This window comes from Ostrinia nubilalis, chromosome 29 (genome assembly GCF_963855985.1).
Source record: "Ostrinia nubilalis chromosome 29, ilOstNubi1.1, whole genome shotgun sequence".
Lineage (NCBI taxonomy): Eukaryota > Metazoa > Arthropoda > Insecta > Lepidoptera > Crambidae > Ostrinia > Ostrinia nubilalis.
Genome location: NC_087116.1, coordinates 1,701,861 through 1,911,030, shown reverse-complemented (window position 1 = coordinate 1,911,030; position 209,170 = coordinate 1,701,861). Strand labels below are relative to the sequence as shown.

The 209,170-nt window shown below is 40.3% G+C and overlaps 4 protein-coding genes across 5 annotated transcripts; 1 reads left to right on the top strand and 3 right to left on the bottom strand.

The window, feature by feature from the left end:
• Positions 1–3,766: 3,766 nt before the first annotated feature.
• Positions 3,767–14,962, top strand: LOC135085685 (uncharacterized). Its single transcript, XM_063980493.1, has 9 exons — positions 3,767–3,912; positions 4,518–4,628; positions 5,159–5,295; positions 5,739–6,078; positions 6,848–7,034; positions 7,899–7,998; positions 13,640–13,735; positions 14,401–14,559; positions 14,874–14,962. The coding sequence occupies exons 1-9, from the start codon at positions 3,855–3,857 to the stop codon at positions 14,916–14,918; spliced, it is 1,233 nt and encodes a 410-aa protein (XP_063836563.1). The 5' UTR covers positions 3,767–3,854; the 3' UTR covers positions 14,919–14,962.
• Positions 14,963–16,102: 1,140 nt separating this feature from the next.
• Positions 16,103–145,256, bottom strand: LOC135085698 (acetyl-CoA carboxylase). Of its 2 annotated transcripts, XM_063980510.1 has the most exons (53): positions 145,095–145,256; positions 124,293–124,390; positions 122,532–122,698; positions 99,352–99,469; positions 97,312–97,419; positions 95,907–96,047; positions 95,360–95,540; positions 94,253–94,360; positions 93,846–93,940; positions 92,838–92,931; positions 92,031–92,146; positions 90,154–90,327; positions 87,237–87,399; positions 86,410–86,572; positions 83,732–83,876; positions 78,892–79,001; positions 77,873–78,039; positions 76,763–76,974; positions 75,733–75,838; positions 74,132–74,269; positions 73,252–73,358; positions 71,456–71,592; positions 70,862–70,948; positions 69,042–69,124; positions 67,846–67,955; positions 65,419–65,547; positions 63,686–63,868; positions 61,665–61,804; positions 59,372–59,582; positions 56,866–56,958; positions 55,998–56,155; positions 54,347–54,527; positions 53,714–53,829; positions 52,838–52,958; positions 52,395–52,491; positions 51,675–51,781; positions 51,104–51,205; positions 50,434–50,536; positions 49,353–49,453; positions 48,512–48,682; positions 47,176–47,395; positions 37,086–37,224; positions 35,467–35,680; positions 33,511–33,697; positions 31,967–32,094; positions 31,029–31,143; positions 29,616–29,793; positions 27,146–27,261; positions 26,016–26,108; positions 23,826–23,986; positions 22,832–23,005; positions 19,626–19,766; positions 16,103–18,742 (listed from the first exon to the last, which is right to left on the bottom strand). In XM_063980510.1, the coding sequence occupies exons 1-53, from the start codon at positions 145,174–145,176 to the stop codon at positions 18,677–18,679; spliced, it is 7,155 nt and encodes a 2,384-aa protein (XP_063836580.1). In that variant the 5' UTR covers positions 145,177–145,256; the 3' UTR covers positions 16,103–18,676. The 2 variants fall into 2 exon arrangements, with proteins under 2 accessions (XP_063836580.1, XP_063836582.1); XM_063980512.1 differs by lacking the exons at positions 122,532–122,698; positions 124,293–124,390; positions 145,095–145,256 and adding an exon at positions 109,183–109,419.
• Positions 145,257–146,887: 1,631 nt separating this feature from the next.
• Positions 146,888–165,283, bottom strand: LOC135085601 (uncharacterized). The gene is made up of 10 exons (XM_063980375.1): positions 165,264–165,283; positions 163,769–163,938; positions 163,154–163,290; positions 162,189–162,415; positions 149,289–149,579; positions 148,751–148,850; positions 148,160–148,255; positions 147,968–148,035; positions 147,676–147,766; positions 146,888–147,171 (listed from the first exon to the last, which is right to left on the bottom strand). Exons 1-10 carry the CDS (start codon positions 165,281–165,283, stop codon positions 147,124–147,126), a joined length of 1,248 nt encoding a protein of 415 aa, XP_063836445.1. The 3' UTR covers positions 146,888–147,123.
• LOC135085656 (lysosomal alpha-mannosidase-like) lies at positions 165,056–192,447 on the bottom strand. Its single transcript, XM_063980424.1, has 28 exons — positions 192,349–192,447; positions 191,929–192,010; positions 190,225–190,410; positions 189,345–189,469; positions 187,527–187,607; positions 186,869–187,005; positions 186,247–186,380; positions 184,893–185,013; positions 183,623–183,730; positions 180,529–180,631; positions 179,457–179,547; positions 179,249–179,339; positions 178,574–178,691; positions 177,829–177,986; positions 177,236–177,316; positions 176,409–176,576; positions 174,431–174,582; positions 173,806–173,927; positions 172,710–172,861; positions 171,876–172,002; positions 171,095–171,222; positions 170,642–170,759; positions 169,905–170,076; positions 169,223–169,326; positions 168,591–169,070; positions 167,855–168,199; positions 167,221–167,371; positions 165,056–166,194 (listed from the first exon to the last, which is right to left on the bottom strand). The coding sequence occupies exons 1-28, from the start codon at positions 192,392–192,394 to the stop codon at positions 166,053–166,055; spliced, it is 4,023 nt and encodes a 1,340-aa protein (XP_063836494.1). The 5' UTR covers positions 192,395–192,447; the 3' UTR covers positions 165,056–166,052.
• Between the last annotated feature and the right edge of the window lie 16,723 nt (positions 192,448–209,170).

Sequence of the window (209,170 nt, the reverse complement as noted above, 5' to 3'; positions counted from 1 at the left end):
CTAATATAACGGGAATGTGAGACTGAATCAACTATTGTAAATAAAAAACTGAAGAAAGAAGAAATAAAATTGGAAGCCAAGAAGAACGAAGTCTTTAACTGAAGAATACAGAAGATCAGTCAAGAAAAAGATAGAAGAAAAATAAAGAATTTTGTGTATGTTATTTCAAGCCTTCCTAAACAAAAAGACATATAAAAAAAATCTTTAATTTATTACAAAAGCTTTTATAAAGACTTAAAAACTACGAACTAAAACTCGTTGCTAAAAAAACTAAAAAGTAAAGAACAATTTTTATTTAATTCAAAAGCAAATACATTTCGGTGCCTTTTTTAAATTAAATTAAATTGCATTTAACTGGTCTATTCCACTTTGATCACCTGGCTTTGATGACCCAGGTGATCAAAGTCCACTTCCAGCGACAATTTAGTGTCCTTTGATCACCCACGGATATGATGCCCTGGGTGATCAAAGTGGACTCCAGTTAAATTATTATCTGGGGGCACGGCAGTGCCCCCACCAAGTCGAGCAAAAAAGCGGCACGGCCGTACCATCCTTTTCTCGAAGCAATTCAGGCCATTTTCGACCGCCTGTAACTTCGTTGTGGATAAAACTAGAAGGCTGAATTTTCATTAGCTATGCAGGCATTGTAAAAACACGGTATATTTAAAATTTCATTCAATTTGAACCAGTAGTTTAAGAATTATAACGGGTCAAAGTTACTTAATTTTGTCACTCACTGACTGACTCACCGATCATCAAAACTCTAAGGCACTTCTAGCAGACCTAGAAGCTTCAAATTTGGAATATAAGTAGTGTTTGGTGTATGAATCAAGGAAAAACTAAAATATTTGGGGGCACGGTAGCGCAACCGCCAAGTCGAGTAAAATTTTTCAATTTCGGTCCAGTTTTCTAGATACATAACTGCTGTCTACAAAATACAAAAAGAAATGAGATCCCATCAAAAACAATACTTGTCAAAAAAACCAAGTCTCGCAACTCAGTTGTTCTACGGTAAAAAGTTGTGAGATCCATGTAATACCAAGTCCAGGCCAGGAAATCTTTAACGTTTTACATAAATATATTGACTTGGCCATCGCATGAAAACACGTGTAAATTAAATTATTTAGTGCGATGGCCAAGTCAATAATTTATGTAAAACGTTAAAGATTTCCTGGCCTGGACTTGGTATTACATGGATCTCACAACTTTTTACCGTAGAACAACTGAGTTGCGAGACTTGGTTTTTTTGACAAGTATTGTTTTTGATGGGATTTTAGTGTCCTTTGATCACCTACATACAAATCACACCTCCTCTTATACTTAATGTACGGACAAACATTGTTTAGGTAAGTAACGCTTTAAAATATAAAAAAAAATGTAAACTGTAAAAACTGTTAAAAAAATTGTCTATATTAAGAAAATGTTAGTACTTACCGTGTCTATTCAGATGAGGTGTGATTTGTATGTAGGTGATCAAAGGACACTAAAATAATAATTTAACTGGAGTCCACTTTGATCACCCAGGGCACATATCCGTGGGTGATCAAAGGACACTAATTTGTCGCTGGAAGTGGACTTTGATCACCTGGGTCATCAAAGCCAGGTGATCAAAGTGGAATAGACCATTTAACTGACTACATCCATAAGGCCGTTTCAAAAAAAACCTATTCGCACCTTTTCCCTCAACTGTTCACGTAAATGTAAAAATTATGTCATAAAGAAATGATCCATCATTAGGTTTCATTACGTGTTATATCAAGCGGAATATTCAACACCTGATTTGCAGGTAATCACGTAATAACAAAGATTTTTAAGTCTACTTGGTACTAGACAAGCTGTTCTGAATAAAAAAATATGTCGTGCGTGTGCATCAGTCACCTGCCTAAAGTAACTTCAAATCGCGTAAATAAAATGAGCACATGAAAAGAATATTCGAAAAACTTTACTATTATGTATTTTAGATTAGAACTGTCCATAATATGAATGCTTTAAATAAAATCAAGCCACAAAACAACAAAAATCTCAAAAGAAAAACAAAATTAAAAACTCATCATGGGTCTCATCTCATCATATATCTGGCTGAGAATGCTTATATAGCATTAAGTCCACCTTTTGTACGATTTTATTGTGCAATAAAGTTTTATAATTAATCATACGATGTGTTAGTTTTTAGACTACAATCTTCGCGGGAAATTCTCCAATTCGATCGAATCCGACTTAATATTGTTGAAGCTTATCAACAATGTCGTGGGCAATATCTCAGTTACCTTAATTTTTAAACATTTTAAATAAACAACTTGAAAAAATCGAACTGCCTAAGGCGGGAATTGAACCCATGACCTTTAGCTTGCCGGGAGACTGCTCTTCCAACTGAGCTACTTAGACACTGGATGAACCCAGTTACCTTAACCCGGTCGAGCTAACTGCGCACCAGGCAGCCGTGACGTCACAAGTCACAAAGGACGCTCTGGTACAGACGGGGAGGTGTGCAGTGTGCGTTAAGTGCGCAGTTAGCACTTAGTTCGGTTGTAGTAGTAGCCCATCTAGGCATCTAGTAGAACATAGAAGTGTTCGCACCATCATTATGGCCCATTACGCCACTTACACCCTGATATCAAATTAATATTCAATGTCTAATTTGCGAGAATTACGTAATCACCACCTTTGATGCAACGCGCCACTCGCTGCTATAATTTGAAAATTTAGCAATAATTGGAAGATTACAAAGAAATCTAAATGGGAAACACTGGTATTTATACATAGGGTGCTCTCAAAAAGTTCTAATATGTAGCTTTACTAACTTAAGCGAGGTTTAAACTTACAATAGGTAAAACTTGCAGAAGTTGACTTCCGCAAGCTGTTTACCACTGTGTAAATTGCTGTGGCAAGCCAACTTCTGCAAGATTTACTTGTGCCAGCTTGCGGAAGTCAACTTCTGCAAGTTTTGTTGCTATTGTAATCGGTGCATGGTTTGACTTGCGGAATGGATATTAATTAAGCGAGGTTTAAACTTACAATAGGTAAAACTTGCAGAAGTTGACTTCCGCAAGCTGTTTACCACTGTGTAAATTGCTGTGGCAAGCCAACTTCTGCAAGATTTACTTGTGCCAGCTTGCGGAAGTCAACTTCTGCAAGTTTTGTTGCTATTGTAATCGGTGCATGGTTTGACTTGCGGAATGGATATTAATTAATGGTTCTGAAATATTTTCTGCAAATATCTTTCGAAAAGATTTTGCAAAAGGATAAACATCTATTCATTTATCACCTTGTTTTTAATTTACATAAGTACTTTACAATTGATTGGCCTTAGATTTTGCAAAGAAACTTGTCATTTTTCTGGGCTTTCATCCTATTTTTTTTATCCACAACGAGCAAGCTCTTGATCTTCATCTCACGTGATGGAAAGTAATGATGAGGCTGAAGGTGGAAGCGAGTTTCACCCGGAATCCTCAACCACAGAGGCACAACTGGCTAGCTATTTTATTTCTTAGACTAAGTAGGCGCAGACCATCGATTTTTAGTTGGCCGATAGTTGTGCCCAATTTCAAATTGTATGAAGAATCGGCCAAATTGAATCGGCGTAATGTGCGCACTTCCATATTACATGCCCATACTGATCAACTGCCCGACTAAACTATCGGCCGACGAAAAATCAATGGTCTGCGCATAGGCTTATACTGCCAGAATACTTAAAACAATACTGTTAACTTGTTGTTACTGCGTATATTTTAAAAACATCCTGTATTCTTGAAAGAATTACAAATCAAAGCGTAAGCTTTTCTTGATAATGACGTCAATTTGAAATCATTATTTCCCCACAATTCACACTACCAGCGACTCGTCTACGAAACAAAATGAATTTGTTGAATTTCTTTAAAAAATATACTGAGGATGATCTAATTAATATAAAAGGTTAGTTATTTAGCAACATAAAACGCATATTATTGTTAATTAATCTAAATTAATTTAGCTAGAATAGAATATTATTATAATTACGACATGCTTCCTAAAATTACGCTTGAATTATGTTTTTGATACAATTTAATCAAAAACAAATTGCCTACAAACTGAGCTAATTTGTTGACCGACCATACAAACGGATAGCGGAGTGATCTTATAGGGTTCCTTCTCTCTTTTGCGCTACGGAACCCTAAGGCCCAGTTTCCATCCTCGAAAGCGGATAGGAGAGATGTGTTTGAAAAACCAATCATATTTCAAACTTGGAGTGCAAGTGTGGTTTTGTTTCCCAGTCGACGGAGCACATGATGTCGTGCCCTGCGTGCCCAAACAACTGCACGCAGGAAGATTTAATGATTGATGCCTACTGACAACGCCATTCTTGTGGCGGAGTTTTGAGCAGACCCTGCAGTGTAGGTTTGTTGTCGACACTACAAGAAGAAGAAGATCAGATTTTAGCTGAGCAGAGAGACAAATCTGATTGGTTATTCAAACACATCTCTTCTCTTTGGTGGAAACCGGGCCTAAGACCTTTTTTGACAACTTCCTACCCTTTTCAGAGCACCACTTCGAGTCCTTCAACAAGACGTACCAATGGATCGCCTTCACACTCACTCTGGGAATCATGTTTCCTAACCCAGCTACGGACAGATTTCGTATAATTTCTATTAGTACGTATTAATATTTATTTTAGCCATATGGTTGCGGCAGAGTTAGAGAACATCCACTCTTCCCGTGACTGTTGTAAGCGAGGGACAAATGCGAACATCAGGCCTCCCCAACCCGTCTGGCCAGCGTGGGGAGTGTAGGACAAATCCTCCATTTGCCTCTGGTAAATTAGAGGGTCGTGCTCCTGCAGTGGAGACTAAATGATCTGATGATGATAATTACTAAGATAACTGACTTGTATCTGTAAAATTATCATTGGACGTTTTACTATGTGTAATGTCCTTAGAAAGTCGTCTCTCCAGAGAAAGACCCTCTCTAATTTACCAGAGGCAAGAGATTTGGCTTACACTCCCCACGCTGGCCAGACGGGTTGGGGAGGCCTGATGCTCGCATATGTGTCTCTTAGATGCCTCTTACGACATTCACGGGAAGAGTGGAGGTTGGTCCTCTCTATTATATTACTCTACCACACTGAGTTGGGGTTGGTTTACTGACTACTTTATTGCCTCAATACTAACTTATTGTTTCCTAGATGTGCTACTCGTGTGCGTTTTCCCTCTGGCTATGATGATTTTGATCGACATGTACAAGTGCTGGATGGTGAAAGACATCTTTAACATCATCAGACATAGCACCATCGTTGGGCCCTTTCTTGGCGCGTTCTTTAAGGTAAGGCACTTCATTCTTATTCTTGATATTTCTATGACACAACCCTAATAACCCTGGTTAAGGATTCGGACGTAGCAAACTTATCAACCCGGAAAGGGATCGTAACCGTATCAACTCGAGGCGGTCAATATTCTTTGTATGAAACTCCATACTGCAACGCACACTTATCCGCACTGTCGTTGCGTCGTAAAAACCTCGCCTCGCGGCGATGACAGCTCGCGAAAGGCGATACGGTGTTGATCCCTTTCCGAGTTGATAAGTTTTCCATGACCTTTACACCCCGCAGACTGCAGAATTTTTGTCGGCCGATAGTTTGATCATGCTTTTAATCAGTATGAACATGTATGGAAGTGAGGACATTACACCGATATAGTATCGGCCGATTCCTCATACAAATTAGAAGCTAGAAAATTCCACATCCTAAAAAAACAATTTCCCCACAGATGTTCCTAATGTACTACAAAAGGGCCCAAGCCAAAGAGATTCTGGACGAAATCAACCGTGACCACGCTAGCTTCAACTTCCTACCTCGCAAGCAGCAAGACATAGCATTCCTGAACGTGAAGAAGGGAGTCTTCAACGTGGAAAGGCTCTGGGCACCCATAGTGTCCATTGCCATCATGACCTTCCCAGGAATGGCGGTCGTCATGACCCTATACAGTTATGCCTTTAGCGATAACCCAAAGAGGTACATGATTCACGAAGTGAAACCACCAAATTCGCGTGACCCTGAGGACATGTTGAAGTCGCCGTACTTTGAAATACTTTTTGTGTATGAAACAGGTAAGTTCTAGAAGCTGGAAGAAACGATGTCGGTTTACCTTTTCATTATTATTATTCCAGTTTTTGAAGAGGGATACGCCCGCGCTTTCTTGACAAACCAAAATTCATGCGGATGGAGTCGCGGGAAAAAGCTAGTTAGAAATATTTCAATTGCTCATCAGGTTGCAGGATTTTCCAAAGGCGAACGTAGGATTTGGCCTACACTCCCCACACTGCACGTAGCCATATAGGAAAATGGCCTAAATTGAATTGATCACGATTCGTTTCAACCAAAGGACGTCCACTGCTGGACAAAGGCCTCCCCAAGGATTTCCTCAACGTCTATTACTCTATTCCTTCCCCCATCCAAGCGCTTTCCGCGACCTTCAGTAGTTTTAAGCTTTCCCGTCCGTGGTCGCTACTCGAGAACTTTAGCCTAACGACGACAAAAGCACATGAAGTTTTGGATTCGATGACAAGATCCGATCCGAGGAACGCTGGACTATTTGTGCTGAATCCACTCGTAAAACAAGCTTATTTAGCTTAGTAAGGTACTAACGGGACTTCTGGAAAAAAGGTCTAAAGCCCGGTCTCTAAACACGTAGAATTTTGTCCAATGACCCCAAGCTACGCATCCTTATCGCTCGTGCGTAATTATGTTGCTGTTGCGCTCGTACACTCACTGCGGGCGCTATAAAATTTATACTTATTTTTTAGCTTTGTACGAGGGGTTAACGGGATTTCTAGGAAAAAAAACGGTTCTTTTTATCGGTTTTTACGGTTTTCATAGGTTCAGCTATAATTTGCGTTTTAAACTACACGGCCTACGATGGTCTATTCGGCATAGCGACCAACCATGCCTGCCTGAAGATGAGCCTGTGCTGTATGAAGCTGAAGGAAGCCTTCCGGTGTGACAGCACTGAGGACATGTATAAGGGGATACTGACGTTTATTGAGGAGCAGAAGAAGATGTTCAGGTATTATTATTACATATGAAAGCTCTAGGTAGCTCTAGTTACTGTAAAACCTAAGATTGACTAACTCTTAATCGTAAAATCCCTAGAACAGATATGTACCTACTGCCAATTCATAATGGTAAAAGTACTAGAACAGTTAGCTGCGATCATTTCGAATTATTATTTACCACAATCATCTTGGTAATTCTTAGGTTTTGCCTTATAAGTCCGACCGAATTGAGAATCTCCTCCTTTTGTTGAAGTCGGTTAAAAACGATAGGTACTTATAAAAAAACACACCTTTCGACTGCTCTTCATCATCATCATCATCATTTCAGCCATAGGACGTCCACTGCTGAACATAGGCCTCCCCCAATGCTTTCCATGTTGATCGATTGGTAGCGGCCTGCGTCCAGCGCTTCCCTGCTACCTTTTGACTGCTCTATTAACCACTAAACTACATTGTACCTACTAAGTATAGTTACATTTATGCCGAGATGCACCACCTAACTTTGACCGTAACTATACGATAACAGATTTTCCAAGTTTGTCAAAAATCTGCCTCTGTGTTACAGTTGAAAATTTTCAAGTGAGTACACCACATGTCGTCGTCATTATACTGGCTCTGTTTTTTTTTATGAAATAGCATAAGTTTCTCTAGCGACGTCGTCTGCTACTGCTAAAGCCCGGTCTCACACACACTCAGCACACTCACTGCGGCCGCCCGTCGCACAGTCGCGACAGCAATATTATTACGCGCGAGCGATAAGGATGGGTAGCTTGGGGTCATTGGAAAAAATTCTACGTGCTCACAGACCGGGCTTTAGCTGTGTGGGTTGTCGATTTCGAACATCAATTTGTCTAGCGTCTGGTGTTATGTTTCAGATTCGTCGATCTGATTCAAGATACCTTCAACATCTGGTTGGGGACCATCCTGACCAGCACAATGATACAAATCGGCTCCTTGCTGTTCCATATATCAGCGGTAATATAAGTTATATGATCATTATCATCATCATCTCAGCCACAGGACTGTCCATTGCTGAACATAGGCCTCCCCCAATGCTTTCCATGTTGCCCGGTTGCTAGCGGCCTGCGTCCAGCGCCATCCTGCTACCTTTATGATGTCGTCGGTCCACCTTGTGGGTGGACGTCCCACGCTGATATTTATGATAGAGGACATTGCACTGGAGGGAAGTCGAACCTTAATTTCGAACTCCTCCCATATTATGTTCTTCTGATTAATTTCGTTGCGGGTCCAAATCCAATGACAGTTTAACTTTCCCCCGGGACAAACTTGACCTTCACTGGTTGGGTTATTGGCGGTCAAGCTGTAGATCCTGGCTACACAGGAGTTGCAGCGGTGGGAACGAGAGGTGGGAATATTCCCGTTCAGAATAAAAAAGAGCGTCTCTTATCTATACTATAAAAGCGAAAGGTCACTGATTGACTGACTCTCTCAAACGAAATCTCAGATACTACAAGTGCTAGGAGTCTCAAATATTGCATGGGAACCCCCTTTTAGAACGTAGGTTCTTACTAATTTTCCAAAATTCTACCCCTAAGGGGTAAAACGGGGTCCTCGCGTACGAAGTCGCGAGCGGCCGCTAGAACTGATTGGCATGTTTTAATAATAATAATGTCTTCATCCTTTGTCGTAGAGACACCCTGTTATATTTTCTACATTCGTATCTTAGTATTTCGTATATCTTATCTACGTTATTGTTTCTTTTTTATTCCAAGAGATCCTTTTACAAGCATCCTAGCAAGGATCTCTTTACAAAAATTAGTATACCTACTCGTAGAACAGTACTACACTAACTAGACTTCAGTATAATAAAAAAGGGGCCCCAGGGGGTTAAGGCACAGTTTGAAATATGAAACCATAAGGGTATTCTTAATTTGGAAAAAATCAAATGATACCGTCAAATAAGACAGCACACCGCCATCTAGCGGAGGCCTTTCATAATAGATATCACGTTGTTGCGAGAAGTCACACGAGATGTGTTTAATCGAATATTAGCACAGAATCTATCTATACTCTATACTATAAATAAAAATGAATTGCTGTTCGTTAGTCTGATTAAAACTCGAGAACGGCTGGGCCGATTGCGCTGATTTTGGTTTTAAAATGTTTGTCGTAGTCCAGGGTAGGTTTAAACGGTGAGCAAATAAGGAAAAATTGCGATGGCTTATTTATTGCCTTTAATGCGGAACAGAGTTCGCCGGGTCAGCTAGTAAGTAATAGATATTAGCAAAGTATTCTGTTGGCGCAAGTACACTATGCGAGAAATTGGCCAAGGCGTAATAGTGTGAACACCATCTCGGTCACTTTCTCCTTCCTCCACCCGTCGCCCATACTTCGGTGTGCGAGCTAGCGCTTCGACTTGGACAATTTTCCGCATAGTGTACTTGCGCCATGTAATAATAGCCTATATATACTAATTATTATTTTATTTTATTTATTTGCAAAACACAATATTATTAAAGAGGAAAGATTTGATTGTTTGTGGTTTGAAGTGACGGCTTTTACTATGTTTCGAAACTAGGACCGATTTGAAAAACAATCTGCTAGTTCCTTTGATTAAATAGCGCGTTCAAGTTCAACCAAACAAAGACTGACTCACTCACTCATCACGAAATCTCAGAAATCACAAGTGCTAGGAGTCTCAAATTTTGCATGGGGGTTCCTTTTAGAACGTAGGTGCTCACTAAGACGGGATTTTCCAAAATTCTACCCCTAAGGGGTAAAACGGGGTCCACGCGTACGAAGTCGCGGGCGGCCGCTAGAACTGATTGCCATGGTTGAATAATGAAAATGAAAATGAAAATGAAAATGAAAAATGTTTATTTCGTTAACAACAACAATTAATGGAATTTGAGGTGGACTCTTTCTTGTAAGTGCAATGGCACCTGTGCCAGAAGGAGTCGCTCTCCCTTAACAAATTAACAGTAACTTTTTTTTTTTTTTTATCATAACCAAAAAGTAACAAAATCACCACATATTTAGGTTGCGTTTGGTATGTGTGTGTGTGTGTGTGTGTGTGGTAAGCTAAGGTTTTTAGCCAGTTAATAAGTTTAATTTTGCATTCCCGATAGGTCAATGGGTATATTTCTATTATTTTATTTATATCATTATATAAGTGAGAGGATAGGCTCTGGAATTGATTTTGGGCAAAGGTTGTGTGAGTGACTTGCGTTTCAATTATCTTATGTTTTCTTCTTTTTTGTGTTATAATAGGATTGTAGGCCAATGACTTATGTCTTTTTAATATAGCATGTAAGATGTAAAGTTTCCTAATTGTGAGTAAGTCCACTAAGTCATAAAGTAGCGTAGTTGAAAATTTTTTCTGCTTGAAAAACATAACTTTTAATAAAGCTCTCTGTGCTCTTTCGACATCTATGAATTTAGTTTTTGGCGCTCCACCCCATACTGTTATGCAGTAAATTATGATAGACTGGACTAAGGAAATGTAAACCTGATTTAGAAGTCGCTTGGTTGCTACGTGTCTAAGTGATTTAAAAATCCATATCATTTTTCTTATTCTACACGCTACCAAATCAATATGTGACTGCCATGAGAGACGCTGGTCTATCATAACTCCCAAATATTTTGTGCTACTAACTCTACCTATAGCTGGACAGCCGCAAATAGTTTGAGTTTGCCTACATGAATGTATTTTAATTTCAAAAGCATCATCAGGTTGCGTCCTGCTATAGACAGAGAAACACATATAATTGGTTTTTAAAGTATTTAGTGTCAGGAGGTTACACTTGAGCCAATCGTTTATTCTAGACAGACCAAGCTCCGCAGCAGTTTTGATGTTATACCACGAGTCACCAGTAAAAATTACGGCAGTGTCGTCTGCATAAGACAAGATTTTGCAATTCTCGATCTGCATGTTACACAAGTCGTTAATATAGACTAAAAATAGGGTTGGGCCCAGGACACTTCCCTGGGGTACACCGTATTCCACTACTGTTTTGTCGCTTATGGTTTGATCTATTTTTACTCTTTGTTTTCGGTCCTGCAGGTAGCTTTTAAACAAATTAAGAGGGATTCCTCTGATACCGACCAGTTCAAGTTTCTTAAGGAGGATCGAGATGGAGACGGTGTCAAATGCTTTTTTTAGGTCTAGAAATACTGATAGACATTTTTTCTTATTATCCAGCTTATTTATTATTTCTGACGTCAATGCACTAATAGCATCTTCAGTACATTTTCCTGCACGAAATCCATATTGAGAAGATGATAGAATGTTATTTTTATTAAGATAGTTAAGAAGTCTTTTGTTAATAATTTTTTCAACCAATTTTGATAGTGAAGTTAGCACCGAGATTGGCCTGTAGTTATTGACATCGTCTCCATCTCCACCCTTGTATACTGGTGTTATAATAGACTCTTTTAGGAGTGTTGGGAATATACCACTACCAAAGCAGAGGTTAATTAAATAGGTAATAACCGGAATCACCTCGTTTCTAGCAAGCTTGAGAAAGCTAGTCGGGATATTGTCCCAACCAGGAGCACTGTCCGATTTTAAGTTCATCAGTATAGTGTGAACTTCGTCCTCATCAGTATCAATAAGAGCAAAGGAATTTAGCTGAGATGGACTGTGCAGATTAAGAGAATAATAATTGCTAGAAGGAGGCTGATCTATGGCATCCGCTAAGTTTTTTCCAATGTTACCGAAAAAATTGTTTACGTGAGCAACCGAATCATTTGGAGATGACCTAATACTTAATAGCTTTGTATTATCTGATTTAGTCTGATTTAGATATGTGATTTTGCGTATGGTTTTCCATAAGCTTTTAGGGTTACCGGTTGAGTCCTGCAAAAGCTGTCTCTCGTAATTTCGCTTCAGTTTTTTGACTAAGTTATTGCAGAAGTTCCGATATCGTCTATATGTGACTTTGAGAATTTCGTCATGTGGATGACTCTGCAGCCTATATTGCAATTTGTTCCTATGTCTAATGCATCGTAAAATTCCAGGTGTTATCCACGGTTTGATTACTCGGTCTTTTTTGCGAATGCATACCTCCTTTGTATTTTCTTTCAGAGAGTCAGTTATACGATTTATCAATTCCCGCGTTACTACCTCGGGATCACTACAATTAAAAAGCGCAGCCAAATTTTTCTCTCTCAAGCTGTGCACTGCACCATCATAATCAGTAAGTACCCTTGTTTTCCTACAGTTACTATTTCCTTTGTTTTTCATGGGATTGTGCAAAAGAACTAAAGCATGATCCGTTACTGTCGTGTTAAGAACAGCTATCTGAAATTCACTATTTCTATCTCCTTTAAGCATGATATGGTCCAATGAGCTAGATTCCCTGGTAGGGAAACAATGTCCCATTGAAATACTATGAGCTGCGAGCATATTTAAGTAATTAAATCTATTATTGCGTTCATAAGATTGCTCATTGTCCCTTGGAATGGTATTTATATTAATGTCTCCTGCTATTGTGATGAGTCTATGTGTTTTTATTGATTCTAGATGGGCGTTTAATGAATTGATAAAGTTACCCGCATTTGTATTTGAAGGTGATCTATATATCGCTAAAATCAAATTATGATTTAGCTTAATTTGTACACATGAAGCATCATGTAGGTAAATTTCATTGACACTCGCCGAGATTCTATTTTTAATGTAAACTGTTACACCGTCATTTTGGTTCAAATATCGGGTAGATGAGTACATTCTATAGTCAGCTAGAGTTGGGATAGATTTATCCTTAGAGAGCCAGCACTCGGTAAGTATGATTATATCCGGACTAAATTTGAGGTTTGTGATAGTTATTAAGAAGTCATTGAAATTACAGTAAACGCTTCTTATGTTTTGCGTTATTAGTGTAAAATCACTATCTCTCACACAAAACAAATCAGATAATTCCTCAATATCACATTTGACAGATTTTGCAACTTCAGTCTGATCTATATCTATTATTGTGTTAACAACGTCACTCATTACTAAAAGATTGAGGCAATGATGGTGTAACTTTAAAAGCATTATGTGAAAGTAATAATGTATGTAGTAATTTCGGGAAAGCATGTTTGTATAGGTGAAAGTGTAGATGCGTGTAAAGTTTAAGTTGTGTTGGTAGTTGAAAGTGTATGTGTGGGTGAGTTTGAAAATGTTGGTGGTAGTGAGTGTACGTGTGAGTTTGTTTTTGTTCATGATTGTGTTTGGATATGAATAATGTGTGTGTTAGTATGTACGTGTTAGTGTCTTGCCGGGTGAGGAGTGGTGTGTTCACTGAGAAATATAAATGACAAAATATAAATAGATTTTCACAGCATATGATAAACAGTCCGCAAAAATTATACAAAATACCTAGTCTGTCACAGAAAAACATCGCATTGGATACATTATTAACGGTGACAAAATTATGCTCAGTATTAATTTTTTCAAAACAGTCCCCGACTAGTCAGTCCGTGTTCATAAGTTGCTGAATCTGAGCCTCCGATTTAATCAATATGATTGGCGAGCTATCTGCCTTTCGCACGTAGACTTTGCCATAGGCAGTCCAGCAGAATTTGTATTGCTTTGATTTTGCCAGATAATAATAATGTCTTTATTGTTTTAAATCATTTTATTAGATCCTTATGATTCATCTCCTTTTTTCAGGGATACGGTTTCGACCTGCGCTATACATTGTTTAGTTTTACATCTGTCGTCCACATTTTCCTACCTTGCAAAAATGCTGCTACGTTAAAAGACATGGTAAGTAAAAAAGTAGATAGAACGTTCATCTTATGCACGTATTCCTTTGAGTGCAGACTAGACAGGAAAATGTATATGCTAATATCTATACACATACAGGCTAGGGAAAGTAGGACTCTAAATACTGTAGATGAACATTTTACTCAAAGAAAATATTCCTTTATTTTTGAAAAGAAAAGAAACTTTTACTTCCCTTCAGGTGGCATTACAAAATTCCACCCTGTAACAATAATATAATAGACCAAAGTTTTACATACTCAGGTACGTACCTAAACCAAACGATAAAAACACATTATACCTATTTTGATTAAAATTTCTTAACAATTAGAGTCGTTTCTCAAACTATTTTTCTTAAATAAACAACTTGAAAAAATCGAACTGCCTAAGGCGAGAATCGCCGAACCAATGATTTGTCTCATTTGTGAATCAGAACCACAACCATAAAATCAACATTAAAATTAAAAATATTTTATTCAAATTTGACCACTATTGGCACTTATGACTATAAATCGAAAGGTTTATGCCAGTTTTCACCATAAGTTCATTATTTTTAAGTGACCCCTATGGTAACACATAACAGGCATTTTGTTTTCATAGGGGTCACTTAAAAGTTTGGGATTGATGGTGAATACACTGGACCAAATTAATTTAATTCTCCGATAAAGTCCACAGAAATGTCGACAATGATCTACAGCTCGGGCTGGGAGCGTTCGCGCGAGCGGCGAATCCTGCGCATGATCCCATTCATGGTTGCGCGCGCGCAAGTCCCGAATTACATCACCGCTTTCAACCTGTTCATTTTTGATATGGAGCTGTTTGTTTTTGTAAGTTATTTTTTATGAAATAGCCGTTTTTATATAAATTAATTGCTAAGTCATAGATGTTTCAGAAGTAAAAAATTTGGCAAGTTATATGCAAATATTTGGGCAAAATTAGTCAAAAATTCTGTTACAATAGGTACCTATCTAGTGCATATTGTATTAACAAAACTGTCGTTCAACGTTTTCGATCTTTGCTTCTAGTGTTTTTAAGCGCGTGATTTTAACTGAACACTAATCTTTTTGATGGTTTATCTTATAGCTCGCTTAATATAAATAAACTAAGTATTTTAATATTAATATAATCCTTTTTGTTTCAGATTCTACGAACTTCGTACTCTATGTACACACTTATTAGATCTTAGAATGTCTAATATTTTTACTAAGGAAACGCATTTTATTTATTATAGCACAATAATGTAATGTAAACTAAGATGAAACAAATAAATTTTCAACTTTCTATTATTTTTTCTGACATTCCTAACAGAGTTTAGAAAACTTATAGTTGTGGTTTAAATTCTGATAGACTATCGGTACGGTACTGTGTACAGATCGTTTCATCCACGAAGACGCGCCCCACCATTCTTCCGCTAAATGTTTGAGTGTTATCGGTACACGCTAAATGATCCATGAGTGCACACGCACGCTACAATAATGACGCTCGGATTGCTCGGATCAAACTCCCCGCACCCCGCGCTTCCCTGGATCAAAAATTGGTGGGGCGCGTCTTCGTGGATGAAACGATCTATACTACCCGCTACAAGTAGGGAAGTTTTGCGACTTACTTGGCCAACGTTGCTCGACGCTTGCTTGCAAAGTCCTGGGTTTCGAGATTGCCCGGGGCTTACTTCTAATCGTTAAGTAGGTCTTGCTGCACTCACAACACATAACTCACAGCATATTTCTTGTACACAGCGGGTATTTGCACTGTTATTGCGGTTTTTAACTCGCACGCGCGCGCCATTTTGAGATTGACTGGACGTCTACCCGCGTGTTGTAGAGTCGAGTAGGAAGTACCCGCGTTTTTAGTACTTTCGAAACAGCGCCCTCTCGTGGCGTGTTTACACGTACTCATTTTTGTTGGCAAGAGTTTGGAATAGGGGAATAAGGATTTTGAAACTTCAAGTGGCAAAAATCAAAAACTAACGACCCGTATTGACAGTAACGCCCCCCTGTAAAATTTCATAACTATGTTATGGTTGTCCAACGTGGCAAAAATCGGAACTATTAATCCATTATTGAAGTAGCGGTCTCCTGACAATGTCATAGCTAGGACGGTTCAGTGTTGGACAACTGCTATAAAGTCCGGTCGCCGAGCAGATCAGATAGAATTTCATCTAATGACCCTGAGATACCAATCCTTATCGCTCGCGCGTAAAATTGCTGTTGCGACTGTGCGATGAGCGGCCGCAGCGTGTGCGAGCGCGACAGCAATATAATTACGCGCGAGCGATAAAGATGCTATGGGTAGCTTGGGATCATTGGACGAAATTCTATCTGCTCGGCGACCGGACTTTACAACACAGTGGATTTAAATAAAAGAATTAAATATTTTTCAATCATTTATTACATAACACTACATCTATAGCAACGTGTCACTATCCGCCCCCTACGACCGTACCATCCCTAATTATCATAAATAATTTAAACCATCGTATTGTTGCCTATTTTACAAAAATAAATAGGCTACCCCGCTTTCTGAATGTTCCATTGAATTATTTAAGTTTCTCTAATTATAATAACGGATAAACGTATTTAAATGCATAATAATAATATAATGTAGGTTGTCCTACTAAATAAAATAAATAAAAAATGTTTACATAAATATAACATCCCCAGCCCGTCTGGCCAGCGTGGGGAGTGTAGGACAAATCCTCTTGCCTCTGGTCAATTAGAGGGTCGTGCTCCTGCAGTGGAGAATAAATTATCTGATGATGATGATAAAATATATTGCTGTATTGCAATTCGATTGAATTTTCAGAAAACGGGGTATTACTCACTAAACATAACATGCATTGAACTAAAATTGGCAAAACTGTATAACTAATTACATCGAAAACGAAACTGAAAAAGCACCATTTTCATTCAAAATGTACCAAATTATTTTTGTTTGTGTAAACTTTTGTTATATTTCGACACAGCAAGTTATACAACTAAGTTTGCCGATAAATCGATTGCACTAATCGAATTTCATTCGATTTTGTGTTCATATATGCCGATTTTTTATCGATAGCATTTTGGTTTTCATTATTATACAGTGTGTGTGTTTAAATAAAGAGTGTTTTGATATTGATTAAAGAAAGAAAGAGAGAAACTTTTTTATTCGGTTAGAACTTCTTTTTAAAATATAACTGAAAAAAATTATATGATTAAAAAACAACCTGTACATCATGAAAACGCAATGCTATCGACACAATTAAAATAAAAACGTAATCACAAACAGATAACAAATCAACAAACAAACATAATAAAGGAATATAACTAAGTATAGGAATGTAAATAATTGTGCTAACATAGGAATAGTTTGAAGACAGCTATAGGTTTCGTGAAAAATACAAACGTACACCATAGTGAAATATATTATAAGTCTAGCCCTTAACTCAATCAGTGCTTGAGGTATGGGAGTGAGGGGTGACATTGACATATAGATGACCCACGCTGAACTGTCCCACCAAACTCAATGACAGGGGGGCGCTACCATCGTTCAACTATATGGCTTCCAACATGGCAAAAATCGGAACCAGCGATCCGGTATTGACGGTGGCGCCCCGCTGTCAATGTCATGCGTAGGACAGTTCAGTATTTTAGAACTATATTATTATTATGACGTTAGCATACAAATTTGAAAGAAATCTGAAGTATAGTTCCAAAATACTGAACTGTCCTACGCATGACATTGACAGCGGGGCGCCACCGTCAATACCGGATCGCTGGTTCCGATTTTTGCCATGTTGGAAGCCATATAGTTGAACGATGGTAGCGCCCCCCTGTCATTGAGTTTGGTGGGACAGTTCAGCGTGGGTCATCTATATCGCTGACATTTGACGTCTCAAAAACACCCTCCCGTGCCGCTCCCATGCCTCAGGCACTGACTAAGTTAAGCGCTGCACCTAGAATATGTATTTTGAAATTATTTGTTTTTTTCATACAAAAGCACCTAAAAGATTTCAAAAACTGACATAATTACGCGTACAAATATAAAAAAACATTACCCTCTTCTACGCTGTCGGGTATATTATAAACAATCGTTTACTATGGCTAATAGAAGATTGTGATAAAACTATGGCAAAAAGACCCGAATGTTTGTTTAAAAATAATTATAAATAAGTTTTAATATGAAGATTTAATTTTGTTTCATTTCAGAGAAACCCTTGGAATGTTTGAAGGCCATTCATTAAAAAATGACATGTTTTGCAAAATTATCATTAATGATTGAATTTATTTCATACCTGCAAGTATTTATTTAAAGCAGTTAATAATTATAACTCATGTTTGACTTCTACCAAATAACCATTCATACATTCATTTATCTATAAAATGAATTATAATTTGTTCGCAAATATAAAATAAATAAATCTGTAAGAACTAATCTAATTAAACTATACAACGACTTATTTTAGTAGAGAATATATCACACTGTTTATTTTTATCATTAAGATGATTAAATAATAATTACAATCTTTAATGATACCAATAATTGGCGTTGCAAATAACGTATTCTCTAGAAAAATAAAGTATAGCTTACATGATGTGTTTTATTAATGTGTAAATTATGTTATACAAACATAAAATCAACTAATTATTAAAACCCACAAAATCAGCAACGGAAATAAATGTAAGACGTTTTTTAATTTGAAAAAAATATTGCATATAAGCGTTTCTATAAGCAATTCATTATTTCTAATACATTATTATATGTATATTACGTATATTATTGAAACATGCCTCTCCTATCTATAGCGATATGAAATATATCAGCCATTTAACGTTTACAACACTATTTATGAAAATAAAATCACTATCATTACAAATTGTAGTAATGATAAATCTGTATCATTATTTTCAAATAATGTGTTTTTATATTATAATGCAAATATTGTGGGTATTATTTGGGAAATAAGCTTTACTGGTCCAAGTCTAATGATGACAAATTTCTTATGAATTCGGCGCGTTGGGAAGGTGTTAGTTCCTGAAAAAAATATTTATTCAATTAATATCTTGGGAAATATTTAACCAAACAGTGGCAAAGTTACGTTTATCTTTCAATGAAAGTTTTTTCTTGTGGGACTTTAAGTGACGCGTCAATTTTGGCGCCCCATTTAGGAATCCTTTAACCAGTAGACCGTCAGTAATGTCATCATCATTTCAGGTCCAGGGCCGTATTTAATCTACGGGGGTTTATTAACCGCTTGAGTCCCAGACGGCATTCATTAATGTCATAACAATTGATTTATCTATTGTGTCTAGATTCGCGGGCCTTGAAGGATTAAGGATTTCATTTAAGGATAGAGGGGCCTTTTCATTTAAAAAAGAAAGGGCACTGCTTTTTAGTGAGACCCTAGTGCCCAAAGTGCAGCAATTTCCAGGTATCTTTATGAAATCGTCGGTCCATTGAGCAGACCAGAGTCCCGCATTTATTTTACTTATTTAAACACGACAAATTACGATTTTCTCCTTTTGATCTGTACTTCTAACATAAACAACTTCGTCTTCGAATCGTTTGCATATTCGATAAAATTATATACCTACTCAGCCTTCGAATTCAACTAAGTATAACGTGTAAATTTTTATTGACAAAATTAGTTTCGTGCTACCATTTCTCATACTGAGTTCACTTTACGTCACTTTCAGAGGGGCTCTGTGTACTAAATCTTTTGTTGGCGATCCGAATACGCAAATGATTGGAAGTCGAAAGTTTTTCGTGCTAGAGGCACTGAGATCTTAGATATTGTAAGTTTCGAAATATGTGTTATCAAAAGAGCAAAGTGAGAAGAAGAAGGCTAAAGAAATTCAAATTGTAATATCGATAACACAGGAAGCACAATACAAAATTGATTTATTTATTTACTTACCAATACAAGCGAGTTGACAGTTTGCAGTACAGAGTCTTGCTTAATGGCTCGCAGGTTTCTCTCCAGCACTGAATTCTCATCGGCAGCTTGCGCCTCTAACCACTTGCACACCGCCTCGTTGTCGTGCTCCCACTGGTGGGACTGTGGGCAAAAGGCGTGATTAAACAACCACCGTGAAATTACGTCATTGGTCATCATCATTTTAGCCACAGGACGAACATAGGCATCCCCAAATGATTTTCTTATTGGCCGGTTGGTAGCGGCCTGCATCCAGCGCTTTCCTGCTACCTTTATGATGGAAAGGGCATAGCTGGGCATTAACTCGTTAATCCGTTAATCGTTAATTAACGAAGTTAACATTTCTATTAACGGATTAACTTTTAAGTTAACTTTAAAAAATGTTAACGGACTCGTTAACTTCCGTTAAGTTATCCTAAGTCCGTTAATCGTTAATCCAGTACCTACTATTTACCAAAAAGATACAGCAGGCACGCTGAAAAACGCTAGAAAAACGCGTTCTGACAAGTACGTTCGGGCTTCCAGAACTTCCAGAACCCAAAACAACAGTTTTTGTAACCAGATCACTAACGACACTTGTTAGTATGTGTGGGACAACTCTTGCAACTGAATTTAAGACCAGTTTTCCTCAACCGATTGAGCTGAAATTTGGTATACTTATGTAAGTACGATGACAATGCAATGTTATGGTACCACTGAGTTGGTCTGATGATGGAGTCATGAGGTGGCCATAGGAACTCCTAAATGAAACGGCGGCATCGCATCGAATTTGGGTTCGTTGGATTTGTCTTTTCGAGCACTTTAGTACTAGATGATGTCCAGGGTCTTGATGATGGAGTCAGGAGGTGGCCATAGGAATTCCTAAAGAAACGGTGGAAACTTATCGAGTTTGGGTTAGCTGGATTTGTCTTTTCGAGCACTTTGGTGCTAAATTGTATTGTAATTTAGAGATGGGCCGACAAGTCGCCGACTAGTCAGGAAATCCGACTATTCGGCATCATTTGCAGTCGGCCGACTAGTGACGATTATTCGGCAAAATATGCCGATTATAATCGGCGCATTACAAAATTAAATATGTGAATGAAATAAAACTCATAATCACCAAGATGATTATCAGATACACCAAGGGCGTTTATCTAAACCACTTTTGACTGCAAAAATCATTAAAAAGTGGTTTCACCTGATTAAAAATTTTGGCAATCAGTCTAAATTCAAACAAAGTTAAAATTAATTAAAAATACCAGGAAATCATCACAAATGTGTAAAGTTTATGCAATTAGTCCATATAAAAATTATGTCACTTTTTTTTGAGGGAAAAAAATGCATGGAATTGCATAGGTACCTACCCTGAGGGGAAGTGGTAGATTATGTGGGGCTCCTCTCATCGGAAGGATGAGAAATACCCACATAAATAATCCCTGAGCTCCGTCGATCGCCTTAGTGTGAAGAACTATGGGAATCCGGACAAAGCATTCAACTATCACAGTCCGTCCCGGCAATTGCCCACCTGTATGGTGGGCCCTGCCTATCCGACGGTGGTGGTAGTCTGTGCAATGCAGGCGGGGGTACCCCCACGCCCTCAGCTCGCTGACCATAACCGTGGAGGGTGGAGAAGAATCAGTGGGCCTAGGATGCGCACCGCGATAAGCGGTTATCACGCCATTGTATCAATTTTTCCCATACATTTTGACGGCGATAAAAATATCACGGCGCGCATCCTAGCCCAGCAGTAGGCGATCATATTGTCACCTCCCCTGACCCCTCTGCCGTCGAAAATTATGACATCTACCTTAGGTACAGTTAGGTGATTATAATGTTTTCTCGTAATAAAGAATTTGTGAAATTGCCGATTAGTCGGTTAGTCGGCAAAGACCATAGTCGGCCCATCACTAAGTAATTGAACCAAGGCTCTGAGTTTGAGATACTTACTACTAAAAAGTGTAAAATAAAATTATAATAATTAAAAAACTTTTTTAAAAACAAGCTTTTATTCTGAAATGCAGTTGTACTAAAACGAAAAAAATAATTGTACTTATGCAAGGTTCAAATAATTTCGAAAGCTTGTAGCGCAAACATAAAAGAGGAATAAATTCCATGCGCGATACAAGCTTTCAAAATTATTTGAACCTTGCATACAATTATTTTTTTCGTTTTTATATCATGTGTTAACGGATTAACGATTAACGTTAACTTGCGTTAAATCTTGCGAAATGTAACGTTTTAACGTTTAACGAAGTTAATTTTTTTATTAACGGTTTAACGATTAACGAAGTTAACTATTTGATTAACGGTGCCCAGCTATGGGAAAGGGCTATGCTAGGTGTTTCTTTACGTCATCGAATCAGAAATGAGGAGGTCCGTAAACGAAATAAAGTGGCTATCATCGAGTTACATGATATTTATTGATCCGTTTGAAGACTTGCATCGATCACAAAGTGCGCTGCTCTATAATGGGGCCCATAGCCGCTTGACTCTTTACTTCTAGTTCTAAGACACTAATTAGACTAGTTAATTAGATTAGTTAATTTAATTTATTGTCCGTGGTGCATAATCTTTTTCTTAAAGGTTTTAAACCTTTGTTTGTCACCTGTCATCCGCTTTGCAATGGAGGGAAGTCGAACCTTAATTTCGAACTCCTCCTATGTTCTTCTGATTAATTTCGTTGCGGGTCCAATGACAGTTTAACTTTCCCCCGGGACAAACTTGACCTTCATTGGTTGGGTTTTTGTGGCGGTCAAGCTGTAGATCCTGGCTACACAGGAGTTGCAGCGGTGGAAACGAGAGGTGGGAATAGTCCCGTAATTAGACTAGTTATAAAAACTATAAGCGTAGCGGCGTCGGCCCCCTACTATGGACCGGGGGGTCCATAGTAGAGGGCCAGTTGGACCCTTTTCTCCTGCTCGTTCTAAGAAGAAGCTTGTTTTAAAATTCTAAAGGGGTCACAGTAGGGGGCCGTTTGGACCCCTGCCTCCTGCTTGTTTTAAGATGCTTTTCTAGACAAAAATATTCTATACCTGAGTTACTCCTTTGTCATCAGCGCACCATCGTCTAAGCGTAGCAGCGGCGGCCCCCTGGTCTATAGAAGGGGGCCAGGGTCCATAGTAGGGGTCCAGGGTCCATAGTAGGGGTCCAGGGCCCATAGTATTGGCCAGGGGTCCATAGTAGGGGGCCAGGGGTCCAAAACATACCTGAGTTTCTCCTTTATCCTCCGCGCACCACCTTCTAAGCGTAGCGGCGGCGGCCCCCTGGTCCATAGTGGGGCCCATGGCTGCTTGGACCCTTCGTTCCTGCTCGTTCTGTCGGAGGAGGCGCTTGAGACGCCAGTATAGCAGCCGGCGGGAGTCGCGCCATGGGATTATGTCCTGTGGGGTAAATGATGAGGTGAGTTTTATGTGTTGGATTAAAATAAAGTTCAAACTTACACAGTAAGTACGTTTATGACCATAATTTATTGGAAAAAACGTCTGCCCAAAGAATTGAACTCTGGGGTCAATGAAACCCTACTGACGGAGTGCAACAATGAAAACCGACATGGGATCATTTTGCTGGGGTACAAAACACAAATAACGAAACTTAATAAACATTTGTTCTTTCCTACTTTCTTTCAAACTGGGGTCAATTAGATCCCACGCGATATTACAGTTAAAAATATGAAAGCTGGTATCAAATTAAATTAGACACCATTCTAAAACTCATAGTATCTAAATGCATATAATATTATTTCAATACAAGGGTCGATTGTAACACCACTGGCGGTATGTAACACTCGCAGATATCTACACTGCGATCTTATTAGACCCCACTGTTTGGTTGTCTAGCAAGATGTAACACAAATATGGACATTGGGGTCAATTAGTCACTGGCGGGGTGCATCCACCAAACATACACAAAAATAGACACATATCATACAATTTATCGACATTGGGGTAAATTATACCCCACTGTTGGGGTGCAACCATTCAAAATAACCCCTGCAAATATCGACACCATTAACTTATTAAGCGGGTGAAGCTCGCTTCCACCTTCGGCCTGATCGTCACTTACCATCAGGTGAGATACAGGCAAAGAGCTTCCTGTTTGTGGATAAAAAAAAAATGCATTGCTCAATTAAAACCCACCACAAGACGCACAAATATCAATATTGGGGTCAATTAGACCCCACAGTTGGGATGCAACACTCACGAATATGCATCCTTTCTCCAGCATCCTTTCAGCCGTGTCGTGTAGTTCCGCGAATTGCACCGCGACCTCGTGGTAGATCGGGCTGAGCTCCTTTTCGCGAGCCTTCACTGCCTTCTCGGCGGCGAGGAGCTCGGTTTCCAGCTCACGTACTTTGGATTCCGCTGTAGGAAATATAGAAATATTATTATAGATGACCCACGCTGAACTGTCCCACCAAACTCAATGACAAGGGGGCGCTACCATCGTTCAACTTATATGGTTTCCAACATGGCAAAAATCGGAACCAGCGATCCGGTATTGACGGTGGCGCCCCACTGTCAATGTCATGCATAGGAAAGTTCAGTACCTCTAGCATGAACAACTTTCGTCTTTGAATCGTTTGCGTATTCGACAAAATTCGATACTCAACCTTCGAATTAAACGATAACGTGATAATTTTTATTCTCAAAATAAGTTTCGTTCACAGATATGGATTAGAGTAGATACAGCAAGTTGATCGTCAAAGCGTGCCATTCCGATATGTCCAAATGGACATACATGGTCGAGTGATGTTCATGTAATCCGATTACAACAATCGGTTACGATGATTTTACGAGGACAGTAGTACGAACACGGTAGAAAGAAGAAATTATTTACGGATTGAGAATTGTAATTAACAGCACAAGTAACAAATAATTAATTAGAATAAAGTAGCAGTAGAAGAAGTATAAAGTAGCATTGTTTTTAATACATATCCTGCGATGTACTCTTAAGAGTTAAAACCATGGTCCCTGTATGTGTTGCACTCATACCGATCCCAAGGAACCGTACTTACTCATCAATAAGACACACACTGATGCATGTATTCATGCACTTGACAAATTTATGTCTTGAAACGCTGGTAGGGTAAAAAAAATAACGAGATTTGACGATTTGTAAGAATTAATTTATTTTAAAAAGGTAAATAAAGATGTTTTTGGTTTTGTATTTAAGAAATTATCAGTTTTATCGGAATTAATTAATTTTCGAATCGAGTCACACGATATCATTCGATGACTTTGCAAATGCAGTACGATGATACGATTACTTTTACGTTGCGGCAATCACTAAAATGACACTAATGACGTTTAAAAAGTGGCACGCTCGGCTTCATACAATTTTTGACACATGCTGCATCTATCCATATCTGTGGTTTCGTTCAACCATTTCTCATACTAAGTTCACTTTACGACACGTTCACAAGGGCGCTGTTGTAGTTTTCGTAATAAATCTTTTGATGGCGATTCAAGCACCCAAACGATTTGAACTCGAAAGTTTTTCGTGCTAGCCGTACAGTATTTTGGAACTATAGCAAACGCGACAGACTTCGTTCTGTCAAACTGACTCTACGTTTTAGTTAGAAAACGTTTGTATGGGAAAAAGAAAAGGGCTGTTTTTAGGGGATATTGGATTTTTTCTCGCCGTAAAAACCATTCTTGGACTTCACCAAACATTAAAAAAATGGTAAAATTGGTCCGATGTTGTTGAATTATGCGCTTACCAACACATTTTGCGATTCATTTTTATATTATTGTGTGGGCTAAATGAATAAGTACAGTCAGCGTTAAATAATTCGGGAAAGTAGCCAAAAAGTTCGCAACACGTCTTTGTTACAATGAGGGCTATCGTTTTAGCGCTCACCAGTTAGCGCCACTGTAGAGTAAGGTCCTGTCACTTGCTAGTAGCGAAGACAGTGGCACCAACTGGTGAGCGCTAAAGTGGTAGGAGGACTATCGCATTCGCACTCATCAAGATGGCGCCACTGTAGAGTAAGGTCCTGTCAATCGCCAGGGGTGCCAACTGTTAAGTATAAAAACGATAGCCCTCATTGGAATAAGGTTGTGTTGTCAACTTTTTGGCCACTTTGGGTATCACGAACTATTTGAAGATGATTGTATTTACAAATCGTCAAATTTTGCTCTTAATGAGCTCATAATATTTTAGCCCTAGTAGCGCTTTAAAAATATTTCGTAAATGCCATATTTTAGTCAAAATTTCATAAAAATAAAGAGCAAAATTAAAAATTCAAATGTTCCGACCGAGTAGTATAGCAGGACTTCAATTCTTTGACCTTCACTGGTTGGGTTATTGGCGGTCAAGTTGTAGATCTTGGCTACACAGGAGTTGAGGTGGGAACGAGAGGTGGGAATAGTCCCATACGTACGTACGTACCTTGTTTACCGACGTCAGTCTTGATCAACACATCGTCGATGGAGCCGCGTCGGTCGAGATTCTTCGATATTTCCTTGATTTGTTCTTTTAATTCTGGAAATAAACAACATTTTTTAATTCATACATTTGCCTAACTAAAGTTTACTTTTACTTATTTATTTATTACTAGCTTTCCGCCCGCGGCTACGCGCGCGTGGACTACATTATCTACATATTTTACGGAACACTACTTTTTCCAAAATAAAATGTAGTCTATGTTACTCGTGGATAATGCAGCTTTCGAATGGTGAAAGAATTTTTAAAAACGGTCCAGTAGTTTTTGAGCCTATTCATTACAACCAAACAAACAAACAAAGTTTTCCTCTTTATAATATTAGTGTGGATAATATTAGTGTGGACATACATCGTGTCCCAAAATTTAACGATAAGACGATGTCATAGGGTGGACAAGTCATGACTACTTTAGGGAAAATAAGAAAAAAAAATAAGATAGATTTTTTTTCTTATTTTTCCTAAAGTAGTCATGACCTTGTCTACCCTATGGTATCAGCTTATTGTTGAAATTTGGGACATGGTGTATGTATATTTAACAGTTACATCTTTGATTATAAAGTCCGGTCGCCTAGCATATAGAATTTCGTCCAATGACCCCAAGCTACCCATCTTTATCGCTCGCGCGTAATTATATTGCTGTCGCGCTCGCACACTCACTGCGGCCGCCCGTCGCACAGTCGCGACAGCAATACAATTACGCGCGAGCGATAAGAATGGGTAGCTTGGGGTCATTGGACGAAATTCTATCTACTCGGCGACCGGACTTTAGTAGTGTCTTAAATCTTCTAGAGGTTTGTCCAGTTTTTTAGACAAATACAATGTTTCAGATGTTTCAAAACTGACCCGTATGCATAGAAGAATGCCCGTAGCGTAAGAAACGCCGTAGATAATGTGTATTTAGAGTGTTGCGTGGGACGTCCACCCACAAGGTGGACCGACGACATCGTAAAGGTAGCGGGAAAGCGCTGGACGCAGGCCGCTACCAACCGGGCAGCATGGAAAGCATTGGGGGAGGCCTATGTTCAGCAGTGGACGTCCTATGGCTGAGATGATGATGATGATGATGTGTTGCTTACCCGCAATCCTAGCGCTCTGACGCAACAGTTCGGGGTCCATCCTGTGCATTGTCTTGAGGATGTCGCGCTGCTTGAACTTCACCTCCACGATACCCTCGGCTTCCAGCACTCCGCCCCTGGTGGGAAATAGTAATTCATGCTTAACAATATTGTTTTCTCTAGATTCTCAACCTAATAAAATCTAATACAAAACTTGCGAACAAAACCTAAAAATAACAGCGATACTACAAGAAACTGTATTGATCTTGGCTATAGAAAAATATAATTTTAATATTGTTTTAATTTTTTGCTAGATAAACAACAAATACAGGGTGTCATACATAGAGGTCCTCATACAAATACATAGAGGGAGAGAGTCTCTCCCTCTATGTTTCTATCTCCCTCACTCACCTGGCCTCGGGGTCAGCATAATTGAACCCGATCAAGCTAACTGCGCACCTCGTTGGAATGCGACTCTCCCTTGCACTCACATTCCCGTGTTCTCTCCGTCCATACCAAAGCGTCGATGTGACGTCACGGCTGCCAAGTGCGCAGTTAACTCAACCGAGTTGTATGTAGCGCGTGTTTATAAACGAGTCTCTCCTATCACTGTGTATCTATCTCCCTCACTCCTCTCCCCCTCTATATCTCTCTCCCTCGCTCACCTGGCCTCGGGATCCGTACACGTCGCGGCTGCACTACATACAACTCGACCGGGGTGTATGTAGCGCGCGTTTATAAACGAGTCTCTCCTATCACTATGTATCTATCTCCCTCACTCGTCTCTCCCCCTATGCATCTATCTCAATCACTCATCTGGCGTTATCAGCATACACCTCCATTAGTAGCTTGTGTTTCTCTCTCTCCCTCTATGTATCTATCTCCCACACTCACATAGCGTCATCGGCATCAATTTCCATCCGTAGCGAATTGATGCTCTCAGCTCGCATTAGTAGCTCGTCTTTCTTTCTCTCTCTCCCTCTATGTATCTCTCCCTTACTCACCTGGATTCATCAGCATACATCTCCATTAGTAGCTTGTGTTTCTCTCTCTGCCTCTATGTATCTCTCTCCCTCACTCACCTTGCCTCTGGGTCAGCAATTAAGCATACAACTCCATCCGCAGCGAGTTGACGCACTCAGCTCGCATTAGTAGCTTGTGTTTCTCTCTCTCTCCCTCTATGTATCTCTCTCCCTTACTCACCTGGATTCATCAGCATACATCTCCATTAGTAGCTTGTCTCTCTCTCTCTCTCCCTATGTATCTATCTCCCTCACTCACCTGGCCTCGGGGTCCATCCAGCATCCAGCGCCTATCTGCTACCTTTATGAGGTCATTGCTCCACCATGTGGGTGGACATTCTACGCTGTGTTTCTCTCTCTCTCTCTCTCCTTCTATCTATCTCCCTCGCTCACCTGGCTTCTGGATCCGCATACATCTCCATCCTGAGCGAGTTGACGCTGGGGTCGACGACCGCCCACGCGCCGCCCCTTAATTCGGCCCCGGGGGGGATATAGACTATGACGGGGGCTGTGGCCCCCCTTAAGGCGAGCACTAGTATATAGCGCGTGTCTTTGTGAAAATGTCCTAGACTGCATCCCACTTAACATCAGGTGCGATTGTGGTCAAATACCTGCCTTGTTATGCATAAAAAAATGTATCTCTCTGGCTTGTGTTTCTCTCTCTCTCTCTCCTTCTATATATCTATCTCGCAGCCTCCGACGCGTGCGCATGTTTTTGTAAACATTTCTCTCTCTATTATCATCATCATTTGAGCTATAGGACGTCCACTGCTGAACATAGGCCTCCCCCAATGATTTCTATAATGGCCGGTTGGTAGCGGCCTGCATCCAGCGCCTTCTTTTATGAGATCGTCGGTCCACCTTGTGGGTGGTGGACGTCCTACGCTGCACTTTTTGACTCTCTCTCTCCCTCTATGTATCTTTCTTTCTCTCCCTCTATGTATCTTTCTCTATCGCTCCCTCTATGTATCTTTCTCTCTCTTTCCCTCTATAATATCTATCTCCCTTACTCACCTGGCCTCATCAGCATACATCTCCATTAGTAGCTTGTGTTTCTCTCTCTCTCTCCCTATATCTATCTCCCTCACTCACCTAGCGTCATAGGCACCTATCTCCATCCGCAGCGAGTTGACGCTCTCAGCTCACATTAGTAGCTTGTGTTTCTCTCTCTCCCTTTATGTATCTCTTCCCCTCACTCACCTGGCCGCATCAGCATACATCTCCATTAGTAGCTTGTCTCTCTCCCTATGTATCTATCTCCCTCACTCACCTTGCCTCTGGGTCAGCAATTAAGCATACAACTCCATCCGCAGCGAGTTGACGCACTCAGCTCGCATTAGCAGCTTGTGTTTCTCTCTCTCTCTCTTTGTATCTCTATCCCTCACTCACCTGGCCTCATCGGCATGAATCTTCATTAGTAGGTTGTGTTTTTCTCTTTCTCCCCCTATGTATCTATCTCCCTCGCTCACCTGGCCTCGGGGTCGGCATACATCTCCATCCTGAGCGAGTTGACGCTGGGGTCGACGACCGCCCACGCGCCGCCCCTTAGTTCGGCCCCGGGGGGGATATAGACTATGACGGGTGCTGTGGCCCCCCTTAAGGCTCGCACGATCTCCGCACCAAACTTCAGGATTTGTTCGTACATGTCTGTGAAAGAATTTTAATTGAAAATGGTGGCAAAAATAACCCAACGATATCTAAATTGGGTACGGTCAACAGCACGTCAACGTAAACACTGTGGCATCTTACGTAGTTGCGATACGGGCGACTTTGCAACGAAAATGTATAGCTTGATGTGCTGTCGACTGTACCTTAAGCGATTATCACATTGCACCGCGCTAAGCCGCGGTCCGCGTGGCGACATATAAAAAATCCCGCGCGCAAACGCGTTGTCAGTGTGTTGTGCCGCGCGTGTTTTCTATACAAACTGAGGTACTGGCATATAATGATTAAATCTGTCGTCCCGCGTACCGCGGCGGAGCGCGGTGCAGTGTGATAATCGCCTTGGTATCGGACTTCCGTTTCGAGGACTTGCAGTTAGATTTCAAATATTAAGACTTCCAGGGTTACTCCGAAACGTTATTAACGTAGTTTCGGGTCAACATTCGAAACTTTAGATAACGTTTTCCGGAGTAAGCTCGCTGGAACCGGTACCTTAATAAAACCTTCATTGCTGTTTTACAATATTGTAACAGCTAATAGGTTTTTCAAACAACAACTCGTCCTTCAACAAAGATTATATTGACCATCTGTTTATTATTTACTAGCTTTTGCCTGCGGCTTAACCCGCGTGAAATTTAGTGCCACAGATTGGCAAAAATTATAGCCTATATGTTAATCTGGGTTATAAACAATAATACTGAAAAGTTTCAACAAAATCTGTTCAGTAGTTTTTGCGTGAAAGAGTAACAAACATCCACCCAAACTTTCGCCTTTATAATATTAGTATGATTTTGGTAGCTGGCGCTGTGTGAAATTGTCTAAAGATTAAAAAAAAAAAGAATTTAAGTTGATTTTAAGTCTTGAGTTCGGCGGGTTTATTACAAATCTTAGTAACCAATTACTAATTGTAAACTAGCGCCACCTGTAATAGCAACTGGTTGCTAAATTCGTAATAATCATGCTTACCCTTAAATTTATAAATAAATAAACTATAGTCTGGTCCGTGAGCACGTAGAATATTGTCCAATGACCCCAAGCTACCCATCCTTATCGCTCGCGCGTAATTATGTTGCTGTCGCGCTCGCACACTCACTGCGGGTGCCAGTCGCACAGTCGCGACAGCAACATAATTACGCGCGAGCGATAAGGATGGGTAGCTTGGGGTCATTGGACAAAATTCTACGTGCTCACGGACCGGGCTTTACTCGATTTTAACTTACCCTTCTGACCACCGCTGAACCCGCGCCAGTTGGCGAAGATGATGATGGGCAGGTTCTCGCGGGAGAAGTCGTTGATGGCCTCAGACGTTTTGTAGGCGGAGTCGGGGAACCACACCTGTATAGAAAACACATTGGTATAGAAATAGATTAAACTAGCTGTGCGTAAAAAACCCTTATCATCGAATGGTATAAAAATAGTTAAAGCTTATTTTCAGACCTACTAAAAATCGGTAAATCTGTTTTGAAGGTGTTTGTTTTGTGTGTGACACGAAAACTTTATGTATTAATGCCCTTAATACATAGTTCGGTACAAAAATAGAGGTGAAATAGAAATAATCAGAGAACTGAAACTTGTTACTGACTTTGGATACACGATTACAAATAAAATACCATCGATGAAATAAAAGAAATATCAAGAATTATGTGTTACTAGCGGCCGCCCGCGACTTCGTACGCGTGGATCCCGTTTTACCCCCTTCATCTATCTTACGCGGTTTAGATTTTTTCATACAAATGTTTTTTCCCGCTAACTCCCGTTCCCGTGGGAATTTTGCAATACCCTGTTGTAACTAAGCTTTAAGTTTACTAAGGTACGCATGCCAAATTTCAAGCGTCTAACTTAAGCGGTTTAGATTTTTCATACATAAGGATTTTCCCGCTAATTCCCGTTCCCGTGGGAATTTCGGGAATTCCTTTTTTAGTGCACCTCTACGGTACCTAAGCTACGTCCCTTCCAAATTTCAAGTGCCTACGTTTAGCCGTTTAGGCTGTGCGTTGATATGTCAGTCAGTCAGATTTAGATTATATTCTATCCTTTCTTAGAGGGTCGTACTCCTGCAGTAGAGACAAGATCACCTAATAAAGATGATATGCTGTTCTTTCTAAGAGTCGTGCTCCTCCAGTGGAGACTAAATGACGTGATGATGATTCCTTCTCACCTGTCCAGCTTGCTGCACAGTCTTGGCCTCGGAGTCCAGATTGGCGGGGTCTGCGGGTAGAGTAATCTCTACCGTCCTCGTTTCCACCGCTATCACGCCTACAGGGATACCGCCGAGGCGAGCGCGACCTGACCACAAAATAGAGGTGTTAGTAGTGTGTCAAACTTTGTGATCATGTGTACAAACTTATGTGTACACATCTTGACACTTGTTTTATGTGCAGTGTCAAAATGTCACTTTGCTAAACGTGTATACAAAGGTGGGTACACATGTTGACACTAGTTGAATACGTGATTTGAATGTGCTATGTCTTAATGTCAAACTTTGACAAATATTTGTACAAATATATATACAAATATTTGTGCAAATATGTGTGCAAACTTGTGTGTAAATTATGAACATTTTGAGATGATGCATGTTTTGTAAATGCAGTGTTAAACTTTACAAACATGTGTACAAACTTATGTGTAAATTTCCTGACAAATATCTGTGACTAGAAAATCGCTCACCAGTGATGATGGTCTGTGCCCACGGCCGCATAATTTCATCAAACGAGCCGTGTTCGAGGAAGTCCGCTTTGGCCGCGTCTCCCGTGAGCATAAGCCGCTATGGGCTCCGAGCGACGAGGGGATGTGTGAAAAGTGTCAAATATGTGTACAAACTTATGTGTAGACATCTTGACACTTGTTTTATGTGTGCATTATATGTGCAGTGTCTTAATGTGAAACTTTGCCAAACATGTGTACAAAGTTATGTGCACACATCTTGACAATTGTCCCATGTGTTTTCTATGTGCAAAGTGTGCAAACATGTGTACAAACTTATGTGTACACATCTTGACAAATATCTGTGACTGGAAAATCACTCACCGGTGATGACGGTCTGAGCCCACGGCCTCATGATTTCATCAAACGAGCCGTGGTCGAAGAAGCCCGCTTTGGCCGCGTCTCCCGTGAGCATAAGACGGGGGACATGAGTTATTGTGACTTTGCAAATATGTGTACAAACCTGTGTGTACACATCTTGACAAATATCTATGACTCACCAGTAATGACAGTCTGAGCCCACGGCCTCAAAACATGTGTACAAACTTGTGTGTACACATCTTGACAAATATCTGTGACTCACCAGTAATGACGGTCTGTGCCCACGGCCTCATGATCTCATCAAACGAGCCGTGGTCGAAGAAGCCCGCTTTGGCCGCGTCTCCCGTGAGCATAAGTCACTATGGGCTCCGAGCGACGAGGGGACGTGTGAAAAGTGTCAAATATGTGTACAAACTGGTGTGCAGACATCTTGACACTTGTTTTATGTGCGCTTTATATGTGCAGTGTCTTATTATCAAACTTTACCAAACACGTGTGCAAATATGTATAGACATGTGCAGTGTCTTAATGTGAAACTTTGCCAAACATGTGTACAAAGTCATGTGCACACATCTTGACAATTGTCCCATGTGTTTTCTATGTGTAAAGTGTGCAAACATGTGTACAAACTTGTGTGTACACATCTTGACAAATATCTGTGACTGGCAAATCACTCACCAGTAATGACAGTCTGAGCCCACGGCCTCATGATCTCATCAAACGAGCCGTGATCGAAGAAGCCCGCTTTGGCCGCGTCCCCCGTGAGCATAAGTCGCGGATCATGGGCCGCACGAGGCGGGACCCACTCCACTGGTCGGTCTATGGGGTCGGCGCAACGCATTATGGGCACCATGCTTAGTTTGTCCTGAGAAAGATAATCAATGGTATAAAAAACACAGTTTAGGCGATAAATTTTATAATAGGTATAAATTGTAAATGTGAACTAAATTATAGAAAATTCATTGACCATTTTGACAACTTGTCAAGTGTCATATGACCATCCTCGGTTGCCATTTTGTTGGATGCCATATTAGGCCAGACGTGCAAAAGCCTCGGGCGCCATTTTGTTATCAGTCTATGAATACCTAACTCTACGTACGTATACTTTCTCGCTCCGTTAACTAGCTACGCGTCTATAGACAGATACTGTTTGCATCTGCGCTCCGCTTATTTTCTTGCTCCTCTCCGCTCCGCTTATTTTCTTGCTCCTCTCCGCTCCGCTTATTTTCTTGCTCTTCTCCGCTCCGCTTATGTTTTCCCTCCGCTTCGCATACTATCTCGCTCCGCTCCGCCTTTATGTATAAACACAGTCCGCTACCTAGCTCAGTGTCTAATGACAGACACAGCTCGCAACCTCGCTTTATATTACTCTCTCGCTCCGCTCCGCTATCTCGCTCCGTTTCCCTAAATTTTACCCCTTTTTACACCCTGTATAAAGTACATTAATGACCTACCTTGGGCACAAACGCCAGCCACCTCACAGCGGTCCTGATCGCTTCCAAGTCGGTCGGCGCAGAAGCGTGCGAGACACCGTTATTGTGCATGATAGATATGCCTCCCAGTTGGTTGTTGCTGGCGTATACAGGGCGTCCGAGCACTTTGTTGTAGAGTGAGCGAAATAAACCTGGACAAGAGTTCATTGACCTCGCATTTTGACAACTAGGAAAGTTCATTGACCACTTTGACAACTTGTCATATGACCATCCTCGGTTACCATTTTGTTGGATGCCATATTAGGGCAGGCGTGCGACAGCTTCGGGCGCCATTTTGTGATTATCGAACCTCGCGTTTAAGGACAGACACGGTTTGCATCTCCGCTCCTCATACTTTCTCATTCCGTTCCGCTATTTAGCTCCGTGTTTATGAATAGACACAGTCTGCTACTTTTCTCCGCTCCACTATTTAGCTAGCTCCATGTCTATGGACAGACACAGTTCACAACTTCACTCTGAATTACACTCTCGCTTCGCTCTCGTTTCGCTCCGGACTTGCAGCCTAAATTTGACCTCTTTTCACACCCTATATAAAGTACTAACCTTAGGCACAAACGCCAGCCACCTCACAGCAGTCCTGATCGCTTCCAAGTCGGTCGGCGCAGAAGCGTGCGAGACACCGTTATTGTGCATGATAGATATGCCTCCCAGTTGGTTGTTGCTGGCGTACACAGGGCGGCCTAGCACTTTGTAGGTGAGAACGATATTAATCAAAGTTCTTTGAACACTGACAACTTGTCAAGTGTCATATAGCCAGCCCGACACCCTCGGTCGCCATTTTGTTATTAGTCTATGATTACCTAACTCTACGTATACTTTCTTGCTCCGCTACCTAGCTACGCGTCTAAAGATAGATACTGTTTGCATCTTCGCTCTGCTCATTTTTTTACTCCTCTCCGCTCCGCTTATTTCCTTGCTCCTCTCCGCTCCCCTAACTTTCTCACTCCGCTTCGCATACTATCTCGCTCCGCTCCGCTACTTAGCTCCGTCTTTATGGATAAACACAGTCCGCTACCTAGCTCAGTGTCTAATGATAGACACAGCTCGCAACCTCGCTTCAATTACCTTTTCATTCCACTCCGCTATTTCGCTCCGATTCCCTAAATTTGACCCCTATTTACACCCTGTATAAAGTACTAACCTTGGGCACAAACGCCAGCCACCTCACAGCGGTCCTGATCGCTTCCAAGTCGGTCGGCGCAGAAGCGTGTGAGACACCATTATTGTGCATTATAGATATGCCTCCCAGTTGGTTGTTGCTGGCGTATACAGGGCGTCCGAGCACTTTGTTGAGAGCGGCATGACCTGTGAGGATGATGTACGATGACTCCACTTGGATGACGCGGTGGCCGAGGCTGTGGAAGAGAATTTGAATTAAATAGGGTGGTAAATAAAACTAAATCACCCCTCAAGTTATGTATTGCTTGTGTTAGGAGCGTCATTTACGCCCGTATTCACAAACATTACTACAAGGTCTCACAGTGCGCGTGGACGTACAGGATCACAGAAACCTATTCATAGAAAATACTTGAGTGGCGGAGTGACGACACACGAACCAATCACAGAGCTCTATTCAACGCTGCGCGTTCGATTTCGCATAGCACACTTAAGCAAGCATCGTTTGTGAATGTGTAGTGTTTACTGCAGGAGCACGACCCTCTCTAATGTAGTTAATGGAAGATTTGGACTACACTCGTAACTGGCCACACAGTTCGTGAGATTCAAGATTACAAGATCTGAACAATTTAAAGAAAATATTAATTTGTGTCAAAATGTTAAGTTTATATTCATATCACGTGACATTATTACGACATAGATGAACTACACTGAACTGTCCCACCAATCTCATTGACAGGGGGGCGCTACCATCGTTCAACTTTTATAGTTTCCAACATGGCAAAAATCGGAGCCAGCGATCCGGTATTGACTGTGGCGCCCCCCTGTCAATGTCTGATGGGACGGTTCGTTGTAGTTGGACAATAGTTGGCATCGTTTAATCCTTTAACCGTAGAAAGAGTAAGTAAGTCTGTCAGTTCTGAAATGGAGGAAGTACTTGACGAGATATGATTGATATTCAGCAAACATAAGCAAACATCAAGTCGGCCGTTTGGTGTAGTGGTTCAGAACGGACTACTATGCCGAGAGGTCCCGGGTTCGATTCCCCATTATAATATGTATGTATTTAAAAAAAAAAAAGTATATAAGTAGTATATCCGTTAAGCTAGCACCCATAACACAAGCATTGAGTTGCTTACTTTGGGGCTAGCTGGCGCTGTGTGAAATTGTCCAAAGATTTATTTATTTATAAAGTTTGAACGGAATTGAAGGATAGGCATTTCTGTAACTTCAAGCCAACTTTAAGTGCAATCTTTTTATCACTTTTTCGACTGTGACCAGTAGCGGCGTAAGGGGGGGGCGGTGGGGGCGGTCCGCCCCGGGTGCCAAGCATCAGGGGGTGACACAAGTCGCGCAGATTAGTACTCACTGGTGCATCTGCATGGCAAGTCTGCGGGTCTATGTCCATGAGTCCATGATACGGGGGGGAGGGGTGCGATTGTCTTTCAATCTCCGAATTGGTAGGTAACCCCAAAATCCCTGGGGGGTACCAGGGGGTGCCTTAGGACTTATGACGGGGGGGGGGGGGGGTGATCGCCCCGGGTGCCAACCCATGCTACGCCGCCACTGACTGTGACGTAGAAAATTCTGCAGCGGGCTCTCTGACTATAGCATATAAAATGTCATGTGGTTGTTGTTGCTTACCGGACCACATAAGACCCTATGCCAATGGCCCTGCAAGTGACCACGGATATCGTGACGATGTCTTCGTAGGCCTGTGCGGTCTCCCCGGCGATGAGGCCGGCGTCTCTGAGGCACTCCACGCCCAGGCCGTCCTCCTTGCCTGGGGAACAAAATAATAAAGATAATAAGGCGGTGATCCTCAGCACGGCACGCATTGTCCGGAGGTTCCTCAGCCTGTGACCCTGACCACCGGTAGCTTGGGCCCTGCTCCGCTGCCAGCGGGTTAACTATTTTTAAGATTTTTGTTTTTATAATGTATTTTTATTTTTTGATAATTACTACATTGTAAAAAGAAAAAATTAAAAATAAGAAAGAAAAAGATAATAATAAAAATGTTTTATTTGACCAAAAGGGCGACATTTACACAAATTACAAAAAGAAAAACATTGTGCCCTGCTGTCAAATAGGGGTCCGCTCAGCATTAATTGGAGCACGCCGTGGGAATGCCTCGACACCGATTTTCAGCGAAAGAAAGAAAGAAACATTTATTACGACGAGCATCACACAAGGACAAAAAAAGTATATGGGTCATTCCACAAAAATATGTCAACTCTTAGTCCGTGCCACATTTCACATGAAATATTTGTTAATATTTTATTCCAAAATTGTTAAATAACAGCTCGCAATGTGCTTTATTCATCACCCATTTGTATTTTTTGAAACTATTTTTAAAACATCTTAAATTCCTTTTAAATGACCCAAAACGTCATTCCCTAGGCATGTCCGTACTCCAAAAGTTTGTGTTTTGGAACCCATATTTATAAAAACATCAACTATATCATTTGTTTCAATTAACGAATAATCAATTTAAATGTATATTACACCAAATTCTATTAATATTTTGCGGTTTCAATAAACAATAATTTGATTTTCTTTAGTTGAAAAAGAGTCCACAGCTTTAAGCGTCATTCCCTCGCCACGCACTGATTTTATAATTTTGCGCTTTAATATGTATTTAGAGTGAATGACATTTAGTTGAGTTTAAAGTACGATACGAAGTTATCCTCAGACCAAACTGGCTTTGCGGTAGCCGTTTTTTGAATTAGTGCAAACGTGGCAGTTGTTGCGGAAACATGTGTTGATCCAGTCACTTCGTCAGTCCCTAGTTGAGTAGCTTTATTGATTACAATAAGAAATTGTATATAATTTAATAGTATTTACGTGTGGTTTTACGGCTATTTTCGGTACATCGTATTAAGCATCTATATTATATAAAGCTCGATTCCTACTCACTGACTGACTGACTGACTGATCAGGGGTATTTTTGGGGGGTTTAAAGGGGAGGGGGGTAAAATTGTTGGTGTTTGTTTTTTACTAGATTTTTTGACACCCAGGTTTTTTATATTTTTTGAACAAAAAAACAAAATGGCGGCATTTTTTGAGACAACAACTTTTTTGTTTTTCATCCTGAATTTTTTCTTTTTTGGTGGTTTGTTGGGGTTGCCAAGTTGTGTTAAAAAATGTGAGAAAAAAACGGAAAAACAAAATGGCCGCGCCGCCATCTTGGATTGAAAATGCGATTTCGGGGTGTTTTTAGGGAGGCGTCACTCCGAGATGCGCAATTGTTTTTGAAAATTTCTTTTGAGTATTTGTGACATGTATAGTCTTCTTTAAAGCCTCATTCACAGATTATCAAAAAACAAGATGGCGGCTGAGCCGTCGGCCATTTTGTTGCGATCAAAAAATTTCTAAACTTTGGTAGCAATTTTCCGGTAGATGGCGACACCGGAGTAGGGTACAATGTTCCGGGCGATTGTTGGTCTGTTATTCGAGTGTTGCCATGAATAGGAAAAAACTACCATTTTGGAAGAAAATTTTCCACCACGGCCCCGGATAGTAGAAAATGGAAATTTCCAAAAATTCCATAAACTTGGAATGCAGTCTGGTGACATTTAGGGACCCGTATGACATTTGAGCATTTTTATGAAAAAAGTCTGGCAACACTGAAAGTTATGGGGAAAAGTTTTTTTTACGACATGGGTGACTTTAAAGTTAGTGACAGACAGAAGGAGTCGTGGCAGAAAAAAAATAAAAATGAGGTTTGGTCGGATATACGACCCAGATTATGGGAAAAATCCGAAATGTCAAAAAATCAAGATGGCGGCGGAGTGGGCGGCCATTTTGTAAAAAGTTGAAAATTTCGAAATTTTGGAATTTATTTTTCGAGTACTTGGCAACACTTTAGAAAGTCGAGTTGTATGAGGCGGTTGTGTTTCTTGTCGAGAGGTTTCGCTTGGGTGAAGAAATTTCTCCAGTGTTGCCACACTTTGGGAGATTTGGTCCAAAAATGTCGAAAGTAGAAATAACGACTTCCGGTCAATAATTTGGACCAATCCACCTGCAAAGGGGTCGTGCAAATGACATTTGACCATTTTCATCTCGATCACCTGGCAACACTGGGAGCTAGGGAGAAAAGTATTTTTTTTGACATGGGTGTCTTTAAAGTTAAGGACGGATAGAAGGAGTTCTGGCAGAGAAAATCCAAAAATGAGGTTTAGTCGGTTATACGACGCAGATTATGGGAAAAATCCGAAATGTCAGAAAATAAAGATGGCGGCTGAGTTGGCGGCCATTTTGTAAAAAGTTTGAGATTTTCGATTTTTCAAATGCGTTTTTCGGGTAGTTGGCAACATTTGGGAAAGTTGGGTTGTATGTGGCGATTATGTAGTTCGTCAAGGAGTATCGTTTGGAAAAACAATGATTCCCAGTGTTGCCATACTTTAAGAGTTTTGGTTAAAAAATGTAAAGAAAGGAAATAACGACTTCCGGTCAAAAATTTGGATGACGCCTCCTGCAAATAGGTCAAACTAATGACATTTGACCATTTTTAGCTCGATGACCTGGCAACACTGGGAGTTAGGGGAACTCAAAATTTTGGGACATGGGTGGTTTTAAGGAATTGTTTTACGGGATTGGGTTAAGTTAAAAAAAAAGTAAAAATGGGGTTCGACGCGGAAAATAGTCCAGATTAAGGCAAAAATGCAAAATTTTGGAAATCCAAGATGGCCGCCAAGCGTTCACCCGTTTTCCTAAAGGAACTAAATTCTCCATACAAATTGTATGCAGGGGGGCTTAGCTAACGTAGAAAAAGGCGAGGCCGAAGGCCGAGCGATAGTTTAAAGCCTGTGAATCGCCATAGATTTATTTTTAATGCGTCAAAAAAGGACTAGAGCCCAGTGACAGACAGAAAGGCGAGGCCGAAGGCCGAGCGATGGTTCAAATCCCGACAGTCGCCATAGATTTACTTGTGTTGCGTCAAAAAAGCAAAAGAGCCTTGCGACAAACGAGAACGCCCCCTGTAATTTTTGCGAGGCCGAAGGCCGAGCTCCGAATGCGAGGCCGCAGGCCGAGCGCCGCGTAGGGCGAAGCCCGGAGCGGCCAGCATCGCAGATCTAGCTTTTGTAGCCCGCGTAGCGGGCGACCAAAGCTAGTCTATCTATCTATAATATATAAAGCTCGATTACCACTGACTCACTCACTGACTCACTGATCAGGGGTATTTTTGGGGTATTTAGAGGGGAGGGGGGTAAAATTTTTGGTGTTTGTTTTTAACTAGATTTTTTGACAGACAGCTATATCGTATTTTTTGAACCAAAAAACAAAATGGCGGCATTTTTTGAGACACCAACTTTTTTGTCTTTGGTCCTGAATTTTTTCTTTTTTGGTTGTTTGTTGGGGTTGCCAAGGTGTGTTCAAAAATGTGAGAAAAAAACGGAAAAACAAAATGGCCGCGCCGCCATCTTGGATTGAAAATGCGATTTCGGGGTGTTTTTAGGGAGGTGTCACTCCGAGATGCGCAATAGTTTTTGAAATTTTCTTTTGGGTATTTGTGACATGTATAGTCTTCTTCAGAGCCCCATTCACAGATTATCAAAAAACAAGATGGCGGCTGAGCCGTCGGCCATTTTGTTGCGATCAAAAAATTCCCAAACTTTGACACGAATTTTCCGGTAGATGGCGACACCGGAGTGAGGTACAATGTTCCGGGCGATTGTTGGTCTGTTATTCGAGTGTTGCCATGAATCGGAAAAAACTACCATTTTGGAAGAAAATTTTCCACCACGGCCCCGGATAGTAGAAAATGGAAATTTCCAAAAATTCCAAAAACTTGGTATGCAGTTTGGTGACGTTTGGGGACCCGAATGACATTTCACCATTTTTATGAAAAAAGTCTGGCAACACTGAAAGTTATGGGGAAAAGTTTTTTTTGCGACATGGGTGTCTTTAAAGTTAGTGACAGACAGAAAGAATTATGGCAGAAAAAAAATAAAAATGACGTTTGGTCGCATATACGACCCAGATTATGGGAAAAATCCGAAATGTCAGAAAATCAAGATGGCGGAGGCGTGGACGGCCATTTTGTAAAAAGTTGAAAATTTAGAATTTTTGGAATTCATTTTTCGAGTAGTTGGCAACACTTTGGAAAGTCGAGTTGTATAAGGCGGTTGTGTGTCCTGTCGAGAGGTTTCGCTTGGGTGAAGAAATTTCTCCAGTGTTGCCATACCTTAGGAGATTTGGTCCAAAAATGTCGAAAGTAGAAATAACGACTTCCGGTCGAAAATTTGGATAACGCCTCCTGCAAAGGGGTCGTGCAAATGACATTTGACCATTTTCGTCTCGATCACCTGGCAACACTGGGAGCTACGGGGAAAAGTATTTTTTTCGACATGGGTGTCTTTAAAGTTAAGGACGGACAGAAGGAGATATGGCAGAAAAAATCCAAAAATGGGGTTTGGTCGGTTATACGACCCAGACTATGGGAAAAATCCGAAATCATGGAAAATCAAGATGGCGGCTGAACGGGCGGCCATTTTGTAAAAAGTTTCAGATTTTCGATTTTTCAAATGCATTTTTCGGGCAGTTGGCAACATTTGGGAAAGTCGGGTTGTATGTGACGATTATGTAGTTCGTCAAGGAGTATCGTTTGTAAAAACAATGATTCCCAGTGTTGCCATACTTTAAGAGTTTTGGTCAAAAAATGTAAAAAAAGGAAATAACGACTTCCGGTCAGAAATTTGGATGACGCCTCCTGCAAATAGGTCAAACTAATGACATTTGACCATTTTCAACTCGATCACCTGGCAACACTGGGAGTTAGGGGAACTCAAAATTTTGGGACATGGGTGGTTTTAAGGAATTCTTTTACGGGATTGGGTTAAGTTAGAAAAAAAAGTAAAAATGGGGTTCGGCGCGGAAAATGGTCCAGATTAAGGGAAAAATGCAAAATTTCGGAAATCCAAGATGGCCGCCAAGCGTTCACCCGTTTTCCTAAAGGGACTAAATTCTCCATACAAATTGTATGCAGGGGGGCTTAGCTAACGTAGAAAAACGCGAGGCCGAAGGCCGAGCGATAGTTTCAAGCCTGTGAGTCGCCATAGATTTATTTTTAATGCGTCAAAAAAGGACTAGAGCCCAGTGACAGACAGAAAGGCGAGGCCGAAGGCCGAGCGATAGTTCAAATCCCCACAGTCGCCATAGATTTACTTGTGTTGCGTCAAAAAAGCACAAGAGCACCGTGACAGACAATAAACACCCCTGTAATTTTTGCGAGGCCGAAGGCCGAGCTCCGAATGCGAGGCCGCAGGCCGAGCGCCGCGTAGGGCGAAGCCCGGAGCGGCCAGCATCGCAGATCTAGCTTTTGTAGCCCGCGTAGCGGGCGACCAAAGCTAGTCTATAATATATAAAGCTCGATTACCACTGACTGACTGACTGACTGACTGATCAGGGGTATTTTTGGGGTATTTAGAGGGGAGGGGGGTAAAATTGTTAGTGTTTGTTTTTTACTAGATTTTTTGACACCCAGGTTTTTTAGATTTTTTGAACCAAAAAACAAAATGGCGGCATTTTTTGAGACATCAACTTTTTTGTCTCTGGTCCTGAATTTTTTCTTTTTTGGTGGTTTGTTGGGGTTGCCAAGGTGTGCTAAAAAATGTGAGAAAAAAATGGAAAAACAAAATGGCCGCGCCGCCATCTTGGATTGAAAACGCGATTTCAGGGGTGATTTTGGGGAGGTGTCATTCCGAGATGCGCCATTGTTTTTGAAAAATTCTTTTAAGTTTTTGTTACATGTATAGTCTGCTTCAGAGCCCCATTCACAGATTATCAAAAAACAAGATGGCGGCTGAGCCGTCGGCCATTTTGTTGCGAGCATAAAAATTGTCTAACTTTGGTAGCAATTTTCCGGTAGATGGCGACACCGGAGTGGGGTACAATGTTCCGGGCGATTGTTGGTCTATTATTCGAGTGTTGCCATGAACCGGAAAAAACTACCATTTTGGAAGAAAATTTTCCACCACGGCCCCGGATAGTAGAAAATGGAAATTTCCAGAAATTCCAAAAACTTGGTATGCAGTCTGGTGACATTTGGGGACCCGAATGACATTTCACCATTTTTACGAAAAAAGTCTGGCAACACTGAAAGTTATGGGGAAAAGTTTTTTTTGCGACATGGGTGTCTTTAAAGTTAGTGACAGACAGAAAGAATTATGGCAGAAAAAAAATAAAAATGACGTTTGGTTGGATATACGACCCAGATTATGGGAAAAATCCGAAATGTCAAAAAATCAAGATGGCGGCGGCGTGGGCGGCCATTTTGTAAAAAGTTGAAAATTTCGAAATTTTGGAATTCATTTTTCGAGTAGTTGGCAACATTTGGGAAAGTCGACTTGTATGAGGCGGTTGTGTGTCTTGTCGAGAGGTATCGCTTGGGTGAAGAAATTTCTCCAGTGTTGCCACACTTTGGGAGATTTGGTCCAAAAATGTCGAAAGTAGAAATAACGACTTCCGGTCAAAAATTTGGACGACGCCTCCTGCAAAGGGGTCGTGCAAATGACATTTGACCATTTTCGTCTCGATCACCTGGCAACACTGGGAGCTACGGGGAAAAGTATTTTTTTCGACATGGGTGTCTTTAAAGTTAAGGACGGACAGAAGGAGATATGGCAGAAAAAAACCAAAAATGGGGTTTGGTCGGTTATACGACCCAGACTATGGGAAAAATCCGAAATGTCAGAAATTCAAGATGGCGGCGGAGCGGGCGGCCATTTTGTAAAAAGTTTCAGTTTTCTGATTTTTCAAATGCATTTTTCGGGCAGTTGGCAACATTTGGGAAAGTCGAGTTGTATGAGGCGATTACGTAGTTTGTCAAGGAGTATCGTTTGGGAAAACTAAAATTTCCAGTATTGCCATACTTTGAGAGTTTTGGTCCAAAAATGTAAAAAATGGAAATAACGACTTTCGGTCAGAAATTTGGATGACGCCTCCTGCAAATAGGTCAAACTAATGACATTTGACCATTTTTAGCTCGATGACCTGGCAACACTGGGAGTTACGGAAACTCAAAATTTTGGGACATGGGTGGTTTTAAGGAATTGTTTTACGTGATTGGGTTAAGTTAGAAAAAAAGTAAAAATGGGGTTCGGCGCGGAAAGTGGTCCAGATTAAGGCAAAAATGCAAAATTTTGGAAATCCAAGATGGCCGCCAAGCGTTCACCCGTTTTCCTAAAGGGACTAAATTCTCCATACAAATTGTATGCAGGGGGGCTCAGCTAACGTAGAAAAAGGCGAGGCCGAAGGCCGAGCGATAGTTTAAAGCCTGTGTGTCGCCATAGATTTATTTTTAATGCGTCAAAAAAGGACTAGAGCCCAGTGACAGACTTAAAGGCGAGGCCGAAGGCCGAGCGATGGTTCAAATCCCCACAGTCGCCATAGATTTACTTGTGTTGCGTCAAAAAAGCACAAGAGCACCGTGACAAACGAGAACGCCCCCTGTAATTTTTGCGAGGCCGAAGGCCGAGCTCCGAATGCGAGGCCGCAGGCCGAGCGCCGCGTAGGGCGAAGCCCGGAGCGGCCAGCATCGCAGATCTAGCTTTTGTAGCCCGCGTAGCGGGCGACCAAAGCTAGTCTTATAATATAAAGTTAATCTGCATTTGTGTTAAGTTTTACTCCAAACTAGTGTTGTAGTAAGTGACTGGCACTTTTAGACATAACATAATTAATTAATAAACTATAATTTACACTAATAAAGTATTCAAAAGCATCTTAAAAAAGTTACGGACAAAATGACGTCGAAAATATACAGATTTTTATGGAATGACCCATATAGAAAAAAGACAGAAACAGCACATATAGCCTGACCAGGAACATAAAAACCCTCGCCATGTTGCGGAAAATTAATTGTACTAATTTCTTTTAATGGCAACAGTAACTGAACATTTCATTGAAATGTCACCTTGAATGTCAGTCTATTGCTGTCAAAGTGTAAACAAACTTTATTTTAAATGTGCGCAATTGATTTTGTGAATTAAATTGCTAAAATATTTTTATAGTCGTGAAAGAAAAGTGGTTCACAATGTGTTAAAGTATTTGTCGAAGAGAAATACTAAGGGTTCGGACAATATTTTCATTGAATAATGTTTCCGACAAAGGTTGTCAAATTGACTGACATGTTTATCGTATAGTATAGTCAACTATGAAAATTAGCTGTGGTTTGTTTCAACTACCTATTTTAAAGATTTTTGTCACTTTGTAAGTATTGAATTTTATGGAATTGGGAAAGAAGTACCGAGTTTGAAGCGTTCATGAGCAGACATTGTAGTTGAATATTCAAGTTCAGAATATGATTATCCCAACTAATATTATAAATGCGAAAGTAACTCTGTCTGTCTGTCTGTCTGTCTGTCTGTCTGTCTGTCTGTCTGTCTGTTACGCTTTCCCGCTTAAACCTCGCAACCGATTTTGATGAAATTTGGCATAGAGATAGTTTGAGTCCCGGGAAAGAACATAGGATAGTTTTTATCCCGGTTTTTGAAACAGGGACGCGCGCGATAAAGTTTTTCTGTGACAGACAAAATTCCACGCGGGCGAAGCCGCGGGCGGAAAGCTAGTTGATGAATAATAATAAAATCCTACTTGCTCGATTGATGGTTTCATTTAATTTATTTAAACCAGTTTACCTATAATATAATATTTTTTTGTTAATTTATGAAAATATTAAATTAGCCTTATAATCCTGAAATCCTGATACATAAAGTTAGCCTATTAATTTAATACAGGTACGACTGTACCCAGTGTTGCACTATCAAATGCAATTGACGCGCCTCTATGCCAGGGTTTTTATGTTCCTGGTCAGGCTATACAATATTAACAAGGAAAGAAAAAGTAAACTGAGCAGTACCACCCAGTCGCAAAACAGTGATGCTCATTGCACACCTACCTAACCTACTATAGGGCTAGCGTTCAACTCAGTGTCTCCTATAGGTCTAGCGCTCAACTCAGTCAATGTCTGCCATAGGTCTAGCGTTTAACTCAGTCAGTGTCTCCCATAGGTCTAGCGCTCACTCAGTCAGTGTCTGTCATAGGTCTAGCGCTCAACTCAGTCAGTGTCTGTCATAGGTCTAGCGCTTACCTCAGTCAGTGTCTCATAGGTCTAGCGCTCAACTCAGTCAGTGTCTGTCATAGGTCTAGCGCTCAACTCAGTCAGTGTCTGTCATAGGTCTAGCGCTCAACTCAGTCAGTGTCTGTCATAGGTCTAGCGCTCAACTTAGTCAGTGTCTGTCATAGGTCTAGCGCTTACCTCAGTCAGTGTCTCATAGGTCTAGCGCTCAACTCAGTCAGTGTCTGTCATAGGTCTAGCGCTTACCTCAGTCAGTGTCTCATAGGTCTAGCGCTCAACTCAGTCAGTGTCTGTCATAGGTCTAGCGCTCAACTCAGTGTCTGTCATAGGTCTAGCGCTTACCTCAGTCAGTGTCTCATAGGTCTAGCGCTCAACTCAGTCAGTGTCTCCTATAGGTAGGTCTAGCGCTTACCTTAGTCAGTGTCTCCCATAGGTCTAGCGCTCCTACAGTGCCCGAGTGCGCGCCATCTATCTGTCTCCCTCTCGCTCCAGCCGCGCCATCTACCCGTCCCGCTCGCACCTTAGTGTCTCCTATAAGTCTAGCGCTCAGTCAGGTGCCCCTACTCCTACAGGTGCCCTACTGCGTCGTCTCTGTGACGTCCATCTGTTTCTCTCGCTCCCGCTCCAGCGCGCTATGTATCTATCCCGCTCGCTCACCGATGACGTCGGTGATCCTGTAGCGCGGCTCGCCGTCGTCCTCCACCAGGCGCGTCTTCACGGCCCCGACGGCGCCCAGCTTGGAGCAGGCCTCGGGCGTGAGGTACAGGTACTTGAAGCCTCGCTCGGGCCTCTCCGCGTCCACCCAGGCCACGTTGAACTCGGATTTCACCTCTTCTGCCACGCCTATCCGGGCACCAGAGTTGACACTTATGTATATCTGTGGAAAAATAAAAGGATTTTTTTTTATCCACAACGAGGAAGCTCTTGGCCTGTATCTCACCTGATGGTAAGTGATCAGGCCAAAGGTGGAAGCGAGCTTCACCCGGAATCCTCAACCACGGAGGAACTGGCTATCATACCTCTAACTGCCGGAACACAACAATGCTGTTAACATTGTTGTTATGGCGACAGACTTAGGTAAGATGGTGGTAGCTAGCCAGGCGGACTTAGAACAAGCCCTACTGCCTTGATCACACGTACCGAGAAAACGGGCGAGACAGTGCTCACGGCCGAGTACTCGGTGCGTATGTTCATACATCTACTACTACGAGAGCACTGTCTCGCCCGTTTACTCGGTACGTGTGATCAAGGCTTAACACCAACCAAACCGAACAGAAAAATCTGCTGCTGAATCGAACCCGGGACCTCTGCGTCTGAAGCAGGTAGTCTTACCATTAAACCACAGAGGCGGTTAATTAATTAAGGTTAAGATTTTAATTTTTGTGTTCCGGTAATTGGAGGTAAGATAGCCAGTTCCTCTGTGGTTGAGGATTCCGGGTGAAGCTCGCTTCCACTTTCTGCCTGATCATTACTTTGCATCAGGTGAGATGCAGGTCAAGAACTTACTTGTTGTGAATTAAAATAAGTAGGTACATCGGACTATACGTTTCTGTTACAATATGACACATTTTACTACGATATAAGTCGTCACAGTTTGACCTATTTTCTGTACAATTTAAGATACATTTCAGTATTGTGGCAACGCTGAAAGCTGACAAAGTGGCTGAATCTTTGCAAACTGAAATTATAGTTCGTTGAAAGTGTAAGTGTTTTTTGATCAAGTTACATCAAAATAATAATAAATACTATGCAGCCATTATAGTAGACACACTTGGGATCAAAATAACACCATGATATGAGCTAGTCTATGAATGACGAACGTTTTGTCATTTGAGAATTTTTTTTTCACAATTATTAAACTTATTACCCTAGAAATATTCACTTCTTAAGCAAGATTTTATAATACACCCTATCTATTTGGGGTCTAAATAACTCAGAATGTACATGTATATATTTTGACCAATATTGTGTATAACAATAAATAATTATTTACCCTAGGAATCTTCCGTTCTCTCGCGTACTGCGATGCCTTGTAGAACACCCAGTCTTCCTGTGGCCCGAAAGACCCCATGAAGTGCGTCAGATCGTTGGCGATCAGGATGATGTCTCGGCCATCGGGGCATTCCGGCGTGAAGAGGGTTAGACGCCACGCCACCATGCCCACCTGTGGAAAAATTTGAATTTTGTATAATATTGTATTCCTATCTCCCCAACCCGTCTGGCCAGCGTGGGGAGTGTAGGCCAAATCCTCTTGCCTCTGGTAAATTAGAGAGGGTCGTGCTCCTGCAGTGGAGACTAAATGACCTGGTGATGATGATGATTCTTTTATGAGCGCCTAGCATGAAAAACTTTAGTCTTCAAATCGTTTGTGTATTCAACCTTCTCACTACTTTGACACAAAATTTGACACCTAGACGTCAAATTCAATGACAACATGACGATCTCGATTGTAAAAATTAGTTTCGTGCTACCATTTCTTACACTAAGGCTGTGTTGCACCACCTAACTTTGACCGTAACTATAACGGTAACCGGTGCTTTTTGTATGAAGCTTGACAGATTCTTGACGTTTGTCAAAGTTAAAGTAAGATGGTGCAACTCAGCCTTAGTTTACTTTACATGACATTCACTCGATCTCGATTCTCGATACGAAAAGTAAAGTGACGAGATTCGTGCTATTTTTTTGTTCTCGTTACGGCCGCGGGGGCGCTGCTTAAGTTTCCATAGTAAATCTTTCGATGGTGTTTCGAATAATTAACTCGTATGTACTTCAAGAACATTGAATTTTGTTTTGGTCCTTCGAGCCGGATCTAAAACTTCATAAATCCAACTTACAGTGTTCTGTCCGGGCAGCCTCGTCACTTCCACGACTCGTCTTTCGCCGTCTGGCTCTATGACCAGCTCCACACTGCTCATGACGTTGTCTGGCATCGGACCTGGATAAAAAATACATTTTGTTATAGCTTACATACAGTGACATAGCCCGAATTAGCAAGCTAAAGTGGTAATGGGCAGGGCACATAGTACGCAGAACTGAAAGCCGATGGGGCAGCAAGGTTCTAGAGTGGAGGCCGCGTACCGGAAAGCGCAGCGTAGGACGTCCACCCACAAGGTGGACTGACGACCTCATAAAGGTAGCAGGAAGGCGCTGCTAACAAACGGTCATTTAGGAAATCATTGGGGGAGGCCTATGTTCAGCAGTGGACGTCCTGTGGCTGAAATCTATATAAACGCGAAAGGTGACTGACTAACTCACTCATCACGAAATCTCAGAAACTACAAGTGCTAGGATTCTCAAATTTTGCATGGGGGTTCCTTTTAGAACGTAGGTGGTAACTAATAGTGTATTTTGCAACATTCAACCCCTAAGGAGGTAAACAGGGGATCCACGCGTACGAAATCGCGGGGGGCCGTTACGGGACCATTCCCACCTCTCGTTCCCACCACTGCAACTCCTGTGTAGCCAGGATCTACAGCTTGACCGCCAATAACCCAACCAGTGAAGGTCAAGTGTGGCCCGGGGGAAAGTTAAACTGTCATTGGACCCGCAACGAAATGAATCAGAAGAACATAGGAGTTCGAAGTTAAGGTTCGACTTCCCTCCGTTGCAAAGCGGATGACAGGTGACAAAAAAAGGTTTAGTAACGTAGGGGCCATTAGACCCAGAACAGACGGTGAAACGCAACTGCTAGTTACTTTTGAGTTGCATCTAAGTTTCTGCCATAGCGTCCGTTGAGAGACCACACATGACGCGACCAGTTTGAAACTTTCAGTTTCATTCATCAGAATCATCAGAAAGTTGCAGTTTCGTAGCAGTTGCGTTTCACCGTATGTTCTGGGCCTTAGTGATGAATATTTGTGGTAATGTCTCCCTGCTCTTGCATCTTGCATGGTTTTTCTCGCGCATGTGACTTACCGTCGACGGTTCCTTCTTCGATGCACTCTCTCCACCTCTTTTCAACGGTCTGTCGGAACATGTCAGGCATGTCGTAGACGTACGTCGTGCCTTGGGACGTCGCCTGTTGTAAAATAATAATAATAAATTCTAGGTCATTTAACTCACTGCGCCATCTAGACCCAGATTGAGTTAAACTAGTGTTATAGATGTAAGAGCGATTTCACAATACGTCCGATCCGAATCCGTCGAAATACAGATCTAAAAAACTAATCTTTTTATTTTACATATTAATTATAGAAAACATTATGAATAATAGAAATTAATTGTGTAAATCGAACTCAAGTCATGTGTGCTTAGTGCGAGTTTACACCAAACGTTATCGAAAATGGCATGAAATGTATGACAGGTTATGCAGCGTCCCTAGCGGATACTTTCAAGAACTAAAATCTTCATAGATTTTTTTGACGCACTCGCTAACAACGACGTTAAATGTAACGACACACTAAGCACACTGAAGTAGTCTAAATATACAAATCACCAGTCAAATATAGGTTGTTGAAAGTGCACGGCATCTATTATCCCACAGCCCAAAAAATATGGTCCTTCGAGCCGGATATATTTTTTTTTAAATATTTTTTGTAATAATTACATGAAGGAATAAGTATACATAGCAGTATTCAGAACATACCAAGAACCGCTTCTGCTGCAGGTAGTCTTTGGTGACGTAGGGCGTTGATATCGGCAGGCCGTGCATAGGGCCTTGGCGGGCTCCGTATGAGTGGAACATTATCTGCAAGTTAAATAGTTAGTTTAGAGTGAATTTGGACTTTATTGCCTTTAGTTATGAGTTAAGTTTCAAGAATATGAAAAATGATTTCAAGTGTAATAAATGTGAGTTTAAAGTGACAATTGAACTTGAAGTTTATAGACTTAAGTTTCAAAAACAATTATAGTGCTTGCAACTCACGAAGGCGAGTGCTTTGTGTATGTACACACGGCCACACTGTTAACTATCCATTTCTGTTTTTGTTCTCGCTCTCATCAAATGGTGATTCTTTGCGATAGAACGAGACGACATGACAGGCAATGGATAGTTAACACTGTTGCCGATGGTACATGCACATAACGATAGTGTAATGTCTATCAAAACTTATGAGAAACGAACAGTAGTAAGCCACTACACGTGTAAAACTCACTCGCCTTCGTGAATTGCGACAACTATACTCTTTAATGACTAAAAAAATATTTGTCTCACTTACCACTCCAGTCCTAGGATCGGAGACCTCTTCGTAGGTGTAAATGTCCAGAGAGTAGCCGGATCCGTTGGACAAGCATAGTCTCACGTTCTTGGTGGGCGCTCCGGGTCCTATGGTGATAGGAAGTAATAAAATATAGTTAAAAATCATCTGTTATGTGGCTGAAGAGAAAGGAAACAAAATATAGGAAGCCAAAAGTCTAGAATACATGACAAAAGACAGTCACAATGTGATAAAAGTTGACTGATTACAGCTTATGCCACTGAACCAGAGTAAATACAAATGAGTAGGTCATCTTCATAGAAACGCACCGAGCGCGGTTTGTATGTGAGCGCGCCAATATACGTATGCGGCGCGCACGCACACACTGACAAAATTCGGCGCAACTCCCCGCTAATCCCCGCTAAATTTTGTCAGTGTGTGCGTGCGCGCCGCATACGTGTTGGCGCGCTCACATACAAACCGCGCCCGTGCGTTCCTATGAAGATGACCTACTCATTTGTATTTACTCTGAATGAACGGCACGCAGTCAATATCTTATGTCGTAGGCAGATGTCTAAGGCCCTGTTTTCACTACGGGAGAACGGAGCGCGGAGAAGTGGAAATAATGAAATCTGGTTGGTTATTCAAAACACTTCTCTGCTTCAAATTGGTTCATATAACAAGTTCTGAGTCGACAAACACAAAAAGTAAGTTACGTTATTATATTAGGATATAACTTACCGATCCTCAGAGTGAATCTGATCTCCGCCTGCAGAACCCTAAGTTTCCACAGCCTGGGGCCGTATCTCATCACCATGCCGAGCACTGATTCTTCGATCTGAGGAATAAATGAAATTATAGATTATATCGATAGAATAGATCGTTTTGAAAAGGAAAAACAGGATAGTTTTATCCTGGTTTTTGGTATTTTATAACAGGCAAGAGAAAAAAAATGCCAAATGGAAATAACTTTTGATTTAACGGAGAAGAAAAGGACCGCCCTCACTCTTCCCGTGGATGCTGTAAGAGGCGACTAAGGGACAAATATGCGAGCATCAGGCCTCCCCAACCCGTCTGGCCAGCGTGGGGAGTGTAGGACAAATCCTCTTGCCTCTGGTCAATTAGAGGGTCGTGCTCCTGCAGTGGAGACTAAATGACCTGATGATGGTAACTTATTAACTAACCTTAGCAGGGTCCATGATGACCGTCGGTCCGAAGTTCAAGAAGATGTGGTTGCAATCTGTCCTCTTTGCTAGCGGATGAGAGAACGCCACTTCGAGTTCGTCCATAGCCTCTAGTAACACCCTGTAGATAAAGTTTTAGTAAGTATAGTAAGCAGTGCAGTGAGAAAGATAAGGCAATTAACTGACATTGAAACGGCAAGGCTAGTTTATTTTAGCTATTTTCACAGTATAATGTCATACGGCATATTGTTGTGGGGCTCAGCTGCGGACATTGAAACTGTGTTTGTTCTGCAGAAGAGAGCAGTGCGCCACTGGCCCATTTATTGTCCCTAAGCAGTGGTAGGGTTAATATTGGGACGTGTAAAAGTGCTTTTTAAAAGCCTATTTGCAAAAATAAATGAGTTTTATGAGTTTTTCATACAAATAAAATCTATCAGGTATTTTCAAATCATACCTATCAAATTTTTTTTTGCGTAATTCCAGGTACACACAGTATATTATTATTTACCATCTTAGGGCTCAACTGTTCTCGTTAGAAAACATATTCTTTCGTGAAAAATATGCCAAAATGGTCATTTGAAGGTTGAAAAAAGTATAGCTGGACAACACTGAGGTGTCTCAGATATGACGTTGACAGGAATGATTTCCATAATAACCGGTTGGTAGCGGCCTGAGCATCTAGCGCCTTCCTGCTATTTTTATGAGCCACATTATAATATTGTTTTATTTGTAAGTTTAATTTTTTTATTACATGACAACTTTCGCTTTTTTTTATCTTTCTTCGTATACAGATCTATACAAACGTCACACATTGTCCATATCAATGATCATGGTCCTTTGAGCCGGATATTGCATAATTTATACAACAAAAATTACCTTTCGCCCTCGTTCTGAAGGTACTCGAAACTGGCCTCCTTAGTGATGAGGTCTTGATGCCTGATGATGGACCGGATGAAGAAACGGTAGTCTGTCACTTCTTGGCCCTTCTTCACCTGTGGACAAACATATCATTGTAGTGTTGTTGTTATAAGCGTCTGTTGTCACTGTGATCTTGACAAATATAACGACACCTGTCAAAGATTTTCTTAGTGTCTGTTTTGTGTAGATCTTGACAAATATCTTGTCACACAGCTGGACACACATTACCCTGGCTTGTCCACGTACAGGTGCATCTTTTGTGATCTTGACAAAGATCTTGATAAATCTGTTAGTGTATACCTTGACCTTGGATATACTGGATCTTGACAAATATCAGTTATTGCTTACCTGGGCCTTGGAACTTAACAAAGATCTTTGCCAACATCTTAACAAACATCTTTGCAAAATGTCTGTTCTTTTTGCCTTTGCCATACGCGGTATGAAACTTGACAAAGATCTTTGCAAACATCTTGACAAACATCTTTGCAAATGACTGTTCTTCTTACTTTTGCCATGCGCTGTGTATGAAACTTGACAAAGATCTTTTCAAACATCTGGACAAACATCTTTGCAAATGTTTGCTGTTCTCACCTTAGCTTTGCCCAGGTACAAGTGCATCTTTTGGTTGCTGGTAGGAAGCGCTTCTAGCTCGTAACTCCTCATTCGGTATAATTCAAGCTGGAAGGCAGAAGCCGGTTCAAGATGGCGGTAGATGGTATCCTCAATGAAGTCGTTGCGAGCTCGGTACGTGAAGAATTTGGGGAATTGACGCCTGAGAAAGAAAAATTGTGTGAAAAAACAATACAATAAAATAAATAAGTAAATAAAATAAAAGTAACCTATGGAAAGAGACAATTGGCTTATTTCAGCTTCGTATAGCGTTATCTGTAGTTCTGTACTATACGTCTAGCGCTAATTTAGTTAGTGCCTGAGGTATTTCAGTGGCACATTGACATAAACTATGACGTGACAGAGCATACAAACTTACCTAAACTTAAAAAAAAAACCTGAAGCACATCTGAAGTCTCGCTGACTTTTGACGTCACAAAAACACCCTCCCGTGCCGCTACCATACCTCAGGCACTGACTGAGCAAAGCCTAGACCTATGTCATGACTTTTGTCTTGACGTCTATTCTTTGAATCAAAATCCTGACACTTTTTTGGTCACCGAAGTTGCCAAAGCTTCTCGCTATGACACTTTAGTAATTTTACTGTTCATTGCAATTTGAATCCTATGCTTATACAAATAAGGTCTATACTCACTTGACAAGCGCCATAAAGGTGATCCTCCTGACTCTCTTCTGGTGTAACTCGTGTCTATGCGCGCGACAGAAGTTGACAAAGCGTCTCGCTATGACACTTTACTGGTTCAATTTGCAATAAACAGCAAAGTAACTTGACAAAGATGTTTGCAAACATCTTGACAAACATCTTTGCAAATATCTGTTCTTCATACCTTTGCCTTGCACTTGCACTGTATATGAAATTTGATAAAGATCTTTGCAAACATCTGGACAAACATTTGGAAAAAGTTTGCTGTTCTCACCTCAGCTTTGCCTGTGTATTGTATAGATTAATAAGGTGCATACTCACTTGACAAGCGCCATAAAGGTGATCCGTCTCACTTTTCTGATTTTGTGTTTATGAGTGCGACAGAAGTGGACAAAACTTCTTGATATAATACTTTAGTTACTTTACTGGTTCAATTTGAAAATAAACAGTAAAGCAACTTGACAAAGATCTTTGCAAACATCTTGACAAACATCTTTGCAAATATCTGTTCTTCATACCTTTGCCTTGCACTGTATATGAAATTTGACAAATATCTTTGCAAAGATCTGGACAAACATTTGGAAAAAGTTTGCTGTTCTCACCTCAGCTTTGCCTGTGTATTGTATAGATTAATAAGGTGTATACTCACTTGACAAGCGCCATAAAGGTGATCCGTCTCACTTTTCTGATTTTGTGTTTATGAGTGCGACAGAAGTGGACAAAACTTCTTGATATGATACTTTAGTTACCTTAATATTTGTTCAATTTGCAATAAACAGTAAAGTAACTTGACAAAGATCTTTGCAAACATCTTTGCAAATGTCTGTTCTTCATACCTTTGCCTTGCACTGTATATGAAATTTGACAAAGATCTTTGCAAACATCTGGACAAACATTTGGAAAATGTTCGCTGTCTTCACGTTATAGCAAATTGAACCTTATGCCAATACAGATAAGGTCTATACTCACTTGACAAGCGCCATAAAGGTGATCCTTCGTACTCGCTTCTGGTGTAATTCGTGTCTATGGGCACGACAGAAGTTTCCGAAGCGTCTCGCTATGACGCTGTCGTCGCTTTCACCGCTGTCTCTGACTCCAACCATGATGATGTGAATTGGTTCTAAAGGCTGGGGGATAAGGTTGGTTTTAGTAATTTGCCTATTTATATTGAGTATGAAAAAAAAACATCGTTTTAGTGGAAATTTTTACTCGACTGCGCTGATAGAGGGTTATGTTTTCAAGCTCTGTAGCATAAACTGTTAAACCCTGGTTTTCCTAAATAAATAAATAAATAAATAAATAAATAAATAAAGGGTTTGATGCATTTTAACTTGAGAGATGTTAGATTAGTCTCAAAAATTTAAGATATGAAAGGCTGAAGGTGATATGTCGCATTTCGGATTTTTCGCTGTTCTTTGCTTGAACGACATCATAAAGGTAGCAGGAAGGCGCTGGACGCAGGCCGCTAACCGGGCAACATGGAAAGCCAATGCTTTGCAATGCTCCCCAATGGGGAGGCCTATGTTCAACAGTGGACGTCCTATGGCTGTGATGATGATGATGATCCTTGAAAAAGGTATGTATGTATATTATACAAACAGTTTCTGCTACCTTTGTGAGGTCGTTGGTTCACCTAGCCCCACGGATTAGCAAGCTGAAGTGGCAATGGGCAGGGCACATAGTACTCAGAACTGACATCCGATGGGACAAGGTTCTAAATTGGAGGTCATATACCGGAAAGCGCAGAGTAGAACGTCCACCCAGAAGGTGGACCAACGACCTCAATATTTTGCAAGAAAAAATCTTATTTTATTTCATTCTACGATCGCGGACTTACCACGTCTTCAGCGTCCGGCATTTTGGCGTAGTCTCCTACGTTGATGCTGGTGCTATCGCGGCTCTCGCTGCCTTCTTGCAGCGCTTGGAGGTCCTGGAACAAAGAGGCATTGTTGTAGTACAGGCACGGTAATAATATCATACCAGTATTGTAACTTCATATAAACCGACGAAACGCGAGCTTTCCTTCGAATTTCAAATCTAGGGACGCGGTCGAGATGAAAAAATTAGGGGTGTCGCGAATGTGCCGAACGTACGTCGATGGCCTAATGTTGAAAATGACTAAGGTGATTGAATTTGACTGACCGTCATTTACGGTCAAATTTGTCAAAAACTAGTCATTAACTGTCAGAAATGGTCATTTTCAGTCAGTTTGATTTGAAATGAAAATTATATATTGTATAAAACCAGCTTTTGCCATGATTTCGCCCGCCTGAAATTAAAGTAACAGGTCATTAAGTAATCATTATGATTAGTAGATTCAAAATTATTTTAGTATATTTTTTTAAATTAAATCTACTAATCACAAAACAACACGCATTTTTATCCTATTCCATTCACAAAGTATTTTGTTTGTTTAAATAAAAAAAAAATACAATCACAAAACTAGATAGAAATTCTAAGTAGACAGATGTAATTAGAATGGGTACTGTAGGTGAGCAGCCCTATCGCATGTTGTCATACCGTGACGTACCGCGGGGCTGTTGACATTTATTTCAAAAATATGGCCGAGTTGGAATACTGTATATACCTTAATTCTTTAGAAATTTCCTTAAATGTAAACAAACACTTCTGCACACAATTACACCATAATCACTTACGTGTTCATAATATCATACACATTATTTCACAAGCCCATGAAACCAACTTTATTCTCACGATTATACAAGTTTGGAATCAATCTATAAACAAATTATTTTAGCAAAATTATGTGAAAGATGAAAATTTGTGAGACTTGTCAAATTGACTTGAAGTTTAAAATATGTGTTATCTCCATGTTGTCTCTGACACATCAGTGTTGTAACCTGTAAGTCATAGACTAAATTTAATCGATTTTGTTTCAATTATTCAATCATTTTTATTACTGATTGCATTTAAATAGATTTAAATAGGGTCTTAATAAACAATGTATTTTTTCTTCATTGAATGTACTACTAATTGTTTAATGCATTGCTTTACAAAGCATTATAAATTATTTCTATAGACCAGGTACGTAAGTACTACAATAATTTCAATCCGCGATTAACGAGAGGTTTTGTCGTCTCACTAGGGCACAGATTAAAAATGTTTTAATGTCAGTTGGCCATATTTGTTTACATTTAGGGAAATTTCTAAAGAATCCGACTTTAGATAGTATTACCGTGGTACAGGTTTGTACAGTTAGTGTCAAATAGTTCATGACACCTAAAGTAACCAATAAGTTTGCAATACGTCTTTGTTACAATTACAATTGGAATAAGGTTGCGTTGTCAACTTTTTGACCACTTTAGGTATCACGAACTGTTTGACGCAGACTGGACAGAAATGAGGCATATACGCGACAAGGAGGCATTTTCACATCGCAGGTTTAGCCAGGTGTGGATGTGTGGATAAATAAAGAGCGGTATGAGAGGAGAGTTAAAGTGAAAGAGAGGAGGAAGTTATAGCTTTTATTGCTGATACGCTAAGGATCGAATTTTGTGTGTTTAGTGAGTGAGGGGAAGGGAAGACGGGCAAAAGGGAGAGGGGAGAAGGGTAGATGAGAAAAGTGGAGAAAGAGATTAGGGAAAGGGAGAAGGGAAAATAGGGGAAAGTAGGGTAAGAGGAGATGGAGGAAAGTAGAGTGAGGGAGAGTGGGTAAAATTAGGGGAGAATGGGGCGATATGGGGAGAATGAAAAGGGGAGATGGATTCATCCAATGTCGCTTACCTCACGCCTCACAGAGGCAGTGCTGGCAAAATCGTGCACCAAGTCCAGCAACTCATCAGAATATTGCACGAACTGGTCGAACGAATCAAACGCAGCCAGCGCTCCAGTTCTATGATGACATTTCCTCATGGCTGCTGTGCAGAGTTCCGCTGGGATGGTCTCTTGGAGAGGAGAGTGGGGAAAGGGGAAGGGGAGAGTTTAGAGGGGAGAGTGGGGAGGAGGGGAGAGTGGGGAGAAGATGAGAGTGGGGAGAAGGGGGAAACAGGAGACGGGGGAAAGGAACAGTGTGCGAAAGGGGAGAGTGGGGAGAAGGGGAGTAGGGAGAAGGGGAGTGTGGGGAGAAGGTGAGAGTGAGGAAATAGGGGAGAGTGGGGGAGAGTGGGTAGTGGGGAGTGGGCGAGAATGGGGAGATAGCGGAAAGTGGGGTGAAGGGGAGAGTGGGGAGAAGGGGAGAGGGGGAAATAGGAGACGGGGGAGAGGGACAGTGTGGGAAAGGGGAGAGTGGGGAGAAAGGAAGAGTGAGGAGAAGGGGAGAGTGGGGAGAAGGGGAAGTCGGGGAAAGGGGAGAATGAAGAAAAGAGTAGGTTGATATAACTCACCTCGCGTCTAACAGAAGCAGTGCTGGCAAAATCGTGTACCAAGTCCAGCAACTCATCAGAATATTGCACGAACTGGTCGAAGGAGTCAAACGCAGCAAGAGCTCCAGTTCTATGATGACATTTCCTCATGGCTGCAGTGCAAAGTTCCGCTGGAATGCCTTCCTGGTCTTGCGCTGCTGAGAGCTCAATCTCAGATTGGCTGATTGGGATCCTGGAGGAAAGAGAAGTCAAAATATTAGTTGCAAAACATTTATAATCTAACCTACTTATTGTAATATTATCCAGCCGGGCTAGGAAGCGCGCCATGATAAAATCTTATCGATGATTTAGACATATGTAAATAAAATACCGCGATAAATGTTTATCATGACACAGCATTTCACTCATTCTATTTCTATTTATGAAAATTCAGTTTCGGGACACGCGTGTGAGTCGGTTGGTTACGTTTTTTTTTACTAGCGGTGCCCTTCGTGTCATGGCATATCAGAGGCCAGGCCCCTCCTGATAAAGAATCAATGGCCGTCGCCAGTTAAGTGCGCGTTACCATATACTGTCATGTTGTTGTATGCATCGCTGTCGCGTCGCATCGCCATCGCTCGGCCGTCGCCAGTTTCGTCGCAGACTAAGGCCACGCATACTAGCTGGCAGTAGACGCTAGCGATAAGGATAGGTAGCTTGGGGTCATCGACCGAAATTCTATCGGCGACCGGACTTTAGCTGGCATTAGACGAATGGTGATGGAGAAAGCGCGAGATCGTGCCCTGTCGCTTCTTGACCGTCAGTAGGATATCATAAGCTGTAAAGATGATGATGATGATGATGATGATGATGAGCCCACCTGTTAGGGTGTCCAGTAGGCAGCACGAACTGGAAGTGCACGACTCCCAGCTCTCCCGACAGCGCGAGGTGCTGCAAGCACTGGATCTCATACGACGTGTAAGCGCGCCGGACGTACACTTCTAACACCCGTATGCGATGCTTAAAAGAACCAGCATTCGAACGCACAGCGTTGATTAAGCTCTGTGATTGGTTCGTGGGTTACCCTGTGCGTCCACGCGCTGTGAGATCTCATAGTAATGTTTGTGAAAAGCAGGGTAGGTGTTGCAAACACTGTATGTCGTACGAGATGTATGCACGGCGGACGGGCCGCGTTGCATACTAAGCTAAGTCCGGTCGCCGAGCAGATAAAAGTTCGTCCAATGACCCCAAGCTACCCATCCTTATCGCTCGCGCGTAATTGCTGTCGCGCTCGCACACTTACTGCGGGCGCGCGTCGCATAGTCGCGACAGCAATATAATTACGCGCGAGTGATAAGGATAGGTAGCTTGGGGTCATTGGACGACATTCTATGTGCTCGGCGACCGGACTTTCATCGGACCGCCATCGCTCGGCCGTCGCTAGTTTCGTCGCAGACTAAGGCCGCGTTGCATACTGGCTGTCAGTAGAGAAATTGTGATGGAAAAAGCGAGAGATCGTGCCCTGTCTCTTCTTGGCCGTCAGTAGGAGCTCTTGACCATCATGGGGTACCATAAGCTGTAAAGATGATGATGATGATGAGCCCACCTGTTAGGGTGGCCAGTAGGCAGCACGAACTGGAAGTGCACGACTCCCAGCTCTCCCGACAGCGCGAGGTGCTGCAAGCACTGTATCTCATACGACGTGTAAGCGCGGCGGACGTACACCTCTAGGGCCCGTATGCGATGCTTGAGAGAAGCAGCAAATTGAGCACAGCGTTGGATAGAGCTCTGATTGGCTCGTGTGTCACCCTGTGCGTCCACGCGCACTTTGAGACCTCATAGTAATGTTTGTGATGAGCAGGGTAAGTGTTGCAAACACTATATCTCGTACGAGGTATATGCTCGGCGGACGGGCCGCGTTGCATACTAAGCTAAGTCCGGTCGCCGAGCAGATAGAATTTCGTCCAATGACCCCAAGCTACCCATCCTTATCACTCGCGCTTAATTATATTGCTGTCGCCACTGTGCGACGGGCGGCCGCAGTGAGTGTGCGAGCGCGACAGCAATTACGCGCGAGCGATAAGGATGGGCAGCTTGGGGTCATTGGTCGACATTCTACGTGCTCGGCGACCGGACTTTCATCGGACCGCCATCGCTCGGCCGTCGCTAGTTTCGTCGCAGACTAAGGCCGCGTTGCATGCTGGCTGTCAGTAGAGAAATTGTGATGGAAAAAGCGAAAGATCGTGCCCTGTCTCTTCTTGGCCGTCAGTAGGAGTTCTTGACCGTCATGGGGTACCATAAGCTGTAAAGATGATGATGATGATGATGAGCCCACCTGTTAGGGTGTCCGGTAGGCAGCACGAACTGGAAGTGCACAACTCCCAGCTCTCCCGACAGCGCGAGGTGTTGTAAGCACTGTATCTCATACGACGTGTAAGCGCGGCGAACGTACACTTCTAACGCCGCGTTGCATACCTGGCAACAAATCATAATAATGTTAGAAATATGTTGCACTAATTAGAAAAAATAAAACATTTATTACAGTGGAACATCACACAAATACAGAAAGATATACAGGGTGTTTCTTGTAAGGTATCAAGCCGAAGGCAGGTGATAGGTGAGGACTAGACCTATCATGTTCAAAATGTCCGCCGTTGACCTGAATGCACATTCGACAACGACGCACAAATTTTTTTTCAAACATCTGCAATTAATAGGAAATCTGTCAAAAAACAGAAATCTAGAAAAGTCAACCCAAAAAAAAGATAAAAATTGTAAAGCCTAATAGGTCATAAAATTTGAAAAAATCACAAAATTAACGATAACTTCTAAACTACGAAAAATCGTAGAACATACATGGGGGTGAAATCGATAGGTCTAATCCTGACCTATCACCTGCTTTCGGCTTGACACCTTACAAGAAACACCCCGTATAAAAACACAACAGTGGCATAAAAAACACGAATAAAGAAGAAATAGTTGACTGAGCAGTGCCAATGTGCCAAAGTGCTTTCCCAATTGCGATTTCAATGAGGGTTATCGTTTTAGCGCTCACCAGTTAGCGCCACTGTAGAGTCCTCCTGTCACTTGCTAGTAGCGAAGACAGTGGCACCAACTGGTGAGCGCTAAAGTGGTAGGAGGACTATCGCATTTGCACTCATCAAGATGGCGCCACTGTAGAGTAAGGTCCTGTCAATCGCCAGGGGTGCCAACTGTTAAGTATAAAAACGATAGCCCTCATTGCAATGACACGACAAAAGCTGAGCAGGAACTTAGCACATGTTGTGACCCATGATAACGAAGAACTAACGTGCTTGGTCAAAACCACTTTTGCGTGCAAAAAATTAGTCAAAAGTGATATTAACCAAGGGCTTCGGTCAAAAGCACTTTTGACTGATTTTTGCAGTCAAAAGTGGTTATGAGTTTTGACTGTAGCATAAAGTAGAGTCATAAAACAAAATGAACTTGATTTAAAAGCCATAGTTGCATATGAGTGGTGAAAGACGTCGTGTGGATGTTAAATAACTTAAAGCTGTATAAGAGTCGCCTTTACAGCTGTTTTACCACTACTATCGTACGTCCTATCCTGTTCAGCTTATTTCACTTTTTATCACAGTTACAGTTCCTATTTTTCACACAACAGCGAAATTCTTAAATCCCAACTAATATTATAAATGCGAAAGTAACTCTGTCTGTCTGTCTGTCTGTCTGTCTGTTACGCTTTCCCGCTTAAACCTCGCAACCGATTTTGATGAAATTTGGCATAGAGATAGTTTGAGTCCCGGGAAAGAACATAGGATAGTTTTTATCCCGGTTTTTGAAACAGGGACGCGCGCGATAAAGTTTTTCTGTGACAGACAAAATTCCACGCGGGCGAAGCCGCGGGTGGAAAGCTAGTATCTAATAGAATATCTTTCAAACAACTTACAGCTGCATTAGTGTGGTAGAAGAAGTCGTGCAGTATATCGAAGATGGACGTCTCGGACAGTATAAGTTTCTGAAGGTTCTCAGGATGGAAATCATGTCCGTACATGTCTAGTTCATTCTTTAATTTATAACTTACATTTGAACCCGTTCTTTAGAATGAGTAAGAAAACCTCGAACGAAAACTATGCTACATAATATAATAGCTGTATAAGGGTGATAAAAAGAAGACACTTTTGCTTTATAAGCTAGTTGCATTTGACTGGTGAAAGACGTCGTGTGGATTTTAAATAGTTTAAAGCTGTATAAAAGTCGCCTTTACAGCTGTTTTACCGTTCAGCTTTTTTTACTTTTTATCACAGTTACAGTTCCTATATTTTATAAAAATGGCGAAATTCTTAAATATCTAATAGAATCTTTCAAACAACTTACAGCTGCATTAGTGTGGTAGAAGAAGTCGTGGAGTATATCGAAGATGGACGTCTCGGACAGTATAAGCTTCTGAAGGTTCTCAGGGTGGAAATCATGTCCATACATGTCGACGGCGGAAAGGAATATAGACTCCATCTGATTGTGGCGGAGTTCGTAGGCCGGCTGGTGGGCTGCTATGAGGACCTGGAAGAAAGCATAATCATCATAATCTTCTTCACCCAAAGCTAATTCTGTAACTTATTTGGAAGGGGCAACCCTTTGAGTTTAATTTGATATGTGTATATGTATAATGTGATAAGACGATGAAATATCTTAATAATTAAACTTCAATTGATTTATGAATGAGACTGCGAAGGTGGAAATGAGCTTCACGCGGAATCCACAACCACAGAATAGCTGGCTATCTAGTCTAAAATTGCCAAAACACGATAATGCTGTTAATATTGATGGCGATAGACTTAGGTTAGGTATAGCCAGACGGAAGTCAAGTCAAAATTTCTTTATTTGTTTAGACTAATAAATAGTTCTTACAAATCGTCATATGCTCTTAAGGAGCCTCTACATGTCTCATAATGTTTTTACCCTACCAGCGCTTCGAGACCAACATTTGGCAAGTGCTGAGAAGAAGCGCCGCAACAAACTCAGTCACCACTGTCTGCCGGTTAATATAAATAAAATAAAAACGGACTTAGAACAAGCCTTCGTTCGTTTCAGCCGAATAACGTCCAAAGACCTCCCCCAAGGTTTTCCACAAAGACCGGTCCTGCCGCTCGCATACAGGCACCTCCCGCGACCTTCACCAGATCGTCGGTCCACCTAGAGAGGGGCCTGCCCACACTACGTCTTCCGGCTCGTGAACAAGAACAACCCTTAGAAGAGAACTAACCACTGGGAATCGAACCCGGGAGCTCTGGATCTGATATAAGTGGTCTAAACCATAGAGACTCTATTATAATTATCTCTATCATGTATAATATTTTTATCACTGGTTCGTAGAAAGACTACTTCTGGAGTTCTGGACACACCACCCCTTATAATTACACCGGTCAACAAAAAAAATTTTTTTTTTTGCGCATGGATTTTACTTATTATATTCTGATTATATAAGCAAATTTATATAAAAAAATGCGATTACAAATCGAAAATATTTGCTTTTTAAGAAGTTATAGCGATTTGAATTTTCAATCTTCATAGTAGAATGTCTCTAAAGATGCACGTCCCATTCTCATTGGGATATATTTATAAATAATTATGGGGGCTTATTCGCAAGAACAAGGGGCACGCTTTCATTAAAATATAGTGAGATTTGAGAGACGACGTTACCAAGGCCAGTATACTGAAAGCATGATAGGGTTAGATTTTTATGCGAAAAATCTTCTATGGAACGTGACAGGAAATTAGAACTTTTCATTTTTAATAAATATTTGGACTCTATTTTAAATTTTCTCTTATGAGAATGAATCTTAAATGGATGTTTGGTATGTTTTAATAATTAGAAAGAATGAAAGAAAGAAAGAAAAAAATATATTTGGCAACAAATTGAATCATCTCTATGTTCATGTTTCATACATTCATTGATATGAATTTTTCTATTTTTTACACATAAAAGCAAATTCAGAACAATTTTTTGTTGTTATTCTTAATTCTAGGTCATAAAGCAATAAAAATAAGCTATGCATAACCCGTGCGCAAAAATGCTGTAGACAGTTGTTATCCCAAGATTTGTACTATACCTGTCTCGCTCTAAGTGCGACTCGGCTGTGCTCGGCTCGGTGCAGTGACGTCAGTTCGTTGAGGGTCGCTGCCAGTTCATCAGTCAGACCAGGCTCGTTAGACCACAAGTGGTCGATAAGCAGGGTCACCTGAAAGGATTAAGTTATGTTAGTAAATACAAATTATGTACTTCTTATAGTCCTGATAATTCCTTAGATCTCGAGTCGGCCAGTACATGTGACGCCTTACAAAGGTAAGAGTCACATGAAATGCTTTTTATAAGCTGTCATAACGCGCTCTCCCAATAAAGTTGGACAGCTAAAGTGTCCCAGATATAACATTGACAGGAGGACGCTACTATCAGTACCGATTTTTGCCACGTTGGACAACACTGAACTGTCTCATATAATATTTAACTATTTATACAGGGTGTCCCAAAAACAATGGATAACCCTGTAACCATCGATAGGCCTCGCCATGATCTCCCTAACGTCCATTTTTGACCCCAGTAAAAATATCACCGATTTCAAGATTTTTAAGTTTTTGTGCATTTTTAGAAAATTGCCACCTGTGATTACTTTTTCTCATGCCATTTCTACAAATGAGGATACATTTCAATCTAGTTTTTTTCCTTATCACAAGGGATAGTTGGGCTATCAAAAGAAAATATCAAACTTCAACAAACTAGTTTGAAAGTATGAAAATTTTAAGAAATTGCAGAAGAGAAGGAAAAATTAATTCATTGTCTTGCACTTTTGATCAGCCATCGTGTAAAAAAAATGTAGGAAGACCATCGTGCCCATTACCTTAAAAACTTCCTTGGTTAATTGAGATTCTAAAAAGGTATCACAAGCCTATGTATCCTGTATTATTTTTATCTTATGGCTACTTGAATAGCAACTAGTATGAAAACTGCAAAAATGAGTTTTTCTCGTAATAGTTAAACTAGGACTGCATAGTGGCATTAAATACAAATGGATAATTTTTAGCGTAGGAATTTAAATAAAGCAACATTTTATCATCATCATCATCATCATTTCAGCCGTAGGACGTCCACTGCTGAACATAGGCCTGTACCCTAATGATTTTCATAATGACCGCTTGGTAGCGGCCTGTATACAGCACCTTCCTGCTTATCTTTATGAGGTCGTCGGTCCACTTTGTAGGTGGACGTCCTACAATGCGCTCTCCGGTACGTAGCCTCCACTTGAACCCTGCTGCCTCAGTTCTGCGAACTACTGTGCCTTGCCCTTTGCCACTTCAGCTTGCTGATCCGTCGGGCTATGTCAGCGACTTTAGTTCGTTTACAGGTCTCCTAATTTCTGATACGGTTTCGTAAAGAAACCCGAGCATAGCCCCTTCCATAGCACGCTGTGCAAAAAATCCACGTTTCCGAGCCGTGTATCATCACGGGCATCTGTCTATAGGCACATTTATAAGGTGTAAAACAAAAAATAAGTAATCACAAAAACGCAGAACGGACGGCCAATGGGGCAACAGGGTTCAAGTGGAGGCTACGTACCGGAAAGCGCATCGTAGGACGTCCACCTACAAAGTGGACCGACGACCTCATAAAGGTAAGCAGGAAGGTGCTGGATGCAGGCCGCTACCAAGCGGTCATTATGAAAATCATTGGGGTACAGGCCTATGTTCAGCAGTGGACGTCCTATGGCTGAAATGATGATGATGATGATGATAAAATGTTGCTTTATTAAAATTCCTACGCCAAAAATTATCCATTTGTATTTGATGCCACTATGCAGTCCTAGTTTAACTATTACGAGAAAAACTCATTTTTGCAGTTTTTATACTAGTTGCTATTCAAGTAGCCATAAGATAAAAACAATACAGAATACATAAGCTTGTGATACCTTTTCAGAATCTCAATTAATTAAGGAAGTTTTTAAGGTAATGGGCACGATGGTCTTCCTAAATTTTTTTTACACGATGGCTGATCAAAAGTGCAAGACAATGTATTAATTTTTCCTTCTTCTCTGCAATTTCTTAAAATTTTCATACTTTTAAACTAGTTTGTTGAACTTTAATCTTTTCTTTTGATAGCCCAACTATCCCTTGTGATAAGGAAAAAAACTAGATTGAAAAGTATCCTCATTTGTAGAAATGGCATGAGAAAAAGTAATCGCAGGTGGCAATTTTCTAAAAATGCACAAAAACTTAAAAATCTTGAGAACGGTGATATTTTTACTGGGGTCAAAATTGGGCGTTAGGGAGACCATGGCGAGCCCTATCGATGGTTACAGGGTTATCCATTGTTTTTGGGACAGCCTGTATATTAATTACATTTACAGGAGGGTGCTAACTATCAATATTAATATTGGGTTATTAGTTCCGACTATTGCCACTTGACGTTTCAGAATCGTATAGTGACAAATATGTATCATGACAGTGACCAATATGTTGTGACAGTGAGTGGCAATAAAACTTACCAGTAGATTCTTCTTCGGCACCTGGTTGTGCGAGAATATGATGTTGGCTACGGTCTGCATATCGTCCTTGTAGCGGTCCCTCAGAGCCACCACGCATTTGTCGTATGCACCTGTTGATGATATATCAATACATTATGAGTTCAACCAAAAGGCACCCACTGCTAAAGCCTGGTCTGTGAGCACGTAGAATTTTGTCCAATGACCCCAAGCTACCCATCCTTATCGCTCGCGCGTAATTATATTGCTGTCGCGACTGTGCGACGGACGCCCGCAGTGAGTGTGTGAGCGAGACAGCAACATAATTATGCGCGAGCGATAAGGATGGGTAGCTTGGGGTCATTGGACAAAATTCTACGTACTCACGGACCAGGCTTTAGACAATTGCCTTCCGCAAGGATTTGCACAATGCGAATAAAATGCAAATGCCCGGTTCGTTCGTTCCATTCAGTCAAAAGGCGTCCAGTCCACTGCTGGACATAGGCCTCCCCCAAGGATTTCCACGACCGGTCTTGCGCTGCAAGCATCCAGGTGCTTCCCGCGACCTTCACTAGATCGTCGGTCCACCAAGTAAGGAGTAGCCTAGTAGTACAAGATTTTCGGCCCGTGGTCGCCACTCGAGAACTATTCTGCCCGAATGATCATCGATCATCTTTTACATTACTTTACCGGACGTTGTAGAAATCCTTCGGGAGGCCTTTTTCCAGCAGTGGACGTCATTTGACAGAAATGGACGATCTTCACTTTGCAATCAAATATAGTTTTACTTCAATCATAGATCATTGTATCTATGATTGGAGTAAAACTATTATTATATATTTGACTTGATTAGTTACAATAATACCAGTTTCTTTTGGAGCAAACTATAAAAGATTAAGAACTGGTGGTGATGATGGTGAGGTCTTAGACCTAGAGGTGGAAGCCACATTTTCTGCTTGGTTTGGTCAATTGGCTTGCTCTAAAGCCTACCTGGCTAGCTACCAGCATCTTACCTAAGTCTGTCGTCATAATAAGAACATTAACAGCATTGTTGTGTTTCAATTAGAGGTAAGATAGCCAGTTCCTCTGTGGATGAGGATTCCGGGTGAAGCTCGCTTCCACCATCAGCCTGATCATCACTTTCTATCAGGTGAGATGCAGACAAGAGCTTTTCCGTTGTGGATAGAAAATGATGATGATCATAAGGTGACAAGACTTACCGAGCTGGAAATGGCTCTCCACCTGATAGTATAGCTTGAGTAGATCATGGACGGCTGCCTTCATACGTCCACGGATGCCGTTTCTGAACAAAAAGGCACAGTTTTAAAGTATAATAAGCTACAGGCATATCTAAATATATAAAAGGAGAAACTGACTGACTTAGTGACATATCAACGCACAGCCTAAACTGCTAAACGTAGGCACTTGAAATTTGGAATTAGCGAGAAAATACTTTTGTATGAAAAATCTAAACCGCTTAAGTTAGACGCTTAAAATTTGTCGTGCAGGTACCTTAGTAAACTTAAAGATTAGTTACAACAGGATATTGCAAAATTCCCACGGGAACGGGAGTTAGCGGGAAAAAACATTTGTATGAAAAAATCTAAACCGCGTAAGATAGACGCTTGAAATTTGGCATGCAGCTGTACCTTAGTAAACTTAAAGCTTAGATACAACAGGAAATTGCAAAATTCCCACGGGAACGGGAGTTAGCGGGAAAAAACATTTGTACGAAAAAATTTAAACCGCGTAAGATAGATGAACGGGATCCACGCGTACGAAGTCGCGGGCGGCCGCTAGTACTGTATATTCGGTATTTGAAACCAATCAATTGACGTACTTTTTAAAACTGTCAAAACGAGATTCTCCCATACATTTTGTATGGCAATACTAGCAAGTGACGTCACTATTTTGTCAACTCAATTAAACTAATTTTTTCCAATTACAATGCAACCAAAATCTTAATTTACAAGTCATTTAAAATCAATTAAGTTTTTAAGACGAATTTGATCCAATCCGAGCGTTATTATTGTAGTGTGCGTACTCATGGATGATTTAGCGTGTACCGATAACACTCAAACATTCGCGGAAGGTGGTGGGGCGCGTCTTCGTGGATGAAACGATCTACAGGGTGTTAGGTAAATAGGTATATGAGCCGACACTAGCCCACGTTAACATAGGCATATAAATGGTATGGTGAAGTCAGAAATTTGATATCATCATTTTAATTTTTTTAATTTTCATACATAATAAATTTTATAAAAATGCGATTTGTATGAAAATTAAAATAATTAAAATGAAGATATCAATTTTCTGACTTCACCATACCATTTATATGACCATGTTAACATGGGCTAGTGTCGGCTCATATAAACCATTTACCTAACACCCTGTATAAAAGGAGAAACTGACTGACTTAGTGACATATCGACGCACAGCCTAAACGGCTAAACGTAGGCACTTGCAATTTGGAATTAGCGGGAAAATCCTTTTGTATGAAAAATCTAAACCGCTTAAGTTAGACGCTTGAAATTTGGCGTGCAGGTACCTTAGTAAACTTAAAGCTTAGTTTCAACAGGATATTGCAAAATTCCCACGGACACGGGAGTTAGCGGGAAAAAACATTTGTATGAAAAAATCTAAACCGCGTAAGATAGATGAAGGGGGTAAAACGGGATCGGCGGCCGCTAGTACTGTATATTCGGTATTTGGAACCAATCAATTGACGTACTTTTTAAATCTGTCAAAACGAGATTCTCCCATACATTTTGTATGGCAATACTAGCAAGTGACGTCACTATTTTGTCAACTCAATTAAACTACTTTTTCCAATTACCTACAATGCAACCAAAAGTCTTAATTCAAGGCATTTAAAATTAATTAAGTTTTTAAGACGAATTTGATCCAATCCGAGCGTTATTATTGTAGTGTGTGTACTCATGGATGATTTAGCGTGTACCGATAACACTCAAACATTCGCGGAAGTTGGTGGGGCGCGTCTTCGTGGATGAAACGATCTATACCATCTTTAATGACGTACCTGTATCTCTGCACTAAGACCACCAGTGCTTGTGTGCTCATGAAGAATACGTCTCTGTCTTGCCTCTTAGCTAGAGAGGCGGCGTGACTGAAACAAAAAATATGATTAACTTCGACTCGGGTACTGAGTTCCCAAGTGTGAATAACGCAGAGTAAAATAACTGCGTAATAGTGTAGTTTTTGGGACATTGCTTAAATCCAAAAACTTTCTCGAGTGACCGGACCAAAAACCATAGTGTAGAAGAGGGCTATGCTCCGTGTTTCTTTACGAGATCGAATTAGCAATGAGGAGATCCGTAAACGAACTAAAGTCGCTGACATAGCCCGACGGATTAGCAAGCTGAAGTGGCAATGGGCAGGGCACATAGTACGCAGAACTGACGGCCGATGGGGCAGCAAGGTTCTGGAGTGGAGGCCATGTACCAAAAAGTGTAGGACGTCCACCCACAAGGTCGATCGACGACCTTATAAAGGTAGCAGGAAGGCGCTGGCAGGCTGGTACCAACCGGGCGATATGGAAATCATTGGGGGAGGCCTATGTTCAGCAGTAGACGTCCTGTGGCTGAAATGATGATGATATTAGAATTACACTCACTGGTCAATAACGCTAGCAATTTGCTGGCTAGGGAATTGAGCTAGCACGGACGTGATGTTTCTTTCGTATAGCGCCATCAGTTTGCGCACTTTCTTCTCCACAGCGATGGGGATTCGGCCGGAAGTTGAAGATAGAACCTGGAGAAAGAGGGTAGAATATAGGAAAGAGACAAAACGATGTTTATAAGTAATAGGACAGTTGATACAACCTCTCGTTCCCACAATTGCAACTCCTGTACAGTCAGGATCTACAGTTTGGCCTCCAATGGAACCCGACAAGTAAGGGCCAAGTAAGGGATCAGATAATAGGACGAGTTAGAAATAATAATTTATAGTAAATAATATAAATAATAATAATAAATATCCTTAGACATTTTTACACTGCGCTTCTAGTCCCAAACTAAGCAAAGCTTGTACTATGGGTACTAGACAACGGATATAGACATACTTAAATACTTTTTTTTTTTTTTTTGTAAATACATACTTATTATACATAGAAAACACCCAGTCCAATACAAACAAATATGTTCATGCACACAAATGTTTGTACTGTGCGGGAATCGAACCCGCTACCTCCGGAATAGTAGTCCGTTCCGAACCACTACACCAAACGGCCGACTAGTTGACCTTACTATAGGTCTAGCGCTTAATTGAGTCAGTGCCTGAGGTATGGTAGCGGCACGGGAGGGTGTTTTTGTGACGTCAAACATCAGCGAGACTTCAGATCGACTGAGTTAATGCATTTTTGCCACGCTGAACAATGCTGAAGTGTCCCATATACACTCGACGTCAAATAAATCGCACCTCCCGCGACAAGCATTTTCAAACGTATGCATCCCCACTTCCCACCAATATTAATACCATTTAAAAGCCTAGTTCTAACCTTCATTTCATTAAAGGAAAGGTTTTTACCCCAAAAATGTGTCTTTACAAGGATCCAGAGTCACTTCTTCAAAAAATAGGTAGTTACGCTAGAGCCAACTTTTATGGCTATAAAACTGTTAAGTTGGGTTTAATTGCTATCCATCTGTTAAAGAGGACACGTGAAATCATTATTTGGTTTTATAACCATAAAAAATGGTCTAATTGATCCCATAGGTGGGCCCAAAGTGAGGTATTTTTTCAAGTCACATTTATGGTATATGTTAATCATTTATTAAGAAATTAAATGTGTTTTTCTTTAAGGATATTTATTGGGCTTTCAAATAACACCAATATTGTTGGGGTACCATGATTGTGTCAGAAGAAAATCGTTAAAGTTCGCGTCGCGGAAGGTGCGGTTTATTTGATGTTGAGTATATGACACTTACAGGAGGGTTGCTACTATCAATATTGGTTTATTACTTCCGATTTTTACCATGTTGGACAACAGAAGTGTCGATATACCATATTATTGATATACCATACGACTTTTACAGGAAGGCGCTACTATCGATACTAAGGCTGGGTTGCGCCATCTTACTTTAACTTTGACAAACGTCAAAAATCTGTCAAAATCCATACAAAAATCATCGGTTATCGTCAAAGTTAGGTGGTGCAACTCAGCCTAATAACTTACGCCCGTATTCACAAACGATGCTTGCTTAAGTGAAACAGCAAATTGAACTCACAGCGTTGAACAGAGCTCTGTGATTGGTTCATGTGTCACCCTGTGCGTCCACGCGCACTGTGAGATCGCATAGTAATGTTTGTGAATATGGGCATTAGGCTAATTTCAATTTTAACCACATGACGTTTCAGAATTTATTGTTGGACTTCTATTACTCAATAGGTGACAACTACCCTTCATTTCCATACCTCTTGCAACTCCAGCAGCGGTAGCGACGGGTCGCGTAGACTCTGCATGAATTTCTCGACGACTTCGCGGAGGCGAGGCGTGTTGTAGGGCTCGGGAAGACAGTAGCCTGCGAAGACATAATATTTATGTATGTTCGTTCCTCCATCATCATCATAGAGATATAGAGAGATGCCAACTAATGCGCTGAGTTCGAAACTCAGTGTCGCATTAGAAATCACACACACAAAGTAATCAAAATATGTGCTTATTATCCACTGCGGGATCAGTGCTCTGTATGACCCTGTTGCCTATCGCTGGCTTTAATACTCACTTGTTGGCGCCAATTGGCCTGAATTTGCGCCCAATTGGCGCCAACAGGTGAGTACTAATTCTCTACGTGTCTACAACTAGTCTAGTGGCGCCAACTAGAGGACGCAGATAAGCTAGTCTAGGCTAGTCCTTCTACACTCAGCGATCACCAGTTGGCAATATGGCTCTGTATTTGTTGTGCGCGTGGTTCAGTTTCTCCGACACCGGCGGGTTGTTTTCCATCGGGAACTGTCCCTTGTATGGCACAGCTTTTGACGCTACTAGACCTAACTGAATGGCGCCAACTAGTGAGTGTAAACGTTAGTCCTTCTACACTCATCACTTAATGCAGATGCGATAGACCTACCTACACTGATCACTTATCTGTTTTCGCCACTAAATAGACACTAACCAATTGACGCCACTAGAATTTAATGGCCACTGGCGCCAGTTGGTGGGCGAAAATAGCCACTAAACCTTACTAGTCAGTGGCGCAGTCTAGTAGCTGAAAATAGTCACTAAACCTTACTGGCCAGTGGCGCTAACTGGGCGCTAACTCAATCTAACTGACTGTACATGACTATAACTTACCAGCGAGCGTGTTTTCGAGTATGGCCCTGTATTTGTTGTGGGCATGATTCAGTTTCTCCGACACTGGCGGGTTGTCTTCCATCGGGAACTGGCCCTTGTATGGCACGGCTGTCGTCACTAGGGACGGGTCGTCGAGTTCTGGGAACAAATAAATTGGTCTAAAACTCACAGTCAAGCGATATTAGTTTACTCAAAGATTATTCCCAGCGTCTACCACCAGAACGTCCTCTACTGGTGCTCTATGCGATAGAAACTGAAAAAATTTTACACGTGGACGTTGGAAATAATTCTACGATCATACCGGCATTAGTTTGCGATAGTATAATCGATTGTAATTTTCTAGGTACTCAATTGTCAATTAAATATCTGGAGTCAACTAAGAAAAACTAACAGGGCTCCGTTTATATTTCACCATTTCAACCGACTAGGTAACGGATACTAGGTATTGACTGAAATGATGATTTGAATTATAGATTAATTAGTCGATCTATGCACTATCAATAATAATATTACAGATACATGCAGACGATGCCATAGCAGCCCCGAGCACATACAGCACATTACAGGCGCGTGTAAAGCTATCGTACAAACGGACTACAAACATAGGCATGACCAAGTAGCAGCAATAATCCATCAACATTTAGCGTTTAAGTTCCAATTCATTTCACAAAAAACTCCATATTACAAATACCAGCCTGACACAGTTCTAGACAACGAAAATTACAAAATATACTGGGATAGAACCATTATTACTGATAAAACAATCCACTACAATAGACCCGATATAACTTTACATGACAAAACTAATAAGACCGTATATTTAATTGATATAGCAGTATGCAATACGCACAACTTACAAACTACACACTCAGAAAAACTAGCTAAGTACAGAGATCTTTCAATAGAAATCAGAACGCAATGGCGTGTAACCACAGTCTTAGTAGTTCCAATTGTAATCTCCACCACGGGAGTCATCCCTAGACAGCTACACACTAGCCTACGCACCTTGGACATAGCCCCAACTATTTATAAATTAATACAGAAAGCGACCATTCTGAATACATGCAGGATAGTAAGAAAGTTTTTGAATATTGCTTAAACTAAAGTAATTGGGATGCATTTGGCTTCGGCCCGTGCTCCTAAAATTTGCCTCTTAGGAGAGAAAATAAATTAAGAAACAATATAATAATAATAATAATAAATACTCTTTATTGTACACCACATAAAAAGAAATAAAGAATAAATGCAACAATATTACTGTCAAACTGTAGAACGAGAAGGAATAGTTTCGTATATAGTTTAGAGTTAAGGTTTCGGCTTCACCCGCGTGAAATTTAGTTTGTCACAGATCGTCATAAATTATAGCCTATATGTTAATCTGGGTTATAAACAATAATACTGTAAAGTTTCATCAAAATCCGTTCAGTAGTTTTTGCGTGAAAGAGTAACAAACATCCAGACATTCAGACATCCAGACATCCTCACAAACTTTCACATTTATAATATTAAAGTAGGATATTAGTAGGATTATTAGGATAAGTAAGAACTTTGTATACCACCATGAAGCAATAAAGAACATTTGAATTTGAGGTTTTACTTACCAAGGGTTCCCATAAGAGTCCCCATATCCAACACAGCGCCAGGGCGGATGTTCCACGTCACCTTTCCGGATTCGGGCGCGGACAGAGTCATCACCATTTTCATCACCTGGTGATGGAAGGTGATGTTGTTAGATAAGTAATAAAACTGATTTATTGAAACACATTTTGAAATAGTTTGGGTTAATCATTCATGATTATTGATAAATTCATATTCCGTAATCATCATCATTATACAATCATTTCATTTCACTATGTGCTATCTCTATCTCAATCTGAGATCTGTAAAAAAACTAATCAAAGTTAAAATGATCCATTGTCAGTTCTTCCATTATCACAGAAACTAAAGGGATATGTGACAAGGGGGCGGGGCCGGTGTCGCAGCAATATGCCCAAAAACAGAACACATTGCTCGTGAAACCAATGATGACAGCAGCGACGTCATAATGTAAACATTTTACATTGCTTGCGTAGTACTAAAGCTTATTCGAATCTTTGAGTACTGGTAGTCGCTCCTAAAAATTTGGACACTGATAACAAAATCAACCTGTATATTTATTTATTTATTGAAAAAGATACACCAACGACATATAACTTTACATATAACAATAATACAGTGTTGAGTAGGTACAATATTAAAATATATGCCTTTACAGGTGGATATGTCACCGGAAAATAACAAGACTCGTAAGTTGATCAATTTTCTAGGTAGTTGATCAACTCTCGGAAAATAATAAACGGCATTTGAAATGTACTATTTAACGTATGTATTTTAGTAAGTTGATTAATTTACGGCGTCTTGCCGTTAAATCATCCGACAAAGGCAAGGTGTACGTTGATTGGTTAAAAGACTCACGTGATTTTATACCGCTCCCCGCCACCCGGCCGCCGCCATTACCGGTTTAAACGTAATGTTATTCAAATGATAGAAGAATACAATCTTGCTAAAACTTTAGGTAAGCGACCAAAGATACATCATTTCCCATTATCGAACGTTGACTCGAGTTATATCTCTCACCCATCTCTCTCTCACCTCAATCTCAGCGTACGGCTGTCCCTTTTCCACATGGCCGCCATCTTCCACCAGCGTGTTGATCAGTTTCCCGGCAGATGGCGCTCTGAGTTTAGACGGGTCTTTCTCCTTCTCAAAGACGACCGTCTGGTTGCCGATGACTATGCGGTATTTGTCTACCTCGTCTTTTAGGTAGGTGGTGAAGGACGCGCCGTCAACTGATAAGAGAGTGCCTGGGGAGAAATAATTAAATCAATATTATTATGTACATAATGCATCTGTTTGTCTTTTTTTTAAACGAGCAGACGGATCACGGACGGAAAACGCAGCGTGGGACGTCCACCCACAAGGTGGACCGACGACATCATAAAGGTAGCAGGAAGACGCTGGACCCAGGCCGCTACCAACCGTGCAACATGCAAAGCATTGGGGGAGGCCTATGTTCAGCAGTGGACGTCCTATGGCTGAGATGATGATGATGATGATGTGACGGATAACCTGATAGTAAGTGATTACCGCCGCCCATAGACACCCGCAGCCCCGTGGGAGTTACAGGTGCGTTACACCCTAGCTGAACTCTGGCTTAAATTATCATTTAGTATGGAAATGTCATTTTAATCCATAGTCATCCTAGGTGTAACTTTTTATTAATACGGGGGTTAAGGTATAAGTACGCTCTCTTCTTGAAAGAATTTGTCTGTTTCGTTTTTACGCAAAACTATTTCGGTAAAAGGTCTCCCCAAGGATTTCCACAACGTCTGGTCCTGCGTTGCTCGCATCCAGGTTCTTCCCGCGACCTTCACCAGACCAACTGGCAGTGGGCGGGGCACATAGCTCGTAGAGACGATGGCCGTTGGGGCAGAAAAGTTCTCGAGTGGCGACCACGGGCCGGAAAACGTAGCGTGAGCAGGCCTCCCACTGGGTGGACCGACGATCTGGCTGAAATTGTTTTTTTTTATGTGACAGGAGGCAAACGAGCAGACGGATCACCTGATGGTAAGTGATTACCGTCGCCCATAGACACCCGCAGACCCAGGGGCGTTACAGGTGCGTTGCCGGCCTTTAAGGTGAAGATACGCTCTCCTCTTAAAAGCTTAAATGAATTTGCGGTTAAAATGACGTTAAACTTACCCCCATCAGTGAGCTTATGCACCTCCAACTCCTTAAAGCTACCATTCATGGCGAGGAAATAAGAAGTGGGCCCCGACTTGGTAGCTGTGACCTTGTACTTGGATCCCGTGTGGATCAGCTCCACGTCTACGCAGTTGGATAGCTGACTGGACCCTTGGATTTGACCCCTGGGGATGAGGAACAGAATTAGAATTGATACTACAGGTTCGGCGTATAATGAGTTTTTTCGCGTATGAAAAATCCGCCAGATGGCAATACGTAGACGCAAGGTCCAAATGCTGCATGATTGGTTATTTTTGACATGACATTGACAGATATGTCAAAATCCACCAATCACACAGCAGTCAGACCCCACATCCACGTCCCGCCATCTAGCGGATCTTTCACACGCGAAAACCCTCATTGAGTCAGTGCCTGTGGTTTGAACTTCCCAGTGTTTTTGTGACGTCAAATTAATATCAGTTAGACTAGGGATGTTTCCTGGGTAAAAAAGCAAGAGTTTGAATTAGTCCGTCAGTTAACTTACCAAAAAATACTCGACACGTATTGTTCACTTTTTGAAACTATTGAAAATTGAAAGAGATGAGGCGTGCTAAAGTTCAAAAGAAGAGGCCCGTGACGTCAAAGCGTGGTTAAAAGTGTAGCACTTTGTGACGTTACGCGGAACTTCAAAGGAACATAACTTCGTAATTACTTGTTTGATTGATAAATAAAAATATACGTGTTCATTGAAAAGTTTTTTTAGGAAACTAGCCTATTATGTCACCCCTGACGTGTCATTAGCATACTAAGGTACCTTAGGCACTCCCTCAGTTATACGCTAGCTCTATAGTCATTGAATGTAAGGCGGTTTGTGCGAGTAGTTTGTGGTGTTAGCTAGTTTTATGATACTAAGCGGATGACCTTTTTGACAACATTTTTTTCTCTCCTTTTCTCCTTTGATGTGATGTTTGTAATAATTTATTTTAATGATGTAAATGTATTCAAAGATTTTTCTTTTTTTTAAATAACAAACTAACTTCTCAAGGCCGCTCTTGAACTCCTGCAGGTGCGCTGTGATGATGCTGTCTGCGATCAGAATGGATCCGCAGAGGACTCCGAGCATGATGTCCGGCTTCTCTGATTGTACCTGCGAAAGAAATAACATAGTTTTTTTTAATATGGGAGTATTCCCACCCCTCGTTCCCACCGCTGCAACTCCTGTGTAGCCAGGATCTACAGCTTGACCGCCAATAACCCAACCAGTGAAGGTCAAGTTTGTCCCGGGGGAAAGTTAAACTGTCATTGGACCCGCAACAAAATTAATCAGTTCGAAGTTAAGGTTCGACTTCCCTCCAGTGCAAAGCGGATGACAGGTGACAAAGCAAAGGTGGTCAAGTGGTCACCCGTTTCAGACCCAGAGGTCCCGATTCGATTCCCAGTGGAGGCACATTTTTCTGTTCGAAAAAAGAAGCGAGTTCCTGCTTTGAACATTGTTGTTATGGCGACAAATTTAGCTAAGATGGTGGTAGCTAGCCAGGCGAACTTATAAGAGACTTACTAACCAAACCGAGCAGAAATGTCTCCTCTGGGAATCAAACCCGGGACCTCTGGGTCTGAGTCAGATGGTTCCTTTCCATCACGAGAGATGCAGGCCAAGAGTTACCACCATCTTAGCTAAGTGACTCCTTTACAGCAGTGTCAACAGCATTATTCTGTTCCAACAGTTGGAGGTAAGATAGTCAAGTTAGTTCCTCTTTAGTTGGGGATTCTGGGTGAAGCTTGCTTCCTTTCTTCCTTCTTCTATCCAACCTTCACCGATCATCAAAGTGAAGTCCTGGAGAAGCTTCGTCGTTGTAAAATGAGCCTTACCCTCTCAGCAATAAGCGCGTCCATCCAGCTGGTGTCGATGTTGTTCTCCTTCAAGCTTTCTCACAGATCACAGAAACTAAAGGGAGATGTGAAAAGGGGGCGGGGCCGGTGTCGCAACAATATGCCCAAAAACGGAACACATTGCTCACGACATCAATGCTGACAGCAGCGACGTTATGTGTAAACAGTTTACATTGCTTGCATAGTACTAGAGATTATTCGAACGTTGAGTAATGATACCGCAGTGGATAATGAGCACATTCAAAGCTTTCTCGTTGTAAAATGAGCCTTACCCGCTCAGCAATAAGCGCGTCCAGCCAGCTGGTGTCGATGTTGTTCTCCTGGAAGGAGGCCGTCTCCAGCAGCGTGATGAGGTACTCGATGGTGGTGCGGAAGTCACCGCGGATGCTCAGCTCTTTGGCGATGACCAGGTCCCTAAGGAGTCTGGCTGTAGCTGTCTTACCTCCGACAGAACAGTGACTAAGGAATCTGGGTGTAGCTATGAGATGTGACGATCAGACCGAAGAAAATGAGCGTCACCTGGAACCCACAATCTATCTGACTATCTTACCTCCAACTGACGGAACAGAACAATGCTGGTAATATTGTTATTGTGGCGACAGACTTAGCTAAGATAATGGGCTAGCCAGAAGGACTTAGAACAAGCCCTACCGCCAACTAAACCGAACAGAATGTTTCTGTCTCTGCTGGGAATCGAACCCGGTTACTTTGGGTCTAACAATGAGTCAGGGGTCTTACCAACACAGAGGCGGTTATACTGTCTATCAGGTGAGATGCAGGTCAAGAGCTTCACGATTTGGTTGGTGGTAGGGCTTGTTCTAAGTCCGCCTGGCTAGCTACCATCATCTTACTTAAGTTTGTCGCCAAGCTCGCTTCCTCCTTCGACCTGATCATCACTTTCCATCAGGTCCAGAGCTTTGTCGTTGTAAAATGGGCCTTACCCTCTCAGCAATAAGCGCGTCCAGCCAGCTGGTGTCGATGTTGTTCTCCTGGAAGGAGGCCGTCTCCAGCAGCGTGATGAGGTACTCGACGGTGGTGCGGAAGTCGCCGCGGATGCTCAGCTCTTTGGCGATGACCAGGTCCCTAAGGAGTCTGGCTGTAGCTGTCTTACCTCCGACAGAACAGTGACTAAGGAATCTGGGTGTAGCTATGAGATGTGACGATCAGACCGAAGAAAACGAGCGTCACCTGGAACCCGCAATCAAGCAGAAACTGACTATCTTACCTCCAACTGACGGAACAGAACAATGCTGGTAATATTGTTATTGTGGCGACAGACTTAGCTAAGATAATGGGCTAGCCAGAAGGACTTAGAACAAACCCTACCGCCAACTAAACCGAACAGAATGTTTCTGTCTCTGCTGGGAATCGAACCCAGTTACTTTGGGTCTAACAATGAGTCAGGGGTCTTACTAACACAGAGGCGGTTAAACTGTCTATCAGGTGAGATGCAGGTCAAGAGCTTCACGATTTGGTTGGTGGTAGGGCTGGTTCTAAGTCCGCCTGGCTAGCTACCACCATCTTACTTAAGTTTGTCGCCAAGCTCGCTTCCTCCTTCGACCTGATCATCACTTTCCATCAGGTCCAGAGCTTTGTCGTTGTAAAATGGACCTTACCCGCTCAGCAAAAAGCGGTGGAAACGGGCCTTGGAACCTGGCCAAACTAAGTAGAAAATGCTGTCTCCTCTAGGTATTGAACTCGGGAACTCTGGGTCTTAATCAGGTGGTCTGGTAAGACCAGGTAACCATGAAAATGGACCTTACCCTCTCAGCAATAAGCGCGTCCAGCCAGCTGGTGTCGATGTTGTTCTCCTTCAAGCTTTCTCACAGATCACAGAAACTAAAGGCAGATGTGAAAAGGGGGCGGGGCCGGTGTCGCAACAATATGCCCAAAAACGGAACACATTGCTCGCGACATCAATGCTGACAGCAGCGACGTTATATGTGTAAACAGTTTACATTGCTTGCATAGTACTAGAGATTATTCGAACGTTGAGTACTGAAACCGCAGTGGATAATGAGCACATTCAAAGCTTTCTCGTTGTAAAATGAGCCTTACCCTCTCAGCAATAAGCGCGTCCAGTCAGCTGGTGTCGATGTTGTTCTCCTGGAAGGAGGCCGTCTCCAGCAGCGTGATGAGGTACTCGACGGTGGTGCGGAAGTCGCCGCGGATGCTCAGCTCTTTGGCGATGACCAGGTCCCTAAGGAGTCTGGCTGTAGCTGTCTTACCTCCGACAGAACAGTGACTAAGGAATCTGGGTGTAGCTATGAGAAGTGATAATCAGACCGAAGAAAACGAGCGTCACCTGGAATCCTCAACCACAGAGGAACTGGCGATCTTACCTCCAACTGACGGAACAGAACAATGCTGGTAATATTGTTATTGTGGCGACAGACTTAGCTAAGATAATGGGCTAGCCAAAAGGACTTAGAACAAGCCCTACCGCCAACTAAACCGAACAGAATGTTTCTGTCTCTGCTGGGAATCGAACCCAGTTACTTTGGGTCTAACAATGAGTCAGGGGTCTTACTAACACAGAGGCGGTTAAACTGTCTATCAGGTGAGATGCAGGTCAAGAGCTTCACGATTTGGTTGGTGGTAGAGCTGGTTCTAAGTCCGCCTGGCTAGCTACCACCATCTTACTTAAGTTTGTCGCCAAGCTCGCTTCCTCCTTCGACCTGATCATCACTTTCCATCAGGTCCAGAGCTTTGTCGTTGTAAAATGGGCCTTACCCTCTCAGCAATAAGCGCGTCCAGCCAGCTGGTGTCGATGTTGTTCTCCTGGAAGGAGGCCGTCTCCAGCAGCGTGATGAGGTACTCGACGGTGGTGCGGAAGTCGCCGCGGATGCTCAGCTCTTTGGCGATGACCAGGTCCCTAAGGAGTCTGGCTGTAGCTATCTTACCTCCGACAGAACAGTGACTAAGGAATCTGGGTGTAGCTATGAGATGTGACGATCAGACCGAAGAAAACGAGCGTCACCTGGAATCCTCAACCACAGAGGAACTGACGATCTTACCTCCAACTGCCGGAACTGTTGTCCCTACTGGGAATCGAACTAGTGACCTTTGGGTCTGAGTCAGCTCTTACCACTACCATAGAGGCAGTTAAACTTTCCATCACGTGAGAATCGTGAGATGCAGGCCAAGAGCTTCTCCGTTGAAGATTACTCGTATCTACTATGTTTGGTTGGTGATAGGGCTTATTCTAAGTCCGCCTGGCTGGCTACCACCATCTTAGCAAAGTCTGTCGCTATTACAACAGTGTTAACAGCATTATTCTGTTTCAACAGTTAAGATAGTCAAGTCAGTTCCTCTTTAGTTGGGGATTCTGGGTGAAGCTTGCTTCCTTTCTTCCTTCTTCTATCCGACCTTCACCGATCATCAAAGTGAAGTCCTAGAGAAGCTTTATCGTTGTAAAATGAGCCTTACCCTCTCAGCAATAAGCGCGTCCAGCCAGCTGATGTCGATGTTGTTCTCCTTCAAGCTTTCTCACAGATCACAGAAACTAAAGGGAGATGTGAAAAGGGGGCGGGGCCGGTGTCGCAGCAATATGCCCAAAAACAGAATACATTGCTTGCGATCTCAGCAATGATGACACTGGTTTTAGAACTCAGCGCATTATTTGGCATCTCTAGATCTCTATGAGCGTTCTCGTTGTAAAATGAGCCTTACCCTCTCAGCAATAAGCGCGTCCAGCAAGCTGGTATGGATCGTTTCATCCACGAAGACGCGCCCCACCATTCTTCCGCTAATGTTTGAGTGTTATCGGTACACGCTAAATGATCCGTGATTGCACACGCACACTACAATAATGCCGCTCGGATTGCTCGGATCAATCTTCCCGCACCCCGCGCGACCGAGACCAAACATTGGCGGGGCGCGTCTATTACTATTATGAAAGCAATAAACTTATTGAGTATTGTTTATTGAAACGATCTATATCAATGACGTCCTGGAGAAGCTTTGTCGTTGTAAAATGAGCTTTACCCGCTCAGCAATAAGCGCGTCCAGCCAGCTGGTGTCGATGTTGTTCTCCTGGAAGGAGGCCGTCTCCAGCAGCGTGATGAGGTACTCGACGGTGGTGCGGAAGTCGCCGCGGATGCTCAGCTCTTTAAGGGCTATGACCAGGTTTCTGGGGAACAATAGATAAATATAGTCGCGATATTTTACGGAGAATTAGGCTTTTTACCCAAAGCGAATAACTGTCGATTAAGGTTAATTTGGAACTCCTCCTATGTTCTTCTGATTAATTTCGTTGCGGGTCCAATGACAGTTCAACTTGACCTTCATTGGTTGGGTTTTTGAGCCGGTCAAGCTGTAGATCTTGGCTACACAGGAGTTGCAGTGGTGGGAATAGTAACTGTCGATTATTATCTCGCTTAGGCCCGGTTTTCGGTGCGGTGTAGCTAGTAGGTTATTTCCACCAAAGCAAAGCAGAGAAAAGCGGAAAGATGAGATGTGGAAATCATGAAATCTGATTGGTGATTCAAAACACATCTCTCATCTCCGCTCAGCTCCGCCTTAGTGGAAACCGTGCCTTAGAAAAGTAAAACAGATGTAGATTTTTTTAACCAATTAACTCTGGTGGTTAGCTAAATAATACTTGTGTTGCGAGTGCGTTCACAAGAATATTCGAGCAGTAGCGGGGATCGAACCCACGTTCCTCGGATCACGATTGGGCTAGTCTGGCACTTTTGGGCTATTTATAATGTAGTGTGAACCAGGGGTGTAAACCTGGTTGCTTTATCCCTAAACGATCAAAGCCGGCTAGAACTTTACCTTTACAGGAAACCCCTGACCGATGTAAAATAGTATGTCTTACTATTTTGTGTGAGCACTAATTACTAGTCTAGCGGTCAGGGGGTTATAGTATTCCTTGAAGCACGACAACAGCAGTTTGACATCGACACCATTGGGCTATTATCTATCTCTCTATCCATTTACTCACTCTCTAGCCTGCTCCCTAGTCTCGCCCCAAGAGAAGCAGTGTCCGAACTGATAATAATCGGCGAACTCTTGGAGACCAACCGAGGCGGCCACACTAAAGTATCTATCTATCTCTCTGTCTATCTAAAGCCTGGTCTCTGAGCACGTAGAATTTTGTCCAATGACCCCAAGCTACCAATCCTTATCGCTCGCGCGTAATTATGTTGCTGTCGCGCTCGCACACTCACTACGGGCGCCCGTCGCACAGTCGCGACGGGTCACAGACCGGGACGAGTCACAGACAGGGCTTTATCTATCTGCATCCTGGCCTGCTCTCTTGTATCTCCCCAAGAGACAGCCTTTAGCCACTCTCTATCTATCTACTGATTCCAACTATCTAACTACAACCTGTCTATTTACTTTTCGATTTTCTCAGGTCCCCTATAAGATACATCTTTGATCAATACGTACTCTATCTACTCGTTCTCTGGTATGCTCTTTGGTCTATCTATCTATCTATCTATCTACTCACTCTCTAGCCTGCTCCCTAGTCTCGCCCCAAGAGAAGCAGTGTCCGAACTGAGAATCGGCGAACTCTTGGAAACCACCCGAGGCGGCCACACTGAAGTATCTTTCTATCTCTCTGTCTAAAGTCTGGTCTGGGAGCACGAAGAATTTTGTCCAATGACCCCAAGCTACCCATCCTTATCGCTCGCGCGTAATTATGTTGCTGTCGCGCTCGCACACTCACTACGGGCGCCCGTCGCACAGTCGCGACAGCAATACAATTACGCGCGAGCGATAAGGATGGGTAGCTTGGGGTCATTGGACAAAATTCTACGTGCTCACAGACCGGACTATATCTACACTTTAGCCTGCTCTGGTCTCTCCCTAAAATACAACGTTGCGCTATCCTCTATCTACCTCTTTGGTCTTTCTATCTAATCTTGGTCTCTATCTATCTACTCATTCTCTATCTGGCTTCCCCAAGAGAAGCAGTGGAATTTGTGGAGGTCTCTTGAAGGAGCTACATTGAAACTATCTATCTATCTAACCATCTATCTACATTCTGACTTGCTCTGACCTAAGATACAACGTTGCGCTATCTTGCGCTATCTTTTATTCCTTGGTCACAGACTGGGACGAGTCACAGACCGGGCTTTATCTATCTACATCCTGGCTGCTCTCTTGTATCTCCCCAAGAGACAGCCTTTAGCCACTCTCTATCTATCTGCTGATTCCAACTATCTAACTACAACCTGTCTATCTACTTTTTTAATTACTTTTCGATTTTCTCAGGTCCCCTATAAGATACAGCTTTGATCAATACTCTATCTACTCGTTCTCTGGTATGCTCTTTGGTCTATCTTTCTATCACTTACTCTCTAGCCTGCTCTCTAGTCTCCCCCCAAGAGAAGCAGTGTCCGAACTGAGAATCGGCGAACTCTTGGAAACCACCCGAGAACACACTGAAGACACACTGAAGTATCTTTCTATCTCTCTGTCTAAAGTCTGGTCTGGGAGCACGTAGAATTTTGTCCAATGACCCCAACAGCAATATAATTACGCGCGAGCGATGGGTAGCTTGGGGTCATTGGACAAAATTCTACGTGCTCACTCAGAGACCAGACTATACACTCTAGCCTGCTCTGGTCTCCCCCTAAAATACAGCGTTGCTCTATCCTCTATCTATCTTTTTGGTCTTTCTATCTAATCTTGGTCTCTATCTATCTACTCACTCTCTAGCTTGCTCCCTAGTCTCGCCCCAAGAGAAGCAGTGTCCGAACTGAGAATCGGCGAACTCGTGGAGGCCACCAGAAGCGGCCACACTGAAGTAACCCCACACGTTCTTAGAAGACCTGAAGTTCAGCTCTTGCACTGTACCAGACGATGGCTTGAAACCTGGGGGTATAAAGGAAAGTTAAGTTTTGAGCATACAAACTTAGAGTAGGCGCACACTGTTGATATTTCGTCAGCCGATAGTTTAGTCGTGCAGTTGATCAGTATGGGCATGTATGGAAGTGCGCACACTGCGCCGATTCGATTTGGCCGATTCTTCATACAATTTAAAATCGGACACAACTATCGGCCAACTAAAAATCAACAGTGTGCGCCTACTCTTAGGTGTGCAGTTGGCTAGAATTGAAGAAGGTGTGGACTAACTGCAAAGTTAAGTTTGTTTATTACTATTTATTTCCACATCGCCCGGTTGGTAGCGGCCTGCATCCAGCGCCTTCCTTCTACCTCTCTGAGATCGTCGGTCCATCTTGTGGGTGGATTGGTGCTTAAAGGTCATAGCAGACATATCAACTCGGAAAGGGATCAACACCGTATCGCCTTTCGAGCTGTCATCGCCGTTCGCGCGTTGTCAACCGCGAGGCGAGGCGGTTACGTTACGGTGCGGATAAGTGTGCGTTGCAGTATGGAGATTCATACAAAGAACTTCATACTGACCGCCTCGAGGATACGGTCGGTCGAACTTGACCTTCACTGGTTGGGTTATTGGCGGTCAAGCTGTAGATCCTGGCTACACAGGAGTTGCAGGTGGGAACGAGTGGGAATTTACCTTCATCAGGGTTCTCCGAGGTGATCCTAGCTGCGATGACGTGGCCCCATGGTGAAGGTCTTTGCTTGGGCTCGTCGAAATCCAGCTGGGTCATGCCCCATGGGGATTCCCCGTAGAGGAGGCGGATGTCTTTGATGTGGTACAGAGGGAGACCCATGGCGATCTGTGTAGGAGAAATGAAATTATTTATTAAGAAAGAAAGAAAGAAACATTTATTACGATGAACATCACTTAGTTAAGGATAGGGAACAAATAACTGTAAGAGTAGGCGCACACCGTTGATTTTTCGTCGGCCGATAGTTTAGTCGGGCAGTTGATCAGTATGGGCATGTATGAGAGTGCGCACACTACGCCGATTTAATTTGGCCGATTCTTCATACAATTTAAAATCGGGCACAACTATCGGCCAACTAAAAATCAACGGTGTGCGCCTACTCTAGGGAAACTCTTTTCAGGGCTTTTCATAGTATTGTTTTTTGCATTATTCAGTCTACCCAATCTATTGACTGACGGCCTACTCGTGCAAATAGGTCTCTTTGATATACTTGAAGTGGAAGTTTTCTCAGTCCATTTACTATTCTATCCAGTCTATTGTCCGTCTTCTAAGTCTCGTCGCGGTCTCCTTAGTCTACTCACGGTCTCCTCGCAGTTTCCTCAGTCTCCCCACGGTCTCTCAGTCTCTCCTTGTCCCAGTCTCCCAGTGGCATCGGCCACGATCTCTGTCTAATCACGGTCTAATAGGATCTTCTCAGTCTACTTACGGTCTTTTCAGTCTTTTTAACTTTGTCACGGTCTACTCGGTCTTCTCCCGGTCTACTCGCGGTCTACTCAGGGTCTCCTTAGCCTACTTATACTTATAGTGTACTCGGTCTGCTTAGGGTCTCCTCAGCCTGCTCAGGGTCTCCTCAGTCTACTAAGGGTCTCCTCAGCCCACTCAGGGCCTCCTCAGCCCACTCAGGGCCTCCTCAGCCCACTCAGGGCCTCCTCAGCCCACTCAGGGCCTCCTCAGCCCACTCAGGGCCTCCTCAGCCCACTCGGGGCCTCCTCAGCCCACTCAGGGCCTCCTCAGCCCACTCGGGGCCTCCTCAGCCCACTCGGGGCCTCCTCAGCCCACTCAGGGCCTCCTCAGCCCACTCAGGGCCTCCTCAGCCCACTCAGGGCCTCCTCAGCCCACTCAGGGCCTCCTCAGCCCACTCAGGGCCTCCTCAGCCCACTCGGGGCCTCCTCAGCCCACTCAGGGCCTCCTCAGCCCACTCGGGGCCTCCTCAGCCCACTCGGGGCCTCCTCAGCCCACTCGGGGCCTCCTCAGCCCACTCGGGGCCTCCTCAGCCCACTCGGGGCCTCCTCAGCCCACTCGGGGCCTCCTCAGCCCACTCGGGGCCTCCTCAGCCCACTCGGGGCCTCCTCAGCCCACTCGGGGCCTCCTCAGCCCACTCGGGGCCTCCTCAGCCCACTCGGGGCCTCCTCAGCCCACTCGGGGCCTCCTCAGCCCACTCAGGGCCTCCTCAGCCCACTCAGGGCCTCCTCAGCCCACTCGGGGCCTCCTCAGCCCACTCAGGGCCTCCTCAGCCCACTCGGGGCCTCCTCAGCCCACTCGGGGCCTCCTCAGCCCACTCAGGGCCTCCTCAGCCCACTCGGGGCCTCCTCAGCCCACTCGGGGCCTCCTCAGCCCACTCAGGGCCTCCTCAGCCCACTCGGGGCCTCCTCAGCCCACTCAGGGCCTCCTCAGCCCACTCACACTTATAGCGATGTCTGTCTGCTCGCGGTCTACTCGGTCTTCTCCCGGTCTCCCGGTCCCGGTCAGTCCTCACCTGCAGCTGCGCGGCGGGCAGGTTGACGTCGGCCACCATCCATTACTTAGGGGCTTCTTAGTCTACTGAGGGGCTTCTTAGTTTACTAAGTGTCTTCTTAGTCTACTAAGTGTCTTCTTAGTTTACTAAGTGTCTTTTTGGTCTACTTAGGGTCTTTTTAGTCTACTAAGGGTCTTCATAGTCTACTTAGAGTCTACTCAGTCTCCTCAGTCTACTTAGGGTCTTCTTAGTCTACTAAGGGTCTTCTTAGTCTACTTAGGGTCTTCTTAGTCTACTTAGGGTCTTCTTAGTCTACTTAGGGTCTTCTTAGTCTACTTAGGGTCTTCTTAGTCTACTTAGGGTCTTCTTAGTCTACTTAGGGGCTTCTTAGTCTACTTAGGGTCTTCTTAGCCTACTTAGGGTTTTCTTAGCCTACTTAGGGCCTTCTAAGGGTCTAAGGGTCTTCTAAGGGTCTAAGGATCTTCTTAGTCACTTTAGATTCTTCTTAGCCTACTTCACTCAGGGCCTCCTCAGCCCACTCAGGGCCTCCTCAGCCCACTCACACTGATGTCGGTCTGCTCGCGGTCTACTCGGTCTTCTCCCGGTCTCCCGGTCCCGGTCAGTCCTCACCTGCAGCTGCGCGGCGGGCAGGTTGACGTCGGCCACCATCCATTACTTAGGGGCTTCTTAGTCTACTGAGGGGCTTCTTAGTTTACTAAGTGTCTTCTTAGTCTACTAAGTGTCTTCTTAGTTTACTAAGTGTCTTTTTGGTCTACTTAGGGTCTTTTTAGTCTACTAAGGGTCTTCATAGTCTACTTAGAGTCTACTCAGTCTCCTCAGTCTACTTAGGGGCTTCTTAGTCACTTTAGGGTCTTCTTAGTCTTCTTAGGGTCTTTTTAGTCTACTTAGGGTCTTCTTAGTCAACCTAGGGTCATATTCTACTTAGGGTCTTCTTAGTCAACCTAGGGTCATATTCTACTTAGGGGCTTCTTAGTCTACTTAGGGGTTTCTTAAACTACTCAGGGCCTCCTCAGCCCACTCAGGGCCTCCTCAGCCCACTCAGGGCCTCCTCAGCCCACTCAGGGCCTCCTCAGCCCACTCTGCCTGCTAACTGAGGCACTCCTCACCTGCAGCTGCGCGGCGGGCAGGTTGACGTCGGCCACCATCTCAGTGCACGGATGCTCGACCTGCAGCCGCGGATTCAGCTCCAGGAAGTAGTACTGGCCTGTGGCCGGCTCGTACAGGTATTCTACTGTTCCGGCGCTGACGTAGCCGACCATCTTGGCTAGGCGGACGGCGGCCTGGGGAGAAAAAGTTTAAAACATTATTTTTACTGACATTCAAAATGAGTTAGATAGTTTCATCCACGAAAACGCGCTTCACCATTCTTCCGTTAATGTTTGAGTATTATCGGTACACGCTAAATTATTCTAGTATTCACGCACACTACAATAATGACGCTCGGATTGCTCGGATCAAACTCCCGCACCCCGCGCGACCGAGACCAAAAATTGGTGGGCGTGTCTTCATGGATGAAACGATCTATACGTTTTTGAGAGTCGATCACGGAATCCCTTCTTAGGCAGGTCTCCCACTCAGTGGACCGATGATTTAGTTAGCCTAACCACAGACTTTTTGTCGGCTGATAGTTGGATCAGGCTGTTAATCCGTATGGACAATGGACATGTATGAAAGTGCGCACATTACACCGATTTGGTATAGGCTGATTCTTCATAGAAATTAGAATCGGGCTCAACTATCGGCCGACTAAAATCTGTAGTTAGCGGCGAGTCTAACGCCCGTATTTTTTATGTGACAGGAGGTAAGTGAATACCGTCGCCCATAGACACCCGCATGAAAGAAAAGACACGAAATAATTTTGGCGGTCTTATCGTTAAACAGCGATATCTTCTGAACAACCCAATGATGATGACGTTGATACCAACATGTAGCTGAACTGTTATAATTGTCATTACCACTGTAGGAGCACGACCCTCTCTAATTTACTAGACACATATGGAGGAGAAACCGTTTAATATGGAAATCATTCGGGGAGGCCTAGCTATAATTCAAAAGTGGACGTCCCATGGCTGAAACAAAGTTAATATTCCTTTGGAATAGAGCAACAACAACGAGCTGTCAAACGAAACCGATTTTGGATAACACTTGTGTCAGTGTTAGGATTATTTCACTGTTTTGTACAATAAATCAATCACTGAACCAGTCATCACGTTTCTGAAGCACTATTTCTCATAGACATACACTGTTGCACTCACGTAAATTCAGAAAATATATCAGAGTTCAAATTTTTAGCGTGCCATTGCATGCCTCTGAACTGTCAAATAGTTGCAAAAATGATTCTTTTTGACGTGACGACGACGGTATCACGCATCTCTTTTTCAACCGACTTCAAAAAAAAGGAGGAGGTTCTCAATTCGACCCGTATGTTTTTTTTTTTTTTTCTATGTTTGTTACGCGATAACTCCGCCAATTATGAACCGATTTGAACAAATCTTTTTTCGGCGTATAGGTAATACCTCAAGGGTGGTCCCATTTAAATTTAATAATAGAAAAAACAACCCCCAAGGGTGGAAAATTGGGGATGAACTTTTTTATACGCAATATCTCCGCCGATTATAAATCAATTTGAACGATTATTTTTTTGTTGAATAGGTATTATCAAAAGGGTGGTTTCATGCGAATTTGAAAAAAATATTTCACCCCCAAGGGTGGAAAATTGGGGATGAACTTTTTTATACGCAATATTTTTAATTTTTAGTTTTTTTTTTGTGTTCACGCATTTGAAGTCGGTTTTATTTTTTTTAAAAGTTAATATCACACAGTGTTGCTGCTAGTGACAACTCACTCGCTCAGTTCTTTGTTGCTCTATTCCGCTAGGTATACTTTGTGGGCTGAAAAGATGATGATACGACAACGACATTCTCTAAAAAAGCGGTAGTTCTACTCTGCCGAAACTACACAGCATATTGAGAAGAAAACTAACCTTTTCCATTTCAATGAAGACTTCAGGCTTGGCTATGGCGGCAGGGGCTTCCTCAATGATCTTCTGATGACGACGCTGGATGGAGCAGTCGCGACCGAACAGAGATATCGCGTTACCTGAGGGAAAAACAGTGAATAAATATAAAAAAAAAAACACATAGCGCCATCTAGTTTTGAGATCCGGAACTAAGCAAAACTCATTTATTTATGCAAGTAGGCTTTTAAAAAGCACTTTTACACGTCCCAGTATTAACCCTACCACTGCTTCGGGACAATAAATGGGCCAGTGCTGAGAAGAAGCAGCGAAGAAACTCAGTCACTATTGTCAGCCTCTTTTTCAAGGGTTTACAGACTTTAAAAGCTTGTAAGTGTATTTTAAGCTCAAAGCAGACTTATCAACTCGGAAAGGGATCAACACCGTATCGCCTTTCGCGAGCTGTCATCGCCTTTCGCGCGCTGTCAACCGCGAGGCGAGGCTTTTACGTTAAGTGTGTGTTGCAGTATGGAGTTTCATACAAAGAATACTGACCGCCTCGAGTTGATACGGTTACGATCCCTTTTCGGGTTGATAAGGGTGCTATCGTTCGGTCGTTTCAGCTGAAAGAAGTCCACTGCTGGACAAAGGCCTCCCCCAAGGATTTCCACAAAGACCGGTCCTGCGCCGCTCGCATCCAGGCACCTCCCGCCACCCTCATCAGATCGTCGGTCCGCCTAGTGGGAGGCCTGCCCACGCTCTGTCTTCCGGCTCGTGTTCGCCACAGTGCTAGTGAAAAGGTGCTATAAAAAGGTAAGAAATGAGTCATATTACCGTACTGATCAGCCAACAACTGGACTTCCAAGTGACGGGCAGACCTGGCCAGTCTCATCACGAATATTGGCGAGCCGGGCACCTCGGCTTGCACCTGTGGACAATATTGGACTTTAAGGCTGTGGGATAGGGGTTATTATTGAGTGGAGATATTTAAAAATGTCTTTAAATGCTTTGGTAAAGAAATATCGGCTTTGTTAAGAGTAAAATAGGGGCAATATTGAGCTTTAGACTCTGAGTCATAGAGATAATTATCAAGTGCAGACATTCAAAAATGTTTTTGAATGCTTCGGTAAAGAAATGTCGGTTTAGTCGAGAATAAATGAACAATATTGAGCTTTAAAGCCTATAAGATTGTGAAGATATTTAAAAATGTCTTTGAATGCTTTTGTAAAGAAATGTCAGCTTTGTCGAGAGTGAAATAGGGACTATAATTAACTAGCTTTCCGCCCGCGGCTTCGCCCGCGTGGAATTTTGTCTGTCACAGAAAAACTTTATCGCGCGCGTCCCTGTTTCAAAAACCGGGATAAAAACTATCCTATGTTCTTTCCCGGGACTCAAACTATCTCTATGCCAAATTTCATCAAAATCGGTTGCGAGGTTTAAGCGGGAAAGCGTAACAGACAGACAGACAGACAGACAGACAGACAGACAGACAGACAGACAGACAGAGTTACTTTCGCATTTATAATATTAGTTGGGATTGCAGAACATTGACTTCACAGCTAACGCGGTATTTAGTCCAAATAAGAATATTTATTATGAAGAAAGGAAAATCATTTGATTTTTTCTCCAAAATTGCTACTTTTGTTGGTTGAAATCCTAACTATAGGTACAGCGCTTAATTGAGTCCGTGCCTGAGGGTGACATTGACATATTATGACGTCTGAAGGAGATCTGAAGTCTCGCTGACGTTTGACATCACAAAAATACCCTCCCGTGCCGCTTCCATACCTCAGGCATTCACTGAGTTAAGGCTAAACCTATGGAATAGTTTTAAAGACTCACCTGTCTAAACATGTTGTTGAAATCGTCGGGGTTCTCGACCTTCCTGATGCCTTTACCACCTCCACCTTCGGAGGCCTTTATCATCACGGGGAACCCTAAAATACATACACTGATTAGTTTCTAATTCAATAGTTAGTAAAGTCCGGTCGCCGAGCACGTAGAATTTCGTCCAATGACCCCAAGCTACCCATCCTTATCGCTCGCACGTAATCATATTGCTGTCGCGACTGTGCGACGGGCGCCCGCAGTGAGTGTGCGAGCTTCTAAATTGCGAGCGTGCGAAATTTTATCCGGACTTTCGCCCATGATACCTTTTAAATAAGTTATCCATAAGATTTATCGATTATTAGTGTGTATTTCCTTTGCAATATAGTTTAAATAAATAAATAACTTATGTACAAACTCACCAATCTTATGTGCAGCCTGCAACCCCTGCTCGGGCGTGGTGACACAACCGCGGGCGAACAGTTCCGAAGATATCTTGATTTTCTTGGTGTTGTACTCGGCCTTTAGTTCTGGGAACAAGATACATAAAATTATTGAAAATTTCTCAAAATTCATGTATTTTCTTTAAAAGACTACGTTTACACGTCTGTCACGATATAGATGTCCAACATTGAACCGTTCCAGCTATGACATTGACAGAAGGGCGTGGCTATCAATAAAGGATTTTTTTTATCTACAACGAGGAAGCTCTTGGCCTGTATCTCACCTGATGGTAAGTAATGATCAGGCCGAAGGTGGAAGCGAGCTTCACCCGGAGTCCTCAACCACGGAGGAACTGGCTACCTTACCTCTAACTGCCGGAACACAACAATGCTGTTAACATTGTTGTTATGGCGACAGACTTAGGTAAGATGGTGGTAGCTAGCCAGGCGGACTTAGAACAAGCCCTACCACCAACCAAACCGAACAGAAAAATCTGACCCCACTGGGAATCGAACCCGGGACCTCTGCGTCTGAAGCAGGTGGTCTTATTACTAGACCACAGAGGCGGTTATACTGGGTTGTTAGATTTTAATATTAGCCACTTAATGTTTCAAAATCGTTGGGACTATTTTGTGAAGATATTGCTTTAAAACTTTTAGCTAGAATGTAACTGACAACAAACGATGCCATTTTGACTTTTGTCTCTCAATGCGCAGTACACAGTACTACACCATCTATTGACATTTTGATAAACTACTTGTCACTATTTAAGCATGTATAATGCTTCTACTTCAAGGCAGCGTTGTTATGTCAGAGGTACCATTGTATGGCAAGACGCCATCTATTGACAACCTTATAAACCATTTTCTAGCAGCATGCTTATTGCTTACTGCTTCCACTCCAAGGTAGCCTGTGTAACTTAGCGGTACCATACTGCTGATATAGCGCCATCTATCAACAACCTAACGAACTACTTTCTATATGAACAGCATGCTTTTCCTTACCGCTTCCGCTCCAACGCAGCCAGTGTAAGTTAGCGCCATCTATTGGCAATTTATCAAACTATTAGCTATTTAACAGCTTACCGCTTCCGCTCCAAGGCAGCGTGGGAATTTCAGCAGTCTGGGCGACGATGGACGACGCAATTTTGTCTCCTAAAGCCCACATGGCCTTCTCTGGTGGTCCTATGAAGACCACGCCCGCTCGGTGGAGTAGTTCCGGCAGTTTGGGATTCTCGGAAGCATGCCCCCAACCGGCCCAGACAGCCTAAAAGCGATTAGATATTAGAAAGTAGTAGTTATATAACTTTATTTGGAATAAATACAGCTTTAAAATTCAGATGACAGTAAATTAGTTTAGCATTTTATATCTGCTTGCCGAATGTTAACGCCATCTTTTGCGAGTCTTTGAGAAGTGCTTATTAAATGACATTCATAATAAGCTCGTCATAAGTTAGCGCCATCTATTGACGATCTTTAAGAACCACTTGCAGTTACAACGCCATCTATGACGGGCATTTGAGAACTACTTACTAAATGCCTTCCAGCCGGGCTGCCTCAAGGCACAGTCCTGCCTATAAGCCCTATGACCTTTCTTGTGACAAAACTTTTTTATTTGTTTTCTTCTTCTTACCTGCACTTGCGTCCTCACAGCGATGTCCACAATAAGTTCTACGTTGGCATAGTTGTTGTTGTTGGACCCGCCAGGCACGGGCACATAGTGGTCGGCCATCTTTATGTACTCTGCGTTGGCTTTCAAGTCTTCGGGCGTCACCTGAGATAAATAATAATAAAATAAACAGTTAAATTAATTTCTATACAGATTAAATAGTAATAAAATAAATAGACATCTTAAAATTTATCCATTGAGTAGGTATGAATGTAGCACAGCTCTTAAGGCGTGGCTACAACAGAAAACATACGATGAGACTGAAGAGTTATTGACTGTGATTGAATAGTCAATACTTCTTATTAACTTTAAGTCAAATCATTACTATTTTCTTCTACTTCTGTAATTTATAGTCCTGATTACATATGCCCTTTATCATTACACTCAAGGGAAATATGCTTTATAATGCATTGTAATGTGAATAGATTTTAATTTTGTTAAACTTGTTATATTTTGTTAAACTTGTTATAACACGTTTTGTTTCGAGATACCTACCAGTGTCAAAAATTACATTTACCTAGTTAGCTATAAAATGTATCTTTTTGCGAATTTTCGCTATGGGAAGAGCGCTTGCTTATCCTAAAATACAGGGCTCTGCCCTAACTTAGGAAGCAAAGCTCAATGTTTTTAGAATCATAATATTTTGTAAGATACATTAATGTCTGTACTTAAACATTTGTTGCTTGTTTTTATATGCATGTACTTACTTTTTGAATAAATAGATTTGTATTTGTATTTGTAATGTCTCGAAGCGCTGATAAGGCCCAAAAGATAAGGAAACATGTAACAGCGAACACTGGACCCGCAACGCAATTAATTTTTATTTGTACCTATACAAAACGGGACAAAGTCGGAGCAGCAGGCAGAAAAATTAAAATATAAAAAAAACAGTACACAACAGAAGTATAATAAGGAGTTCGATATTAAGGATTACTTTCCCTCCAAGACAAACAATGGTTTACGTGAAGTAGAAATCACAGAGCATGGAATCGACGATTCCATGCTCTGTGGCAGAAACGCTCGTTAGCTTGTGTACTCCGACCGAGAATAAAATGCATGTAAAGCCCGGTCGCCGAGCACGTAGAATTTCGTCCAATGACCCCACGCTACCCAGTCTTATCGCTCGCGCGTAATAATGTTGCTGTCGCGCTAGCACACCGCCTGTCGCACAGTCGCGACAGCAATATAATTACGCGCGAGGGATAAGGATGGGTAGCTTGGGGTCATTGGATGAAATTCTACGTGCTCAGCGACCGGACTATAGTTGTAAACACACCATAGCAAAACGTGCGTTGAGCGCTAATCATCTGAACCTGGCCTAAGAATCTTTGCGTTACCCTGAAATCAATAAGTAAAGCCATCCACTCACCATAACGACGAAGCGAACCGCGCGTTCGTTCTTGAACATTTCGTACGACCATCTTCTGATTGATCGCATGCATTTTACGGCGCCGATACCGTTGTTAGCGATCAGAACCTGAAAAACAGAAAATAACAGTTAAAGAAAGAATATTAACTCAATTTCATAATCACCATTTCAGCCACAGGACGTCCACTGCTGAATATAGGCCTACCCCAATGATTTCCATTTTGACCGGCCCTGCGCTCCCCGCATCCAGGCTCGATCGAGTTAACTGCGCACCTCGTTGGAATGTGACTCTCCTTCGCACACCTCTCCGCGCTCGCCCCGTCCGTACCAGAGCGGCGATGTGACGTCACGGCTGCCAAGTGTGCAGTTAACTCGATCGGGTTGTATAGTAACTTTAAGGGATTTTCTTTAGCATGATTAAGTGCAGTTCCCGAATCCCGATTTATTTTAATTTTATCAAGAGGTGTTTTCATTCCGAGTATAAATAATATCATAATATTAAAATATCAAAATAAAAATATCATGATAACAAAGATATAGGATTAAACACCTCTTGTATCGCAAATCAAAACTCATCATCTTAATAATTCGATTATCGTCATGAAAACAATTGATTGATGATTTAATCGAAAAATAATGACGAATCATCACCAATAAGCAAAAAAATTACGAGGAAATCAACATTGAAGAACAACCGCTGCAGATAAGCATTGGGTGGTTATCAGTTGTTTGCTAGGTGGTCTACTGGTGAACCACCTGAATCCCCGGTACATTTTAGCACCGCTAAATGTTAAAGTTCATAGCAGACTAACGCCCGTATTCACAAACATTACTATGAGGTCTCACAGTGCGTGTGGACGCCCAGGGTGACACACGAACCAATCACAGAGCTCTATTCAACGCTGTGTTCGATTTGCATCACTTAAGCAAGCATCGTTTGTGAATACGGGCGTCAACTCTGAAAGGGATCAACATTCAACACTGTCAACACCGCGCCGTATCGCCTTTTGCGAGCTGTCATCGCCTTTTGCGAGCTGTCATCGCCTTTTGCGAGCTGTCATCGCCTTTCGCGTGCTGTCAATCGCGAGGCGTTTACGTTACGGTGCGGATAAGTGTGCGTTGCAGTATGGAGTTTCATACAAAGAATAGTGACCGCCTCGAGTTGTGATATGTATGGTAACAATCCCTTTCCGGGTTGATAAAAATGCGACGACCTTTATCAACCGTAGTAGTAAAAGCCTCGCCTCGAGTTTGACAGCGCGCATAGGGCGTTGACAGCCTGCGGAAGGCGATACGGTGTTGATCCCTTTCCGAGTTGATAAGTCTGCTATTATGACCTTTGGCCTTCATAAACTTGGAAAGGGATCGTCACCCCCTTTCTTCGCCTCGCCGTCAACTAGGCGTCAACCTAACGTAAGCGGTTCAGCAGCGCCGGTTATAGATCGTTTCATCCACGAAGACGCGCCCCACCAATTTTTGGTCTCGGTCGCGCGGGGTGCCGGGAGTTTGATCCGAGCAATCCCAGCGTCATTATTGTAGTGTGCGTGTGCACTCATGGATCATTTAGCGTGTACCGATAACACTCAAACATTAGCGGAAGAATGGTGGGGCGCGTCTTCGTGGATGAAACGATCTATACGTTGACTACGGCTAGTCGACGCCGCCTGAGGTATGTGAGCGTCACGGGAGAATGTTTTTGTGACGTCAAATGTCAGCGAGACTTCAGATGACGTGCTTCAGGGGGCGTAGTGAGAGTTTACGTCATACGATATCTACTAAAAATATATGAAGATTTTAGTTCTTGAAAGTTTCCGCTAGGGGCGCTGTACAATCCGTCATACATTTCATGTCACTTTTTTACGCAGTCGATATCGTATGACGTAAACTCACACTACGCCCCCAGACTTGTATGCTCTGTCTTATCAGTAAGTTATTATGTCACATCTCACTTGCTGATCCCATATCTCAGGCATTGATTCAGTTAAGCGCACTTATAGTTGACCACGTATGCATGCATTCATTAGTTATTCTATAAATTACCTTGTTAATAGGTTTGGTGCCTTGAAACCGTCGCACAAACTCTTCGGGTGTGGCGATAGTGAAATCCTTCTCTTGGAATCGCTGGCTGTGGATCACAGTCCCCTGGGACATAGAAGGCCTGGAAAAGAAAAGAAAATTTGATAAATACGTAGCTACTTTATAGATCGTTTCATCCAAGAAGACGTCCACGCCTAAGTGGCTTCGATTTCTGCATAAAAATTTGAATCATTTTTACAGGTAGTAATTTTCAAATTTTATTTTATTTGTAGTTTTTTCAATCTACCCACAATTTTTCACAAAACTAAGATTTGCCGTTCCTTTTAAAAATTGCAAAAACTTTCATTAAATTCATCTATACAAAATGGCATTTTCATACTTTAATGCCTAATAAATAAACGATGGGTTCATACATTAATAAGATCCATACAAAAGCAAATAAAAGTTCAAATACAGTGAAGGTACATAATTTATTTCAATAACGTAAGCCATAATAGAAAACTAAGACCACATTTTTATTTTTTTTAAATGGAGCTAATTGCGAGCGAGGTGCGCATTAAATAAAGAATCTAAAATATAAAAGCCTTCGGTTTAATTTCTTTGTACAGTCAGCATGAATCAAGATGTACGGAAAAAAATATTTTTTGACGGTTTGTGAATCTTATTTTTAACGATAATAATATAGAAGTCAAAAGTGTACATCTATGTATAATGCTAACTGTATGCAATTATGTGTAGGATCATAATGAGGGCTATCGTTTTTATACTTAACAGTTGGCACCCTTGGCGATTGACAGGACCTTACTCTACAGTGGCGCCATCTTGATGAGTGCAAATGCGATAGTCCTCCTACCACTTTAGCGCTCATCAGTTGGTGCCACTGTCTTCGCTACTAGCAAGTGACAGGACCTTACTCTACAGTGGCGCTAACTGGTGAGCGCTAAAACGATAGCCCTCATTAAAAAAGTTGAGTAAGCACAAAAAATAAAAATGCCTTTGCCTAGTTTCATTTGAAAGAAAATTTCTTTCTTCCCTTGTTGAGTGGAATATTAGACATGAAAGTTAAGTAGGAAATATTAAATTAATTACCACAAATTAAGTTTCATTTAGTAGGTATTAGGTAAATAAAATTAAAAAAAAAATCAATGATTCACTGTCTCAATCCTATAGAACAAAACAGTTATTTTTAGCAAATTATAGCAGGATTTAGAGGTATCAAAGCCTGTAAATTTTTTTCAAGCCATTTAAAAGAGTTTTAAAGTAATAAATCCAGTTAAGTGTTTATTACTCTGCAATCATATTTTTAATGGCCAACAGCGAGGCCACAGGATCCTGATACTACACATTCGTGACGCAGGATGACTATCGCAACTGTATGAATTAGAAATTAAGACATACAGGTGAAATTAACTGTGGCATACTTACACACATTCCTTCTCCATAATAATTTAACATAGCCATAAAAAAAAATACAAGTAAACTCACATTTCCGGTCAGCATTTTGAGTTTTCAAATTCGAATTTAAATGTTTATTTTTTAAATTAAAAATAATGTTCAGGATAGTGACTAACCTGTAAGGACCCTCGGTGTAAAGACCGCTCATGGCTGGATACATTTTTTACGAACCAAACAAATTCTAACACTATTTCATACAAGCGAAATGGTTCAGAACTTGATAACAATCATGAAAAATAAAATTCACATCTTTTCAATACATTTTGATATTTATTTTTTGACGTAGCGCAAACTTTTTGACAGTTTCCCGACAATTTGACGTCTGTCAAACGAAACGACTTGGTCCGAATCAGACTCGGGATCAACTAAAGTTGTTTTAAAGCATCACAACAAAATTATTGTTTTATTGCGATTAGGTTGATTAACCTTATCAAAGTTGTTTTGCAACATGTATGACGATGTCTAACATGAGAATACGTAAGTGTTATAATTAATTACACATCTATTGACGTCAATTTATAACTTTATTACTTTGATTTTCAGTGATAGATTGATTAATTAGTGATTGGCAAAATAAAGTTTAGTGAACTCTTCGAACGTTATAAAATTGGTAATAAAGAAAAGTAATAAAATCATTTTTAAAGAAATATCATACTCTGTATGATACGGAACACTTCAAAATTTATGCCGCCTTTACACTGTCAGGTACAGACAGAAATAAAATTGTACTTATTCTTAACTATGATAAAATTGTTGAGTGAGGATTTGATTGATGATTTGTTATAATATCAATTTACTGATTGTTTATCGTTTATTTTTGATTAACCGCTTGAGTCCCAGACGGCATTAATTAATGTCATAACAATTGATAATCTATTGTGTCTAGATTCGCGGGCCTTGAAGGATTAAAGGCTTTTTTGTAATCAGTCGGCAACACATTAGTTATTTCTATTTCGCATTAAGGAATCTTAGACAAAATATTATTATGCGAGGGTAGGTTTGTTAGTTTATTTAAGTCTAGCGCATGATGCACCAAACATACCTACATTATGTGCCGCCAAAATATAGCCTAAGGTACCTACTTATTTACAAAACTACTTTTCACAGTACCTATATTAATTTCACACTGAATTTGTAAATATTCCTTTTTGTCAATATACAAAATTATGAAATTGACCATTATTACCTAAGAATAATTAGTTTCTTTATATCTTAAATAGATATTTTACTAAATTCTTATTAATAGTGGGTAGGTCCTGAATAAATAAAAATGTCGTCCAGCGACACTAAAACCGCGCTGTGTAAATGTTCCTAAAATCATACGACGGATCATACGATCATTTTATCTCGCTCTAACCGTCCAGTTAACTCGAGTCGGAAAGGGACAACAGTCTAATTGGTCAAGTTACTGTTGGGTTATTGTCGTTTAAATTGCAAGTTTGGTTATAATAGTCTAAGAGCCCATTTACATACTTATAAAAATACCCAATTTAAATATTCTTTATAAAATTGTATGATCGAGCTTCATCATTAATATTCCAGTAATTTAGAACGCACATTATTATAGTAGGTAACATGCGAATCAGTTTTAAATAACTGTTGACTTGAGCATAAAGTTTAACTTAAATTATTATTACACAATTTATTTTTGGTGATATTTTACCTTTAAAAACAAATAACAAAGTTTATTAAATATTAGTGACTTTAGAGCTTACTTAGATGGATAAATCTTCGCACTAGCGCTTCGTCTAACTAAAGTGAGCCAAAAACATTATGCCACTGTCAATAAGTTGAAAAAAAATTGCATTAAAAGTGTTTTTTCCGGAAGTTTTATCATTTCAATTTTTATTCGTTCGTTCGTTTCAGCAAAATTAATCACGTCCACTGCTGGACAAAGGCAATTTTTTATTATTTTTTAATAATTATTTCTTAAGAAATGTCTTTTATTTTAATGAAATTTTATTTTTTAAAGACATCAATAATAGTGAAAATAATGACATTAAAATCAGTGTACCAATGTCGAGCTCCTATACTACGAAGACCGAGGTCATGCACGAGGACCGGCGTCAGCAGCCATCGTTGATCGTCATTGATAAACAACTGATACCGGTTTTTATTTGTTTATTGTTATTCACGATGATAAACAAACGTAGGTGGTAATATTTAAGATTCAGACAGAATGGCGCGCACGCACCGGAACGCAACGCAGCGCATTTTACTACAAACTTAGATTAATAAAACCTAGATAGATAGTCAGTGCACGAAAGGTGAGGCAGTTTTTAGGGAGCCGGCACGGCTTACCCGTAAACGTCACATGAACTGTCAAAGTGAAAAATTGGTAAACACGTCCGACGAATTTTAATTAATTAAAACGGTTTGTGCTGTGAAAGGGTGTCTAAAATACATCAGAAAAACAAAAGAAAGTGACCAGTGTTACATTTCTTAAGTAAGTAGCTACTACGATTCGACGCGTATTTTGCTTGAATTTGGCTTTCAAAAATTAAATACGGGAATGATACCAGTAACAAGAAAATTTATTTCCCAATTGTTCGCCGTACAAATACACTTCCTTTTTTATGAAATCGAGACTTTTAAGTCGATTTATCTTATTGTTATTAGGTAGGTACTTTGAATTCAATAAATAAGTAAGTACATGATGCGTTTTGTTTTTGTTAATTATAAAATAATTAAAAACGTATTAAAAATTTCCCTACTTTCGGGAAAATCGCCTTCACTGTCTACACTCCCCAACAAAATTGACACTAATGACATAAGATTTTTGCCTCACTCTTGACGAAGCGTTTGTATGAAGACTATCCATCTAGGTTTTATTAATCTAAGACTACAAAATACAATAACCATACAGTAACTGATCGCCCCGGGTGCCAACCCATGCTACGCCGCCACTGTCTACTGTTTACTAACGAAACCCTGGGCGATCTACCACTTACATATTTCTTGAAATCTTAAATGAAACAGCATAGGTTTAGTCTTAGATTAATAAAACCTAGATAGATAGTCAGTGCACGAAAGGTGAGTAGTAGGGAATTTAGTGCAAGAACCCCTCCACTTTGGTATAGAAGGCTCATTTTTGCACCAGTTGTTCTTTGGGTGCTCCTGAGTAGATTTCCGTTGGTAGACATCGGGAGCCCCCCCTGTGGTAGCAGGGGGAGGGGGGGCAAGTTTCCTTCTGCCGCGCTTCACTTTAAGGCCCATATCTTCAAAACTATAGGTATTAGGGCAAGTGTGGTGTCATTTTCGGATAATTAAAGGATGGCAAATTCATTTCTAGCACAAACTTTTTGCCTTTTCATACAAAAAAATAAAAATATTGAGAAAAATTCACAAAAAACAAAAAGTATTTTTTTAAATAAACGTCGTTTACTTTTAAACCATTGGAGATAATCTAATAAAAAAAATATGTACTGAAAGCTACATTTACCAGGATTATAAATATATACCATTGTATGGTACTTTTTTCGAAAAAAGTACGTGAAAAAAATTTTTTCTTCAGGACACAGCGGGCGAATTTTACTGCGCGTCGGAAAAAAATTTTTATTTTATCCATGAATTCATACTATTTGGTTCATAAGCAAGTAAGGATTATTATTTTAGAATTTATTTATAGTTCCTGGCACATCAAGCTAACATGATTTGTATTTTTTCTTCAATTAATTTTGAACTCTATACGTAAGACATAAGGTTGAAAATAGCTTAAATACATTTTAATATTGAAAATATCATAAGAAGAAAGCACTAAATAAAGAACTTGAATTTGTCTAAACGTCTAATGATTATTATTATTTTAATTAACACTTATTTCTACATACTATTGTACCAGTGATTTAACGGAAAGGTAAGTGTGAGGAAAGTGAGAATTGATAATCATAGTACGGGAGATTATTTTTAGCACAAAGGCTACGGCTGTGACTATTATAGTTGTTTGTTCAGACAGCACCAGCTTCTGCACTACTTCTTGCACTTACATCTCACCATTTTCAGGCAAGCTTCGGCAGCTACGGGCAAATCGGTCCATGTAGGCTCCATGTTGCTTTGCTATCGACTCTGGTCCACCCCCAACCAGTCGGGTAAAGGGAAGACTGAGTCGATTGCTTGCAACTGACCCTATACGCGAACCCCTTGATATCCCAACTAATATTATAAATGCGAAAGTAACTCTGTCTGTCTGTCTGTCTGTCTGTCTGTCTGTCTGTTACGCTTTCCCGCTTAAACCTCGCAACCGATTTTGATGAAATTTGGCATAGAGATAGTTTGAGTCCCGGGAAAGAACATAGGATAGTTTTTATCCCGGTTTTTGAAACAGGGACGCGCGCGATAAAGTTTTTCTGTGACAGACAAAATTCCACGCGGGCGAAGCCGCGGGCGGAAAGCTAGTACCTACTAAATTTTAAATAACTTGAAAAAATCATAAGGACATGATTACTGCCCTTGTTTTACTGCCCGTAGCCGATTCTGATACAAAACTGCCTAGGTTTGTGGGCACTTACAGCACTCGTTCATAGTCAAGCATGTAGTAATAGTAGGAGGTAGGTACTTGATCTAAAACAATACCAGTGGATTAATATGATAAGTGAAAAGAAAACAGTGGATTGAGCTAATAAGTGGATAGATCTTGAACAAGGGACGACTAGAAAAGAGGACCAAAATCCCAACAGAACAGCCTAATCTGGTTTACTGATAGCTCCAAGCCGGCCTTGAAGATGGCCTTGGGAACGGGAGCGGGCGTCTACTGTAAACACGAACACAGTGAACGTTTAAGGAGGTTTGCTACAGTATTTTAAGCTGAATTCTACGCTATAAGTAATTATGTGTGCACTAAAAACAGGGGTGTAAAAAACGCAATATTTACATTCTGAGCCACAGCCAGGCAGCACTCAAACAAAGCCATCGCCTCAGTGAAGGTTGAGTCTAGAATTATTCTAGATGCAATCTTAAAGATGAACAAACTCGGAAGGCATGACAAAGTGTACCTGATGTAGGATACCTGGACATACAAGGATCGAATGCAATGAGAGAGCCGACAGTCTAGCGAGACGTCACGACGAGGGTCAGAGACGATACCTATTGGGTCAGAACTGATAGTATCTTTATCTAAAAGCATACCTCATAATATGGCCATATTCAAGAAGCACAGGGCTGAATGGGAAAGCTTCAACGCGATATAAGCCTCTCCAAATCATTCCTAAAGGGAAATACAGGGTCATGGAGTGCATTTAGTTATTACCACTATGGCTGTATGTATACTGTGTAAGCATCAATGTAACAATTTCTGGTAAACCCAAGCAATTACAGGTACGCAAACTGGGGAACAAACCACATGTCCCACAAAATGGGCCTAACAACAGAAGCTCTCGAGCATTCGGAATACATGTGGGGTCCATGAAACACTTAATACTGTAAGGATGGGTCTGCTTGGGTCAGCCAGCATATCCGGCATCAGAATACTAGTAGCTGGATTTCACTCAGACGCTTAATTCACCTAACTAATGGATATATTTTTTTTGGATGATAGGGAATAAAAAAGGGAGAATAAAGATCCTAATGGCTCGCTGTGGGGACTACGTTTAGGTGTGGCCCTACATAAAATAACCCAGACAGCTTTGTATCAGCATTGGCTACTGGCAGTATATCAAGGGGTTCGCGTATAGGGTCAGTTGCAAGCAATCGACTCAGTCTTCCCTTTACCCGACTGGTTGGGGGTGGACCAGAGTCGATAGCAAAGCAACATGGAGCCTACATGGACCGATTTGACCTGAAAATGGTGAGATGTAAGTGCAAGAAGTAGTGCAGAAGCTGGTGCTGTCTGAACAAACAACTATAATAGTCACAGCCGTAGCCTTTGTGCTAAAAATAATCTCCCGTACTATGATTATCAATCCTCACTTTCCTCACACTTACCTTTCCGTTAAATCACTGGTACAATAGTATGTAGAAATAAGTGTTAATTAAAATAATAATAATCATTAGACGTTTAGACAAATTCAAGTTCTTTATTTAGTGCTTTCTTCTTATGATATTTTCAATATTAAAATGTATTTAAGCTATTTTCAACCTTATGTCTTACGTATAGAGTTCAAAATTAATTGAAGAAAAAATACAAATCATGTTAGCTTGATGTGCAAGGAACTATAAATAAATTCTAAAATAATAATCCTTACTTGCTTATGAACCAAATAGTATGAATTAATGGATAAAATAAATATTTTTTTCCGACGCGCAGTAAAATTCGCCCGCTGTGTCCTGAAGAAAAAATTTTTTGCACGTACTTTTTTCGAAAAAAGTACCATACAATGGTATATATTTATAATCCTGGTAAATGTAGCTTTCAGTACATATTTTTTTTATTAGATTATCTCCAATGGTTTAAAAGTAAACGACGTTTATTTAAAAAAATACTTTTTGGTTTTTGTGAATTTTTCTCAATATTTTTATTTTTTTGTATGAAAAGGCAAAAAGTTTGTTCTAGAAATGAATTTGCCATCCTTTAATTATCCGAAAATGACACCACACTTGTCCTAATACCTATAGTTTTGAAGATATGGGCCTTAAAGTGAAGCGCGGCAGAAGGAAACATGCCCCCCCTCCCCCTGCTACCACAGGGGGGGCTCCCGATGTCTACCGACGGAAATCTACTCAGGAGCACCCAAAGAACAACTGGTGCAAAAATGAGCCTTCTATACCAAAGTGGAGGGGTCTCCATACAAATCATTGCCCTAAATTCCCTACTAGAGGCAGATTTTAGTAAGCCAGAATGGCTTACTCGTAAACGTCACATGAACTGTCAAAGTGAAAAATTGGTAAACACGTCCGACGACTTTTACTTTTAATTAATTAAGACGGTTTGTGCTGTGAAAGGGTGTCTTAATACATCAGAAAAACTAAAGAAAGTGACTAGTGTTACATTTCATAAGTAAGTACTACGATTCGACGCGTATTTTGCTTGAATTTGGCTTTCAAAAATTAAATACGGGAATGATACCAGTAACAAGAAAATTTATTTCCCAATTGTTCGCCGTACAAATACACTTCCTTTTTTTATGAAATCGAGACTTTTCAGTCGATTTATCTTATTGTAATTAGGTAGGTACTTTGAATTCAATAAAAAAGGAAGTACATGATGCGTTTTGTTTTTGTTAGTTATAAAATAATTAAAAACGTATTAAAAATTTCCCTACTTTCGGGAAAATCGCCTTCACTGTCTACACTCCCCAACAAAATTGACACTAATGACATAAGATTTTTGCCTCACTCTTGACGAAGCGTTTGTATGAAGACTATCCATCTAGGTTTTATTAATCTAAGGGTTTAGTATACAATCATGTAGTTATTATTTTTTGCCTTGCCACGATCGACTGGACTAATATTCGCGATCGACCGGTTGGCTACCCCTGCTCTATGCGATTTGCTTTAGTGTTCACCAGTTGGCGTTACTGTCTTAACCACTAGCGATTAAGGGTTTCCATGGATTTCCCCTAAGTTTTAATAATTACGCAAAAATAGTTGGCAAAATAAAACGTAAACAAGCTAAATGCATTTATCGATTCATTGTAACGCATTGCAGTAATAATAAACATCAAAACAAAGTATTTTGGTCCATTATGCTTCATCAAAAATATGGCTAAAATAAGTTTCAAAAACTAAAAAAAAAACGGCGAACCTTATTAAATAATTTGTTACCATTGTTTCTCATCTGAATCCGTTTCTTCTGAGGGCTCAGACCTGTGCATTTAATTATTTTTATACAAAGTAAATATTAAAATTAAATAATGTTACGAGCACTAGTGTTGTCGATCATTGGTAAGTATCAATAGTTTCGATGGTTGTTGATTACACAAATTACTCTACTATAGTCTGGTCTGCGAGCACGTAGAATGTCCAATGACCCCGAGCTACCCATCCTTATCGCTCGCGCGTAATTATATTGCTGTCGCGACTGTGCGACGGGCGGCCGCAGTGAGTGTGTAGCTTGGGGTCATTAGACAAAATTCTACGTGCTCACAGACCGGGCTTTAGTTAATTGTCGTCGTAACATGGGTTCACTCCAATAGCAGCGGCGACGACGGCAGTTATTAGATTTTACATCAACACAATTCGACCAATTTTATTGTCACTTAAAAATTCTTTCCAATATTCGCGAATACGAATGTGAATACTAATATTCGTAATATTCCTGATTTAAATACAGCCAGCGTCAAATAGTTCATGACACTCAAAGTGGCCAAAAAATTGACAACACAACCTTATACCAATTGTAACAAAGTCGTGTTGAACTATTTGACGCTGACTCTACGTACTATCGATAGAATTTTCCGAATAACGATTCAATAATCGATATTCAATAAATCACTTAAAACTCACTGTAAAGTCTGCTGTGGGGGCCTCAGCCGTCCTCTCTCCACTTTCTTCGGCTCCTCATCGTCTGGATCCCCTTCAGCTTCATCAGCTTGCAACGTCATCTGGAACTTCTGGAGTAGATTGACCGGCAAAACCTCCGTAGCCTCATCGGAGTCATAAGTCCGGTTCTCATCTTCTTCGCCTATCACGAAACGCTTCGATGTTCGGCGCTTTTGAAGCATTTTGACGAAAGTCCAAAAGTAGCTAATGATGCTAAGTTTTTATCGACGTTTTTTTCTAAAGGGTGCACTTAGCGCATCACTGTTTTTGACCTAAAGAATCACTACACTTTGAAGCACACGTTTTATTGTTCTGATACTTTTTGAAAGCAACTTTAAGGTGTTCCTTAACTTAATTTTACCTACTCTTTCTCCCTAACTTTCCAGTTTATTCTGTAGGTATATGATAGGTATACCTATCATTAATATCTACAACTCGATGGAGTTAACTGCGCACCTGGCAGCCGTGACGTCACATCGCCGCTCTACTGGGCGAGCGCGAGTCGCATTTCAGCGAGGTGCGCAGTTACTTTAGCTCGATCGGATTGTACATTCAATCCAAATGAAATGTCATTTATTTTAACCTGTTTTAATTGCTAGTCAATTAAAAAATCTAGTTTTAATGTATTAAGTATTTAGGTACTTTATGTAACTGTAGATACCTATAATTAATTACTATAAGTATAGTGCAACTGCAACTGCTTAAGTTGTTAAAGTATGTATTTATTTGACGAAATACCTACTTTTTAACCGACTTGAAAAAGAGGGAGGTTCTCGATTTCTTTTACGTTTTTTTTTCACAATTAAGATGCCTACAAAAGTACCAGAACAGTGTTTAAAACGACGTATTTTATTTTTTAATAAATAAATTAATGTTTTTCGCATAAATTGGAATTCCCGTTTAAAACTATGCCAAGGTGATACACTCTACGGCGTGTGCCACAACGTTGCGATTTTTGAAAAAACTTTCAGTGGTTTTGTCTGGATCTTGATAATGACGACTAGAAAAAATATGAAAAATTTGTGCTATCGTCCTTACGAAAGCTTTAAATATAAGCCTAAATTATTTTATTTGCTATTATACCTACTCAATATTACGTTCTTTTGCATTAAATTAGTTACCTGAAACTGTATATTGGCGTTTAAGTGGGTTTTATTAAAGAAACCTAGAAAAACCCTTCAAAGATTCTTTTCCAATGAAACTTAAAAAGGTGACAAATAATAGCTTTTTCCTAGTAGCAGACATAAGATAAAAATTTATATTAGATAGTACTCTCAAGGAATCTTGTTATAGTGTGCAAGTTTGTCTCGTAATTTATTTATTTAAAATCTTTATTGGATCCAAAAATTGCTGGACAAAAGGCGAACTTAATGCCGTGTTGCATTATTTACGTGTTCCATTCAGAAAGCATCAGAAGCATCTCTGTGGCGACTCAGACCGTGACCTATTGTATAAGGAAGAAGTCATTATGCAAGATGCCATAACTGAGGGATCTTTCACAAGGTTTTCAAGGTAAAAACGAGTTCGATCGAGACTATCTTTCGCATTTGGCTTTATTCGGTTTGGCTTAGTATTGCTGGGCAATCACTATATTATAAAACGTAAACAAAAAAAGTCGTTTTCCTGTCTGTCTGTCCCTATGTAAGCTTAGATCTTTAAAACTACGGAACGGATTTTGATGCGGTTTTTTTATACATAGAATAATTTAACGGGAAGGTTTATAAAATGTATACTTAGCACCCGTGCGAAACCGGGGCGGGTCGCTAGTTCATAGTAAGTTAAACTCGTCATCATTTCAGCCTAAGGACGTCCACTGCTGAACATAGGTCTCCTCCAATGATTTCCACATCGTCCGGTTGGTAGCTGTAAGTCAAACTATCTAACGATCAAAATTAACTTTCGGTAAAGTTTAGATTTTTGTAAAAGATTATATCGATAGAGATATCTAGCAGATAAAGTCCATAGTAACCAGCAACCGTATTCCAATGGCAATACTATCTGAAACTTATCAAGAACCTATTAACCCAACCTTAAAAACTCATAAAACTCATTTATTTTTGCAAATAGGCTTTTAGAAAGCACTTTTACACGTCTCAGTATTAACCCTACCACACTGCATCGGGACAATAAATGGGCCAGTGCTAAGAAGAAACAGCGCAAGAAACTCAGTCACTTAATTTTCCCATAACGAGACGGAAGCATTAATACACTCAGCGGCACGGAATTTGGCCCAAGCCTAAACAACGAGATATGAGGCCAAATAGGTGTTAAATATACCTAAATTTCGTATGACATGTTAACAGAACATTTGTTGTTGTTAATTTAAGAGGCTAGATTAATAAAAAAATGCGTCTCTTTAACTTTTTTGAATCTAGAAACGCATTTCGTTGTTGGAGCGTAAAGAGTACGGGTAAGTTTAAATTCGATATTAAATGTTGTAAGGGTTTGGCGTTTTGTTTTTTGTTTTTAAATTAATCTTAGGGTTATTCTCGTTTCCATAATTTGAGAATAATGTCCTTTACTTCAGCTCAAGTTGCTCAAATAGTGTTGCTTAGAAGTCAAGGGCGTATGCAGCGGGAGATGGCTGAAACTTTCAATTTATGGCGTACAGACTTAAGATACACGTTATAAATGCATGACCAGACCGCCTTTTACATAAGAAGACCAAGAAGTGGGGAATTAAGGTGTAAATCAGCGCGCGATGACCCGATAAACGTGCTTGCAATATTAAGAAATCGGGTACTCACTACGTTTGAGATACGCCAGCGTTTACAAACAGCAAGCCCAGTGAATGCCAGTCAGCACACAATAAGAAGAAGGATGAAGGATCATAACTTACATACTCGAAGACCAGCTCGAGGACCAGAACTTCTCCGATACCTTCGCGAAGTGCGACTTACGCTTTCTAGAGAACATGCAAATTGGACGCAAGGCTAATGGAGTAAACTCTTTATGAAAACTGTCTGTTTGCGTAGTAACTCTTCTCCGCACCTTCTCTATACACTTCCACGGCCGTCTGGAGCTTTTAAGGTGACTCTGCAATCATCGGTTCATAGAACTTTACTCCATTAGCCTTGCGTCCAATTTGCATGTTCTCTAGAAAACGTAAGTCGCACTTCGCTAAGGTATCGGAGAAGTTCTGGTCCTCGAGCTGGTCTTCGAGTATGTAAGTTATGATCCTCCATCCTTCTTCTTATTGTGTGCTGACTGGCATTCACTGGGCTTGGTGTTTGTAAACGCTGGCGTATCTCAAACGTAGTGAGTACCCGATTTCTTGATATTGCAAGCACGATTATCGGCTCATCGGGCGCTGATTTACACCTTAATTCCCCACTTCTTGGTCTTCTTGTGTAAAAGGCGGTCTGGTCATACCTGTTTAACGTGTATCTTAAGTCTGTACGCCATAAATTGAAAGTTTCAGCCATCTCCCACTGCATACGCCCTTGACTTCTAAGCAACACTATTTGAGCAACTTGAGCTGAAGTAGTGGACATTATTCTCAAATTATGGAAACGAGAATAACCCTAAGATTAATTTAAAAACAAAAAACAAAACGCCAAACCCTTACAACATTTAATATCGAATTTTAACTTACCCGTACTCTTTACGCTCCAACAACGAAATGCGTTTCTAGAGTCAAAAATGTTAAGGAGACGCATTTTTTTATTAATCTAGCCTCTTAAATTAACAAAAACAAATGTTCTGTTAACATGTCACACGAAACTTAGGTATACAACACCTATTTGGCCTCATATCTGGGTGATTAGGCTTGGGCCAAATTCCGTGCCGCTGAGTGTATCTTTTGATGGTTCTACATCTCTTTAACACCCTGTATTTTGGTTTAGGAGTTGATAAAATCATCATCAAGAAATTGATGACACTTTAAAGACATTGTAATGACTTTACTTTTATCAGGGAAAAGAAGCGATTGTGTTGATGGCATTGAAGACAACCCACGAATCGAAAAATGGCGATTTTAAGGCTGAGTTGCAACTTGCACCACCTTATTTTTACCATGAATATAACCGTAACCGGTGATTTTTGTATAGAGTTTGACTTTTGACTCTTGTAGGCTTTGCCCGCTTTGGTTTTGGCATGTCACATTAATGTCACAAAATTAAATGTTATTGTGGGCCAATGCTGAGAAGAAGCGGCGCAAGAAACTCAGCCACTATTGTCAGCCGCTTTCAAGGGTCAATTTACAATGTGACCTCACGTGTCGAAGTAACTACGCAACCAAATTCACGTGTTTTAAAAAAAAAGAAAATCATTACGTCAGACTTTTGGCGGGAAAGTGAAACGTCATGAAGGTCCAAGATGCATTTTTTTTTATGGCTACGCTATGCCTCTTGCCGAGTTAAAAACGGGGACTTTGTGGACCTGGCCATACCTAAACAAAATAAGAAGAAGAAGAGGTGCAAGATCATTTTTTTTTAATTTAGACTTCATTTATACTTAGCCAGTGTTAAGTAAAAGGAAAGGGATTCGTAACCGTATCAACTCGAGGCGGTCTATACTTTGTATGAAACTCCATACAGCAACGCACACTTAATATCAGCATCGCAATGTAAACGCCTTGCCTCGCGGTTGACAGCGCGCGGAAAGGCGATGACAGCTCGCAACAGGCGATACGGTATTGATCCCTTTCAGAGTTGATAAGTCTACTATGACCTTAAATCTTCTGATTCTAGATTCAAATCATCATCATCAGGTCATTTAGTCTCCACTGCAGGAGCACTACCCTCTAATTTACCAGAGGCAAATGGAGGATTTGTCCTACACTCCCACGTCGGCCAGACGGGTTGGGGAGGCCTGATGTTCGCGTATTTGTCCCTTAGTCCCCTCTCACTACATCCACGGGCAGACTGAGAGTCTCTAGGCTTTAAATATTCTGTACAAGAATTAAAAACATCGGTGTAATAGTTACTACGAGTATGTATTTAATTTCCTCGTAGAGACGTCTTGTTTTTAACTAAGTACATGCGGGCTTCTATGGTGGAAGGTCAACTACGCGTGCTGTTTGCTTTTACAAGACTCTAATAATCAAATCCTTATTGGTTTTTACGTATTCTTACATTACATCCGTATGTAAAAAATATATATTTACTAGCTTATACACGCGGATTAATTTGGATTTTCAGTCGGATTCTAACTTGTGTTTTACAGCACGTATCTAAAATATTTTTGGGCACTAAACTTTGCTACAAAAATTGTTTTTTTTGGCGCTTGGTTCCTGCAGAGTAGGTACAATAGAATAGTACAACTCATTCAATGGATATCATAAAAGGCGACGGACAAACATGCATTATTTTGCCCTTAGGCCTTTTTTTTGTCGGGGAGGAAATGCTTTGTGCACCGTCACCACTGCCGGGGGACAGGGTGGTGTGTGGGACTCCCGGCACCCTGAAAAGGGCGCTGCTCCTCCTTAAAAGGACAGGGTATCCCACTAAAACCTCCGCGGCGCACAGTGGTCCCGATTTAATAAAACATGGACATTGATGCTAGAGGCACGAAAATTTTTTTGATGGTTACTGCTATGATAACTAATAAGGCAAAAAAATATTACAATCCTACGACGTCTATTTCGTAGTAAAAAAAAATATATACATATTTTTTGTATGGAAGAAATTACGTTTCTGTCAATTTTTCGAAATTCTTTAACGATGTCAAGATGCCGATCACACATGTTATAAAACAAGTGATTCTGTGTATTTCATGCAAAGATACTTGTCACTTATCTCTGCGTACTTTTGAGTTATCGAGGGTTGAAAAATCGATTTTTTTATATTAAATATTTCCACGAAAAATTACCAGAATTACAATATGGTGTATAAGGGACACTTTTGATGACACATAACAACGACTCGCACTCGCGCGCACTCGTATGCATCAACTTTTACTAAAATAAAAAAAATAATTAAAGGAAATACTTAATACAACGTTGTATGTATAGGTCCGCTGGCCGTCAAAAAGTAGCTTATACGAGAGGTTGCCCAATTTACAATATGTCCATCATTGATAACTCACACAAATATCGTCTCTCTCTGAAGGATAACAAGTTTTTTTTGTTTCCAGAAGCTCTTGATAGAATGGAAGCCCATAAATACTCTCTGAAGCGAGAATGAATCTCAAATTGCGATATTGCCATTTTGACAAATTACATGATGTAACTAGCGCTAACGTTTATCTTCAGGTAGACACAGTTTTAAGTTAAAAGATTGTCTACTATTTCACACTGTTCTTCGTTTTGGAACAGTTCTTTGATTATAGGTAGTCGCTAATTTGGTTTTGTTAGACTCTTTCAGTTTAGCACATAAATCGTAAACTAATTCCTCCTCAGAATGATCTAAAAGTGTTAGAGAGCGCCTCTTCTTCTGCAAAAGAAGAATTTTGCATAAATCTTCCAAAGGTTTTTTATTTATACTTAAAGTCGATGGTTGCACATCTACTTCCGCAGTCTCATCAACTGGAGCGTCTTCCTGAGTATTAACGTTGTCTATGCGTTGTGTTAACTCGGTAAAAAACATTGTTTAAATCTATATTTTTACAATTCGGCCAGACAATTCAGAGTCTAGCCAATGCGAATTCTGGTGCAAAAATGTCTTTTGGGCTCTGCTGGAAGCAGACCATATCTTCTTTGATATATTTCTTGTAAAATTACGACTTAATGATTTGATAATTACTCAAATCTTCGGAAGACAATTCAATGCCAATACGTTCGTCATTTTAGTCTGAATTGGTCTGGCCGAAATGTAAAAATATAGATTTAAAAAATGTTTTTTACCGAGTTAACACAACGCATAGACAACGTTAACACCAAGGAAGACGCTCCAGTTGATGAGACTGCGGAAGTAGATGTGCAACCATCGACTTCTGGTATAAATAAAAAACCTTTTGAAGATTTATGCAAAATTCTTCTTCTGCAGAAGAAGAGGCGCTCTCTAACACTTTTAGATCATTCTGAGGAGGAATTAGTTTACGCTTTATGTGCTAAACTGAAAGAGTCTAACAAAACCAAATTAGCGACTACCTATAATCAAAGAACTGTTCCAAAACGAAGAACAGTGTGAAATAGTAGACAATCTTTTAACTTAAAACTGTGTCTACCTGAAGATAAATGTTAGCGCTAGTTACATCATGTAATTTGTCAAAATGGCAATATCGCAATTTGAGATTCATTCTCACTTCAGAGAGTATTTATGAGCTTCCATCATATCAAAAGCTTCTGGAAACAAAAAAAACTTGTTATCCTTTAGAGAGAGATGATATTTGTGTGAGTTATCAATGATGGACATATTGTAAATTGGGCAACCTCTCGTATAAGCTACTTTTTGACGGCCAGCGGACCTATACATACAACGTTGTATTAAGTATTTCCCTTATTTTTTTATTTTATTTTATTAAAATCTGATGCATACGAGCGCGCGCGAGTGCGAGTCGTTGTTATGTGTCATCAAAGGTGTCCCTTATACACCATATTGTAATTCTGGCAATTTTTCGTGGAAATATTTAATATAAAAAAATCGATTTTTCAACCCTCGATAACTCAAAAGTACGCAGAGATAAGTGACAAGTATCTTTGCATGAAATACACAGAATCACTTGTTTTATAACATGTGTGATCGGCATCTTGACATCGTTAAAGAATTTCGAAAAATTGACAGAAACGTAATTTCTTCCATACAAAAAATATGTATATATTTTTTTTTACTACGAAATAGACGTCGTAGGATTGTAATATTTTTTTGCCTTATTAGTTATCATAGCAGTAACCATCAAAAAAAAATTCGTGCTTCTAGCATCAATGTCCATGTTTTATTAAATCGGGACCACCGTGCGGCGTTCCGGTGTCGCGAGTATCCGGCCGTAGCCTTAGACTTCCACGTCAACAAATATCAGGCCTCATCAACCCGTCTGGCCAGCGTGGGGAGTGTAGGACAAATCCTCCATTTACCTCTGGTAAATTAGAGAGGGTCATGCTCCTGCAGTGGAGACTATAAGATCTGATGACAATTTAGTATTATGTCTGACATGACAACAAACAAAAATACAAAACTAATATCACTAAAAAACTTGTATTTTTGACTCTGACGTCATAACATTGTATGCAAATACTCACACGTATTTACTAGTACATACACATAGTAATACTCGTATACATTTTAATGACCTTTTCACATTAGCTGTGACGTCAGAGATTATATAAAACTCTATTTTTTAACACGATGGCGGGAAATGGTTAAAAAAGTTTCGATCATTTTCTGTGTTCGACCTTCATTATTAAATCTTTTTCTTAAAAAAAAAATAGAGCCTCTGTCTACGTCACTGCCGTATTTTTATAACCCTTGCCCTTCCGCGGAAGCCAAGAAAAAATAAACCTTGCTCTTGTCTTGCCTTTAAGTCACTCACGACTGAAAAACAAAATTATTTTTGGGCTCGCTCTATCATAGATTGATCCAAATCCCAAATTCAAATAATGCTCTCTTCAGGGCACATTTATGGGTCCAGGCAGCGTCAAATAGTTCGTGACACCCAAAGTAGCCAAAAAGTTCGCAACACGTCTTTGTTACAATGAGGGCTATCGTTTTTATACTTAACAGTTGGCACCCCTGGCGATTGACAGGACCTTACTCTACAGTGGCGCCATCTTGATGAGTGCAAATGCGATAGTCCTCCTACCACTTTAGCGCTCACCAGTTGGTGCCACTGTCTTCGCTACTAGCAAGTGACAGGACCTTACTCTACAGTGGCGCTAACTGGTTTTGTCAACTTTTTGGCCACTTTGTGTGTCACGAAAGGTCATGAACTATTTGACGTTGACTGTGCAATGAAAGAGGTATCAAATACAAGAACTTAATTGCTCTACCACTACTTTGGGACATGACCTAAAAAGTGCAATAAAATTAAAATAAAGTACCTAGAAGACAATAACGGGTTTTCCATGGAACTTTCCCATTATTTCTCTCCAAAAACTTCCAAAGAATTTATTGAAGAAAAACTGAGAAGTATCCAACCGTTTTTCAGTTTTTACAAAAGAGTTTTTCTGGCGCAGCCGCGCAGTCGGGTAAAAAAATTAAATATCTCTGGGTGTCCTAATCATAATCAAGTATCACATTAATCATAATAATAACAGAAATAAAAATAAATTAAAAATACCAACCATCCGCCTAAATTTATCTTCTTCAAGCACCTACAATATGGCCATAAAAATATATAACAAATTGCCCGATCATTTATTAAAAGAAAATAATAATAGTACATTCATAACAGGACTAAAAGAGCTATTAACTACGAAATGCTATTACACCATAAAAGAATATCTAGACGATAAAATTAATTAACGATGTACCTACCTAACTAAACTATAACTTTCTATCTATAAAAAGAAGCCTCCTCTCCTTAGATTTTAAGTTTGCAGCGCCCAACAGGGTCCTTAATGATCTCCAAATATATGTAACACCTAAATGTACTTAAGGAAGCAATAAACATATTGAGTATTGAGTATTGAGAGTATTAATCAAAACATCGTCAGGTCATTTAGTCTCCACTGCAGGAGCGCGACTAATTTACCAGAGGCTAATGGATTTGTCCCTTAGCGCGCGTTTTAGTTAGACAGGTATAAAATTATTAATGGATAACAATGCCAAGTCCTACCTATTTTGGTTATTAAATAAGGAAATAATATTTTCCCTGATACACACAAGCTGTTATTTATTTCCCCAAACATTAGGGAGATATCGGCAATTCAAGCTGATTTTGCAACAAATGTTAATCTCCATTTTGCCAAATTCTACTCATAATAGCGGATTTGTTATATGAAAAAAAAACCATCTAGGACATTTAATTTTCACGATCTCCGAGTAAAGTTCTAAATTAAGTAACTTACTCAAAATTGACCTGTCTGGAAATCGAACTTGTGAATTGCTTGAGCCGATTCACTCGCTACTGTGATTTTAGGGTAGTTTCAAATACATTATTCTTTATTTTAGTTTACTTAGTTTTAGATAATTTAAGTGGAGGAACAAAATTGAAAAATGTTTCTAATTTTTTACTTAAAAAAGACTAAAGGAAAAACTTTGAGGTATTGTGGGATCGATGGTGCAAACGAGAAAAAGTCAGCTGTTCCATACATTTTGGTACTAGAATCTATAGCAAACTTATTGTATGGATTTTTTCGCAGTTGATAAGTAGTAAGATAATGTATCTTATAAGCTAATGTAAATAGAATTATTAATCTGCGATCTGTACCTATAAACAAGGGGAAAATTCCCTATAAGCGCGTCATCTGAAGATGAGTCTTTATGAGCAAAACGAACAAAAAATGGGTCCAATAACAAATTATTTATAGCTTTAATGTTGTGGTTAAAAAAGGTCCTTTTGCCCTTGAAAATAACTAAGTTGTTTAATAGTTAGCGTTTATAAAGTTAGATTACTTTAGTTTTTTGGAACGGATTAGGAAAAATTCAATTTTCTCTTTAAAAGTTATGAAAACTTTTTTTTTTTACGAAAAAAAGGAACGACTGAAAAATAGAACCTCTACCCCACTTTATGAAAAAACTTATTTTATTTTTTTATTTTAAACGAAAATAAAAATAGCATCACTGTGAATACTTAGAACCTCTTTTCTTAAAGGCTATAATGTGTGTACCTTTGGACTCCACAGAATATAAAATGAAACAAAATGTGTAAACGATCTTCGCGACCTTCAAGTTTCGACAAAATCTTTTCTTCTAAATGGCGATTGCGTCAATCTTTAACTAACTCAAATATTTATCAAGCAGTGATTTTTAGATTACTGTATTACTTAGCAATATAATATGCAATATTGCACGTCTTTTATATCAATACGTGACCCGCGGTAGCAAATATCTTGACTTATCCGAGTAAACAACGCTAGAAATAATTTGCAAGGCTGACGCAAATTAAAACAAATAATAAAAACTATTTGGTATCACCGGCAAAAACGAGGATTCCAATTCGATACACAAACACAACACTGGCCACTCAATCACAAGAAAAAAAGTTTACGTGTTTTTTTTTATTCACAGCGGAAACGAGCGAGCGTGTTCGGACCTCGGAGGTTTGTAACCTACTGCTTGTTTTGCCGCCAATTCTTGACAGACGTCACAACACGATTCTGAATTTCCATATTTTATTACGTAATCCATTTTCGATAATTATCTAATGGATGGTGATTAAAATGCAATAATCTTGGAAAACTAGAGCGTTTGATATCTATGCGCATGGCTCGCGGTCAGTGACATCATAGTACGTTGATAGAATATTTAATAATGTCAAATTCAAATAAAGAAAAACACTCATAGGCATAAGTGAGAGTTAAACGTTAAATTTTGTTAAAGTTAACGAAATAATCATTTTGGACAATTAACTTTGAAAAATAGAACCTTACAAGTGACATCAAACTGCAATTAAAAATTTCATTTGTTTTGATTTATTAGTTCTCAATCTGAGAAAAGTTTGATACTTTGGTAATTTTAATTAACTTCAGGATTAATTAAATAATACAGAGGCTCTATCTTTAGTGGGAAAAATAAACTTAAAAGAGGCCTTTTACAAAAAAATATGAGGATGAAAGACCAATAAATCACGCGAGCGAAGTTTGTAAAAAATAAAACGTAAAAAAATTATAAGTGTATTATTTATCTTTAGTTACCTACCGAATAATGATAAATCAGAATAACTTAACATGTTTTAACATAACAAGTTAAAATGTAGAGTTTAGAAAAACCGGTCGACCAAGCCTCCCTTTTAGAGCTGAAGGTGACAAGTAAAATACTTGTAAACTACAGAGTACCTACAATAGATTAATTTAGGTTTAGGTATAAACCTACTTTTAAAGACTGCAATCATACGTCCTTTGAGCTCAGAACTTTTAAGTTCAATATACAGGGTGTTAGGTAAATGGGTATATGAGCCGACACTAGCCCATGTTAACATGGTCATATAAATGGTATGGTGAAGTCAGAAAATTGATATCTTCATTTTAATTATTTTAATTTTCATACAAATCGGATTTTATAAAATTTACTTTGTATGAAAATTTAAAAAAATAAAATGATGATATCAAATTTCTGACTTCACCATACCATTTATATGCCATGCTAGTGTCGGCTCATATACCCATTTACCTAACACCCTATATTGTGAGCACATTATTAGGTACTTCAAACAAAATAGCAAAAGTGCCGAATTATTAAAAACAAAACCTAACACTTATAATTTCACTAGCGACCGCCCGCGACTTCGTACGCGTCGATCCCTTTTTACCCCCTTAGGGGTGGAGTTTCGTAAAATCCTTTCTTAGCGGATGCCTACGTCATAACATATTACCTGCATGCCAAATTTCAGCCCGATCAGTGGTTTGGGCTGTGCGTTGATAGATCACTATGTCAGTCAGTCAGTCAGTCATTCACTCTTGAGTTATATGTATTTAGATTTATTTCGAACTATTAATTACGAAATTAACACACGGCACATCACGTTGGTAAGTAGAGTCAGCGTCAAATAGTTTGTGACACCAAAAGCAGCCAAAAAGTTCGCAACACGTCTTTCTTGGAATAAGGTTGTGTTGTCAACTTTTTGGCCACTTTGGGTGTCACGAACTATTTGACATTGGCTGTAGTTACAAGGGTTGGCGCCAACGTGTGGAGCTAAACTAAGTTTTTGTCAGTAAGAACACTAGACTCACCTCAGTTTAACTCCCCCGGGACAAACATGACCTTCACTAGTTGGGTTATTGGCGGTCAAGCTGTAGATCCTGGCTACACAGGAGTTGCAGCGGTGGGAACGAGAGCTTGACCGCCAATAAGAAACCAACCATAGAAACAAGTTTGTCCCGGGGTACATTTCTACATATACCTAGTAAGCATAGTGACGCGGCTACGTGTCGCTGTACTGTACGCGGCTTACGGCGTTTAGGTGACCACAGCCTGATTTTTTCAGTGTGTGGTGACCATAAATTCCACACCACACACTTAAAACACCAAAATCGGCGATTGAGTCGCTTTTCGGAAGCTTAACGCAGCAACAGCAGTCGCTATTAAGCGAATCAGGCGATACCGCGTCCGAATGCATGAAGTCGCGATGCTGCGTGGATACATTCGCAAAATTACCATGATCGTCGATGCTTCTTCTTGTCGTGTCGACAACAAACCTGCACAGCGTCAGCCCAAAACTCCGCCACAAGAATGGCGTTGTCAGTAGCCTTCATTAAATCTTCCTGAGTGCAGTTGTCGTTGATTCTAAAAGTAGCATAGTGTGCTGTGGTTTTAATCCAAATAAATATTACTCACCGTAGCTTACTTCTCCTCTCAGCAAGTGCCAGTTGTTGAGCCACCGTCAGCGGTCTGCGTATGTTAGGTGTGGGTGCGTTAGGAAAGGTGTCTCTACCCTCGTGGGCTGGTTCATCCAACCCTGGGTCTGGGTCTTCGTCGCCCACTTTGAAGGTAACTGGGTCGCCCTGTGGAAGACGGATGATTTTGAAAAAGAGGTTTTGAGCTTTAAACGGTGTTTCTTTACGAGATCGAATCAGGAATGAGGAGATCCGTAAACGAACTAAAGTCGCTGATATAGCCCGACGAATAAGCAAGCTGAAGTGGCTACATAGTACGCAGAACTGACGGCCGATGGGGCAGCAAGGTTCTGGAGTGAAGGCCACGTACCGGAAAACGCAGAGTGGGACGTCCCACCCATAACGTGGACCGACGACCTCGTAAAGGTAGCAGGAAAGCGCTGGATGCAGGCCGCTACCAACCGGGCGATGTGGAAATCACTGGGGGAGGCTTATGTTCAGCAGTGGACGTCCTGTGGCTGAAATGATGATGATGATAAGCTTTAAAGCCTTGTTGGCACTAGTCGACTGATTTAGTAGAGTACTTAACTCGCCTTTAGTTATTAAACTACTCGCTAAAAATCATTCGCCATTCGCAATTTGATCGTTAATTGTATAGTTTACAAGTAATATTAGTGATTTAGCTGCCCGGTTCGGATTCGTTTAGCCGGTGAACGAGTAAGGCCCTTTTCACATGTCCCGGTTGCCGGCTATCCGGCGCCGGGTACCCGGTAGTGAAGTGTATGGGCATGCCGGATTAATTACGCCGGAACATGTGAAAGCTACGTACCATGACCATACACTTCACCACCGGATACCCGGCGCCGGTTAGCCGGCGACCGGGACGTGTGAAAGGGCCTAAAGGTTCAGCCAAACCAACGCGATCACTCGAGATCAGCCGGCGTGCAGCGATAATGGCGAATTGGCGACCAGACTTAAATGCATTGGTCGCCATCGCTGCGCTGTCCGATCGCGTGTGGTCGTATTGGTTTGACTGAACCCTAAGCGATACATATTGTTGCAGCAAAAATATTACCTTTTGGTTTATTTTAATATCGAGAACTCAATTCCCACTATAAATCACAATAAATACCTATAAATAGGGACGTTTTATTATCTACTAGGTATAATAAGCGATAGTTTATTTTCCTTCTTCCTGCAAGCGGTCAAATCCTATTTTGTTGGCAACGAGTTTGCTAATCAAATTCATAGCGAAATAGGTCGCTCTAGATTCGATAGAACGCAATCTTGTTGAATTAATGGACGCTAAAAATGATTTTTAAATCGTTTTTAGGTCCTGTTGACCCCTTGTGGTAAGCTAAATACACTTGTGTTGTGAGTGGGGTCACCACAATTAGTCCAGTGGCGGAGTTCGAACCCGCGTTCCTCGGATTTCGAGTCGGCCAGTCCGACTCCATAGTCGCTTGAAAGTGACTATACCTCAGATCATATGACTACTAACTAAATAACTAAATGCGTAGTAATGATGATGATTACTATGCTAGGACCTCCCCAACCCGTCTGGCCAGCGTGGGGAGTGTAGGCCAAATCCTCCATTTGCCTCTGGTAAATTAGAGAGGGTCGTGCTCCTGCAGTGAAGACTAAGTGACCTGATGATGATGATGATGATGATGATGATGATGATGATGATGATGATGATGATGATGATGATGATGATGATGATGATGATGATGATGATGATGATGATGATGACGTCACGTACGTTTTCATCCTGCCGGACTTCGTCGGAGTCAATCTTCTCGAAGTTGTCGCTCTCACTGGAAGAGCAGCGCTGCTCCTGGTTGTCTGCCATGGGAGTACCTGGAATAAGACATAAGAGATTGAATAAAGTATCAGGTGAGCGGGGCGTTCGCGGGGAGTTCGTGGGGAGTTCGTGGGAAGTTCGTGGGGCATTCGTGGGGCGTTCGTGGGGCATTCGTGGGGCGTTCGAGGGATGTGCGCGGGGCATAGACAAGTTTGATTAAGAGTCTGTTACACTGAATGCGTTCTGCGGTCTGTGGTAAGGTCAAAGTGAACCCAGCCCGCATCATGTATGGACAATATTGTCGGTCTCTCTCTACATATACATTTCGTATTGATGCGGGCACGAGCATAGAACGCAAACCGCACTGCTAACAGATTGCCTTGTCACGACCGCTGACCGTTGCTGTGACCGACAATGTTGTTTATACATGATGCGGACTGCGTTCACTTTGGTTTGACCGCAGAACGCACCCAGTGTGGCGTGTGGAAAATCCTAAAGGTAATTATAATATTCGAGCAAATACAGGGCGTCAAATAAGAGGCTGCGCAAACGTTAATACAGTTTTGTGTCTTGTGTCGCATCTTATCAACTCTGAAGGGGAGCTATCATCGCCTTTCGCGCGCTATCAACCGCGAGGCGAGACGTTTACGTTACGGTGCGGATAAGTTTGCGTTCCAGTATGGAGTTTCACACATATTTTATAATAATGACGTGCAAAAAGCGTATTAATGCCTTGCATCTCGTCCAGTCGACCTTTAGCCAAGCATAACAAAAATTACCGTAAGTTATCAACTTACGCGTACTGTAAATGCAACACCACATTTTTATTCTAATACTAAACTTATTGCTATAGCTATCACGTGATACTCCACGCACTTGCTATGCTATACTGATTGTTACTTTCACTGGCCATTCACTAAAATAATTATGTTTATTAAAGTACTAGCTGTGCCCGCGACTTCGTACAGCCGCCAATAAAAACCCAACCAAAGAAAAAAATATTTTATCAGAAGATAGGAAGAGTTCGAAGTTGAGGTTCGACGTCCACCAGTGCAAAGCTGGTGACAGGTGACAAAACAAAGGTTTAATGCCCGCTTTCACTTTATATCCCTAATTTTTTAGTGACCCCCATGAAAAAAAAATGCCTGATATGTGTTACCATGGGTCACTTAACAATTAATTAGGGATTGATGGTGAAAACGGGCATAAGTAACCTAGATGAGAGCTGCGCAGAACTGGGGGCTTCATCATCATCATTTCAGCCATAGGACGTCCACTGCTGAACATAGGCCTCCCCCAATGTTTTCCATGTTGATCGATTGGTAGCGGCCTGCATCCAGCGCTTTCCTGCTGGGAGCTTAGTGCGAGTTTACACCAAACCTCGTCGCTAGCGACTGCGTAAAAAAGTTACATTGAAATGTATGACAGATTGTACAGCGTCTATAGATATTTTCAAGAACTAAAATCTTCATAGATTTTTTGACGCACTCGCTAGCAACGACGTTCAATGCAAACTCGCACTAAGCGCACTCGTTGTTATAGAAATTCATGAAGGAGATCTTTGTCCAGCAGTGGACGTCTTAGTTAGGCTTATCATAAACGAACGAAACATGAATTGCGTGCCTATGAGTATAAACTGGGAAGAAATTCCCACCTCAATGAAGTTCCTGAAGCAATCGATATCTAATATTGTGGATAGGAATGCGAGCGATTCTATTATCGCGGCCAGATGCCATCTCGTAGGTGTTGGGACGTGACTGTCGATATATCGATGTTATTTGAAAAATGAAGTGTTTATTTGAGTATCAATTGGAAAAAGTCGCGTTTGTTTGACAATAATCTCCATAGCTCAGTGGCCAAAGCAGTCGTCCGAACTCCGAGCATATGAAAAGCCGTGGGTTCATAATTATAGGTTTCAAGTATTAAAAAGAGTTTAAAACTCTTATGCCTTCCCAACTATTTCATTAGATGTTGAGAGATAAAAAAGTGACTGAAACCTATAACTCGATGGGTGCCGGGAATAAAGCCACAATCGACAAAACACAATTTTACAGGAGAAGAGATTTAGTGTCAATTTTGAATAATTCTAAACTACGAGGTGTATCAAAACGGTTTGTATATCAAACGATGCGTTATATTTTCTGGAGTAACATTTAATGTGCATAAGGTTATAGTGTTTAGAATATACTTTAAAAAAGGTAGAAATACATATTGCCCCTTCATACATTGAATGTCGGTTCCGTAAGAGTCCATTGTGGTTTTATTCCGGTGCAATTAATAAAACAGCAATAGAGTATTGCAACCTCGGGCGCTGATCTGAAGGATACAGTAATAGCCGTTTGCTTGTAGAAGATTTAAATAAAAGTTTTAACATTGTATATGGCACGATTATTCCGGTCAACAAATTTTAAATGATGAATGGGAATAACGATTCAATATCCATAGTGCTTTTGGTAATCAGGCAATTTCAAAGATAAAATTCTGAAAAAAATTCAAAAGGTGTATAGGGACCCGCAGTTTACTAAAATGACTTAATCGGAAAACTGCTGCTATGGCTATTGCGGCTTTATTCCAGGCACCCATCGAACTGTTCTGAAAAATAATTTAGTTTTTGAATTACTTCTATTCCACTACTCACTACTTATTTTCCTTCAGTAAAATATGGATTAATTAATGTACTTTTATTTTCATTAATTTATTAGACCAAAATGATTCTCGGCCAGAGCAATATTTAAACGCCTGTAACAATGTACATAGCTAATTCCACTCTCAGTGAATGTTACCTTTAAAATAACCTACAGGAAAACACTCCTCTCTGATAACAGACAGTATGTGTAGCCAAGATTAGAATTAATATTGCAGCCGTTTTTTATGCATAACAAGGCAGATTTGACCGCAATCGCACCTGATGTTCAATGAGATGATGTCTAAAATGATAGGTACCTAGGTTAGGTACCTACATAATACCTATCTGCCTTGTAAGTGCCTATTCACTCTTGAAAAGGCCCGCCCGGATAGTGTTCGGGAAAAACAGCAGCAGGCAATTTTATCGACTAAGTTTCTATCGCTGCTTTTTCCCATCACCAGTGATGGGATTCGGATTATTATCCTGAAGCAGTTGTAGAGTTTAACTTGGACGTGTAAGCGCTTTTTAAAAGCCTAACTGCATTATTTATACGAGTCATAATAACATAATTATTTAGTACGAAAAAGGTGTAGGGTCAGATGTTCAACAATGAAACAATGGTACACAATAAAACACTGCAATATTTCTTAAATGCTGCGTTGCCATATCGTGCACTATATCGCGTAAGGATACTTTCGACAATACCCCGCCGCACCTCAGTTTGTGTCGGCGCCACGTGTGAGAAGACGTGTCTGTAAAGCATTATTTATTTTTTTCACCAAAATGTAAATATTTTTGTCGTTATTAAAAGATTTTTGATAAAAATATGGTTGATAAATTTATATTTTTCATGATTACCTAGCATTACACATATATCATAGACTAAGTGGAACTAAATTATATGTTAAAAGTGTTACAAATTAGTGATTTTTTTTTGGGGTTATTAAAATAAACCCTATGTAGTCAACAATGAAACAGTTGCATGATGGACACAATGAAACATTGTTTCATTGTATAATATACTAGCTTTCCGCCCGCGGCTTCTCCCGCGTGGACTACATATGTTTTTCCAAAATACCTAAAATGTAGCCTATGTTACTCGTGGATAACATAGCTTTCGAATGGTGAAAGAATTTAAAAAAACGGTCCAGTAGTTTTTGAGCCTATTCATTACAACCAAACAAACAAACAAAGTTTTCCTTTTTATAATATTAGTGTAGATAATACCATACCATATAGCAAACAGAATCTACTGTCCGTGCAAATAATCATTTTTAAGGCTATAAATTACTAGGTTATCCTAAAATTTGATGTTTATTTTTCATTTAAGATGGCGCGAACTAAATCTCTAAAGAGGAAGAAAAGTGATCATTTAGGAGATAATATAAAAAAATATAATAGCAAATAGTAAGGAGTTATCTTAACTAGTTATAGGTAATCTGATGAGTCTGATTAAATTTCAATTATTAATAAAACCTTTTGATTGGACTCGGGCATTTTTTATTATTCACTTACTTCATAAATTCAATAAATATGAATCAATCACTCATTATAATGTCCCATTGTTGAAATTGTAGTGTTTCATTGTGCAGATCAGAACGGACACAATGAAACATTTCCAATATGTTTGTTTTTATTGTTTTGCTAATTGATTACAAATTTATTTAAAAAAAAACATAAATGACATCCGATACCTACCGAACTAAGTTAACTATGTAGCTTCAAAAAATTAGACTCGTATCTATAAAAACAAAAGGTGTACGAGATATTGAATTGTTAGTGTTTCATTGTTGACACACAATTAATTATTATGTTTCATTGTTGAATTTGAGGTGTTTCATTGTGTACACAACAGTGGACACAATGAAACATTTCCAATTTATGTGAATTTATTTTTTTGCTGATTGATTAAACATTAATTAAAAAAAACGTTAATGCCATCCTATACCCAATAAAATTGCCTACATACCTGTCAAAAATTTGACTTCTATCTATGAAAATAAGAGTTTTATGAGACTTTGAAATTTTAGTGTTTCATTGTTGAACACATGACCCTAAATAAACAAAATAGGCGTTTTAAGGCAATTCCATGCAATTTCAAATCAAATCAAATTTATTTATTCATATCCATTTTTATAACAAAGTCCCTGATAAATATAAAGAGCTACCGTATAATAAATTTAAAGGTATAGTTAAAGATCACATGCTTAAAAAAGCCTATTATACAACTCGAGATTTTCTTAATGATAAGTCATCCTGGGAGTAGGATTATGGTCCTCTCATGCTCGCACTAAAAATAATTAAAATGGAAAGTAATGTATAAATATAACTAATAGTAATAATTTCTCAAATGTTATAGTGTCATGCTTCTCAATCTGGACTGTTACTTAGCTTTATTATTATTATTTTTTTTTTAAAGAGATAACTTGGAATTGTCATTCTCACTAAAATGTCTCTGGGGTGGTGGCGTAGTGAGGCGGGTCGTTACATTCCCTCTAATATGGTCGAGTGAAGCGATGGCTGGTTCACTCGTCATGTCTGTGAACAGGCGCTGCTTTCGGGGACTGGTCAATCCAAGTTATTCAAATTTATGTATGCGAGTCATTTCTACTAGTATCTTAATATGTAAGTCTAGATATTAGCACGTCACTACCTTGTTTAATATACCATGCAATCTTGTATACCCATTCTTATAAGATAACACCATACAAGAATGCATGGTAAATTCAGTGAACTGCTCCTGAATCGAATGTACCTACCTACTACTACTATTTATATTTATTTATATTAACCGGCAGACAGTGGTGACTGAGTTTGTTGCGGCGCTTCTTCTCAGCACTTGCCAAATGTTGGTCTCGAAGCGCTGGTAGGGTAAAAAGATTATGAGACATGTAGAGGCTCCTTAAGAGCAAAATGACGATTTGTAAGAACTATTTATTAGTCTAAACAAATAAAGAAATTTTGACTTTGACTTTGACTTTGACATAAACATGTAAAAAAGGGTGATAATTATAATAAAAGTGGGCTCTATGCTTAACCTATTCAGGTACATGAATTGTTTCAATTAAATATTTTTTTGTTCTTATTTTTTTATACTTTTTTGGGATACGACAACAGAGGTTAAGCTACCTCCCATAGCAATTTGATTCACTTCTGGGACACCCTGTATATTTGGAACTTTAGACTTCTTATAATAAGCTGCAAAGTTGCAACAGGCAATAACATTTAAAATGCGCATTTTCGTTGGAAAATAGCTCTTATTGCAATTAGATAAGACACAGTGTGTAGGTTAACGCGCTGTCGCCGGTAGATAGATTGATATATGATTTCTTTGCAAAACACATTGACACACAATAAGCAAAAAGTTAGATTAATGAACACAGGAGTAGCAGGAAAGATATAGTACATTACAAGGAATCAAAAAGAAAATCCTGCGCTAAGGTGTAACTAAGTGTACCGTAGCGATGCAAAAAAGCAGAGAGCTCAGTGTAGATACTGCTCTAAAAATGAGCAGAACACGGTACATCTTTTAATCAGGGTGTCCACTGCAAATGTTCGAAAAAATTCCCTGACTTTTCCCTGACTTTCCCTGACAATTTTCTCAAAATTCCCTGACCAACTATGTATACAACGTGTCCCAAAATTCAAGGATAAGCCGACGCCACAGGATGGACATAGTCATGATTACTTTAGGAAAAATAAGGAAAAAAATCTATCTCAATTATTTTTTAACTTACACAATAAATTATGAAATTCAACGAAAATTGACACCCCTTATGATATTTTACATTACCAAGACCACAATTTTTCAATTATTCCTGGTTTTCTGTTTATATCGGCAACTTAAGTAGTGCTGCTGTTCACCCCAACTCTTAAAACCCCCAGAATCCTTGCAGTTTTTACACAAAAGTTAATCAAAATATTTTATTTCCTTAAAATTTTGAACGATTTTTACTTTCACACCACTTGCCTCATCGTTTTGTAAAAAAAAGGATGAACACTACTGCGGCAAGTTTTTTTAAAGTTGACGCAACTATCCAAGATTCCATATCATAAGGGGTGTCAATATTTGAAGAATTTCGTAATTTATTGTGTAACTTAAAAAATAATGGGTTAGTCCCAACGGCCCCGGTGGATCTGCCCCGTCAACGGGGCGGATGGGAAAAAGTGTTTCAACGACCCCGGTAGTCATAGTCTTAGCGTTCAACGGGGTGGATGGAACACATCAAGTGTCAACCGCCCCGGTATATCATTTAACGGGGCGGATGGATCAAATCAAGTTTCAACCACCCCGGTATATCACTAAACGTGAAAGATGACACAGATCTAAAAGGTTCCACCTCGGTATTGCATACCGAAAATAAAACCTGTTAATAAAATAAAAAAATATGTAAATAATAATCAGATTTATTTAACAGTCACTGTTTAAAAAATCTACAGCATAAAAGTAAGTTTAATTGTCACACAATATAATGGTCATAAACCTATAGATTACGTTTAGAATCACAGATGCGCAGTTGCATTAATCAGTCAATATTATAAAAATCTAATAGTCTAATGTGATAAAAAGTCACTCTAAAATTGTAACAAAATATTATTATTTTAGAATCACAGATACGTAGTTACATTAATCAGTTGTTGATTAACAATAAAAGTAAGTTTAACTGTCACAAAATATTATGGTCATAAACTTAAAGATTACTTTTAGAATCACAGATGCACAATTGCATTAATCAATCAATATATATAGCACTTTAATAGTCTAATGTGATAAAAAGTAACTCTAAAACTCCTCACTAACAAATAATAACAAGGAAATCTAAAATTGTTACAAAATATTATTATTATTTAAGAATCACAGATACGTAGTTACATTAATCAGGTGTTGATTAACAATAGTACTTAAACTACTACTTAAATAAATCATTAATAAGACTCCTGTAAACGATTACACTGCTGAGATGCTGACAGATTTTCTACTTGTTTTGAAATCACTTCATAATAGGAGGCGTCGCTGAGCAGTGTGTTTAACAACTCTATGATATTCGGTTGCTTTTTTTAATTGTTTTATTAAGCTTTTTGTGCCACGCCTCAAGCATATAAGTATTCCGGTGTCTCTCTCCAAATGCGCACCAGATTGGAATAAACTCGTCTCGTAACCACTGACTGAGCATAAATATTTGCGGAAAAGATACAGCAACCGAATATCATAGAGTTGTTAAACACACTGCACAGCTACGCCTCCTATTATGAAGTGATTTCCAAACATGTAGAAAATCTGTCAGCATCTCAGCAGTGTAATGGTTTACAGGAGTCTTTACTTTGGCACGACTTTATTATAGAAAAAACAAAGGAATTTTTGTATGGCCAAATGACAGTAGGACATTTTCTAAAAAGTTTACGATAGTTGTTACTTGATTAACCAATGAAGACCGATTAACGTACGAATATTAGATTATAGAAGTAATAATCGTACTTTTTTACAATTATATTTTGTGTCAATTTTACAAATTATTCTTTTGTTGTTGATGATTTATTTAATAAGATAATAGTTTAAGCACTAGTGTTAATCAACAACTGATTAATGTAAGTAACTACGTCTCTGTGATTCTAAAGTAATTTCTTTCTTATATTCTGTAATAATTTTAGTTTTTTATTGTTGTTATTATTTGTTAGTAATAGAAGTTTAAGAGTTACTTTTAATTACATTAAAGTGTATATTGACTGATTAATGTTATTGCGTGCGTCTGTGATTCTAAAACTAATATAATCATAATTTGTTACCGTAATATTTTTTGTCAATTTTAGAATACTTTTTTTCGTTATTCATAATTTATTTAAGTAGTAGTTTAAGTACTATATTATTGTTAATCAACACCTGATTTATGTAACTACGTATCTGTGATTCTTAAATAATAATAAAATTATATTTTGTAACAATTTTAGATTTTTGTTATTATTTGTTAGTGAGGAGTTTTAGAGTTACTTTTATCACATTGGACTATTAGAGTGTTATTAAAATTGACTGATTAATGCAATTGTGCATCTATGATTCTAAAAGTAATCTATAAGTTTATGACCATAATATTTTGTGAAAGTTAAACTTACTTTTATTGTTAATCAACAACTGATTAATGTAACTACCTACGTATCTGTGATTCTAAAATAATAATATTTTGTTACAATTTTAGAGTGAATTTTTATCACATTAGACTATTAGATTTTTATAATATTGACTGATTAATGCAACTGCGCATCTGTGATTCTAAACGTAATCTATAGGTTTATGACCATTATATTGTGTGACAATTAAACTTACTTTTATGCTGTAGATTTTTTAAACAGTGACTGTTAAATAAATCTGATTATTATTTACATATTTTTTTATTTTATTAACAGGTTTTATTTTCGGTATGCAATACCGAGGTGGAACCTTTTAGATCTGTGTCATCTTTCACGTTTAGTGATATACCGGGGTGGTTGAAACTTGATTTGATCCATCCGCCCCGTTAAATGATATACCGGGGCGGTTGACACTTGATGTGTTCCATCCACCCCGTTGAACGCTAAGACTATGACTACCGGGGTCGTTGAAACACTTTTTCCCATCCGCCCCGTTGACGGGGCAGATCCACCGGGGCCGTTGGGACTAACCCAAAATAATTGAGATAGATTTTTTTCCTTATTTTTCCTAAAGTAGTCATGACTATGTCCATGCTGCGGCGCCGGCTTATCCTTGAATTTGGGGACACGTTGACTTTTCAGATAGATCCAGTTAATTCTGTAACTTATTACTGATATCGTTTGAAAGAGCTCGTGAAGCACTTTCAAGATCAGTAAGCAGTTTTTCGATATCTTGTGTAGTTTAGAAATAATCGAATGAGATCACTTATCGTTTCCACCCTGTATTAATAGCACTCACAGTGAACTGCTCACTAGTCTGCACTCAATAATCAAATCAATAAATAATTATAAAAAAAATATAAATAAACATAAGTTATAAGTTGCACTTTCACATCGACAATAGAAAATATATCATTTTACTGAAACAAAAAAGTACAACTATTAAAACAAAAAGGAGTAATCTAGTTATGACAAAAAAAATCATAACAGAGTGATCTATCACTCTAATCCTGAAAAAAAAACTATATGAAAGTAATCTAATTATGAACAAAATTGTGTCATAATTTGGATCAATCCACTTCATTAGATAAAAAACTAAAAAGGAGTAATATAATTATGACTAAAAACAAAGTCAGAATGTAGATCACTCCAAACCTGAAAAAAAAATGCTTCGATAGTCAAGATCAAAGGTCTTTTTAGAGCATAAATTAATTAAATCTCTCATTTTACAATCACTGGGAAATTTCGGGAGACAAACAGTGTTTTGGTAGACAAAATCTCAATGTTTCCCTGACTTTCCAGGTGACCCCTCTATTTCACTGACTTTCCCTGACTGCTATGAGCTTCCCTGACTTTTCCCTGACTTTCCCTGACTTTCCAGAATGTGGACACCCTGTTAATCGCGTGAAGTGATGACCTCTTGGAGTTGTAGGCCTCTTATCTATAAGCTAGGTTATCAGACTTTAGACTTTCGTATAAAAATGCATATTGTTGTGAAGGGAAGGGGTTTGACGCAGACCGTCCCATTCGCATTTCGTCACCAGTGTTGCCACCTCGGATTTCATTAAGGCACTAGATTAAAAGCAAAATTCCACCAGATTCCGCGGAAAAATTTACAAACAATGTATACTATTCTATACTAATATTATAAATGCGAAAGTAACTCTGTCTGGCATAGAGATAGTTTGAGTCCCGGGAAAGTTCATAGGATAGTTTTTATCCCGGTTTTTTAAATAGAGACATGCGCGATAAGTTTTTCTGTGACAGACAAAATTCCACGCGGGCGAAGCCGCGGGCGGAAAGCTGGTGTTTTATAAGAGAATACTATAATTCCGGAACTGGCGGGTTTCTCTCTCAAAAAATGTGTTCCATTCCATACTGAAATACTGAAAAAACGCTAAAAACCATATTGAAAAACCTCTAATAGTTAAACCATTCTAAAAACCACCAGAAATAATTAAAACTCTAGGCAATGAAAACATACCACCAAGGGCCTTGAATAAGCGCCAGTTCTGGTGGTAAAACCACCAAGCACTGTTCGTCACGGATTAAAAAACGGTCCCATTCGCATTCCGTCCCATTCGTATTTGGTCCCATTCGCAAAATAGTCACACGTTTTTAACCTACAAATAGAACTAATTTTTTTCAAAAATGGTGGTCTTTAACTTTATCTCAGTGACTGTTTTGCGAATGGGATGGAAGGCAGGCATTTGACCATAATCGCACCTGGTGTTAAGTGGGATGCAGTCTAGGATGGTACATATCTGCCCAGTAAGTATCTATTCACTCTCGCCTCGAAAAGGCCCGGATTATAGTCTTCGGGAAAGACAGCACCAGCACCGAATTCCAGTCCCTAGCTGTTCGCATTACCTAAAGTAGGTACCTATATCGTGACAAAATGCGAATGTGACGGTCAAATCGGTTGTGATTTTCCACTAATATGGGATTGGACTATGATTTGAAATTAATATTTACAGTAGTACCTACGTAAATACATTGTGTTCAAGTCATACGCTAGGTTATCAGACTTTAGACTGTCTTATAAAAATGCATAATATTGTGAGTTTCCACTAATTGGATGGATATAAGAATAAAAATTACTAATTTACCTACTGCACATACATTGTATATAGAATTGCTAGAATCAAGCGGCACATAGCTCGTAGAGCTGATGGCCGCTGGGGCTGAAAAGTTCTCGAGTGGCGAAGACGTAGTGTGGGCAGGCCTCCCACTAGTTGGACCGACGATCTGGTGAAGGTGGCGGAAAGAACCTGAATGCAAGCAGCGCAGGACCGTTATGGAAATCCTTGGGGGAGGCCTTTGTCCAGCAGTGGACGTCATTTGGCTAAAACGACGAGTTAACTACAAATATTCTAGCCCTACTCTACCACGCGGGTCTAGTTATTGCAGTCCATTGCAGATTGTCGAAGTTGTGGGTGTAAAACAAGTAGGTAAAGTATTTAAAATGAAAGTTTTAATATTATTTAACCCACCAAAAACATTGACTTCGAAAAAGTTATAAGATTTCATGTAGAGCCAAGCTTCTAAATGTAACTCTACACGCCCTAACTCTATGTCTTTCAAAATATGTAGCTGATCGTTTCGCTGATAATGGGCGAAGGTGAAAATGTATTCACTAATTCATTGCTTTTGTGTTATGTAGAATAGCATAGCTGGGCATTAACTCGTTAATCCGTTAATCGTTAATTAACGAAGTTAACATTTCTATTAACGGATTAACTTTTAAGTTAACTTTAAAAAATGTTAACGGACTCGTTAACTTCCGTTAAATTATCCTAAGTCCGTTAATCGTTAATCCGGTACCTACTATTTACCAAAAAGATACAGCAGGCACGCTGAAAAACGCTAGAAAAACGCGTTCTGACAAGTACGTTCGGGCTTCCATAACTTACAGAACCCAAAACAACAGTTTTTGTAACCAGATCACTAACGACACTTGTTAGTACTATGTGTGGAACAACTCTTGCAACTGAATTTAAGACCAGTTTTCCTGAACCGATTGAGCTGGGTATACTTATGTAAGTACGATGACAATGCAATGTTATGGTACCATTGAGCTGGTCTGATGATGGAGTCATGAAGGCCATAGGAACTCCCAAATGAAACGGCGGCATCGCATCGAATTTGGGTTCGTTGGATTTGTCTTATCGAGCACTTTAGTACTAGATGATGTCCAGGGTCCTGATGATGGAGTCAGGAGGTGGCCATAGGAATTCCTAAACGAAACGGTGGAAACTTATCGAGTTTGGGTTTGCTGGATTTGTCTTTTCGAGCACTTTGGTGCTAAATTGTATTGTAATTGAACCAAGGCTCTGAGATTAAGATACTACTAAAAAGTGTAAAATAAAATTCATCATCATCATCATCATTTCAGCCATAGGACGTCCACTGCTGAACATAGGCCTCCCCTAATGCTTTCCATGTTGATCGTTTGGTAGCGGCCTGCGTCCAGCGCTTTCGTGCTACCTTCACGATGTCGTCGGTCCACCTTGTAGGTTGGTGGACGTCACACGCTGCGCCTTTCGGTACGCGGCCTCCATTCCAGAACCTTGCTGCCCCATCGACCGTCAGTTCTGCGTACTATGTGCCCTGCCCATTGCCACTTCAGCTTGCTAATCCGTCGGGCTATGTCAGTGACTTTAGTTCGTTTATAATAATTAAAAAACTTAAAAAAAAATTATAATAAAAAAAAACTTTTTTAAAAACAAGCTTTATCCTGAAATGCATTTGTACTAAAACGAAAAAAATAATTGTATGCTTGATTCAAAGAATTTCGAAAGCTTGTATCGCGCATGGAATTTATTCCTCTTTTTTCTGTTTGCAACAAGCTTTCGAAATTCTTTTAATCAAGCATACAATTATTTTTTTCGTTTTAGTACAACTGCATTTCAGGATAAAGCTTGTTTTCAACCGACTTCAAAAAAAGGAGGAGGTTCTCAATTCGACCCGTATGTTTTTTTTTTTTTTTTTTTTCTATGTTTGTTACGCGATAACTCCGCCAATTATGAACCGATTTGAACAAATCTTTTTTTGGCGTATAGGTAATACCTCAAGGGTGGTCCCATTTAAATTTAATAATAAAAAAAACAACCCCCAAGGGTGGAAAATTGGGGATGAACTTTTTTATACGCAATATCTCCGCCGATTATAAACCAATTTGAACGATTGTTTTTTTGTTGAATAGGTATTATCAAAAGGGTGGTTTCATGCGAATTTGAAGAAAATATTTCACCCCCAAGGGTGGAAAATTGGGGATGAACTTTTTTGTACGCAATATCTCCGCCGATTATGAACCAATTTGAACGATTATTTTTTTTGTTGAATAGGTATTATCAAAAGGGTGGTTTCATGCGAATTGGAAGAAAAACTGGTCATGGTAGGTACAACTCCTTAATGCTTAGGAGTTGTAGGATAATTCTTTAAATATTATAAGTACAAATAGACCAACAGTTGTATTCTTTCATGTTTTTAAGGTGGGCTGACGGTTTAAGGTCTTTAGGTTTCCTATAATGGTAACCTGTATTTTGTAGGGAATATTATTTTACACTAGACATGAAGAATATGGTCTCAATGAACTGCCTACCTTCAGTGGTAACATCGAGGTAATAATTAGTTAACTAAAAAGCAAGAAATAAGTAAAATTTTATTAAAAAAAATAAAACCGACTCCAAAAAACCTACACTAAAAAAGTAGAAAAATAATTACTAATTACCTACTTATTTATTAGGACGAATTATTAATATTTATGTAGGTATACCATGATTGATACTTTTGGAGTCGGTGCAGGCAAACTTTACATGTTTCATAATCTTGGCACCGACTCCAGAAGTATCAATCATGGTATACCTACATAAATATTAATAATTCGTCCTAATAAATAAGTAGGTAATTAGTAATTATTTTTCTACTTTTTTATTAAAAAAGATTTTTTTTATTATAATTTTATTTTAGTCACATTTTAGTTGTATCTCACTCTCTGGGTCATTATTTAGCATCAAAGTGCTCGAGTAGTCGAATCCACCAAACCCAAACTCGATAAGATTCCGCCGTTTCGTTTAGGAATTCCTATGGCCACCTCCTGACTCCATCATCAGAACCCTGGACATCATCTAGCACCCATTCTTTTTTCATTGTACGTCAATGATATCCCCAAATATCCGAATACGGATTTAGCCCTCTTTGCGGACGACACCGCACTCTACAAGTCCGGACGTAATCAGAATTATGTCATCTTGGCGCTCCAACGCCCAGTCACACAATTAGGCGAATGGTTCAGGAAGTGGAGTATCGAGGTACATCCCGAAAAAAGTGCACCAGTGTACTTTTCTAGGGCTTTGTCTGCGAAACGTCCTCCGGTTCGCACTCGTCCTAATGTCCCGTTCCCGTCGTTCAAATAATTTCGAAAGCTTGTAGCGCAAATATAAAAGAGGAATAAATTCCATGCGATACAATAATTTTTTTCGTTTATTATCATGTGTTAACGGATTAACGATTAACGTTAACTTGCGTTAAATCTTGCGAAATGTAACGTTTTAACGTTTAACGAAGTTAATTTTTTTATTAACGGTTTAACGATTAACGAAGTTAACTATTTGATTAACGGTGCCCAGCTATGTAGAATAGTTACAGGACTATTCCCACCTCTCGTTCCCACCACTGCAACTCCTGTGTAGCCAGGATCTACAGCTTGACCACCACAAAAACCCAACTAATGAAGGTCAAGTTTGTCCCGGGGAAAAGTTAAACTGTCATTGGACCCGCAACGAAATTAATCAGAAGAACATAGGAGGAGTTCGAAATTAAGATTCGACTTCCCTCCATTGCAAAGCGGATGACAGGTGACAAACAAAGGTTCTTCTTCTTCTTCTTCTTTTATTGATGGCGATGAACCAAACAAAGGTTTAAAACCTTTAAGAAAAGATTATGCACCACGGACAATAAATTACATTAAGGGGGCCTATCTTATGAGCAATTAGCAACTACCTGAATTTTCACAAAATCGCTTAAAAGCACGGAAATTTTTCCTTGTCGCGACAAGATCGGTGTAATAAATTGCGGTAACAGATGTATGTTGGATTGAATTGTAGAATAGTTATTGTAACGAAACGGTCAAGCCACAATTTTGAGTACCTAGGGGCGGGATGGACTAGAGTATTTACTTGTATAACAAAACAACGAGTCGCTCTATGAAATGTCTAGTTTACCTGTGTCACAAAACAAAAATCCCACATTTTACTTGTATTGTAACATTCACAAAAAAGTTACATTACGCAGAAATTCTCTAGCACTTTTAAGAAATTTTCACAGACAAAAATTCGCACGGGCCGAAGTTACTACTCATAATCCTCAACTGCAGCTCTTTCTTTCTAAACTTGGCCCATTTTTTACAGGTTCCCATTGTGATTTAAATTCCATTCTCAACTTCGTTGAAAGGTCGACCTTTGGTGAGTCGTCCTATATACTACAATAGTCGACAATGCGTACAAAAGATTCGGTGCGTAGTTCGCGTCGAAATCCGGTCGTCTTGAAGAAAATGGGTACAAATGTATTTTTTCTAAAATAAAGTTACGTACTATAAATAACTTTTAAAAGTTTGAGATGCAACTCTTGACTCTAAAAATTAAATAACTAAAGTTACGTCCAGTCTGATGCAAACTTCATCATCATCATTTCAGCCATAGGACGTCCACTGCTGAACATTTGCCTCCCCCAATGATTTACACAAAGACCGGTTGGTAGCGGCCTGTATCCAGCGCCTTCCTGCTACCTTTATGAGGTCGTCTGCGCTTTCCAGTACGATGCAAATTTAATGATAATTATTTGCTGCGAGTGCAGGTGTAGGTACGCACCCAGCTGATACCTAATATTGTGTACCTACTGCGCACACGTGCGATGTTTCGAGCCGCCATGAATGTACAACTTTTAATTTATACATAACTAGCGACCCGCCCCTCTTTGCAAAGTATGTACAATGTATTAAGTATACTTATAAACCTTCCTCTTGAATCACTCTATCTATTAAAAAAACCGCATCAAAATCCATATCTAAGCATACATAGGGACAGAAAGCCAGGAAAGCGACTTTGTTTTATATTATGTAGTGAGTAGTGATAGTGATACAATTGTTTATATTTATTTTCCCAAAACTCAACGTCAAGAGGGCAACAGGCAACAGGCTGGCCAAAATTGATTTTTTTATAACAAGTCACAAATAGACAGTTTTGAAAAAAATTAAGATTCTGTTCGTCTAATAAGCTATAGGTAATATTATGGTCAAAATTAATGAATTGTCCTAACTTAGATAAAAATGTGACAAAAATGTATGTTCAATCATGGATAAATGGGTTATTAACTATTCATTTCTTTCAGTTTTACATGCTAGAAGAAGACTACTATTTGAAAAAATATTATAACCCAAAATTTTCTGGATTTTTACAAAATCTAAGATGTGCCTCTTTGCGTTCGGTCGACCGAATACATTATTGCCACTTAAGGAGTTGAGAAATGATACAGATTGTGAAGGGAAGATGTGTTTAATAACACTTTAAAACAAAATCATCTTAAATGATAGCAGCTATAGTTCACATCATCATCATCATCAGGTCATTTAGTCTCTACTGCAGGAGCACGAGTCTTTATAATTTACTTGAGGCAAATAGATTTGACATGACCACAGAGCGCATTCAGAAACCAGTCGAAAAGTGGTCGAAAAGCCCCTTTTTTGTATGGAGTTTTGACGGATTCGATTTTCGATTCGATCAAAAAGTGCGTTTTGTCTAGGGGGGCAGATCCTTTGACGTTAACGGGACTACTATTCCCACCGCTGCAACTCCTGTGTAGCCAGGATCTACAGCTTGACCGCCAATAACCTAACCAGTGAAGGTCAAGTTTGTCCCGGGGGAAAGTTAAACCGTCGTTGGACCAGCAACGAAATTAATCAGAAGAACGTAGGAGGAGTTCGAAGTTATGTAACGGGATTACAATGTGATTTGTAAATACAAAAATACCTACTTTCCAAAAAAAACTGATCTCTGAACCCAAATAAAATCGCAATAACAAATCTACAACGTAGAAAGTGTAAAATCAACAGATCGCCAGCGTCATACGGAAGACTTCTCCAATTATAACTTATCAGTTATCTGTGGTCAAATGTCATGTCCGTCAAGGTGACAGCGGACATTCTGTCAGTAATAGAGGTCAAATTGACACGCGAATCTCACGCGCAAGTAGGTAAATGAGAGATTGCGAATCACTGTTTAATAAAGTGTTCGATAAAAAAATGTTTTATGATTTGATAACTTATTACTATAACAATAAATAGGCTCCATCATCAGCAGGTCATGTGGTATCCACTGCAGGAGCACGACCCTCTAATTTACCAGAGGCAAATGGAGGATTTGGCCTACACTCCCCACGCTGGCCAGACGGGTTGGGGAGGCCTGATGTTCGCATAGTTTGTTCCTTATTGCCTTTACGACATCCACGTGTAGAACCATTCTATTCTGTCGGAACCACACCCATCCACAAGATTCGCACTCTATCTATACCAGTGGTTTCCAAAGTTGTCTGGGCTACGTATGACTCATCTAATACAAGTTGCCAAACTTGAGACCCACCTATAGGAAATTTTGCCTGTTGCCCATTGGTTGGATCGGTAGGGTGGTGTGTCGTTCTACAGGCAGGGCCCATTCAATGTTCGCTCGCGACCCACCACTGGGTCGCGACCCATAGTTTGGGAAACCCTGATCTATACAATAGAAGTAGGTACTAATTACTTCTACTAGTATGGATGTTAGTTTTACAGAAAGAGAGGCTACATAATTCTTCCAAGCCAGTGCTCACAGTGCTAACTTCATTGAGAGACTACACCTACAACATCTCTACCATATCAGTCTAGTTCTTTCGATAACATACTGTTGTGGCCCTGTTGTGCTCTAGATCACTCTGGTTCCAACGTTATTCGTCAAACTCTAAGCGTGAGGCTCTCTGAGTAGGATTGCGTCCATCATCATCATCTTTTCAGCCATAGGACGTCCACTGCTGAACATAGGCCTCCCCCAATGATTTCTACAATGGCCGGTTGGTGGCGGCTTGCATCCAGCGCCTCCCTTTTATGAGGTCGTCCGGTCCAACTTGTGGGTGGACGTTTACCTATGCTTCCCAGTACGCGGCCTGTACTCCAGAACCTTGCTGCCCCATCGGCCGTCAGTTCTGCGTACTATGTGCCCTGCCCATTGCCACTTCAGCTTGCTAACCCGTCGAGCTATGTCAGTGACTTTAGTTCGTTTACGGATCTCCTTATTTCTGATTCGCGATTCACTCGACCGAACTATTGACCCTCAAATCGTCAGTACGACGCTAACCGGTGGGCTTGTCGCCTTAAAGAATACACTGAAAGTAATTACGTTGTGTGAACCAATACGCTTAATTGCTTATTCATCAATGCAAATACAATCGAGGGTTCAATAATGTCAATTCACGCCACTACAAAACTATAGTGGACTTTGAAAAACTTTAAAATAGAGGCTAGTTTTAGGTGGGTTGAAAAAAGTATCCTTAAAAAATTTCATCCCCCCAGTTATTTTTACGTCAAAAAGTATCCAATGTCCTTTTTGAAGGTCCAGTGTCTCTATAAACCAAAATTTGTTTAAAGCTTCAATGGCTTCAGCGTGAATATTTAACAAACGAAAGGAAAACAATAATACATCTACTTAAATGGGAGGATAAAGGGATGAATGTTAGAATTAGGGACTTTCTCTCAAGTAGGTCTATTTAAATAATAAAAGGCCGGATAAAAGTTTTCCTAGTCTATTATGTAGTACAGTGTAGCAATGTCCTGAAAATATCGTAATTTAGGTTAGCACCAAGTAAAAGAGTTTTTCAGTGTGACATTCTAAGATCGCGTTTGTTTGCGCGATAAAGATTTTCTTTAATCGACGAAATCCAATAGTCAAGTGAAATCGTGTTAGCTAAATTTTCCTGGGAAAAGTGTGGGATGAAAATCTTATTACTAATTTAATAAAGAGGTAGGACGCCGTAGTAAGGACAATCTGTTCAGGTGGGGATTCTTGAATGGCTCAAACTTGGAGTGCAAGTGTGGTTTTGTTCCCCAGTCGACGAAGCACATGATGTCGTGCCCTGCGTGCCCAAACAACTGCACGCAGGAAGATTTAATGAAGGCTACTGACAACGCCACTCTTGTGGCGGAGTTTTGGGCTAACACTGTGTAGGTTTGTTGTCAACACGACAAGAAGAAGAAGAATAAAAAAGTAGAATTTGTGACTTTGTGAGGATGTAGGTAGGGGGTAATCTCAGGATCTACTAAACCGATTTTTTTAAATTTTACCAATTATTTGTGTCAGGGCTCATTTTCATGGCAACCTAGTTCTGCAGGATCCAGTAAAGCAGGATCCCTCAAAACAGGACTGTCGTGTGAACACACGTGTGTGTTTTAAATTAAAATTACGAACGGATCGGATTTTTGCGGGACACTGCAAACGGGATATCCTAATGAACGTTAATATTAAAACACGCCTACTAAACAGGCTCCTGCCAAAAACGGGATGTCTGGGAACAAACCCTATAGGTTTTACTCGAAAAATGTGACAGAGCCAAAATGCGGACGACGCTGCAGGCCAAAGCTAGTCAACGCTAAAGTCAGTGGACCGACGACCTCATAAAGGTAGCAGGAAGGCGCTGGATGCAGGCCGCTACCAACCGAGCGATGTGGATATCACTGGGGGAGGCCTATGTTCAGCAGTGGACGTCCTCTAGCTGAAATGATGATGATGACTAAAGGCATTATGTGGTCTGATATTTCGACTATCACGCCTGTAGCACACCTCCGCCGCGAAAACATGACAGCGAAACTATTTCAATATACATCTCTGAAATCACATCACCACATTAGCAACGAGGCCAAGTAAACGCAGATATGTATATTGAAATCCTTTCGCTGTCATGGTTTCGCGGCGGAGGTGTGCTACGGGCGTCATTTGTTTTTCCTTCTCGCTTCAAAGATGGTTAGATTTTCTTATCAAAAACAATTCGAGATATGCTTATTGTTTTATATCGAAGATTAAGGAGATAAGGATCAACGTAGTTTTCGTTGGCTACGATAGTGTTTTGTTTTTTACAATGACATAATCTTGTTTACCTAGCGTGTTTGTTACACTTTTGTATTTTTCTGTAAAGTGCTAAAAATGTAGATCGAAATAATAACAATATTAATATTTGTTTAAGAAAATAACATTAGTTTACTATTTTTTAGGATGAGCCCTGTAGCAGGACTTGTCATGCTTTTAAAAAAATATAAAATTTTCATCGTTCTAGCTTCAAAAATTACGAATTTCCACCCCCTTTCATCCCCTATTTTTTAATTTACCCCCTAAGGGTAATTTTTTCACAAACTTGAATGTCATATTTTTTATAACTAATCAACAGCCTAATAATAATATATTTTTAAATAAAATGTAAAGAAATAAACATACCTTCTTGTTCCCAGCGTTCCCCGAACACAAATTTCAATAAAAAGCTAAAAATGATTCCGATTATTACAACATAAATGAACATTAAACAACACACACTCCCGCGCACAGAACTGAATCCCAACGCGACTTGTACCTCACTAAACTTACATACCTAAATAAAAATACGTATCAGTACTATCGTAGCAGGTCAGAGTATCATCGATTAAATCGAATAGAAATTATATCGAATGAACGCTCGATGCGACATATTTTTGTGGAATGGATGCCAATTTTTTCCGTTTTTGCTTGTAACCTTGATATAAATAGACGGCTAGTCAACACGTGGTGTTAAGCGCTTTTTCCGCTGCAAGGGATTCTTATCATTCGTTCTTTGAACTGATGAGCGATAAAATTGACAAGAATGGGACTATACATTGGTACAGTGTGTGTACCTCTTTCACGCGTGCGGATGTCCCCATGCGTGTAGCCCGCGTAAAATGTAAAATATGTATGAAATAATGACGCGACCAGATCCGCACGCGTCCGGAAATCCGCATCACAGATCCGCAGATATTATGAGACATGTAGAGGCTCATTTACAGCAAAATATTTGACGATTTGTACCATTTAAATAGTCTATACAATTAAAGAAATTTTGACTTTGACAGGAAATAGGCATTTAGTACTTTTGAGTACGAAGTGTAGATACAGAAATTATAGAGCTTCTTTTTTCATGTAGTCTGTTCAATGTTGTTTATATCTTTGGACACGTGGTTTTCTATCAGAGAAAATGTAAACAAAACCACTTCATGAACCAATTTTTATGAAATCTATACTCAATACACTATCTGCACGACATTTTTATAACGTTTTGTCATAATTATTTGTAAAAATCAAGCTATTTTTTATTTATATTTCTTTCTATGTTTGTTTACAGGTGGGGTGGGACATAAAACATAAATGTTTTTTAGAGGGGATGAAAATAGGGGATGAAATTTTTTGCGGGACACCAATATTTTTTCAAGAATGGGATCTGAAAATTCATATTTATTGTGAGTAGTTTTCTATAAGTAGAGTGTTTTAGAATAGCATAGATTTACAGCGTTTTTATTTGTGTGTGAAACCGGAAATGATAGTGTTGTATGTTTTATTTTTTAGGGATATAAAAAAATATTAATTATCTGTGAATAACCGACATTCATGCAAGCGAAGCCGCGGGTAGAGGCTAGTTATAATATAAATAAATAAATAGTTGTTATTTGTAACAGGCCTATAGAGAACTATTAAGACTTACCGGTTTGCTCTGCGTCTATGTTTTGAATTTAAATTACTGTGTATTCTTTTCGTATGTAAATTGGTTGTTTGAAGAATACCATGCCTATTCGTATATTGTTACTGGCTTTTGCCTCCAGCTTCGCCCGCGTGAAATTCAGTTTGTCACAGATCATAATAAATTATAGCCTTTATGTTATTCTGATGTATAAACAATAATACTGAAAAATTTCATCAAAATCCGTTGAGTACTTTTTGCGTGAAAGAGTAACAAACATACATCCAAACCTCTTTACAAGCTTTCGTATTTGAATATTAGTATTTGAACTCTGATTATTTAAAAAAATAGTAAGAAAAAAAAAACATTAATGATAAATAAAACATTGAAGGGGTTGAAATCACAATAACACTTTTTGGTACCAAATAAAGTAAATTAAGTAATTTGAAAATATTTGAAAATAAAGTACAATTTATGATTTTATTTTAGTAAGTTTCATTTATTAAAAAACACTGTAAACAAACAACAGGTAAATTTATTTTGTTAACACAGACAGTTTATTTGTTTTTGCTTATTTATTCGATTTATTTAATGTTTTAATGTGCCCTGAAGTGCATTAAGGTTATAGAGACCTAAAAACATTAAAAACATTGATTTCGAATGTGCATCAAGTGCCAAACGAGAGTTAAAAACTAAATATAAGGGTTCCTTGTCAGGACTACGGAACCCTAAAAAGGTGGACTTCTTGCGGCATCTTCTTCCAGTCAACCAGGTTGCCATTTATTGAGTTTTTATTATCGTGTACATGGAATAAGCCGTCTTCATGGTCTGAAACAAATAATAATGCATCATTAATTTAATACTGTGCCTTGTTTTTTCGACAAAAAAGGGTAGTAGAACCACCCCCACACTTCCCGAATCTTGCGACTTAAGTACGAAGCACACTTATCAACCCCGAAACGGATCGTAACCGTATCAATTCGAGTCGGTCAGTATTCTATGTATGAAATTCCATACTGCAACGCACATATCCGCACCGCAACGTAAACGCCTCGCCTCGCGGTTGACAGCTCGCAAAAGGCGATGCGGTGTTGATCCCTTATGCGAGTTGATAAGTTTGCTATACGTATCGGAAAGCGCAGCGTAGGGCGTCCACCCACAAGATGAACCGACAATGCCCTCATAAAGGTAGCAGGAAAGTGGTAGATGCAGGCCGCTACCATCCGGCCTTTGTGGAAATCATTTTGAGAGGCCTATGTTCAGCAGTGGACGTCTTGGCTGAAATGATGATGATGAAGTCTGCTATGAGCTTTACGAGTGGTGTAAACTTACAGATGCAAACAAGCTCATCTCAAACGTGATGAGACCGAAGGCTTTCATGGCTACAGGGGTCTGCGCACGCGCCATCATGTAGGGGATAAACCTGAAAAGTTGGGTACAATATGCTAGTTTCCTAAAAACACTTTTAGTCTGTCAAATAATATTATCAAAAAGTCAATGTCCAAATCAAAATTTCTTTATTTGTATAGACTATTTAAATAGTACTTACAACTCGTCAAATAAGCCTCTACATGTCTCATAATCTTTTAGTAATATTTATGAATACGGGCGTCATTATACTTACTTGCGCATGGATAGATCGTAGTTGTTCTCCCATCCACAGCAGTATATCAAATCTGAAGCGTTTTCACACTGAAAATAGAAATAATTTCATTAATGTAGTTACATTTTCAAAAGACGTAGTATAGGCAGGCCCCCACTAGGTGGACCTACGATCTGCTGCTTTGAAACCTTGATGAAAAGCAAAGAGACTTACAACGGACTTCAGTTTTTCAGCGACAAGACAAGGCACGTAGATATGCAAGATGGTGCCAATACTGAATGAAGAAAACTTGTAATCAAACTCGAATCCCTGAAACAAATAAAATAAATAATAACTATCACTCAGTTTACAATTTCTTTACGAGATCGAATCAGAAATGAGGAGATCGGTAAACGAACTAAAGTCACTGACATAGCCCGATGGATTAGCAAGCTGAAGTGGCAATGGGCAGGGCACATAGCTATGTGCTATGCATAGTACGCAGAACTGACGGCCGATGGGGCAGCAAGGTTCTGGAGTGGAGTCCTCGTGCCGGAAAGCGTAGCGTAGGACGTCCACCCACAAGGTAGACCGACGGCCTCATAAAGGTAGCAGGAAGGCGCTGGATGCAGGCAGCTACCAACCGGTCATTAAGGAAATCATTGGGGGAGACCTAGTTCAGCAGTGGAGGAACACTATCTGTGGTCGCGATCCTCATCAGTGAGGGAACGAGGAAGAAGAAGTTCAGCAGTGGCTGTCCTGTGCCTAAAATGATGATGTTGAAGAAATTTTGAACATAGATGGTTTATTTATAAAAATACTAACCTCCATCACCAGGTAGAGACAGATGCAAAGTTCAGTGGTTACTATCACGTACACCAGACCCAGGTAGAAGTTGAAGGAAGATTCACATTTCTCGATCAATCTGAAATACAAATACTTAGATAAGTATTTGTAATTTGATAGATATGTAGATATGTAGATATGTAGATTAAAGTAATTAGGTAACTAGTGGGACATCCACCCACAAGGTGGATCGACGACCTCATAAAGGTAGCAGGAAGGCGCTGGATGCAGGCCGCTACCAACCGGATGATGTGGAAATCATTGGGGGAGGCCTATATAAAATGATGATGATGATGAAGTAACTAGCGTCCGATTCAAGTCTATGTTGTGTGAGGAAGAGTGGAAGGAAGGAGATGTTTAAACTGTGGTCTAGTGGTAAGTTCTGTCTTAGACCAGAGGTCCTCGGTTCGACTCCTCGTGGGGGCAATTCTTTTTTCATCAGCTGAGATGCAGGCTAACAGTTTCGCCTTTATAGACAAAACATCTTACTTACAATGATAAGAAAACCTGAACTCACTTAAAGGTCTCGCAGTGATGGTTGACAGCTTCACCCAATCGCTTCCTCAGCTCATCTCCCTCATAATCCATAGCGTCATGGACATATTTGCAGAAGAGTTCAATCCTCAGGCACGCATGGTAAACACAGGCGATCATGAAGCCATCATAACCAGTGAAGTTTATTGTATATACTGCTGCAATGTACAGCATGTATATGTACAGGATTTCGAAGTATGGCGTTTCGAATTGAGCTTCTGGACGGTCGATTGGTAAACGGACATCGTAGATCATGTGCCTTTTTGGTTCTGAGCTGAAAATTTAGCTTATTATTTCATCATCATCAGGTGATAATTATGATCTCCATTGCAGGAGCTCTTTTACCAGAGGCAAATGAGGATTTGGCCCATACTCCCCGCGCTGGCCAGACGGGTTGGGAAGTTAGTTTATTTTTATACCATATAAATTGGTAGGTGAGTCGAACTTAATAACACTAGGCTTTCTCTGCCAGTTAGAGCGTTTTCACATTTAGGCGACTTAAGCAGCGTTGCGTTTGAGGATCATCTCATCTCAGCCACAATAATTTCGTGACTGGCCGGTTGGTGTAGCGGTTCCTTCCTGCAACCTTTATGAGGTCATCTGTCCACCTATTGCCCCCATTACAGAACGTTGCTTCTCCATCGGCCGTCAGTTTGCATCTGGTAAATTAGAGAGGGTCGTGCTACTGCAATGGAGACTAAAGAACGAAGCACACTTTTAATCCCGGAAAGGGATCGTAACCGTATCAACTTGAGGCGGTCAGTATTCTTTGTATGAAACTCCATACTGCAACGCACACTTATCCGCACCGTAACGTAACCACCTCGCCTTACGGTTGACAGCGCGCTGTTAGGCCGGGCTTTGATAGAGTCTTTTTAAAAAAGGCTAATTATTCTGGCTAAAATAAAATACAATGATTGGATTTGAAAGAGGCAGCCGTCACGCACGAGTGGTAGCGAAGAACTGGCGAGCCCGTGAAGCGGGCGAGCCAACTCGGACAAAAATGCTGATGCCGCAGGATTTTCTGGGCATCAGGGGTTTTATGTACATCAGAGGGATGTAACACCTCCCCCCATCAAGAATAAACTTAGGGGTTAAATCTCCTAAGTTTATGGGTTTAAGTCAAATTATCTATAGGTTTCTACGGATTTTGGGGAATGAGGTTCCCGGATTCTGTTCGGATTCAGATTCTACTTTAGGAGTAATAATCGCGAGTTCGATTTGTTCGACATCGTGAATGCTGCCTGTTTTTATTTTAGTAAAATTATTATACTTATAAACTATTACAATTATTACAATTATAATTAGAAATAAGATAAACGACGAATAGTGTGCCCCGTATTTAATGATATGTGGTTCTTGAATAACTTTATTTAATTCGGTTAAAATTTTATCATTAGTGTATTTTCCAAAATTTACTTTATTCAGATCGAGATCTTTTAACTTGATGTTGGGTACACCATCGGCCATTTCCTTGAATTTACGGATATTACAACAACTGTCATTAATCAAATTAAAGTCTAAGTTAGATGAAGGTAAAGTTATATTTAATACATTATTCTTAGGTATCAATTGGGTATCTTTACAATAAGCTTTACAAGATGTTAGGATTTCTATGATTCCGGTTCCTATAATATTAGTTTCTAAAGTTTCGGAGTTTGAACAATCTATTGACAATTTACTTAAGGTGGATTGAACAAATATCCACTTATTATTCCGGAGTGGTTTCCAAACGTCCAAATTACCACGGATGAATTCCGTTCGACACTGATTAGGTAGTTTTGTTATTACTTTAGATAATAGTTCACTTTCACAATTGGGGTTTTCACTGGTTGGGAACACATTCACTGATTCACAGATATAGTTTTGTTTATTGGTATGTTTGCACTTTTCGAGGGAATCCAAATTATTGTAGTGTAGTTTGTCTTTTGTTATAAGGATATACTTATGGCTAGGTATTACAACGCTGAATGAGTCTGGTCTTGTTAAGTTATGAGGAGTTGGTAACGGTATATTATTATACAAGTAAAACTGGCGTGGACCTACTAGGGGCACTTGTAGTACAAACATTATCTTATTACTAACATAATAGCTAACTAAATTACTAAGATTTAAAATAACATGAATCAAATTTATATCTAAGTCTACGGCAAGTTCCAAATCACTGGGTAAGTGTCGGTAGTTATCGGCAAGCTCTCTATAAAGTTGTTGCGGAGTTATTACTGACGGATGAATGACATTAACATTACTAAATAAGATTGCATTGATTATGTCTTCGATCTGAAACGATAAGGTAAGCAAAGATGATTCTAAATTGGTGAAAATTTCATTTATTTCAGAAGTTATTAATAGACTATTGGTAGTATCAGAGATATTTATAAGTTTGGCTGAGAGCTTGTTGATAGCTGCACTGAGATTATCTTCGTTAACCTTGATTTTACTTAATGTTTCATTATAAGCGGATAATACAGATGTAGTGACTAATATGTGGTCTTTCATTAATGAAGCTAATCTCTTTTGGTTGTTTTGTACATGTTTTATAGCCGCATCGTATTTGATAGCATCATCTTCGTCCAGAGTACCGAAGATCTGCTTCATAAGGGAGCCTATTCCGGGGATCCATGCGCTACGTTTTACTCTACTGTCTATTAAATGAGTTATTGAAGAATAATCTTTGATTATATCTTTAAAACGGATTGCAAAAGGTTGAAGGATGTTAAAGCACTCGGAATTATCTAGCGGTTTTATTTTCTCGCAAATGAATTTGACCTTATCCAGTTCCTGATTAATATTTCGTATATGCGGCCTTATATATGAAATATCTAATGGAATCAGTATCCTTAAATTTCCACTAATGATTTTGGCTTTTCCAATATAGTCAAAATAGATGCCTGAACTTGTGGGTATTGGTGTTATGAAACTTGGCGTAGCCGTAGCCGACACGCTGAAAATAAACAAATTAAAAGTAAGTTCTAACGTCTAGTGATAACTAACCTATTATATTACTTAACTAAGGAGAACTGGGAAAGACGCCAGCTAATTTCACCTCGTCGCAGTGATGTTTGACGTGACGTCTATTGATTAAAAGAGTGAGGGTATTGTTGTTATGAACAGCAATAACCTTGTATGGACCTTTCCATATAGGTGAAAGTGCTTTACGCAGTCTTACATGATTTTTCAAATATACAAAGTCTCCCACTTTGTATTTAACGGGACGAGCCCTGCTATCGTAGTAGCCTTTGGATCTTTCTTTGGATTTTTCGATGTTTTCAACAGCCCGTTCCCAGGATAATTTAAGTCGGTGTTGGAGCAACCGGACGTAGTCGGGATAAGTAGTGAGGTCTTGACTGTAAATGGAATCGGGAATAAAGGCCTTGTGCCCAAACAGTAGTTCGTAAGGGGTGAAGTTCGTGGTACTATGAATGGCTGAATTGTAAGCTAGGATAGCCGTGTAAACGTAACGGGGCCAATCATCTTGGTTCTCGTTAACGTAAGACTTCAGATATTCTTTAAGTGTCGAATGACTTCTTTCCAGAGCTCCTTGAGTTTGTGGATGATACGGAGTGGACCATATCTGTTTTATTTTGAGGAAGGAACAGGTCTTTTTAAAGAGGTCAGCGGTAAAGTTTGTGCCTTGATCAGTGAGAATTGAAACTGGGATGCCGAATAGGGAAATGAAATGGACCAGACAGTCGGTTGTTTCTTCGGAAGAGACACTACGTAAAGGATAAGCTACTGAGAATTTGGTTAGATCATCCTGTATTGTTAGTATATATTTAAGTTTTGCGGGACCTGATTCGGGAAGTGGACCTACAATGTCCAAGGCTATTCTTTGAAAAGGGCTAGTAGAAGTGGTGGTTATCTGCATGGGCGCCTTGTTAGTTCGTCTTAGGGCTTTGTTTTCCTGACAGGAAGTGCAGTTTTTAATATATGATTCTACGTCGCTTTTCATTCCTTTCCAGTAATAGCGTTCTTGGATTCGGCTTAGCATTCGATTGCAACCCAAATGGCCAGCAATCGGGAGGTCGTGATTTTCTCTTAGGATTTTCTTTATCTCACTAAGGCTTGGATGAATTATATTGTTGTGGTAGATATTTACTGTAATATTAGTGTCGTGGAAAAGGTAGACAATGATGTTGTATATTTTAGCAAAATAATGTTTTTGGAATGGATTTTTAAAGTCAGGTAATGCGATTTCTATTACATCATCTGTTGATTCTAATAAGTGGTTTCTTACAGTTTTCAATGTTTGGAATATTTCTGGGTAAGTACACTCGTCAAAGTGGTTTACTTTCGGATAGATGAGATAAATTGATTTATTATTAATGTCAGGGATTCTTTCGAATGAGTATAGTTGTTTTTCTGAATACAGTATTTCTTTGGGGTCTGTAGCTTGTTCAAGAATTTCGGAGATATAGGCATTCGATTCGTCTAAATCGATGGACGTAGGGACTAGTAGGATTTTGGCATGAGATTTCAGAAGGGATTGATTATGTTCTAACACCTTTGTGTTATAATTTCTGTTTTTATTATTGATTTCTTTCAGGAATTTGGAGTAATCATCACCGAGGGCTACGTGTTCTGGACTGGAAGGTAAGTTGGGACTTAGGTTAAGTGTTTCAGGATCTTGCAGGGGAGAGTCAGGCGCTGGGAGGAGCAGAGGTGAGGTATCTTGATTTCCAGGTGATGGGTCGGGAGCGTCTAGGAGTGGCTGAGGAGGTAAGTTTTCTTGCATTTCAGGATTGGATTCAGCGGGAATATTTTTACTTGTAGAAGGTCTAGGGTCAGGAGTAGTTGTAGTAGGAATTGCAGGTTCACAGGATTGAGTCGGGTTAGTTTCTTCAGGGCTGGATGGGAATGTAATTTCACGATCATCATCTAATAGGTCAATGTTAGGTATACTGTCACTATCATTTTCAGAAGTATGCGGGAGCTGAATATTATTTAGGTCATCCAGCGTGAGCGGACTAAAAGGTAAGTCATTATTTCCGTTATCAGCGGATTGGACAGGATCAAGTTGATTTGGAGCTTCTGATTGCGGTGGAGAGTCGGTAGGGATTATTGGATTTACAGGATGTCGAGATAATGCGTCAGCATTGGCGTTTACTTTGCCTTTTTTATATTGGATATTATACTCGAACTCTTCCAGTTTTAGGCGCCACCGGACTAAGCGAGACCCGGGGTCCTTGCAATTAAAAAGCCATTGAAGGGGTTTGTGGTCTGTGATGATTGTGAAGCGGGTTCCATAGAGGTAAGGTCGGAACGTTTTGGTGCCGAACAGGATTGCTAGGCATTCCTTTTCAGTCACACTGTAATTGCATTCCGCCTTATTGAGAGTGCGAGATGCGTATGCAATGGGACGGTCTCGTCCCACGGGACCTTGGGATAATATTGCGGATATCGCATAGTTGGAAGCGTCGCAAGTCAGAAGGAAGGGTTGTGTAAAGTCTGGATAAGCTAAAATCGGGGCTGAGACAAGTTTGTTTTTTAGGGATTCGAATGCGAGTTGTTGCTCGTTTTGCCAATTAAAAGGCGTGTCCTTTTTAAGGAGGGAAGTTAAGGGTTTAGCTAGTTTTGAGAAATCTGATATGAATCTCCTATAATAGGAAACTAAACCCAGGAAAGATTTCACATCTTTTGGAGATTGGGGTACTGGAAATTCTGTTACGGCGTTGGTCTTGTCGGGGTTAGGCTTAACGCCATTTTCACTGATGATATGGCCAAGGTAAGCCACTTCCTTCCGGAGGAACTCACACTTGTCCGGCTGGAGTTTTAAATTGAAACTACGGATTCTGTTGAAGACGATTTTGAGGTTGTCGATTTGGGAAAATAGGTCAGGTGAGTACACGACGATATCGTCTAAGTAGACGAAGCATCGTGTACCCTGAAGGCCAGAAAGGCAGTTGTTCATGAGTTTTTGGAAGGTGGATGGCGCATTTTTAAGCCCAAATGGCATCCTATTGAATTGGAAATGTCCCTGAGGGACGGAGAACGCGGTTTTGGGTGCGTCTTCAGGAGATACGAGAATTTGATGGAAGCCAGAGGTAAGATCCAGAGTGCTGAAGTATTTGCTCTTGCCTAGCTGGTCGAGGATTTCATGGATTTGGGGAATTGGATAGGTTTCGCCTATAGTGATGTTGTTCAACTTCCTATAGTCGATGACAACTCTCCATTTTCGTCTTCCTTGGGAATCTAGTTTTTTGGGAACTATCCATATGGGAGAGCTCCACGGCGATGAAGAGGGCTCGATAATGTTTTGGTCAAGCATTTGGTTGATTTGCGATTCTACCTCCTGCTTATGGCATTCTGGGAATCTGTAGGATTTGGTGTGAACTGGTTCGTCGACTGTAGTTTTGATTTTGTGGTCGAGAGCAGTGGTGAATGTTAATTGATCGCCTGGCAAGTGGAAGATATCTGAGTATTGGGAGCAGAGATCTATAAGAGCATCTCTCTCTTCTTGGTTCAAGTGATTTGCTCTGAGTGAATTTATAACTTCTTCAGTTCGTTTGGATGTCGTTTGTCTACTAGTATGGACAGGATACGCAGAGGTATGAAGAGGTTCTAGGTGAAGATTGAGATTGGTTTTGATATTTATTGGCTGTTCTGAAGTATTGGCGACTGTTATGTTAATTTTATCATTTTCCTTGACTTTTACTAAGCAGTTTGATATTAGTAGGTTCTGGGATATATGCTGATCTAGAATGACACCTTCTTTAAGGTCAGGATTAGAAACTGAACACTCTATTACTTTCTCTGAGCGTGCTGGAACGGTGTAATAAGGATCCGTAAAGAATAACTTCAGGATATGTTTTCCAAGCTTCAGGGCTTCGCGCGTGAAATCGATGCTGCCATTGAATTGGTTAAGGAGGTCGTTACCCACGATGCCGTCGTAGGGGAAATCAATGTCTCCCACTACGTGGAATTTGTGTTTGATGGAAACTTTGGGTTTGTCTTTTAAGTATAACGCCAAATTAAGTGAGCCCAACGTTGGGACGGATTCGTCAGCAGAGTTAAAGCCCTTAAGTTTGAGCTTTTCCTCGTTCAGCGGAGTTTGAGGTTTGATACACGACTTTTTGAGTAGGCTTATTGAAGAACCTGTGTCAATTAAAAGCGACAGTGGCATTTCAGAAGCGGCTGTGTTGATTACAACGTGTGGTAACGATTTGATTGAGGGATCAAATGATATTTCGTAAATTTGTGTGTTTTTTTCAGTTAGCGGAGTCGTCAGGGAAGGCCTGCGTTTGGGTGTAGTAGATTTTGCATTTGGTACAGTGGATACAGTGGATGCAGTGGATACAGTGGTCGCCTTTGGTTCGGCGGATACAGTGGATACAGTGGATGCAGTGGATACAGTGGTCGCCTTTGGTTTGGCGGATACAGTGGATGCAGTGGATACAGTGGTCGCCTTTGGTTTGGCGGATACAGTGGGTACAGCGGTCGCCTTTGGTTCGGCGGATACAGTGGATACAGTGGATACAGTGGATACAGTGGATGCAGTGGATACAGTGGATGCAGTGGATACAGTGGGTGTCTTTTCATTTGGAATCAGGGTTGGTTTGCGTTTTGGACTCGCGGGACACCGCCGGGAGTCCACTACTCGTTTAAATTTTCTGAGGGATTGAAGTCAACTTCGTCATGACCCTCGTCGTCCTCCTGTTGGTCCTGGTTGAAGTTGACCCTACGGAACTGAGGATTTGGGGTGTTGAATGGAGGCCTTTGACCCCTCATTCTGTTATTGTATTCTCGTTTTCGACAGACGTCGATAGTGTGCCCTGGGGCTTTGCAGTATCGACATACGACAGTGGAGTTGGAACCCGAAGGTTGAGGTTGAGATTGAGATTGAGAACTTTGTTGTTGGTTGTTGAAATTCTGACGGGGTTTCGTGAATCGATTATTGTTATTGTTGTTGGGTCTTTGGTCGGGAACAGGTTTTTTGTATAGAGTCTGTTGTATCTGTTCTTCGGATACGGCGAGGTTTACGGCTTCGTTGAGGGTTGATGGTGAGCGACATCTCACTATATTGGAGATACGGGGATGTAATCCCATTAAGAAATGGTGGAGAGCGAGATCCTCCATTGCGGCTGTCCTACCGGGAATTTCTTTGACTTTAGTTTGCGACAACGATATCTCCGTCAGGAGTTGAGACAGGCATGTCTCGACTCGGAGCGCGTATTGGCTGACGTTTTCATTACCGCTCTGCTTACTCTCTTGGAGGTCCATTAGCAGGTGCGCATAATGTTTACGCTCACTGAATTGAGTTTTCAAGAATTCCTTCAATTGTTCCCAATTGGTGAATTCTTTTATGGAGCACGCGACTTCCGCTTTCCCTTGAAGTTGGCATAATATGTATTTAAAAACTATATGTTTTTGGGTCTCCGTGGCTAAGTTGTAGGCGTTGTTGCAGTTTATGATAAAAGAGGTTTCTCTACTGCCATCGTATGGCTTTATGAATTTTAGGAGGATACTGAGGTCTAAATTCATTGCAATAGTTGAGGGAGCAGGTTTTCTGCCCCTTTTTTCCCTTTGGACGTCCGCTACTGGGCTTGTGGCTCTATCGTCTTCCGACATTGGCAAGTCCACGTCTACCGGTACGGGGAGCACGTCCTTGGGTACTCTGAACTCTGATTTTGACATTTTGAATTGATGTAAAGTTAAACTTCTTAACACCTTTGCTGCGGCAGTAACTTTCTAATACTTTCCATTCCTTCGGTACAAGGTCAGTAAACCTGGTATTAAAACTTACATTGTGGCGGCACAAGGCTTAAAGACCTTGTAATATTTAAGATACAGGGTGTTGATTTCAATACCCGCCATATTTAGGGAGTAGATTAAGTAGCTTATTCTGATCACGAATCAGCAAAAAAACTGACTTCCAAATTTTTTATTATTTTTTTTTAAATATCTACGATTTCCATAATCGACCACTACAGTGCAGAATAGTCCCCCAACGCAAACGGCGCGCGGCGCTCACCCGGTGACCCGGGCAACGCTGCGCCCCCCGCCCCACGCCCCACTACCCGCGCTCGCCCATGAGTCAGTCAACTATCAGCCACAATCAGCTGTGAGTTCAAAGACGACTACTGGACAGAGCTTAATCCAAATCTACCCTAAAAATGTAATGAGTAAATTAGTTACTTACACCTTATCATGTTACGAGTTTATTTGTTGTTCTAAAAACTAATTAATTAAGTACTCTTTAATTAATAAAAAAACCTTTTACACGAATTTGCTTCCTTCCGCAAAATATTTTTTTTTACAGAACCTACATTATTATTATTTTTTAATTAAACCATGCTTTTATGTGTGTGATAAGCTTGTACCTACTTATCATTCAAAAGTACTGTAAACAGATGACAATAATGCTCTTTCATACAGGTTCGTTATTCCTTACATTTCCAGCTCTCTACCTTAATAACTTTTACGTCTTTACGATAGTAATTATTAAAATAAAACTTAACTTACTTAATACCGCAAACTGAACACCTAGAAATAACACACTGGCAAACTCTTGTTCCTTCACTTTCGATAGGAGATAAGACAAGATTTTGTTTTTAAACTCGATTGATTTCAGTACCTGAACAAAATTTCATATCTTAAAAGAAAATTTCATATCTTTCATTTGGAGCGGTGACTTGTAATTGAATACAATAATACCACCGCCTTGCGCGCGGCACGGACATCGGGCTCGCACGGAATAGGTACTTCCCCATCTTCGTGTTTCGGGCGTCATCGGGCGGCCGGCGCTCAATCGTGGATCATCGATTTTCTCTGTTCATCAGTCCGATTTTGCTATCCACGCAGAGAGGCCGCGCGCACGCTCCGCGAAATCTAGCTCGTATTTAGAATACCTAGTACTCAATCGCTATTTTCTTATTTCTTGCCTTGTAACTTCAACTTTTCTCTTCCTCTCTGCTTGATAACTGTTTTCTAGTACTTATTACTTCCTACTACCGTAATAACGTAATTTCATTTCTATCGGCGTTTAATTTAAATACCCTGAACGAATGTTAGTTAGGTTCAGGTTAGACTTCCATTCTTCATAACTTACATAAAATAATTCATCATCATGTTCGGGATTATTTTAAATGAATGTAATTTCATTACACGAAATAACTACCACAATTTATTGATATTCTTATCGTTTTAATAATAACGATTAGTAATTAAAGATCTACAAATCATTTGCATTTGAGTGTTTTGAAAGCTTGCTTTAAGAGCATTAATGATAGGACGAATCTTTAGTTCACAAAGATTAAACAAAGTATTTTTCCCGCCGCTTTTACATTCTCATTCGTTGATAGACTTCCTGTACTAAACTGACGAAATTAAACTTTTCTGTTGTTAAAAATTACGTAAAGTAGTTGAAAATGAATAATAACGATAACTACCGATTCACGACGACATTCGATGGACGTATTTCATCGAATGCACTTTTCTAATTGCAAATTTGCGATTTTTTATTGTTTTCTTGTGCGGTTTTGAGTATTTAGTGTGTGAAAGTGTGATAGTGAGTGTAATAATAGTGAGTGAGTGTTAGGAAGATGCCAAACCATACGTACAGTGCTCGTGAGTACGTAAACATGGTTTACTGTTACGGGAGGGCACGTGGAAACGCATCTGAAGTCGCATCGGTGAGTAGGTACCTAGTTCTAAACTTAAAGGAATGTGTTTTTTTTTAATGTAGGGAGTAAATAATCTGGTAATTTTGTGTACAAAATACTCCCGCGATTGCGGTAGATAGTGGCGGAAAGCGCGTAGGTACGCTCCAATACACACACACATAGGAAACAGCAAACTAATTTAAAACGAACTTTAACTTTAGTTAGTCAAACAAAAATACCTATTTACACTACCTATTTTACGTGGCTTCCTTCAGTAGACTATCAGACATGATAAGCGAGCGATCCGCGTAGCTCGATGGGTGCCGCAGTTGAAACGTATTGCAGTATTACGAGCCACAGTACAGTTGATGTCGCACGGAAAATATTCGCTAAAAATTCTACTTTAGTTTGTAATTTTTTTTTTGGTGGATAATTCGTTTATATAAGTCATAATAGATCACCTAAATAAATATGGCGAGGATTGAAATCAACACCCTGTATATTAATTTTATTTTTGACTTCATGTTAATAGATATTGTGTATTTTTTCTTTGAATATTAATAATAATGTATTTATTGACATACACCTGAAGGCGTTCGTGAATAACTTGTTTAGTATAAAAATTATAGCTATATTCAAAATACAAGGCTTATGCACCCTGTGCCGCACTGAAGTAGGGAAGTCTGGTGGGTATTCTAGGGATGTGAAATACAAATATCGATAGTTTAAATTAAGTTTTAATAAAAATTTAAAAAAGTAACAAACAAAGATGTTTTAATAATTTAGTCTAAATATTTTACAAATAAGACATACGTGCATAAATACTTAAATAAGCTATATTTAAAGAAAACATATTATTTAATAACATTTAGTTACAACTTCAAATGTTTGTCACGAAAAACATTATTTAAATTAGCAATAAATCGTGTAGCAAATTAAATTATAATCAATTTGCAGTTTTGATTTTGTTTGTTTCTCTTGACGCCATGTCGACATGTGCGTTTCTTACGAATGCGAGGCAACACTGGCTGCACGAAGCTAGCGTGGGGTGCGGTACCAGGTGCGCAGGGTACAAGGTGCTTCGACCTGGTTTCGCATTGTGAAGACATTTTATTACTTCCGTGCGGTACCAGGTCTAAAAACCTGGTATTAAGGTAGGTACATCATTGGATTCTATTTTAAGAATACATCATAGATATATATTCATCACTTTCCTACACCGGACCCAATTGAAGTTATGCCTTTCGCACGACAAGGAAGACTATAATTTTCTTAGCCGCACGGTAAGCGAGACGTACACAAGGTCTATAGACCTGGTTTCGCACTCAACGTGTTAAACCGTAAATGATTACAAAAGGAATACACGATAAAATTGGTCACAACGCCACACAAAGAATTGAATCAATTGAATATTAGATAAGGTACAAAGAACAAAGGCCAGACTCACTACAATGTTGCGTAGACGGCGAACGTGAGCGCGACGACGGGAAGCGGCTGCATTCCGGAGCGATAAGGGCGTCTCAGGCACGGTGTTACGCGTTGATTGTCTTGAGTTAGGATGATATTTATTTCAGGTTGCGGCAAATCGGGATACGGCGGAGCAGGATACAGCGATGAGATTCTTCTTCAGGATGCAGTGGAGATGGTAAGTATTTTCTTTCAGGGCCAGCGATGATGGTGAGTTCGACGACGGTTGCGGGACACAGCGGGAACAGTGGAACACAGCAGATACAGCGGGACACAGTGGGACACGGTGAAATGTAGCGGGACACGAAGAGGTACAGCGATGATGCAGTGTGATGCGACGAGAAACGGTGAGATACGGCGAGATACAGTGAGATACGGTGAGATTCTGAGTTCGAACTTGGATCACTTGCACACACACTGTTTGTTCACTATACTATACTTCGGACGCGGTACCGAGGATTTTATAAATCCCTTGAGCTGCCACCAATGTTAGGCCGGGCTTTGATAGAGTCTTTTTAAAAAAGGCTAATTATTCTGGCTAAAATAAAATACAATGATTGGATTTGAAAGAGGCAGCCGTCACGCACGAGTGGTAGCGAAGAACTGGCGAGCCCGTGAAGCGGGCGAGCCAACTCGGACAAAAATGCTGATGCCGCAGGATTTTCTGGGCATCAGGGGTTTTATGTACATCAGAGGGATGTAACAGCGCGAAAGACGATAATAGCTCGCGAAAGGTTGATACGGTGTTGATCCCTTTCCGAGTTGACAGGTCTGCTATGAGCTTAAAAGACCTGATGATGATGATGATAATTTACCTGAACAAAGTTTCACAGATATTCATCACAGATGCAGTCAAGACGAAAGTGGAGAGGATCATCAGCACACAAGCGATCCAGATGTTCTGGTAGAACCTGGTGTTCTTTACGTAGCCTCTGACCAGCGGTTTGTAGCTTTCAGGCAGCTGGTTGAAGGACGCGTAATCTTTGTTTATCAAGGCTAGGATTTGGCTGGTTGGTTCTTCTTTATAGTAGAGAAGACACATCTAAAATTATATTTTATAGATTAAAAGATGCCACATCAAGTATAAGCACCCTGAATGTACTGCTACTTTTAGCATAGGCGATCGGAGATTTAGTCGTTTCTTGGAAGCTGGATGCAGCGATCACACATTCCACACCGCACGTTGCTATTGAGTAGCTTTTCAGAAGCTCAACGCAGCGACAACAGCAGCTAAATACCGTCATGAAGTCGCGAAATCGCGATGCTGCATCGATATCACAGAAGCGATCGATCCAGATGTTCTGGTAGAACCTGGTGTTCTTTACGTAGCCTCTGACCAGCGGTTTGTAGCTTTCAGGCAGCTGGTTGAAGGACGCGTAATCTTTGTTTATCAAGGCTAGGATTTGGCTGGTTGGTTCTTCTTTATAGTAGAGAAGACACATCTAAAATTATATTTTATAGATTAAAAGATGCCACATCAAGTATAAGCACCCTGAATGTACTGCTACTTTTAGCATAGGCGATCGGAGATTTAGTCGTTTCTTGGAAGCTGGATGCAGCGATCACACATTCCACACCGCACGTTGCTATTGAGTAGCTTTTCAGAAGCTCAACGCAGCGACAACAGCAGCTAAATACCGTCATGAAGTCGCGAAATCGCGATGCTGCATCGATATCACAAAATCGATGCTAAGGTCTAGTTTCTACCAAGGCAGAGCGGTGCGGAGACGAGAGAAGATTGGTGGAAACAGGGCCTGAAAACCGCTTGGTGAGTCAGTACCTTCAAGATCCCAGTGATGAAAGGTCCGATCAGGCCGACGTGTCTGATCACCTCCAGGATCTCGCCGTCGATCCAGTACCGGCGGATGTCCAGGAACACCAGGACGGTCATCGGTATGGTAGTGAAACAGAGGATGGCTGGAAGACGTTTTCTTCGTTACAGTTTCGTGTTATTATCATCATCATTATTATCATCATCATCATCATCATATCGCACGCGACTTCGTACGCTTGGATCCCGTTTTACCCCCGTAGGGGTGGAGTTTCGTAAAATCCGTCCTTTGTGAGCGAGCACCTACGTTCTAAAAGGAACCCCCATGCAAAGAGACTCCTAGCACTTGTAGTTTCTGAGATTTCGTAATGAGTGTGAGTCAGTGATCTTTCTCTTTTATAAAAGATTTATTATACTAGCGGCCGCCCGCGACTTCGTACGCGTGGATCCCGTTTTAACCCCTTAGGGGTGGAGTTTCGTAAAATCCTTTCTTAGCGGATGCCTACGTCATAACATCTACCTGCATACCCAGCCCGATCCGTCCAGTGGTTTGGGCTGTGCGTTGATAGATCACTATGTGAGTCAGTCAGTCAGTCACCTTTGAGTTAATATATTTAGACTCACGGATAGCCAGTAGTCTCCACTTGTTGGTCGCAGGGTTGGGGTATATCATTCCATAGCTCATGGAGTACATGTTCAATCTATAAGTGTCGTGGAAAGGCCCGAATTCGTTCTCCATTCTTATTGTATGGTCTTCCATAATAGAGTTGTATATAGTATTGAACTCTCTTAATCTTTAAGTCTAGTGGTACAATTTGCCACAGTGTTAAAAACTATTCATTTCCGTTTATGCTCTCGACGAATGTGACTGCAAACCTTTTGTTAGATTCAATGGGAATATTCTTTTGTTCATCGATTAGTAATTTACAAGTTTGGAAACAAAGAACTCTTTAATTTTCATAAACGATAATAATACACAACAGTTGCATGCAAGTGATTTGACCTTAAAGAAAATGGTAATATTATGATATGAATGTTCTTCCTTTTTGTATTGAATTATATTCAGATATTCGTTATGAAGAAATTTTACTGTAAGGGCGAGACATCCCGTTTTTTGCAGGATCCCGTTTCGTAGTATAGGTACGCGTATAATATTACCGATCACACGAACATCCCCTTTGCAGTGTTCCGCAAAAAAAACAAGCCAGTCGAATTTGAAATTCAAATTTAAAACACACCCAAAAGTGTGTTCGGTGCAGTTTGACCCTGCACTACTGAATCCTGCAAAACTGGATTGCTGTGGCAACGAACCCTTACTTATACCTACTTTTAAAGGTAAATGACAAGAGTGGATCCCATGGTCATACTGAATAGGATAAATATAGGAAGTGTTATTTTGTAACTAATAACTAATATAGTTTTGTTTTGACTTTTGTGTAAAATCCAATACGACTGTAACTGATTTTGAAGAAACTTTCAGTGACAGATAGCTAGCTGATGTTAAAAGGAGTAAGCTAAATAACCAAAACTGTGAAAAAACTCTGTTATAGAATGGAATACTGGATTGTAGACGAAGCCGCGAGAAAAAGGTAGTAAGAAAATAATTGTAAGCATTTCCTTCTTAACCCTTGAACCATAAAATTGTACCAATTAGTAAATTACTACAAAGTTACTAACTAGCTTTGAAGTTAAGTAATTGACATAATTATTATTTCTTGAAATTATGAACTAGAAAACTCTTTTATTAGGGTTAAAAAGGTCTTTATGTACTTGGTGGCTGTTTGTCCCTGGTGGTTGACAATTTGGTATAACGAAGTATAGCTGTTCGAGTTCTGGTGAGGCTAAAATGTTAGTAAGGTAATACGATGATCACTGGTAACATAATCTACGTTTTTAAAAGAAAAACTCAAATAAATAATTATCATTTTTATTTGCATTGGTATAAATTAGGTGTGTGCTTAAATTAATTAATAAATATACTCTTTAAAACAATAAAAAACTATTTGTTTCGTTCACTCAAAAATAAATTCAATGTGTTTGGTGATAGAAAAATAAATAGGCGTTCTTAGATTTACCAAGGATTTTGCCACACTGAATGCGGTCTGCGGGCTGCATTTACTGACCGCAGACCGCATTCATTGTGGCAAATCCTACAAAGGAGTCACAGTCAAAAAAACATTGGAGCCTTTAGGCTTAGTTTCCATCAAGGCGGAGCTGGCGGAGCGGTGCGGAGACGAGAGGAAATGTGCAGCGAAGCTGGCAGGCTGTTTCCATCAAAGTGAAGCGGAGAACGGGACTATTCCCACCTCTCGTTCCCACCACTGCAACTCCTGTGTAGCCAGGATCTAAAGCTTGACCGCCATAAAAACCCAACCAATTAAGGTCAAGTTTGTCCCGGGGGAAAATTAAACTGTCATTGGACCCGCAACGAAATTAATCAGAAGAACATAGGAGGAGTTCGAAATTAAAGTAAGTGAAGCGGAGAAGAGTGGAGACGAAAGGAGGTGTCTAATTCTGAAAAACAAGTAGGTACGCCCGACACTTCTCCGCTCGATCCATTTAATTCCATTTCCACCGAAGCGAGAGGAGTGGAGATGTGCAAATAATGTAATCTGAGGTGGAATTGTGTAAAGCAATCGTTATCATTTGACAGTTCATAACGTACGATTATTTTGTCAAACGCTTTGTTTAACTGACTTTATCGTACGTTATGAACTGTCAAATGATTACGATTGCTTTACACAATTCCACCTCTGATTATTCAAAAAACTCTGCTCCGCTCAGCACCGCTCCGCTTTGATGGAAACCGGGCCTTAGTTTAGTAACCCGCATCTTCCGTATTGAAATCCTTATGCACTGTAACTCTTGGTCATCATGCTTATTAAAGATACCCAATTTGGCTCTAAACTCAGGTATAAGCTTTCCTGCTCTCATGGAACCACACCACGAAGGTTCGGATCTGCGTGGGGCGCAGTGTTATCACGTAATCCATGTCCACCTCCTGTTCCTTGGAGTTGGTGGGGTCTGCTCCATCATCCTCCTTTATGTCCCTGCAAGAATTTATAAAAGCGAAAGGTGAGTGACTGATTGACTGACTGACTCACTCACTCATCACGATATCCCAGAAACTACAAGTGCTAGGAGTATCAAATTTTGCATGGGGGTTCCTTTTAGAATGTAGGGTGCTCACTAAGAAGGGATTTCGAAAAATTCAAACCCTAAGGGGGTAAAACGGGGTCCGCGCATACAAAGGCTACGGTAACTACCACAAAGTTCCTTCAGTCCGCAATAAGAGGGCTACGCTGGGCTGCCCTATCATGCTAATATGGCTACAGTAGCCAATCTTCTTGGTAAACGTGTACATTCTGCAAGAAGTAAATGATGATTCGACAGTAGCCCAAGACGACTCTGACTCTGAGTCTGACTGTCGATTGTCACCTGTCACTGTCGTCTACTGGACTATTGTGGTGAACCCACTCATAACTCAAGCATACTTAGGTTAGTTGGAGGGGTTAACAGAGCTAAAGGAAAAAAATATTGTTGCTATTAGGTCTAGACAAGTGGCATTTTTTGATCGAATCGAAAATCTAATTCTTCACGAAGCGATGTAACTAAATACAAAACTACGCCGTAATAATGGCCTTTCGACATTACCACAGTCATGTTTTGCCACTTGTCTAGGGGGGCTGGTATACTCTTGAAAAAGTCGATTGCTTCAGGTGGGACATGAACTCATTTCCACTTGCCTGGCGATTGCCCTAAGCAGCGGTGTAAATAAAAGGGAGTCCACCATTTACACCGCTGTAAATTCCTGTGTAGCCAGGATCTGCTTGATCGCCAATAAAACCCAACCAGTGAAGGTCAAGTTTGTCCCGGGGAAAAGTTAATATCATTGAACAAACTTGACCTTCACTGGTTAGGTTATTGGCGATCAAGCTGTAGATCCTGGCTACATAGAAGTTGCAGCGGTGGCGAACGAGAGGTGGGAATAGTCCCATAGCATTGGACGCACAATGGAATTAGACAGAAGAACATTGGGGTTTGAAGATAACAAATGATTTTAACATTCGACATACCTCTTTCTCCGACTTTCTGTCCTTTTCCCGTAGTCTTTGTAGTCGTTTTCTACCTCTTTCTCATCTTCCTCAGATTCTGAGTCGTCGTATTCCTGCGAGAGAGGCCTCCGTCGCTTCTCCCTTATATTTGTTGAATGAGGGATTTGACCATCTGAAAAATCATCTTAGTAAATAAACAGGTCCAAAGTACCCAGCCCGTATTCGTATTGTGATCACAAGAGGCGGCGAGGCTCTCAATTGATGAAATTGATGATCAGGTTGAAGGTGGAAGCTTTACTCAGGAACCTCAACTACAGAGACAATTACTGGCTATCTTACCTCCAATTGCCGAAACACAATAATGCTGTAAACGGTACTGTGGCAACAGACTTTGGTAAGATGGTGGTAGCTAGCCAGGTGGACTTGGAAGTTTGGAACTAGCTCTACCGTCAGCCACCAAGTAGAGAATTTTACCTCTACTGGGAATCGAACCCGGGTTATCTGGTTCAGAAGTGGGTAATCATACGACTAGGCAACCGAGACGGTTGTGTTTTTTGAGTTGCCTCAATCAACGTCATCTCAGTTTTCAGGACTATAATGAAAGAAAGATACTAATTCATTAAAAAAAGTTATCTCCACGTTAACATAATCTTACCCTTAGGTTGATTGATCTCTTCAACCAATTCTCTTCTCACTTCTTCTCCACTATCATCTGCTACCTTCTTCCTATCAGTTAAGAAGAACGGCATATCCACACTGGTAAACTTCTCCCTTCTTCTCGGTCTACCCTTTGTTCTTTTAGTCGTAAGTTCTAGAGAAGCTGTCGATTCCTCATAGTCGTAATTCTGCCTGTATCTTCTAGTTTTCTTCTTTTTCCTTCTAAATCTGGGCTCGTCTTCTACGTTGCGTGATTTGGGGTAAAATCTTGGGGTTTTGTAGTACATTTCGTACATAGATTTTGTTATTCCGTCGTCGCAATCGTCTGTTGGGGTTTCTGGAACTGAATCAATCAAATAATCAGAAGAAATATTTTAAACTACCTCGCACCTATGTGCTGAAAGGGACAGGATGATGTATATGGTACGATATTGGTGGAGTAGGACCACGTAAATGAATTTCACGATAACCATTCTTAATGGAACATTTTTAAATTGCTTAAACTTAATCCAAGTGATTTGCAGAAAGATGTTTTCAATAAAAAAACATAAGGAAATCGATAAAATTATATAAATTACGCATTGCATTAGTATTATAAATCATAATTATTTCCGTCTCCTTGGGTTATTTTCCAATCTTTTACAATGAACAAGACTGCTAGAATTATTCGATTTATTTTTTTTATATTTTGTCAATTTTGTGTGTTGTGCAATAAAGACTATCTATGTATTTACCTGGAGGCCTAGTCCTCTTCACATTACTCAATTTCCTTCGTCTAGGCAACCTCTTCTTCATATTAGACGAGAAATCTTCTTCCTCCGAGACGATCTCCGCCGAATCCCTCCCCATTATAGACGAAAACCGATTCGGCCTCGCCGTTTTGCTCCAAAAACTCAACCTTTGCGGCTTTTTCGTCACCTTTTTGTACATTTCTGTCGTCGTCAGATTGTAGACGAATATCGGCACTTCGGTATCTTTAACTGTGGTGATGCTTTCGTTAAATTTGACGTCATTGGTCAGTTCAGTTCTGACGTCATCGAAAGTGTTGTTGATTATGTTCTCGTTGATGTTTTCGGTGATGTTGATAGAGCGTTTTCGTCTCTCATAATCGTAGCTAGGTTTTTGAGTCCTGATTTTGGATCGGACTTTGTCAGAGTAGTATTTTTGACGCGGTGGCTTCTTGCGGTAGTTTTGGTCTTCGTCTGAGTAGTGTTCTGTTGGAAATATATTTGAAAGATAAACTACCTATTTAAAATAAATCATTTTTTTATATTTAAGTTGGATAATTCAAAAAGGGCTAGATAATGATTGTTAATGTTTTATTTTTGTCTTGTAATAAAAGCAATTTCTTTCTTCTTTTTCCTACCTTCATTTACAGGTTCTGCCCCGTCATTTTGCTTTGTTCCTTCTTCCTTATCCATATCGTTATCCTCTGGTAGTATACCATCGTCACCTCCTGTGTAAACGTATCTGAAAATATAAATAAAGGTTGCTGACTTTAAAAAGAAGATGTAAATATATCATTTTGAGTTACAGAAACATTAAAATAAATAGAGGAATAATAGTGGAACTAGAAATAAAGTACCCTGTGGCACTCCTAATGAGAACTGAATGCTACTGAAAACATTTCCCCAATATCTTCGTTAACTATTTACTAGTTACGTGTACATGGTTTCTTAATCTTCCACTCTACTTTTCTCAAGAAGTGACAGACTTTCAGTTAATATCGAAAATCAGCTAATCCATTGTATTATCAAATTCGAAAAGGGACTATTCCCACCTCTCGTTCCCACCGCTGGAACTCCTGTGTAGCCAGGATCTATAGCTTGACCGCCAATAAAGATCCAACCAGTGAAGGTCAAGTTTGTCCCGAGGAAAGTTAAACTGTCATTGGACCCGAAAGAAAATGTATTAACATAGAAGGAGTCGAAGTTAAGGTTCGACTTCCCTGTGCAAAATGGTGACAAAACAAAGATTAATGTCGAATTCGAAAGTATTTGTAGATTCTAACAATTCTTCAACCCACTCTAGGGTTCCACCACTCTTACCTGGTACTCCAGTCCATCTGCCTAGCATCGTCGAGCCACTGGTTGGCAGCGAGGGTGGTCTCCCGGATCATCTTGATCTGCATCTGCAGGAATATCTTGCGGAGCTCCACCGTGATGAAGGAGGACTTGGTGGCGTAGTCTTCGGGGTTTTCCACCTTTTCTTTCATGTTACCTGATGAAATAGGGTGATGAAACTAAGCTTATAATACCTACCTATCTCTCTAATATTCTGTGTTACCAGACCCATGTCGCAAAATTTTAGAATGGTATGATAATTCATAATTCATATGTTAAAACAATTGGGAATTTGGTTTCCAAAACGGGACACAGATTAAGGTCTGAAACTATATTCAAACTTGATTCAATCTCAATCACAGATTTTATCCTGCGATAGGTCTAAATATTGTAATTCAAGAAATCGAGTTTCTTCTTTAATAGGTACGCAGCTTAGTGAAATACCCATACAAGAGAAAATAATATAGGTGTAATGTCTTACCTGACAAAATTATTGGTCCAAGTACATAAAGAAATGGAATAGTTGGTAGATTTATTGTGTTCCGGCAGTTAGAGGTACGATAGCCAGTTCCTCTGTGGTTGAGGATTCCGGGTGAAGCTCGCTTTCACCTTCGGCCTGATCATCACTTACCATCAGGTGAGATACAGGCCAAGACCTTCCTCGTTGTGGATTTAAAAAAAGAGATTATTGGGACGCCTTATATGGATTGTAAAATACATACCCCTGAGTGGTTTCTCCAAAGTATTCTCCAGCCTCAGCAAAACCGACCCAGCCTTCCAAGGCTCAAGGGTCAGAATGTTGATATGCCGAGGCAGCCCGTGAAGTCGGAGTGATGAGAACTGCAATAATGACAATAAACCTGATCTTTGGGCAAAGAGTGATGGGATCACTGGAGACAGACTTTTTTTGGTGAATTTTCATTTCAGCCCTCATCATTTTAGTCAACGTAAATCAGATATTTTTCTCTCACGAGAGCTAAGTCTCTCTCGGCTCTCTAAAGAATCATAAAGGGCATCATCTTCTTTTCACACAGTCACACCTAGCTAGCTACCTTTTTGAGAACGTAGCTTGATCAAGCAGGGAGAAATCCTGATGACTATATATCCTACATTACGTTTGTTTTCCTAGAGTCGGTTCTGTAATTTCGCATTTATTGAAAAAATTCACCTCTTACCCTCTTGTTCCTAACGTTCTGCCACTTCCTTCTGTTTATTTTCTCCCCAGAAGCGAAGAAGAGCCACGGCTCCATCTGCCATCTTCTAGCAGCGTGAGCGACTCTCTCAGAGAACGTCAAGTCGTCGACTGGAAGAAAAGAAAATGTATAGAAACATACAAACTCCTATAAAATTTTAGTTTTAATTTTAAGATCTAGAAGGTAAACACTTTTTTTTGTCGCGAAGGAAATGCTTTGCGCACCGTCACCACTGCTAAAGGACAGGGTGGTGTGTGGGATCCCCGGCGCCCTGAAAATGGCGCTGATCCGTCCTGAAAAGGACGGTGTATACCCAATAAACCTCCGCGGCGTTCCGTCTACGCCCGAGTGGGGGTGTCGCGAGTAGCCGGCCGTAGCCTTAGACTTCCGCGATACCACCGACATTATTTATGGCCTGGTAAATCAGTAATAAGTTATGGAACTAATCCTAACTGTCTTTCCGACCACTACAACTAATGAAATCCAGGATAATGTACATGGCCATCAATGAAACCCAACCAGTGAAGGGTGAGTAGTCCAGAGTAGTAACTGTCTTGGAACAGTAGTAAGAGTAGCCGTCAAGCAAGCGAAAGGCCGTGGAGTCGAGTCTAACTGAACTTCTAGGTGGACCGACGATCTGGCGAGTGGCAAAAGTCGCGGGAAGCACCTGAACGCGGACTGCGCATAACCGGTCGTTGTGGAAATTCTTGGAGGAGGCCTTTGTCCAGCGTTGGACGGCATTTAGCTGAAACCATGAACTGACCTTCTTGTCTAAAGTTTCCAAAGAGTATTCTGTGTTTCCCCTTCACGACCAGTCCAGCTCCATGTGCTTCTTCATTCAGAGACTCTTCAAGCCCAAACCCATCGTCTGTCAGAAGCCTTCTGTGGACCTAAAAATAGAGCATACTAGGGTGTACCTAGCGCATAACTGAGACAGTGCCTGAGGTATGCGGCACGGGAGGGTGTTTTTGTGACGTCAAACGTCAAGACTTCAAAAGATCTTCAAATTTCTATACTCTGTCACGTCATAATGAGGGCTATCGTTTTAGCGCTCACCAGTTAGCGCCACTGTAGAGTAAGGTCCTGTCACTTGCTAGTAGCAAAGACAGTGGCACCAACTGGTGAGCGCTAAAGTGGTAGGAGGACTATCGCATTTGCACTCATCAAGATGGCGCCACTGTAGAGTAAGGTCCTGTCAATCGCCAGGGGTGCCAACTGTTAAGTATAAAAACGATAGCCCTCAATTCCCATACCGCGGGAACTGACTGAGTTAAGCGCTAGAGATATTTATTTTTTATCCATTATCATTCTCTATAACTGAAAATTTTAGGACAACATCACATCGGTTGGTGAATATTTTGAATGACTTTTCTATGTATTAACTAGAGGCCGCCCGCGAACTGCATGTCAAATTTCAGCCGGTCCGTCCAGTAGATCACTATGTCACCTTTGAGTTATTATACCTACATATATTTAGATGACTGAGTTTCTTGCGCTGCTTGATCTCAGCACTGGCCCACATTATTATCCTGAAGGTAGAATTTAACTGGGATGTGTAAAAGTGCTTTTTGAAAGCCTAACTACAAGATAACTTTACCATCAGCTCGATCTCTCCTTCATTATAAGACGTGCCTCCTTGCGCTCGGTCGGTCAACACACACAACTCAACACTAGTGTTCAGCGAGTGGATGCAGATTCGAGATGTCACTGGATAGTAGCATGAGGCTACCGGCTTCTTTTGTTGGTGGCCTGAAAAATATTGCGAATATCAATTTCCCCCTAAATTAATTAAAATTTCGGAAAATCTAAATGCTGGCTCTTTCCTTGCACAAAGGCTTAGTATTGCCATTCAGCGAGGAAATGCAGCCAGCATCCTCGCCTCTTTGCCTCACGGACACACTTTTATTTTTGAGTAAAATAAGTTTATATTTTTATTTTGTTTAGAGTTAAGTTTACCTTAGTTTAAAAAATCTGTTTATTGCTGATAGTATCTTTTCTGTACTAAGTACTTGTGCATTTCAAGTGCACAAATGATTAAACAATAATTTTGAATGGTTGACACTTGACTTACTAATCAATTGCCGTAGGTACTTTCAAAGTGCGATTCACCAAGAATTTATGTAAGATGACCTCACTCTCCTTATCAATTAAAAATAACATAATAATGATGATAAGTGCTTTAGCGCAAGATGGCGCCAGAACAAAGTTCCCACCACTGCAACTTATGTCCAATCCAGGATCTAAAATTAAACCACCATATGAAACTCAACTAGTGAAGGACAAGAGTAGTCCTGGGCGATAGCTTACTGTCTAAGAACCGATAACGAATCGAAATCAGAAGTTGGAGTATACAATATCGATAAGCCTGAATCTCCTTCTCAATTGTTTCGCTCTTGGCAGAGCTATCGTGGTCACGTTGAGGCGTCCACGTGGATTGTAGATTCTGATACAGCTTTTTGCACGAATAGGTATAGATCGTTTCGTCTACGAAGACACGCCCGACCATTATTCCGCTAATGTTTGAGTGTTATCGGTACACACTAAATTATCCATGAGTACTTACACACGCACACTACAATAATGACGCTCGGATTGCTCGGATCAAACTTCCCGCACTCGCGGTTCCTTCAACCAAAAATTGGTGGGGGCGTCTTCTTGGATGAAACGAACTATGAGGTTAAATGGTTCCTTACTAGTGCTATCATTCCAGCAAGACCTTCTCATCATCTGTCGGCCATTGGAGTCGGTGGAGAACTCCCCGCTGTTTGTGATGTTGGTGGAGAACACGCTGACCACTTCTTTGCCCAGGTCTGTGCTGTAACCAGAGTTCATCATCAGGTAATTGAGTCTTCAATGCAGGGGCACGACCCTCTCTAATTGGCTAGAGGCAAATGGAGGATTTGATCTACACTCCCTACGCTCTGGCACGGTTTGAGGATCAGAATCAGAGACGTGCTTACATTACTCATCACCATCATCATCTATCATTCATTCTCCATTGCTGGGCGCTTTTCCCCAAGGAGTATTTTCAAATTAGTCCAGCAGTGGACGTTATTCGGCTGAAACGGGGACCTATCTACATTATTACTATGTTAACTAAAGTGATGGTAGGTACTTTAGTTAACTTTAGACCATCATTGGACATAAGCTTGCCTCCTCCAAAAAGTGCCAAAGTGCATAAAGCACGATTTTATCATCGAGGGGCTGTCACCTGTCAGCTATCTTCCTAAAGGTTGTCAGTCCATCAAACTGTGAGCATACAATGTAAGTAAGTGTATTTCATACATAAGAGCATTTGTAGTAGAAGTAGTCGCTCACCCAAGAGGCACTGGTCCCACCACCCATTCCACTTCCAAGAACTCCTCACCCCGGTACAGTCTGATGACCTGGGTGATCCAGTCGCTGAAGCGCTGCCTGATCTCCTTGACTAGAGAGCCTCGGACCGCGTGGTAAGTCACTTTTTCGGTTACCTTAAAAAATATTAAATCAGAAATAAGATCTGTTAGTTTCCATAGTGAGGGTTTTATGTTCCTGGTCATTGGTCAACCTTTACTACAATTTGCTCATCACTGAAGTGGACACCAAACACTTATAGCTATGATCGATAGGGATTGCATTATTATGGGCCCTTTCCTACGGCAATTCAGTTTTGCGGGACTCACTTGTGTATAGGTGTACCAGAATCTCATGGCAAACAAAAATATTGGAAAAGTGTGTTTTTCATATGGCAATTGTCTATGGTTTAATTGTCATCTGTCAAAGAAAATTATGAAATCTGTCAGTCGTTGCAAAAATTTTGTAATCTCTTCTTGACTATTTGTTATTTTTGTGAAAAAGTCGAAGAAGCTCAAGCTAGTCATATTGTTTTCAATGTGAATTGTAAAATAAGGCATAATTCAAAGTCAATCTTTGATTCTAAACGCGCCGTCGAGTTGACAGTGAGTTGGACTGAAATGTTTGATACATTTAGCTTATTACCCAACTGCGTCAGAAGGAGGGTTATGTTTTTTTTATTCTTACTTAATAGCTGCTTTATCGATGTTTTCAGGTATATCTCACAAATTGGTGCAGAGGAATGGTCAAAATGTTATGACCATGTAAAGAAAATTGAAAAAGATTTCATCAAGCAAGATTGAATAATGGAGAAGTTTCCAATTTATTTCTTTTAAATAAACTTGAAATAAATATAAGTAAAACTAATAATAATTGTGAAAGAATCATGAAAATATCTCTACAAATAAATAAGTTACAGGGCCCTAAAGTTGCGCATAACTATTCACGCCGTTTTGATCGCTGTATTCACGCACGACAGTCATTCGGGGTACAAACAGTAAATCACCCCTGATCCAGTGCTGTTGACAGATCCATATTTTTTTAAATCTATTTCTATTTTTTTAAGTCACTCAAGATTCTTTCTTAGTAGAATTTTGTAACCTTTTTTTAAATGGCCAGACCTGGCCATTTATACAAAAAGAACGGCACCGCCTGTTCCAATTCCACGCCAAAATAAGTATGTAGGTAATTTAAATAATTAATTTCCCAGAAATTTCTAGATCGATTTAAAAAAAAACTTCGCCGTCTTTTTAGTTTTGGTATACATATATTTTAATCCCATTCAGAGAAATATAGTTTTTTTTTAACATCAGAAAACTTCTCCATTGAAATGTTGGAAGAACAATTTATTTACAACACCTCTTTATCTTGTTCATCTATTGAAGAACAAGAAATGCAAGTGGAGTTCTTAGAATCGTTTTCTAGTTCTGAATGAAGTGATAAGTTAAAAGTATGGTGCATAATAAAATTAGTTACTTTAAGTAATATACGATTTATTTATAACAACATTCTTCATACACATACCTACCTAAAATGTATATTCGTACTTCATGTTCATTAATATTAGTCATAAAAGTAAAAAAAATAATAGTATCAAGATCGTTTATTCCAATTTCCCCAGTATTGCTCTCAACAAAGTTTATTTTCCCTATTTGCCATGAGATTCTGGTACACCTATAGTTGTGTATTCACACGGCAATATCCCGATTTTTGCAGGTACAGGAATTAAAAAAAATATACAGGAACAATTGGTTTATTGCGAGACACTGCAAATGTTTTTGTGAATGTTAACTACTAAACGAGATTCTGCACAATAAAATCCTGCAATATTCGGGATGTCCCGTGGGAAAGAGCCCTAAAATGCTAATCATCATCTTTTCAGCTTAGCTCTGCATTTGACTATCATCATCTTCCATCACCATTAATTTCATACAGTCCATTTCATAACTGAAGGCATACTCACAGGTGTGGGTCGATCGCTATCAGGCCTGAAACTATATGCCCCGGATTGCAGCGTCTGCTGGGCCTGCTTATAATAGTACCAGTTCTGGGACACCTGGACCTTAACCCCATCCACGTGCTGGATGGACTCCAGGAAGCCGGTGTCCTTGTTGACTGATACCCTGAGGTACTGGGGGAAAGAAAACGTAGGTATATACGCTTATTTAGATATTTATTTGATGAGATGGTGCATCTTACTTTGACTTTAACAAACTTCAAAAATCTGTCAAACTCCATACAAAAACACCGGTTATCGTTAAAGTTACGGTCAAGTTAGGTGGTGCAACTCAGCCTTAGACATTTTACAGTGTACCATCTAGTCCCAACTAAAAAACAAAGTTTGTTGAAAAAAAAGGTCTTATTTTTGTAAATACTTAGTACCTACACAGAAAACTCATGCAACACAACAACTGCATGATCGAATTTTGTAAATACCTACTTATAGAAAACGCATGCAACAATGCATGATCGAATTAGAAATGAGGGGATCCGAAGAAAATCCAAAGTAACTGACATAGCCCGCAGAACTGCCTAACTTAAGTGGCGGTGGGTAGATAGCTCGTAGAGCTGAAAGCCGCTGGAACAGAAAAGCTCTTGAGAGACGTAGTGTGGGCAGGCCTCCCACTAGGTGGACCGACGATTTGGTAAAGGTCGTGGGAAGTACCTGGATGCGAGCGGCATAGGACCGGTCATAATGGAAATCCTTTGGGAAGGCGTTTGCCCAGCAGTGAACGTCATTTGGTTGAATAATAAGTGGCTGAGTAACGAATGAACGTTCAAAAAACTCACCTCGTTAGTAATGTATGGAATAACTTCCATATCTGCCTCAGAATTTGATACTGAATGTTTCTTAGCGTAAGAGTTTTCTTCCTGAAATAAATTAATAATTTGATTTTAATTTGAAACCAAGAGCAAAAATGTTTCGGGGAAATCAAATTCTCTTAATTAAATTGGGCTGTGGATGTCGTAAGAGCGGACTAAGTGACAAATATGCGAACATCAGGCCTCTCCAACCCGTCTGGCCAGCGTGGGGAGTGTAGGCCAAATCCTCCATTTGCCTCTGGAAAATTATCGGTGGTCGTGCTCCTGCAGTGGAGACTGAATGACCTGATGAAGGTGATTCATAAAGTATTCTTATTCTTATTCTTCTAAATTGTTTCTTACACTTACCAACTGGTCTCTCATATTGGTGATGTCGTAGTCTTTAAACACTAGTGAAAGAACATTCTCAACCTTGAAGACCAACTCCTTGATGACAAGTGGTAGCCGCTACCAATTGTGCGATGTGGAAGTCATTGGGGGAGGCCTATGTTCAGCAGTGGACGTCCTGTGGCTGAAATGATGATGATGATGATGAGTCTTCGAAATTGTTCCACACTTACCAACTGGTCTCTCACAGGGGTGATATAGTATGCCGTGAATCCTAAAGGAGGGATATTCTCTGCCTCGAAGACCAGGTCCTGGATGGCTGAGGAGGTCCTCCCTGGGACGTTGATGACCGCCTTCGGGAGAGGCACTAGTTGGTACTCCACTTCTTCGTCTGTAGAATGGAAAAATGTTAACATCATTGTTGTGTTCCGGCAGTTAAAGGTAAGATATCCAGTTCCTCAGTTCCTCTATGGTTGAGTAGCATCACTTTCCATCAATTGAGATACAGCCCGCCCGAACGGACGACGCCGCGATCCGCCAGTCTGCTTGTGAGTACATAATGTAGCTCATTAATAAATGTCGCGTTAAGACCCATGTCTTTCTATTTAAGTGAGATACAGGCCAAGAGGTGCCTGGGTGCGAGCGGCGCAGGACCTGTCTTTGTGGAAATCCTTGGGGGAGGCCTCTGTCCAGCAGTGGACGTCTTTCGGCTGAAACGAGCGAACGAACGAACAGGCCAAGAGCTTCCTCGTCCGTTTGCAGAATGGAATGCACATGGAAAATAGCAGACGAGGTGAAGAAATCAACTATTTTGGACGCCCTCTGCCCCATCTAGAGGACATAGGACATTAAGTCCGGACTTGTTCTAAGTATACCTTGCTAGCTACCACATTTTATCTATAGACACAAAGTCAAGATGCGTTTCGTTAGGTGGTGCATCAAAATGGGTCCGCTTCGAGGAATTCCTCTACAATTTACCATTATAATCCCTGATGGAGTAGTGCAGAGCGATTGCTGGAAGTCTCACGTAGTGGTAGGTCTTCACGCTGAGCGGGTTGTACACCAGCAAGAGAATCGCGTCTTGAGTTTCCAGAAACTGTAAAAAAAACCTTAATTGGATAATGGCACCAATGGATATGAAAGTAATTAGAAAATAGCATTGTGAAAACAGTGAATTTTTAGTCTTCAATATTTTCCAGGCAATATATTTTTGTTAACAGCTAAACGCCTATCGTATTATCGTAGCAAGCTTTTTCTTTCGTAAGAGAATTCCATGATAAAAGGAAAAGGTCATACTTTACACATTTTACAAAAACTCATACTTGGGGAATATACATCATTTCATATTTAACAAGAACGACCTTGATGCGAGAAAATCGGCTCAAGCAACTCAGCTGCATGGGTGCAAAAGTTTGTCAGGATTGCAGCAGATTTATCTTCGAAGCTTCCGTGAAGTACCGGCAAAGTATATACATGTAAAAGGCTACTAAGAGACAAGTAGTCACCTATGCCAATATCAGGCGGATCAGACGTTCCCAACCCGCCTGATCAGCGTGGGGAGTGCAGGCCAAATCCTTCTGTTAAATTAGAGGGTCGCGCTCCTACAGTGAAAACTAAATGTCCTCATGATATCTTTGAATAAGGTATACTTACTCTACATTGACTGACGTTCATCTGGTGGCACGTCACGAACTGCTGATTGTTCTTCGACCTTCTGCTGCTGCCCCAAGTTGGCGTCAGGTAGCTATAGAGAAAAACAAAAATTTCTAAATAAGTAAGTATGTAGGTATCTAGAATAATACCATACCTCCTCTGTAACAATATTATGGATGCAATGTATAATAATCGAGTGTTAAAATACCTCAAAAGATTTGAAACCTTCTTGCTGCAGGTATCCATCGCCTCGCTCAGGAGTCTTGTGAAATCATTCGCTACATGTTGCTGACTTGTTCCTGTAATAATTATTTATAAGAAACATTTTCTAACAAAACCACTCAAATACCAAAACGTAAATACGACAGCTGTAGCCAAAAATACGAAACTACCAGTAATAAACAGCATTATAGCTAAAATATGTATCTTAAAATGCAACTTACACAGCTATTTTGAAGGGGATATTTTACTATAAAATTATCACTTCACGGGATTTATTTCAACAATATCTATTTTAACGGTAAAACAGACGTGCAAATCTGCGATAGCTGAACATCTGTTAACTTCGGACGTTAATCACTTGATGGAACTTCATGACCCGAAAATCCTCTCAACTGATAGGCATTTACCATGTTAGGTTGATACGTGAAGCCATTGAAATTAAAAAGCATAAGAATTTCAATCGAGAAGATGGATTTAACCTATCATCAGCGTGGAATCCGGTGATAACGAAGTACAAATCGCGTTCTATGCCGTCTCAGAGAAACCCGGACACTGTTAGTGTAGTTTGTCGGACTGACTGTACCACTGACGAAAGTATGGTGCAAATGCGGGTGGGTGAAGAAAACTCATCGCGCCGGAGCAGACGACGCCGCATCTCTTCAGTCTGCCCGCGACCATGACTCGTGCAACCGAGCCGTAACGTCGGGAGGGTAAATATTATTTACCGTTAAAATAGATATTGTTGAAATAAATCCCGTGAAGTGATAATTTTATAGTAAAAAATGCAACATAAGGGGATATTTTAATCATCATCATCATCCAGTCTCCATTGCAGTGCAGTGGGCTACCTAAGTAAACTCCGACAAACTTTACTTCGACATTACGTCAGACATTTCTGAATATCGACATGACTTTACTTCGACACTACACTACTCCGACAAAGGATATATGGCTTCAGGGGATCATGTTCAGCAGTGGACGTCATGTAGCTAAAACGATGAAGAAGAAAGCCTGATGCTTGATATTTAGCAGCCGATATTGATGATGATAATGCTCACCAGTGATGGCGTCATGATGGAGCGTCAAAGCCACAGCATGTCTGAGGAGATGAAGCTCGTAGGAGTCACCAGTGCGGGCTATCACTGTGATCTGTTTTACCACCTGAAAGAACAAAAATGTTACAATTATTGTATTAGATTCATCATCATCATTTTAGCCCAGGACGTCTACTGAACATAGGCCTCTCCCAATGATTTCCAGATTGGCCGGTTGGTAGCGGCCTGCGTCCAGCGCCTTTCTTAACAAGGCAGGTATTTGACCACAATCGCACCTGATGTTAAGTGGGATGCAGTCTAGGATGGTACATATCTGCCCTGTAAGTGCCTATTCACTCTCGCCTTGAAAAGATACACAAGAATGCGTGTTGTAGAGTGCTATTTTCAACCGACTTCAAAAAAGGAGGAGGTTCTCAATTCGACCCGTATGTTTTTTTTTTTTCTATGTTTGTTACGCGATAACTCCGCCAATTATGAACCGATTTGAACAAATCTTTTTTCGGCGTATAGGTAATACCTCAAGGGTGGTCCCATTTAAATTTAATAATAGAAAAAACAACCCCCAAGGGTGGAAAATTGGGGATGAACTTTTTTATACGCAATATCTCCGCCGATTATAAATCAATTTGAACGATTATTTTTTTGTTGAATAGGTATTATCAAAAGGGTGGTTTCATGCGAATTTGAAGAAAATATTTCACCCCCAAGGGTGGAAAATTGGGGATGAACTTTTTTATACGCAATATTTTTAATTTTTAGTTTTTTTTTGTGTTCACGCATTTGAAGTCGGTTTTATTTTTTTTAAAAGTTAATTATTTTGTTATAAGAATCTTTTGTCTCAATATGCCTGCTCAAGTAGGACCTATATGCCAGTTTCTAAGCTAAGTTAGTTGTGTGCAGACTGCAAACTACGCAAACACCAGGGATGTTATGGATATCCGTAACCGTAACCGAAACTTTCGGATATCCGAATTAAAAAAATATCCGAATCGGTAACCGTAACCGATTCAAAAGTTTCGGATGTAGGCAGTTTAAATTGTTTTTTGTATAGCATTATATGTAAAGGCATATCAGCCTGATTTACCTTTATAATGCCATCTAGTATCAATTTTAATTTTTATTACTCTTTATTCGATGTAAAGTGTGCGGCCATGAATGAACCGTAGAGTCATTCGGGTCAAGAGCACGCACTTTTTTTTTGATGGCCTCCCAGACCTATAAAGAATTGTATAATTGGCATGTTATGATATTAAATCTGTAGAATATTTAATAAATTTTCACTATTTAAGAAAAATTTCCATCAAGATTAATTAGTTTTAGCCCTACATAGGCTTAACTGAAAACTTTTCCGATGCGTACTCTTGACCCGATGTGTGGGTAAAATTACGCAAGTCTTAGGGTAAAGTTACGCACGCGGGGTAAACTACGCATTCAGATTTTTAAGAGAATACAATTAAGATTGGCAAAAATCAATATTTATTTAATCTTGTAAATAACATTTTAAGAACTTTAACATTAAAAAAAATAAGAACTCTTTGTATTATACAGGGTGGAATTTTGTAATGCCACCTGGAGGGAAAGTACTCTTAATATTGTAGATAGAAAATTTTACTCAAATAAAACTTTCCTTAATTTTTGAAAACAAAGAGAACTCCATTCAAAGATTTTTGAAAATTTTACGAAAATTCACTATCATACCATACAATTTTTTGTAAATAATTAAAATAATTTAAGATTTCATGGTTTTCCTTTCATTTAATTTAAGCAAGTTTGTTAGAGAGATTTCATCCATAAACTTAACCCTAACGATCGATGCAATAAAAATACAGGGTGTAATTTTTAACAAATTTTAGTTGGTTCGATTGCTCTACATTACTAAGAGTACTTTCCCTCCAGGTGGCATTACAAAATTCCACCCTGTATCTATTATAATGTGAATCTTGTCTTAAATTATTTATATTGGCAATAGTCACACTTTGAGATCAAAATAATTGGCCTTCATTATTTGGTCATCTGAGATGAGATGAGGATCCGCTGAGGGGCCTTCCTTATGTAATTTCTCGGCATTTTGGTGTAGGTATTCTGAAAGATTGAACAATTTTTGATATTTTTATTTCATTTGGGGTATAAGTACGCAACGGGGGTAAACGTACGCGTGCGTACTATTAATCTCGTACTCTTACCCCAATCGGCAAATATACCAAATAATCAGTCACAACACACACGTTAAATACTTTTTACGAATATGATAAACTTAGATCAAAACTACATTAAATGAACAATAGAAATATAGTATACTTACTGGCACAGAGCTATCCATTTAACTACAGCACACTTTTCCGTGGCATAAAAATTAAACGAAATAAGCGTGCTACAAGTATTCGGCGACGTGTCGCGACCAGTACTTAGATTGCGTCGGCGCGGCGCGTGGCTCCTAAACGGCGACAGTAGCGCCACTCTATTTTACAAACACAGACCTCGGCTCCCCCACCCCTGTCGGAGATCGGACCACCGCGTACTTTTACCCACCGCGTGCTGTTACCCCGAATGACTCTATTGGACAACTATTGCAAATTTCATTCTAAAGCACAGATGTCCGTAACCGTAACCGAAACTTTCTGATATCCGAAATAAAAAAATATCCGTAACCGGTATAATATTATTCCTATATCCGTAACCGTATCGATAATATATCGAAACTGCATAATACATAACATCCCTAGCAAACACTATGAGGGAAACTGCGTTAGCTACGAATTAAGCTATACTAACTTACTCTTTATTCGATGTAAAGTGTGCGGCCATGAATGAACCGTATTGGAAAACTATTGAAAATTGCATTCTAAAGCACAGATGTCCGTAACCGTAACTGAAACTTTCTGATATCCGAAATAAAAAAATATCCGTAACCGTAACCGAAACCGGTATAATATTATTCCTATATCCGTAACCGTATCGATAACCGAAACTGCATATCCATAGCATCCCTAGCAAACACTATGAGAGAAACTGCATTAGCTACGAACTAAGCTATATACTAACATAGCTTACCTAAGTAGTTCTTCTGCAAAAAATATTTCAGGATTCAAGCAATTACCTGAAGAAAAAGATGCGCCCTTCTAGCCAAATATTTGAGGGTAGGTCTAGAACTGTAGTACCCTGTCCAATATGTAGAAGCGTCGCTATCATATGGCACGTGATCCCCCTGAAAATGTACACAACATTAACACATTTAATACAGGTTAAAAAAGCAATCAATGATATAAATAAATATCTTTGGACCTTTTACACTGCGCTTCTAGTCCCAAACTAAGCAAAGCTTATGGGTACTAGACAACGGATATAAACATACTTAAATACCTTTTTTTGTAAATACATACTTATTATACCTAGAAAACACCCAGTCCAATACAAACAAATAATATGTTCATGCACACAAATAATAATAATAAATCTTTGGACAATTTCACACAGCGCCAGCTAGCCCCAAAATGTTTGTACTGTGCGGGAATCGAACCCGCTACCTCCGGAATAGTAGTCCGTTTCGAACCACTACACCAAACGGCCGACGATCAATCAATGAGACGGCCTTACTCACAGAGTCTCCTCGCACCTCACTGGAATTCGACTCTCCCTCGCACTCACCCGCACACCCCGCCCGTACCAGAGTCTCGATGTGACGTCACGGTCGCCAGGTGTGCGGTTAATTCTATTGGGTTGTATTTTAAGTTTTTTTTTATGCAAGACAAGGCAGGTATTTGACCGCAATCCCACCTGATGTTAAGTGAGATGCAGTCTAGGATGGTACATATCTGCCCTGAAAGTGCCTATTCACTCTCGCCTTGAAAAGGCCCGGATTATAGTTTTGTAGTCCTTAAATAGGAAGATAAAGAGGAAGATAGATGCCCTAGAGATGTAGTGCTGGAGAAAGATGCTCGGGATATCATGGACAGAGTTCCGTACCAATGTGTCCATACTCCAGGAGCTCGGTGTCACTCAGCGTTTATCAACCGTAGTACAGTCGCGCATACTGCAATACTTCGGACATGTCTCGAGGCGGGATGACAACTCCATAGAACGACTGGTCGTCCAGGGAAAAGTCGAAGGAACCCGATCGCGTGGCAGGTCACCAATGCGCTGGACCGACCAAGTGAAAGCAGCAGTGGGAGACGGCTTATGTGACTGCACCAGACAGTCTGCCAATAGAGAGAGATGGAGGGAGATCGTGCGGAGAGTTGTATCCGCCTCTACAACCGATGTGAACAACGCCTCAACGTGACCACGACCGCTCTGCCAAGAGCGTAACGAATAAGAAGAAGAAGAAGAAGAAGTCCTTAAATAAATAAATTATAGGTACATTATCTTACTTTTTCTGTGTACATAGCTTTATCCCTTCTCCCGTACAAGTAGATGGCCTTCAAATAGCAAGATGGCGACGAGTAGAAGATGTTGATGTCTGACAAGTTCGCGGGGTGGGTGTTGACGTGGCTGGAAAGTTATTGAAGTATTTATTAATAAGGCCCGGTTTTTTTACCCGTATTTAATAACCAATATTTGACTATTAACTAAGGCCCAGAACACACGGTGAAACGAAACTGCAACGAGAAACTTAGATGCAACTCAAAAGTAACTAGAAGTGACAGTTTCGTTGCAGTTGCGTTTCACCGTGTGTTCTGGGCCTAACAGTTCAAGATTGTATTAAAAGTCAAGCTAATCATAGTTCGAAAAACGCATTTTGGTTTGCTGATTGATTGAATTACTTGTCATTAATTATTAAAATTTCTCAGCAATTAGAGTTGCTTCTCAAACTAAATTATAAATAACTTGAAAAAATCGAACTGTCCAAGGCGGTAATCGAACCCACGACCTTTCGCTTGCTTTAGGCAGTTCGATTTTTTAACTACGAATCAAAAATCTGGGCCTGAGAAAGAATATACAGGGTTGAAAAAAAGGAAAATTTAATGGGGTGGTTTAGTAAATAGAGCGGGGATATTTTCACGTCACCTGAGCGAAGCCAGGGCGGGGTTACAAACAAAATTACCGACGACAAAGAGATATTTCAATTACCTAATAATAAACACTTTGTTTGTCGAAGTCTTGCACAACCATAAAAATATTAAGCCTAGGCGCAGACCACCGACTTTTAGTTGGCCGATAGTTGGGCCCCAACTCAAATCTCTAGATTTTAATAGCGCACCTATATGTATACATCAATTTGCAAAAAAGTTGCTAGCAAAACAATAAGCAGAAATAAAAACTAGTGTACCCCAGTATGATGGGCATACCGGAGGGCACATAAAAAATAGGATAAAATAAAATACGAATAAAAAGTAAAATAGTTTATTTAATTTTAAAACAATAATTAAACAATAAAAATTCTTATAAAATAGTTAAAACACCAACACAAATATAAAACATACATAAACATAAAATAAAATAAAAAACCTCGCGATAAGAAAGTCTCTGACTAAGTCAGAGGTACTAGAATTTATAAAATAAAAATTAAAAAAAGATAGTTGGGCCCGATTCTAATTTGTATGAAGAATTGGCCGATACCAAATCGGTGTAATATGCGTACATGCCCATACTAATTAACAGCCCTACCCAACTATCGGCCAACTAAAAGTCGGTGGTCTGCGCCTACCCTAAAAGAGAACAAGAATTCTGGCGCTGAGAACAGAAAATCCTATCAAATTCCATCAAAGAAAAGTGTAGACTAACTTGATAAGCTTGTCCATATTCATGAACCAGTTGGCCGCGCTCTGGTACGTGAAGTCTCCGCCCATCGTCACCATGATGTTGTCGTGGTCGTAGTACTTGGCTTGCCGCTCTATTTGGGCTATGAAGTCGTTTACCTGAAGAAAGAAGGGTAAATTCTTTAGCAGCTTAGGGTTTAGAATTTTATTAGAGGTTAGATAGAGTTTGGCCGTGTGGTTTAAAATAGTAATAGAAAAAATTTAATGAACACGAAAACACATACGAATTATACAAATTAACAAAGAAAAACAAAACAAAAAGTATACAAACATGGTATCTTTGTGCCAAAAAGGCGCTAGTTCAGCATTAATCGAGAGTGCCCCGACACTAGTTTTCAGCGGGTTCCAACAACCGTCATACCAATGAAAAACCCTTCAGTGTTCCAGATCTGACATTGACAGCAGGGCGCCACTATCACACTGGGTGTATATTAGAACCTCTCCCACTCCCGCAAGAAGCGACTAAGGGACAAAGGCCTGATGTTCGCATACCTTAGTCGTCCCTTACGACATCCACGGGAAGATTTAGGGTCATAATACGTCAGATAGCAATCTGAAACTTTATCAAGAACTAAACAGATTCTTACCCTCCTCTCAGCATTGTAAACCTTGTTATCAGGGTCGTCGATGATCGGCTCATCGTTGCAGAGGAAATCGAAACAGAAGCCATCAGGTGCGTTGTAAAGGTTGAAGAGAGTGTGCGTCATGATGTCCGACATCTTTCCTGTAATACAATACACACTGGTTGGGTTATTGGCGGTCAAGCTGCAGATCCTGGCTACACAGGAGTTGCAGCGGTGGGGACGAGAGGTGGGAATAGTCCCGTTTTAAAACAACACAACTGGGACTTAAGGATGTTTCAGCCAAATGACATTCACTGCTGGACCTAGGCCTCCCCCAAGGAGTTCCACAACGACCGGTCCAACGCTGCCTGCATCCAGGCGCTTCCCGCGAACTTTACTATGTTTAAATTGTACAAAAAGGCAATCGTTACCGACTGATTGAACTGTTAAAACACACATCCCAAACTACTGAACTGATTGCGCTGTGACACGCAGTCATTATGAGGCATCCGCTAATAAAGGATTCTCGAAAATTCACCCCCTAAGGTGAAGAAAATGGGGCCTACAGTTTAACCCGAGCAAAGTTGCGAGCAATAGCTGAAGCTTTAAATTCTACTTCGTAATTTCTTTTTTTGATACTAAATAATAGTTTTTTCTTTCTTTACTGTTCAAGCTGACTTACCCAAAACGTCGCTGCCTCTCCACATGAACTCCATTCTGTCCTCTTCTATCATGGCTTCCCTTTCTTTATGGTCTACTCTTCCTAGGGAATAAAAAATATCACATAAATTAATAAACTTCTGAGTAAAATTTTTTTCTAGTATTATGGGAGTTACACAAATGCAATTTATGCCAATTCGGAGAAAGATAGGTCACATCCTCAGATCATAGAAGGGAATAGATGTGAAACGGGGGCGTGGCGCGTGTCTCCGCGATATGCCCAGAAACGAACATCGCCCGCGACGCCAGTTTAGTCGCGATTCAGTCGTACTGAGGAAATGTTCTCCGATATTGTTGGATAATGCGTCGTAACGTGCAATAACATAAGTGAAACGAAGAACTACAGGAACAATGAAGTCAATTACCACATGTAAGTATTGCAAATCCATTGGTATTTTGCTTATAAATAAAAAAAACTAAACATTTTTACGAACGAATTCAGTGCCGTGACATTTACTGCGATATCGAAATTAGTGGTGATAAAAATTCAAACACGTTGTACATTGACGATTTAGTTAGCAACCACTTTATGTCATGCGTAACTACTGACTACGACATATCGGAAGAAATAAAATACGCAATGTATTTTATTTCTTCCGATATCCACTGACGCGTGAAAATACACAGTACGGCCGCATGTGCCGGTCGTAACATAGTGCAGGGCTCGTGTTCTAATACGGTTTCCTATTATCGATAAATAGAAGTAAATTATTATTTTCTATTTTCTAATTTTGAATGAAAAATTAACAGTTGCTTGCGATTTTTAAGTTTTTACAAAAACAATAACAATAGTAGAAGGGATTAGTAACTGTCAACTATGTAATTACTATAAGAGCTAGTTGAAAGCCTAATATAGGCATTATTTTTGATAAACATAGGCGGTACGAATTACGCCATAATTAAAAAGTTAATGCGCGATAGTAGTTAATAATAATTACAGTGATCCTGTTATTATTATTAAAGTAAATAATAATATATTACCAATATTGTAAATACTGGTAAAAATCGCAAGTGCCTACTTAACCCATGACTTTTCATACAAACTTTGTCAGTCTATAACTTCTATACTCCATCGATAACGACATTGAGCTTTGGTTGGGGTAAATTAATATAAGGTAACTTCATTTAGTCCCAATAATTGATTCTGAGTTTTTCGTCCATACAAAATGGAACTGACTCCTTTATGCAAAAATCGTTAAAGAACATAATAATAACGTATAATAATAAAAAGGTTTTCATACAAGCATTTTTTAAACCAATTTCGAGGCTTGCCCCCAGGATTTAAAGTATCGATATCTTATCGACTCCATTTTATCTTTCTTCTCTCTAATTGCTTTTTTCAAAGTGTGCGTCACGTCACGCGGCCATTGATTGGCCATAAGGCACGCCTTCTGGCCAATCACAGCACTTTTAAGCCGGTTGCACATGTTGTCGTAGACTCTCAGTCGCTTTGTTTTTACACAGTTGAATGTGTGTGTGGGAGCTGTGGTGGGGGAAATGTGGGGACACTGGTTCTCGTTGTAGTTACGCGCGACTTCATATCTATTCTCTTTCTATGATCTGAGGTCACATCTAATAATTCTCATCATTTCAGCATAATTTAGACCCCTGCTGGATATAAAATGCGTCCCCAAAGAAGGGTCCAGATAACGATCTCCCGCTTTTTTCACCTCCCCAACCCGTCTGGCCAGCGTGGGGAGTGTATGCCAAATCCTCCATTTGCCTCTGGTAAATTAGAGGGTCGTGCTCCTGCAGTGGAGACTAAATGACCTGATGATACCTATAAAGAGTCCGTCGAAGCCCATCTGCGCTAACAGCGAGGCCTGCTCGCGAGTATGGCCGTAGGTGTCAATCTGCCACGCTGCTTTCGGCTTGCCGCAAATGCCGAGGGTGTCGTTTAGTTTTCTGAAACAAAAGTTACTTTTTAGCGAGAGTAATATTGTTTAATCAATAATCAGCTGCTCCAATATTAATGTTCAGGCTGTTTGTTAAGAGAGCCTAGTTAAAACATTTGGGATTTAACCAACGAGTATAATGTGGATAGAATTTTGTTTCATAAATTATGATTTGATCGCACTTCAAAAAGGTTTGCTCCCATCTGCTCTCACTTCTTTCTTTGTGCTTTCTATGATCAAAGTTCATGAAAGTTTATGTGAAACACTCAGTGACAGTTTAACTTTCTCCGGGACAAACTTAACCTTCACTGGTTGGGTTTTTATTGGCGGTCAAGCTGTAGACCCTGGCTACACAGGAGTTGCAGCGGTAGGAACGAGCAGTGGGAATAGTCAACATTTTTTTTCTCAAGTGCTGTTACTACACCTAAAAAGAAGGTTAGCAAGAAATAAAACTAATTAGCACCCCTATCAAAGACAAATCCAGACATCATGTCATCAGACCCCTGAAAACGTTGAAATTCCTTTAGATTTTGATGAGGTTAACGGGACTATTCCCAGTATTCCCACCTCTCGTTCCCACCGCTGCAACTCTTGTGTAGCCAGGATCTACAGCTTGACCGCCAATAAAAACCCAACCAGTGAAGGCCAAGTTTGTCCCGGGGGAAAGTTAAACTGCCATTGAACCCGCAACGAAATTAATCAGAAGAACATAGGAGGAGTTCGAAGTTAAGGTTCGACTTTCTTTTGAGTCTTTGATGAGGTTACCTGAGTCCCCAAGTATACTGGTCAATCAGTTGCAGATAGTCCACCGCTGCCTCGTCGTTCTGCACCCAGCCCCCTCCCGCGAACTCCACCCTCCCCTCCTGAACCAAACTCCTGAAGGTCGCCCTGGTGAGTGGCCTCTGTTCTTTCCACCAGCGCCAGAAGTAAGCTGACTCGGAGAAGGTGAACCTAGGAATTTGAAAGAAGAAATAAAAACTTTTCTATCTCTCTCTTTACTCTCTGTCTCTCTCTCTCTCCCCTCTCTCTTTTATCTCTGTCTGTCTCTCTCCTTTTTCTTTCTCTCTCTCTCTCTCTCCTCTTTCTATGTCTTTTTCTTAGCTACTTCTTCTCAGCACCAGCCGATAATTATGTTGTCCCGAAGTGGCAAGCAATATTTAGGCTACATAGGTACTTACCGTTAAATGAATATGTGGCGACATCGACGATACGCCACTACAAACTGTGTACCAACAGATGGCGCTGTAACTACTACACTATGGCACACTCCGCCGCTCATACAAACCTGCATCGCGGTGATGGAGTTTTCTACCCTGCCAAGTATATACAATATGTAACGGAAACACCGTCCGATCCATTAAGGTGTTAATAGGTATCGAGTTAAGATTCCATTTGTGTAATAATTTTCATAAAATATTATAAAAAAAATACCCCATGAAAAATAAATACAAAATTTACAAAAATAAAATAGCTTACATGGCAATCCGAACGGCAGTGTAGAGGGTACGCGGGAGGGGTAGAGATGCGCCGGCACGCGTAGCGACGTCATAAGGTCATGACCCCCAGCGTCTTAAAAAAAGCCGCGCGGCGACAGTGTTAACGCTTTTTGAAAATTTCCCCGTTGTAGGGTAAATCATTGCTAAACTTATTGACTTTAAAAATCGATAAAAAAATTGTTTTTATTAATTACGTAATTTTGATACTTGTTTTGGTAATGTTGTTAAAGCTACTTTATGACCCTTTCGGATCGGACGGTGTTTTTGTTACATATTGTATAGACAAACCAAGATGGTGTAAATTGGACCTTGGTCCCCGAGCACAAACACCCGCTCGGAAGGAAGCACTAACATCTAGCTTCCTTATTGTGGTTGAGCATCATATCCCACAAATATGTTTATTTTTGACATCACAACGGATGGCATTAAAGACAGAGTTTATGAATGTATCGTGTTTAAAAATTACTGTAGAGGCATAACGAACGCCTTCTTTGGAATTAATAATGGTCTTCTTACAGAGGATGATTTTAAGCTATGTTCGATTGTAAGGCGTTCTCAATTACTTGCCTTTATAACTTACGATCACAAATCACAAGAACTAAAGGCTTACAACCAAAGTCTAGTGTTAGAGGACGCTAATGCCTATCCATTTAACCTTCGTACGTAAAGTTATTCAACACAAATTATTGTCCCGAAGGACAAATGGGTAGTGCTGAGACGAAGTAGCACATAGTGATGGCCCGCGTTCCCTACTCATATGGCTACCGAGGGCAACGTCATGCTTTTAGTGGGTAGGCCCTGCCCTTCTGGCAGGGAGAACCCCACATAACCCACTAGCTGACCCCGCGGCTGGTGGGTATACAAATCAATGTACTTTCCTGACGAAAAAAAAAGCGCTGTTGTGCTACTGTTATGATGTGTTTTTATGTACCTCTATATATTTGTGAGATGAATTTAATTGATAGGTACTCACTTCCTTCTCTTGTCGTGGAGCAGCTCAGAGAGAACAGAATGGAAGATAAGCTGGACATTTGCTGAGCTCACGGTAGTTCGAGCTGTAAATTATTTATGTTTTAAAACGACATCGTGTATGTAATACTCTAAAAAGTATAGGTAGATTATAGATAAATCAAGATAGAAAATAGGTGACTTATCCCTCTTCTATTTCCCACCACTGCAACTCTTGCAGGCAGGACCTACAGTAGGGTTTTTATTGGCGGTCAACGGTCAAGCTACGATCCTGGCTACGCAGGAGTTGCAGCGAGGGGAATAATATCCAGATGCGACACTCATATTGCAAAATATTTAGGTACGTCATGATTAAGCTCGAGTTTTAGAACTTGGCATGGCAAGTTTGAAACTCTCAAGTTTTTGGGTGGTTATTGTCACTTACTTCCATAGTAATATTCGTCAAAGGTCTTCACCCAACCAGCGTCCATGTGTGAGTGAGGAATGAGATGGACGTTCAGCGCTCCCTCTCTTGTCAGAGGACATTGCTGAAATATAGAGAGATGCTTAAAGTCGTAAATGTTTATGGAATATAGTAACGCCCGTATTCACAAACATTACTATGAGGTCTCACAGTGCGCGTAGACGCACAGGGTGACACACGAACCGATCACAGAGCTCTATTCAACGCTGTGCGTTCGATTTGCTGTTTCGCTTGAGCAAGCATCGTTTTTGAATACGGGCGTGAGAGTATTATAGTAGAGACGGATTTCCTCGGTGTTTAAGGAGATCGGGCGAAGCTTGCTTCCACCTTCGGCCAGATCATCACATTTTTTTTTCTTCAAGACAAGGCAGGTATTTAATTTTGACCGCAATGATGATGATTGATGTTAAGTGGGATGCAGTCTAGGATGGTACATATCTGACCTGTAAGTTCCTATTTACTCTCGCCTTGAAAAGGCCCGGATTATAGTGTTCAGGAAAGACAGCAGCAGGCAGCGAGTTCCAGTCCAGTCGAGTCGCTGTCCAGTCACTTTGTATCAGGTGAGATGCAGGGCAAGAGCTAGAGTGAGTTAGCTTTCGCTTTTATAGATATAGAATAATACTAGCTTTTGCCCGCGGCTTCACCCGCGTGAAATTTCGTTAGTCACAGATCGTCATTATAGCATTATAAATTATAGCCTACTACGAGGGTGGTCTGAAAAGTTTCCGACCTAACATAGATACAAGATTTTTTTTCTTAAAATTTATTTTTATTTTTCTACATAGTCTCATCTACAGTAATTAGTCGGCGCCAAAACTCGGATTTATTGCGCCTAAATTGCGCCAACAGAGCATTGGAAATGTTCATTCGAACACGTCGTTGGTCTGACGTTAGCAAACGCGGCACCCAACGCGCGGACAGCTTTCTCATGCCTAAATCTTGATTTAATATGTGACAAACACGTTCTTTGGACATTTTCATTGCCTCTGCTATCTCTCTCACTTTAATTCGGCGGTCGTCTAACACCATTTGGTGAACTTTAGCGATGTTATCGTCAGTAGTTACAGTTTTTGGACGTCCCGAACGTTCATCATCTCCCAAGCTCTTACGGCCACGTTTAAATTCGGCTGCCCAAAATTTTACTGTGGTAAATGACGGTGAAGAGTCCCCGTACACAGAATCTAACTCATCTTTGATTTGCGTAGGGGTATTCCCTTTCAAAAACAAATATTTTATGACAGCTCGATACTCGATTTTTTCATTTTCACAAAAATACTCACATCGACTCACTCAAACGACTTTAAAATAAAAACCGCGCGTCAAAAATGGCTGAAACTTTGAAGTGTTGGTGTCAAAAGATGCACAATTACATTCCCTGACTTTAATTGATGTGTGCTGCCATCTTCACGTTGAGGTCGGAAACTTTTCAGACCACCCTCGTATGTGATTCATTTATAATATTAGAAGGAAGTAGGATGCGAAAGTTTGCATGTCTGGATGTTTGTTACTCTTTCACGCCAAAATTACTGAACGGATTTTGATTACAGTATTATTGTTTATAACCCAGAATAACATATAGGCTATAATTTATGACGCTCTGTGACAGACTAATGAAGCCGCGGGCAAAAGCTAGTATAAGAGAATTAATTTCACATACCTTATACCCACATTCAAGTTTAGGCTTCACAGTAAAAGCATTTCCAAATAAAAGGAAAAAGAGCAAGAAATACATCGTCTCACCATTACCACATTTTTACATTAAAAAAATAAAAAAAATGTAAAAGAAAAAAAGAAAAGAATTGCACAAAAAACTCTATCGTTCCAGTTACATACAGCAAATGGTGTGGGATCAATGCTCAAGAAAGCAATCGTAATGTTTATAGTAAAGCCGTGTTCACAGTGGAATAAGTGTTCACAAATAAAATCTAATAGTGCCTGAGTTTCTTGCGCTGCTTCTTCTCAGCACTGCACTGGCTCGTTTGTTGTCCCAAAGCAGTGGTAGAGTTAGTATTGGGACGTGTAAAAGTGCTTTTTAAAAGCCTATTAAAATTGCCAAAAATATATGAAATTGAGCTTTTTTTTTATAAAAGAAGCAATAAGCATAAGATAGCAAACAAATCAAAGAAAATAAGGCTGTTTGTTTCTAAAAGAAAGATAAGTTAAAATAAATAAAAAAAAGTTTTGGGTTGATTTTTAGAGAAGGCCTTTTGAAAATAAACATCTTTCCTAGTAGGTACTTACACCTATAAAAAAAAGCGAAAATATTTTTTAAGCAAAACGTAGAGCTCACTAAACTTCTTCCCTTATAAAATCGGCATCCAAAGAACAAAAAAAAATTATCTTATTTTGAGGTGCTTTAGGTATGACAAAATGTTAAATAGAAAGGAAAAACTGAATTAACAGCTAAAACAATAAGAAAATTTTAAAGAAAACTTGTATTCTTATGTACACAGCTTTATGTTTTGTCTCCCGCGTTTCTTCAAAACACCGTTTGTTTGAACAACAACAGTTCATATTCAAGTAAACTTACTGCGCTATAGCTCTCTTAGACGTTATATAATCTTTGAAATGAAACACCCTGTATATTACCTTTTACCACTAGCTGTGCCCGCGACTTCGTACGCGTGAAAATAGTTTGAATAATATTTTCGTTTTTACAACATTTTTCTTTACTGCTCTGCCCCTATTGGCTGTAGGGTGATGTTATATCTAAAGCTTCGATAAATGGGCTATCCAACACAAAAATAAATTTTCAAATCGAACCAGATGATGGCCGATCAGGGATCTGTAATAATTTTCCAATAAAACATCATGTCGTCATCAGGTCATTTAGTCTCCACTGCAGGAGCACGACCCTCTAATTTACCAGAGGCAAAATTAAATGGAGGATTTGTCCTACACTCCCCACGCTGGCCAGACGGGTTGGGGAGGCCTGATGTTCGCATATTTGTCCCTTAGTCGCCTCTTACGATTTCCACGAGAACAGTGGGTAAGACTTATTCCATACAATACAATTACAATTACATACAATAAGTACAGACTTGTCGGCTGATAGTTTGGTCGAAACCTTAACTTCGAACTCCACTATGTTCTTCTAATTAATTTCGTTGGGGGTCCAATGACAGTTTAACTTTCCCCCGGGACAAACTTGACCTTCACTGGTTGGGTTGCTGGCGGTCAAGCTGTAGATCCTGGCTACACAGGAGTTGCAGCGGTGGGAATAGTCCCGTGATAGTTTGGTCGGGCTGTTAATCAGTATGGACATTTGTATGAAAGTACGCCGATTTGCTATCGGCCGATTTCTCATACAAAACACAAACCAACCAAACTATCGACCTACTAAAAGTAAGTACCTAGTGTGAGGGGACTCTAAGGCCCAGAAGTGCCCAGAACACACGGTGAAACGCAACTGCAACGAAATCCTTTTGAAATTATTGATTTGAAACCAGTTTCAACCATTTTCCATACACGCTGCAACCACAATCATTTCGGTTTTCTTTGAGAACAGACGTCTGCAAAATGAGTTCTTCGAGAGCGAGAGTAGCTTGATAGTGTGGTATTATACAAGCAAAGATACTTTTCCACTTCTAACACAAATGTAATGTTTTTTTGTTCGTCGTCAGCCATTATGTACAAAAGAAGCCAAATCGATGAATGAAACGCAACGTGAGTTTCCTGCACGACGGTTCAAACCGGTTTCAAACTGGTCGCGTCATGTGTGGTCTCTCAACGGACGCTATGGCAGAAACTTAGATGCAACTCAAAAGTAACCAGAAGTTGCAGTTGCGTTTCACCGTGTGTTCTGGGCCTAAGGCTGGGTGGCACCATCTTACTTTAACTTTGACGAACGCCAAAACTCTGTCAAACTCCATACAAAAAGCACTGGTTATCGTCATAGTTACCGTTAAAGTTAGTTGGTGCAACTCAGCCTAAAAATGGCTAAATTGTGTGAGTGGAATGTAATTTATGTCAGCGTCAATGTCAATATTTAATTATTCAATGATTCGTCAATAATATCGCCCTTGAAATCCGGTATTTAGTTGATTTCACGTTGACTTCATTGAAAGCCTATTTCCAGTGCTATTTTGGGAACCGGAAGTGTCTAGCGTAAACCACTTCCGCTGAACTGTCAAAGAACATTCACATTTCATTGAATTAGCTAATTTAGACTTCCTTGTAGAAGTAGTTTTAGTTATTTGAATATAATAAAATATTTAGGTCGTGTGGTTCCGGCTGAGTAGAATTGAAACACCCCCACTCTTCCCGTGGATGTCGTAAGAGGCGACTAAGGGACAAATATGCGAGCATCAGGCCTCCCCAACCCGTCTGGCCAGCGTGGGGAGTGTAGGACAAATCCTCCATTTGACTCTGGTCAATTAGAGAGTGGTAGTGCTCCTATGAAAAGTTGGAGAAACTTCACTCCTGTGCAAAGCGGATGATAGACGATAAACAAAACAAAGATAATTTGATAATACTTAAACTGTAGGAGAACCCCTAGTAAAGGATATAGCCCGCGGAATTGCCAAACTTAAATGGCAATGAACAGGACATAGCTCGTAGAACTGATGACCGTTGGGGCTTGGGGCACAAAAGTTCTTGAGTTGTGACCACAGATCGGTAGGTCTCCCATTCGGTGTACCGACAATCTAGAAAGCGCCTGGATGCGTAGGACCAGTCGTAGTGAAAATCTGGAGAAGCAGTAAACGTATTTTTTATGCAGAACAAGCCAGGTATTTGACCGCAATCGCACCTGATGTTAAGTGAGATGCAGTCTAGGATGGTACATAAATCTGCCCTGTAAGTATCTATTCACTGTCGTCTTGAAAAGGCCCGGATTAGTGTTCGGGAAAGGCAGCAGCACCAACGTTTTTGTTAAACCGTATATAGGCTGGTTTTAGTGTCACGCGGACTGTCAGTGCGGATCGCTCCGCACAGCCGATTTGTATTAACTGCTAGGGAGCGGAGCAGTTCCTCCGGACCGCATTACTCTAAAACGCTCCCTAGAAGTTCATACAGATTGGCCGTGCGGAGCGGGTCCGCACCGGACGGTCCGCGTGACACTAAAACCAGCCATATTGTAGGTATGTGTCCACGTCACAGCACAATATGCATTCCAAAATGCACAATTACTGCATGAACTCAACTAGACAAACTTAACCTTGCAATCTGCCCATTTTTAAACGAGTTTAAGGAACCATCGTTTTGTTGACAAGTGGTCTCGCCTGTCGCTTGCTGTAGCAAACACAAGGTTATGACTCACAGCAGTCTCTCAAGATCAATTTATTTAAGGGCAAGCTGTATTAAATCCTACTACAATACTTATTACGTATAGCTTTTTTAACATTTTCATCGGTTGTTGATATGCTGGTGCGTCCAGAGCGCTCGTCATCTTCTACGCCTTCATGGTCTTCTTAGATACGATTTTATCACTCATAAACCCTTGTTTCACTCATATCAGACTCAGGCGCGGATCCAGCCCTCAAAAAAGGTTGTGGGCACAGCCACCAAAAATTAGCAAAGTGAGAGTTGGATCACTACATGCCCGGACATACATACATGCCTATTGATCTTATCAATAGATCATAATTAAAACAAGCAAATTAGGGTTGTGGGCATGCCCACAGTGCCCACAACGGTGGATCCGCGCCTGATCAGACTCACCAAAGGCCATTGTTAACATTCCAAACACTTCATTTCATTTTACAAGCAAAACTTGATTCAAATTCTTTCATCCATTTTTCCTAAGGAATAAAAATCGCCGAACTCTTAAATTAAATTAAATTTCAAAATTCCCGATATTTTGTGAACACATCTCGTAATTCAAAGCAAACTCTTTCATGCCTAAACTACTGAACCAATTTGGATGGAATCGAATTCAGTACATGCAGTTTGTAACTCAGAAAGCATAGGATAGTTTTTATTTTGATTTTTCAAAGAGCCATAAGAGGCAATTTGCAATAGTTTAAATTGGATTGATAATAATTTATGTTGCAACTGTCCCTTAAATATGAAATGAAATGATATAATTCAAGTGAAATAAAGCATGAAATTGTAATTGACTTCCTAACACGATATTTGATATCTCGTCACACTACAGTGTCAATAATATAAAAAACATTACAGGTATTTGGTTACATTTTATACATAAGTATTTTGTCATTATAGTTCGTTCGTTCGTTGCAGCAGAAAAAGTCGCATTTGAATACTCATTCGTTCGTTCGTTTCAGCCAAATTACGTCCACTGCTGGACAAAGGCCTCCTCCAAGGTTTTCCACAATGCACGGTCCTGCGCTGCCCGCATCCAGGCTCTTCCCGCGACCTTTACGAGATCGTCGGTCCACCTAGTAGGAGGCCTGCCCACGCTACGTCTTCCAGCCCGTGGTCGCCACTCGAGAACTTTTCTGCCCCAACGGCCATCGTCTCTACGAGCTATGTGCCCCGCCCACTGCCACTTCATTTTAGCAATTCTGCGATTTTAGCAATTGAATACTCGTATTAGTCAATTATAAATTAGGTTTTCGTACCTGAAGGGTAAACTAAACCTTTATCAGTGAATTCCTATGTAAGCCGTAAGCTTTCGGCATAGTAGACTAGGATCGCTCCCACTCTTCCCGTGGATGTCGTAAGAGGCGACTAAGGGACAAACATGCGAGAATCAGGCCTCCCCAACCCGTCTGGCCAGTGGGGAGTGTAGGACAAATCCTCTTGCCTCTGGTAAATTAGAGGGTCGTGATCCTGCAGTGGAGACTAATGCCCGTTTTCACCATTACCTAATACCAAATTTTTAAGTGACCCCTATGAAAACATACAAAGGTATTTTGTTAGGTTGTTTAATTAAAGTGTCAGATATCTTACCTGAAGCTTTATCAGGAACCTGTTGTACGTTTTTAAGCAATTTATTAGTATCAGAAAGACTTTATCTATGTTATCAAGGTCGTTAACCTTTTTTGAACTTTAACTAATAAATAAAAACTTAAACTTAACAAACACTTCCTATTGTACTGACCAGAAATCACATTCGCGACCTTCTATTGCACTATCAATACATTACTTGAGTGGTATAAACAATTACATAAATATGACGTCAGCAAAACATAAGTACATAACTAGTTTGCAAAGTGAATGTATTAATGTAAGAGGAAGGTGCACGAAAACGAAATAAAAATGATACATTTAAGCCCGAACGAACGTCATGATTAAAAATTACTTTCTATCCTTGAGCTGATAAAAGATACTGTGTTAATTTTAGAGGTCCGCTGTAAAATAGTTCTATAGTATTTTTTATAAGTATTTTTTATATGACAGGAGGCAAACGAGCAGACGGATCACCTGATGGTAAGTGATTACCGTCACCCATAGACACCCGCAGACCCAGGGGCGTTACAGGTGCGTTGCCGGCCTTTAAGGTGAAGATACGCTCTCCTCTTGAAAGCTTGCAGGTCGTATCCGTCCGAAAACACCGCAGACGACAGTCCATTCCACAGTTTGTACGGGGCAGGAAGTTTCTAGAGAAACGTACTGTTGTGGACTGCCAACCATCTAAGTGATGGGGATGGAAGTGCTGTCGGGTAGATCGGTGGCGAAAAGTGGCGGCAGGAATAAGTCCGGACAAAGGAGTAATGTAATTATGTAATTACTGATTTTTTCCAATATTAATTTAATGAGGTAAAGTAGAAATATAATAGGCTTTCACTCCTCCAAGGGGACTTAGGGACAAATACGCGAACATCAGGCCTCCCCAACCCGTCTGGCCAGCGTGGGGAGTGTAGGACAAATCCTCTTGCCTCTGGTAAATTAGAGGGTCGTGCTCCTGCAGTGGAGACTAAATGACCTGATGATGAGTTGACCCTTTTCAGAGCACTTATCTGATTTTTGGAGGCAGGGTTCTGGAGTAGAAGTCACGTCCCGGCTAGTGCAGTATAGGATTTTCATTGTTCACCCACAAGATGGACAAACGATCCCAAAAAGATAGCAGGAAGGTCCAACCGGGACAAACAACAAACTTGACTTTCACTGGTTGGGTTTTTATTGGCGGTCAAGCTGTAGATCCTGGCTACACAGGAGTTGCAGCGGTGCGAACGAGAGGTGGGAATAGTCCCGTAGCAGGAAGGTGCTGGATGAAGCTGCTATCAACCGACCAATCTGGAATTCATTGTAGGAGGCCTATGTTCAGCAGTGGACGTCCTGTGGCTGAAATTATAATGCTCTGATTCTAAGATAAACCTTATTACATAAGTATTTAGGTTGGCGTTACCGTGACCATCTAAGGCAGGGTACTCACATGCCATGTAGCACGTAACGTAGCATGTAACGTATCCAACCTTCAAGTGAGTTACCTACTCGTCCACGGTCATCGCGTATCTGGCTGCGAGCTCCTGGATCCTACTGCGAGCCTCCTTTGTGCTCGCAGTGATACCGCCAGTCGGCGGGTCGCTGCGGTCTCCCTGCGAACCACGCGCGAGCAGCTCGCAGCGGGCTCGTGCCTATGTACTCACTTGATACAGTATCTGATACATTACATGCCACACGGCTAGATGAGTACCCTGCTTAATAATTGTCATTACGAAGAAGGGTCAAAACGCGTAAATGTTATTATCTAACCGCCATTAGAGCAGGCCTTGTAAGTTTACTGTGGTTTACTGCACTGTCTGCGATAGTATACGCGCGGGTTGCAGATAAAACAAAATCTATATCTATAAAAGCGAAATGACACTGATTCATCACGAAATCTCAGAAACTACAAGTGCTAAGAGTCTCAAATTTTGCTGTGGGTTTCATGGTTCCTTTTAGAATGTAGATGCTCACTAAGACGGGATTTTGCAAAATTCAACCCCTAAAACGGGGTCCACGCGTACGAAATCGCAGGCGGCCGCTAAGTAGTTATTGTATAGAAAAACAAGTGCGCCCGAGACACTTCTCCGCTCCGCTCTCTGCCTTGGTGGAAACATTTACCAATAACTTTAAAATGCAATTTTCTTAGAACAAAACAATACTGGTCTTAAAAACCCAATTAGTTTTCAATCAACTGCAAATTACTTATGAAGTTGATAATAATTTCGTCAATTAAGTTGATAAAGTAGTGAGTAGTGACGTCTTCAAATTTTATGTAAAAATAAGAAGAATAATAAGAATTTGTCAAATCAGATCAGTAATTTCTAATAAACAAACTCTTCAGCTTTATAATATTACTAGCGGTCGCCCACGACTTCGTACGCGTGGATCCCGTTTTACTCCCTTAGGGGTGGAGTTTCGTAAAATCCTTTCTTAGCGGATGCCTACGTCATATAACATCTACCTGCATGCCAAATTTCAGCCCGATCCGTCCAGTGGTTTGGGCTGTGCGTTGATAGATCACTATGTCAGTCAGTTAGTCAGTCAGTCACTTTTGAGTTTTTTTTTACCTTCTTCATTAAAATGGAAATTTATCAGACCCACTTTTGACATGCCAAAGAACTTTTATTATAATAAATGTCACTAAATTATATTTAATGTTCTGAATCACCTGCAAAAGGCGTTTATGTAATAAATTAAATTTAATGCGTCTATTTTATTGATTGCACTCGAAGAGACATAAGTACAGTTTTCAGAACATCAGGCTATATTTTTTTGTTGAAAAATAGACCTTAATACAAGTATGTAAGATGCCTCAGTGATTGCTTTGATGTGCTGTCGTTCATACATACAGGGTGTTCCCCAAAATAGTGTCAAGCCGAAGCTTAGAGGTAGAGCATCACTAAGGCTATGGTTGTTGCAATTCACGAAGGCGAGTGAGCTTTACACGTGTGGTGGCTCGCTACTGTTCGCTTTTCAAAAGTTTTGACAGACATTACACTATCGTTATGTGCATGTACCTACACGTACACACACAAGTAAAGCTCACTCGCCTTCGTGAGTTGCAAGAACTATACCCGAATCATCCCCAATGTATGTTTTGCGATTTTTGAAATTTGTTGAGTTATGATAAAATTTTATTTTATTACGAATGTAAAAAAGTTAAAATCCTGATATTTAAAAAAAACATAAATTACTATAAAAAATTGCGATGATTCAGGTAGCCCTAATAAATAATGCTCTACCTATTTAGCTACCTACTTATTTTTGAAACACCCTGTATAAATTGTAACCTTGAAATAAAGGTTAAATTGGTTTGAAATCACCGATCTTAATGTTTCGATTACGTATGATTTGTTTTATTAAAGCCTATAAAAGTTGTGCTTATAAGGAAATGCAGTATACTTACAATGCATTATAAGTAGATAAAACTAAAGCCAAAGCCTAATTATTTTAATATAATTAAGTAAATTAGTATATGTATAAGCGGTGTTCTTTACAGAATATCAGCTGTTTCTCAGAAGTGCTCAGTCAAAGGTGACTGAGTTTCTTCCGCCCCTTCTCAACTCAGCTTTTCGGCAAGAAATGGAATCAATGGCATTTTAGATAGATAGATAGAAAAACTTTATTGACACAGTAAATATATAGGTGAATAAAAACAAGGAGCAATTACAAAGCCAATAGGCCCGCTTAGCATCTTGATATGCCCTTATGTGCATGTCAAGAAGCTGGTCTTCCGCGGACGCATTTTGAGGTAACTCTAATGATAGTTTCCCAAAATTTTGATGCTAGATTGGTCGAACGTTGTAACTCTCAAGGGAATCACTTGGACGATTATTTTTTAAAATTAAATTTAAAAATATATTTCATCTTATTTTGAAAATTATGCAGTTTTCATTTCCTTGGATTATCAAAAATGCATTTGTAGTACTTAAGGATTAAAATTGTTGCTTCTCCAAACTTGGCGTGTACTACAGCAATAAAATTTGACAATAGGTGTTCTGACCTTGATCCACTTCCAGCATTGTGTGTTATATAACGGACAATGTTTTTGTTGTATTACCAGTATTATCTACAGTGATTCATTCACTAATACAAACTAATACCTACACTTTTTTATACGATTTTTTTATAGATTTTATATCAATCTATTCTTCCGCCACTTCTTCTTAGCATCAGCCATACAGGGTGGAATTTTGTAATGCCACCTGGAGGAGGGAAAGTACTCTTAATAATGTAGATATAAAATATTTCTCAAAGAAAACATTCCTTTATTTGTAAAAAGAAATAAAACTGCATTCAAAGATTTCCAAAAATTTGCTTGCCACACCCTGGAATCGAACCAACTAAAATCTGTTAAAAATTACACCCTGTATTTTTATTACATTTATCGTTAGGGTTAGGTATAAGGATGAAATCTCTCTAACAAACTTGATAAATCAAATGAAAGGAAAACCATGAAATCTTAAATTATTTTAATTATGTACAGAAAATTGTATGGCTTATGGTAGTGAATTTTCGAAAAAATTACGAAAATCTTTGAATGCAGTTTTCTTTCTTTTCAAAAATAAAGGAATGTTTTCTTTCAGTAAAATTTTCTATCTACAGTATTAAGAGTAGGTACTTTCCCTCCAGGTGGCATTACAAAATTCCACCCTGTATAATTTTGTCCCGAAATGGTGGTGGGGCAAGCTTCGGGGACTATGAGGAGTCCCCTGGAATGGGTCTAACGCCCGTATTCACAAACATTACTATGAGGTCTCACAGTGTGCGTGGACGCACAGGGTCACACATGAACCAATCGCAGAGCTCTATTTAACGCTGTTCGTTCGATTTAATGCTTGACTTAAGCAAACATCGTTTGTGAATACGGGTGTAAGGGCTGACTAAATGATATGAATTTGATTTTCTCATGAGGTCGTCTGTCCATGTTGTGAGTGGATGTCCTGTCACACTACACTTGCCAATACGTGGCGTCCAATCCAGATTGCTGCCTTGATTTTTTATGGCCTACGGACTCCCGACAAAGTAAAAAAAAACCCGAAAGCAACTTCATTTTAGTATTTTTCCAGACCTCTTGCCCTTCGAGTATCCACGGAAGACCAGCGTCGTGGTGTCCCTTATAGGGTTGCCAGGTGTCATGTTTGGCTTTTTAAGGACTCGTCCGGCCAAAAATTGTCTTGTCCGGCTTTTTTTTGTGGCTACAAGGCATGTCCGGCTTTTAGGGTTAAATGTCCGGCCAAATTAAGCACCGAGTCCGGCTTTTGTGTTTTTGGACTTCGGCATGATGCTGTCTGGATACCGTTTCGGTGACACGTTTTAGTTTTGTTTTCATTTTCTTGGTGTTGTTCTGTGTCGCTGAATATCCTTTTTATTTAAATCCCAAAAAAATAATTATTTAGTAATTTTTATTATATTTATTTACTGGATATTGTGCCTTATGTGGAACCCTTAAGTTATTTAAGAAGTATTTAGAGCATGTAATATCCACGTAACTCGATCCTTTAGATCGTGAGTGTGTTACGCTACATTGAGTATAGTCTTCTAGTATTTACATAAATATTTTCTATAATATACTGTATAATAGGTATACAACTGTAGAAGCCTGGACTAGACCTAATTAAGTCCAAAAAACTAGAATAAGAATGCCTTTGCGTTCATAATCTCTCAATCGCCTTTGCGTCAATAAATCAACTCTTGGATCAGATACTTCTGCACAAGATCATAAACGGCGTGGTGGACTGTCCAAAGTTGTTGGATTGGAATCCATCAACCTAAATGCCCCTTTCAAGTTACCTCGTACCCTTTTTATTGCAGGGTTCCAAAAGCAACCTGGGTCACCATGCCACCATGAATAGGCTTCAGACAGAGGCAATAATATAATAGGTGCAGTAAGGAGGGAGATATAGATATCTTTTCTGACTCGCTGGGGAAATTTAAGAAAAAAATACAACTCTCATTTGCACATGTGTCCGTTTAGCCAAGATATGCCAGTTAAATTTGAGGTTTAAAATTGTTCTGAATAGAAATAAATTAAATTAAATTGAATATTGTGTCAAAATCAGCTGTACGTTTAAGTTTCACATTCTGTCAAAGTCCACTTTTGCATGCCGTGGCAGCCTGTAATTAAGATAGCACCTAGTCCTAAGACAAAATTATGTATGTAAACCCCTTTGCTTGAATTTGTGTCTGTCTTGTTGGTTGTCCTAATTAAATAAATAAATAAAAATAAAATAATCATCATCAGGTCATTTAGTCTCCACTGCAGGAGCACGACCCTCTCTAATTTACCAGAGGCAAATGGAGGATTTGTCCTACACTCCCCACGCTGGCCAGACGGGCTGGGGAGGCCTGATGCTCGCGTTCGTAAAACTAAAGAATAAAGTGACATCTGGATTCTGAAATATAACAAAAAATACAGAATCACAATTAAATATTTATCCATTGACTTCTTTTATCACTGACCTAAGTTTTTTATGAATACCAAACTCAATCAATAAGTCCGAATGAGAAAAACCAGATTTTTGATGACTAATGAGTCGTCTTAAATTAATTTAATTGTTTTTTGTTGGACAAAAAATAGAAAACTGCTTCCGAAGATGATGGAAATAGTTGAAGCAAAAACATGACTGTTGGGCGCTATAGTCAAACTGTCAAGTAATGGACAGTTAACCCATCAAACCCTAAGAGTATGCGAGCATCAGGCCTCCCTAACCCGTCTGGCCAGCGTGGGGAGTGTAGGACAAATCCTCCATTTGCCTCCAGTACATTAGGGAGGAGGGAGGCCTATGTTCAGCTGTGGACGTCCTGTGACTGAAATGATGATGAGTACACCACAACCACATACGTATGTTTACTTATTGTTGAAGGTAGCGGGAAGCACCTATACGTGGGACGAACGAGCGTTATGGAAATCCTTGGAGTAGGACTTTGTTCAGCAGTAGAAGTCCTTTGGTTGGCACAACCGAACCAACGAATCCGTGTGCCATTTTTTTAACGTCTGAAAATTTAAGTCTGCGCCGATAGGGACAGTCAAGAGTGGCGCCTAGTGAGTTATGTAGGACTCTCAGGACAGGACACTAAAACCCGACGGTGTCCACCGACGCCATTGAAACGGAGCCGCGTCCTAAAATTAATTTGTCCGCGGCTCCGTCTCAGTGCCAATACTTACTGGCGCGACTGTAACTCAAGTTCCGCACGTTGACGCCAAATCAACCGTGAAGTCACACTCTGTCCTACTTACTATGGTTTTTGTAATTATTAGGTGCAATAATTAGTTTAGGTCTTAAATCTGCCTTCATGGTGGATGGTGAGGTTATATTTTTTTGGAGTTATTGACATACTAAAAGAGTTGGACAGTCTAGGACTCTCTCAGCCTTTTGGCTTGGAGTTTGGATGTTATACTTTGTCATAGATTAGGGATTCTCAAACATTTGGCTCCACGAACCCCTGGTTTCCAGGTGACAGCGAACCCCTTAACTAACAAAGTATGTGTCTCCTTGAACACTTGACTTGACATTGACAGAATCACTGCGGCAATCAATCCGCGGGATATTCAAAAAATAAAGTCCCCCCCTCCCCCTAAAGAAAGTAAAGATTGAGAAACCTACCATAGATTGCGGGTTCCATACCCAAAAAGATAGATTGATTGGCACTGATGCTTGATCACTCACTCACTCACTCAAACCTTTGTCACCTGTCGTTTGCATTGGAGGGAAGTCATACCATAACTTCGAACTCCCATGTTCTTCTGATTAATTTCGTTGCGGGTCCAATGACAGTAAACTTTTTCCCGGGACAACCTTGACCTTCACTGGTTGTGTTACTGGCGGTCAAGCTGTAGATCCTGGCAACACAGGAGTTGCAGCGGTGGGAACGAGAGGTGGGAATAGTCCCGTTGTAGTAGGACTGGTAGGACTAATGCCCGCCTGGCTAGCTACCATCACCTTAGGTACTCATTACTCAAGTCTAAGCCATAACAAAAATGTTTAAATTAGTAATAGTAGTCCCGTTAGCCCCTCGTACTAATATGCTTGTGTCACGAGTGGGCTCACCACAATAGTCGAGCGGCGGCGGGGATCGAACCCGCGTTCCTCGGATCACGAGTCGGCCAGTCCGACCCTTTCACCGTTCGGCTATCGTGATTCGTGGCAGATGATATTTGAGAAAGATGTTGTACCTATTATAACAAAAGTAAATGTCAAGTTACACATTGCTGCTTTTGTTGTTAAAAGTGTTTTATTTGTGGCCCTTTCATATTTACTACCGACCTGTTACTATACAAAACAGCTGACAGTGTCATTGAACTCTGACGTCAACAAAAAACTCGTTGATTACCTATTATGAGTATAATGCATAATGTTTTGTTGATTGTTTTAATGTTTGGGAAAGCCGCTGCCCTTCAAAATAAAATGAGTCATTTATTATAAAACTTCTGATACTAGCTTTTGACTGCGGTTTCGCTCGAGTATATTTTGATCTGCACAAATTAATTTGGTTCTTTCATCATCATCATAGGAACATAAGCCTCCCCTAATGATTTCCATAATGATCGGTTGGTAGCGGCCTGCATCCATCGCCTTCCTGCTACCTTTATGAGGTCATCGGTTCACCTTGTGGGTGGACGTCTGACGGATTAGCAAGCTGAAGTGGCAATGGGCAGGGCACATAGTACGCAGAACTGACGGCCGATGGCGCAGCAAGGTTCTGGAGAGGAGGCCGCGTATCTGAAAACTACTGGATTGGTTTTGACCATTTCTTTCACCAGTAGAAAGCTACATTATTCTAGTCTTCCTATGTGATATATGCTACAATATGACACCACCGTCAAAAAGTACCAAAAATGAACACAAAAAATATTAACCGCCTCTGTGGTCTAGTTGTAAGACCACCTGCTTCAGACGCAGAGGTCCCGGGTTCGATTTCCACTAGGGGCAGATTTTTCTGTTCGGTTTGGTTGGTGGTAGGGCTTTTTCTAAGTCCGCCTGGCTAGCTACCACCATCTTACTTAAGTCTGTCGCTATAATAACAATGTTAACAGCGTTGTGTTCCGGCAGTTAGAGGTAAGATAGCCAGTTCCTCCGTGGTTGAGGATTCCGGGTGAAGCTCGCTTCCACCTTCGGCCTGATCATCACTTACCATCAGGTGAGATACAGGCCAAGAGCTTCCTCGTTGTGGATAAAAAAAAACACATTTTCACGTGCTTAATTCTAGTTTTTTATTTGGTGACCGTGTTATAGTGCCACAATCTAAATAAATTCTTCCTGTACTATTAATTACTAATGATTGTTTAATTGACTTCATTAAGGAAATCCTAATCTATGACTTGAATTAATATTATGTATTATTCAAACATGTCAAATATGGATAAAAAAGTTACACAATAATAAGTGAAATAAATTAACATTAATTAAAACCTTTTAAATGTGTATGTGCTGTTTAAGTCCGATGGACCTACTGTACCTTATACGGTACACCTATTTTAGACTGGAATAAACCGTATAAAAATAATCTCAATAATATTTTTTTGTAGTCATGATATCTATTGTACTCTATTTTTAAAATAAAATTGATCAATAACATAATTTACCATGAATAATAAGAAATTATACCTTCTTAAATATATTGTAAATATTTTTTTTGTTTTCTGTCGAGGAATTTTGTTAAAACATATTTTTAAATATTTTTATGTAAAATAATCACTTTAAGCTTACTGTCACAATCATTTTTACAAATTAATAACAGTTTGGTACCTACTTCGAAATATTTTCAAAAAGATACCGTACCACATAGGGTACGGTAGGGCTAAATGGGTTAACCAATTCACAAAAATATTTAATAACGCGAAATAAATGTTACAACTTGCCCTTCCAAATCTCAGACCTTATTAATATGTTAAGTCATGACTTTAATTCGTTTTTATGAGAAAACGAATAAATTACCACTAACTATT

Excerpts from the sequence above, each read along its gene's own strand:
- LOC135085685 (XM_063980493.1), top strand. The coding sequence starts at position 3,855 with ATGAATTTGTTGAATTTCTTTAAAAAATATACTGAGGATGATCTAATT. Across the intron at positions 4,629-5,158 it reads ATTTCGTATAATTTCTATTA|ATGTGCTACTCGTGTGCGTT; the intron begins GTACGTATTAAT and ends ATTGTTTCCTAG. Across the intron at positions 7,035-7,898 it reads GAGCAGAAGAAGATGTTCAG|ATTCGTCGATCTGATTCAAG; the intron begins GTATTATTATTA and ends GTTATGTTTCAG.
- LOC135085698 (XM_063980510.1), bottom strand. The coding sequence starts at position 145,176 with ATGTTCATTTATGTTGTAATAATCGGAATCATTTTTAGCTTTTTATTG. Across the intron at positions 79,002-83,731 it reads ACGCGCTTATTGCTGAGCGG|GTACAATCAGAGAAGCCGGA; the intron begins GTAAAGCTCATT and ends TTTCTTTCGCAG. Across the intron at positions 56,156-56,865 it reads TGCCGGACGCTGAAGACGTG|CCTTTAGAACCAATTCACAT; the intron begins GTAAGTCCGCGA and ends CTTATCCCCCAG.
- LOC135085601 (XM_063980375.1), bottom strand. The coding sequence starts at position 165,283 with ATGAATGCGGTCTGCGGTCA. Across the intron at positions 163,939-165,263 it reads ATGAATGCGGTCTGCGGTCA|ATTAAGAGAGTTCAATACTA; the intron begins GTAAATGCAGCC and ends CTAGACTTAAAG. Across the intron at positions 148,851-149,288 it reads CATCACTGCGAGACCTTTAA|ATTGATCGAGAAATGTGAAT; the intron begins GTGAGTTCAGGT and ends TTTGTATTTCAG.
- LOC135085656 (XM_063980424.1), bottom strand. The coding sequence starts at position 192,394 with ATGGACGCTGGTTGGGTGAAGACCTTTGACGAATATTACTATGGAA. Across the intron at positions 179,548-180,528 it reads CCATCATGACGCCATCACTG|GAACAAGTCAGCAACATGTA; the intron begins GTGAGCATTATC and ends TAATTATTACAG. Across the intron at positions 172,862-173,805 it reads TTGCTGGAATGATAGCACTA|GCCACCAACAAAAGAAGCCG; the intron begins GTAAGGAACCAT and ends AATATTTTTCAG.